General features: G+C 40.1%; 2 protein-coding genes and 1 non-coding gene across 6 annotated transcripts; 2 read left to right on the forward strand and 1 right to left on the reverse strand.

Moving 5' to 3' along the window:
- The first annotated feature begins 6,859 nt into the window (after positions 1-6,859).
- Positions 6,860-111,994, forward strand: Ddc (aromatic-L-amino-acid decarboxylase). Of its 2 annotated transcripts, none has more exons than XM_090369167.1 (12): positions 6,860-7,095; positions 53,559-53,672; positions 60,698-60,817; positions 63,538-63,672; positions 63,978-64,121; positions 70,123-70,189; positions 74,250-74,344; positions 77,598-77,665; positions 90,038-90,128; positions 94,876-94,974; positions 98,663-98,764; positions 111,722-111,994. In XM_090369167.1, exons 1-12 carry the CDS (start codon positions 6,895-6,897, stop codon positions 111,938-111,940), a joined length of 1,455 nt encoding a protein of 484 aa, XP_090225293.1. In that variant the 5' UTR covers positions 6,860-6,894; the 3' UTR covers positions 111,941-111,994. The 2 variants fall into 2 exon arrangements, with proteins under 2 accessions (XP_090225293.1, XP_090225294.1); XM_090369168.1 differs by lacking the exon at positions 6,860-7,095 and adding an exon at positions 47,181-47,297.
- Positions 65,813-66,000, forward strand: LOC150087605 (U2 spliceosomal RNA). The gene has a single exon (XR_016546820.1). It is a non-coding gene; the product is annotated as a U2 spliceosomal RNA (small nuclear RNA).
- On the reverse strand, positions 90,075-219,005 carry LOC150087606 (uncharacterized). Of its 3 annotated transcripts, XR_016546719.1 has the most exons (3): positions 214,535-219,005; positions 99,073-99,159; positions 90,075-90,215 (listed from the first exon to the last, which is right to left on the reverse strand). XR_016546719.1 is itself a non-coding variant. In XM_090369165.1 (2 exons), the coding sequence occupies exon 1, from the start codon at positions 218,988-218,990 to the stop codon at positions 214,539-214,541; it is 4,452 nt and encodes a 1,483-aa protein (XP_090225291.1). In that variant the 5' UTR covers positions 218,991-219,005; the 3' UTR covers positions 90,076-90,215; positions 214,535-214,538. The 3 variants fall into 3 exon arrangements, 2 of the variants coding, with proteins under 2 accessions (XP_090225291.1, XP_090225290.1); XM_090369165.1 differs by lacking the exon at positions 99,073-99,159 and having other exon boundaries at positions 90,076-90,215; XM_090369164.1 differs by lacking the exons at positions 90,075-90,215; positions 99,073-99,159 and adding an exon at positions 160,673-161,936.
- Positions 219,006-264,307: the final 45,302 nt, after the last annotated feature.

Here is a 264,307-nt window from a genome sequence, read left to right on the forward strand (position 1 = left end):
AAAATAAAATCTAAGAAAGAATGAATAGGGAAAAAAGGAAAACATTTCTTAAATACAAAAGACGATGGACGGGACTCAGTGTGTACGACATCAGCAAAGAGAGCGTGTTCAACTCTGAAGCAGCTCTCGTGGGTAGCGGCCCACCGGGTGGAAAAGACCTCGGTTTGAATCTCGTCAGTGACGAGAAGAATTTTCTACGTTTCTACAATGTGGCTGAATTTGTCGGTTTCAGGGGAGGGTAGAGTAGTTTTTCTCCCGGGAACTCGGGATTTTTTATATTATTATATATCTTTATTGCAACGTGTGACTGTTTCCACGGATGCCTGATGCAATGCCCGTTATAGCGAGCGACAATGCTGCTGGTTTAACATAAAATTGACCAATTCAGGAAAAATTACAAAAAACGTAAAACGAATAATTACATTTTAGAAATTATATATTAATACGGGAAATGAAAGAACTTTTTTTTTCTTCACGCTGCACACAGAGCCATGAAAAAACGATGGCAGTCACTCAGCTGAAGACGAAAGCTCTGTTCCCTGATGATGCGTCTTCTGTACGATTTGTCCTTAACCACTTCTTGTAGTTGACCTCCATCTCCTGTACGTTGTGGAGCATCTCCATGGGCAGGAATCTGTCGCCTATCTTGAGCCTCACACTGCAGAAAGGGGAGGGCTTTTAAGGGTTTCGGGGGGGGGATCCTCCAATTGCACTTCTGCCAAAAACTTTCCGTATTGATTTCACCCGTTATCATTTTAATTGACACGAGCAAGCGGATGGTGAATATCCGTTTGGAGACTTTTCTGTATTTTAGAAGTTTGGTAATATCTGACGTGTGTCTCAGGGGTGGCAGTTTATGCTTGAAGAGGATCCACTGAAGAAGCCAGTACTCATCAGATGCAATGGCTTTTAGCGTGGTTTTCGTTGCCGATGTCCAGATTTCCGATCCGTAGGTGATGGCTGGCTGCAGAAACCGGTATATGTATTGGAGCGTGTACTCATGCTCTGTGACATGAAGGAGATGTTGTTTGGCAAGCCATCTTGCTCTGCAGACCTTGTTGTGAATGTCTGCAACATGGTGTTTGAAACTGAGTTTGGGGTCGAAGATAACTCCGAGACCTTTGTGCTTGGTTAACGGAGTGATGGAGGTTCCACTGGTTTCCAGGTTTAGTTGGGTTAGGTTTGATTTAAGCGACAACACCATTTATGCGGATTTATTTGGATTTATTTTAAGAGAAAACTGAGCTAAGTATGTAATCAAATTGTTAAGGCTGTTAATGATGGTTTCGGAAGCAGAATCAGGTCGGGCGGTCCCGTAGATCCGATACAGAAGCTTCAAGTCTTCTGCATAACTGATAAATTCTGTTTGCTGGCACAGGAATGGGGGAATAGCAGCCGTAAAGAGGAGCCTAGAAATAACACCTTTCTGGGCTCCTCCTTCTTGGGAAAAAAAACCAAAGCAACCGGAAATTGATCGAGCCAACGACTTTTACATAACACACGGTTGTAGCCACTGCGCTAGCCAGGAGGCTATTTTCTAGATCAGCTGCGTGCGAAAGGCTCTCCAATGTATAAAATTTTGGTTATCTCTAGCCATGCCACCTATGTTTTCAGAAAATATGTGCGCTACGGTTTCCTGGGACTTTGAAGGTATCATCATTACTGATTTCCATTCAATATTCACCCTAGTAGCAACGGCACCACTGTGTGTGTGTGTGTGTGTGTGTGTGTGTGTGTGTGTGTGTGTGTGTGTGTGTGTGTGTGTGTGTGTGTGTGTTTTAGCTGTTTCTGGCCGCTTTGTTACCGGGAAGGCTGCTTTTCAGTACCCGTCCAGGCCACGAGGAGGCGGGCCAAACTATACACGTACTAAACTAAATATAATATTTCCAGCACCCATAGGAAGAAGCATAAGTCTTATGGGTGTCGCAGTCTCCTTTAATCACGTACGGTGGTGAATACCACAAAGAATACCGCATCCACTGGAGAAAGTGTAATAGCAATGGATGCCAGTAGTTCCTGCACACAGGATGCCCAAATCTTGGTACAAGCAGTTAAAAAATCCCGTCTCTAATAAAAAAGTGGAGACCAGCGAATTCTGCCCCCTAAGGGATCAAGAAAAAAAAAAACTCTTCCCAAGGGACTATAGCATAATTAACAATTTTAGAAAAAAAATTAATGGACAAAATATTATTTTACTTTTCAAAAAAATATAAAATAAATAAATAAAATAATAATAATAAATTTAATTAGATAAAATGTTAAAATAATAATTATTATTAAAGAAAAAGAAATAAAAAAGAAAAAAATTACAGACACTTCTTGGGAGAGAAGAGACGCAGGCTTTGAAGATGAAGAGATGCAGGGAGCGATCCATAGCCCGCCTCATAGCGGAAAATGGTCCCGCTCACAAGGGTGCTCTCACAGTAGACTTGTCAATAGGTGTCGCTTTTAAATTATGCAGCAACCGTCTTATTCTCCCGGCCTCCCACCTTCTGACTTGTTCCTCTTCCCTACAATGAACTGAGAATTTTGAGGCCTAATGTACCACCTTGATGCACTAGGATTGGACGATTCAGATACGCCTAGTTTACCTTCCACCTGACCGCACAGATGCATCTAGGATTGAGCTTCAATCCTGACAGGTGACTAATCTAAACCCAGCACTCCTTATCATTGTTGGTGGTGATTTCAACATGCCACTTCCAAGACATGCCTCGGCACTACATGACTTAACATTAACATTAAACTCTGCAGACCTTATAAGACTTGATACGCCACTTACAAGAAATGGACAAGCTCTCGACCTCATCTTCCACAGCTTACCAGTTGTAAAATTGCAGCCTTCTCAGTTTTCCTTTACGTCAGACCACCTACCCCTCACATGTACCATCATTGTCACAAAAGGGGGGGGTTAAACACCTCCATAAGCTCCCAAGCAGACGCATCACAGCATAAACTAACCTACTCCCTCAATCCGCAGGTTTTTATGTCTCACCTGACTGCTTATGACTGGCTCAGCATAAAACGTTTAAATATAGAAGAAGCAATTATTGAACTCTCACACCAGCTCAAACTTATTACAACTGGAGCATCAAAAGAACTCACAATATCTGTCCATACCAGAAACTGGTTCAATAAAGACATCAAGGTGGCTTTCACAAGAAAGCAAAAATCATATAGAAGGTGGCTGAAATCAAGAATCTTAGACAACCAGGAAACATACAAAAGGGACCGTGCTCACTTCCTCAGATTAAAGAAGTCCGCCCACAACAATCTTATCCTTTCGAGCATAAAACAGTCTAGAAGGATTGCACGACGAGACCACAAGTTTGATATGGACAAAGACCTCTTTTCAAAGTGGGCTGAACAGGCCTTCAGAGGACAACAATCGCAACTACCGGCGCCTTCTACCTGTTGTGGACGGTTGTCTCCCACAGGCCATGAAAGAAATCACCATTACTAAGGAACAGTTAATTAATGTTATTAACACCTTACCAAATAAAGCTACTGTTGGGCCGGGCGGTTTCCCCTATTTGCGATTAAAATATCCTCAATTTATATTGTCGAACTCCTTTTACATATTTTCCAACGCATAGTGGAAACTGGGACTATCCCGTCTCTTTGGAGGACCTACTATGTCAAAGCTGTTCAAAAAAAGAAACATCCAAAGTTACCAACTGATTTCCGTCCTTTATCCATTGAATGCTCCCTCCTGAAAATCTTTGAAAATTTTTCTCCCTAAAATCTACAACACCGATCTACAACACCAAACCTTCTTGACACGTTGTTTCCGATTCGATATGCCATCAGTAACGAATTTCAAATAGATATCATTTTCTTTGACATAAAATCAGCTTTCGACACTGTCTCAATTCAAACACTACTTCATTTATTAAAGAACCACTACAAGGCAACTGCCTCACTATTCTCCATCCTTCGCAACCTCCTTAACGAACGGATACTGATAATATCCCATAGTCACTATCAGACTAGGACAACGGTAAGAAGAGGAGTACCACAAGGTGGAGTGTTATCTACCACGCTCTTTGCACTAATAATCTTACAACCATATCTAGCGAGGTTTACAAACTTCAGCTCTTACGCTGATGACTTGAAGTTGTTCGTCATCTCTGATGACATTAAAAAAATAAATGAAAACACTGCTACACAAATCAATCATCTTGTTGACTTCTTAGACATGGCAGGGCTCCAACTAAATCAGAAAAAGTCATCTCATTTATCTATAACCAAGAAGCAGAACAAAAATGAAATCCAAGCTCTAATAAATGGCAATAAGATCACAAAGGTTTCAACTCACACAGACTTTGGTCTCACCTGGGACGAAAATCTTACTTCCACGACCATTTCATATATACAAAAAGGAAAAGATATGCAGCCCTCTGGGCGATCCGGTAGGATCTTGTTGGTTGCCGAAATAAGTCCCTAATATGCAAATACATTGAAAGGTGTCTCACTCCCATCGCTTTATACGCGTCTGAGTTATGGTCTTCAGTTCCATGAAATATTGTAAAGAAATACCGGCAATTGAATATTGGGTTCTGAGATGGTTGAACAGGATCCATGGGAACCTGTTCGCCATCTCCAGATCTATTCTACATGTGCACATGAACATGACACCATGGAAGATCAAAATTCTGGAAAAGAACCTCATCGCTCTTGCCAAATTGATCCTCCCAACGTGCAAGAAATCATCTTAGCCTCAAGTACCCATCCAAGAGAATGACATAAACAACTGTATAGTCGACTCTTACCAACTTTGTCCGCCTTAGAGATATATGTTCCCAGCAAACATTATGGAACGTTTCAACAATCTGCAAATTAATCCCAACATTGGATGACAAGAAATAGAGGAAGAATACCCTGGAAGACTCGCATCGAAGCACCGACCTCCAATGAATCTCGGCAAACACGGTCAAGTCACTTCATATACCAGTCCATCACGTGCCATCGACAGACGCATAAAATTCTCTGAAGTTCAACACTTTGGCCGCCATTTAATAAATTGAATTTATGTAAACTTGTCTGTATTTATGTAAATGTAAGTTCAAATGTGAGTTTTCTCCCTCTTGTAAATAAGTATACAAATGCTGATCCAATTCCACGGGGCACCTCCGTAGCCGGGTGGGCAGGAGCAGCAGTGCGTAGCACCCGTTTCTTGATTAGACCGGGGTTCGAGCCCGTCACCACCAAATACGGAGGATGCGGAAAGATCAGGAATTGACCACCGCATATCCCCCGGAGCAATATGGCCTTAGTTGCTAATGCTCCTAAAAACCAAATAACCAAACAAAAAAAAAACCAATTCCACGCAAGCGCGTTGTCAAATGTTATCTTTTGTCCTTTTAATGTATTTTTCGCTCATAATTCTAAGTACACCCTTCTAGCCAACCGGGGGGGGGGTGAAATCAAGATTATCAATACACGGATGAAATCAAGGTGAATAAACTGAAAGAAACCATTATGGAGGCGCACGTTCCAGACTGATGAGGAGGTCATCAGTGAAGTGGAAACCCGGGTTTCTGCTCCAAGCGAGGAGTTCTCTTCAAGAAGCTCGAAACAGTTTGTCCACAAATAGATAAAATATGCAGCGTTCTAGAACGTAGCTACATCGAGAAGGATGAAATTGGCTGCCACGTTTCCTAACTCAAATACTTCTGGGTGAGGGCAAATACTTATCGATAAGTATAAAGAATGGAGTCGTACATTGGATAAGTATATATAATGGAGTCGTACATTGGATAGTATCAGACGAAAATGGTAAGGACCATCATCTCAGGGGCTCATATCTGGTAAGTATTGGCTTGGCACACCCAGGGTCCTGAGCTGGATATCATCATTCTTCTCTTTCTTGGTGATTCCTTTCAACTTCTGCCTCTCTCTCTCTCTCTCTCTCTCTCTCTCTCTCTCTCTCTCTCTCTCTCTCTCTCTCTCTCGCTCTCTCTTTCTCAGGGTAACTAGGGATTTCTTTTTTTCTTTTTTTTTCGGCTGTTGCAGCATAAGCCTCAGGCTTCCTTGCACCATACAGCTAATAATAATAATAATGGGTATGGGCTTGGCACACCCAGGGTCCTGAGCTGGATATCATCATTCTTCTCTTTCTTGGTGATTCCTTTCAACTTCTGCCTCTCTCTCTCTCTCTCCTCTCTCTCTCTCTCTCTCTCTCTCTCTCTCTCTCTCTCTCTCTCTCAGGGTGATTCGGAATTTTTTTGGCTGGTGCAGCATAAGCCTCAGGTTTCCTTGCACCATAATAATAATAATGTACTTCAGCGATCCGAATGCTCGTTTCTGTACCGATTGCAATTCTATGGTTGGGTATCAAATTTCGAGATGGCGGATTGTACAATGGCTACGGATATCGTATTAACGAGGCATTTTGAAATAATTGGGGGTGTGTCCCGAGGAATGTGTGGCATAAACGAAGCGTCAGTTGGAAAAACGACGACGAATTCTTTGTGACCAGCGATACGCGATAAAATTTGTGCCGCAATTACGTGTTCATTTAGCTTTGGGCGAGTGCTCGTGATTTTGCATTTTCAGATATAATTTTGCTAGTTCAGATGGAGCTCGATTCGGTGGAATCTATAAAAGTGGAGCGCAGTGTTGTTAGTGAATGTATCGATAACGTTTCGTTAAAATAGGGAGCAGCGCAAACAGCGTCTTTTTCATTCGGTCGGTGCGATTGAGTTTGCAATGGACAGCTCTCCTCCACTCTTCTCCCAACCACTTATTAAAATCGAGCGAACAGAAGCCGGGACGAACTTCTTTAAACCGTAGCAGAAACAGTGAATCGGCTATCGGCCCAGTTCCCCTAATTGCTTCCATTCTGTTTCAGATCCGAACTCAGTCCGTGGACACTCTGTCTCCGTAGGCCCGATGGATGCCGAAAACTTCCGCCGATGCGGGAAAGAGTTGGTGGATTACGTGGCCGACTACATCGAGAACATCCGGTCTCGACCCGTGTTTCCCGATGTCCAACCCGGATATATCCGAGATCTGCTCCCGGACTCAGCTCCCGAGCACAGCGAGAAGTGGGAAGACGTCCTGAAAGACATCGAACGCGTCATCATGCCCGGGGTAAGTACCCGCTTCATCGGTTCCTTCTCAATCCGATTCATATTCTGTGGCTCTCTTCTTATTGCAGCCATAAAACGTAGTTTTGTGAGAGAGAGAACTTTAATTTAAATCTGTGTGTTCCACTTTATACGACAGATCGCCGCAATGTCGTTCTCATTTTCCAAAGTCGCCGGACCTGGGCATCTTCAGCTTTCAAATATCTCTTTCTCGTGACTGTGGACAGTGCACCTTCCTTCCATGTTTTTCTAGGGAGTCCTCGCCTTCTCTTCCCTTGTGGTGCCCAACGATATCAGTTTAGGCCGTCTCTCTTCATTCATGTCCAAACCAAACTTTAAAATTAGAAACACCGATAAATCGGCACCATTCAATACGCTGATCAACATCCTCCGTGATTGGACGGATATTCTGATTGAGAGAGAGAGAGAGAGAGAGAGAGAGAGAGAGAGATGGGGCAAGGCTGCCCTGCCTGGGCCTTCTTAGTGTTGCAGAACACTGCCTTCATTATTCTGTTGCAAGTCACCATAGCTTATTCTCAGATGAGTCTGCCTCATCTGAGAATAAACATCGGGCATGATCATAAAAGGAGGGTCAAAAAGGGAGGACTGAGAGGGTTTAAAGTGGGAGGATTTTGTTCCCGTGTACAGCAGCTTCTCGATTTACGACCACTGCGCGTTGCTGGAAAGCTGAGGGTGGAAGGCGACGATTTTCCCATCGCTTTTTTATATTGATAATCACAACGCGAGAGAATCAGTTTCAAAAATAAAACGCCCACCCCACAAAATACGTGAAAGCAACCGTTAAGATTTAAGTAAGAAATCTGCGCCAACAAAAAAATCTCAAACCTCTAATAACGCGATTTTGAAGCAATAAATAAGTTTAAATGTAAACGTATTATTATATCAAGCCCGAGCATTCTTTGTTTCGTTCTAACGTTTATGTTCAAGCTGACGAAGAGTCCCTCAGACTCAAAAGCTACTTTTGCTTTATTTTACTTAATTTAATTTATTAAAGGTTGCCACCTTGTTTGTACCCGCATTCCTGAACTATTTCCCTTCCTCCGGTGGAGAACACTTCGTTTAATGTTTATTGCGACGAACAGCACAAATGAGTCCCACGTTTGAGTGTGGAAGCCCTTCAAAGAGCTCCTCCAATAATGCGTAATATTTCAGTGCCATAGTTATACAATGGCTTCAGGTTTGATGCCTTCCGACGCAGATTGAAATCATCTATCCAGGTTGTAAGAGATTCAAGAAAGAAGCTATAAGGTAAACAGATATTTAGATTTTTATAAAGCAATATCGAAAACTAATCAATGCTTAAATTGCCTTTGTGTGTGTGTTCCCTAATCCTAATCTCCTCTCAAGGTCGCCCGTGCGAACTGCGCTTCACTGCGTGCGACAATTGTTCTAATGCCGAAGAACCCTATACACCTGTCCTTGAGAGTCGTGACTTGGCAGAATTTAATACTTTCTAGAATATCAATAACAGCCCTGTCCGTCAATATGAAAGAAGCGCCATCCAGGCATTAGTTGCGCGGTGATCCCCAATTACAGCCATCCCGACATACCCGGAAGCAAAGGGAACGTCACTGAAGAGGACAAATCTATCGCTAGCCACCACAATATTTCAACGACATCATCTCGCAACAACGAAGTCTCGAAATTTACCGTGGACTGCATGAAACGCGCGAGAATGAGTCGCAAACAAGACTACCCGCGGCAAAACAAAAACAAAAAGCCAGTTTGCGATAACCCCCTTACTCCTAAAGGATAATAATTTGAAGTGTAATAGCCAAATCAAAATTATTAAAGCAACACGTGCATCGAAATGCACAGCGTCAACTGCAAGAAACTTCTCAGCTTAATGATGATACAAAAAGACCCGTCATCATCGTCATTGAAATCTCACGTGGCAAAGAAAGAGAAGGAATTCGCGGAACAGATTCTGAAGGTGCATGAGGCTGATCCGAAGAGAAAACCAATATCATTGGGGCAAGCAACGAGGAAATTATGCGAAGCCCTCAAGACAATTGCCAGCACCCTACAAGAATTACGTACCGAACGATGTGGCTGCCCTCGTGACCTCAGCACAGTCACAAAACGAGATGCAGCCACTCAAACAACACCCCAGGAGTGTGGTCAGCTGCCCATTCATAGCGGAAAGAAACACGAGAACTCCAGTATGATGGCCAGGAAAAATGAAACTCTCCTAAAAGATTCAGACTACTGTCAGTTTCTGAAATCTCTAGAGAAGCGAGATGAGAAGAGGAAAATGAAACGAATTGACAAACGGCTACAGGACGCAATCGGTGCCAACCACGCCGTTAAGAGCCCTAATAAGTTGCCACACTATCATGAAAGAAACGAAGACGATCTACTCTATTACAACAGGCATGACCAAGCTAAGGAACTCGCTAAGGTGTGGAGCTTATTTGAGATGCTCCTCACGTTTTGTGCAAACAGGTGGATGTGATGTTCTGCATCCCCAGCTGGGGGGAGGTTTTTTGATTGCTATTGAGCCCGATTCCTTGAATCATTTTTAACCAGTGGTCTGGCCCATCTGTCTCTGCAGGGCTTGACTAAGGTACCTACTGGCCAGGAGCTTGCGTCTTGTAGGCAAGTTGCTTTATGTGGTGGACAAGAGATTATAAAGGAGGAGTAAGCTGGGTGTCGTGTTTTCACTTGCTTGACTTCCACAGTTATCCCATGTTCGCCCTCACACATGGCTTTAATATTTCTGGGCTGTGTTGTGGGTCCCAGCCTTGATACAAAAATTTGCTCTCTGGTTGCAACGGAAGTAATGTTGTACATTTCAGAAAACCGTTTGTTTGTTTCAGGTGTGTTACAGGAAGACACGTTAATACTTTCTCTGTGAACTGGATTACGTCGTCGGCTGTCCTCGGCAAGAGTAGGCATGAAATTTTGGGATGGGCGGGTTTTTCTACCCTCAAAAGTGTTATGCTTTTTAGGTAGCATAGTGATGTGCGCATAAGTGAGTGGGTTTGCAGGAACATGATTTGAGGGGGAAGATGTAACTCTCGCGATCGTACTCTTGGAATACATGCATGCCCCAATCATTTCAGTTGTCCTAATATTTCTGAGGCTTCTTTATTTTGGTTTCGACTTTTCCTAGTGGAATGTGTGGAGCCATTTCCTTGTGCTGCCCCTAAAGTTTCATTGGATTTGGTGCTATTGCTTGCGAGGTCCTGCTGCAAACAGACAGTTCGCGGCTGGGCTTGAGATTCACATATTATTTGGCTGTCTTGTAGTTTTGCAATTCTTTCTGATTTGTTTTCCTCCGAATTCAATTCGTTTCTTGTCTTCTGTTTCTGATTTTCAATGCTTTCTGTCCTCCAGTGCAATCCATGCATATCACTTCTACTTTTCTATATCAATATTTATTTATTCATTATTATCGTCTATCCGTGTCCTTCAGCTGGATAGCTGTAAAAGGACATTTCTTTGGAAATAAATTGATATTAATAATAATAATAATAATAATATAATCTTTGTTGTATACAAAAGTGACACGTACAATGTACCCTTCACAGCAGCAATGCTGCGAAGATCCAATTGGAATTGGGGAACGGAGCTATCATTGAGATTCTGGTTCGTCCCCCAAAGCCAGCAACAGAACAAGTTTCTGGAATTATTTACAATATATTTGTACAGACATATTTTTGACATTACTTGCAGTATTACACAGACATTGCACGTTTTGACTTTATCATTTACAATGTACTCATAAAGATATTACACTTTTGACATTATTCACAATCCATTGGACATTATTGTACTGCCCGTTTCTGTCCAGTTTGCCTGGTTTGCGTTAGGCTCATAAGGATTTGTCTCCGGTATTTCCGATCCTTTCAAACTTGTACAGGTCACCATCGATTGCTTGGACTGTGGGGAGCATCTGCCCAGGGAGAAAACGGCCACTAAGGGCTGGTCTGTTAGGATCGGCTATGGGCGTGGGATCTGACCTCAGTCCGGGTTGAGGGATTCTCCAGCCACACAGTCCCCAGATGCGTGGCTCCGAGATCATTTCGGTAGTCATTTTGGCAATTAGGACGAGGCGTCTTTCCATTACAAGATTTGGCAATCCGGCTGCGGTTGCCATCGCAGTTGTTCTTTGCTGGGATAGACGACGAAGTTTCTACGTAATCCAATGAAGGAGCCAGTATTCGGAGGAGTATACGCGCTTGATGTTGGTGGGGCTGCAGCAGCTTGGAGGAGAGGGGTGAACTTATGGATTAATGAAGAATGCGCTTTTACTTAACAAACTTCACTACTGCGCCGCTGTTCTGAGCAGAGAAGGGCTTAAATAGAAACACTTGCGGAAAGGACATTTTTTGTAGCTCAGATTTCATCACCCCCTTCTCCTTTGAGTGCAGCTGCAGCCTGACGAAGCAAAGTAGAGTCTTCTTCTTATCTTATACGACTCTCTATAAAATTGGGGCCGGCCCTAGAGTTTCGGGGACCCTAGTGCGATGATTTACGATATAGAAAGGGGAGTGCTCTTTGCCTGGATTGTGCGGGAGGTCCTTCTGTAGAGATTTAGAGCCCTTTCCAATTCGTGGCCCGCGGGGAGGGATCTTCAATGGAATTATTCGAAAGACGACGGAAAGACCAGCGAACAGTTGCCCCATGCAATGAATCGATCGATTAAACAGTTTTAAATTTATTAAAGCCATTTTTCAAGGAGGAAGCAACGAGCAGAGGTAACCGTCTCTTTCCAGGACTCGTTCATGCCAAGAGGATGCGGGCCGTAACTATGTACTTCCACGCTCGAAGGTCGAAAATACACGTATCGGCATTGAACTGCCATGAACGCCCTAGCAAGGTACAGAATCGAGAAATCCCACAACACTGGCAAAAGAAAAAAAAAAAAAAAAAAGAAGAAAAGAAAATTTTACTCTAAAGAGAAGCGCAAAATAAAAAAGAAAAATAGCTCCGCTTTAAGTGGTGCTAGTAATAGCCGGTTTCCGAAGAGGTTACCTATACACAAACGCTCTCACACAACCACGCTAGAACAAGAAAAGAAAAAAAAAAGCAAAAAGAGCAGAGGAAGAAATTTACTTTAATTGCGAGTGTGGCTACATTGTTTATTTATTTATTTATTTACGTGCAGACATCTCACCCACGGGCCACACAGACCGTAGATAATGGTGAGAACGCTGAAATCGATACCAAAATTAAAAATATACGCAAAGTTTTGCATTAAGAAAACAGAGTGAAGAGCAATTTCTTACACGTACACGGATTAAGTGTGAACTCAAATGTCGAGATTTTGTTCAATTCCTGAAGGAAATTCAATTCCACGGGACTTCCAAGTGACCGTCGAGTGCGAGGGACGGACGGAAATTAGTTTTACACGACAATTCAAACGAAAGGCATTTGTTGAAGAAGAGATGGAGAATCGATAACCCAGTTTATGATATTGTCCACAAAAAGAGATTGTCGTCTGGAGTGAACACGAACGATTCTGAAGCGACCACAACGAGCTTGGCGGTGAAAGACAAAGGCGATTTCGAAAGAATTTAATTTGAATTGTCTCACGTCTGCGAGAAAGACATTCCAGTTATGGGGACCATTTTTCATTTTCATTCATTCATTTATTAATTACACACAATATAGTCTCAACATTATGTACATAAAAGTATATACATGATTTATATACAAGATATATTTACATATAATTATATGCTCTGACAAACATTAAACTCTCGTGTGTGTGTGTGTGTGCAAGTGTGTTCTTATTCAGGGTAGCTCCCAGACATAAGCCCAAATCTACCTTGAGAACTTGGGAATATGTAGTCTTTACAAAGCAGTCCTTAAAAAGTATGTTAAATTACCTGAGTCTGATTTTACTGTAGCGCAATTCGCACTTGAAATCCCGCACCCACTGGAGGTAGTGCAATACCAGTGAGTGCCAGCAATCCCGCGCCCCGGGTTGGCCATACCAGGGAGCCAGCAGGGAAAAAAAAAATAATAATAAAAAAAAAATATATATATATATATATATAATAAAACAACAATAATATTCAATAGTCTGGATGGCACAACTATAAACTTCAAAAATCACAGTTCAATTGAATATTTCCTCAGCTGCTGTTTCACATGCACTGGAACCTCCAAAACCAATAACGGTACTATCCAGCAATCTCCAACTGTACGCCATGGATAATAGACGCTTTAGACCACCAGACCCGACGCAATGAATCTGATCCAGCACGGCAGAATCCAGAATGGAGTATTCATGATTGCAGCACAAAAGACAACCAACCAGAGCACCAGACCCAACACCATGAATCAGGTCCAGCACCCCAGCCAGATGCAGAAACCAATAGTGAAACTCCATGAAGACAATTAAGACACTAGGTTTGCCTCTGAAGAAAGGCTCTGAGAACAGTTCTTCTTGCAAAAACAGCAGCTGAAAACTCCTGAAATAAATTAAAACAGTCACGATTTGCAATAAGCAAATGCACTGTATCAAATGATAAGTCAGGAATATGCGCCATCAAAATTCGCCTTTGGTCTTCATACTCCCGACATAAAAAAATTACAAGCATCCAAGTCTCCTGCTCGCCACATGTACAGAAAGGATCTGTCTCCAACCCTCTCTCATATAATTTGGCCCTAAGTGAGCCGTGTGTCCTGTTAACAAATAAGAAGTGTACATAGAAGGCGTAAACCAAGATGCCACGGTTTTTGCCAATGCATAGTTCACCCGGGGAATATATTTCCTCGTCACGGCTCCAACATCACCACTTTCCCATCTGGTCTGCCATAAATCCATTAATTTATTCCATATTCGTTGTTTTTCTTCTTTAATATTATTCTCCAAATCAATTGTAATATCCAAAAACGTTACTGATGTACCCTTTTTCAATTTGTACAAAAACCCTCTGTAGACAATAAATAAATCCAATGGCATGGTACCAGCAATTACCTGTAGGGCGTTTGTAGACGCTGTTCTAGGTACTTTCAATAAAGTTAATAACATAGAGCGCTGAAGCGATAAAAGTTTCGATCGAATCCTAGTTTTAGTTACCACAGAAAACCAAACAACAGCCGCATATGCCACTATCTGGAGAAAAATAGTCTTATAATACAATGACAACACTCTCTTATTCAATCCCCACTCCTTACGAGAAATCCTAGCAATGGAGCCTGTAAAGTGTCTTACTTTTACATTTAGGTGTGAAACATGTGGGAAAAAGGAAAGTTTGTCATCTATGATTAATCCCAAATACTTAGTTTTAGCAACATAAGGAATTTGAACACCACCTAAAAGAACTCTTGGAGGCCTGCCGTAATCAAATTGTTTCTTAAAAACCATAAAACAGGTCTTACTTGCAGAGATCTTCAATTTGTTCAAATTGGCCCACTCCATTAAATCATCTAAAACTGACTGTATTTTTCTTTCCAATATAAGTCTGGAGCGCCCAGAAACTCCAATCACAAGGTCATCAGCATAAGCTATCTTAGCAACCTCTGTACTCTCCTTAACAAGCCACTGATCTAAAACTGCATTCCAAAAGAGAGGTCCCAAAACCGAACCTTGAGGACAGCCTCTCGAGACACTGGCACTATATGACAGATGACGTGCACGCACAGTAATAAATCTGTCCTGAAAGTATGACCTTATAGTGTTAAATATGTAACTATTACACTCTGCAAGCACTAGAGATCGAAGGGCACTTTCCCACCATACCGAATCAAATGCTCCTTCGAAGTCTATAAAGACCATAAGAACATATTTCTCAGAAGAATCCTTTATATACTTTAAAAGAGATGTTATGGCGTCCTCTGTAGAGTGCCCCTTCTTAAATCCATGCTGATCAGCAGAACACAGATGCTTATCCTCTAACATCGCAGAAATTCTGGGAGCAAGTAACCTTTCATAAACCTTACCCATGTTCGCCAAGAGAGAAATTGGTCTGTATGCTCTCGGATCAGTCCTGGGCTTACCAGGCTTATGCAATATCTTTAGCAGTGCCATCTTCTACGGTCTTGGAAAAGTACCTTCAGTGAAACATTTATTAAACAAATTTAACATAATTTGAGGAAAGTAATCATAAAACTTAATGATTACTTGATTTTCAATTAAGTCTAAACCTGGACATTTCTTAACGTTCAATTTAGCTACTGCTGCACCCAACTCCACCAAACTGAAGAGTTCAGCTTCAGCGTCACCTGCTCCTGTAAACTCAGAGTTCATCCGGCGTATCTCCGTTTGTTCAGGTGAATCATCTTGAGGAAGATCCTGAGGAAATAGTCTTCTAACAATCGTTTCCACAGTAGAAAACCAATCCAATGTCTCATCATTATTGTTCAATACAGTGTTATATATTTCTCCACAAAGCAACTTATTACGTGAGATTTTATACACGAGACCCCAGGGATCTCTGTTACCAACTTCATTAACCAAATTTTGCCAACAAGTTCTCTTGCTCTCAGCAATAGCCTTATGAAAGGCCTTTCTTCTCTCTTTATAGGCATTTTTAAATGATTCCACATCAACACTAGAGAGATGTCTATTTCTTTGGTATACTTTCCTAGCCTGGCATACCTGAGACCTCAGAGAAGACAAAGCAGGAGTCCACCACGGCACAGACAACTTTTTAGTCCTTTTTCTCCTCGTAGAGTGCACACAAGCCTGGAAAATATGATACTGTACATAGTTTACATATTCATAAGCATTTAATTATGCATTTAATGATATTCATATCATTTAAACTCTCTCCAGGTATCTCACAATTATCACTATCGAAAACTGTAGTCAAATAATTTTTAAAATTGTTCCAGTTAACACGGTCCATAGAAAATCTAGACAGATCACTCGTAGCGAAGCTCTTTTCCCTTACTTCGAAACAGAGATCAAATGAAATTGCACGGTGATCACTATTTACTAAACCAGAATTGACTTCCCAATTCAAAATAGAATCGCACATACGAAGAGATGTCACAGTTACGTCAATATTAGACTCTCCATTTACAGATGAAAAGGTGAACGGCTTATTTGGAAGGTTTTGAACAACAAGATTATGAGATAATAAGAGGTCTTCAAATTGGTTCCCTCTCACATCAGTATATCCACTGTGCCAAAAATGTGATTTTGCATTAAAATCAGCAGTCACAATGAGATTATGGGATGCATATCTTAAACAAATATTTTCCAAATTATGAAGCGCTATCTGAATATTTTCCGATGGAGGACAATACAGTGACACTAGGCAGAAAGAAGAAACTTGTGAAGACACAATACTGCTTGTCATACACGCCGAGCACAAACCCGTGATTGACGTTACAACAAGGTCTTGATTAAAAATTACAATAGCGGATTTTGGAGGAACATCCACAGCTGCTACTATTCTAGTAGAAGAAGGAAAACCCATAATCTTATGAGCTGCCCCTCCCACTTGTGAGGAATAAAATGGCTCCTGTATACAAACAATATCTATACAATGCTCCAAGGCAATCACCCTTATTTTATCAGCAACTGCCCGACAGCGCTGACCATTTATTTGCAAAATTTTTAAATCTCTATGTCCTTGCAAAGCTCCAGAGGTAAAATCAGAGGAGTTATTATCCATGATTGATGCGCATGTTTGCTAATTCCACTGCTCTCATGTACTCAGGACACTTAATGTCCCTTACGGAGTGATTACAATCTCTGTTTCTTCTCTTACAATTAATACATTGTGGAGGATCCTCCTTGTGAGGGCACTCAGCGAAAACATGACCCCCATTAGCACAGTGACCACAAGAAACAGTCTTGTGTGAACATGACTGTGCACCATGTCCAAAACCCAGACATCTAAAACACTTGTTCACCACCGTGAATTTCCGAAACCTATGTGAACCGAATCCAAGGAAAATTCTTTCATTATGAAACAAGCATTTATATAATCGAGGGCTGAAACCAATGACCCAATTAGTTGCATTAGTTCCAGATCCAGAATTAAATCTGAATGTTACTTCATCTTTTACCTCATCCTGAGTAAATTCATAATCTTTAAAATTTTTATAATATAAATCCTCCAGGATTTCATCCTTTGTAAACTCCTTGGGAACCCCGTATACAAGCACTGTTGGATCTGACATTTTAGGCCTCTCGATCGATATACCAACCTCCTTTAAAGCTGAAACGTTCCCTATACTAGTTGCATCTTCTGAGTTTGTGGTTTCTAATAAAACCCCTTTATTCCTCAGGAGACGAATATTTTTAATTTTCATATTCTTATAATCCTTCTTAATTGCGTCTGCCACCGCATTCCTGACGTCTTGGCTTGAATCCAAAGCAGAATTCTCTGTTGGTCTAAGTATAACAATATTCTTAGGGTCCGAAATACCACGGGGACTAACCGAGGACACATGCACAACCTTATCTGCAGCAGCAACACCCATTGCGCGCCTCTCAGTAGCCTCTCTAACAATAGTATCACCATTTAAATTCTCACAAACCAAATTCTGCCTAACAGCATCAGCAAAAAATCTATGAGGAGCTGCCCGTCTCTCCATTAGCTGATTAAAATGATTTGCTCGAATTTCTAGTTCAACTGATTTAGCTTTTAATCGCTCATTGTCAATCAATAAAGCTGTTGTGACTGCCTCCAAATCTGCCCACAAACTATGGATGCGATTTGAGGCCAACTTTGTTACTTTGCTTGAATCAGCTGACATTACCTCACCCAAAGCCTTTCGGATTTTGGCTACCGCTGAATACACCGCAGAAGCCTCTATGGACCCACCAAGGTCCAAACCCTCGGTAAATGACGAATCCCGAACCACATCATTTTCACTAGAACTATTTTGATTATCCGTATTAATCGTAGTAGTAATTAGATTAACATCCGTTTCTATTGATGGGGTAGACTCTTCCACCCACACCTGAGGATTTTTATCCTTATCCTTGTCTTTATCTTTGTCCAACCGAGGAGCAAGCACTCTGGGCGTTTTAGGAGTATTCGGGGTTTTTTTACCTCTAGACATTTTTACATTGTCTGAAGATTTCTTTCTCCTCCCCGAATCCACTAACTCCGATCCAGAAGACGAATTCTCTGCTTCAGAATGTCTAGTTAAAGTTTTTTCTAAATCCGTATCCATGTTTAAGAGTGTATGTTTCAGTGAAGAAACAAAAGCCATAAATAAAAAATCTTATAGTTGGATAGATTTCTCTTCTTCAAAATATCCCGAAAATAATCACACAACTTCAAAATATGTATATTTTGAATTATATTATATTTAATATTATTCAGTACTATGTATTTACTGAGATGGCACTAGTTATTGTTTTCCATCTCCATGGATATTTTTAAACAAAATTTCTCAGGTAGCCATTTTCTCCCATGAAAAGTCTATGGGCTAATGCTAAGTCTATGGGAAATTTCAGAACGGTATATATTCCAGTGTTAACTCTATGTATTCCTATGTATAGTATTCAAATAATGAAAGAGAATACTTCACTCGATGATATCAGCACAACCCCACGATTTCGACACCCAAAATTTAACAGAACAACCCACCAACTCTTCGTCTTTAAGAAGCAAATAATTTTATAGCAGGGGGAGGCTTAAAAAACTTTAAATAATCTTAAGAACAGGAGCATATTTTAACGATTAATCCAACCAACAATCCCTCTAGTTATGGGGACCAAATAGTAATCAAAACTAGGAAGGACAGGCTGCTCGTAGGATTGTTGTAGGACAGGCGGATTGTTGTAGAGAAGAATTACAACTTCGCCACTCTTGAAGATCGAAGAAGAACGCTTAATTAATCCAAGAAGTTTGGAAGTGGACGTATTTATAACCGCAGTCCGAAACATTTCACTTTCGCCTTCAAAACAAGATGAAGGATATTTCAGGGACTGCTGGGAGTCATTGCGGTACATGTACACACATTGGTTGTGTTACGGTAGCTAAGATCAGCAACAGGTGCAGGTATACTTCCGCATACACCAATGCTAGGAGTTTAGTAAATAAATTTGATGAATTTCAGGTATTGCTCAAAACATCAAAGGCAGATATTGTGAAGATTTCAGAGACGTGGTGTCACACAGATATAAGGGATGCAGAACTGCAATTTGGGGAGTACAACGACTACAGAAAGGATAGACAGGATAGGAAGAGGGGGAGGGGTTATGCTATTAGTTAAGAAACACATAAAATCCAGTGGACATCGCTGGACAGTGCGGTGTCGAGTCAGTTTGGTGTGACATAAGCATTGGGAGATCAAAATTGAGAGTAGGAGTGTGCTATAGGCCTAATGACTCTGATGAGTATAATAAGGAACTGTACAGGGAAATAGAGGGGGGCCAGTAAATCAGAGAGTCTTATAATGGGAGATTTTAATTTCCCAGATATTGACTGGAATTTCTGGGTTGGTCACACACACACACACACTAGCAAGGCTTTTGTGGTTTTATTGGATGATTGTTTTCTACACCAGCATGTTCGGGAGACAACTAGAGGGAGTAATACTCTTGATCTGATTATCAGCAGTGATTCTTCATGCATTAAGAATCTGCAGATAAATGAACCACTAGGTGGCAGTGAACACAGTGTACTGATGTGGGATTTACTCAAAGAGGTAACTACCATTAGGGGTAAAGGGAAGGGTTATTGCTTTCGTAAAGCCGACTATGCTGGTCTGAGACAGTATTTATATTCTAAGAAGTGGGACCAACTGATGATGTTACCAACAGCAAATTCAAAATGGGAAGCATTCAAAGAACTTATCTTGGAAGCTACTAGGCTTTACGTACCAACTAAGAAATATTGTTCAAGGTTTAGGCCTAAATGGTTGTCAGATGAACTAATGAGACATGTGGCAGAGAAGAAAAATGCATGGGATACATACAAATTAATGGATGACATGGAAGCCTATAATAGATATAAGATGGTCTGTAACCAAGTCACAAAGGAGATTGGGCAGGCAAAGGCAGATTATGAGAAATCCTTGGCAAAGGATGCAAAAAAAAACAACAAGGAGTTCTTTACTTATGTAAACTCTAGAAGGAAGGGGATGAATCACATTGGGCCACTTGATATCGATGGATCAACTCTTGATGATCATGCTCAGGTAGCTAACAAACTAAACGAGTTTGCATCTACGTTCACACATGAGGAGTTTTTGAGGAAGGTGAATGCCACAGGTGCATTAAATTCTGGTAGTGAGCTAGATGATTTTGTAATAACTGGGAGAAAAGTGGAGGAGAAATTGTTGAGGATAAACATAAAAAAGGCACCCGGGGTGGATGGGATCTATCCAGTTATATTAAAGGAGGCAGCAAAGGAAGTATGCAAACCCTTAGCCATAATTATGAGAGCTTCCTTGGACTCAGGGGAGGTACCCATAGACTGGAAATGTGCAAATGTGACCCCAATTCACAAAGGAGGATCAAAGGCTGACACAAGTAATTATAGACCTGTGAGCTTAACTTCTGTTCCAGGAAAATTAATGGAGGCACTGGTTAAAGAAGCACTGCAGGATCATTTAGACAAGACTTCAGTTATAGCTCGGACACAGCATGGTTTTGTTAAGGGGAAGTCTTGCCTGACCAATTTGATTGGATATTATGATGCAGTCACAAAGGAACTGGATGCAGGGAATAATTTTTGATATGATATATTTGTATCTTAGAAAGGCTTTTGATACTGTTGCACATGGAAGACTGCTGCACAAAGTGGGGCAGTGTGGCATTGGAGGCAAATTGCTGCTATGGATAAAGGGATGGTTGAGTGGCAGAAGACAGAGTGTGGTAATCAATGGACACTGCTCATTGTGGACTAATGTTTTTAGTGCAGTCCCTCAGGGTTCAGTATTGGGTCCATTCTTGTTTTCTATATTTATAAATAATATTAACGATGGTATATCTAGCTTAATGTCCAAGTTTGCAGACATTAAGAAGGTTGGCAGGGTTGTTAAGGACACTAATGACGCTATGCTGCTGCAACAGGATCTGGAAGGGTTGAACAGATGGGCTGAGAGGTGGCAAATGAAGTTTAACATTGACAAATGTAAAGTACTACATATGGAAAACAGCGACCCCAAAGCTACGTATCAAGTCTGTGGTACTACACTGACAGTGGTAGAGAATGAAAAGGAACTGGAGGTAATTGTGCAATCAGATATGAAGTTTTCTTAGCAGTGCAGACGGGTTGCAAGAGTAGCTCATGGTGTCTTATCAATGATATACAGGAATTTTTCTAGCAGGGATAAGGAGGTGATTATTCCCTTGTATAAGGCAATGGTCAGGCCACACCTAGAGTACTGTATACAGGTCTGGAGGCCTCATTTCAAGAAGGATGTAGAGCTGCTGGAAGGAGTACAGAGAAGGGCAACAAGATTAGTGAATGGAACAAAGGGGTGCTCTTACGAACAAAGGCTTAAGTTTTGCAGATTACAGTGTCTGGGGACCAGGCACCAGGGAGGTGATCTGATAGAGGTGTAGAAAGCCTTGAATGGTTTGAGCATGCTCAATGCTGATGGGATTTTTCCTCTTGCTCAGAATAATCACCTGAGAGGGCATAAATTCAGATTGTGGAATGAAGGTTGTGTTTGTAAGAAAACAAAAGGCTTACAGAAAATGGCAGAAAATCAGAATCGCTGAAGACTACATCGCCTACAAAAAAGAACGAGCTTGTTTCTTAAAGCACAAACGCCAAGAGTACAACTTTGCAATTTCTAAAAAGCTAAAACAGTCTTAAAGAATCAATAACAACAAGAATATCACCATGGACGAAACCTTATTTAGGGAATGGGCGAACAGTACCTTCGGAATCTCTCCAGATCCTAATTTAAAGTACTGTATAACTCTCTCGCACCAGAGAATATCAGTTGGCTGGTAAATTACATGAATAACATGACTCCTTCCGGATCCGATCTTGATACCAGACCTCTACTAACAGAAATCACCATAACCAAAGAAAATGTAATTCAGGCATTAAATGGTCTCCCAAATAAATCCACTTCTGGCCCCGATATGTTCCCCTCTTCATCATGAAAGTAAGCAGTCCATTCATAATCGAGGTCTTGCTACACATATTTAGAGAAACCCTACACACTGGAATTATCCCTGAAATACGGAAACATTATATTGTAAAATCCGTGCCAAAAGTCAAACATCCGAAAGACAAGAAAGATTTTCGTCCCATCTCTATCAGCTGCAATTTACTAAAATTGTTCGAGAAGACTCTGCTGCCAATTCTTGTTATGCATTTTTTCCATAAAAGACCACCATATTTACACACAGTGATTCCAAAAGATCAACTGTGACTAATCTAATGGACACCCTATTTCGGATCCAATCGACTCTGAACGCCAAAGAACAGATTGATGTAGTATTTTTAGACATTAAATCTGCTTTCGATAATGTCTCAATGAATTCCTTGATGACAATACTTGAAAGGCATTTCAGAATACAGGGAGGCCTATTAAAAGTCATCGTTTCCATTCTCAAACAAAGGCATTTGAGAGTAGAACATACAACCTTCCAATCGAACCACGTCGTCTACAGAGGAGTCCCCCAAGGTGGCGTCCTTTCCGGACTTTTTTTTTGCTGCCGCTTTGGATCCCTTCTTCTCTACGCATCCTGACAGCAGCTCTTACGCAGATGACATAAAACTCTTCATCTCGTCAAAACACGGTGACAAATCTGACGCAATCAATGCCCATGCCACTGCCCTAATAGAAGAACTTGACCATTATCTTGAGAATATTGGCCTATGCATAAATCCGACCAAGTCAGCACAAATGTCTTTCACCAACTTGAAGAAGAAGATGAACATAGACATCAATATCAATGGTATTATAGTCCACAAGTTTTCTCATCACACTGATCTAGGGCTCACCTGGGATGAAGGCCTGACCTTCCAACAGCACTTTGCCAACACTAAAGCAAAAACCCTGTCAGCAATGTGGGCAATAAGACAGGAGATTCCCGTGTATGCCTCGAGGATCTGGTCCTCGGCTTCCTTCACTAACATCAAAAAATTCATGGGTATCGAATACTGGATTTTAAGGTGGTTGAACCGTGTTAGTGGCTACCCTTTCACCATCTCGACATCAACCATGTATGCTAACCTTGGTTGCACTTCTTGGAATCAGTACATTACAGGAAATCTGCGTAATCTCTGTCAACTCCTCACCGATCGCTTTGACGCTCCAAATGTCCATAATCTTGTTGCAGGTCCTAGGCTTTCCCGCGTCCTTTGCAATAGTGAATGGATTCCCCTGAGAAGCTTATTACAGGATTTTTAACTATGCTTAGAAGATGTTTTCCGTGTAACATCCTCGAAACGTACAACACCCTGAAGATTGATCCCCACAAGTCCTGTGATGAGAAAGCGTACAGATCTGAGAAGATACAGGACATGGACCACCACATACAACTGTAGAAGTTTCCTGATTATCTCCTTCAGGATGGAATCTCCCATCAACTCTACTTTGCCGAAGAATTAATTTGTTTTAAATCAATGTGTGTTTTGTATGTATATGTATTAGCTGTATATATGCATATATTAGGACGCGTATGTGTTTATATGTGTCTGTCTTTTGCTTGTGTCACTGTATATATTTGTATCTGCTTTATTTGCTCACTTTAGATGTTATTTGTTGGAATATAGAAACTAATGTTTATAATATTATATAGAAACTAATGTTTCTATAAAATAGAAATAATAATATGCGTAATTTATGTTCGATTTTTATGTTTGCTCTCTAACTTATAATGTACAAATGTACATGGGCACCCTCCTAGCTGAAGGCTGTTCAGGGGTGAAGCATATGTAATAAAATGAATAACAAATAAATAAATAAATAAATTATATGTAGGATAGACGTGCAGAAATTTGCCTTTAGCCAGCGGGTGGTTGGTTGGTGGAACAGACTTCCATCCCTTGTCGTGCCTAAATAAGTTTAAGGCTCAGCTGGACAGGTATTTCGAACGAACGGAGGGGTGAAGTGGAAGTGGGTTTTTTTTATTGTTTTGGCTGATGCTGCATAAGCTTGCTTTCTTGCATCATATGCCTCTACTAATGCTAAAACGGGTTCTCGAAATGACGACCAATTCGGAATCGATGGCAGAAATTTTGTTCATCGGTCTGACGTTGTGCAACGCGAGAGCGCCGAGGGTCAGCCTTTTGATTAGTGTTCGGATCGCGTTACAGCACGGCGAATGTGCTCGTCATCGAGGAACGCACTTTACGGTGCGTTAAAGATTAATCGCCGGGTCACTTTACGGTTGTCATTTGCCGTGATTCATCTTCGCTCGCCTCAGTTTCCGGAGGGAGTTGAAAAGGTCGTCGCTAAGCGGATTGTTAAGTGAAGGGCTGTCCGTCGCCTCTTCCGGTTCCGGTCTGACAACTGACAATGAAAGCGCCGCAGAAGGAGAGAAAGAAGAGAAAAGAACTTTGGTGACTGTGTCAGCGGGCACGCAGGAAGCTTAGAAGGCGATGTGGACTCGATGGAGCAGCCACAGTCGTCTGTTTTCACCTGCCGAGCTGCATCTGAGCGAAAGAGGAAGGGGATCGGCCAAAACGGCGTGCAAATATCTCAAAAATTTCAAATGAGAAAGCGAAGGCTACCTGTGGCATCGTAATACTGTATTACATCAATTTATAAGAAGGGCGATTGGAAAAGCTGTTCGAATTACAGAGGAATATGCGTCCTGAACCCGCTGTTAAAGATTCTTGGAAAATGGATCAGGGACCATTTAGAAGGTATCAGAAGAACAAAGTGGTTTTTCATCCGGTAGATCATGTATAGACCATGTCTCAACATTACGACAGATCCTTGAAAACTATCAGTCGAAAGGAAAAGAAATCTTTATGATTTTCATTGACCTTGAAAAGGCATATGACAGTGGTCCAAGAAAACTGTTATGGAAAGCACTGAGAGAGGCAAATATTGGAGGACAATTGATTAACATTATTAAGGCAATTTGCGGGAATAACAGATGCAGAATTAAAGTGGGATCAGCTTTGTCACCTGAATTCCACACTTCAAAAGGCTTATTAAAAGGCTGTTGCATGTCAACAACACTTTTCAAAATTTATATAGAACTCTTTATTGCATACAAAACGCAATATCGACATCTGCCTAAGATCCTGGTCAAAATACGCAATAAAATGAGATTGCCGATCAATAAGAACATCTACAGGGTGGGTCGGAAGTCACTCCCTATTTTAAAAATGTTATATTTCGTAAAATATACAAAATAGCACCGCACATCATTTTTTCTGATTTGTAGCTTATTGTTTGCCATTAGTTCCCTAAAAGTTACAACTCGATGAGAGGTATTTTCCACACATTTTTTTTTTTTAACGGACGGGTCCATTTTCTGCAACCTTCCTCAAGGAACACCGGAGATGACGTAACGGATCTTGTTTTCAAGTTCATCAATATTCTTAGATTTACTCATACACTTCTTCCTTGACCCATTCCCATAAAAGTAATCACACTGGGTTGGGTCTGGACTTCGTGCAGGCCATTCTGTGGGTCCCCGACGACCTATGCAGCGTCTTGGGAAATACTCATTGAGCCACTCCCTAACGGTCAAGGCAAACTGCGGGGGAGCACCGTCTTGCATAAACATAAACTCTTCAGCGTTTCCACATGCAGAAATTGAAGGCCACGCAAAAGTTTGCAACATTTCTAAGTATCGTTCACCTTTCATGGTGTCTCGTATCAGATATGGTTCAATGATACGGCAAGAAGTTATACCGCACCACACCGCCACTTTCGGCTTGTTCTGCATTCTTTCAACCGTCTCCTGGCGATCTTTATCTGCCCAATAAAGACTGTTACGTTGATTAACGAATTCCCCTACACGAAACACAGCCTCGTCTGTAGAAAGAATGTTTTTGAACAGGTCTGATAAATCTTCCTCCCATATGCGAGCATCATTTCACAAAATTCAACACGCCTGTCCCAATCTTCCGGGAACAATTGAAGCACATAATGTGGTTTCCATGGTCGATACTGTAAATCTTTATGGAGAACAACAAGCGCAGCATGACGCGTTAAACCACTCTCTCTCTTGAGGCTTGCCGTGTGTATTTCGAAGGGCTTCGATCGAAAATCTCTTTCAGTTGATTCACATTTTTCTCAGACCTTGACGTCGAAAGCCTACTGGATCTCTTGCTGTCCACTACACTACCAGTCGTCAATAACCTTTTTGTGACAGTTTTTGATTGTTTTTCGATCCAAAACACATGCTTGCCACGTTGACTTCTCCCACCACCGTTGCACTTGGATAACTGACTGCCACGCCTCATACCTGGCGACAATTTTAGTTCTTTCCTCAATGGATATTTGAGGCCATTTCTATGGGATTTCACCGGTATCTGAAACAATGAAAACAGCATAAGCAATGGCGTACAAGACACAATAAAACAACGTACAGTTAATTCCAACACGTGCATTACTTTACCGGATATAACAATTTAAAAATAGGAAATGACTTCCCACCCACTCTGTATATTCACAATTTACTTTTTGCATACGATCAGGTGATGATAGTACAAGTCTTAGAAAATGCGTGTCGTCAATTGTTTGAGGAATATACGATGGGGGTCTAAAAATCAATTTTAGCGAGACTGAAACGTTGTCTTCAGGATCAGGACACATTCGAAATATTGAACGTTTTAAAATCAAACGAGTCGATAAATTCAAATATTTGGGATCAATCTTACAAGGTGATGGATCGTCCCAAGAAGAGATCAATAAGAGAATTGAAAACCGGCACAAAGGCTATCGGCGTATTAAATTCTGTTCTATGGAGCAGAAATATTCTAAATAAAACAAAGAAACCTATATTACACAAAGTCTTCTATTGGATGGACCGGAAACCTGGACGCTGAATAGGCGAGGGAAAAACGAATTGCTCTCCACAGAAATGGATTTTTGGAACACCGGAGACAGGGAACGGAAAGAAGACTTAAGAGAGAAAATAGAAGTGAAAAAGAATATTATTTGGATGTAAGGATACTATCAAAGAAAATCGTTTAACACGGCATGGACATGTAAAACGGATGCAAGAAACCAGATATCAAAAGCTATCCTGGAATGGATACCTCCATGAAAAAGGAGAAAAGGAAGACCTAGGAGGACATGGACGGATGGAGTACGCGAGTACAGTACATGACATCCCGAGGTTTCACTGATCGAGACACCTTGAACCGTAGATTTTGGCGGGAAAAATTCCTACCAAAAAATAACTTGTAGGCTGAGGAAACCCATTGTAAATGGAAACACTCCTCTTGAAGAAGAAGAAGAAGAAACAAGTGTTGCGTGCATTAGTGTAAATAGCGAACTGTTTAAATTAGAAATAAAAATCTACCATTTCTTACTTGTGTTGTTATGTGCCCATACCTCAACAGCACGTGAAATATGTCTCGTTCTTCCCGAAAAAAGCCCGATAGCCTTTGCTCCATTTGCGGAGAAGTGACATTAAATTCGCGGCGGAAGTCATTGTCACAATTTGTGAGAAAAGCCTTTGAACTCTATTTTGGATGTAAGGTCGCAGATCAAGGTAAAGTATGGGCTCCAAAGATTTTATGTAGCTCATGTACGAGGACATCAACAGGCTGGCTTAGAGGTAGTCATACATCAATGCCTTTTGCTGTTCCGGCGATCTAGCGGGAACCTCGAGACCACATAAACAGTTGTTACTTTTGCACGACCAATATTTCTGGTTTTTCTGAGAATCCCAATATGCCTTCTGCTCTAAGAGGGTATATTGGAATGCTCAGGATGATACAATGTCAGTGAAAAAGCTACCAGGAACTTGTAGATTTGACTCTGATTCACGATTGGAAAAGGAATCTCCAGAAAATGCAGAACTCAGAACGAGTACAGATCTAGACTTTTCAACTCTTGATACTGAAGAGTCGATCTAATCATTCAAGCAGAATTGAACTATTTGGTCAGAGATTTGGACTTCTCAAAAACCAAGGCCCGATTACTAGGATCACTACTTCAGCAGTAGAATCTTCTTGAAAAGGGTGTAAAGGTGTCTTTTTATAGGAAGAGGCAATCCAGCATTATATGGCTAGTGCTTTGGTTTATTGTAACAATGGCCAGGAATTAAAGAAAGTTACATCAGCAGTTTTACTCCATAATGGAAATAAGTAATCATCCATGCCATTGGCCAATGCAGTTCGTATGGAGGAAACTACAGGTTATTTTGCAAAAAATATGCTATCAAACATACAAATGAAATATATCTGTGTCGAAAAGTGGTAGTTTTGCTGACTGGGTTGCAAGGTGGATACGCTAAATACTGTTGCTTTTCATGCGAATGGGACAGCTGTGTGCCACTACAGGATAAAGAAATGACCAGACCGTTCAGAAACTACACTAGACTAGTAAAATGTAACATATCCTCCTTTGGTGGATAAGTCAAAAATCTATTTACCTCCATTGCACATCGAGCGAGTTTCACAAAAATATTTGTGAAAGCGATGGACAAAAAAGGGGAAGGATAGTAATAGTAATAGTAATAGTAATCGTAGCATGTGATGCAAGAAAGCAAGCGTATGAGCTTATGTAGCATCAGCCAAAAAAAAAAAAAAATTCACACAAAAACCATTCCCTCTAGATGTTTGTCCAGTTCCTCCTTAAATTTATTTAACCTATCAACTTCCACAACGACAGATGGAAGTTTGTTCCAGCAATTAACCACCCGCTGGCTAAAGGCAAATTTCCGCACATCTATTCTACATCTCTCTTTTCTTAAATTTGTGCCCCCTTAGTTCGTAATCTGAACAAGTGGAAGGATCCCATCAGAATTCAGCGTGCTGAATCCATTCAAGGCCTTATACACTTCAATCAGATCACCGCGCAGGTGCCTAGTCTCCAGCCACTGCAATTTGCAGAACTTAAGCCTCTCTTGGTAAGAGGATCCCTTCATTCCCCTCAGCAATCTTGTTGCCCTTCTCTGTACACGCTCAAGCAACTCAACATCCTTCCTGAAAAGAGGCCTCCAGACCTGAACGCGGTACTCAAGGCCTCTGATTACCCCTCTGTATAAGGCAATGGCGTGACCATTGCCTTATACAGAGGGATAATCACCTCCTTTTCCCTGCTAGCAAAATTCCTAAATATCATTGACAACACCGCATGACCTTCCCTGGCAGCCTGTCTGCATTGCTCAGAAAACTTCATATCTGCCTGCACAATTACTCACAGGTCTTTTTCATTTTCTACCACCTTAAGTGTAGCACCACACAGTTCGTACGTTCCTCTGGTGCTACATCTACCCATATGCAGTATTTTGCATTTTCCTGTTTGAGGCAAAAGTTTCCTCGAATTGGTGAGGCGAAGATAAAATAGGGAATTTTTGTGGGTCCTCAAATCAAGCTGCTGTTGCAAGATGAGGAATTGACTAAAATGTTAAACGCTAGAGAAATAAGATACTAGAAGGCATTCAAATACGTCTGTCGGAACGTTTTAGACAACGTTTAGAACGTTTTAGAAATCACAAAATTACAGAGAAATTGTATAAGTTTAGCGTACAGACAGTTGGGATTCAACATGTGTTGGTTAAAGCTTCATTTCCTGCATTCCCATTCAGACTTCTTTCCCTAAAAACTTGGGAGCGGGCTCCGATGAACACGGTGAAAGGTTTCACCAAGACATTTCTCAAATGGAAAAAAGTTACCAGGGAAAATGGAGTCAGAATATGTTGGCAGACTACTGTTGGAATGAATTTCGTACGGTGGACATCAATGGACGATTTTAAAAAGCAAAAACACGACAAAAAGTGTGTTTTGTTATCAGATAAACATTTTCGTTAACAGAATAAGGTTAACAGACCCATCGTTCAATATTTAGTACTGTATGTACGTTTTCTTAAAATATATGACATCTTTTTTTAATAGAAACTTATTTTTGCCTTTAATCTCTTTTCCCTTAAAATTGGTCGCTGTTACAACAATATGGTTGCCATATTGGAATTCAGAAACGTCAAATCTTCGAGAATCACATCACCCTGAATTTTAACACAGTGAAATGACCAGACCGTTCGGAAACTACAGGGAGCGAAAAAAATGTTTTTTTTTTTTTTTTTATTTGCTTCCATCCTCACATAGGTGCCCTCGTGGGTAGCACAGTTGGTAGAATCGCCGTCCTCCCCACGCTGGGTTGAAAAGACTTCAATTCGAATTCCATCGACGAAGGGAGGAATTTTAATGGGCCTTGTTCACAAAGTGACTGGGTTAGTCTGTCTCAGGCGGGACAGACTAACCCATTAATGGTTTTTTTGTCCCGAAAACTCTAGTTTTCGTCCAGCGAACAGAAAGTCGGATTCAGAACACACGCAATTTAGAGACAATTTACACGGAGCAACATGGCCTTAGTCGATGGTGTTCCTAAAAACCCTACTACTACCTCACATAGGTAACTATCTAGTTCATCTTTGAATTTATTCAAACTGTCAGCCTCAACTACCGGTGAAGGCAATGTATCTAAGTGGTCAAGATGAACCTTTAGTGATACCGTTGTTGGGCAGGAGTTGTACATAGCTTTGCCTTTCTTGGGGGTTATTTCTAGAGGCCGTCTCGATGGCTGTAGCTTTTTGCCTATTGAAGATGGCTCTGGAGCGCCATCTCCATTAACCTTGCGGGAATGACAGATCTGTTCTTATTTCCCCACCGCTCAACACATTCAGATCTCTTTGGTTTGTTATTTAAAGAGGAAGTCATATTTGTGATTATCACAAATGTCTGTTCGATTTTTAAACATTTAATTAATATAATTTTAAACGGGAGGAGCTGGAACATTCCGTCTGAGCTTTAACTTCAAATCCATCCATACCAGAGCGATAAAAGTCCAAAATAAAGTGAAATTTGTTTATTTGTCGAGTTTTTAGCTCTTGAGACTGGTAAATACAAATTACTGCGAAAGTCCGAAACACTTTCAATATTTGGACGCTTTCAGTGACAGACTGAAAGCGTACACTTCCAAATGAATGTCACTCTGAAGCGAGGTTTTACGAGAACTACAAACGGGCCACTTGACGGTTTCATCCGATGCTCCCCCTTTTAGAAGAAGATGGCTCTGGAGCTAGAAAACTAGACTAGAAACATATTACGTGAAATTAATGTCAGCAGGGAAAACTTAAAGGAAGCTATTAACTCACTCCCCAGTAAAGCAACGATCGGGCCGAACCAGTTCCCGCTATTCATGATAAAAATATGTAGCGCTTAAATAATCGACCCGCTGCACCACCTCTTCCAGCGAATACTAAGTGAGGGGGTTATCCCGGAAAAATGGAAGAGATATTACGTAAAACCAGTTCCAAAAATAAGCAATCCTAAAACCAGTAAAGATTTCAGGCCCATCGCAATCGGATGCAAAATTCTGCAAAAAATATTTGAGAAAGCAATCCTCAACACCGTCAATCAGCACTGCTTTGGGGACAGGCCAGAATACTTACATTCTGTGCTTCCTCGAAGGTCGACTATAACAAATTTAATGGAGACTCTACTCCGAATACAGCTAGCTTTAAACAATAAACAACAGTTGGACATCGTTTTCCTGGATGTTGCAGCAGCCTTCGACAACGTCTCAATCCCAGCTATAACAGTAATCCTCAAGGAGTATTTCCTCATTTCAGGAAGCACTTTAAACACCCTTCAAGAAAGACAAATTATCGCAATAAACGGGAAACAAACAGCATCTTACTGTATCTCCAGGGGTGTACCTCAAGGGGGCGTATTGTCCGCCACTTTCTTTGCAATAGCACTAGCCCCATTTTTAGCTCAAAACTGTGAGCAATTTATTACACATGCTGACGATTTGAAATTTTTTGTAACAGCTAAAGAACAAGAAACTGCACCCCATCTATCAGAGGAAGCAAACAAGGCAATCAGGAAACTAGAAGAATATCTGCACTACATTGGCCTGAAACTTAATGAAAAGAAAACTGCCCAAATGACCTTCACCAACAAAAAGAAGAAAAATGAAATTACGATTTTTGTGAACAATACCAGAATCCAAAATTCCCCCGCACATGTTGACCTTGGCCTTAAGTGGGATGAAGGATTAAACTTCATACCTCACTTCGAACACATTAGGAAAAAGACATACGCAGCACTTTGGAGCACTAGACAAGAACTCACCGGTCTCCGAAGCCCTCATCTCATGATTCAATACATCCTTAAATGCGTTACACCGATTCCGTTGTGCGCATCGACTATCTGGTCATCGGCCCCCGAGAACAACATCAAGGCCTTCTTAGGAGTAGAATACTGGCTCCTGAGATGGCTAAACAAGATCGCCGGGAAACCGTTTACCATCTCAAGAGCGGTCTTGTCTGCCAATCTGGACATCACACCGTGGAAGTATATCATCACAACCAGAAACATCTTAACTCTGGCAAAGCTACTAACGGAGAGAACAGATTCGCCGAAAGTGGGAAACGTGATCACTCGCCCCCGGATGATACGACCGAGAATAAAGAGGCAAGAACCAAGTCTCAAGTGCCAACTGACTCAATTGGACTCTCTGGAGCGATTTTTCCCAGCAAATACTGTGAACTATTTTAATAATTTAAATATAGATGCAGAGAAACTATGTACAGACAAAATGTATGGGACAGAAATATTTGGTAATGTGTACCGGCTGATGTGTACAAATATAATAAGAAGACTAATTTAATAATTTATATAATAATATTTAGCATTTAACAACCATTCGCAATTAATCTATTAACACATACTCTGTGTTTTCTCATCTCCAAATATTGTAAATAAGTTCATGTAAATATGCTTGTAAATACTGAAATAATGTAACCACACCCTCTAGCCACGTGCTGTTTATGGGTGTCTCGAAAGAGAAATAAACAGATAATAATAATAATAATAAAAAAAGAAGAAGAAGAACTTTTTATTGCATACAAAGGCACATGCGTTACACAATACCCTTCACGGCTAAAAGCCAGGGGTTTCTCGGTTGCGAGGGAAAGGGAACAAATGACCGCCCTCAAGAAGTTCATTTTCATTTCAGAGCCTTTCGTTTTTATCTTCGAGCGACCTTACGGAGAATCGATAACCTTACGAACACATTAGCACCTCCAGAACGCAATCACACGCGTCTTCAGCTGCGAAGAGAAATTTTGCGCTTTTAAAACTGCCAACGGACGAGTGGTGCGTGAACGCCCCAATTTCGCCGATTGACGCGCGCACTCATCGCGCGATCTCGTGGGAGAAACGCGCATTTGCTCAGTCCGGGCGCAATTTTCGTAAAAGCCCTGTCGCGGGTGCACTGCCGTCAAAAGTTGCGCGACAAAATCAGAAAACCCCGACACGTCCAGGTGCACGCGCTCTGTTTTAACGCACGCGGGGACTGGGGACATCGCACTTATCAGAAAATCTTCGGGTGAGGAAAGAACAGCGATTTTCTCAGCAGAACACGTTCCGATCATTTCCAAGGAAGGGACGGATGATGAGCGAGTGTCGTCGACTTGGGTTCGAAGGGCATTTGAGAGAAACAGGATGAGTCCCATGGGGAAATGGGAGCAGTATGGAAATTGCTCTTTCTTTTAATTATTATTATTATGACTTTTTTCTACGTATAGCATCTTTGCCACCCCATGACGAGTACTGCACCAAGTGCACGGGGTGGTTGGTTGGTTGTGTCCGGTTACGATTATTATTACAATTTTTGGAGGAACTCTCTTGCTGCCCTAGAAGTGTTCACAATCGCAGCTTTCTGGAGTTCGATGTAAATGTTCTCTGGGAGGCCTATTGGGGATAGGTTCTTATGGAGGCTTTTGGCATCACGCCGGCGGTTCACGCGATGAACGGGATGGTCATTACTTGTTCCACGTGCCACATTTCTTTGCCTTCCTGTTTTAGGTCTGTGTTCGCATTTTTTGGGCTAACTTCTGACGTGTTGTCCTGGCGACTTGGTCATGTCTGCGAGTGTACTCCGTCTTGGTAATCGCCCGGCATCCCGCACTGATGTACTGGATCATTTCTGGGGCCAGGTGGCATCTTCGACATTCATCTCTCACTCCGGGGTCTAGGTGAGGTATTTCCTGTAGTGGATCACGGAAGAGAGAATCTTTGTGGTTTTTACCTGGCTTCCATGGTACATTTTTACTCACCGGCCAGGGGAGTATTAACAGCTGATTATTCAAATTAGGATTGTTTTCTACCTCGCTTTGTCTCTGTGGACAGGAAGAGAATGTTGACCACATTATTTTCGATTGTCAATATTATCGAGACTACAGGCGTGAACTTCAGCTGTTTCCGATACCTTCACAATAGGAAATAAACCTGCGCTTATCCGATCTCAAGCGGCATTTATAGCACTGAACGCCTTTGCCTCGCGTGCTTTTAAAAGAAGAGAGGAGCTTAGACTCGCTAATTTGGGATAATTTTATCCGGAGTTGACGATGATTGGATACTCATTGTAACCAAATATACCCTGCTGGATATTCAACGTGTTCCTGTATAAATTCTTGGGGTTCTTCTGAAGACGCGGAACCTGTTTATAATGTGATTGGGATGAAAAAAAAAAAATTCTTGTGTCTCCGAGGAAGTGCCTGGAGCAATGTTTATAAGAGATTAGACACATAATTATATCTCAAGAAATCTTGCAGATCCTAGGTGCTTTTAGGATGGGATGCTCCATGGGATTATTTCTTATGGCATGAGAAGTCAGTCCACTTCTCCACCTCTATTTCCTTTAGTCTATCTTTATTTCTTCTACCTTCTAACTATTGGAGGATTCCTCTGTTTGATCCTCCTCTCTTCTATTCTTTCCTACCTCTTCAGCTCCCAAACTTTTCCTTCTATAGCCTTTTCCATTTCATCCTATTTTGGGCTCCCTCGGGTATTTTGCCCCGGGGTTAGTCCAGCAGGTGATAGTACATCCTAGCCGCCTCCACGTGGCGGGGATGGGTGGGATGTGGTGACCAGGTGTTGCTACTTTCCATTTGCTAAGAGCCAGATACGGGCCGATAACATAACAACACGCCATATCACTACACTTGTCTGCGCGGGTAGCACAGTGGTATCGTCACAGTCCTCCCCACACCGGGTGGAAAAGGCCTGAGTTCGAATCCCGCCGATGACGCGACGAACTTTAATGGGCTTTTTTCACTCCGTGGCTGAGTTAGTCGATCTCAGGCGTAGATAGCAAGGTTTTTCTCTCCAGTAACTGGGGTTTTTTCGTCCAGCAAAACAGGAAAATTAACCATAGAACATACGCAATTTACAGACACAAATACGGGTTAATATATTTAATTACGGGTAACCCTAAAATAATATATATATATATTTTTTTTTTTAATATCACTACACTTACACACAGGGTGGCCAACCGTCCCCATATGGCCGGGATTGTCCCGATTTAGAACTTCAAGTCCCGCTGCCCGATTATATCATCATTTGTCCCGATAAGAGGAGAAAAAACTTAAAAATTTATTGATTTTACTTATTTTTAATTAATTCTTATTGGAATCTAACTGAAGTTAAAAATTAATTCTAATAACAAGAGAAAAATGAGAATTGAGAAATCTTTTTTCCACCAACGTTTAATGCAATTCGAGAATTAGTAGAAATATTCAACGTCAAAAATGTTAACTTTGATTTATTTTTTGAAGAAATTTTAAGTCTAACAGCAGTTTATTCGTCACCGAGTTCATTATTCTTCATTAGAAAAGAAAATGCGTGTTGATAAAAAAATGGGCGCATTTTTTCTCAAAATTTCCGATTACAATTTGAGGCAAATAATTTGTCTCAAATTGTAAACTCCATAGTTTTAAGCATTCCACATTCAAATGCTTCATCAGAAAGAGTTTTTAACTTAACGAAACCTGCTCGGTGGAAAGAGCGAAACCGTCTTTTATTAGAAAATTTGAAGTCGAACTTACGATGAAAGAAAACTATAACATGTCCTATTCAGAATTTAAAATCTTTTAATTTAAAATCTTTGGAAGGATAAGAAATTTTAAAACTAGCGAAATGTAAAGAAAAATATATAAAGTAAAAGTAGTTTTCCTCGCTATTTTTAAAATAACCGTTATAAATAATATTATAATTTATATGGGACAAATACATATTAACAACAATCATATAACAAATAAATACTATGATTGATTGATTGCTAAAAAATGTATTTTAACTGTAATTTTATATTTTTATTTTACCTTTTGAAGGAAAAAATGCTATACTACATTTCGTTTCAAGTTGTCCCGCTTACCAGTTTTCAAAATATGACCACCCTGCTTACACATCCAACACACTACATACAAATGGCCGGTTTTAGCGTAAGCTTCTACACAATATGTGTACAACGGCGGCTAATGGGAGAGAACTGTGGGATCCGCCATATCCCTGACGATCATTGCAGTGTCTGCCAAGGAATACCTTGTTCATCCATCTTTCTGTCTTTTTTCTTTTTCTTCTATGTAAATTGAATCTTCTTGTTGAAGTTGAACGACGCGTGCCGTTTGTTTACCTTCCTTATGGCTTGGTAGGTCAGCACTGTGTTTTCCTAGAAGTAAACCTTCAGGTTCTTAATTCTTTTTGTCTTTCTGAGCTATGCTTAGTCTCTCAGTTGCCAACTTCGGGTGGTTTAGCGACTCTTGGTGATCATTATCCTGGTCGAGCTAATAATCTTCTCCAGTTTAGTGTTGGTCCAATCTATGATCACGAAAGAGTATGTTAGTACTGGAACTGCATAAGTGTTTGTGGCTCTGACCATGTTCTTGCCATTCCGCTTTGTTTATAGCAAACTCCTCATTCTTTGATGGTTTTTCCAGGTCAGGTGGGCCTTTATCTCCTTGTGTTGTAACTGGTGAGCCTGCATCAACCCAGATATTTTTGGGTCTCTTCCTCTGTCATAGCTTCAACTCTTCATTGGTATTCAGCTGGTAGTTGCCGCTGACTGGATTGCTTTTCAAAATCCATGGGCCTAGGTCAAATTTCATCCTGATGTCAGTGCTGAGCTTTTCGGAACAGCTATCGATTATCAGCTGCCACCCAGAGTTTAATGTCATTCCTGTACGCCAGATGAGAGAGGTTCTTCTTTCCTCCTTTCAGTTATATTTATACTTGATGTTGCTGAGTGTGGTGGACAGTAGGTTGAATGCTAGACAGAACCATACTGGGCTCAGAGCATCTCCCAGGAAGATTTCTCTTCTGATGAGGTTAGATTTGGCTCTGGTCGTGAAGTTCATCAACGTTAAACTTCAGTTGCCACCTCTTATCCCATCTGCCCAACTTTTCTAGATCCTGTTGCAGCAGCATAGTGTCAGTAGTGTCCTTGACAACCCTGCCAACCTTTGTATCGTCTGCAAACTTGGACATTAAGCGTGATATGCTTTCATCAATATTATTAATAAATATGGAAAACAACATTGGGCCCGACACCCTGGGGGCTGCACTAATAACATTTGTCTACGTAGACCAGTACCCACTCTGTCGTCTCCCACTCAACCATCCTTTTATCCGTATCAGCAACTTACCCTTAACGCCATACTGCTTCAATTTCATAGCAGTCTTTTATGTGCAACCATATCAAAAGCTTTCCTGAAATCCAAATATATGATATCAAAATGATTTTTTGCATCCAGTTCCTTTCTGACCACATCATAGTATCCAATTGAATTGGTCAGACAAAACTTCCCCTTAACAAACCCATGCTGTGTCCGAAATATAATCGAAGTGTTGTCTAGATGATCCTGCAGTGCTTCTTTAACCAGTGACTCCATTATTTTACCTGGAATAGAAGTTAAACTAACCGGTCTGTAATTATTTGTGTCACCCTTTGATCCTCCATCCCCTTTGTGAATTGGGGATGCATTTACAATTCTCAAGTCCGTATGGACCTCCCCTGAATCCAAGGATGCTCTTATATTAAATAGTTTATCAGTTCAGATGTCCGATGGCTGCAAAAGGCCTTCTACAATTGCGAGTAACTCTCAACGTTTAATTCGGCAACCGTCTTTAACGTTGCCTCTGGTTAATGGTTGAACATAAAGACATCGTTGCGTGCAATTTTGCCTCTAATTCCGCGATGGGGGGAGGGATTTAAGCAACAAGAAGAAACTGTCATATGACCCTCTGTATACGGCAGTAATTATTTATCTTTCACTTCGCTTAGTTGCAGGAAATAAGAAGTCAGTTAAAAAAAAAACAAAAAAAAAAAAACAGGAATATGCTTGAAATGTAACGCACTGAGAACATTACGCCCTCGTGGGTGGCACAGTTCGTAGAATCGCAGTTCTCCCTACACTTGTTGGAAAAGACCCTAGTTCGAGTCCTTTCGATGACGCGAGGAACTTTTATGGGCATTTTTCACAAAGTTGCTGAGTTAGTCAGTCTCAGGCGAGGGTAGCGTGATTTTTTTCTGTCAGAAATTCGGGTTTTCCATCGCAAACAAAAATTCGACCACGGAACACGCGCAATTTATAGACACTCTGAACGGAGCAATATCGCCTTAGTCGCCAATGTTCCTAAAACCCTACAACAACAACAACAAGCGAACGTGTCTAACTTGTATAATGCATTCGCGAAACAATAAACTGCTCGTAAATATGCTTGAGAAGTTTTATCACAGTGCTTACACTCATTGCGTATAGATGGCAGCACGTCACTGCTGAAAATACGTACATCTATATAAGCAGTAAATTAACCGAAATTGTTACAGTGCCATTTCATTTCAGATCTGTGAAATTGGTTGAACATTTTATTATTCCGTCTATCGCTAATTACAACTCTGCAGTGGCGTCTAGGTCTTCAAAAAAGGTGGAGCAACTCATCTTCTTGAAGAATTCGTTTCTCTAAATGCCCATCAATGTCTATCACTAAACTTTTAAAAACAACTACTTTTGATGGAGACTTTAATTTACCTTCATCGTCCAACTGTTGTCGTCGTTGTTGTAGGGCAGGGGTCGGCAACCTTTTATGAGCGAAGAGCCATTTTTGATCTAATTAAAAAAAAACAGACAATCCGAAGAGCCGCACCTCAGCTCAAGCTGGTAGGAGGGGGAGAATTTTTTTAAGAAATGAAATAGAGTGGGAAGGTGTTATATTTAAAAAATATATTTTGAAATATTATTTATTAATACTGATAAAACGTAACAAACATCCAATTAGGTACGAATTAATGTGACTTTTGCTGCCGAACTTCTTGAATGAGTCTCTCAACATCAGGCGAGTATGACGTAATTTTCACCTTGTCGAGACATGCTAAGACATGCTGAGAGACTAGCATTGTTCGGATGGTTTTTTGATTTATTTTTAATATAGTTCATGTTCAAAAATATTATCCCGCAGAAATTCGGCGAACCAAAAACTGAGAGAAGTCCGAACGCAAATATTTTCAAATTTATATACGTGTCCGGTAAGCTACTCCACGCATCGAACACAATTTGGTCTGCATTTTAAACTCATCTATCGCCGTCCATTTGTGTAGAATTGCAAGGGCAGCCTTTTGCCTCTCCAAATCCTCAATTTCAGTTTTAAGGCATTTTAGTCTTGCACTCCACATGTCCCTGATTTTTAAGTCCTCTTTCAAATTGTGCTTCATTTGAGCTAAAGTTAAAGAGCCGCAGTTACATGCTCAGAGAGCTGCAGGTTGCCGACCCCTGTTGTAAAGTTTTCGGAGCATCAGCGAATAAGGCCATATTCTATCTATGTTCGTCTTTATACAACAGATCGTCGCCTTGTCGTTCCCATTTTTCAAAGTCTCCTGACTTGGGCATCTTCAACTTTTAAATTTCTCTCTTTCATAGCTGATATTGCACCTTCCTTCCATGAGATCTAGGGCGTCCTCGTCTTCTCTTCCCTTGCGGTATCCACTAATATAAAAATTTAGGCCATCTCTCTTCATTCATGCATAAAACATGTCCAAACCATCTCAGCCTACTATTTTCAGCCTACTACAGACAGTATACAATAAAGAGTTATATTAAAAATAAGAGGCTAAGGTCATATTGCTCACTGTATATTGTCTGTAAATTGCGTGCGTTCTAAGGTCGAATTGTTGTTTGATAAACGAAAATCCTGAGTTTCCGTGAGAAAATAAAGCATGCTACCCTTGCCTGACACAGACTAACTTAGCGACGTTATGAAAATGCCCATAAAAATTCCTCTCGTCGTTATTATTATTATTATTAGCTATATGGTGCAAGGAAGCCTGAGGCTTATGCTACATCAGGCAAAAAAAAAATTCCCTAGTTACCCTGAGAGAGAGAGAGAGAGAGAGAGAGAGAGAGAGAGAGAGAGAGAGAGAGAGAGAGAGAGAGTCAAAAGTAGGAATTACCAAGAAAGAGAAGAATGTGATGATATCCAGCTCAGGAACCTGGTTGGGCCAAGCCCATACTCATCAGATGTGAGACCCTGGGTCATCGAAGGGATTCGAACTCAGGTCTTTTCCATATAGTGTGTGGAGGATGGGTTTCAACCAATTGTGCGTCAAATTCAAATTATTTTATTAGTCACCCAGAATAATTTTTTATATACCCATATATCTATTGGGTCTGTAAATTGCGTGTGTTTTCTGGTCAATTTGCCTGTTTTTCTGGACGAAAAAAATCCCAGTTTCTGTGGAGACCCCCCCCCCCAGAAACTGGAATTTTTTTGTTAGTCTCATGCTATCTACGCATGAGACTAACTAACTCAGCCACAGAGTGAAAAAAAACCGTTTAAAGTTCCTCGCGTTATCGATGGGATTCGAACCCATCGAATAACGCGAGGGGAGGATGGTGACAATACCACTGTGCTACCCCCCAGACAACCAACTGTGCCCCCCACGAGTCTCATCATCCCGTGATCTTTCCAACTTTGTAATATCTCAGTTTAAAATCTTTTGTTTAAAGTCATTAATCTCATCGCCTACTAGAGGAAACAACAGTGGACCAAATCTTTACTAGTGCTGCTATATCCACCGAACTCCCGCTCTCAATTTCGTATGTATCTGACCATGAGCCAGTTTCTAAGCAACAGTCTTTTAACATACCGTACCAGTCTAATAGGAATCTTGTCTATAAAAAGAGAACTTTTAACCTCAAACATTTGTCTTGCCCTTCTAAGCCTTGGGACAATCTTGTTAATTGTCCTACAGATTTGGCATACAAGCTTCTTCACGTCCTGCATGGCCTCAATATCAAAAATTTCTTTTCCCTCTTTTAACTCAAATGTTAGGTAGACCCAAGCACGGTACTAAGTACTATAGGTTCTAATATCTCTCGTGTTGGGGTTTACATAAAAAAAAAAAAAAAAGACAACACAACTTGATTCCATTTTCAAATTGAAGCAAAAGTCTTTCAGGAATTTTTAAAAAATCAAACTCGGAAAATGATTATTTAACTTTTTTTTTTTTTTCATCGTAATCAGTTTAACAAGCTTATGAGACTTATGAGAAAAGAAAATATACCTATTTTCATGATCAAAATTGCTGATGTCTACAAATTAGTCCTTCTTGTTTTATTTTTCAAACTACTGCAGTCATAAATAACAACTTTTTACCTCCTGAATGGGCTCATTACAAAATCTTCCCATTACAGAAATGTTTTTACATTTCTGTAATGGGAAGCAACAAGGCCTCTATCAATTTCATCCTCAGTCCTAAAATTATTAGAAAGATCTATCTTTCCAAAAATAAGAAACAATTTTCTCAATACATAATAATCAGATTCCTTGTGGAATTAATGGCAGGGTCTACTTTGACCAACCTACTCACAACAAACTTATTCTAAATGCCCTTAACTCTAAAAATAAAATTGACATACTTTGCACTGATATTAGCTTTGCGTTTGATGCAGTCTCAATAAACTTTCTGCTGAATCTCCTTGAACAGTTTTACATCATCAATGGAAACTATTAAATTTCTTTGACAACCTCCTCAATGAAAGGGTTCTTGTATCAAACTTCAATTGGTATTGGTATTGGTATGATTATTTCTGGCGCAAGGGCTACTTAGGCCATATTGCGCCTATAAACAAGATGAAGATTACACGGTGATTGTAAAAACAGTTAGAACCAATTATACAGATGTATCCGTTTTAAGAAGCAGAAAAATTCCGGGAGATTTGCATCATTACCTATGAGCTGTCGGAGTGTCAAAGGTTCTTCAAGATTTTGGAGGTTACTGAATGAGGCTTTTCGGGCATCAGTGTATAAGGTACATTCAACGAGAATGACAAACTTCAATAATACATCTTATCGCTCCATATGCTCTTCTGGAATCCCTCAGAATATGACGCTATCAGCAATAATTTTCTCTGCAATTCTGCAACCTTTCTTATTAACTCAATGGTATAATTTCTTATGTTGATGACGTTAAAATCATTGCCACCTCAAATTCAACTCAATCATCTATTATTACACAAGATATTATCTGTAATACTCTCAAAGAATTCTCTTCGTACCTTAACTACTTTAATCTTTCCCTCAACTCCTTAAAACCTAGTCACTTTCAATTTGCTCTTAGAAATAACATCTTTCCTTTTTTTTTTTTTTTTTTGTTAGTTGTTGGCGCATCGGCTTCTGTGGCCATAATACACCTCCCAAGGTTTTTGCACTACTCTAATCCAAGCCCGAGGCGGGATTCGAACCCGCGACCTTTGGGTTTCGACGCAGGCACTTTACCCAACCGGCTAGCCCGGTCGGCAACATCTTTCCTATCACCGCTTCGCTCAATTCTCAAACCATTCCTCTTTTATCTGACCATTAGGATCTTTGAATTTTCTATCACTCCAAATTCAACTTCTCCATTCATTTAAATTACCTTTCGAAACAACTCACAAAAGCCATTTGATCGACAAAACAAAACCACATATCCACTTATATACATTATATCCACTCCGACCATATTATCATCCAATTCTTTTCCAAAATAATCAACCCAAAAATTCTTTATGCGTCTCCTGTCTGGGCTGGTGTTGCCAATGCAAATTTAAGAAAAATCTCTTCTCTCGAATACTAGTTTCTCAGATTGACTTTTTTTGAGTCCCCGTTTTTTTGTGAACCCGTTTCTTCCCGGCCTTTTCATGTTTGACTGTCTTAACTCTTCTGATTTTCTCGTTCAATTCGGTACAATAATCTCTTATTCTTTGCAAAATTGTACAACTCTGTCATTTATTTCCCAGAAATTTGAGAATTCATGGCATTGAAAATTCCTAGGAAGCCTTCAAGATCTAAACCTTCCCTTCCCTTCCCCCTTTATCAACCAGACCCCATTCGACCGAAAAGCATTTTCCCACCAATACTCTTTTCTTTGTCAACTCAGTGAATTTAGACTCTGTCTTAATAGTTCAAAACAAAACTCTCTATCCCAGGTTGATAAACTAATACTAACGAATCTGAACTAAACAAAAAATAACTATTACGTTTCATCTTTTCTCTCCTTCCACCCGGACTTTACTGTTTAGACATTTATTTAGTCACATCCTTTTGCATATTGCGTCTTTTTGGTTTAATTTATCTTTAATTAAATTTAGTTTATTAACAATATTTTAAACCAATTTTTAAGCATCTTTTCATTATTTACTGTATTATTACTATTATTGTTGCTCATATTATTTCTCCCTAATATTGGGAATTCCACCTCGTGACGGGTATTGCTACCAACTACACGGGGGGGGGGGGGGGGGTTATGTCTGGTGTTACTGTTGGTCGAGGAATTCTCTGACTGTCCTACATGTTCAGGATTGTGACTTTCTGATGTTCGCTGAGAGACCTATTGCTGCTAGGCTGTTATGTAGGGTCTTTGGCACCATCCCGATCATCGTGTCACCATACGTTGACACGATGATCGGGATGGTCCTTACTTGTTGCTCTGATCCCACATCTCTTTGATCTCCTGTCTTAGGTTCGTGTACTTCCTGATTTTTATCTCATGGGTTTTCTGCAGGTTGCCAGTGTTGGGCACCGCTGTCAATCAGATAGGTAGCCTTTTACTACAAAAAAAAAAAAAAAAAAAAAAAAAATTCAACTTATTATATTAGGGCCATCTGTAATCTCTTACATACATCAATATATGTATTATGACAGTAAATTGCATGTGTTCTCTCGTCGATTTGCCTGTTTTGCTGGACGGAAAGCCCCAGTTTCTGGGGGGAAAACCTTGCTATCTACGCCTGAGACTGACTAACTCAGCCACGGAGTGAAAAAAGCCCACTACAGTTCCTCGCGTCATCGACAGAATTCGAACCCGGGCTTTTTTCCACCCAGTGTGGGCAGGACGGTGACGATACCACTGTGCTACCCACGCAGACCTACCCTTTTCCTACAGGGTTATGTCCGATCTGTTGTGCCGGATTGTCTTATCCGTTATTATGGTGCGGTTCCAGTACATCTTGTGGGTTGGAGTCTCTAGCTGCCTGGGATTCGTACTTGTAGTACGATACACTTTTTTTCCTTTCTTTCTTTCTTCTTCTTCGTATTATTATTATTATTATTATTATTATTATTATTATTATTAGTAGTAGTAGTAGTAGTAGTAGTAATGGTAGTAGTTTTTATTACATTTTAAGTTTTCTTTTTATTATCTTGTAAGCCCCTTTTCCTTTCATTCTTCTTCTTCTTATTATTAGTAGTAGTTTTATTGGTAATAATTTTTATTATATTTTAATTTTTTTATTTATTATCTTGTAAGCCCCTATAGCTGTTTCACTGGTTGTCCTTGAGCATGCTTGTCATTGTCTGCGTAATTCTGATCATTATACACTGAGCGATCACTGAATTATGACCACCTACATAATACTTCGTAGGTCCTCCTTTTGCCCTCAGTACAGCAGCTATCTGATGTGGCATTGATTCAACAAGTTGTCCGAAGCGTTCGGGAGGTATGGCCAACCAAACTGTGTGTAATACGGTCAGCAATGCAGGTATAGAGGTGATTGGTGTATCCAGACGCCTAATATGCCTTTCCGTAGTGTCCCACAAGTGCTCTATGGGATTGATATCGGTATAGTTCGGAGGCTAATCGATATGCTGGAAGTCAAAACTGTGTTCCTCAAACCATTTCTGCAAATAAATTGCCCGATGGCTCGGCGCATTGTCATCTTGGAAGACACCATTGCCATTCGGGAATAAGTGTAACATAGCGAGGTGTATAAAGTCAGCAAGCAGTTGACGATAGCGGAGACTACTGATACGTTGTTCAGTGGTCTCCTCTATCGTCAACTGCTTGGGTCCAAGTTCCTGCCAGTGAAACATGTCCCACACCATAAAACCGCCTCCACCGGCCTGTACTTTTGATACCGTGCATGAGGGATGAAGAGCTTCATGTTATCACCAAATCCGTACACGACCATCCACGGTGTGGAGAAAATAACGTGACTCATCCGACCAGCACACCTTCTTACAGTTGTCTAATGTCCAACTTGCATGCTCTTTGCACCAGGCAAGTTTTTTACGCCGATGAACCTTGGTTAGGAGAGGATGCCATAGGAGTCGTCTGCTGGTATAGCCCATACGTGCGAGCGTGCGATGCATGGTCATGCAAGATATTGTTCCGGGTTGGCCCATGTTGAATTGGGTAGTCAACTCTTAAACAGTGCTGTGCCTGTTCGCCTGTACAAGTCGTCAGACTCGGGGGCTCACCTCTAACATCAAGCTTTCGCTGACCTTTGCAGTTTTGCCGTCAGGTCGTTGTTTGACCATTTTGACGCCAGTCCTAGTACATTTTAACTACAGCGGCTCTCGAACACCCCGCCAGTTCAGCCGTTTGGAAAATCGAGGCATCAGTTCGTCAAGCTCCCACAATTTGTCCTTTATTAAGGTCGATAAACCTTTCCTTTTATCCATCATGCTTGGAATTTTGCTGCCTACTAAACTACTAAACCACTGACACCTTATATATGCTACGTAGGTCGACTAACTACGCAAACTCGTACATTAACCCCGGGGACTCACATCTGGTGAGTATGGGCGCACACCCAGGGTCTTGAGCCAGATATCATCATTCTTCTCTTTCTTAGTGATTCCTTTCTACCACTCTCTCTCTCTCTCTCTCTCTCTCTCTCTCTCTCTCTCTCTCAGGGTAACTTGGGAATTTTTGTTTTTTTTTTTTTTTTTGGCTGGTGCAGCATAAGCCTCAGGCTTCCTTGCACCATATAGATAATAATAATAATAATAATAATAATAATAACCTCACATCGTCAACGGGTCGCATCCATTTTTCATAAGGGTGGTCATAATTCAGTGATCACTCAGTGTAGGTATCACATCTGGACAGGGCTACATCGATCTGTCATTTTGTCCAATATCCTTTGGACAAACCTGCGACCAGTGTTCTGTTTGTCTTTATGCCTCTCTGCATTGTATGGACTCCTAATAACAAATAAACGGAATTTATTCATTTTAGATTGCGTGCTTGCTTTGTTTCTTATGAGTGACCGGGGTTCAAGTTCGTGACTGCTGAATACGGCACTGTTTCTTGTATTCTGTGTATCTTGTAAACTTCTCTGACCGTTTGGTCGTCCCGGAGTATAAACAGAAAATTTATTTATTTTTAATTAAAAATGTAAATCATTTCGTATTTTTATATATCTTTTTTGTTGTTGTTGTTGTTTTATTTCCTCACAGTACTATACTGAACGCCACCTAGTGGGGCAGTTAGAGTAAGCAAGCTTACTCTAAGCTTAGATACGCAAGTTGCAATTAGCCATATTCTTACGAGTTGACTAGAATTTCTCAGTTCGAAGTTGATGCGCCTATTATCTGTGAATTTGGGACGTTTAGTTGAGGTTGATGAATATGCTCTAAAAACAGTATCTCATTATCGAAACATTTACTTTTGAAAGATTAAAAGTCATAACGTATGCGTTTTCGCAAACTCAAGCGATAAGAGTTCCGCTGTTACTTTCAACAGAAAGTGGAAGAGAATGGCGAGTTTTCATGAAGACACTTTTCATTTGAGTGGGGAAGTTAACCGTCACAACGTTCAGTTGTGGTGCCCTGTAAATCTCAGAGGTAGCCTGGCGGGATTTCCTGAAATTAACAATTTATTATTATTTTTTTTTTATTTATTTTTTACACTGGAAAAAAGGTCATTGGTGAATAAGTGGCCCGTGCCTCAACTTTGTGAAGATCTGTCGATTTTATGTTCCAGCAAGGAAGGCTGCGCCTCATTTAGTGTGGATGAGTGATGGTACCTCTACAATCCGCACTAAACTGAAGATATTTCAATACGTCCGCAGTAGCGCATCATCTCAGCGATTGGCGGGACAAGGTGACAGCATGCTGCTTCCTAAGTGAATGGTTGCGTGATCTGATTAGTCTCTAACGCCCCAGGAGTGTGTGTGTGCCTTAAACTAGAACAGTATAATTCAAGTTATTAGTGTAGTATAGTTCAAGTAAAAAATTTATAAATTTGTTTTGAACCATACATTTCGTCAGGGGCCGTCCAGGGAGTGCCAGGGGCGCATTGCACCCCTTCGCCAACATTCAAGAGCACCTGAAACCTACATACACATAAAAAAAAAATTTAAATGTCATATTTTTCTAAATATGAACATTTGTTGATGTGTGCATAATGCTTGTCTACTGTAAAGTTTATTATATGAATTAACCCTTCAATACTTGTGTGAGGTCCAGCTGGACTCTAGCTTTTTTACACGACTGTACTTTCTTGGTCAAAAAATTTCCAGAAACACTGTTCGTAGTACTTTTCCAGGAAATTGTGCGGGATTCATTCGTTTATTCTATTTATGAACGGAATTTCAAGGAGGAGCTAATTTGCTTAAGAAGATGGAGTGCTTGTTTTTGCCCTGGGGTTATATAAGACAAGCTAAATTTGAGAATTTTGCCTGTGTAGAATGCACAGTTGCCTGTGGGGACGACCAGCTATTTTGTTGCTACTTCATTGTGGTTTTGCTCGTTGAATTGAAGTGACAAGCCACTAAGCTTTTCCACTGTGTATAGTTGTTAACAACTTTTCAGTTGAATATATATTGAATAACAACTTTAGTTGTTATTTAGTAATGAATATCAAAGCTGAATTGTTGGTTTGTGCATAAATTTTTACTAATATTGATTTTGAATAGTATTCTCACAGTGGTACAAAATTAAACATCGATGGACTTAAACTACTCTGTCAGATCCTTTAAAAGAAATTGACATCAGTGCTATTGATGACTTGAGTGAAGAAATAGAAAATTTGTCAATTTTTATACAGCCAAACATGGAAGCATATAATGTGTTACAGTATATTTTTTCAAATGATCTTCTTGCAATGTTTCCCAATGTTTCTATTGCAGTGCGAATATTTCTCACCCTTCCTGGTGACAGGAAGGGTGAGAAAGCATGCTTTTTACAAATTGCTCATGGATAGCATGCTTTTTACAAATTAAAAATGGTAAAAGAACTATTTAAGATCAACAATGATGCAAGAAAGGTGAACAAATTTGAGTCTCATTAGTATTGAAAAAGATATTGTTTCCAGTTTTGATATTTCTGAAATTGTCAATGATTTTTCAATAAGAAAATCAAGAAGAATAAACATTAGTTTTTTGTTATATTATTGTATTCTTCTTTGTTATATAATTTATATGTATAAACATAATACTTTTGTATGTATAACCTTTACTTCATTGTTTCTTTTCTAATTAATTTTTAATTTATACTCTTTATTAGCTGTGATTATGTAAATTTCATTGTCAATAATTATAATTTTATTACTTTTGTTATTAATTATCATTATATGAATAAAAGTACAACAAAATATATAAATATTTTTGAGATGATGCCACAGAATGCCCCTGCCTTTTGTTTTAATTTCAAATAATTCTTTTATGTGTAATTATTTTTATTTTTGGCCATAGCCTCTTTGCACATAGATTCAAGCAAGCTGGGTTTGCTGCATACTTGGCATGGAAAGCCTAGTAATTTCTACAATTTCTTCTCTGAATGCTTCCTTTTTAAATTTGCTGTCAGTATAATCATCAGTTGGTATAATCATTGCATAGAATTGTGAAACTGTCTGAGACCACTGTAGTCACCCTTACAAAAGCAAAAGCCTTTCCCTTTACCCTTGACAATAGTTATCTCTTTAAGTAAGTCTACATTAGCATACCATGTCACTGCCACGCAGAGGGTATTTTACCTGCAGGTTCATAATGCACAGAGTTGCTGCTGATAATCAGATCAGGAGTATTGCTCTCTCTCTCTCTCTCTCTCACTCACTCTCTCATGCTGTAGAAAACAGTCATCCCTAAATGCTAAAAATCTTGCTAGTGTGTAAGTGACCAACCCATGAGTTCCACTCAATATATGGAATGTTAAAATCCCCCATTATAAGACATTCTGATTTACTGGCCCACTCTATTTCTCTGTACAGTTGTTACAGTCATTAGGCCTATAATACACTCCTATTCTCATTTTTGCTTTCCCAGTGCTTATGTCACACCAAACTGACTGAACATTACGCTGCCTTAGGTTTTGTGCTTCTTAATTAACTAAGAGCATGACCTGCTCTTGTCCTATCTGTCTTTTCTGTACCCAATGTACTCTCCATATTCAAATTCTGTGTCACTAACATCTGTGCGACACCACATCTCTGATATCCCCACATCTGCATTTGATGACTTAATCAATACTTCAAATCCATCAAATTTATTTACTGTTCTGCTAGCATTAGTGCTCGTGCAAGTATACCTGCAACTGTTTTTACTCTTAATAACCCTAACACAGCCTGTTTATTTTCTCATTCCATGATGATTCCTAGAAGGTCTTGAAATATCCAATACCTTGCCTTACAGGATGCTGCATGTTCCAGTAGAAGCAATGCAAGAATCTTTTCACCACTGCCTGCAGCTGTTGTTAATCTATTAGTCTGTGAATCTCTCCCAAGCTATCAGTTTTTCAATCCACCTAACCTGCCTCAATAGCATCAGCATCCACAAGAATGGAACCACATACATTGTTTATTTTCTTTCTTCTTTTTTCTATATTTTATTTTTTATTTCTGTTGGTAAAACTACTGACATCCCGTGTCCATCCCTTCTAATAATGTGTTCAGTCCTTTAAATTTATTCAGACTTCCTACTTCCATAATACCAGATAGGAATTTGTCTGTAAGTATCAATTCAGTTACTTTCAGGCTGAAGATAATTAACAAAGCATACATAATAGGGTAAAACCATTATGGCAATATCTGCTTGGTGGGATTTATGTGCCCAAAATGTGATGTAGCAAACATTATGCTCAACAGTGTGTTGCCTATAAAATGCTGCTGATGTTTAGCAAATTGCTTCAAGGTATTAAGGCCAAGAGGATATAGGACCAGTTTGGTACTTCAGCAAATGGGCTGAATGTGTCTGCCTGATCACCATATGCACACACCCACACAGAGTGATTCAACAAATATTACTTGTTAATCAGCTCCTGCAGAACTGCACTTAAAGCGAGATAACAATTGCTACCATTCAATTGATGCCTTTTAAATAAATTTAGTAACTGAACACCATCATTCTGCTTTATATTTTGTGATCAGCAGACTCTTAAGCAAATGCTGTGACTTAGAAAGCTGAAGATAAGCTTTGCCAAGTCTGTAATTTAAATACGGAATTCAGAATACTGTAAAAATTTCATTGTGTATGCTGGTAAAAGCATTTCACTGTAAAGAGTGCATTTCCATGCATTTTGTAATATCATTGTATTATAGGAAAACATGCTCCTCGCTTTACTAAAAGGGACGTCTAGTACCGAACACGAGCCGAGTATTTATTTATTTCAATTAAAGTATGCACAACGGGTGACCAATTTACTGTGTATAGCCATGGAAAAGAATTACAGTTCTTACAAAATGCACTATTTACATTGAAATGTTACCAGCATATACAATGAGATTTTTACAAAACTTGAACTATATATATATATAAACTTGCACACATATACATGTATATATAAAAACTTGCACAAATTTTACACATGTGGCAGTCTAACAGGGACCACAAAACCAGTAGTTGCAAAAATGAAAGCTGCTGGTGGTTCAACATTGTCTAGGTGATGTTCTGGTTTGCAGCAGTCTGTGAGCAGCCTGTAAGAAGTCTTTGTAGCCTACAGTCAAATCCATCTTCAATGCGTTGGCAAGGTAAGTTGCACAGAGAAGAAAGCTGTTCTGATGTACGTTGTCAAGTTGAGACCTGGGAATGTGAAAAGTTCACTGTTGTGTGCCAGTGGCAGGAATGTTGAAAAATATTGAAAGTGGTCTTTGCCAGAAACCATCCTGTGAAAATATGATATAGCTCAAGTTTTAGATCAAGAAAAGCTCTGAATTTCAAGCGACTCCAAACTGAAATGGCAACAAAGCTGCTTGTTATCTTATTATTATTATCATTAGCCATATGGTGCAAGGAAGCCTGAGGCTTTTGCTGCACCGGCCAAAAAAAAAAAAAAAAAAAAATCTAATTTACCCTAAGAGAGAGAGAGAGAAAAAGAAGTAGAAGGAAATCACCAAGGAAGAGAAGAATGATGATATCCAGCTCAGGACCTTGGGTGTGCCAAGCCCATGCTTACCAGATGTGAGCCCCTGGGGTTGTAGTACCCATGTTCTACCTTGTGGTAGAACATGGGTCCTCTTTTAGTAAGGCATTTGATGAAGTTTCTTTGCACTTGTTCCAGCTTGTGAATCAGGTGACAGATGTTTCAATTCCAGACAGGAAATACAAATTCAAAGATAAGTTATATCTAAAGACTTGAAGAGAAGAATAGAAAAACATGGATTCCTGAATATGTATGTTTATCTTTTAATAAAATCTACCTGTTTCCTTGTCTGGTGAACTATATTTATAATATGGTTATGAAATTTAAGTTGCTCACAAACGAGATCTCTGACCTCAGCAATAATGGCAATATCAACCTCATCCGCATTATATTCGGAGAAGAAGCAAACTTTCTTAGGGCCAGCAAATGAAAGAGCAGCATTTACTTGTATTGGCACATGCCAGTGCACAACTGAATTAATTGCTTGCTGAAGTCAATTGGCATCATTAGCATTAGCATTAGTAGAGACATTTGATGCAAGAAAGCAAGCTTATGCAGCATCAGCCAAAAAAAAAAAAAAAAAATCCACTTCCACTGCACCCCTCTGTTCGTTCAAAATACCTGTCCAGCTGAGCCTTAAACTTATTTAGGCTATCAACCTCCACCACAAGGGATGGCAGTCTGTTCCACCAACCAACCACCCGCTGGCTAAAGGCAAATTTCCGCACGTCTATCCTACATCTGTCTTTCCCCAATTTGAATTTATGCCCTCTCAGGTGATTTTTCTGAGCTAGAGGAAGAATCCCATCAGCATTGAGCATGCTTAAACCATTAGATTGCATCACTGACATTAGATTTAGTAAAGGCATATGATGAAGAAAGCAAGCTTATACAGCATCAACCATAAAACAAAAAAAAAAAAAAAAACACTTCCCATTTCACCCATCCATTTTCTCCAAAAGCCCGTTCTTCCTTGAATTTATTTAAGCTATCAACTTCCACAATGACAGATTGAAGTCTGTTCCAGCAATCAACTACCCACTATTTATGCCCCCTCACTAGATAAAGGCAAACTTCCACACATCTGTTCTACAACTGCCTTTCCTCAATTTGAATTTATGCCCCCTCAGGTTCTTAATCTGAGCAAGAAAAAGAATGCCATGAGCCTCGAGCCTGCTCAAACCATTTAAGGTCTTATACACCTCAATCAGGTCACCTCGCAGGTGCCTAGTCTCCAGATGCTGCAATTTGCAGAACTTAAGCCTTTCTTGGTAAGAGGAACTCCCCTTTGTTCCCCTCACTAATCTTGTTGCCCTTCTCTGTACTCATTCTAGCAACTCTACATCTTTCCTAAAATGAGGCCTCCAGACATGTATGCAGTACTCACAATCACATTGTTCACAATCTTGAAGATCCTGACATTGCATATATCAAGATCTGAACTTCATTGTTGACAAAGGCACTGCCGAGGTCAATAAAAATGTTGAAGAGGAGAGGACCAAAGGAAGAACCTTGTGGGACTCCACACAGAGGGGAGAAGGACTAGTATTGACATTGGTAATTCAAGTCTGTATGTTAATGCCCCACTGTATTTGATAATATTGTTCGTATGTGTGAAGTCGATTACCACGTGGTTGAACATGACTATTTTAACAGTTGAATTTCCCTCACACATGAACTTTGTTTTGCTGAAAATTTCTACAATTGACTAGCAAACTGTGTAACAGTTTCAAAAATCATTTATGATGGTAGTTACTTTTAATTAAACATTAAAAAAACTGCAGCAGTGGGCTATTCTTAGCTAACAGTTTTGGGGAAAGAAAGTGTTGCAGTGGTAAATGCAAGTAGCCTAACCAAAGGATGTGATTTTTACCACAGAATGTTGAACTTTTTTTGTTGTATAATAATTTGATGTAATTAATTGTAGTATAATTATTAATTTATATATATATGTGTGTGTGCCAATTATACATGGCCTCGTTATAACGATTGTTGCTTTATTTACCAGATGACACACTGGAACAGTCCTCATTTTCATGCTTACTTTCCAACAGCAAATTCCTATGCTGCCATGTGTGCAGAGATACTGTCAAGTGCACTTACTTGCATTGGCTTCTCATGGGTATGTACGTTCTTTTCAGTAAATAGAAATAATATTAGAAAAAATAATTATTATAGAAATTAAGAAATGAGTTTATGATTTGCTTGATGGATATAGTATTAGTACTACAATAGCCAAATGATGCAAGGCTTTTGCTGCTTATATGATTTTGTGATTAAAAAAAAAAAAAAATGTGAGAAAGTGTTTGAATGTGAATATGAGTAGCAACTTTAGATCAGTACATGTAATGGAATCTATATTTAGATATAGATTCTGTTATACATGGTGAGATCAATGCAAAAGGAAAATGTAACTGTATGAGGAAAACTTCAGTTATGTGGGTTACAGTTACCTTAGAGGGGACCTAATTGAGGTTTAAAAGGCACTGAGAGGGGGTTAGTGAAATGAATGAATACAGAATTTTCACTGTTATAAAGAATTCCAGTAGTAGTGGCTATGAATTCAAATTACAGTGAAAGAGGTTTAGATTTGATTATAAGAAGTTTTCTTTTAGCCAGCAAGTTGTTGATTATTGCACAAGTTGCCTTCAAATGTAGTTGAGGCTGACAGTTTGAAGAAATTCCAAGTACAACTATACAAATAGATAATTATATATGTGAGGAGGAAAGTACATAATTTATTTTTATTATTATTATTTTTTTTTTTGGCAAGTGCAACAAAAGCCTGTAGCTTCTTTGCAGTATATAGCTTATACTAATATCACTACATGCCTCCAGTTTATGTTCCCTAATTCTTGTTTCCCTCCTATCACTGGGAATTCACATCCTCATTAATTTTACTCATCCCAGAGGGATGAATAAAATGAATACAGTAATACCCCGAAGTTACGCGATAGGTGGGTCCGACGAAAAACGCTTAAGTCGAATTCGCGTAAGTCGGGGTACAACTTTGCATGTAAATACATATAAATTTTGTTTAATTGGGACGAAGGACTAACAAAAACACTAGTTTAGAAGAAAAATATTTAATAAAATTGCAGTTATTTATACATATTAATACAAAATATGTATTAAAAAATAATGAGTTACGTAAAAAAAGTTATTTCGATGTCGATGGCTTCATAAAATCTAACAAATTCGTCTGACGACACAGCGCGATTTCATTTTTTCACGCAGAATTTCTTCATAGCAAGCTAATAATTTTTTTTTATTCCTTGCTTTGTAGCTATAACGCGTTCTTCGTTGGAGTCTATGTGTTCTAAAATTTAAGCCCTTTTAAATTGAGCTGAGACCTTCTGTCAAACTTGCAATTGTCATGTGCTTTTCTGGTGGAACTGGGTCTGAAATGTCGGATACTTCAGTGACGTTTTGCTCACGCATCTCTATGAGTTCATTCATTGTCAGCTCCTGACTATGTGAATCCAACAGCTCGTTGATGTCATCACCATTGACTTCCAAATCTAATTGCCTGGCAAGATTAACAACTTCTATCACATGAGCGACATGATCAGTTTCTGGCATTGTTTTCGTCTCGTTTTTGAAAAAAAAATGGACAAAGTTTCTTCCAGACACTATTCAATGTTTTTTTGTGAATTTAATCCCAAGATTCTTCAATGATTCTTACGGCATCTAAAACATTGAATTGTTTCCAAAAGTCTTTAACAGACATCTCACTATTTTGTCATAGCTTCATTCAGACGTGCAAACGAACGCCTCGTGTAGTAAGCCTTGAATGTTTTGATGACTACCTGGTCCATCGGTTGAAGCAAGCTGGTTGTGTTTGGAGGCAAAAACACAACTTTTACACGTGGGCCAAAATTAATTAGGGTGGCAGGAGGGTGACCAGGTGCATTGTCAATAAGAAGCATCACTTTAAATGGAATCTGTTTAGACTTGCAATAACGTTCGACTTCGGGTATGAAGTGGTGACCAAACCAGTCCTCAAAAACTCAAGCTGTCAGCCAAGCTTTATGATTTGACTTACAAATCACTGATAAGCTAATTTTAGATATATACCAAATGAAAAAATCAAGAACCGCGTAACTCTGAGTTCGCGTAAGTCGGGGTAGCGTAAGTCGGGGTATTACTGTATACAGGTGACCCCCGCTAAGTGCGGGGGGGTTACGTTCTGACCAATGTTCACGCACGGCGATTCTGCGTTTGGTGGAGTACTGTTGTTATGGAAAAATGGGGGTTAGGTTCTGAAACTTTTTATATAGGAAATTAAAATAATAATCTGCATTACAAATGGTACAATTTATTTTTAAAAGAAAATTTAAATTTTTAACAATTTCACTTCATAATTTAAAATGTATTCCAACTAAAAACATCCTTAAATATGTGGAAGTAATATTTTTCTATACTAATTTTTTCTAGAATGGGGGTTTCAGAAATGAACGGCGAGACTGACTTCCTCCATAATTTCTCATCTCTCATTCCGTTGATCCAATTGAGTGACAGCGAGTTCATGCCCCTAATGTAAATGTAAAGGGCCCCTATGATAAAAGAAAAAACGTTGAAAGAAACCCCCCCTCCCCCAATCAAAACTAAATTATGGAAACAACAAAAACCTAATCGGGTATATGCTTCCATTATGGAATTGAAATGAATTTCTACCTAAATTTAAAATAAAACTGCATGGGGAAAAAGTAGGAAAACAATTGTTTGTTTGTTTGTTATTTGGTTTTTAGAAGCATTAGCAACTAAGGCCATATTGCTCCGGAATATGCAGTGGTCATTCCCTGACCTTTCTGCATCCTCCGTATTTTGTGGTGACTGGCTCGAACCCCGGTCTAATCAAGAAGCGTGTGCTACACACTGCTGCTCCTTCCCACCTGGCTATGGAGGCACACTAGGAAAACAATGAAATAAAACTTTTAATTCACCATGACTTACCAACGCATATGAAGAAACGTTCAACTGGTCAAATTGCTAGTAGAAGGTGAACATGCTTTTGAAGTTGACTTAGAAATTCCGTAATTTTTGTCTGTCGCTGTTTTGTCATGATCTTTCTCATGTCAGTATAAGAAACCATAATATCCTCAATGCCTGTCTTAATTTTTGTACTATGAAAGTCAGGATCTTCCTGCATAATCTTCTTCTTCCGGAATTTGGCTGCTTTTAGAATCTGATATACCCTTGTTTATTAGTTCAGGTTTCTTCTGCTCTTCATTTTTTTCTTCTTCACAAATATCTTTATAGGCATCCAGTAATTCTTCTAATTCTTCATTTTTTAATCCCTTTTGATAGGAATGAATATGTTCTAAAATTTCTCTAAAATCTAAAATCTACCCTATATCACTAAATCCCTCATCTCCAATAATGTTTGAGAGTTTAATAATTTTCTCAACTTCTGTCTGAATAATATTGAGGTCTTGTGAGTCACTTTATGTTTCAGAGAGTAGTTTCTTCCAACGGTTCTTCAAAGTTGACTTCTTCATTTCAGTCAATGACTGTTTGATTATCAACAAGATTTGCCAAGCTTCTTCTTAGATAATAAGATTTAAAAGTTGAAATGATCCTTTGGTCCAGAGGTTGTAAAATTGATGTTGTGTTCGGAGGAAGAAACAAGTTTTACATTTGGATTGCAATCGAGAAGTGACACTGGGTGACTTGGAGCATTGTCTAAGATAAGGAGCACCTTGAATGATAAATTCTTATTCTTCAGATATACTTCAACTTCAAGTATGAAACAATGCTCTAACCAATTATTAAACAGTGAGCCAGTCATCCATGCTTTTCTATTCGATCGCCAGTAAACGGGAAGAGAGGATTTATTTTTTGCCTTTCAAGACCCTTCGGTTTTCTGAACGATACACTAATAAAGACTTGCATTTATAATCACCAGAAGTTTTACTACAAAATAGGAGAGTGATTCTGTCCTTTGACACTTTTAATCCAGGTGCAACTCGTTCTTCTTTGGATAAATATGTCCTATCAGGCATTTTTTCCCAATAGAGTCCAGTTTCATCACAGTTAAAAATCTGATCTGCCCTGTATCTGCCCCTCTTCTATTACATTTTTCAATTCTGGTAAAAAAATTTCTATTGCCTCTACATCAGCAGAAGAAATCTCACCAACAACGTTATTATTGTGCAGATTTGCTCTTTTTTTAAAATCTATTGAACCATCCCTTAGATGCACTGAAACTTGATTCACCATTTGAACTGGCAGTGTGAGACTATGTGATGTTAATACTTTGGGCCTTGCACCTGATCGTATTATAACTGAGAGGCACATTTCTATTCCTTTGGTCTTCGATCCAAACATTCAATAACTGTTCCATTTTTTTCAATAATCATATGTCGACTAGCAAAAGTGGATTTTGCACTTGCAGAGTTTGTTGCTAACCTAATGCTTGCTTTAATTCTGTCCTCACACTTTTTAATTGTTCGTATCGATGATACATTGCACTTATTCTTTAGCTAAAGATGCATACGTTCTTCCTTGCTCAATTTTGCCCAATATAATAATTTTCTCATGCAATGACAGAATTTTTCTTCCTGGAATCACTTTTGGATGTAGAGGCATGCTTTGAAGCCATTATGTTAGGGTTACTATTGAAATAAAATATAAATTCACTCAATGACAAAACACACACAATGAAGTCAGTTTTCGCTCAACTCAAAAACTCACACTGACATTGTCACTAGCAAAGACTCAAGCCGACTAAGGGGTCGTTCAAGTATTACATCACACTGTTTCTGAGAACTGCTGAGTTGAAAGATACATAACGAAAAATATATTGTAATAAAAAAGTAGGTACAATGTAGAGAGGCTAAATTTTGGTTGATCGCGAAACTGCAGTGTCACAAAATGGCTGTCTCTGATAACAAAGTCGCTTAGAATGAAATCGATGACACTATAAATTCAATTGCCTAAAGCAACTACATACTATGTAATAAGGTAGCATGGAGAGTCAGATACACTGCACTACTGCGAACTTTGGGCCATGTGCAGCCCAATCCATGTCGCATAGACTTCTGCATAAGTGTGCACTCAGCGGGGGTCACCTGTACTTTATATGCTCTAATCATTTCGTATCCTGTCATTCAACCTTTTTATGGACACTTTTTTTTTTTTTTTTTTTTTTTAGATGTGGCTTCCAGGCAGAGATATACTAATCTCAAGTGCAATCTCATAATTAAATTACTGAAAATGCAAAGATCTAGCAAACTGTTGATAATGTACCATATGCCTTCCTGTTTTCCTTTTTTTCATATATGGATATATCATGTAGGAGTTGAAATGAAAAGTTTTATAAACCTGTATGCTTATTATTAAAATATCTTATTTCTAATTAAATATGTATGTGACATTATAAATGTGTGGGAAGAATCAGAATAGCAGTTCAGTGCATTCTGTCACTGGTGCACACCCTCTCATCTTATCTCTGATCATCTTTAAATACTCACCCCCTAATTTATAAGTTGCCTTAGATTATTATTCCCCAGGCACCATGACCTTACATATATCATATTCTTTTTTACCAGGCACAGGTAAAATTTTGACTAGTTGCCCTTGCCCTCTGTACTCTGATCAATGTTGATGAAGGAAGCTATCAACAAAGAGAACCGAGGGATTCCACTTGTAAATCTGGTCAATTGTGAAAAATGTCTCTTTATAACTACCCCACCCATCTCCTATTCATCAGCCTTCCCTTGATCCACTTGATGATCTTGCAGTAATTTCAGCTTGATCTGGTTTGTGCAGTTTCCATTTGTTAGAAACCATATAATTTTTTTTTTTTTTTTTGCATTCAACTGTTTGATAATAATATCATAGTAATTTATGTAGGAGGGAGGATATCTGTTAAACAAGTATGATTTCTCCCTTTATAAACCCATGGCACAAACCCTTTGGATTCCATTCTTGTTGAAAAATGCATCCTTCTCATAGATTCTAAAATTCCAAAGAAGTGAAACTTGCATTGTTTGTAGTTGCCCACTTTCTCTTTAATTATATGCTTGTTGATAATTGTAGATTACTTAAAATACCACTTTTAATTGACTTAATATGATAGCATAGCTTAATTTATTATGGTACTTTTTTTATAATCTGCAATTGATGTTTGAATAGGGTGGATGATAATTTTAATTTAAATTAGGAGTAAGTAAGTTGGGGTTTAAAAACATAAATTAAAATATGCGCAAGGAGGTAGAAGTGCACGTCCTCGTCCTTGGTTGTCAATATTAAAATTGAAAATAAATGGTTAATATTGGAGGCCAGTAGCCATAACAAGTGGCTTTCGTTATCCACGTCTTCAGTTGGCAATGATGGGTTGAGAGTGAACGCGTGTATTTAAGAAAGCTAAGTTCCCATGATGCTTCTGGTTACATGTGGAAATCTTTATCATCCACCCTATTCAAACATCAATTGCAGATTATAAAAAAAAGATGAGTACCATAATAAATTAAGCTATGCTATCATATTAAGTTATACTGTTGTGTATTAGAGCGATGTTAATTCACCTTTATTCTGAAGGCGAGGGAATTAATACTAAGTACAGTAATCATTTCATAATTAAAATACTCTCACTGAAATATTTGATATAATCAGAGGATGTATTCCTGTAACATGCTATTTATCTGTGATTTGACATATTGACCATTTAATTCAACCATCTATTCTGAATGGTATAACAGTAGGGAGGGTGAAAAGATAAAGGATTTTTTCATCCCCCTCCTCCTCCTCCTCCCCCAACACAATCTGTATATATAATAATGGGCTATGCATTTTTTGTAGCATTCATCTTGCATTTGTATGCTCATGCCCATATGCATTATCTTAGGACCATACCCAGTTCCATGTGCCTATTACATTTTGTGTGCCTACTCTATAAGTGTATAAAAGATCTTGAAATTATAACATCTTTCAACTTTAAAATTTTAACATTTCAAATTTAACACCTTTCATGACGTAAGTTTAAAATGCTTTGGGATTTGAAGCTGTTAAACTGAGAAATAATAATAAATGTTGAAATTCATTTTGATGTTCTTGTCTATTAATGCTTTTCAACTTTAGTGAATTCATATATATTTAGGATAAAAAAAAAAATGCTAATGCTATGTTATTTTTCTTTCCCAGCCAGGCAGTCCAGCCTGCACTGAGTTGGAAATGGTGATGATGGACTGGTTGGGGAAGATGCTTGAACTTCCATCAGATTTCCTTTTCAGCTCTGGTGGGCTTGGTGGAGGTGTGATCCAAGTAAGTGGTTTACTTTACTACTGAACATATCTGTTAAAAAACGATATCTGTTAATAATATAACAATTTTACTTTATTATTGCTGAAATATGAGGGTTGCTCCAAAACTAATGCCTCCAATTTTTTTTTCCCTTGGATACCATTGCAGATATGCCATTTAAAACTGTATGTTATGCACTTTTAGTACTGACATTTGTTTCTTCACATATTTGCCACCACTTTATATACATTTTCCCCACCATTGAACCAGAGCCTACATCACCTCATAAAAGTTGTCATCAGGCTCCAAGAGCACTTTTGATGGCTTCAACAATAGTATGTTCATCAGCAAAGTGTTCCTCGCTTTGCTGATGAACACTTTGATAAGGTCAGGACTGTACTGAGAACATTGTAGAACAGTCCACCCAAAATCTGCAGTGGTCTTCCTTGTTGGTATGGGGGATCTGGAATTGCTGTACTGAAGGAGAAATTTTCTTATCTCCGGTGACCTTACTCTTGCCGCTCGTGTCTTCAGCTCCTTTGTTGTCTCCCCAGAGTAACCACAGAGTGGTGGTAGTAGAGAATGAAAAGGACCTGGGGATAATTGTGCAGTCAGATTTGAAGTTTTCTGAGCAGTGCAGACGGTCGGCAAGGGTAGCTCATGGAGTCTTGTCCAATAATATACAGGAATTTTTCTAGCAGGGAGGTGATTATCCCCTTGTATATGGCAATGGTCATGCCACACCTTGAGTACTGTATACAGGTCTCGATTCCTCATTTTAAGAAGGATGTAGAACTGCTGGAACAAGTACAGAGAAGGGCAACGAGATTAGTGAATTGAACAAATGGTTGCTCTTAAATTTTTCAAATTACAGTGTCTGGAGACTAGGCACCTGCGAGGTGATCTGATTGAGGTGTATAAGGCCTTGAATGGTTTGAGCATGTTCAATGCCGATGGGATTCTCTCTCTTGCTCAGAATAATCACCCGAGAGGGCATAAATTCAAATTGAGGAAAGATGGTTGAAGGATAGATATGCAGAAGTTTGCCTTTAACCAGCGGGTGTTTGATTGCTGGCTGGAACAAAATTCTATCTGTCGTTGTAAAAGTTGATAGCTTAAATAGATTCAAGGCAGAACTAGACAAACATTTGGAGCGAATGGATAGGGGTGAAATGAGAAGGGGTTTTTTTTTTTTTTTTTGGCTGATGCTGTGTAATCTTGCTTTCTTGCATCATATGCCTTTACTAATGTTCTATCTATCTCAGGAACCATTTATGGTGCAATTGGCCACATTGATATATGCCCGGTATGGGAGGAACTGGATTATAGGTGGGACATGTGCAAAATAAATAAGAGTGCTCACATCAAACACATTTAATTGTAACTTAAAGATATCCTCTAGCACCTGGATATGATTTTAGGTTTGTATCACGTATCCTTATTCACACAATAACATTTTAGTTTTGCAAAGAGGGTTTCTATATACCCTGTATCACTTATCAAAAATTATAAAGTATAGTTGACATAGGAACAAATTATAACGTTTATTAATTAACAAAATTGTATTGTGCAATTAGTCACATACTGATAGCATAATCGATTATACTCAAATTAATTATCAAATTCAGTTATTAAGTGTTACTCATTTATTTTTCTACATTTTGAGCAAATTGGAATATAAAATTAATGTTATTTAATGCAGTGTGTAGTAGTTTTTCTCTTATTGGAATATGGATAAATGTTGCTTTTTTCCTAGTTTATCATTTAAAGCATAATTTTTTTTATAGGCCTCTGCTCCTAATTTTTTTCATTATCAGACCCTTTACCCCATGAGCCAATTCTGGATTAGTAACCATCACCCTCCTGGCACACTGCTCTCCCGGGGTGACCCACAGTTTCTTGTGGTTAATAATTGGATAATAATAATAATTTCCAGGTGAAGCATTACTTTGGTGCACCTGAAAAGGTGCACACCTCTGAATGTCTCTTGCTTTTAACTTGTAAAGTATACAATTTATAAAGTTAAAATTCCTAATATAAATTATTAGTGGTTCAATCAAGTGCAAAAATACTTGATTCAAATACTTAATATGTTAGTTTATCAATAATATTTGATAGAAGTGAAGTGGATATATATATTTGATATAGAGAAAATGATAATAGTGAGTAAAGTAGTGATAAAAAGTATTTCAACCTAACACAAAAACAGTTAAGTTTCTTTGAAATTTGAAGTCTTTATATCACATTCTGCTTATCAAGTTATGATCTGAAGTGACAAACTTTTATCACAACTTTTGAGTATATCCATAAACCCAATAAATTAGCTATACTTTGGAGGTCAGCAGCTGCATTAAGTTTCTTCTTTACAAGTAATTCTTCACTGTTTCTAATCAGTGTTCTATTTAGTGGTGTTTAGTAATGAAGCTGAATAAAGAAGTTGTAGATAAGTACACAAATTCTAAGCTGATCTATATGTTTCCAGCCACTTTGCTAAGTTGTAATTAGTAGTATTGTTTCTTTTTTAGTAGTATTGTGCTCAGATTATACTGTTTTCTGCTTAATGCCACAAATTGGATTTTATTAGTTCAAACAAATAGTTCGAGAGAGGATAAAGCAGGAAAATCAGAAATTTTATTTAGTGAAGAGGAAGAAATGAATGAAATTAAATCCTTATAGAAATTTTTAACTTGAAATAATAGTCTAATTTTAGTATTTTATTTAAAGTAGTTATGTATTTGTAGGGAACAGCAAGTGAAGCTACTTTAGTAGCTTTACTTGCAGCAAAGAAGAGAAAACTTGTGGCATTGAAGCATCAATATCAAGATTGTGATGATAACGAGCTGTTGAAGAAATTGGTGGCTTATTGCTCAGATCAGGTGGGTGATTTTTATCTGGTCTAACTGTAATTGAACTTTGCATTGCACAGTTACTTAATTATGTTGATAAATGGAAGCAAAGTTATGTACATCTGTCAGGAAAAAAAATTTTTTTTTTCATTCCGTCTTTCAAAAAGTAAAAATTTCTTTACAAACAGTTATATCTTTAAATGTTTCACATGTTTATATGTTATGATCCACCTTGTTTCACATATTTCAAAAATTGTATATTATGATCACGTGATTCTTCCTTAATCCAAAAGTTCTGGGAACTGATAAATTTCACTTCCCTTGTTTATATGCAGTCTCATTCATCTGTGGAAAAGGCTGGACTCCTTGGAGGAGTGCGGATGGTTTTCCTTACTACTGATGATAATCTTTGTCTTCGTGGAAAACAATTGGAATTAGCCATATCAGAAGACCGTGCTAAGGGATACATTCCTTTCTTTGTAAGTATTTTACAATAACTACTGATTTTTTTTTTTATATATTTTTTAATATGGTAATCCAAAATACAGGAATTATAACCAATACTGTGCTACTATATAATAAAAACATCATTTTCTCATAATGCATATGAAGGAAGCTGTATCTTTTTTGCATATGTATTATGCCACTGGAATAATTTGAAAGGCTGATCTTTCTTCTTTTTTTTATTAACGGTGGTGCAGTAAGCTCCGGTTATAGTGGTCACATTTACAAATTGAATTTTGATTATAATAAGCGAAAGATCGAGTTTACTACCTGTTTATAACAGATTGTACAAACAAAAAGCCAAAAATTGCAAATTCTTTTTATTGTTTTATGGTTGTGACCTCTAGAATTCTATGTAACCTTCAAAAATGTGCTTTAGAAAAATATCACAGAGACTACTGGGTTTTCTTGGAAACCATGACTGAATTTTCAGATTAGTTTAGCTCCAGATTCGGTAAGAATAATATCAGCCAAAAACTGTGCAATTTATTATTTTTCTCAATTTTTAATGGTAAAATGTGAACGAAAAGAAATGCATAGTTTTAACATTGCAATGAAAAACAGAAATTATTAATAGAATTAGAAAAGGTGAAAATTTAGGAAATCTCTCCAAGGAGTTTAATGTTGGGACTTCAACAATTTGCAACATCGAAAAAAATTCCAGTGCTATAACAGAATTTGTGTAGATTATGGATAGTGAAGGAGGATCTAGCAGGAAAAAGACTACGTTGAAACCTGAAAATGCCGCTTTAGAGAATGCACTCACTTTATTTTTTTGTTTTCTTCAGAGTGAATTTTAGGTGAACCAGTGTCTGGCCCAACATTGTGTGAAAAAGCATTGGATTTTAACCTAAAATAAATAGATAATGAAAATTTTAAGGCAAGCACAGGTTGGCTGAAAAACTTTAAACTGAGACATGGTATATGTGAACTGGATATTCAAGGCAAGAAACTTTCTGCAGATGAATCGGCAGTGGTGTCTTTTGAAAAGTAAGTTTGCTTCAGTTATAGCAAATTATGAGAAAGAAAACATTTATAACATTGATGAGAGAGGCTTATTATGGAAAGCATTACCCAGAAAAACCCTACCCACTAAAAGAGAAATGCATGTACCAAGTTTTAAGATGAGAAAAGAAAAAGAGTGAGTTACAATTGCTATGTGTGCAAATGGCACTGGGACGAACAATTGTCCGTGCTTGTTATCGATAAGTCAAAAAAACTGAGAGCATTTAATAATCTCTCTAATTTTCCTGTTTTGTATAAAAATCATAAAAATGCGTGGATGGATATTTCTGTTTTCTGAGATTGGTTTATAATTTTTTTATTTAATTAATCTTATTTAATTTAATCATAAGGTACGATTAAATTTATTTAATCTTACTGGAAAAATTATCCCGAAAATTTTCTGTCTTGAAAATTTGGTTATCTGGAAGAAGTCTGACATCAGTTATTCTGGATAACTGATGCTCTACTGTAATATTTAGTATCAGGAGCATTCAAAAAGTTCTTCTGTTTAATTTGTTTCCTTAAGCGGCTGTTCATTTGAATGCCAAATTTGTAGTTCCTGTATGTCTTTCTACATATCTGAGAACAATAGCAAATTTTCCTATCGTATCGCTTCTCAGCCTTTTGGTTAAGATCAAAGTGTAGTGTTGTTACAAGTTTTATTGCTTCTTGGCCTTTTGGTTAAGATCAAAGTGTAGTGTTGTTACAAGTTTTATTGCTTCTTGGCCTTCTGGCTTAGATCATATTGTATTGTTGTTACAAGTTTCAAGTATCAGGACTGAGAAACCTGAGTCCAGGGTTAATGCATCCACTGGAGGTTTTGCACTACCTCCAGTGGATGCAATAAACTACAGGAAATAGGTCCAATTCCATATGCTGAGGACAGGCACTGTGCTGCAGTTATCCAGGTGATGGCTGCTCCCTGGTAGCAAAGAGGCCTGACACTCATAACACATACTACAGAACATTCATTAACACTACATATACTTTCATTAACTACATGTCAGGCCCATTTTATAGAGTTTCTGTATTTCATCAGTGACACTAGGTGGAGATAGGCATTAGTCTGGGAACCACTATAGACAGGGTACACATACATACATACATGTGTTACAAGTTGTTGAGAATTCTCTGATGACGTGGGAATTTAATATGAGTCTGAAAAAATAATAAACAAAGAGTTTTCAAATTAATGGTGCTGCATTAAGAGTAAGAGACTGCAGATTTACTCAACAAGTACAGGTCAATGTTGAAAAAAAGTCATGAGTTAGGGTTGAATGTGAAAGTGTCTGCAATACTGCCCAGACATGATAGGAGGGAGTATATGATGAGAGCCTTGTTGATCAATTCGACCCTGGAGAGATTGTGCAAGGCTCAAGGGGTAGAATTTTTTTTGGCCTGGTCTGTGCTTGTTAACAGGAGAGACTGCTTCTACAGGGATGGAATACACTTAAATAGAAAAGGTGCAAGAATATTTGCTGATGCAATCAAGGCTGTGTTATGTGGGTCAGAAAACTGCTAGCTTGGGAGGATACACAGACTAAAAGGTTAACAATGGCCGCAAGCAGAGGCAAAAGTGATTCTTACACTGCTTCTATTAGAATTAGCAGCAGCTGGAAAGCAAGGCAATGGAGATTTCCGGAACTGCTGGGAGTCATAGTGGAACAAATAAATACATGGGCTGTATTAGGGTAACTAAGAGTAGAAACAGGTGCATGTATACTTGCATGTACACCAATGCTAGGAGTATAGTTAATAAATTATTTGATAAGCTTGAAGTGCTAGTCAAAACATCAAAGGCAGATATCGTTGGGATATCAGAGAGGTGGTGTCACATAGACATAAGCAGTACAATGTGTACAGAAAAGGTAGACAGGACAGGAAGGGAGGAGGGGTTACGCTGTTAGTTAAGAAACACATAAAATCAAAGGAAGTGCATCCAATTGATGTTGGTTGACAGTGCAATGTTGAGACTTCATCATAGTATCCAATCAAATTGGTCATACAAGACTTTCCCTTAACAAAATCATGCTGTGTCCAAGCTATAGCTGAAGTCTTCTTTAGATGATCCTGCAGTGCTTCTTTAACCAGTACCTCCATTAATTTTCCTGGAACAGAAGTTAACTCACAGGTCTATAATTACTTGTGTCAGCCTTTGATCCTCCTTTGTGAATTGGGGTCACATTTGCACATCTGCAGTCTATGGGTACCTCCCCTGAGTCCAAAGAAGCTCTCATAATTATGGCTAAGGGTTTGCTTACTTCCTTTGCTGCCTCCTTTAATATAACTGGATAGATCCCATCCACGCTGGGGGTACCTTTTGTATGTTTATCCTCAACAATTTCTTCTCCACTTTCCTGTCAGTTATTACAAAATCATCCAGTGCTTTACGTCACAGAGTTTACTTCACCTCTGGCATTCCCCTTCCTGAATAACTCCTCATGTGTGAATGTAGATGCAAAATGCTCGTTTAGTTTGTTAGCCACCTGAGCAGGATCCTCAACTGTTGAACCATCAATATCCAGTAGACCAATCTGATTCATCCCTTTCCTTCTAGAGTTTACATAAGTAAAGAACTCTTTTCTGTTTTTCTTTGCATCCTTTGCCAAGGATTTCTCATAATCTGCCTTTGCCTGCCTAACCTCCTTTGTGACTTGGTTACAGACCAGCTTATATCTATCATAGGCTTTCATGTCACCCATTAATTTATATGTATCCCATGAATTTTTCTTCTCTGCCACATGTCTCATTAGTTCATCTGACATCCATTTAGGCTAGATGATATAGAGGATCTTGTCTAGATGATCATGCAATGCTTCTTTAACCAGTGACTCCATTATTTTTCCTGGAACAGAAGTCAAACTAGCAGGTCTGTAATTACTCTTGTCACCCCTTAATCCACCTTTGTGAATTGGAGATACATTTGCACATCTCCAGTCCATGGGGACTTCCCTTGAGTCCAAGGATGCTCTCATAATTATGGCAAAGGATTTGCTTACTTCCTTTGCCACTTCCTTTAATATAACTGGATAGATCGCATCCACCCCAGATGCCTTTCTTATGTTTATGTTCAACAATTTCTCCTCCACTTTGCTCTCAGTTATTACAAAATCATTTAAACTCCCTGTTAGAGTTTGATAAACATCTGGCCCTCTACTCCTTGAATAACTCCTCATGTGTGAATGTTGATACAAAATACTCATTTAGTTTGGCAGCTATCTGTGAATGATCATCTGCAGTCAAACCATTGATATCAAGTGGACTAATCTTATTCATCCCCTTCCTTTTATAGTTTAGTTGTTTTATATTCTTCTAGGACATCAACTCACATTCTCAGTGACTCAATCTTGCTAAAGAGTATGAGTTGTAATTTAAGATTGTCACACTCCCTTCATCTAGGACATAGAAAAGAATTACCATCAGCTCGAGAAACTCTTGCATACATGTGACAGCAACTATAAGAATAAAGGCCAAATTATCAGTGACAATTCTCCCATCACTCATGGCATGCTGTGACATGTAATGTATATTTTTTCCAGTTTTTCCATCACTCATGGCATGCTGTGACATGTAATGCATATTTTTTCCAGTTTTTCCATCACTCATGGCTTCCTGTGACGTGTTATGCATATTTTTCCAGTTAAAACCATAATTACATTTAAGTAAAGATTTAAACTGTTTCCCTTAAAAATTAAATAAAAATTAACACCTTACACTGAATACACTTAAATGATTTCTTTCAAGTTTTGTGAAATTGATTCTATCAGGGTAAGTCACCTACCAATGTGAGATGTCTTTTTCAAGTTACTCCTGAAATGTCTCAGGGATTCCTATAGTACTGTGTAGGGTAAACACAGCAGAATTCTCACAGTTAAAGGAAAACTTCCATATACCCTTGGCTGTCTAATTAGACAGAATACATTATTCAGAGATTTCCATACATTTGCCAACAGGGACCACATACCAGCTGACGAGAAGACAGTATGCTTCAAAACAGCTGTCCCAGTGGTGTCTCAGATTTTTAAATGTACAGCAAATACACCTATTCAAGTAATGCTATATACTTTAAAATGATATTTGCAACTTAGGCAGCACTGTGGATAACAATATTTTTCCCTAAGTTTCCCTAAGCCTAGGTCATGCAATTGAGGACTTATTGTCTAATTTTAAGTGAGAGAAAAATGTCTCTATAATCAAAATCAAATGCATCTAACAATATAAATAAATTTTGAAAACAGATAAATATACAGTTAAAATTTGCTAAAACAACAGAAAATGCAAGTAGTAGCTTTCGACACATAAATGTTGTCTTTCTCAACTAAATTTACAAACTAAATTTACACTTAGTTTCCCACTTCATGTTCACTGAACATGGAGCTATGTTCACCTATCAAATCACAGACAAATGACAAAAACAATAATTTTTCTATACTTTTATTGGCTGGCTAAATTAAAATTAATTAATTAAAATAAAATTAACAGTATCTTAAGCTGTTATTGTAAATACAGTATTACTATAAGATGCTGTAATTTTAAGGTAAGTTTTTCTTTCATTTTTTTTGAAATTATGCAATACATATATGTTTTATAGCATAATTTATGAATTTAAAGTTTATGGTTTAAATATTTCTGCTGCATTTAATATTATTATATAGAGAAATGGTGCCTTAAAATGGAACGAACAATGGTCATGCCAAGAACAAACAGTGGTCATGCCAACTAGTTAAAATGATTTACATTATTTCCTATTTATAAATCTCCGTCACTTAATGTGATTCATTTAGTGCTCTGTTTTTATGGATTCAATTAAGAGTGCCAAGTGGGAGGAGATGTATATACTGAGTTTACAAATTTTAAAAAATGTTTTTCATTCATGAGAAATGCTACTTCTTGGGAAAAAGGACCACTGCCTGCAGTGTGCAATTATTAAGTTCTGTTGTTTTTCTGATGTCTTCATTTTTGAATTTTTAGGTTGTAGCAACTCTAGGAACAACAAACACTTGTGCATTTGACAACATCTCAGAGATTGGAATAATATGTAAGTACTTGCAGCATTTTCTTCTATTCATATATTTGCTAATGCTCTTGAATATTTTGGTATTTAAAGGATTAAATTAAATTTTTGTGAAAAATAATGTCAGTGGTAAAAGATGATCAGTCACAGGATAAAGAAAAAGAAAGGTGTGAATTTGTGAAATTAACATTTTAAGAAAATGTTAAATTGAGAGAGTGTTAAAAAAAGGAATGAAGCACTTTTAACCTATGTGAGATCTAAATATATGATTATTTCTAGTTGGAAATCAAGCATTTCGTGGTATGTTCTTGCCACTTCATCAGGTGATTACTATCATTGCTACTTCACCATAAAGAATAGAATGTATCTGACAGATCATATATGTTAAAGAATGGAGACATTGTAATTAACAGATCATGCATGGCAAACTTTTGAGAGAAAGAGTTCTCTTATCATAATAAATTAGCAATTACAGCAACCACTGATGAAGTGATAGGAACATATTACTTTATTAAACGAAACTTAAAATACACTTCAAAACAAAATGTACTTCTTTACCATGACAAAAAGCAAAATAGCAAAAAAGGTCTGACATGGAATCTGACAGGTCATGCATGGCAAACTTTTATTCATTCTATTCTTTGTAATGGTATAATATCAATGACAGCAATCACTGATGAAGTGATAGGAACATACTATGAAATGTGTGATTTCCATCTGTATATAATTTACAACCGGAAACAGAGATATTTAGATCTTACTTAAGTTAAGAAGGGTTTCATTCCTTCTTTTAATATATTTACATTTTCTGTGCAGTACAGTAAACCCCTGCTATTCGCGGTCACTGATTTAATATAAAATGAAACCTAAAAAAACGTGAATTTTAAAGCGCCGTGAACATTTTCCGCCATAAAAAAACATGAGCGTGGCTAAAATTATCTTTCCCAGTCAAAACAGCGCTCAGTGGGGTGTGACAAAATCGCAAGCGTGGACGATTCTCGCTAATCCATATTCAGTATGTGCTATGCGCTTGTCATGGAAGGTTTCGTCGTTTGCTTTTAATTTATATGCTTATAAATTGATAAATTTATCAATTTATAAATTGATATGCTTACAAAAGTGATAAATCTACCATTTTGCAGTGTAAAACAGACTTTTTCGAATGTGTTAACGGAAGAAAGTGACTTTATTGTGGACAAGTTCTTTCTAACCCGTACAAAAATATGGATACGAATAACAAGGGAAATGTGAAAAGATCAAAGAAGGTGATGACATTAGCGAATAAAATTCAGTTATTAGACAAAATTTCTAATGGTGAAAAGTCTCCTCAGCGGCAAAACATTATAAAATCAATGAGTCAATGGTACGATCAATCAAAAAATCGGAAGTAAAAATCCGCCGTAGTGTCCGTGAAAACATGCTAATTGCTTCAAAAATTTGCTCCGTAACTCGTGATGTTAAATTAGAAAAAATGGAAAAAACTTTAAATCTGTGGATAGAAGACCGAACTCAAAATAAAGTTCCGTTAAGTTCACTCATCATTCGTGAAAAGGCAAAACTCCTTTATCAACACTTTAGCAAAACAGGTGATAGCACTGGCGGGATAAGTTTTTTTAGCTAGCAAAGGCGCTGATTTGAAAGATTTGTTTGAAATTTCCAATAATTACATTTAATATTAAATTGTTTCTTATTTTTATTTCGATGCCATATGCTTGCATTTCACTATGTACTGTCTATTTACATAGTCATATTATGAAGGTACATATAATACATACATAGATAACATTTTAGACTAGTTTTTCTTATATATTTCATACTTTGGAACGGAACCCCTTTATTACTATGGGAGTCATTACTCAGTATTCGTGTTTCCGGTATTTGCGGCATTTCTCAGGAACGTAACCCCCGCGAATAGTGGGGGTTTACTGTATTTATTTTTTTGTTTACTCTTCCTATGCATATTTACATGTTGTATGCATGAAATGTTCAAAACATGTATCATAACTTCCACATATAATCCATATACAAGTACTTATGAAATAAAATTTAGTGCACAATGAAGCTTTCACTTATCATTGCCACTGTCACCTCATTATTGCCGCGCCTCCGTAGCCAGGTGGGAAGGAGCAGCAGTGCGTAGCACACGCTTCTTGATTAGACCACGGTTCGAGCCCGTCACCACCAAATACCGAGGATGCGGAAAGGTCGGAATGACCACCGCATATCCCGGAACAATATGGCCTTAGTTGCTAATGCTCCTAAAAAAAAAAAAATCATTATTACCAGTGTTTATGGTTAGAACTTTCACTTTTTCAAAGAGTGCATTATCTGGTGCCTAACTCCTGAATTTTTCGCCCATTCACACACCTCTAAAATGGTTGGTTGCTTCATTCACCCTCTTAGTATCAACTAGTGATCTGATGCCTCCATTCATTTGGTCCACTCCTCTCACATTAATGCTTTAAAGGGTTTATTAATTTCAATGTCCATTGGCCAGTAAGGCCTCTTAGTATCATGGTTATTTTTTTTGCCTCTTATGTGTGATCTGAAGTAGTCATATATATGTGATATCAAGTAGTCACATATTGCCAGGCTGTTTTGACTTCTAGTCACAGCATCATTCCTTTTCATCCATCCACCTGTCTGTCCATTATTATTCTTGTTTGCTACTGGAACATATGCAGCACAGCAATAATACTTACCCCTAGCCCTAAAAGGTTAGGGGTAAGCAGAAAGGGAAATAGTAACAATAAAATATGAATGTAGGTGAAAATTTGATTCCTTGCAAAATTTAACCTTTGGGCATCATCCTTTTGAATATCAAAAAGGAAGGAAGGAAGTTTTGTGCTATCAGCACATCACACTAGGCGCCTCCGTAGCCAGGTGGACAGGAGAGCAGTGCATAGCACACGCTTCTTGATTAGACCGGGGTTCGAGCCCGTGACCACCAAATACGGAGAATGCGGAAAGGTTCAGGAAATAACCACCGCATATCCCCGGAGCAATATGGCCTTAGTTGCTAATGCTCCTAAAAACCAAATAACAAACAAACAAACAAACAAACATCACACTAAATCAACAGTAGCAGGGTTTCTCATTGTCAGAAGTTTTAATTGATTTCAATTCAGAAGCTTGTTTGATGGAACATAAAAAGTTAGGGGAACTTTGACCATATTAGCTATCTGTCTGAGTTCAAAACATGACTTCTTCCTTGCATTAATCACCTATTCACTCACTTGTGAAATAGTTGGTTGCTTCATTTTATCCTCTTGGCTTCAAATACTGATTTGATGCTTCCATCCATTTGTTACACTCCTTGCATTAATTGCAAATTTTTGTAACTACAAAATATTGAAATTCTGTCAGAATCTTTTATGCTATTCTACTTAGAGTATGCATGCTCAGGCCACACTTCTTCATAAATCTATAGCAACAAGGTGTTCGAGCAAAATCAGTTATACTGCATATAGCCATCAACCTTCTTTCTTTGAATATGATCTTGTTTGTAGACACAGAAATCTGTTTTTTTTTCTGTGGTCTATTAACCAGTTTTCTACTTTTTCTTCCAGTTGTGGCCATTTTGCAACGTACTTATGAAAGGAGTGTTTGCTGTTCCCTAATTTTTGTAATTTTTTTGTGTTTCTTTGTTTATAATTTCCTTGGTTGGAGGAGGACTAAAAAGTCTATGAGCTGCCTAGTTTCCATGATCTTTGCCATAATTTAATACCTCCAAAAAGTCTGAGCTGCTCTAACCTTTGGCATAATTTAAGACCTCTAAAGAGTCTTTACCTAATACCTTCAGACCACAAGATATAGTGAAATCTGTCACAGCATTTTCCAGTAAAAAAGTGCATATATGGTCCAAAAATATGGTATTTCAATTTTATTCCTTATGACTTTCCTAATGCTAATTTAAAAAATTGCTATAGTTGTTGAGCTGATATGATGCCAAATTCATGTTCCATGAATGGAGCACATATAATGTATATAATATAACCAAAGATATGCATATATAATTATTTGCATATATATTTATTTATACAAATAATATAACTGTTTAATTATAGAAATCATGTATCTGTAGGTGAGCAGGAAGACATCTGGCTGCATGTTGATGCAGCTTATGCAGGATCAGCCTTTATATGCCCTGAATACAGACCGCTGCTTAACGGTGTCCAAGTAAGCTTCGCAGTTAATTATCACTGTTTGATACGTTGATCGTCCTTTTGTTTATTTATTCTCAGACACGCAAACAGTTTTCTATTTTATTTTAATAAGCCTTCAGTGCAGTTGAAAATAACTGGCATAAGCATCATAACTTCTGTGTTTCTAAGCACAACATTTAAATTGAAACTTGAGGCTTCTTAATTTTAAAATTTGGTGCATTATTGAATTAATTTGAGTCATTAAAGAAATGAGTAGATATAAGGAGAAATAAAACCAGGTTCATCAGGGAGACTCATCTGCTAGCACACCTCTGATTCAGATCCCAGAAGAGAATGGTCCAACAAAATCAGTTAAAAAAGTATTTAGTTTTATTGGGATAAAGGAAGGGGGGGGTCTGTTTTCAGGGTACTAAGTACATTTTTTGCAATAATAAACATAGGCAGACTAACTGCCAGGAGTTGAAATTGATGATTACCAAAAGGTTATCATTTCTTGGGGGAGGAGGGAAAGAAGGAGAGTATTATTATTCATGTTGGAACTAATGATATTAATTGCACACAAACCAATGATCTGCAGGATAAGCAATAAGTATACAGACTTGCTGAAAATTATTGCAAGTTAGGTCATAATATATTTGTGTCTGCAGATCAGCCTAAGCATGATGAGAGGAATTATACTGAAAACCTTGTGGATTAGCTCTACATGTAAGGGATTCTTCACTTAGGGAATTTGTCAGCATGGCCTGTCCTTAGTGGATATAAAGAACTTATTTATCAGAGACGCAATACACTTGAACAAAAGGTAGTGCATGATGCATATTTGCAATTTACCTAGCACACGCTTCTTGATTAGACCGGGGTTCGAGCCCGTCACCACCAAATACGGAGGATGCGGAAAGGTCAGGGAATGATCACCGCATATCCCGGAGCAATATGGCCTTAGTTGCTAATGCTCCTAAAAACCAAAACCAACAACAAGCAATTTACCTTCTTGTATGACACTACAAAAGCCAAAGAGTTCTGGTATTGAAAAGATGTGCTGTTGTCAGCAGTGTTTTAAACTAATGGGAAGCTAATGCATGGGCAATAAATTTAAGTAACTTTAAAGGATTATGTTATGGTAGTAAAAAATTCAAGAATACTTCAACATCTTAAATGTATGCAGGGAATAATGAGTTTGCTATATGGACATTGCATCAAAGATGGATGGAAGGGGAGGTGGGTGATGCTACCTGTCAAAAGTAGCCTGTGCATGATGTGATAATGCAACATGATTTGATTGTATTAGTATTAAGTGTTAGCATTATGTCAACTTTTATGTCAAGAACACTATTATAAATAGAACCTCAGTGATATTAATTATTTTGGTTGGTGAATTGATGTATGTATCTGAGAATGATATTCTGACTAGATTAAGAATAACAGTTCTTCAAGCCGACCGGGCCAGCCGGGTGGGTAAAGTGCCTGCCTAGCAACCCAAAGGTCGCGGGCGAGCCAAGCCCGAGGCGGGTTCGATTCCCGCCTCGGGCTTGGATCAAAGTACTGCAAAAACCTTGGGAGGTGCATTATGGCCACAGAAGCCTATGTGCCAACAACTATCAAAAAAAACAAAAAAAAAAACAGTTCTTCAAATTTTTATTAGCTGCTTATGCTCAATCTGAAGAATTGAGATCATTTCCCATTAATAATCCTTAATCAACTATGCTTAATATATGAGAAAAGGACTGTGAAAGAAAAAATTTTAGTCTCATAGTAAAGCAACTCTGCATAGGTAAGCAAATGGGAAGAATGGAGATGGAATGCAGATTTTGCATTTTTTTTTTTTTTTTTTCATTTGATATTTTGTTTCTTTTGATCACATTCTTAAGGACTAGTAGTCCTTAAGAATGTGATCTGTTTTAGAGAGAGCAAGGTTCTTTTAATATAATTGTCTAAATATCATTATTTTACCAAATAATGTAAAAATTTGTCTAATTTCATATGAATGCAGTTGAGTGATTGGTTTTAGTGAAATTGACATTTTTTATGAAAATTATTTTTTTATTGGATGGGTGAGGGGGGGGAGGAATTTTTAAAAAATTTTGTTTTTGGTCATTTGTGCCAGAATCTAAATTAGTAATACTACTGAAGGCATATGCAACTGCACCAATATGCACTAAGCCGCAGTAATAGATTAATTAAATTAAAAAATATAGTTGAGTATTATTGAGTAACTAACAGAGATTTAGCATTACACGTCATAATATATTGACTGTTTAAGGTGCATCACCTGTCATTCACTGTTTACTAGGAACACAAGAACTATGTATCACTCTTCTCCCAGGAATATTGTAAAAATTATGAAATAAAAATTCAGTGACTTTGGCTCAAATCATTTGGAACGTGTTAATATGAACTCGGCTGTTAAATGAAACTCTTCACCAGAATCTTAACTTTTGTAAATGTAAAATTTCTCATAGACTTCATCAGCTATGAGAAACAATGCTTATACAGAAAACTGCTTGTCATCCAAAAAGCAACTATGTAAGACTGCCAACTATATAATTGCTCACTTGCAAAATATGTTACATCAATACATTGAATAAGGAACAAGTTTTATGCTTTTTTTTTTATTTTTTGATTGTTTAAAAATCCAACTTTTTGAACTGTATTAAAAGAATTGTTTTTTGAAAAGTTTTCTGTGAGCTTCATTATTTTACTTACATTTATTTCTTTTCTTATTTTGCTGTTTTATAACCTGGGTTTTAGATTTCTTTTTTCTCTCCCTCAACATTCCATATCCATCTAAAGTAACTGGGCTCTATTTACAACTTTCTTTTGCATGACTTTGTGAATTCACAATTAAAACTGACTTATCCACCATCTTGAATTGTTCGTTGGTTTTTGGTGAAAGATGTCAGCAGTGTTAGCCAGCTTACAAAAAGTTAATTGTCCTTTTTTTGAAAAAGCTAAACCTGTACTTCCTCAAAGACAAATGCTTCAGTTGATTTAAACAGTATTACAGAGTGGTAAAATGTAATTTTTTTTTCTTCATTGAGGTGAGAAAATGGTTGAAAGGTTGAAAATGTAGAAGAAAAATTATTAGTTCACAATATGAAATTCCTGAGGAACTTCACATTGTGAAAGTGAAATTCCAAAAAATAAACACAACATTTTCCATGCATGTTGCTGGAAAATAATAACAACATATTTTTTTTTTATTTAGTTATAAGTATTTTTACATTGTAAACTGAAGTGAAAACGGAATTAATATTTTTTGCCTGTAGTATGCACGTTCTTTCAACATGAATCCCCACAAGTGGATGTTGATCAATTTTGACTGTTCTACAATGTGGTGAGTTTGCCTTTCTTCAGTGTAGGCTTAGTGTTGTTTTGTATTTTGTTGATTCCTTGATCATTTATTTTCTAGTTATTCCAATGTAGTTTTCTTTGGAATATCATATACAATGACACTGAAATATAAAATTTCATTTATGACTACAAATGCTTTGCATAATTTTTCCATGAAATGAATTCATTTTTTTTTTAAATATTTAATATTTAAAATTTAAGAGAGATTTAAGATTATATGGCATGATTGGGAAATATATTTTTCCAGCTAATCAAAATTGAATAATCTGCAAAATAAAAGAAAAATTAGTAAATGTGACAAAAACAAATTTATTTACATGCATATTTACACATTCATATTTATAAATGTACATTAGAACATGGGAAGATATGAATAAAAAATTTAATGCATATTTTTTGAAAAAGGAAGATAATGAAGATTATTACTATATTTACTACCACTTTTACTACCACTTTTATACCATGTGAAATTAATAATATAGTTTATTAAGCTCTTCACCTAAACTACTATACATTAAGGTATTTTACCCGATACCCATCATGATAAAGGATTTTAAAAAACACTGAAGCATCCATGCACAGTTTGAACATACATTCCTGGATAATGAGTTCGGTTCAGTCTGTTCTGTGTGTGTGTGTGTGTGTGTGTGTGTGTGTGTGTGTGTGTGTGTGTGTGTGTGTGTGTGTGTGTGTGTGTGTGTGTGTGTGTGTGTGTGTGTGATCGGCTTCGGTTCAAGAATGATGTGAAGATTGTAGCAGCTCGAGATCTTCTTCAAACAACATATCCAAATGAGGATGTAAGTCAAATGTCGGCCTGTAACCAGCTGGTTACAGGCCAACATTTGACTTACTCTCTCAAGAACAAAGTGATTCCAGCTCTATCATCTGATGCCACAGCACTTGCCAAAACTAGATTTGGTAATGGACGTCTCATATCTCTGAGGCTCCCATTCATGGACATTTGTTGGTTGTGGCATTCATACGGTCAATACAGCATCTTCGGTCAAGTGATAAATAAAGATAAGTGAAACTTCTTTAGTGCCTAAAGAAGTTTCCCTTAACTTCTGCTATGCATGCTCGGCGCGCACACAATTTTTTTTTTTTTTCATGTTCCGTGTTCTCCCAAGGACCTATCGAATGGGCGCACCGACTGGTGAATTTAACTGACCACCCTGCTAAAATTTAAGCGATTCTCGCGGTACCATTTGGTACTGCTCACTGATCTCGATCAATATTAATTCGAACATACTATGCGATCAAGGTCAATGCAGCAGGAGCAGATAATGTTAAATTATGCAATTAATTATCTCTGGATCACTTAAGTCCCATTTATAAATAACAGAAAATTTTATAATATTGTGAAGTATTACACTTCCCCCACAGGGCTACTTCATGCCACCTGGCTGGCAAAATTTTCTGGTTAGAACACTGATGTTCTTCAAAAAAAATGTATAATTCTTCAGTTTAGTTTGATTTGCATATTTAGCATATTTATTTAGTCATGTTTTTTTTTGTTTGTTTTTTTTTCGACATTCTGTGTGCTATTAGGATAGCTCATTCAGTATACTTTTTTTATGTGATTTACATTGTTGAAATTAAAATTTTGAATTATTTCTTTTCATGTCTGCCAACTCTTCCAAATTATTATTATTAGTATTGGCAACACGATTCAAGGAAGTAAAGCTTATACAGCCCCAATCAATTAAAAAAAATTTAATCTCCCCATTCCTTCCAATAATTTAGTCAGCCTGTCCACCTCCACAATATTAGGTGGAAATTTATTTCAAAAACTGATTACATTTTGGTTGAAGGCGAATGTCCGCACATCTATCTTGTAACCATCCTTTCCCAATTTAAATTTATGTTTCAGTCTTTCTTGGTAAGAATAATCTTTTGTGCCACCAACTAATCATTTTACTTTTCTCATACCCTTTCCAGCAGTTCCTTCCAAATATGAGGATTCCAAACTTGTCAGAAGTTTTCTAATAATTTTTTTTTTTTTTTTTATGTGAACCCCAAACACGAGAGGTATTAGAACCTATAGTACTTAGTACCGTGCTTGGGTTGGAGGTTGAGAAGACGAAAGAAGATATTTGTTGACATTGGACTTGAACTTCTGTAGATTGTAATTTTCAGGAAATACGTATGAAGGAAGGTTGTTCCAGAAAACGGCAGATGAATGAATAAATGAGGAAGATGAAAAGTTGGTTCTGTGAGTTTGAAGTTGGACAGTAAATGGACGTTGGCTGGTGGTGGCATGTGTTTGGACTGTTTTGAAAGAGAGAGCGGGAATTATAGAAGCCAATTCAGAAGAACAGTGCCCGTGGAAGTATCTGTAGAAGAGGCATGCAGCAGAAACAGTGCGTCTATGAGAAAGCGAGTGGAGAGACTCTGTTAGAGATGAATCATTAATTAACCTAACTGCCCTCTTCTGAATGGAATCAAGAAGCCTGAGAGAGGTTTTGAGGGCACCACCCCAGATGTGGGAACAGTATTCCATGGCAGGGCGGATTTGCGATTTATACAGAGTGAGCAGCTGTTTGGAAGAAAAGTAACCCCGAGAGCGAAAGAGAAAACCAAGTTTTTTAGATGCAGAGGAAGCAATATTTGTAATGTACTTATGCCAAGAGAGATTAGAAGTCAGGGTAACCCCCAAAAGAGATATATCATTTTGCCTAGAAATCAAGTGTCACTAAAGATAAGCATAGGAGCAGAAGAATCATTTTTGCGAGATATAAGACAAGACTGAGTTTTAGAAGGATTGAAATCAACTAAGTTGTCTTTGCCCCACTGGAGAATTACCTGAAGATCGGCATTTAAGGAATTGGTAGCAGATTTTCGAGAAGATGAAGCTGATTGAGCAGGACAAGGTTTCTCAAAATGGAAAGTTGAATGCAATGTTCTATCATCGGCAAAACTATGGATAGGATTTCCAGTCAATAGAAGAAGGTCATTGATATACAAGAGGAAAAGAGTGGGGGAAAGAACTAAACCTTGGGGGACACCGGCATTAGTGTAGAAGTTAGAAGACAGAGGGCCATCTACCATCACCCTCAGTGAGCGATCAGAGAGAAAACTGTATAACCAATTACTAAAAACAGTTGGCAAACTATAAGATGGAAGCTTGTTTAGAAGACGTTTATGCCAAACACGATCAAAAGCCTTTGAGATGTCAAGAGCAACTACTTGTGTTTCACCGAACCTTTCCATTGAATTAGTCCATAAATGGGTAACATAAGCCAGAATATCACCAGTGGATCGACACTGACGGAATCCATACTGGCGATCGTTGATCAGACAGAAGGTTTCTAGGTATTTAAGAGTTGGCGGTTAATTGATTTCTCCATTACTTTAGAAAGAATAGAAGTAATTGCAATGGGACGATAATTGGATGGGAGGGATTTGTCACCCTTTTTAGGAACTGGCTAGATATGAGCAAATTTCCAAGCAGAAGGAAAAACACCTTTGGAATAAGAAAGTGAAAAAAGGCGGCAAAGAATAGGAGTAAGTTCAGGAGCACAGGTTTTGAGAACAAGTGGAGAAATACCATCAGGACCTGGAGCTTTTTTAGCATCAAGATTCATCAAAATCCTTCTGATATCCTTTTGACGGAAGACCACAGGAGGCATTGAATGGAGCGTGTTGGGAATGGTGGGAGGTGTTTTACCAAGATCATTAATACATGAGCTGGAAGAAAAATGGGATGCTAGCAGGTCAGCTTTATCCTTGGCTGAAGTGACAACAGAACCATCTGGTTTGGACAGAGGTGGGAGCAGAGATGGGCAAAAGTTGCGGCCAATAGCTTTGGCAAGAGACCAGAATGCTCGGCTACCATTATGGCAAGAAGCAAGTTTTCTACTCTTAGCCTGTTCAAACTCTAGTTTGGACTGATTAATAACTGCTTTACAATCGTTGCGAGCTTTGGTGTAGGCAGAAAATGAAACTGAAGAATTAGAAACAAGCCAATTACGATATGCAACATTCTTCTCTTGGACGGCCTTAGCACATTTATTGGAAAACCAAGGTTTAGATAAAGGACGAGATTTTAAAGTGGAGTGTGGGATAAAGGATTCCATTCCTGCAAGAATAATTTCACTGACACGATCTGAGCAAACGTTGACATCAGAAGTTTTGAAACAGTAATCTGACCAAGGAAAAGAAGAAAAAAAGTCTCGCAGGTCATCCCATTTTGCATTCTTGTAATGCCAAACAACACGAGGTTGGGAATAGCCATGAGATAAAGGTTCCATTGGAGAAGAGACAATCACCAAGTTGTGATCTGAAGTGCCTAAAGGACCTCACACTTCGACCGTGTACTTAGTAGGGTTGTTTGTGAGAAAAAGATCAAGCGTATTGACTGTATGATTAGGATTGCCCGGTATTCTTGTAGGTAAATGAACAATCTGTGCTAGGTCATTAGTAATTGCAAAAGCCTTAGCATCTCGACCTGCTGGGTCGGTGTGACTAGAAAACGGAAGCCAGCTGGAGTTGTGAACATTAAAATCACCAAGGAAAATTACCTCACTGTTGGGAAAGTTGGACTGGAGAAAGTCAAGTTGCAAAGAGAGGAAGTCAAAGAGCTCCAAGTGTTTAGTGGAGTTGGGAGAACGGTAGAGACAACAGGTGAATTTGACACAATGAGGTAGAGAGATTTTAAGCCAGAGAAGATCAAAGAGAGGAGATTCCAAATTGCCAAGTCTCTGACAGGGAATATCAGAACAGACATATGCACAAGTTCCACCTTTGAGGTGAAAGGAATCATACAACGAATAATTTGGGCATTTGAGATGAGCATTAGTTGACTCAACCGATAACTGAGATTCCGTCAGAAAAAGTACATGGGGTTTGGCAGACTGCAAGTGGAAATGGACATCATTGAGATTAGAATTGAGACCACGTATATTTGTGAAATGAATTAGGAAGTCCTTGGGAGGTTTAGATCTTTTCGCAGATAAGCTTGTTCTATTAGTTTGACAATTCATGGTGTATTCGATAGTAAGAAAAAGTGGGTGGGACATGCTGTATGAAGTAATAAAATTTTTGGATATGGCGTACATGTGGTAAGAATATACCCAGATCCTTGACATAACGTGGCCTCGACAATGCTCCCTGCATACACACTACTCGGACTCCTTCCAGTCACTATCTGGCAGAGTAGAGATAGCAAGATTATACACTAGCTGATCCGAAAGCCTCCTAGAGAGTTACCAATAGGTTCAGTCTGGTGTACTAACTAGCTGCTGACCTGGGAACACCGTTTTAGAGCTGTACCCTCGAAATGTAAGGAATATCGGATCTCGCCACGACGTTCATCATAACCTCAAAAGTCGTCAATTATATTGCATGATGGAAGAGATAGGGAAGGGTTGACCGGAACTTAGCTGTAGAGACTAAACATGGGTTCCACCACTTCAAGCCTCCAATAAGCAAAGTGGTGGTATTTCACCGGTTGATGAGAGTCATCTACCACCTAGTACTGCCTGGTAACATAGAGGGGCAGCGTTTCTCCATGTGGTGTCGGCGCCACACCTCGACCCCTGCTTACGTTGGTTCACACCTGGGTGGTCACCCACCATGTACTTGTGCATGGAGGTTATTCCCAGGATTAATAACAGTCCCACCATCATGAAGGTGCAAGCAGAGGATTTGGCTGTCACAGACCGTCCGGACTTCGCCGAAATTGGGTCCACTTGACTTGAATGTCACTCGAATATCAGTGCCATCAGCGTTTTAGACTCCCACCAGGTAACAAGTACATCTTGTCTGGCATATCTGAGAGAATGTCTGTGACAACGTCAAGGACCAATAATTGGTTCTGTCTTCTGTTTTTTTTTTTTTTTTGTTAAATTTAGTTTTCTTTTTGATTTTTAAACATGTTTCCAATACTAATAATTTACTCAAAGAGGTAACTACCATCAGGGGTAAAGAGAAAGGTTTTTGCTTTTGTAAAGGTGACTATGGTGGTCTGAGACAGTATTTAAATTGTATACGGTAGGACCAACTGATGATGTTACAACAGCAAATTCAAAATGGGAAGCATTGAAAGAAATAATCTTGGAAGCTACTAGGTTTTTCATACCAACTAAGAAATATTGTTCAAAATTTAGGACTAAATGCAGGTCAGATGAACTAATTAGACATGTGACAGAGAAGAAAAATGCATGGGATACATACAAATTAACAAGTGACAGAAGACTATGATAGATATAAACTGGTCTGTAACCAAGTCACAACGGAGGTTAGATAGGCAGAGCCAAATTACGAGAAATCTCTGGCATACGATGCAAAGAAAAACAGCAAAGAGTTCTTTACTTATGTAAACTCTAGAAGGAAAGGGATAAATCAGATTGGACCACTTAACATAGATGGATTGACTGTTGATGATCATGCTCAGGTAGCTGATAAACTGAATAAGTTGTTTGTTGTTATTGTTTGTTATTTGGTTTTTAGGAGCATTAGCAACTAAGGCCATATTGCTCCAGGGATATGCGGTGGTCATTCCCTGACCTTTCAGCATCCTCCATATTTGGTGGTTACAGGCTCGAACCCCAGTCTAATCAAGAAGCGTGTGCTACGCACTGCTGCTCCTGCCCACCTGGCTACGGAGGCTCCACGGAATGAGTATTTTGCATCTACATTCATACATGAGGAGTTATTCAATGAGGGAAGTGCCAGAAGTTTATCAAACTCTAACAGTGAGCTAAGTGATTTTGTAATAACTGAGAGCAAAGTGGAGGAGAAATTGTTGAAGCTAAACATAAAAAGAGGCACCTGGTCTGGACGGGATCTATCCAGTGATATTAAAGGAGGCAGCAAAGGAAGTAAGCAAACCCTTAGCCATAATTATGAAAGCTTCCTTGGACTCAGGGAAGATCCCCATGGACTGGAGGTGTGCAAATCACCAATTCACAAAGGGGGTTCAAAAGGTGACACAAAAACTATAGACCTGTTAGTTTTCGGAGAAAATAATGGAATCACTGGTTAAAGAAGCATTGGAGGATCATCTAGACAAGACTGCAGTAATAATTAAGACAGCATGGATTTGTTAAAGGGAGGTCTTGTCTGACCAATTTGATTCGATACTGTGATGTGGTCACAAAGGAACTGAATGCCAAAAATAATTTTGATATCAGATACTTGGATTTCAGGAAAGCTTTTGATACTGTTGCACATGGAAGACTGCTGTACAATTTGGAGAGGCATGGCATTAAGGGTAAGTTGCTACAATGGATAAAGGGATGGTTGAGTGGGAGATGACACTGCTCTTGGTGGACACTGCTCTTCGTGGACAAATGTTATTAGTGGAGTTCCCCAGGGTTCAGTGTTGGGCCCATTGTTGTTTTGTATATTTATCAATGATATTGATGAAGGTATATCAGGTTTAATGTCCAAGTTTGCAGATGATACAAAGGTTGGCAAGGTTGTTAACAACAGTAAAGACAGTATGCTGCTCCAACTGGATCTAGATAAGTTGGGCAAATGGGCTGAGAAGTGGCAACTGAAGTTTAACATTGACAAATGCAAAGTACTGTATATGGGTAGCAATAACCAAAGAGAAACCTACCAACTGTGTGGTACTACACTGAGGGAAGTGGAAAGTGAAAAAGACCTGGTGGTAATTGTGCAGTCAAATATGAAGTTCGCTGAGCAGTGCAGATGGGCTGCCAGGGCAGTCATGGAGTCTTCTCAGTGATATATAGGAATTTTGCTAGCGGGGACAGGGATGTGATTATCCCATTGTACAAGGCAGTGGTCAGGCCACACCTAGAGTACTGTGACAGGTCTGGAGGCCTCATTTTAGGAAGGATGTAGAGTTGCTAGAACGAATACAAAGAAGGACAACAAGATTGGTGAGTGGAACAAAGGGATGCTCTTACGAAGAAAGGCTTAAGTTCTGCAAATTGCAGCGCCTGGAGAGTAGGCACCTTCGAGGTTGTTATTTATTTGTTGTTGTTTTTTTTTTGTTTTTAAGAGCATTAGCAACTAAGGCCATATTGCTCCGGGATATGCAGTGGTCATTCTCTGACCTCTCCGTGTCCTCCATATTTGGTGACGGGCTCGAACCCCGGTCTAATCAAGAAGCGTGTGTGCTACGCACTGCTGCTCCTTCCCACCTGGCTATGGAGGTGCCAACCTGTGAGGTGATCTGATTGAGGTGTATAAGACCTTGAATGGGTTGAGCAAGCTGAATGATGATGGGATTCTTCCTCTTGCTCAGATTAAGAAACTGAATGGTCACAGATTCAAATTGAAGAAAGACAGTTGTAGAATAGATGTATGGAAATTTGCCTTTAGCCAGCAGATAGTTGATTGGTGGAACAGACTTCCATCTTTTGTTGTGGAAGTTGATAACTAATAAATTTAAGGCTGAGCTGGACAGGCATTTGGAACAAATGGAGGGGTGAAATGGGAAGTTTTTTTTTAATGATCCTGCATAAGCTTGCTTTCTTGCATTGTATGCCTCTACTAATGCTAATATGCATTTATGTGCACTGATGATGAAAATGTCAAAAATATGCATTTGCATATTTTTGCCATTTTAATCATTAGTGTATATACTTCAACATTTTCTTAAATCCTCTGTCTATGGTATTTGTGGTCTTCTGCTCTTGTTTCTTCTATTTAGCAATTTTGGCAATGAAATATTTCTGTTTGAAAATTGTAAGTTGAAGCCTCCTCCATATGCTATCATTACTGACATTCCTCAGTCACCAGTTATGTAGGCAATTTAAAATTAACTGTGCATTATCTCAATGGATGTTGAATGGCTGGTTGGTGAAAAATTTAACTATTCAAGATGATATTTTTCCCCCGTCTTCAATTCTGACAACACTTTTGTTTCTAAAATTGACATATATTTGTCACTATTCATCATCTCCTCTATAGGTATAAGATATATACTTATACTATTATTTTTTCAAAATAAAAAATAACATAAATAAAAAGCATATCTAATTTAGTATCTTGATACAAAAAACACCCCAAAATATATTTTTAATAGGGTGTTTAATAGTCTGCTATATATATATGCTTAGAAGACACTTTTCCACCTTATCCCCTTACATGTGCAGGTCTCATTCCATGAACCTCAAAATGGCTTTCATTAGGAAAGAGAACATCCAATCTTCCAATCAATAGTCCAGCTTTTATACTTGTTTTCCCCAGTTCAGTCTCTTTTTTTCATAGCATGAGTTAAAAGCTGCTTTTTGTTTGGCTTACAAGTTCTCTAGCCGACCTCTGAAAATCTGAAATGGACTATTGAATCATGTATTTTTCTTTTCCATCCACATCAGCCTTTTATTTGAGGTGAAACAGAACCTTTCTCATGTTTTTAGCTTAATTATTATTTGTTAACAGCTCCAAAACTAACTTTACATTGCTCTGCTATCTCCCTCCAAGTAAAGGAAATGTTCATGTATGATAATAATCTTAGGCTGTTTTCTTGGGTTAAATCTGTTTCTGCAACGAAAAATCTGTGAACACTTAAATTGAAGCACTTTTTTGGATTTCTGTGTAAAAGGACAGTTAAAACTCACCTGTTATTACATCATACAATCCTGTAAAGAAACGAATGAAAATATAGTTATAAACGGAACCTTTAACAAGTTGATAAGAGACAATATACCAAAATTCCTATTTCATTCACATTAATTTCACAATACAGTGTAGATCATATGTATAGCTTAGCTTAATTTTCAGCACTCACCTCATCGACACTTCATCGATGAGGTGAGTGCTGAAAATTAAGCTAAGCTATACATACGATCTAGTTATTACATTACAGCACATAAGGACTCCTTAAAAAATCAAGAGTCAATACAGTGTATTATGCTTTAGTTAAAATTTCTATAAAAATTAAATAGTAGCATTTAATTTTTTTTGTCCTAGTAAGCAACTAATGTGGCCATCACACACATCCACTGTTGATTGTAAACAAACAGTTTTAGGTTTATTTAGTGTGCCTTTGAAATGATCTCAAATATTTTTAGTTCTTTCCTTCCAATTTAACTTTGTAATACACTTAATGTGTTAAAGTACAAATAAGATATTTTGATGTTAAAACCTCTTTGGCAGCACCTACTAAATTTTTCAGACTGAAGTAAAACCAATTGGTAACGAAAATGTGAGACGGAAATGACATCACATCCTAAATTATGCTAATGATGCTAACTCAGTCACTAATATTGATTCAGTAGACTAAGTAGTGGGCATGGGCATAAAACGTTACATCGTTTTGCCTAAAACCCTTTAACCTCTTCCAAGCCAAGGATGTTTTCACATAAAATAAAACATCTTTCGTGCAAGGCAAGAATAAAAACAATTGAAAAAAATGACAGATGTTCACTTTTTTTGTTGTAATATGTTCAATTTTTTATTTTTTTTTATTTTAAATATTTTTTATAAATGAAGCAGTGGAAATAAGACATTCTACTCACATAGCAGACACGATGCCCTTTGTATACCCAACTAGAGAGAGAGATAATCTCGTTCCATAGCCATAAGTCTCAAATTCTAACAATCTGCATTGTGGAATATTAAAATTTTAATTTTGAACTGTTTCATATTTATTAAACATTAAATTATTGAAAATTTTAATAATTTTGGCTCACTTTAATAGGCTATCTCCACTTCCATTTTTATGATAATTATAAAACATTTTAAGGGATCATTGAGTGGGAAAAGACAGAGTAGTTATCAATAGACACTGCTCTTCATGGACTAATGTTAGTGAAGTCTCAGGGTTCAGTGCAGGTTGCATTATTCTTTTTTATATTTTTCAGCAATACAATGAAGGCATATCAGGCTTATTATCTAAGTTTGCAGATGGTACACAGGTTGCCAGAGTGGTTAATGATAGTAATCAAGGCATGTTACTGCAACTGGATCTAGTATTAGCATTAATAGTGGCATATGATGCAAGAAAGCAAGCTTATAAAGCATCAGTAAAAAAAAAAAAAATTTCCACATCACCTCTCCATCCCCTCCAATAATATGTTCTAGTTTATGTGCCTATATGTTTGTGTTTGCTTCCTCGGCACCATTTTTTGCTGGTAGGAAATGTATTAATTATAAATGGAACTTGCAGTGCTTAAGTGCCTTAAAAAAGATGATCATGTGACTGGTGTTACTTAATTAGTGAGGTTGACTTAATCTAATGTGTGCACTATAAAGAAAAACAAAGAAGTGTGGTCAGGATTTAATTCCATCATCTGAAAAATTGCAGCATTTACATAGTTTGATGATGGAATAAGTTAAAAGTCTTGTTAATAATTTGAATTTTAGTTTTTTTACAGTTTAAAATTTTGATTTGGATTTTTTTTTACAGTTTAATTTTAGTTTTTATATTTTAGTTTTAATTAAACTTGTATGATTTCTATAAGGTTCTTTATATATACAGTTATTGCAGACTAATAATTTAGCAGCTGAACTATGGATAAAAACTTTAGTGACAACTTTTTATAATATTATACATGAAAAAGTTTAACACAACAATTTTCTGGAAAATATCTGCCATACTAAATAAGGAATACCTGTGTGGTGGTTCATTCTTCTCTTCTCTCAGAGCTAAATGTTTAACTTTGCAAGTGATTGATGGTTTATTATGTCTCTAATTGAGTCAGGACAGGAGAAACTAAACATCTACAACAATTACTCTCAAATTACTATTGTTTATAAAAATTTATTTATTTGCTTGAGGGTACATATACCACTGAAGAGAATGCATACCTTGGTCGTCTGGAAACCATTTCAGTAGTCTGTGAAGTAAGGGTTTGCTTCTGCTAGTGTCTATGGTAAAATTTGTTTTGCCGTAACCTACATTTTTTCTTATGGAGTCATGATCACACATTATATCTGAAACTGCAGTATAACCAGGTGTAGTAAATCGGGATTGAACTGTATATCCATTTAATGTCTTTCCCTTGCCCGATATAATTAAGTACTCTGAAAAATAGGTTGGCATGTTCTGAGAAAAAAGGATGAATGTATAGTTTCTCTGAAATGTAATACAAAATCAAAAAGTATTTAAAGTATTTATAATGAATGTTATGTTGTTAATCATTTAACTAACGATTTTCATATTTTTGGTATGCTTAAATATTTAACAAAACTGTGTTCTTGTGTTAAACAGTATATCTACAGAGAAGGAAAGCATAGTTTTATTTTTCTGATTCTGTGAACAAACTATAGAACAAAATAATGTGGTCAATATGGCCTAGAATTTACTTGTAACTATAAATACCAAATCTATATTTGGCTTTATAAATATTTAATGTGATTACACTAAAGTAATTAATATCAGAGAAGAAAGTAATTTATATTCAATATTTGAATTATATTCAAATATCATTATTAGGGTTAAAAACAGAAACGATCTTGTAGAGGCATTCACTGTAAATCCTGCTTATCTGCGACATGAAGAAGAAGGACGAATTCCTGATTATCGAGTAAGTTTCCAGTCATAGATGATAATAGTTCTGATTTTGAAAGCCAGTTACTTTTGTTCTTTTTCTCTCAATTATGATGAAACTTTTCTGTAATGAAATAGTATGCATTAGAAAAAGTCTATTAGACCTGTGCCCTAAAACAAGAAGTTATAATTAATTGATGTACTTAATATGAAGGATAAGTCAAAAATGTCTAGTTTTTGTTAATTCAGTGGTAGTAATTTGAAAACATGGTTAGAAACAACTTGCCACTGTATTCTGCATATTTAAATTTTCATATGGAAGTGATTAAACTAAACAGCAGACCAAGTTAAAATAAAGACCAATAAAATGCTACCTCTTTGAAATGCACTTCATTGATTGAGTGAGTAAAAATTTGCTAATTGACAACAAAAACATGATTTAATACACTGAGATAAACACAATAGCAAGAAGAGCAATAATCTTTTTGTAAGAACATGTTTTCAATTGCCACATTATATAATGTGCATATGGAAAATAAAGGTTTTTAAATATCCTGAAAAAGGCCTCTGAGGTTGGGAAAATTCATATTTTAGTATTAAATCAGCTCACACCAACCATAAGAATAAGTATTTACTGTAACTAGAATATTTATTTACATATTAAAATAAAATAAATATTTACAAAAACTGCTATTATATTAAATATACATGTAAAAACATTAAAACTGTGATAAAATCCTTGAGATAAAATACACTAAAATAAACCGGATTAAAAGCGATAAAAACGATAAAAATCTCTGGAGCTTTCGGAAGCTTGCGCTCCCTTCCTCAGCATCAAATTTCCCCAGAGGATGCGGTTATCATGGATCGAGCGCATGGGTTCTGGAACCGTAAATGGCTCGAGAGCCTACGAATCTGTTCATCCGACCACAATATTATGAATAGGGACAGAGGTATGCGTATGCATCCTCTGTTTGAAACTATTATCCTAAGTACGGATGAACGGTTTTGCTTAACATGTTCCCGAGCTATTTCCGCTTCCAGTTCAGACCATGCGCCGACTGCACCACGTGTATAGGTACCGTGAGCCTGTTATATATGGACGTGCTGCAGGAAGTTTTGTTACTGCTGAGGAAGGGAGCGCAAGCTTCCGAAAGCTCCAGAGATTTTTATCGTTTTTATCGCTTTTAATCCGGTTTATTTTAGTGTATTTTATCTCAAGGATTTTATCACAGTTTTAATGTTTTTACATGTATATTTAATATAATAGCAGTTTTTGTAAATATTTATTTTATTTTAATATGTAAATAAATATTCTAGTTACAGTAAATACTTATTCTTCTGGTTGGTGTGATCTGATTTAATACTAAAAAAAAAAGGTTTTTAAATATTAGGAGGAATTTCAACAGAGAGCTCATTTCTGATTAGTTTAGTAGAGAAATTAGTTGGGGGGGGGGATAACTGGCATTTAGTGCTTGCAAATACTCTAATTTATATTTTATCAAGTGCTTCCAAAGTTTATGATCATTATTTAATTTAATTATAATTTTAGCATTATATAATTGTGGTATTTGTTTATTGTTATGTGCATATGTTGTAAGTTCTGCAAGTCCGTTTCCAATAAAAATCATCAGTTCCATGTTCTGGAACAAACAAATTCTCTTATAAAATGTAAATAATAGAGTAAATTTAATTAACTGTCGAAAAGATTGTTCAGCCAAATACATTGGATCAACTTCTGTCAGGTATGGAGGCACTTCAATATATCAGACACACTTTCACGAATACAGCATATTTACTGGAAATGGAGTGACAACTTGCAACATGCACGCATAGTAAACATAAGCCATAATTAGATAATACCAAAATTATAATCATTATTTAATAATGATTATAAACTTCACTTTATGGAAACACTTGCAATAATGAAGTATAAATTAGAATACTCACTGCCAAATCCCCTGATTGATTTTTATAATGTCTGGTTTCCCAAGAAAGTTTGGTTCTATACTGACCAATCAGAAATCTGTTCATCAAAATTCCTCCTAATATTTAAAAACTTTTATCTTCCACCACTCATTACATAATATGGCAATTGACAAAGTGTTCTTATAAAAACATTAGTGTTCCCATGCTGTTTATCTCATGGTATTGAATTATGGTTTTGTTGCCAATTGGCAAATTTCAACTCACTCACTCAATGAAGTGCACTTCAAAGAGATAGCATTTTTATGGTCTTTAACTTATTGAGTCTTCCTTTTTTTTTAATGTTCTTGTTTATACTCCGGCATGACCACAAAACAGTGGAATTTACAATAAATCATCAGTACAAACATTAATCGTATTTAGTAGTCACAGGCTCAAACCCTGGTCCGCTCAAAGAGCGTGTGCTATTGTACTCTTGCTTCTGACCACTCAGCTACGTCAGGCCTAAATGTAATCACTTCCACTTGAAAATTTAAATATGCAAAATACAGTGGTGATTTGTTTCTATAGACATTTTAAAATTGCTATCTAATGTATTTAATGTAATCAGTTATAATACTCTGAATTTAATAATATAAATATAGGGAAATTTTTGTTTTTGTAGTAATGAGTGTTTTAAAGCACACTAACTTTTTGTACATGCATTTGCACATAGAGTTGTTTTATTTATATTTAAATATAATACTGCAACACACAAAGTTATTATGATCTGCCATTGTTGGGCATGGGGGACAGAATTTGCAGTTATGCTTCTGACATGCACCCTGGAAAATAAATCAATATTAGATGTAACAGTGCACTGCAAAATTTGATGAAGCATTGTGCAGTGTCATAAAAATGCAAGTTTTCCTGCATATTTCCCACACCTTTAATATATGTATTGACAAAAATTGTTTGTTACTTTTTTTTTTATCCCTTTTGTATACTTTAGTGCAAGTAATATCACTGAACTTTCTGGCCATATTGCTTTCATATCAATGCATTTGTAGATTTATGAATGGTAACTTTTTTTACCTCTTCCTTCCTTCATCAATATAATTGATCTCCATTATTGTGTACTATCTTAGTTCCTTTCCATAATTACAATTTTGGTCGGCTGTTCTTCAAAAGTTGCCAGTAATCTACAGTTTTAAAAAACTAATAATATGACATAAACATTTTTTTTTGTCATATTATTGCTGGAGGTAGAAATAAACATAACAGATTTTTCCCAATTTTTTGTGCTTTTTTCAACATTTATATACTTTTTAACCATTAATAGCCAGCTGTAATAAGTGTTTTTTAAAGACCTGGAGTGTGTATTTTACCTTTCTATGGAAATGGTAATTTTTTTTTTTGTCAACTAATATGCTCATCTTTTTTGTCCCTTTTTTTTAATATATTTTTGTCCCTTCATATTACTTCCTTTTATGTTACAATATCATATTAAATATTACTACATTTTTTTCATAATTTTTATGTGTTTTTTGTAACACTTTTTTGATGATGTATAATAATGGATCAAATTAATGATCTGGTATACAACATTTCTTGCGGTGATTGTGACTCGTCTTACCACGGTTCGACACGGTTTTCTCTTAATATTCGTGTAAATCAACACGAAGCCTCAGTTCGTGCTTCTCGTTCAGCAGCGTCAGAATTAGCCTTTCATGCCATTAACGAAAAACATACTTTTTTATTTAACGAGGCCAAAATACTTAACGTTCAACGTAATTATACGCGACTATTAATTGCAGAAACCGTTGAAATTAAATTACACGAGAATTCTGTTAATGTTCGGCGGCCATATTTGATCTCCGATGCGTGGGCCTTTACGCGCATGCGCGAAGACATATAATCACTATTTAAGTTGCAGGTTTAACCTGATTCGGTAATTTTCATTCCTGTGATCACGACAGTCGGTCGAAAAGCATTGTCAGCTTCAGGAAGGAAAATCGTTTTGAATATTTTCGTTAGATTCTTTTAATTGTGTTAATTTGAATTTTAATTGTTTTAAATTGATTTTGATTTGTGTTAAATTGATTATTTAATTATTTATATTTTACTTTAATGTACCGGTAAGTTGTCGATTTTTTCGTTTTTTCCGTTTTAATTTCTGGAGAGTATTATACGGAAGTATTCTACGTACTACATTGAGGTAAACTCCTCTTATTAATTTACTAATATTATTATCAACGTAGAACATATTGAGTATTACAGCTCTGATTCATACTATATAATAATGGAACATATCAAAACAACTTTGCAGGCAACGTCCCCAAATGTCTTTTAGGAACCACACAATAAAATCAGTGTCACTACTTTGTGTCATATTTTGAATATACATGTTCACAGGTTGTTAAAATATAATCATCTAACTAATAATGTGATAAGCCACCTTGTTCATGGATAATGGCTTGAAATGCTGTGGCATAGATGTGAAAAGCTTATGAAACACATCTGGACATGTGGTCTACTGTGCTTTCTTTCAGAGTATTTCACAATTGTGTTGCAGTGACCAGTGGTAAGCCCACATATCATGTAGACCATTGAACATCATCCCAGTGGGGTTGGGGGTGTGAGAGTTGGGTTTGGGATCATATTTCAGAGCATTACTATATATATATATATATATATATATATATATAATTGATAAAATAATCATATCAAAAACTTTAATTTCTGTTTAAACAACTGCTTTTGAAAAGCAGTCATTTAAACATAAACAATGAAATTTTCTGTAATTAAAGCAAAAAAAAAAAAAACTTTAGCTATATTAATGTAATATCCTTTCTTCTTTTTTATTTTCTTTCATGTAGCATTGGCAGATACCACTTGGGAGAAGATTTCGATCTCTCAAAATGTGGTTTGTGTTTCGAATCTATGGCATAGAAGAGCTACAGAATCACATACGTCAGGTGAATGTTCTTTTTTCACATTTTACTTATCTGGCAAGGGAAATAATATAATATGTATTATCATATACTGATCATAACAGTTTTTTCAAAGTATAATCTCTACTTTTCTGCTCTACCTCATAGCAATGAGATTAACTAGAAGATTGTTTCCAGCTTAAAATATTATTATTCATTTGGTGTTTTTATTTATTTATTTTTTTTTTTGCTTAATGTTTAACAAATTAAAACTTTAGTTTTACTATTAAAAATTCTAAGCTCATCATTTTGAATTTCTTTCAAAGATACTGAAGTGTATAGAATTATCAGTGTTTTTTTTTTTTTTTTTGTTGTTAATGTAAAATGTATGAATTTATATTTGAATGACAGTTTACCCAAAAGTTTGAAAGCTATATTAATTCACAATGGGAATATACACCTTTTGATTTGTGTTGTTCATATTAAAGAAGACCCAATACATTCAAAGCATGTATTAGAGATAATCAAGTATGGCAACTATGAATGGGATATCTGTGGAGACTTCAAGATGCTGATGTTTTTTCTGGGTTTGCAAAATGATTAGTTTTCACTAAGTTTCCTTGATTTTTCTGTCTCTGGAGTAGCAGTGCAATATATTAGCACTACCAGGGGCAGCTTGTTAGTAGGCACTGTGGAACTGCAGTACCCCCAGCCTTTTTAAATCTATTTGTACAGTCAATGGAGTTATATGAATATTTTTATTAACAGGTCCCGCATATAGTATACTCATCCTCTATTTCCATTAATCATTTCAATAATACATGAATAAAAACAGTTGAAAAATTGTTTTCAACTTTGAAGTTTAACTGTAGGTGGAACTGTGCGCCATGCAGTTTCACAGTTTGGTCCCAGTGGTTGAGTCAATGCCTAGTTGGCAGGTTGCCAATATGCATTTTTTTTAGAGGTGATAAAACAAGTCAAAGGAACTGTGGAGCGAGCAGTGCCGATTTTTTTCATTCAAGTGAACCAAACTTGAATGAAAAATTAATCTATTTTAAACAAATAAAAACCGAAGAATGGATTTTATTTGTAAATACAATTTCGAGATTACCCAAGTCTGTTAATGGAAAATGTCCAGTTAATGTTTTGTAGTATTTTTAACTTGCTTATTATTATTACCTACATGTCTTTTAACCAAGGCAATTTAATGTAACTTTAAGAAGCAGCATCCCCACACATCAGATTCACAAGCTGCCACTGAGCACTACAGAAGAGAATGGGCTTCCAGAATTCAGTTGCAGCCTGGTACACATAGCGTAGCAAACAATCCTTTGGTTCCGTAAATAAAATCTTGTTTCCATCACTCCATATCAAGCTGAGGCTGTTCAAACAATTTGTTAAAAAATTGGATCTTCAAGGTGACACCTTCAAATATAGGCAGTCTATTATTTTCAAAATTGTCTGATGCAGAAGTGAATGGTGGCACATTTATTGATCCTCCAGTAAAGCAGATGGTAGCTTGACAAGAACTCGGAAACAGAATAACTGATGCTGAGCAAAATGCCTGTTAGTCATTTCACATTTCAGTATTCTTGGTAATATAGTGATTAGTTGGCACTTCCGTAGCCAGGTGGGCAGGAGCAGCAGTGTGTAGCACACGCTTCTTGATTAGACCGGGGTTTGAGCCGGTGACCACCAAATACAGAGGATGCGGAAAGGTCAGGGATTGACCACCGCATATCCCCGGAGCAATATGGCCTTAGTTGCTAATGCTCCTAAAAACCAAAAAGAACAATAACAGTGATTAGTTATTATAGTGATTCTTATATTTATTATAGTTATTCTTGGTAGTATAGTGATATAGAAATTACACGAGAATTCTGTTAATGTTCAGCGGCCATATTTGATCTCCGATGCGTGGACCTTTACGCGCATGCGCGAAGACATATAATCACTATTTAAGTTGCAGGTTTAACCCGATTCGGTAATTTTCATTCCTGTGATCATGACATACGGTTGAAAAGCGTTGTCAGCTTCAGGAAGGAAAATCGTTTTGAATATTTTCGTTAGATTCTTTTAATAGCGTTAATTTGATTTTTAATTGTTTTAAATTGATTTTGAATTGTGTTAAATTGATTATTTAATTATTTATATTTTTACTTTAATGTACCGGTAAGTTGTCGATTTTTTTCGTTTTTTCCGTTTTAATTTCTGGAGGGTATCATACGGAAGTGTTCTACATACTATATTGAGGTAAACTCCTCTTATTATTTTACTAATATTATTATCAACGAAGAACATATTGAGTATTACAGCTCTGATTCATACTATCTAATAGAAATTGAGTGAAAATTACAAAGAACTAGTTGATAAGTTAATTGAAAAAAAAGTATGCAGAATGTCAAGCAAGCTCCATTACTTGCACTCTCACCTTGATATTTTTCAGAACAAATCTGGGTGATGTTACTGAAGAGCATAGGAAGAGATTCCTAGCACATGCAGAAGGGTTACCAAGGAAGGTGGAATGAAGCTATGATGGGTGATAACTGGTTTTTGGTTTAAGATGATCACACTAACCACAAATAACACTCGGATGTACATTTTTAAGGAAATGTTTTTTGATTAACCTGATTTCTACTTAAAAATTTTTTTTTTTTTTGGTTTGTGTTTACTTGTAGAAAAGATTAATACTCTCTTATACTCTCTTCTCTATAGAAGTTAAACATTTATTAAAAATCTGTTATAGTAGTATTGCATATATCTTTTCTTTCATTTATGGACAATTGATGCTGTGTAAAATTAGGATCATATTTGGAATCAGCATGCCCAGTTCACAAGAGAAATGCAAAGAAATGAAGAATTTTTTGGAAATCTGTTACATAATATTATGTAAGCAGAAATATAGTCATTTTATATCCATCTATCCATCCACTAACCAACCAACCATCCATTTTATCCAGATAGTAATTCATTGTAATCAGATTTATAATTCTGATTATAATTCATTCAGATTATCATGATTCAAGATCACTTCAGAACCAGGCGCCTCCGTAGCCAGGTGGGAAGGAGCAGCAGTGCGTAGCACACGCTTCTTGATTGGACCAGGGTTCGAGCCCGTCACCACCAAATACGGAGGTTGCGGAAAGGTCAAGAGAATGACCACCGCATATCCCGGAGCAATATGGCCTTAGTTGCTAATGCTCCTAAAAACCAAATAACAAACAAACAACAACTTCAGAACCAACTCCTTTTGTATGCTTGCATAATGTCAGTACTCAACAGTATTTATTGTCCTGTTACTCAATTTAAGCCCACATGACAGCAATGATTGTATTTTTGTCAAAATGATTAGTAGTAAATTCCTGATTGTGTGGTTGTGCTGGAGAATAAACGGAACTTTTTATACTGTATTCCGCCTTGTACATTGTCACAAGGTAGAATACAGCTAATATCAAGCTAATGAACTGGCAATACGATTTTATCATAGCTAATAAACTGGCAATGCAAGTTAACAACAAGATGTGCATTTTTTGTGGCAATGTACAACCAATGCATGTGTCCATATCCAAGTATATTATCCCAGCCACATCCCTCTCACAAGTTATTCCTGTAATGAATGTTGGCAACTCAAACATGATAAAAATGTTAAAACGAGTGAGAAAATTATTTTAAGTTGTGCGCTTTCCTTTGCTTCTTGACTTAATTTTTTTTTTTTTTTTTTTGATATTTATAGCAAATAGCTCTGGCACAGGAGTTTCTTAATTTTGTAGAGAATGATCCCAGGTTTCAGATTGCCTATCCTCCAAAGATGGGACTTGTTAGCTTCAGATTAAAGGTTAGTTCCTTTCCTTTCTTCCTGCACTGTACTTGTCTATAATTAAAATATTTCTCCTTTTAAGTTCAGGTGTAGAATGTGAATGATTTATTTCTCTCCCACTAACTAAAGTCTTCTAAATTTTATCATAAACTGAGATACTAATGTACAGCACTAGCATTATAATCTATAATCAACTATCTTAAAAGTATATTCAGTATATAAAATATCATTCATTTCACTTAAATAGTTTTTGCTCAGGTCAATTGCTGATTTAATATGCCTTAGTTAATCAGACATTCATCATAAGTTTATCATTATAACTTTACCTGATATAAATAAGCATGGTTACAGTAAGCTGGTCATTCGTGCTTTATGTGTGCAATACTTGCAGATGCGTGCATCTGTTAGAGGTGCTGTAATAAAGGAGAGAACAAATGGAATATATTGTAGGATGCTAATTCCAGTATTAGGAATAGATATATGTTAAACAATTTACAGTTACAATGTTTTGGAGCAGTAGTTAATGTGTATCTCTTCAGTAATGTTTGGGAGATTATTCTGTTTTTATAATGAAAGGCTTAATATTGGAAATAAGATATTTAAAAAGTCGCAAGATTAAATTCAACCTGTTGCTTTCACTAATTTTGAAGTTTAAAGTAATTCACCTGAGCATCAAATTTAAAGGAATTTAATATTCGCAGGGACTTCCTACATTCCATGTGATACTAAAATCTCTCAAGAACTTCAACTAGGAAACAACCTATTTAACTTAATATTATTTCTTTGATAACTAATTTATGAAATTGAAATCCAGCAAGGGGCTTCTTTGGGGCACGAAACCTTAATTTGAAACTCATCTCAATTAGATGCCAATTTATGCTTTGTTTTGGCTTGCCATGTAAATTATGTAAATGTGAAGTTAAAATATATTTAGCCTTTTGAATTAAAGGTGTTTTCACTGCCAAACAGTTTATACATTGTCCACAGTTTTCCATTAGGACACCGAAGTTCCTAAAACCTGTGGGTACTTGTGGAAACCCAAACTTGAATGTTCAAGTCAATTTCTATAGGTATACCTTTTCTTTCTGAGGAGAGTTAAATGGGGCATAATTGAGAGGCTAATTGCCTTGATTTATTTACAACTGAAATTTGAATAATTTATACAAATTGATAACTGATTCAGCCTATAATTCACTCAACACTAGTATGCTCAGGTAGGAAAAAAATCCAGCGGCTTGGATTGCAGGGAAAAGATCATGGTCTGTTGATCTCTGGGAACTGTTGCCCTTCTGTAATTTGTTGTTATTGAGTTTGAGGCCACACTGCTCGGCTATGTATTATGTTAGTGTGTGTACCCACAGTCTGATTTGCATATTTCTTTCAGCTGAAAAAACCAGAATAACACTCGAGTGAGGAGGGGGCTTGCTCCCTTTGTCTGAGATCAGCTTCGGTTGAGGTTATATTACAGCCTCAATTCAAGAGGACTTTAGAAATTCATCCAGTCATCAATGGGAATTGAACCCAGACCTTCCCAAACAAGCAGTAGTGATGAAACCACTATTTACTGGTTGGTGAATAGCGGTATTTGGGCTGAGGCCCTAACCTGGTTGTTGTGTGATTGGAAACTTTGGACAGAATTTTGGGCTGTTACATGAGATGGAGGGTAGGTGTTACAAAGTTAATTAGGTGGATTCAAATTGTCTCTGTTTCTAGGCCCTTCTATTCTGTAAGACAAGGTAGGAAACATTTTAATAAAAACAATTCTTTATATTCTTGCTTTGTAGATTAGTAGATAGGCCTTGTTCTCAAAGACAGTTTTTGATTCCCTCTGCTGGTAGAATGAAAACTTGCCAGAAGTGAGGCACTGAATCTGATTTTTCATTCTTTCCCTGCTAATTGTCTTCTCATTGTTTCCATAAGCAACAGTAGAAGTGTTGTAGAATTAACTGAAATATAGCTGTGGGCAAAGAGCCACTGTCGGCTTTTAATATATTCTCTTAGCTTAAGATTGTAATTATGTTTGTGATTCCTTTTCAACCTTATTTTCTCTTAGCGATGCTAAGAAACAAAGGTGTATTCCAGTGGAATTATATCCAATGCTTAAAGTGGGGGGAGGCAATTTTAAAAATGATTTCAAGTTAACAGGCGAGACTGCTTCTACAGGGATGGCATACACTTAAATAGAAAGGGGGCAAGAATATTTGCCAATGCTATCGAGGCAGAGTTAGGTGGGTCAAAAAACTGCTAGCTTGGGGGGGGGATACACGGACTAATAGACTAACAGTACCCACTGTCAGAGGTGAAAGTGATTCTTGCACTGCTTCTATTAAAATGCAATTGAGCAGCAGCCTGGAAAGCAAAGCAATGGGGACTTCCAGGACTGCTGGGAGTCATAGTAGAACAAGTAAATACATGGGCTGTGTTAGGGTAGCTAAGAGTAGAAACAGGTGCATGTATACTTGCATGTACACCAATGCTAGGAGTATAGTTAATAAATTCGATGAGCTTTGAACTGCTAGTCAAGACATCAAAGGCAGATATTGTTGGGATATCAGAGACGTGGTGTCACACAGACATAAGCAGTGAAGAATTGGAATTTGGGGAGTACAATGACTACAGAAAGGATAGACAGGACAAGAAGGGAGGAGGGGTTATGCTGTTAGTTAAGAAACACAAAATCTTAGGAAGTGCATCCAATTGATGATGGAGGACAATGCAATGCTGAGTCTGTTTGGTGTGACATAAGCACTGGGAAAGGAAAAATGAGAATGGGTGATTGTTATAGGCCTAATGAATTTGATGAGTACAATGAGCAATTGTGCAGAGAAATAGAACCAGTAAATCAGTGTCTTATAATGGGGGCAGTTTAATTTCCCAGAGATTGACTGGAATTTGTGGGTTGGTGACTCACACACTAGCAAGGCTTTTGTGGATTTATTGGATGATTATTTTCTACAGCATCATGTTCTCAAGGCAACTAGAGGGAGTAATACTCTTGATCTGATTATCAGTAGTGATTCTTCATGCATTAAGAATCTGCAGATAAAGGAACCACTAGGTGGCAGTGATCACAGTGTGCTGAAGTGGGATTTACTCAAAGAGGTAACTACCATCAAGGGTAAAGGGAAGGGTTTTTGCTTTTATAAAAGCGATTACGGTGGTCTGAGACAGTATTTAAATTCTACACGGTAGGACCAACTGATGATGTTACCAACAGCAAATTCAAAATAAGAAGCATTCAAAGAATTTATCTGGAAGCTACTAGGCTTTTCATACCAACTAAGAAATATTGTTCAAGATTTAGGCCTAAATGGATGTCAGATGAATTAATTAGACATGTGACAGAGAAAAAAAAATGCATGGGATACATATAAAATAACTGGTGACACGAAAGCCTATGATAGATATAAGCTGGTCTGTAACCAAGTCACAAAGGAGGTTAGGTGTATGAAGGCAGATTATGAGAAATCCTTGGCAAAGGATGCAAAGAAAAACAGCAAAGAGTTCTTTACTTATGTAAACTATAGAAGGAAGAGGATGAATCAGATTGGTCCACTTGATATCGATGGTTCAACTGTTGATGATCCCGTTCAGGTAGCTAACAGACTAAATGAATATTTTGCATCTACATTCACACATGAGGAGTTATTCAAGGAGTGGAATGCCAGAGGTGTATTAAACTCTTGCAGTAAGCTAGATAATCTTGTAATAACTGAGAGTAAAGTGGAGGAGAAATTGTTGAAGATACACATAAGAAAGGCACCTGGGATGGATGGAATCTATCCAGTTATATTAAAGGAGGCAGCAAAGGAAGTAAGCAAACCCTTAGCCATAATTATGAGAGCTTCCCTGCACTCAGTGGAGGTACTCATGGACTGGAGATGTGCAAATGTGACCAAAATCCACAAAGGAGGATAAAAGGGAGAGACAGGTAATTACAGACCTGTTAGTTTAACTTCTGTTCCAGGGAAATTAATGGAGGCACTGGTTAAAGAAGCATGGCAGGATCACCTAGACAAGACTTCAATTATAGCTCGTACACAGCATGGGTTTGTTAAGTAGAAGTCTTGTCTGACCAATTTCATTGGATACTATGATGTAGTCACAAAGGAACTGGATGCAAAGAATAACTTTGATATCATATATTTGGATCTGAGAAAGGCCTTTGATACTGTTGCACATGGAAAACTGCTGCACAAATTGGAGCAGTGTGGCATTGGAGGCAAATTGCTGGTATGGATAAAGGGATGGTTGAGTGGGAGAAGACAGAGTGGTAATCAATGGACACTGCTCTTCGTGGACTAATAGTAGTAGTAGTAGTAGTAGTAGTGGCACATGATGCAAGAAAGCAAGTGTAGGAGCTTATGCAGCATCAGCCAAAAAAAAAAAAAAAAAAAAAATCATCACGCCATTCCCTCCAAATGCCTGTCCAGTTCCTCCTTAAATTTATTTAACCTATCAACTTCCACAACGACAGATGGAAGTTTGTTCCAGCAATTAACCACCCGCTGGCTAAAGGCAAATTTCCGCACATCTATTCTACATCTGTCCTTTCTTAATTTGAACTTATGTCCCCGTAGGTTCGTAATCTGAACAAGTGGAAGGATCCCATCAGAATTCAGCGTGCTCAACCCATTCAAGGCCTTATAGACCTCAATCAGATCACCGCGCAGGTGCCTAGTCTCCAGCCACTGCAATTTGCAGAACTTAAGCCTCTCTTGGTAAGAGAATCCCTTCATTCCCCTCACCAATCGTGTTGCTCTTCTCTGTACACGCTCAAGCAAATCTACATCCTTCCTAAAATGAGGCCTCCAGACCTGTACGCAGTACTCAAGGCGTGGCCTGACCATTGCCTTATACAGAGGGACAATCACCTCCTTTTCCCTGCTAGCAAAATTCCTATATATCATTGACAAAACCCCATGACCTGCCCTAGCAGCCTGTCTGCATTGCTCAGAAAACTTCATATCTGACTGCACAATTACTCCCAGGTCTTTTTCATTTTCTACCACCTTAAGTGTAGTACCACACAGTTGGTACGTTTCTCTGGGGTTACTTCTACCCATATGCAGTACTTTGCATTTGTCAAGGTTGAACTTCAGTTGCCACTTCTTAGCCCATCTGCCCAAATTATCTAGATCCTGTTGCAGTAGCACACTGCCATTACTGTCATTAACAACCCTGCCAACCTTTGTGTCATCTGCAAACTTCGACATTAAGCCTGATATACCTTCATCAATATCATTGATAAATACACAAAACAACAGTGGACCCAACACCGAACCCTGTGGGACTCCACTAATAACATTATTCCATGAAGAGCAGCACCCATTGATTACCACCCTCTGTCTTCTCCCACTTAACCATCCTTTTATCCATTGTAGCAACTTACCCTTAATACCATTCTGCTCCAATTTGTACAGTAGTCTTCCATGCGCAACAGTGTCAAAAGCTTTCCTGAAATCCAAGTATATGATATCAAAATTATTTTTCGCATCCAGTTCCTTTGTGACCACATCATAATAACCAATCAAATTTGTCAGACAAGACTTTCCCTTAACAAACCCATGCTGTGTTTGAATTATTGCTGCAGTCTTGTCTAGATGATCCTGCAATGCATCTTTAACCAGTGACTCCATTATTTTACCCGGAACAGAAGTTAAACTAACTGGTCTGTAATTACTCGTGTCACCCTTCGATCCACCTTTGTGAATTGGGGACACATTTGCACATCTCCAGTCCGTGGGAACCTCCCCTGAGTCCAAGGATGCTCTCATAATTATGGCTAAGGGTTTGCTTAGTTGCTTTGCCGCCTCCTTTAAAATAACTGGATAGATCCCATCCACCCCAGGTGCCTTTCTTATGTTTAACTTCAACAATTTCTCCTCCATTTTGCTCTCAGTTATTACAAAATCATTAAGCACACTGCTACAATTTGATAACCTTCTTCCATTTTCAAACTGTAATAATTCCTCACGTGTGAATGTAGATGCAAAATACTCATTCAGTTTGTTTGCTATCTGAGCAGGATCATCAACAGTCGAACCATCGATGTCAAGTGGACCAATCATATTCATCCCCTTCCTTTTAGAGTTTATATAAGTAAAGAAATCCTTGCTGTTTTTCTTAGCATCCTTTGCCAAAGATTTCTCGTAATCCGCCTTCGCCTGCCGAACCTCCTTTGTGACCTGATTACAGACTAGCTTATATCTGCCACAGGCTTCTGCGTCACCTGATAATTTATATGCATCCCATGCATTTTTCTTCTCTGTCACGAGTCTCATTAGTTCATTTGATAACCATTTAGGCCTAAACCTTGAACGATATTTCTTAATCGGTATATAAAGTCTAGTAGCTTCCACGATTAATTCCTTGAATGCTTCCCACTTAGAATTTACTGTTGGTAACATCGTCAGTTGATCCCACTGTACAGAATTTAAAAACTGTCTGAGACCACTGTACTCCCCTTTACGGAAGCAAAAACCCTTTCCTTTACCCCTGACGGTAGTTACCTCTTTGAGTAAATCCCACTTCAGCACACTGTGATCACTGCCACCTAGTGGTTCCTTTATCTGCAAATTCTTAATACACGAATGATCACTGCTGATAACCAGATCAAGAGTGTTACTTTCTCTGGTTGCCTCTCGAACATGCTGCTGCAGAAAACAATCATCCAATAAATCCACAAAAGTCTGACTGGTGTGTGAGTGACCAACCCACAAGTTCCAGTCAATATCTGGGAAGTTAAAATCCCCCATTATAAGACATTCAGATTTACTGGCCCACTCTATTTCTCTGTACAATTGTTCATTGTACTCATTCAAGTCATTAGGCCTATAACACACTCCTACCCTTATTTTTCCTTTCGCAGTGCTTATCTCGCACCAAACTGACTCAACAGAGCACTGTTCATCTATATTAACTGGGTGCACTTCCTTTGATTTTATGTTTTTCTTAATTAACAGCATAACACCCCCTCCCTTTCTGTCCTGTCTATCCTTTCTGTACACATTGTACTCCCCAAATTCCAGTTCTGCATTCCTTATATCTTTGTGACACCACGTCTCTGCTATCCCAACAATATCCGCCTTTGATGTTTTGACCAACACTTCAAATTCATCAAATTTATTTACTATACTTCTAGCATTGGTATACATGCAAGCATACATGCTCCTATGCCTATTCCTGGTTACCCTAACACATCCCATATACCCAACTATTCCATGATGACTGCCATCTGTCCCTGAAACCCCCAACACCCCTCGCTCCAGGTCGCTTCTTATTCTAATAGAAGTTGTGCAAGAATCGCCTTCACCTCTGCCTGCGGTTACTGTTAAACTATTAGTCTTTGTATCCCCCCAAACTAGCAGTTTTCCGACCCACCTAACACTGCCTCGATAGCATCAGCAAATATTCTTGCACCCTTTCTATTTAAGTGTATCCCATCGCTGTAGAAGCAATCTCTCCTATTAACAAGTACAGTCCAGGCTGAAAAAAATTCTACTACTTGAGCCTTGCACAATCTTTCCAGGGCCGAATTGATCGACAAGGCTCTCATCATATACTCCCTCCTATCGTGTCTGGGCAGAATTGCAGACACTTTCAAATTCAACCCTATTTCACGGCTTTTTTTCAACAGTGACCTGTACTTGTTGAGTAATTCTGCCGGTCTCCTACTCTTAATATCATTAGTGCCAACGTGTACAACTATATCACCTTTTGTGCCCTTGAAAGATGATATCCGCTCTACAACGTCATCAACCTTTGCCCCTGGCAGACATACCCTGGTCCTGTTCCACCTATCCTTTTTACAAAGGATGTTCCCCGTTTCCCTGACAATAGAGTCACCAACAACAACTAGTTCCTGTGGGACCAGCGCATTCTGCCTTAGGGGTTGCCGCTGTGTTGCGTGATGACCAAGTGCAAGCTCTGGCGTTGATGTGGGCAGCTGAGAGCCTGATGGGCCCCTCAATTTAGTTCCTTCGAGGGCATCCACCCTGTCCTTCAAGCTCTCATATAGGCCCATAAGAACGCTGAGTTGTTGCCTGATTTCGATACACTCCTTGCATCGCGCACACACAAAGACATCCCCCATGGCAATATCATGTTCCGTTCCAGAGAGTTCGGCAAACATTTCACAAGTTGCACATTTCTTTAGGCTGTGATGCGTTGGAGAATTGCCCCCTCAGTTCTCCCCCGAGTCACAGCACTCCTGCCACTTTGTGCCCGTTGCTTTGCTGCTCTAGTTTGGGGCATGGTAGTTTAAATTAATAAAATCAATAAATTAAATATCAATAGTATTTGAATAGAAACTATTAAATAGAAACAGTGAAGCGTATTACTATATAATTATGCGTTAGAGCTACCTAGCTACCTCAATTAAAAAATTTGAATTCCCTACCACTATATCCAAAAACAATGGCTACAGAAATGGAACGAAATAACGGTTTTACCTATCGTAAGTAAAATCCACAAAAACTCTTTATCTAAATTAAAAATAAAAAATAACCAGCGTAACTATAACTATATGACTACGTATTAAGTACAATATAAAATAACAATCATGTAAATAACAGGTAAACACTTATCGTTTTTGCAGAGCCTGTAACTGATAGCTGTAACTTTTAAAGAGATTCAGCGCCCTCTCCTTAGAGGGACTCCACTAATGTTATTAGTGGAGTCCCTCAGTGTTTTCTGTATTTATAAATGATATTGATGATGGTATATCAGGCTTAATGTCCAAGTTTGCAGACGATACGAAGGTTGGCAGGGTTGTTAATGATACTAATGACAGTACGCTGCTGCAACAGGATCCAAAAAAGTTGAGCAGATGGCTGAGAGGTGGCAAATGAAGTTTACCATTGACAAATGTAAAGTACTACATGTGGGAAGCAGTAACACCAGAGTAACGTATCAACTCTGTGGTACTACACTGACAGTGGTAGAGAATGAAAAGGAACTGGGGGTAATTGTGCAGGCAGATATGAAGTTTTCTGAGCAGTGCAAGAATAGCTCATGGTGTCTTGTCAATAATATACAAGAATTTTCTAGCAGGGATAAGGAGGTGATTATCCTCTTGTATAAGGCAATGGTCAAGCCACACCTTGAGTACTGTATACAGGTCTGGAGGCTTCATTTTAAGAAGGATGTAGAGCTGTTGGAACAAGTTCAGAAAATGGAAACAAGATTAGTGAATGGAATAAAGGGTTGCTCTTATGAAGAAAGACTTAAGTTTTGCAAATTACAGTGTCTGGAAACTAGGCACCTGTGAGGTGATCTGATTGAGGTCTATAAAGCCTTGAATGGTTTGAGCTTGCTCAGTGCTGATGGGATTCTTCCTCTTGCTCAGAATAATCACCTGAGAGGGCATAAATTCAAATTGAGGAAAGATGGTTGTAGGATAGATGTGCGGAAATTTGCCTTTAGCCAGCGGGTGGTTGATTGCTGGAACAAACTTCCATCTATTGTTGTAGAAGTTGATAGCTTAAATAGATTCAAGGCAGACTTGACAAACATTTGGAGCAAGTTGATGGGTGAAATTAGGTTTTTTTTTTTTTTTTGGCTGATGCTATATGATTTTTTGCATCATATCTTTTGCTAATGCTAATTCTAAAGTTATAAATAAATGATTTCACTGTGTTTTAAGAATGTGGTAAATTCCTTGAATTTGAAAAGATGAATGAAAAAAAGCAGTACAAGCTTAAAACGTGATGTATGTGAAATTCAGTGGAATTTTTTGTTCATAAACATTTTTAACTAACCCATGCTAACCCATGAGACCATGCTCTTTTGCTTCATATGGCTAAGTAGTCCTAAGCAACTGATCAACTAGTCCTAGTTAAAGCTTCAGAGTAGTTTCAAGTTCAGAAAATGGTGGTAGATTATTTTGCAGATTTGTGAAATAATGCCAAAATGAAGCCACATCACTGTAGAACATTTCTATGCTGCTGTGACCTGCTTTCAACACATGTTTAACTTCTCAAACAGAGCATTTTCGTTCTACTAAAAAAAAAAAAAAAAAATGAAAGAAAGAAATTAAAAAAAGGTTATTAATGGGGACATGCAAATGTGGAAAAAATGTCGATAAAATTTCAGTTCCATACCAGTGGTCTAGGCCAGTGGTCTCAAACTAAAACTGCATGTGGGCCGAATGCACGATCTGAAAGCAGCTGACGGGCTGTACGTTAGTTTGTCTCCATCTATATAGCAATATGAACTGCACAGCTGTGCATCCAGCTAACCAACTAGTGACTGACTCAAGGAAAATATATATCAGAAGTTCCAACTCAATAGAAAAAATTGGAAACACCACAATACTGAAGCTCCACCAACTGTCAGCTGGCGAACTAAATTTAATGCAAGGAGTAACAGTAAACAAATTGGATGAATTTGAAGTACTGGTTAGATCATCAAATGTTGATGACTTAACCAGTACATTGTAGGGATATTGGAGATGTTGTCACTCAGACATAAGATGCATAAGATATGAGGGATGCAGAATTCGAATGTGGAGAGTACAATGTGTATAGAAAGTACAGACAGGATAAGAGGAAGGGAGGGGGGGATTATGTTCTTGGTTAAGAAGTTAAGTCTAAGTTTAGAAGCACATAAAATCTAAGGCAGTGCATCCAGTGGACATGAGTAGCCAAGTGTAATGTTGAGTTAGTTTAGTGTGACATTAGCACTGGAAAAACAAAACTGAGGGTAGGGGTGTATTGTAGACCAAACGACTGATGGATATAACAGAAAAATACAGTAGGCTGGTAAATTATAATGTCTTAAAATGAGGGATTTTAGCTTTCTAGATATTGACTGGAACTTGTGAGTTGGTCACTCTCACAGTAACAGAACTTTTCTGGATTTATTGGACTGTTTTCTACATCAGCATGTTAGAGAGGCAATGAGAAAAAGAAATACTCCTGATCTGATGACCAGCAGTGACTCATTGTGCATTAAGCATAACTAGATAAAGGAACCACTTGGTGCTGGTGATCACAGTGTATTTCTCAGACATAGTTTTCTTTGGAATGAAAATGACAGCATGAAGTGCAGATTCTAAATTGGAAGTAATTGCTGAAGCTATTAAGCTTTTTATAACCAAGACATATTGTTCAAGGTTTAAACCTAAACGAGTTACACAGAAGAAACTGCATGAGTTGATTGATTTTAAATTACCAGGGGACACAGATACAGTAAGTATAAACTAGTCTGCAATGAAGTCACTAATGGGGGAATAGGAAAGCTAATGCAGATTACTAAAAATCTTTGGGTAAGAATGTGAGGAAGAATAGCAAAGAATTCTTTGCTTACATTAACACTAGAAGAAAAGGGATGGACCACATTAGTCTACTAGATATGACAAGCTAACTATTTGTGATCCTGTTCAGGTTGCTGTCAAATTGAATAGGATTATCATGAATACATGACATTTTTAATGTGGCTACCGGAAATGTACTGAGTTACAACAGAGAACTAAATGATTTTCTGATAACTTGAGAGGAATATGGAAAAGAAATAGAAATTGTTGAAGCAAAAAATAAATAAGGCCCTGGCTTATGAACCAAAGAACAAAGTGAGTAATTACAGACCTATAAACAAGACTTCTGTTCCAAGAAAAATAATGGAGTCAGTGGTCAAGGAACCAATACAGCAGCGATTCCCAAACTTTTTGACCCACAGAGCCCTTTTTAGAATCAATTTCTATGGAGGAGCCCCTGTGCCGGAGTCACTATGCTGGTGCTCCGCTTTACCTCATCGTCTGTCCATCTCGTACTACAATAATTTTGAAGCTAATGGCAGCAAAATGACTGAACGTCGTCTGCTAGAGAATGCGCAAAATTCAACTTGGCAAATTTTTATTCAGAATGTGATTTCTAGTTTTCTAATTTACGTTTCTAATTCTTTAATTTCATTCAATTTTTAGCTATTTTATTTTCCTGGAGCGGCCGCAGAGCCCTTAGGGCTCCGTGAAGCACAGGTTGGGAACCACTGCAATACAGGATCATCTGGAGAATGCAGTTATATAGCAATCACAGCATGGATTTGTTAAGGAGCATCTTGTCTGACCAATCTAATTAGTGACTGTGATATATTCACAAAAGAATGATGCAAAGAATAATTCTGACATCTTAGACTTTGTTAAATCTTTTGATACTGTTCTATATGTATGACTACTATATAAATTGCTGTAGTGTGGAATGTTATTTAGGAGCCAGGTTTGGATAAAGGGATAGTTGAGTAGTAGTAGTTAGTAGCAGAAAACAGTTGTTACTGAAGTGGAGTCTCTTGGGGTTTCAGCGCCGGATCTCTTACATACTTATTAATGAAGATATATGTATGTATTATATACATAATATGCATAAATGGGACTATTATTATTATTTTTTTTATATATTCCCTTCAGCAGAATTAAAAAAAACCTTTTTAAATTTTCAAAAATATCACTAAATACTTTTACTGATAGATTGCATTTATTATTATTTTACATTTTATTAAATTATTTTGCCATTTATCAGATTGGTGTATATTATTACAATTATTGAGTGATTATTTTCCAAAATCCTGTTTGAAGAAAACATTTTAGTAATTATTGGCATGTGTCTGTCATTGACCAAGATTTTGCAAATCATGCAGTTTGAGCATTATTACATTAGTATAGTATCTAATAGCACATAGCAAGTGGCACAGTGGATATTTTCGTAATTTAGTGAGAAATGTTTCTATCGAACACATCTCACTAAAGTAATTGCCAGATAACTTCTACATACGTTGCTCAGACATGCCCAGACATTGGCTTAAGTTCCAGTTGTAATCTCTTATAAAAAGGTAAAAATTTTATATGAAAAACTAAATGAAAGCTGTTTGGTTCAGTATGGTTAATAGAATATTTTTTATCAACCAAGTTTTAATTTAAATTTCCTTCTTTGCAGTTTTGCGAGTGATCCATTTTTCCCTCATTCTTTTTTTCAATTTTAGGGGTCAGATTCCCTAAATGAACAACTCCTAAAGCATGTGAACAGTCGTCGTAAAATACATATCACATCAACCTGTGTTCGAGAACAGTTCATTCTTCGATTTGTTATTTGCTCTCCAAGGACCACAAGCGAGGATGTTTCCTTTGCTTGGACAGAAATACAGGAAATTACCAGGAAGCTCATAAAAAACCAAGCCCCTGTTAATACGTGCTCTATGTAATATCATGTTACTCAAAAATTTGGTATCAATCCTTATTCCTAAACCACTTGTTTCCTTCCTTACAAATAGTTGTCAGACATTCCTAAGATGTAAATAACCTTGTATCACAATAAAGAGTTAAGTATTGCAGATGAATATGCTTCTGTCTGCTTCTCATAGATGACTTTATTGTATTTCAGGTAGAAATTGAAATACAGTAATTATGAAATTTCTGTAATTATACAAAATTATAGTATTAACTCATAATTAATACTCTAGTAAAGGGGGGGGGGAAGGTATTGGAATGATATCGTTTTGATCATCTTATTCATCTGAAAAATTGTAGTAATATCAGAAAATAACATTTGTCTTATATCAGTTATGTAAAATAACATAAATATACAAATATAATGTATGTAAATCACATGCAGTTGTGTGTTTTGAGATCCTGGGCACCTCAAACTCTCCATATATAGGACATACAATAATTGTAATCAGTAAAACTAGAGCAGGGACACATGAGTTATTGGTGAGATCAGGAAATGCTATTAGCAGGAATTTCAGAAGTATGGTGCAGTTTTTAGATCAGAAGTTCAGGATGCAATATGTAGATCCAAGTCTTGTAACATGGAAAGATGCACACTGAGGCAACAAGTTTATTAAATACACCTTATTATCCAGAGAATTGACCAGTCTGTTAGCAGCTGATAAACTGAATGAGTATTTTGCATCTACATTCACACATGAGGGGTTATTCAAGGAGGAGAATGCCAGACATTTATCAAACTCTAACAGGTAGTTAAGTGATTTTGTAATATCGAGCAAAGTGGATGAGAAATTGTTGAAGTCAAACATAAGCATGGCACCTAGGGTGGATGGGATCTATCCGGTTATATTAAAGGAGGCAGCAAAGGAAGTAAGCAAACCCTTAGCTATAATTATGAAAGCTTCCTTGGACTCAGGAAGTTCCCATAGACTGGAGGTGTGCTAATGTGTCCCCAATTCACAAAGTGTGACATGGGTAATTACAGACCTGTTAGTCTAACTTCTGTAAAATAATGGAATCACTGGTTAAGGAAGCGATGCATGATCATCTAGACAAGACTGCAGTTATAGTTCAGACACAGCATGGGTTTGTTAAGGGGAAGTCTTGTCTGACAAATTTGATTGATATTATGATGTCACAAAGGAACTAGATGGAGAGAATAATTTTGATATCATATACTTGGATTTTGGGAAAGCTTTTGATACTGTGGCACATGGAAGACTACTGTACAAATTGGAGTAATATGACATTAATGGCAAGTTGCTACAATGGATAAAAGGATGGTTGAGTGGAAAAAGACAGTGGTTATCAGTGGACACTGTTCTTCATGGACTAATGTTATTAGTGGAGTCTCCCAGGGTTTGTTGGGGCCCATTGTTGTTTTCGGGATATTTTTCAGGATATTGATGAAGGTATATCAGAGTTAATGTCTAAGTTTCCAGATGATACAAAGATCGGCAGGGTTGCTAATGATAGTATGCTACTGAAACAGGATCTGGAAAAGTTGAGCACATGGGCTGAGAGGTGGCAACTGAAGTTTAACATTGACAAATGTAAAATACTGCATATGGGTAGCAGTAACCCCAGAATAACGTATCATGGTACGTTATTCTGGGGAAGCTAAGTGATTTTGTAATAACTGAGCAAAGTGGAGGAGAAATTGTTGAAGTCAAACATAAGCATGATACCTAGGGTGGATAGGATCTATCCGGTTCTGGTCAACCCTCCCCATCTCTTCCATCATGCGGTATGACTGATGACTTTTGAGATTATGATAGACATCAAGGTGAGATCCAATCTTCCTTACATTTCGAGGGTGCAGCACTAAAACGATGTGCGCAGGCCGGCCACTAGTTAGTACACCAGACAGAACCTATTGGTAACTCTAGGAGGCTTCCAGATCAGCTAGTGTATAATCTTGCTACCTCTACTCTGCCTGATAGTGACTGGAGGGAATCCGAGTAGTGTGTATGTGGGGGCTTTGTCAAGGTTATGTTATGTTATGTCAAAAATCTGGGTATATTCTTGCCATGTGTATGCCATATCCAAAAATTTTATTACTTCATACAGCATGTTCCCCCACTTTTTCTTACTATTGAATACACCATGAATTGTCAAACTAATAGAGCAAGCTTATCTGTGAAAAGATCTAAACCTCCCAAACACTTCCTAATTCATTTCACAAATATACGTGGTCTCAATTCTAATCTCAACGATATCCATTTCCACTTGCAGTCTGCCAAACCCCATGTACTTTTTCTGACAGAATCTCAGGTATCGGACAATTCAAATACTGCTCATCTCAGATACCCAAATTATTCGCTGTATGATTCCTTTCGCCGCAAAGGTGGTACTTGTGCATATGTCTGTTCTGATATTCCCTGTAAGAGACTAGGAATCTCCTCTCTTTGATCTTCTCTGGCATAAAATCTCTCTACCTCATTGTGTCAAATTCATCTGTTGTCTCTATCGTTCTCTCAACTCCACTAATCATTTGAAGCTCTTTGACTTCCTTTCTTTGCAGGTTGACTTTCTTCAGTCCAACTTTCCTAACAGAGGTAATTTTCCTTGGTGATTTTAATGTTCACAACTCCAGCTGGCTTCCGCTTTCTAGTCACACTGATCCAGCTGGTCGAGATGCTGAGGCTTTTGCAATTACTAATGTTCTTGCACAGATTGCTCATTTACCTACAAGAATACCGGACGGTCTTAACTATACAGCCAAAACGCTTGATCATTTTCTCACAAACAACCTTCTAAGTACACGGTCGAAGTCAGTGGTCCTTTAGGCACCTCAGATCACAACTTGGTGATTGTCTCTTCGCCAATGGAGCCTTTATCCCATGGCTATTCCCAACCTCGTGTTTGGCATTACAAGATTCAAAATGGGATGACATGCGAGATTTCTTTTCTTCTTTTCGTTTGTCGGATTACTGTTTCAGAACTTCTAATGTCAACGTTTGCTCAGATCATGTCTGAAATTATTCTTGTAGGAATGGAATCCTTTATCCCACACTTCATTTTAAAATCTCGTCCTTTATCTAAACCAATAAATGTGCTAAGGCCATTCAAGAGAAGAATGTTGAATATTGTAATTGGGTTGTTTCCAATTCTTCAGTTTCATTTTCTGCCTACACCAAAGCTCGCAACAATTTTAAAGCAGTTATTAATCAGTAAAAACTAGATTTTGAGCAGGCTAAGAGTAGAAAACTTGCTTCTTGCCTTAATAGTAGCCTTCTCTTAATAGTAGCTGAGCATTCAGGTCTCTTGCCAAAGCTATTGGCTGCAACTTTTGCCCATCTCTGCTCCCAAATCTGTCAAAACAAGATTGTTCAGTTGTCATTTCAGCTAAGGATAAAGCTGACTTGCTAGCATCCCATTTTTCTTCTAATTCATGTATTAATGATCTTAGTAAAACACCTCCCACCATTCAATGCCTCCCATGGTCTTCCGTCAAAAGGATGTCAGAAGGATTTTGATGAATCTCGATGCTAAGAAAGCTCCAGGTCCTGATTGTATTTCTGTACTTGTTCTCAAAACCTGTGCTCCTGAACTTACTCCTGTGCTTTGCCACGTTTTTTCACTTTCTTATTCCAAAGGTGTTTTTCCTTCTGCTTGGAAATTTTCTCATATCCAACCAGTTCCTAAAAAGGGTGACAAATAATTCCCATCCAATTATCGTCCCATTGCAATTACTTCTACTCTTTCTAAAGTAATGGGGAAATCAATTAACCGAAAACTCTTAAACTACCTAGAAACCTTGATCCGTCTGATCAACGATCGCCAGTATGGATTCCGTTAGTGTCGATCCACTGGTGATATTCTGGCTTATGTTACCCATTTATGGATAAATTCAATGGAAAAGTTCGGTGAAACATAAGCAGTTGCTCTTGACATCTAAAAGGCTTTCGATCGTGTTTGGCATAAAGATCTTCTAAACAAGCTTCCATCTTATGGTCTGCCAACTGTTTTTTTGTAATTGTCCAGTTTTCTCTATGATCGCTCACTGAGGTTGATGGTAGATGGCTCTCTGTCTTCTAACTTCTCCACTAATGCTGGTGTCCCTAAGGTTCAGTTCTTCAAAGAACAGTGTTTGGGGACTAAGCACCTGCGAGGTGACCTGATTGAGGTGTATAAAGCCTTGAATGGTTTGAGCATGCTCAATGCTGATGGGATTCTTCCTCTTGCTCAGAATAATCACTTGAGAGGGCATAAATTCAAATTTAGAAAAGATATATGTACGGAAGTTTGCCTTTAGCCAGCGGGTAGCTGATTGGTGAAACAGACTTCCATCTTTTGTTGTGGAATTTGATAGCCTAAATAAATTTAAGGCTGTGATGGAGAAGCATTTGGAACGAATGGAGGGGTGAAATGGGAGCGGTTTTCCTTTTTTTTTGGCTGATGTTGCATAAGCTTGCTTTCTTGCATCGTATGCTTCTTCTAATGCTAATGCTTTTCCTCTTATATATTAATGACCTTCTTCCAATGACTGGAAATCCTATCCGTAGTTTTGCAAATGATAGCTCATTGCATTCCACATTCTAGAGTGAGAAACCTTGTCCTGCTCAATCAGCTTCAACTTCTCGAATATCCGCTACCAATTCCTTAAATGCTGATCTGCAGTGACAACTGTAAGAAAACTTAGTTGATTTCAATCCTTCTAAAACTTGGTCTTGTCTTATATCTCGCAAAATGGATTCTTCTGCTCCTATGCTTATCTTTGGTGACTCTCCGATTTCTAGGCAAGTTGATATATCTCTTTTGGAGATTATCCTGACTTCTAATCGCTCTTGGCACAAGCACATTACAAATATTGCTTCCTCTGCTTCTAAAAAACTTGGTTTTCTCTTTCGCTCTCGCGTTACTTTTCTTCCAAACAGCTATTCACTCTGTACAAATCGCAAATCCGCTTTACCATGGAATATTGTTCCCATATCTGGGGTGGTGCCCCCCAAAACCTCTCTCAGGCTTCTTGATTCCATTCAGAAGAGGGCTGTTAGGTTAGAGATGAATCATTAATTAATGATTCATCTCTAACAGAGTCTCTCCACTCGCTTTCTCATAAACGTTTTGTTTCTGCTGCATGCCTCTTCTACAGATACTTCCATGGACACTGTTCTTCTGAATTGGCTTCTATAATTCCCGCTCTCTCTTTCAAAACAGTCCGAACACGTGCCGCCACCAGCCAACATCCATTTACTGTCCAACTTCAAACTCACAGAACCAACTTTTCATCTTCCTCGTTAATTCATTGAACTGCCGTTTTCTGGAACAACTTTCCTTAGTACATATTTCCTGAAAATTACAGAAGTTGAAGTGTAATGTCGACAAATATCTTCTTTCGTCTTCTCAACCTCCAACCGAAGCACGGTACTATGTACTATAGGTTCTAATACCTCTTGTGTTTGATGTTTTCATAAAAATAAAAAAAAAAATCTGTCGTTGTAGAAGTCGAGGGCTTAAATAAATTCAAGGAGGAACTGGACAAACATTTAGAGGGAATGATTGTGTGAATTATTTTTTATTTTTATTATTATTATATACAGTGAAACTTCTCCTAACGGACATCTCTCTACAACGGACATTTTCAAATTCCACAACTCACCTCCATTGGTTTTAACGTGTTTGCAGCTTCTGTCTAGCGGACATTCTCTGTAACGGACGCGGACAGGCAACCTGCACTGTTTCGTTTAGATTATATTAGCACTTAATTTGATCTCCCCATAACGGACAGCGGGCGAGCTCACGGCCCTTTTTCTAGGAACGTTTCTTCCACATCTTGCCTCAATCGTGTGTTTATTTTCTATTTCCGATTCTCTGAATTTTATCAAGGTTTACGTCGCGGTTCTAAACCCTTTTTCAAGAATTTTAAGGCACGTGTAAAACTTCTGATGAATTCGGTGTGTGCAGGGGGAATATGGTCGGCCTTTCAGTTTTGTGTGAAGTGCACAATGTCTCCTCGTAAACATTTGGCGCATTATAGCCTTAGTCGCTAATGCGCCAATAAAACCCAAGCAACAACAACGTAAACTTGGTTGGTTTTTTGGTTTTTTTTAGGAGCATTAGCAACTAAGGCCATATTGCTCCGGGATATACGGTGGTCATTCCCTGATCTTTCCGCATCCTCCGTATTTGGTGGTGACGGGCTCGAACCCCGGTCTAATCAAGAACCGTGTGCTACGCACTGCTGTTCCTTCCCACATGGCTACGGAGGCGCCACAACGTAAACATTTAACTTTAGTCCAACTCATTAATGCGTATGATCGGCAAAAAAATAGTGTTCGCAATCTCGCTGCAAAATTCAAAATCGGGAAGACGCAGGTAAGCGACATCCTAAAGAAAAAAAAATAACTACTGAAACCATTTTGGCAACACGGAAATGATAAGGTTCAAAAATCATTCCCGAAAACTGTTGGACTTCAAATTTGTGGCGCACGTGCTAAAAAAATTCCCATTAATGGGCCTATTATTAGGGAAAAAGCTTTGGAGGTTGCGAAATCTATGGGAGTAAATGAGTTCAAAGCTTCTGTGGGATGGCTAGACAAGTTCAAAACTCGGCATAAAATTTCTTGGAAAACCGTAAGTGGTGAAGGTTGATACTGGGGTTGTAACAGAGTGGACCGTCAAATTGAAAGAGTTATGTCGTGATTTTGAAGCTAAGGATATTTTACAACTGTGACGAAACAGGGTTGTTTTTTAAAGCTCTTCCTGAAAAAACAATGAGTCTAAAAAACGAAAAGTGCCAGGGCGGAAAAATTTCTAAGGAACGCTTGACTGTACTATTTTGTACAAATATGCTGGGAGACTTTGAACAACCTGTTGTTATAGGAAACCCACAAAATCCTCGTTGTTTCAAGGGCATAAAGTTGAATCTTTTGGATGTTGACTGGAAGTCTAATAAAAAAGCGTGGATGACACGAGATATCATGAGCGAATGGATAAGTCAATTTAACCAAAGCATGATTCGTCAAAACAGAAAAATTATTCTTTTCATGGATAATGCTGCATCTCACCCGCACATTGAATTGTCCAACATTCAAATCATTTTTCTGCCACCAAACACATCTGCATAGTGTCAGCCCTTGGATCAAGGGATAATAAAAAATTTTAAACTTCACTACAGAAAACGTGTTTTAAGACATCTCATTGCAAACATGAACGATGTAACATGTGCGAGTGACCTTGCAAAGAAAATCAGCATCCTAGATGGATTCAATGGATTTCCTCTTCAGTAAACGCAATTAGAAAACAAACTGTCGTGAACTGTTTTGTAAAGTCTGGCTTCTCAAACGCAAAAATTGAAGTTGTGAACAGCAATGTGGAGCACCAAGAAGAACAAGAACTTCAACATCTATTGATAATGTACGATACTTCCGCTACAAGTGACCCTGGCTACAAAGATATAGACTCAAACCTCACTACAGAAGATGGTGCCCTAGATATCAAGGACATTATCATCGATATTTTTCAAGAAGTTTCTCATGAGGATGAAGAAATGGAAGGAGGTCATTCTGTCGAAGAACATATTAACGACGAACCACCGATGAAAATAGAAGAAGCGCTCATACAAATCAATCGTTTAAAAATGTTTTTCGCCGCTGAAGAAGATACTGAAGGACTTTCGATGGTTTCTTCACTCCAAACAAATGTTGAAAACAAAATTATCAGCCGGAAGAAGGTGCAGAAGAAAATAAGTGATTACTGTATGTATTTTTCTTAAGATAAAGTCATAATATGCATAGCACAATTGTATGTATATTATTTACAAAAATATTGTGCAAAATCTGTATATAATTTAATTTAATTTTACATTAAGCGTTTAACGATTTTTCTTTATCTCTTGTGTATGTAATTGTATATTATTTACAAAAATATTGTTCAAAATCTATATATTTTAATTTAATTTTACATTAAACGTTTAACGATTTTTTTTTTCTTTTTTTTTTTTTTCCCCTCAGACTTCTTGTTAACGGACACATTTTCGTTCCCCATATATATATATATCTGATAATTAAAATAAATATGATATTTAGAATAAAAAACATCAGCCAGTAGTACGGCAAAAATGCAGAGCGAAAAGAAACGCAAAATAATATAAAATAAACAAACAGGGTAGGGAAAGTAGAGATAAGACAAAAGGTAGTCGATAATCCCCTGTATAATTTAGTCATTAAACCCAATTAATAAAAACAATGTAAATTTAAAATAATGCCAATTATTTATAATTTAGCGGTACCGCCCTTGAAGGTACCAGTTCCAAAAGACGTGAAATATCACCAAAAAAGGGGTTAAAGAAACTACAAAAACTAAAATATCAAAATGATAGACTGACCATTATGCCCCATATCGACAGAGGACCACGAGGCCAATAATGGTCATGGAATCGCTGCATTTCAATCGTCATACAAATCATCGCAAAGGCGGAAATATCGAAGAACCAAACCACCCTTCCATTCTCCGATAGATCAACCAATGCAGAGGATTTGCATGGCGGTGGTCCTTATGCAGCGAGAAATAATCTATAGAACAGACAGCACTCTTGATCAGAGCCACACCACTGACATAATGCAAGCTTAACCAGCTTATATAATAGAAAGGAAAAGGATAGATGGCGGCACAGGCGCTGCTTATTTAGCATATCAACCCACTACTACCACTTATTTCTATAATGTGATGTAAAAGTTAGGCAAAAGTAATAAAAATAAATAAATATGAATACGAAGCTATCATTAGAGGCAGCAAATGCACATCCTCCACATGAAGCCCAATTATATCTGATAATTAAAATAAATATGATATTTAGAATAAAAAACATCAGCCAGTAGTACGGCAAAAATGCAGAGCGAAAAGAAACGCAAAATAATATAAAATAAACAAACAGGGTAGGGAAAGTAGAGATAAGACAAAAGGTAGTCGATAATCCCCTGTATAATTTAGTCATTAAACCCAATTAATAAAAACAAGCATTATGTCAGTGGTGTGGCTCTGATCAAGAGTGCTGTCTGTTCTATAGATTATTTCTCGCTGCATAAGGACCACCGCCATGCAAATCCTCTGCATTGGTTGATCTATCGGAGAATGGAAGGGTGGTTTGGTTCTTCGATATTTCCGCCTTTGCGATGATTTGTATGACGATTGAAATGCAGCGATTCCATGACCATTATTGGCCTCGTGGTCCTCTGTCGATATGGGGCATAATGGTCAGTCTATCATTTTGATATTTTAGTTTTTGTAGTTTCTTTAACCCCTTTTTTGGTGATATTTCACGTCTTTTGGAACTGGTACCTTCAAGGGCGGTACCGCTAAATTATAAATAATTGGCATTATTTTAAATTTACATTGTTTTTATTAATTGGGTTTAATGCCTAAATTATACAGGGGATTATCGACTACCTTTTGTCTTATCTCTACTTTCCCTACCCTGTTTGTTTATTTTATATTATTTTGCGTTTCTTTTCGCTCTGCATTTTTGCCGTACTACTGGCTGATGTTTTTTATTCTAAATATCATATTTATTTTAATTATCAGATATAATTGGGCTTCATGTGGAGGATGTGCATTTGCTGCCTCTAATGATAGCTTCGTATTCATATTTATTTATTTTTATTACTTTTGCCTAACTTTTACATCACATTATATATATATATATTTTTTTTTTGGTTGATGTTACAAACGCTTGCTTTCTTGCATCACATGCCTCTATTTGTATTACATGAAATGCAGTCAAAGAACTAACTAAATCGCCCAAATAATGTAATATGTTCTTAACAATATTATATACAGTAAATATCTATGTTCAGCATTCTTAAATAGTATCGATAAGTTTCTTAAATTGTTTCAATAATTATAAAGTATGCTAAATTTTAATATGTAAAAAACACAGAGCTACTAGGCTCAATTTAAAAGAGTAACTATATTTGTACGTTGTGACTATATTTAAAACGGATAAAATGATTTTAATGAATTCTCTCAATCACAGAGACATGACCAATCCGACGCACAACGGAATCGAAAGCCCCCATCCGACCACGAAACCCATCAATCAAACTCAGGAAAAACCGTGAGTGAGAGAAGGCATTCTGTCAGAATAATTAAAATAGTTGAAATCGGAAAACCATATACGAGAATAAATAATTTAAAATTACGATTATAAAATTTGGATAAACATATTGACCTATAAATTAAACGAAATTCACCGTATTTTTCTGCTTATGCAGACAGCGCTTTTCGACTATTCGTCACAGGACGGAAATAACGCCAAGTGAGTGGGTTCTTAAATGGAGAAATGTTTGTATTGGCGCATGCGTAAAATAGACCAGAAATCCGAATCCGAAATTAGGTAAGGTTGATAGAATTTGAGTGACGCTTCATTTCAAGGATCTCAGCGATCAAAAAAAAAAAAAAGAAGCTATATTTTAATAAATATAGCCCAATAAAATCCAATATTTAAGAAATATATATTCAAGAATTACACATCCATTAAAAAAAAATTTTTTTTTTAATTTAATGGAATCCATTAAAAAAAAAAAAAAAAACTCCAATTAAATAACTCTAAAATTATCTCCAAAGACCAAAACAGACAGGAACCAACATGAGCAATTGCATGTCTCACAAATAACAAAACTACATTCAATATTTACACTCAATGAATTCAAGTCCCAAGTCCCTCTACAAGAAGTTCAGCTTACAACATTGCTAAACAAAGCAGTTCTTCTTTTAAAGACCAAATCAGAGAATGTTTGTAATGCTGCAAAGTTCCTGGCATCTTGAACCAGCATTGAGATATTATCTTCATCTATTTCTTGAGTCCTTTGGAAAAGTTCCAGTCTGAGATCCTCATAAGCTAGGCAAAAGAGAAGAATATGTTTACAATCTTCCCTGGCACCACAAAAACACCGAGGGATTCACTTCGAGTCCTAATTTGCAAAGTCTGTACCGCGTCGAACCATGTCCTGTTATTAGATATGAGTTGGATATCGATGGATAAAACCAATGTTTCTCTTTCTTGTCTACAGCGAACAATGCGTCGTCAATAAATTTCCGAGTAATATTTCCTGTGTCAGTAGTTTGCCATCTATCTTTCCAAATCGTATTAAACTTGGTCCAGTGGTTCTTTTTCTCTCGCTTTATATCCAATGCCAGATTATTCTCTATGTCAAAAATTTTTGTTGTCAATCCTTTATTTAAGTTGGACACCATACCTCTTATGCCACATAAAAGTCTAAAGGTAAACATCCTGATATGACCTGCAAAGCATTTTGTTCAGGTCGTACGACAACATCTATAAGTTGTTAAAATCATCGTTCTCTCGAGTGATAACAGTTTCGCTTTAATTTTAGTCAGTTACTCTGGAAAACCAGACAGCATAATAAAACCCCATAATAAAAATTGGCAGAAATATGGTCAAGAAATATGGAAGCAGAGTATTAATGTTTTCTGCCGAATTCCCCAGTCCGACCTTAAGAGACGAATTACATTTTGGCTGTGAATTTTTTAATTTTTTCCGTCAGGAAAATTATCATGGGAAAATCGTCATAGGAAAATTTAGATGTTGTTATTATTATTTGGTTTTTAGGAGCATTAGCAACTAAGGCCATATTACTCCGGGATATGCGGTGGTCATTCCCTGACCTTTCCGCATCCTCGTAGTTGGTGGTGACGGGCTCGAACCCCGGTCTAATCAAGAAGCGTGTGCTATGCACTGCTGCTCCTTCCCACCTGGCTACGGAGGCGCCGAAAATTTAGCATAACTGCAGAAAGTATGATTGCAACAATACAAATATTTGTTAACAATTTCTTTTTTCGTCTCGCATTTTCGTTACATTCCATTGTCAGGTGTCGCTATTCGCAGAAAAAAATATATATATATAAAAAATCGCATGTGTACCCTGTACGCACGAAAGATGTTTTATGTGAAAACATCATTGACGAAAATCAGAACGTTTAAAAATCGAACAGCTGGAACCGAAATTTATGAACGATGTAACATTTTATGCTCACGCTCGCTAGTTACTCTACCGAATCAACTTTAGTGTCACTTAAGAAGTGAGGTAATTTGGGTCATTTCCACTTCGCATTTTCGTGACAAATTGGCTTTACTTCGGTACAAATTAGTAGGTGCCGCCAAAGATGCTTTCACATCAAAAAACAGGCAGCCAGGAAAACCCACGTGTCCTATCGATGATTTATCGAATTATCCTGTAGAGATAAGAAGGCCATAATTCACTGTATAAGGCCATATTTGGAATACTGTGTTCAGGTATGGAGATCTCATCTGAAGAAAGAGATTGAACGTCTTGAAAGAGTCCAAAGACGAGCAACTGGAATGGTGAGACCGGCAGAAGGACGACCATACGAGAAAAGACTGCGGGCTGCAGAGTTTGGCGATCAGGCACCTCAGAGGTAACCTGATTGAGGATTATAAGGCTCTGAGAGGGATTAGTAAAATGAATGAAGGTGGAATTTTCACTGTTATAGAGAATTCCAAAACTCGTGGGCATAAATTCAAATTACAAGGTTTAGATTAGATTGTAGTAAGTTATTTCTTTTAGCCAGCGAGCCGTGATATCTGGAACAGGTTTTCATTCACTGGTACTTGAGGCTGACAGTTTGAATAAATTCAAAAGTCAACTGGATAGTTACCTATGTGAGGAGAAAAGCAAATAATTTAGTTTCTTATCTACAGGTGTTTTTTTTTTTTTTTTTTTTTTTTTTTTTTGGCCAGTGCAGCAAAAGTCTGTGCTTTTTAGCATTGTATGGTTATTGCTATTACTGTATCACAGAAGGGTCCCTTCTCGCCAACCGCCCATCTCGTGAGGAGGTGGCGACAACTGTGCAGAGGTGGACTGGATCGAAAATTCTACCGGAAAAAACAAGTAGAAATTAGAGCGGCCTCCGGTCCAGCGGGGTTCCCCCCGTAATCCTTATGACGAGTCCTCTTCTGTTCGTAGTAAAGTAAATCCGGCACCTTAGATAATGGTGCAAGCCCTATGGATGCCAACAACTCCTTTGCCAATGGAACACAACCAGTGCAAGTATCAACGAAAAGTAAAATAAATCTATATCGTATGTGGGTTCTCTCAATTTCAAGAGAGGGCACTATGACGAAAAGTTATTTCTTGGGCTGGATTAACTGGGGAGACCATTCTATTACTATTACTGTCATACAAATTAAGGGTAGTAGTAATTACGGTGTCAGATACCAATACGCTATGGGATTTATCACGAAGTCATTCTAGGAATAGATGGGCGAAATGGAAAGTGTGTTTTTTGTTTGGCTGATGCCGTATAAGCTTGCTTTCTGGCATCATATGCCTCTACTAATGCCAACTCCACATATCCACACCATAGTTAAATTCCATACACGTAAGATGCGAAACTGGACGACAGACGAGGTTAAGGGTTTGGCTGAGCAAAAGACACGAGCACGTTAAACAGTTACAATCACGTGATTCCGATTTGTATAGCATTGCCCTCGCGGGGTGCCACGATTGGTATCATCACCGTCGCCCCAGACTAAGCGGAAAAGACGAGTTCGAACCCCATCAGTGACACGACACGAGGGATTTTTATTCGCTTTTTTCACAAAAGCGTGGCTTAGTTATTCGGCCTCGGGCGAGAGTTGCATGCTTTGTTTGTTTTTTTCTCCAGAAACTACGTTTTTGCTCAACCTCAACCTCGGAATACACGCGATTTACAGTCATAATATACGGCCCAATGTAGTCTAAGTCGCTGATCAGCCTAAAACCCTACATCAACAACTTATACGCTGGTTATGAGAAAGAACTAGCAAAGAAAGCTGAGATCGAGGATAAAGAGTTCTCATTTATATGATTACGAGAAAGAAGAGGCAAATCCGATTAGTCCCTCAAATGGTTGTAGTGGAGAGGCCATTGAATTCCCAGCAGAAGTGGCAGATGAGTTGAACAGATACGCGATACTTACGTCGAAAATAAGCTCGAAACTGAGAAGCGTTAAGGCATCAGATTACTGTAAAACAGGGATTTAATAATCTCAGCCAAGCGTTTATTAGAAAACGTACTGCAATTAAAGGAAGGGAATGCTCTAGGGGAAGATGGTATGTATTTAATTGCAATTAAAAAAGTTGCGTATGAATGTATGACACCGTTCGGAATGTTTATGAGAGCCTCATTGAAGATTTCCTTGGACTGGAGAAGTGCCGACGTCTCTCATCCACAAAGGTGGTGCCAAAGAGGAGCTGGGTAACTGTGGGCCAGCCAGTTGGATTCCTTTGGTGCAGAAGATGAAGTCTGTGGTTAAGGATGTCATTCTGGACCATCTCCATAGGAATGGTACTTTAGTAGATCCAAGCAAGCATGAGCTTGCGAAGGGGAGGCCATGCCTGACCAATCTGCTAAATTATTATAACGTATCCATTAAACAGTTGGATGCAGGTGATAATTTTAATTTTGGCCACTTATTTTACTTTTTTGCCTTTACTAGCAGGGGAAGGACGTTTTGTCCGTCTTTACAAAGCAATCATTATTTGAAATTATTATAATTTGAAATCATTTATAAATGTAATATATATGTAATATATATTATATTATATTATAATATAATATAAATAAATTTTCTGTTTATACTACGGGACGACCACACCGGTCAGAGGAGTTTTCAGGGTAGAGAGAATACAAGAAACAGAACCATATTCAGCAGTCACGGGCTTGAACCCGGGTCACTCAAGAAGGCACATGTACTTACGCACCCACGCGCCTATATATATATATATATAATATATTATAGATAAAATATAATATAATAATTTAACATAATATAATATAAATAAAATATAATATAATAATTTAATAAATTATATTTTAATAAAACATTAATATTTTATTAATTTTTCAATATTATTTTCAATTATTATCCCTCTCCCCCCGCCCCCACCTAAAAAAGACAGAAAACTTCCCGTGGAGGTTCTGAGAAGGGCGGCCAGATTGGTGACGAGCGATGGGCATGAGAACGGCTTGTGTGACTGCAGAGTTTGACAACTAGATATCTTGGGGGGGGGGGGGGGGGTTGCTTGAGGTGTACACTCGATCGGATCACTGAGTAAAATAAATGAAAGTTTGGTTCTCCTGGGTGAGACACGAACCAGGCACACACACACACACACACACACACACACACACACACACAGATATAAAATCTCAGGGAATAACGGAAGATTGGATTTCACGAAGTTCACCACAAGTACTCGAACGATGGAATAAGTTGCCTCCCAACATGGTGAAGGCAGTAAATTTGACCAAGTTTGAAGCAGAATTGGATGATTACTTTGCGAGAATGGGAATGGTGTGAATATTCTGTTTTATTTGGATTTTTATTATTTTTGGCCAATGCAGAAAACCCAACTGCTCTCATTAGCATTAGCATTAGTAGAGGCATTTGATGCAAGAAAGCAAGCTTATGCAGCATCAGCCAAAAAAAAAAAAAAAAAAAAAAAAAAAGTAACATAAATAAATAAAAATAACCACTTCCACTTCACCCCTCTGTTCGTTCGAAATACCTGTCCAGCTGAGCCTTAAACTTATTTAGGCTATCAACTTCCACGACAAGGGATGGAAGTCTGTTCCACCCACCAACCACCCGCTGGCTAAAGGCAAATTTCCGCACATCTATCCTACATCTGTCTTTCCTCAATTTGAATTTATGCCCCCTCAGGTGATTTTTCTGAGCTAGAGGAAGAATCCCATCAGCATTGAGCATGCTCAAACCATTCAAGGCTTTGTACACCTCTATCAGATCACCCCGCTGGTGCCTAGTTTCCAGACACTGTAATTTGCAAAACTTAAGCCTTTCTTCATAAGAGAACCCCTTTGTCCCATTCACCAATCTAGTTGCCCTTCTCTGTACTCTTTCCAGCAGCTCTACATCCTTCCTGATATGAGGCCTCCAGGCCTGTATACAGTACTCTAGGTGTGGCCTGACCATTGCCTTATACAAGGGAATAATCACCTCCTTATCCCTGCTAGAAAAATTCCTATATATCATTGACAATACACCATGAGCTACTCTTGCAGCTCGTCTGCACTGCTCAGAGAACTTCATATCTGCCTGCACCACCACCCCCAGGTCCCTTTCATTCTCTACCACTGTCAGTGTAGTACCACAGAGTTGATACGCTGCTCTGGGGTTGCTGTTTCCCATATGTAGTACTTTACATTTGTCAATGTTAAACTTCATTTGCCACCTCGAAGCCCATCTGCTCAACCTTTCCAAATCCTGTTGCAGCAGCATAGTGTCAGTAGTGTCCTTGACAACCCTGCCAACCTTCGTATCGTCTGCAAACTTGGACATTAAGCCTGATATACCATCATCAATATCATTTATAAATACAGAAAACAATAAAGGCCCCAATACTGAACCCTGAGGGACTCCACTAATAACATTAGTCCACGATGAGCAGTGTCCATTGATTACCACTCTCTGTCTTCTCCCCCTCAACCACCCCTTTATCCATAGCAGCAACTTGCCTCCAATGCCACACTGCTCCAATTTGTGCAGCAGTCTTCCATGTGCAACAGTATCAAAAGCCTTTCTAAGATCCAAGTATATAATATCAAAGTTATTCCCTGCATCCAGTTCTTTTGTGACTGCATCATAGTATCCAATCAAATTGGTCAGGCAAGACTTCCCCTTAACAAAACCATGCTGTGTCCTAGCTATAACTGAAGTCTTGTCTAGATGATCCTGCAGTGCTTCTTTCACCAGTGCCTCCATTAATTTTCCGGGAACAGAAGTTAAACTCACAGGTCTATAATTACTTGTGTCAGCCTTTGATCCCCCTTTGTGAATTGGGGTCACATTTGCACATCTCCAGTCAATGGGTACCTCCCCTGAGTCCAAGGAAGCTCTCATAATTATGGCTAAGGGTTTGCTTACCTCCTTTGCTGCCTCCTTTAATATAACTGGATAGATCCCATCCACCCCAGGTGCCTTTCTTGTGTTTATCTTCAACAATTTCTCCTCCACTTTGCTCTCAGTTATTACAAGATTCTCTAGCTTACTGCTAGAATTGAATACACCTCTGGCATTCCCCTCGCTGAATAACTCCTCATGTGTGAATGTCGATGCAAAATATTCATTTAGTTTGTTAGCTACCCGAGCAGGGTCATCAACAGTTGACCCATCGATCTCAAGTGGACCAATCTGATTCATCCCCTTCCTTCTAGAGTTCACATAAGTAAAGAACTCTTTGCTGTTTTTCTTCGCATCCCTTGCCAAGGATCTCTCGTAATCTGCCTTCGCCTGCCTAACCTCCTTTGTAACTTGGTTACAGATCAACTTGTATCTATCATAGGCGTCCGTGTCACGTGTTAATTTGTATGTATCCCATGCATTTTTCTTCTCTGCCATATGCCTCATTAGTTCATCTGACAACCATTTAGGCCTAAACCTTGAACAATATTTCTTAGTTGGTATGTAAAGCCTAGTAGCTTCCACGATAAGTTCCTTGAATGCTTCCCATTTTGAATTTGCTGTTGGCAATATCATCAGTTGATCCCACTGTATAGAATTTAAATACTGTCTCAGTCCATTGTAGTCGCCTTTACGAAAGCAATACCCCTTCCCTTTACCCCTAATGGTAGTTACCTCTTTGAGTAACTCCCACTTCAGCACACTGTGATCATTGCCACCAAGTGGTTCATTTATCTGCAGATTCTTAATGCATGAAGAATCACTACTGATAATCAAATCAAGAGTATTACTCCCTCTAGTTGCCTCCCGAACATGCTGATGTAGAAAACAATCATCCAATAAATCCACAAAAGCCTTGCTACTGTGTGAGTGACCAGCCCCCAAATTCCAGTCAATATCTGGGAAATTAAAATCTCTCATTATAAGACTCTCTGATTTACTGGCCCACTCTATTTCTCCGAACAGTTTCTTATTATACTCATCAGAGTCATTAGGCCTATAGCACACTCCTACTCTCAATTTTGATTTCCCTATGCTTATGTCACACTAAACTGACTCGACACTGCCCTGTCCATCCATGTCGACTGGGTTCACCTCCTTGGATTTTATGTGTTTCTTAACTAATAGCATAACCCCTCCTCCCTTCCTATCCTGTCTATCCTTTCTGTAGACGTTGTACTCCCCAAATTCCAGTCCTGCATTCCTTATATCTGTGTGACACCACGTCTCTGATATCCCAACAATATCTGCCTTTGATGTTTTGAGCAATACCTCAAATTCATCAAATTTATTTACTAAACTCCTAGCATTGGTGTACACACAAGTATACATGCACCTGTTCTTTTTCTTAGCTACCCTAACACAACCCATGTGTTTACTTGTAACGCAATGACTCCCAGCAGTCTCTGAAATATCCTGCATCTTATTTTCCAGGCTGCGGCTCATTCCAATAGAAGCAGTGCAAGAATCACTTTCACCTCTGCCAGTGGCTACTGTTAATCTATTAGTCCTTGTATCCCCCCAATCTAGCAGTTTTCCGACCCACCTAACATTGCCTCGATAGCATCAGCAAACATTCTTGCACCCTTTCTATTTAAGTGTATCCCATCCCTGTAGAAGCAGTCTCTCCTGTTAACAAGTACAGACCAGGCTGAAAAAAATTCTACCCCTTGAGCCCTGCACAATCTTTCCAGGGCCGAATTGATTGACAGGGCTCTCATCATATACTCCCTCCTATCGTGTCTGGGCAGAATTGCAGACACTTTCAATTTCAACCCTAATTCACGGCTTTTATTTGGCCTCTCTAATACCAAAGAGGTCTGAACTGCCAATAACAGCGTGGTTGCTGCGTGGCTCCAGCATTGTAAACAGGCTTCTCTTTGGCTTCTTTCTAATCTTTATAATTGGCTCAAATGAAACCGTTGCTCACGTGCTACCACTCGACGCTACCTGTGCTGGAAGATCATGTCGCATGCCGTGCGTCAGGTGGAGCGTCGATTCTCTCCAGTGCACCGCTGGAACTTCCCCTTGCGCTGTTCCGCATGCCTTCGCTTCAGAAACGAGAACTTTCTCTTTCGTTCGGTGTCTCGCGCTCTGTCAGAGGACAATGCGGTGGACAACGGGATGTGATGGAGGGCGTGGGACGCAGCGAATGTCGAGGCGATTTCCTCGCGCAATGAGTCATCAATCGGTAGTGGTGGTGCGCGGCTGACCTTGTCGCTGCGAAACACGAGCTCCCCACATCGGAAGGGAATGAATAAGTGGGTTAATTAGTGGCTTCGTATCCTCGCCGTGAATAGGATGGGTGGGGCGCAAGAACAGCGGATAAGATTCCTTTCGACAATGGGCATTGACGACATCAACGAATAAATCACTCACACGATCGCCAACGTTTTCGCTTCGCAGCTGCGCTAAAACATCCCCGGTCGTGGGTGGAGAATTGTGAGGTGGGGGATTAGGCATTTTCTCGGCGAGGGGCGACATTCACTGAGAAATGCCGAGCTGTCCAGGTGGCGATAAGCGCAACGTCCAGCGAAGTTCGCGACAATTTCTGTTCGTCTGATTGGCTCAAAGACCGTCAGTGAAAACACAAACAGCTTTAAATTTGCTTCGCTCGGAGACTTGTCGCAGTAATTTAATGACCTTTATCGATCCTCGATACGGAACTCCTGGTGTCGTGTCATTTGCACTCCTCTTTTTATTTTATTTTGTTTATTGTACCAGGCGTTCCTTGTTATTAATTCATCTACCCAAGTATGTTATGTTCCACCGAGTTTCCGGGGAGGAGAGAACCTCGCTATCTGCGCCTGAGACCGACTAACTCAGCCACGGAGTGGAAAAAGCTCATAAAAGTTCCTAGCATCATTGATGGGATTGGTCCCTGGGCCTTTCTTCCCGGTGTAGGAAGGACGGTGACAATACTACTGTGCGACCCGCGTAGACCGAGCCCAGATCCTATGTGAACATGTGTTGTGTCTTACGCAATGCGGCCCCTAAACGTTAGTTCATCTCCGCCATGGCTCTCTGTGATATAAAAGACTCTGTACGATGGCCAGAAATGAGTGTAATGTTATGTTTGCATTGTGTGTGTGTGTGTGTGTGTGTGTGTGTGTGTGTGTGTGTGTGTGTGTGTGTGTGTGTGTGTGTGTGTGTGTGTGTGTGTGTGTTGTTTAGCTGTTTCTGGCCTCTTTGCTACCAGGAAGGCTAGACCCTAGTCGAAAGACTAGGAGGAAAGACACCAGGAAGCCCAGATCCTAGTGGAAAGTTATTTGACGAATGCCAGTTTACAAGAAATCCGATGTCCACTGGAAAGTTTCCTTCCGCGTACATCAAAGAGCTCCGCGGACAGACTTCATAGGGAGATACTCGTTCTCTTAACAGCGGACATTAAGGAAGAGACAGTCGCTCACACCATCGAAAGGGATAACGACAATTTGGAACATCCGCACCCCACTCTGCGATTCCTAAGAATGGTGTATGATTCATGCAAGCGTTGCAATAATTGGATAATAGTTGTTTCGGGGGGGGGGGGAACATTCAACACAGATCAAAGCCGTTTTTTCCTATTTGCGATATCTTCCTGAGATTTGAAAGCGTTCAATCTTCGGAAGATATCGCAAGTAGGAAAAAAGTGACAAAGTAATAACCTCGAATATTCCTGCGAATGCAATCTATCAAAATGTAGCCCCGAAAGAAATCACCACGAAGGAGGTTATTAATACTAAAATCCCCAATAAATCCTTAGCAAATAAAAAATACCTCCCCAATGAAAAAAAAGAGTGAATCCCTGCTGTGGAAAAAGGGCGTTGTGACGCTGAACCTGATTTCAGGTGGGACAAACCACCTCTCTCACTGATGGCGGTGAAGAAGCGAAGGTATGAAATGAAGTGTGATGGCTCTGAAGTCAAGTTTCTTCGCTGCAAACGACTTGAAAAAAAAAAAAAGTCCCGGGACATTAGCATTAATATTAGTAGAGGCAAGTGCTTCTACTAATGCAAGATACGATGCAAGAAAGCAAGCTTATACAGCACCAGCCAAAAAAAAATATATATATCTTTCCTTTTAAACCACCCATTTACTCCAAAATTTGTCTATTCAGTCTTCAATTTATTTAAGCTGTCCACTTCTACAACGACAGATGGAAGTTTGTTCCAGCAACCAACCACCCGCTGGCTAAAGGCAAACTTCCGCACATCTATCCTACAACCATCTTTCCTCAATTTGAATTTATGCCACATAGGTGCGTAATTTATACAAGAGGTCCATTTAAGGCTTGAGACACCTCAGTCAGATCACCTCGCAGGTGCTTAGTCTCCAGACGCCGCAATTTGCAAAACTTAAGTCTTTCTTCGTAAGAGCACCCCTTTGTTTCCCCTCACCATTCTCGTTGCCCTTCCCTGTATTCATTCTAGCAGCTCTACATCCTTCCAAAAATGAGGCTTCCAGACCTGTATGCAGTACTCAAGGTGTGGCCTGACCTAGTGGAGTAGCTACCATGTGGGCAGGCAAGGCAATTGCCTCCGGGCCCGGGGCTTTTAGGGGCCCGGCGTCTTTGGCTGTCTACTGTTTCTGCAATTTTCATTAATTAAGTAGGGGCCCGAACATGTTCTTTGCCTGCGCGTCCGAAAAAGGGTAGTTATGTTAGCGGCCTGACCATTGCTTCATACAAAGGGATAATCACCTCCTTACCTCTGCTAGCAAAATTCCTGTATGTCATTGACAAGACCCCATGTGCTACTCTTGCAGCCTGTCTGCACGCTCAGAAAGCTTTCTATCTGACTTCACAATTACCTCCAGGTCTTTTCCATTCTCCACTACCCTGAGTGTAGTACCGCACAGTCGGTACATTACTCTGGGGTTACTGTTACCCATGTGCAGCACTTTGCATATGTCGATGTTAAACTTCAGTTTCAACCGCTGGGATGGATGGGATTGTCAATCGTTGTTCCTCCTGTTATTATAAGAGATTTTCGTATATTTTTTGCGTGCAGCTTAGTTTTATACGTCGTTAGTTGATCCAACCAAAAAGACAAACAGACTTTCTGGAGATTCTGGAGATTCATCTCGAAGAAGGATACAACTTTCAACTTTCAGCTCTCCATAGTCCAGTTACAAATGCGCAATTTGTGCAACTTGTAGAGTGCGTTTTCATCGCACTTTTGAGGTTCGTCCGAATTCTTTATCGGATCGAATAGGAACATCTTTTTTTTTTTTTTAAACTGTTTCTGAAACGAACCACATCTGAGGGATGCTGCCTTCGACAACGGTAAGGCATCATCGAAACCACTCTCCAAAAATCTTTTCTTATCTCTAACACTTTCTTGGGGCTGCGAATTTCATCTTGCCCACGACGTTTTATCTGGTCCTGGATGACATTCCAGGGCCTCGATGGAAGGCATGCATCAAATGCGCGCCATTGTCGAGTGCGAAGATGTTTCGTTGGGAATCCTGGGAGTGCGTAGCTCCGTTTCCGTCCATTTAATTCTGCTCTTTCCTGACGCCACAGTACAAACGAGCACCCACTTTCATCCCCTCGGAAGTTGGCAGAGCCGCTAGTTTACAGCCGGTGTGGCGAAACGAGCCAAATCGAAGCCCTCAAAGTGATACTGTTTGCAGCCGGGTGCTCCGCCCACACGCAAAACAAACAGCTTTTGCGGCAGAAGAACCTTCGACACGAACAGGTGCGTCCGTGTTAAAAGCGTGCGGCAGATATTCATAGCATCGTGACATCGTATCGCTGGATCAACGTCAAATTCACGTGATGCGAATGAGCGGGTAGGATGCGAATTGGCATGTGTCTGGCCTCACGCAAAAACATGTGTGCGGGATAGCGCAGTGGTTGTAACCTCCCCACAGGGGTTAGAAAAGGTTCGGTCTGAATCCCGTCAATGAAACGAGGAACTTTCTGATGTTGGGTTTTCGTGGGATTTTTCACTCGGTTAACCTGTCTCAGGCACAAATAGCAAGGTTTGCCTTCCCGGCCCCCCCGGAAATTCGGGTTTTTCGTTCAACAAAACACACAAATAGGCCAAAGAACACGCAATTTATGGACATCACCAGGCTTGTAAGTTAGTTCTTGGGTAGCCCTAATATGAATTTTTTTTTTTTTTTTTTTTTTTTAATTCTGATCCCTTCGACACCTCCCTTCTCAAAACACTTATTCTTCCCAACTTCTAAAGAACTCTCGGTTTATATCCCCCACTGTAATATTTCAATAAACGCTTCTAAGTGTGAAGATACGCGAGTTTCTTTCAAAAAGATGTCAGCGTCTCTTCCTATGGCTACTGAATCATAAACACCTCGAAGTTCTTTTTTAATTCAAAATTTAATTTTTGCTCCACGCATTAATTATCTTTTTACAAAATTCCCAAAAACCATTTGGATTTTTACGCAACATCTTTTGTCGTGTTTCCTCTCCTCTCCTCTGCTCGCCGAACATTTTAAGATGCGGTGGACATTTCCTCAAGTTTGAAACAAAACTCTAGTTAGTAAGAAATAAATAATCCAGGCTGCAAGGATGGCTATTGGTCCAATACCAGAAAACAATCCCCGCAGAAATATTTCTGTCCTCTTCGGTGAGCGGTCGAACAAAAGCCAAATGAGCGAGTGAATTCCTTCTTCGTTTTTCTGTTGGGCGCAACCACTTTTTAATAGGGGTTAATCGTACACAATATCATAAACGCACCAGCTGTTTCGGATATCCGAAACAGTCGCTGTTTGGCAAAATAGTTTTCAGTGTTGGGTAAATAGTCATCCTTTTATAGCCTGGATTATTTGGTCTTCCTGTGGCTTTGTTAGCGGCTCTGCTACTTTTGGAAATGCCCAACGCATTTTAACGGTCAAGTTTCAATACATTTTTCGAGGCATCAACACTTTGAGCGTTCTTTCATTTACGGTCCTTGACTGTTTGAATCTGATTGTAAAATCAGTTTCTCTGTGCTTCGTCATCAACTGGAACTGGTGTCCGAATCCAGTTTTAAAAAACTCTCATTCCTCGAATATTCATTTCTTAAAGGGGCCTTCTTTTCAAAGCCAGCCGTAAGAAAGTTATGTCAAAAACGGCTATGGCTGTATGTTTAAACCACGTTGAATTTGAAATGTACGGGCCAGAGATTATCCCTCCTTAACGAACTGCATAATTAATAGGTTGGTTGTCCTCTTCTCAGAACAATGAACCAAGTAATTATACAGTTTATCGAGGTGCAATTGCCACCCACAGGAAGTAGTTGGTTGGAAAATTCCTCGCAGATCACCTAAATTTAAAGCAGAATTTATTTATCTACTCCACAGACTTCATCCAATCGATATGCACTTTCCTCTCTGCCTGATTTCAAGCGTTCAACTACTTAACCATCGATCCTCTTCTTTATGCATCTGATCGGAATTAGTTAACCTGAATTGCAAACAAATTTCAGAAGGTTTTTTATTTACGAAAACCCCAAATACGAAAACTGTTTGGGGTTTTCATAATCTATACTAAATATTATATTTAGTACCATGCATGGGTTGAAGAAAACTAAATGTTCTCGTTTATTCTCCGGCACGACCACCAGGTCAATGGACTTTACATAAATCGCCAATGCAAATAACCGGGTGTCTCCTAAGAGAAATAAACTGATGATAATAATAGCAAATGTTAATCGTATTTAGCAGTCACGGGCTCGAACCCTGGTCTACCCAAAGGGCGTGTGCTACTGCACTCGGGACCACTCGGCTACGTTGACATTACACTTGGATTTCTGTAAATATGAATTTTCAGGAAATACGTACGCAGAGCGGTTGTTCCAGAAATTGAAGGATTAAATGAGGAAGAGAAAAGTTGGTGCTCACTGTTTGCGGCACGTGTTCGAACTAGTTCGAAAGAGAGGGAGGGAATTATAGAAGCCAATTGAGAAGAACAGTGCCATGGAAGTAACTATAGAAAAGGCATGCAGCAGAAACAGAATGTCTATGAGACACACTGTTAGAAATGGGCCATTAATTAACCTCACTGCACTCTTTTGAACAGAATCAAGAAGCGTGAGAGATGTTTTGGGGGCACCACCCCAAATGTGGGAACAATATTCCAAGGCAGGGCAGATTTGCGATTTATACAGAGTGAGCAGCTGTTTGGGAGAAAAGTAACGCCGAGAGAGAAAGAGAAAACCAAGTTTTTTAGATGCAGAGGAAGCAATATTTGTAATGTGCTTGTGCCAAGAGAGATTAGAAGTCGGGGTCATCCCCAAAAGAGATATATCATTTTGCTTAGAAATCGGAGTGTCACCAAAGATGATCATAGGAGCAGAGGAATCCTTTTTGCGAGATATAAGACTAGACTGAGTTTAGAAGGATTGAAATTAACTAAATTACCTATATATCCCTAGAAGGAGAAGAAGAAAATCTTTATTGTATTGTATTGTGTACATGATATCCACATATCATACATCGTCCCCATAAACATCACCGATACAATATATACCCGCCACAGGCAGGAGGGCAGGGTCTTGATCAGGTTAAGTGACTACGTAAAAACACGCACAGCAAATAGACATTAGTCATGAATGATACGTATAACTGACGACATTAATGTCATCAATACATGACAACATTAATGTCATACAAGTTGTGAGACGGACAGGACACAGCATTTGAACGAAGTATTAAAACACACACGTCAGTCAGCAAATTTCACTGATCACACGCTCAGGCGTGCAGGAAGTTGATCTTTATGTAGTTTCGCACGTTCAAGTGCAAGAGTTCACGATAGGTGGCGTTCTAAATGGCAAGTGCGGACATCATTTGGAAATTAGAAGGCAGGGCCATACAATATAGCAGGGGTGGCCGACGAGTCGATCGCGGATTTAATTTCGAATTTTAAATATACAGTCATCCCTCGATTTATTTTGAGATGGTAGATCGCGGCACATTTTGAAGGAAAAAGGTAGATCGCGTCACAAATTAAGTTGGCCACCCCTGCAATATAGGAACCAGTTCGGACAGCGAACGCCTGTAATTGCGATCTTATCGCAAACTTCTGGATGGAGGTCTATTCGATCATTTGCAGGGCTCGTATTATGGGAAGTTGTTGGTCGGGTAGAAAAGGAACTGATGGTGGATATCTGACCGAATCGTAGCTCTCAAATTCCTTTCTTCCTCTACTGTCCTCATAATCTATACTAAATCTTATTCAAGTTTACCAAGTGTACAAAGGGTACTAGGAAAGTTTTGCAATACAGCTTTGTTTATTTAACTTTTTCAAAGTAATTTCCTCTACATTCAATACACCTCTCCATCCTCCGAAACCAATCTTTAAACCAGTTCTGCCAAGTTTCACTAGGGAGTAAAGCACACTCGTTGTCCAAGCCCGTAGAAGGTCCTCATCACTGGAAAACCGCCTCCCTTTTAGCTTCATTTTCACATGCGGGAACAGTGCAAAGTCGCAGGGAGCAAGGTCAAGACTGTAGGGAGGGTGCTCGAGAAGTTTCAGTCCTGTCGTGGTCAAATATTCGGTGCAGGCTTTGGCGCGGTGAGCTGGAGCATTTTCGTGATGGAGGTACCAGGTGTCCATTCTTGACTTTGGCCGCAGGTTCTTCATAGATCCAATGACTTTAGGCAGGCATTGTGTTCAGTATACCACTTATCTGTGACTGTCTTCTGCGTGTCCAAAACGACACGTTCCACAATTCCACTCGATTTGAAAAATACAGCTATCATTTTCTTCTTTACAGATCGGGATTTTCTGACAATTACGGGTGTGTTGTCATCATCAAAGACCCAAACTTTGTTTTGAGCCTTGGTCGGCAGATCGTAACAGTACAGCCAAGTCTCGTCACCTGTCACGATGTTGTTCACATACCGAGATTGTCCCTTATCAAACTTTTTAACATCTCCCGGCACCAAGTCACACGTCGTGTCATCTGCTCTTCGGTCAGTTGATGCGGCACCCAGAGAGAACAAAGGCCCAAATTTAGGCCCAAAGTATCCTCTATCTGTTGGTAGGTCACTCGCCTGTTTTCGTCAAGCATTTTCCTCACAGCAGTAACGTTTTCCTCCGTAACTGACGTTCGTGGCCTTCTCGGCCTCTCCGAATCCTCCAGAGTGAAATTTCCCCTTTGGAATTCTCTATACCACCTGAATATCGTTGTACGATGTGGACAATCATCATCTAGTGCAAGAGTCATTTCTTCTAAGCACTGGTCTATGGTTAAACCACGCACGAAATTATACCGCAAAACTGTCCTTATCTCATTTCGTGACCACGATGCCATCGCAAGCACTTTACACTCTCACTACTAATGAATAACTGAGCCCATCGACTTGGCGCGGCGGCTACTATGCACGTATGAACATGTCTCAACATGCAGCAACAAGCAGCTTCCTGTGATTCATTGTTGCGTCATATTGCAAAACTTTCCTAGTACCCTTTGTATAAGCTTTTAATTCAAGTTTACCAAGTGTATAAGCTATCTTCCCGGCTAACCTTTGCACTCTGCCGTATTACAACTTAACCCATTTACTGACAATCGCTTCTCATCATCGGCCAACTTTATATAACGTCCAGTATCCCTTCTTCAATTAACGTTTAAGAAAATCAAAATCAAAAATGGCCTCGGTACCGGTCCTCGGGATCATTCTTATATTGGCCCAACCCGAGGGGTAAAATGACCATTAATCATAACCTTGCGCTAATGCGCGAGGTTGTGATTATGGCCCTGCAGGCCCTGCAGCCATCCTGCGATCGATCTAAGTATTTTTACAGTGATTCCAATATGTTCCTGATTATAACCAGGAACGTGTGGTATTGAGACAACTGCCTTGCTGAAATCCGAGTAAACAATGTCGAAATTATTTTCTACATGGAGCTCACGAGTGACTCTGTCGAAATAACTTACCGGGTTGGTTGTACGTGGTTTTTCCTGTTAAAATAAGCTGCGTTGTGTTTCCTTTTACCATTTCTTTCCAAATGACCCTATAACGTACTGCACTCGTGATCATTGATTCCATTATTTTCCCTACCAATCAAATCAGACTAACCGGTCGATGGTTATCCATTTCACTTTTAGAACCTCCTTCGTGTATTGGCACTTCTTCGGTCCAAGAAAATTTCTCCCGAGTCTAGACACGCCCTCGTAATTAACCTTAATGGGTCAATGTAGTTTGTTACCGCGTCGCTCAAAATATCAACTGCGGGAGGGAGCCTCAATCGCGTTTAGGCTCGAATGTTTGCTAATAAACAATCGTGTGAGATTCCACACCGGTTAGTGGTTCGGATAATGACCCACATATCGCCGCACACCCGTATTCTCATCCAAAAATGGGTGCATTCTATGCCCTTAAAAATGCGATCAGGTTTTCGGGTCTGCCACTTCAGTATGTTGACTCTCGTTACGAGTAAAGCCGTGTCTCGTGAAATGGGGTACCGTATTTGCGTGCGCAGAATGCGAAGCGTGCGTGCAACTGCGGCCACACACTTCAGCGAGTGAACTCCGTCTCTGAGTGGTGTAAATCGCCGTTTCGTGGTCCGTGGAGCGCCGCAAAGTATTCCCCGCTGTAGGAGGAACACCAGAAGAAACAACCGATCCAGAAAATGAGATCCAGCTAATATTCACGAGCGCGGTAAAAACATTCTCGTAAACATTCCTCAGCACGGAATTCCGGGTGACGAAAGCTGGCCGGTTCAGAAGCGCTGCTGTGTGGGATTTCAACGAAACACGATCTGCTGCACGCGCAGAGTCGAAAGGATAACGAAACCGAACCACACTGCGGGACATTGGAAACGACCTTTAGCTCGGTAGCTGCTTTGTTCATCGGAGCTCCTGCTTACGTTTCCTAATAAGTGTCGCGATCGGGACAACTGTTTAAAGTGACTGTCCCGTGGGAAACTGGTGGGACGCGTTAAAAGAGTCCGAAGCTCTACAGGAAGCAAGAAAGAAAGAAAGAAATAAAGCGAATGCCATTTGGGTGACCTGCGGGGATTCGCACAACTCGTGAAAACGGGATATTTCGGAGCAGTTGGGCCCTGCGTTGGAAAGGTGGCGAGTGTCCAATGCTGAGGGCACACATCGGCAGTAACGCAAATGAGCCTCGCTGTTGTTGACGTTCCCCGTGCGTGCGTGTATTTGTGTGTGCCCGGCAGTAGGGGGGAAAGGAGGGAGCCGCTTTCGAAAGTGTCAGCTGCGCAGTTTGCAGCGAGTACGGGCGCAATGCGTGGGATGGGGTGGGGTACGGAACGGAGACCGGGACTGGCAGAGAGCCAGCACCCACGTGTGCGAAACTCCCAACTGCACGAACGAACTCGCTCGGCACTTCCAGGTATACTCTTCAGCACGAGTAGATGCCAATGTCGTCACGATACACGTAGGTGTGTACTGCGAGCGACACTTCGAAATCTCGACACTACGACCGCAATGTCGGCTGTTCTTTCACACTTCTTGGCGTTCCTGTCGTCTTTCGGACAGTTCGCGTGATAAAGATTAAAAGAAAAAATTGAAATGAAATGAATAAAACTAGACTCCATACAACCAATCTTTTTGCTAGCTCTTCTGAGAACGTCTAGAACAGTTTCGATCGCATCTTTACAAGAAGCTTTTTACCTCTGGATTCATATCTCAAGTACCCGGGTTCAGCAGTAGTAGCAGTAATGGCAAATGATGTAAGAAAGCAAGCTTATATAGTATCAGTCAAAAAAACCCTACACAGTCCACCATCCGTACCTTCCTAGAATTTGTCCAGTTTCCCTTGAATTTATTCAACCCACCCACTTCCACAACAACAGATGGAAGTTTGTTCCAACAATCAACCACCGGCTGGCTGAAGGCAAACTTCCGCATATCTATCCTGCAACCATCCTTCAGCAACTTGAATTTATGCACCCCTCATGTTTTGCAGTCTGAGCAAGGGCAAGAATTGCATTCACATTCAGCTTACTCAATCCAGCCAGCGCTTTAAACGCCTCAATCAGGTCTCCCCGCCGGTTTCACTCTCCAGAAGCTGCAATTTGCAGAACTGTTTGTACTCCTTCTAGCAACTCTACATCCTTTCTAAAGTGAGGCCTCCAGACCTGTACGTAGTGCCCAAGGTGTGGCCTAACCATTTCCTTATACAAGGGGATAATCACCTCCTTAGCAAAGTTTCTGTGTATCATTGATAAGACCCCCGTGAGATGTCCTGTCTGGACTGCTCAGAGAATAAAAAAATTATCTTATTTCAAATCAAAATGCCTTCTTGTATGCTCTGTAGGAATTTGCTGCTCACGCATTTTAATAAATTGGCCCGGATTGACCTGGATTTGGCTCTGCTTCTTCCGAAACATCTTCAAATTAGGACTTCCGCTATTTCCTTTGGTGCTCATTACAATAAATTATCATATTACGATTACCTGAGACCAGCCCCTCCACCCGAGTGTGTGATGGCCATAAACGGTGAATGTGATCGATCTGTTTTGTTGGATGAAAAACCCGTGTTTCCAGGAGTCGAAAGAAAACCTCGTTATCCTCGGCTTTTTTCTCTTTAAAGGTCGGGTGCATCCACGCTCCATTCGTAAAATATAAATTGCGACGAATTAACCGACGATATTAATTAATTAATCCGTAATTAAAAGTTAGTTCTGGCATTTTTGTAGAGGTTTTTGAAAGACGAAGGACTTTTTCTGGAAATTGAAGCAAAGTAGCAGTGGATGGTAGGGGAGTGTTACTTTCAATAAAGAGACGGTTAAGGGGTACAAGACAAACAGTGGTTACGAAAGGCTGCTGCACTTCGCGCACCGATATCACCAGTGGGGTTCTTTACTGGTTTCGCTCGACACAAATGCATTCAATGATTTAATTGGAGGAGTCGCATCCACACGATCGCATTTGAAGAAGGTTTCTCCACAACAAGGTCATCTGCAGTGCATTTCGAGTAACTCAACTCGAATATTTCGTTTAACTCTGTAGCCGAGTGGTCAAGCGCGACAGTACAGAACTACACGCACTTTGAGCGAGTGTGCTTCAAATTACCGTAACTACCAAATACTGTAATATTCGTGTTTTCTCTCTATTCTGCGAATTCCTCCTCTTAAGTAGCCGGCCCAGAGTAAAAACGTAAAAAAGTTTATGCGCACCTGGTATTTTGCAATCTGCATTTAGGTTATTGAGCAGCGCATTCCCACAGCTTTTTAATGGTTTGCATTTGTAAAATGACTCCTTTCATCCGTCTCTTCGATAATTACACTGATAAAACTTAGCGTTTCTACATACACTCTCTCTCTCTCTCTCTCTCTCTCTCTCTCTCTCTCTCTCTCTCTCCACATATGCATCCTAAACAGTTGTTCACTCTGTACAAATCGCAAATCCGCCCTACCATGGAATGACTCCTCTCTAACAGAGTCTCTCCAAAGAGTATCTCCATGACAGTATCTTTTCTATAGATACTTCCATGGCCACTGTTCGATTCTATATTTCCCGCTCTCTCTTCGAAATCAATCCGAACACGTGCCACCACCAATCAGCATCCATTCATTGCCCAAATGCAATCCAACCCGACCAACTTTTTCCCTTTGACTTCCATTTTCCGACCTCCCTTCACATAAATTTCCTGAAAATTGCAATCTGCAGAAATCCGAGTGAAATGTGAAAAGTATTAAATTTCGCCAACAACAGCGGCAGCTCGTGGCGATACTACCCGAGTGGGGTCGATGACCCACTGGAGTGACACCGAGCTTTGTTTACGGGGCCAGCTGTCGTGACATCTGCGCTACGAAATACGTAGCCATCGACTCCTCCAGGAGTTCTGCACAGTCACGTGAGGTTCTGCGGCGTCAGGTGACGAATTGGCTCACGTTCGGACCGAATCCAGCGAACTTCTGTCATCGGCCCACTTAAATGCAATCCGGCGTCGCTGTCATTTGGCAACTGCGGGCGGGCCCGAAGGAGGCGGCATTTGGACGAAGTATTTAAAGTACGGAGGGGACGGTGGGTGGGTGGATGGAATTCGGGCATTGCCACTGTTCTCGAGCTTTTCTTAGGAAATCCTGGAAGAGAATCCTGAAAGGTGAAAAAAGGTTGAAGTCAGTGAGCTGCTACGCACTGGAAAAAAGGAAGGCGGGGAAGTGCGAAGAAGTCCTTGTGGAGAAGAAAGAGGCACGTGCACTTAATTCTGACTCCCATCGGAGTAACCCGTATTGGCAGGAAGTGGAGCGCCCTTCATCCTTTTTTTCTTTCTCGATCTCGTGACCCGGAAAGGGCCCACCCTGCCGCGCCAGAAACAGTCATGTGGAAACCCCCCCCCCGGCGGTGGAAGGAGCTCAGTCAGCGCGACCTGTTACACTTTCTCCGAACGGTATTTTTAACCGCGCGAGGCTCTTCTGGAAAGTCTTGGCGAGGTTAAGTTTATCCTCGTCCTCAGACATTCATTCATTTTTTGGCCGCTTCTAACGGCGAGTGGCTCCGATTCCTCCGCACATTCATTAACCTTGGGCGATCATCCCGGTGCAAAGGGGTCGTTCGTCATCGTTCTTCGCAGAAACAAACATTCCAACGAACAGTCCCTCGCGCGCGGCGAAAGAGTTCTTCAACGCTGCTCGAACCACACTCGCATTTCGAAGATTGCGCAGAATCCCACACTTTTCACTATAACCATCAGAACGTGTGCCTTACCAAAACAAAAAAGGAATAAAATAAAATAAAATTAAATAAGTAAAATGCGGCTATTATTCCTGCCCACGCTTTCGTGGTTTCTGGAGTCTCGTTGGGAAAGAATCAACACTGAACGCTCTATTCTTGGCACACGTGGCGTGGGACCGAGAAATTTTAATGGATTTATTTTTCTCTGTCTTTTCGAGTGCGCTCCTTTCCTTGATCAGGGACGGGTTGCCGACCCGTGAGTCACTCGCGGTCTAAGTGCCACAATTACGGCTTTAAAATGTGCGTTTATCCTTTCATACCATTCGGCAACCCTCGATGTATTACTATTAGTAATGGCCGCATGGTGCAAGAAAGCCTATGGCTTATGCTGCACCAGCCAAAAAAAAAAAAAAAAAAAAAACCCGAATAAAACAATGATAAAAAAAATAATAAAATAAATAAATAATAACCATTAATAAAAAAAAAAGGAAATTAAATCTATCATCCTATGCACTTCCCTCACCCGAAGGTACTATCCAGATGACCTTTGAATTTCCCCAAACTGTCACCCTCTACCACCCATGCAGGCAACCCATTCAATCAATTTATAACTCGCTGGCTAAAATAAAACTTCCTGCAATCCAATCTAAACATTTCCCCCCGTAACTTGAATTTATGTCCCCTAGTTCTAGCATCATTTATAATCTTGAAAATTTTGTCCTCATTCATTTTACTGATGCCTCTCAGAGCCTTAAACACCTCATTCAAATCTCCTCTAAGGTGTCCAAACTCTGCAACCCACATATTCGAAGTCTTTCTTCAATAAGGACGCCCTTTTGCCGATCTCACCAGGCGAGTTACCCTTCTTTGCACCCTTTCAAGAAGCTCGATGTCTTTCTTTAGGTGCGGTCTCCATACTTGAACACCGTATTCCAAGTGTGGTCTAACATAAGCCTTATATAATGGGATTATCACGTCCCTATCTCTACTTGCAAAAGTTCGATAGATCATCGATAGGACACCATGGGCCTTCCTTGCAACCTGTTTACAATACTCACAGAATTTCATGTCTGACCGTATCGTAACACCCAAGTCCCTTTCCTCCAGTACTGGGTTTAGTTGAACTCCAACCAAGTGAATAAGTTATTTTGGGATTACTGTTTCCCAGGTGTAATACCTTACACTTTGTTGGATTAAAGCACAGCTGCCATTTTTCTTACCATTCCTGAAGTCTATCTAGGTCTCTCTGAAGAAGCTCAGCTTGACAGTGATTGATCATTAACTACTCTACCAATTTTAACATGATCTGCAAATTTTGACATCACGCCCTCTATCCCTTCATCGATGTCGTTTATGAAAATTAAAAACAACAGTGGCCCTAATACTGATCCTTGGGGAACCCCCCTTATTAAATCAACCCAATCTGAGGAACAGCCATTTATCACAACCCTCTGCCTCCTGCCCTGAAGCCATCCTTCTATCCATCTAAGGATTTTCCCAGTGATTCCAACCTGTTCCAGCTTATAAAGCAACCGCTCATGTGGGACTGAGTGAAAAGCTTTGCTGAAATCTAAATAAACAATGTCGAAATTATTCCCTAAATCCAGCTCGTGAGTGACCCTTTCGAAATAGCGAACCAGATTTGTTAAACATGATTTTCCCTTTACAAAACCATGCTGAGTATCCTTGAGAATTTCAATTCGATCCAAATGATCCTGAATTCCACCCTTGATCATTGCCTCCATGATTTTCCCTACTACTGAAGTCAGACTGACAGGTCGATAATTTCCAACTTCACTTTTACAGCCACCCTTATGTATGGGAGATACATTTGCACTTTTCCAATCCAAGGGAATCTCCCCAGAGTCTAGGGATGCTCGCATAATTAGCCTCAATGCACTCGCTTGCCGCCTCCCTTAAGATTATAAGGTATATTCCATCAACTCCAGGAGCCTTACTGGTCTGTAGGCTCGAAAGTTTTTTCATTAAATAATCTTGCGAAATTTCAATATCATTAATTACATATTTTTTAACTTCGCTCCCACAATTTCCCATTGCCACAAAAGGGGGGGAGAGTTGAAGATTTTATTTTATTTTCCAAAACCACTTGGAGATTTTATTTTCCAAAGTTATTCTCTGTTCTCTTATTCTTCAGATTCGAGAATTTGCCTGTCCTGTTTGCAACTTAAACTCAAGAACTTTACAAGATAAATTGGGGTGGGGGGGAGCATTATAACTATCTATCTTCAATATTAGGCCAAATAGCAAGGAAGCGAACTTTTTGTGGATATCAGTCACAAATAAATAAATAATAATAATAATAAGAAGAAGAAGAAGAAGAAGATAATAATAATAATAAATAATGATAATAATAATAACAATAATAATAAGAAGAAGTACAACAACAAATTTAACCGGAACCCCAGTGGCTCACATCTGTTGAGTATGAGCTTGGCACACCCAGGGTCCTCAGCTGGATATCATCATTCTTCAAGTTTCTTGGTGATTCCCTTCTACTTCTGATTCTTGTTTTCTCTGTCTCTCTCTCTCTTCGCTCCCACAATTTCCCATTGCCAAAAAAGGGGGAGAGTTGAAGATTTTATTTTATCAGGGTGACTCGGAATTTTTTTTTTTTTGGCTGGTGTAGCATAACTCTCAGGCTTCCTTGCACTATATGGCTAGTAATAACAGTAATAGTATTACAAGTACGAATGTCAGGCCGGGCTAGAGCCCTCTACTCACAGGCTATACTGGGACGGCGCCATGACAACGGACAAGACGATCCCGCACAACAGACCAGACACAGGCAGGAAGGAAAGAGCTGCCTGCCTGATCTACTTAGTGGCCCAACACGAGAAAGTCAAAGATATGTGGCATGTGGAACAAGTAGTGATCATTTTGATCAGAAAATTGAATCGCTACAAATAAAATTCATCCACTATCTTTCCAGACGTAATCCCATGTTTTACCACCGAATCTTCTACATAAATCCCAGTTCCTACTTCAAGCTTCAATCTTTGGAAACTTTGCGAACTGTTCTCGATCTGAAACGGTTGTATCATCTCTCACTGGTTCAACCTACCTTCCTGATCTTTTATGCCATATTGATCTTCACGTTCCGGCGGTGATTACAATACAGAAGACGACATTGCATATCAGTAAATGTAAGTTAGAGACATCCAGGAACTCGTTCAAAGAACTCTTATGAACAATATGATCTGGATATGGGTGTGGACAGGAAATATGGCTAATTCTCAGTTGAGTTCAACGCGAAAGTTATGATTAAATATTTTTTTATTTGCTTACATGTTAATGTAGAATCTTTGTATTTTCTGTTCTGTTATACACTTTACCTGGGTGTACGCCTGTTGTGTATATTATGTGTTAAAAACAAATAAATAAATACTATTCTGAAGGCACGGTTTAAAGCTATCACAAAACATCTTCGTCATTAACCAGGTTGAAGTGCCGGTTAAGACATCAAAGGCGGATATTGTTGGGATATCAGAGACGTGGTGTCTGTCACTCAGATATAAGGGATGCAGAATTGGGATTTGGGGAGAATAATTTGCACAGAAAGGATAGACAGGACAGGAAGGGAGGAGGGATTATGTTGCTAGTTAAGAAACATAAAATCTAACGGAGTGCATCCAACTGATGTTGGTGGACAAAGCAATGTTGAGTCTGTTTAGTGTGACATAAACACTGGGAAAGAAAAAATGAGAGTAGGAGTGTGTTGTAGGTCTAATGAATATGATCAGTATAATGAGCAATTGTACAGAGAAATAAGAGTGGGCCAGTTAATCAGAGAGTCTTATAATGGGGGATTTTAATTTCCCAGATATTGACTGGAATTTGGGGGCTGGTTACTCACACACTAGCAGGGCTTTTGTGGATTTATTGGATGATTGTTTTCTACATCAGCATGTTCGGGAGGCAACTAGAGGGAGGAATACTCTTGATTTGATTATCAGCAGTGATTCTTCATGCATTAAGAATCTGCAGATAAAGGAACCACTAGGTGGCAGTGATCACAGTGTGCTGAAGTGGAATTTACTCAAAGAGGTAACTACCATTAGGGGTAAAGCGAAGGGGTATTGCTTTCATAAAGGCGATTACGATGATCTGAGACAGTATTTAAATTCTATACAGTGGGACCAACTGATGATGTTACCAACAGCAAATTCAAAATGGGAAGCATTCAAAGAACTTATCTTGGAAGCTAGTAGGCTTTATATACCAACTAAGAAATATTGTTCAAGGTTTAGGCCAAATTGGATGTCAGATGAACTAATGAGGCATATGGCAGAGAAGAAAAATGCATGGGATACTTACAAATTAACACACGACACAGAAGCCTATGATAGATACAAGTTGATATGCAACCAAATTACAAAGGAGGTTAGGCAGGCGAAGGCAGATTACGAGAAATCCTTGGCAAGGGATGCAAAGAAAAACAGCAAAGAGTTCTTTACTTATGTAAACTCTAGAAGGAAGGGGATGAATCAGATTGGTCCACTTGGTATTGATGGGTCAACTGTTGATGATCCTGCTCAGGTAGCTGATAAACTTGAATGAGTATTTTGCCTCAGGGACTCACATCTGGTGAGTATGGGCTTGGCAATCCCAGGGTCCTGAGCTGGTTATCATCATTCTTCTCTTTCTTGCTTTCTTCGTGATTTCCTTCTACTTCTCTCTCTCTCTCTCTCTCTCTCTCTCTCTCCCCCCCCCCTGGGTAACGCGGGATTTTTTTTTTTTTGGCAGGTTCAGCATAAACCTCAGGTTTCCTTGCACCATATAGCTAATAATAATAATAATCTATATTCACACATGAGGACAGGGCCAGATGTTTATCAAATTCTAACGGGGAGTTAAATTATTTTGTAATAACTGAGAGTAAAGTGGAGGAGAAATTGTTGAAGTTAAACATAAGAAAGGCACCTTGGGCAGGTATGTTCTGTCCAGTTATATTAAAGGAGGTGGCAAAGAGAGTGAGCAAACCCTTAGCCATAATTATGAGAGCATCCTTGGACTCAGGGGAGGGTCCCACGGACTGGAGATGGGCAAATGTATCCCCAATTCACAAAGAAGGATCGAAGGGTGCCACGATTAATTACAGACCTGTTAGTTTAATTTGTTTCAGGGGAAATAATGGAGGCACTGGTTAAAGAAGCACTGCAGGATCATCTAGACCAGTGTTTCTCAAAGGGTGTGCCGCGTCACATTAGTGTGCCGCAAAATTTTCCAAGTGTGCTGCGAAATTTAGAAATTTCTTCTTCTATGACTACGTAGGTGTGCCGCGAAATTTTTCTTCTTTGGAAAATGTGCCACGAGAGTAAAAAGATTGAGAAACACTGATCTAGACAACACTTCATTTATAGCTCGGACACAGCATGGATTTGTCAAGGGGAAGTCTTGTCTGACCAACTTGATTGGATATATGATGTGGTCACAAAGGAACTGGATGCAAAAAATAATTTTGATATCACATTCGACGACCTTCTTCCAATCACTCAAAGTCCAGTTTCTACGCTCGCGTGCCCATTGTAGGCGCTGTCGCCGGTGAACCGTGGTTAGCATGGGCACTCAGAGAAGCTAGCGGCTACGCAGCCCCATTTTCTGCAGGGTTCGATGTACTGTGTTGTGATAAATTACTCCCGTCATCAGCATTCCAATCACCGGCGACTTGCGCCACAGTCGCCCTTCTGTTACCATCCGGGAGAGCCTTCGCTCACCTCGAGCATCGATGAGCCATGGTCGTCCAATACCTCGTGGGTTTTCCCTCCTTGGACCACTTTCGGTAGGTACTGACCACGGCTGACTGTGAGCACCCTATAAGCCGTGCCGTTTCGGATATGGTCTGACCCAGTCGTCTGGCCATTACAATTTGGCCTTTGTCAAACTCGCTTAAGTCCGCTGCCTTTCCCATCTGAAGAACAAGAGTAACACTGATTAACGGAGCTCAGTATCAGATATTTTTATACCGTGTCCCGACCCGAGCACGCGCCGTAGTTCACCTGCACTCCATAACCGCTCGGTGGTCATAATGTTTTGGCTCATCGGTGTATCTACAAGAGGTAGAAAACTTACGTTTGAACATGTATACACAACATAAATAAAGGGTAGTATGTGTCCGAACTGTGTGCTACAAAGCCTCCATCTGGTATGAAAAGGTAAATCTGGAAAGGAACAAGCGCAAGCTTGAATTCATTCAAAGATTTATGTTACTATCGGTTACCAGGGCATGCTGTACTGTCAGCACTCCTGCATTACAAGTCACTGCAGGATACCTACCTATTTATCTGGAAGTTGTCAAGAGGGGTCTCTTCCAGCGCATGAAGAAGGAAATCCCAACGCATTTGTTGAATCTGAGTTGGAACATGCAAATGACCCTAAACAGGAAAGAAGAAAAATTGCATACCACCTAAGCATATGCCGACGGTTTAGTGCTATGCATACTAGGCAGGTCAAGACTTTTGCTAGAAACACATGGGAAAGAAATCCTGGATGATTTGCTGAATAAACAAATTAAAAATTCCTGAGATGAAAACTAAAATGATGATCTTCAACAATAAACTGGATTATAACAGACCTCCTAAACTTCATATCAACAATGTCCAAATTCCTCCTTATTTTCTCAAAATAAATATCTTGGTCTCTTAATCGATGATAAATTTTCTTTTATCCCCCACGTAAAGAACTTAGCTGAAAAGATTAACAAGTTTACTGCCAATATGATTGGGCTCTCAAGAGCTGAATGGGGTATAAAGCGCAAAACTTTGGCATTATACTATAAGGCTATATTTTTGCCAATTGTAGTATATGCGGCTGCCATATGGTTTCCTAGGGTTACTCACGTCACTGTGAAGGCCAAACTTTTATCTTTTATCATTACACAGAAAGAGGATATTTGTAACACACAGATGCTGCAGAACAACATCAACCAATGCATTACAAGTGATCTCAGGTTACCAAGGCATGATTTCTAACTTAAAGAAAGGTTTGGCAACTCAAATCCTCGACATTGCAAGTAATCCGGCCACGGACATTCGGAAGGAAAAAATGAATCTTTGGACAAAATTCACTGAGAAGTGGAAATACAGATGGCAATCCAGTGAAACAGGACTCACTACCAGGGAGTTCAGTGAAGACGCAACGTTTGCTGTAAATAAGAAAGTTATGGGATGGTTTTATCCTTCAATGACAATGTCATATTTAATAACTGGACATGGTTCACTGCGGGATAAATTGTGTAAATTTGGACTTGAACCTGACCCTTTGTGTTTCTGTGGGGGCAGTAGAAGATTGTTCTGCTTTATTGCCCGGCTTATGACGACTTCAGACAAGAACTATTTAACAGCATTCAACTATTAGGACTGACAACCTCGATATTTTGATTCAAGATGCCAAGAACTTTGCAGCATTCCAATCCTTTTCTGAGAAGGTGTTTAAAAGAAGACGCACCTTGTTTACTAATTGTAGAAGTGGACAACAGTAGACTGATGTATTCATGAAATTATATTTCTACCTTACGACTGTTAACTTAGAAAATAAATGTTGTTCTTAAATTAGTAATAATATAGAATGTATATAATGGTATTAACTATACATAGAATTTTTTTTTTACATAGAATTTTTTATTTATTTATTATTATTTATTATTTTTCCCCCTCGGGTTGGGCAGCCTGAGGGCTCCTGTCCTTTGGTATTGCACTCCTTCCACTGGACGACAAATTGGTGCAGCAGCACTGCAATGATAGAAGCAGGCACAACTCCTCATGCGAAGAAATTGGCACTGATTGACCGGGTGTTGATCGCTGTGAAGTGTAGACATCAGAGCTACTTTCTCAACACAGATTTTCTAAGGTGGTGTTCGACTAAACGTCAAGGTGCTACCCAAAACAAGTACATCCGCATACTTTAGTATATCTTTTATTGCGCTTGCAAGTGAAGCTGTATAATTAAAATTGTTTTTTACGCAGAATACGAAGGTTGTAAATAGAAAGTGTTTGTCTCGATGTATATTTGTATAAATGTAATAAAAATGTACGTAAATAAAAAAAAAAAAAAAAAAAAATACCCCCTACAAAACGTCTTCCATGAAACATGGGATACGACGCCGAAAGGGGCAATCACCAGGAATGTCGAGTTTATTCCCTAAACGGTCCATGGCGAGTACCTCCTCCCTGGTACTCGCCATGGACCGTTTCAGCAAAAACTGACAGCCATGGGTATAGAAAATTGCCCATATTGCCACTGTGGTGAAGAGGAGTCCTGTGAATACCTTATGTACGAGTGTCTCACTTACGACAACGCCAGACTTCAATTCCTCACAAAGATACAAGGAAACCCTCGCAATCAAAAGTCAACTTTACTACAAGAGGCAACATACCTAGCCTTAACACGCTACGGCCAGGCTGTATTCAATTCTAGAAGAACTACACTTGCAGAACTCAGGACAGAACAGAATAACGTGTCAGCCATGCGAACCCCGAATGGGGTAGGATAAAGCACTCTGGCTGCAGGATTTCAAAGGCAAGTTGCCTGCTAAGCCAATAAGGGTAGGATTCATGTTAGAACTCCTCAGAGTGCAGGATATTCAGAGAGAGCAGGGCTCTCACACAGCAGCACCTGCTCTGGTGACTTTCAACTCCCTTTTCCATCCCCTACCTTTGCCTAACTTAAGAGTGGACTGCCTTCCTTATTGGTCCACTCCAACTACTGTTCCTCACATTCTGACCTATTCTACTTTTTACTCCCCCATATGCTCTCTTCAAAAAAAAAAAAAAAATTTTTTTTTTTTTTTTTTTTTTTTTTTTGTGACCTCTGTCAGGAAGCTCAGGCAGAGGCCAGCAAGAGTATGATGGGCAGCCTGGCTCACCTCCCAGTGGTTGTGGAGGGCAACGTAGGGTCCCAATAAGGACCCTGCGGCCAAGCAGCCAGAGACACAACAGAACAGCACAATACTACATAAACCAGACATTACACTTTTTCTGGCTTTGCAGTAGTTCTGCATTCCATCAAAGAGTATATACAGTACGGATGTGGGAAATCACCGGTGGCGCCTGACCCTATACTATCCACTACGTTGCTCTCCCGTCTGCCATTCTCATCAGGAACCCTGAAATTTTTGCCAGAAGAATAACTCCACTCTGCACTTCCATCAGTGCTTGTGCCCAACTCTCAACAGCATTGTGTACACTTCACCTCCTATCTGTGTACAGTCGCCCTGATGAGGACATCATTAGAGCATAGAAATAATACAGACTGCACTTGACCTCCTCCCAAATGGGCGACTGCTGATACACATGGATGCCAACTGCCGCTCCATCCTATGGCAGAGCTTAACTCTGGGCCGGACCAGTGCTAGAAATGGTAAATGCTTAGAAGATTTCATTTTAGCCTCTGGATTGCGAGTCCTAAATAGACTCGGTCACCTGTCCACATTCAGCGGTCCCCTCTGGGAAAGCACTATTGACGTCACCTTGGCCACGCTAAACATAGCCTGCAAGTTCATCAACTGGTCTGTTTACGAAGCTTGGAAGACCTCGGATCACAGAGCTATCACGTTCTCTATTGTTCACTCTCTGTGGAACACTTGCCACCATCTTCCCTGGATGTCATCCGATACAACATTAAGACCGCAGACTGGAGTTGGTTCAAGGACCAGCTGATCAGGATACTTAAAGAAGATACTGCATCATCTAACAACCACTCATTGGAGGACTGTGTACTGCAACTTACAAGATCCATCAGAAGAGCTTGTGGGATCTCTATCCCTAAAAGGAAACCATGCCGCTGTTCCGTTCCGTGGTGTAATTCTAATCTGCAAGCTCTCAGAGTGAAGATCCACCAGGCCAGCAAGAATTTCCAAAGAGCCCGAGTTCTTCAGCCACCCCGTGAAACTGAGGCTGCAAGAGAAGCTTAACGCATCCTTAGGAACTCATACACCACTGAAATTAGAGGATGTAAGAAGGCCTCGTGGCAGGCACTTCTCGAAACTACCGGAAATTCTAACCCGTGTGGTATTGTGATGAACAAGCACCCCAGAGGCGAAGTACTTACTACTGTTAAACCAGATGGTACATACACTTACTCCTGTGAGGACTCCTTAAATAATATCCTGGACGCTCTCTTTCCTGGGCATGCAGGCCTCCTGCTGCAGGAACAGCATCTCATTAGAGAAGGACGCGAATCTTATGAAACAAGTGATGCCGAGAAACCATTTACCTCGACAGAGCTAAACATGGCACCGGCAAAAATCAAGGAAGGTAAAACTCCTGGTTGTGACCTCCTTGAGGTGGATGTTGTGAAGAAGATGGCTGAAATTTATCTCAACAAACTCCTTGGTGTATTAAATAGATGCCTCGCTGAAGGTGCCTTCCCCTCTGCCTAGAAAGTGGCCTCCATCAAGCTGATCCAAAAGAGTCCCGACAAAAAACTTGCAGTTCCCAAAATGCTACAGACCCATAGCTCTCCTCTCAGTTCTGTCTAAACTTCTGGAAAGACTTCTTCTTTACCGCATATCTGACTCTGTTGCGTTGCTCAACTCTCTTGAGCAACTCACCTCACCACAGCAGTTTGGCTTCAAGACTGGATCCTCTACCGAAGATGCCATTCAACAAGTTAATCACCTACGCCACGGAGACAAATTACAAGTACAGGCAACCCCCATATAACACGGCACTTCTACAACACGGTTTCGCTCTAACACGGTTTGAGAATTGCTGGAAATCACCCATAACACGGTATTTTTGAGCTTTTGTGCTGGCAAAACCCTGCTGTTGACTCGTTAGTCGTTATCGCCTTTTGGTATTTTTCTAAAGCACATTTCTGGAGGTCACCACCATAAAACAAAAACAATTTGCACTTTCCGGTTTATTGGTTTTTTCTGTTAGTGTAATCAATTTTAAACGGGTGGCAAACTCGATCTTCTCGCATTTATTATTTTACCGATAGCTGAATTTCCGTGGGTTTTCGCGTTATTGTGGTGAAATGTGTTTCCCCTTCCATCAAATACTGTATTGAATCGTATTAAAAAAACATAGGGACTCGCATCTGGACTCGGCAAACCCAGGGTCCTGAGCGGGATATCATCATTCTTGTCTTTCTTGGTGATTCCTCTCTCTCTCTCTCTCTCTCTCTCTCTCTCTCTCTCTCTCTCTCTCTTTCAATGTGAAGCGAGATTTATTTTATTTTATTATTTTTAATTTTTTTCGGCTGGTGCAGCATAAGCCTCAGGCTTCTTTGCACCATATGGTTAATAACAATAATAAATAAATTTTCAGAAACTCATTACTGTTTTAAATTTTACACCCAAAAAAAAAAAGTGAGTGAACAGAAATATCAATTAGTATGTACATATTACAGTACGTATTAATTAAGCCATGTACGTAAGCGTAAATTTATTTTTCTTTTGGTAAGTGGAAAATATTCTTCGGGTTTTCACGTATCATTAAAAGCGGGGGTCCGTTGTAATTTACTGGGAGATCCTGGTTACGTTCTGTCGTATTGAATTTGTGCTTGTTTGAGACCATAAAAAATAATTGTGACTTCGAAGGGTGCAGTTGGTGACTTTTAAAGAAAGCAGAAGGTACACGAAATGTAGATGCTGCAGAAGAGATTGTGTTTAGTAGCGATGAAGAGGAAGAAAATTAATTGAACGCACATTATCCGACATATAAGTATCACAGTTTGTAAGGTAAGACGTTTGTTCAGTTATTACTATTTAAGTTACTACTATTATAAAAATAAAGTTAAAATATTAAGCTATTACTACTATAAAAATTAAGTTTCCGATAGTTATAAAAAAAATAGCGTATTTTTATTAGCTTTTGGAACGTAACACCCCTTTTTGTACTGGTCCTTAGTCTCGTATAACACGGTTTCGCATTATACGACATTTTGTAGGAACCAAACTACCGTGTTATACGAGGGTTACCTGTACTCTCTGGCTGTCGTGGTCGATTTTGCTGGAGCCTTCGACAGCTAGTCGTTGCCATAGGAGGCTCCAGCAGGCCAAACTTCCATCTAACCTCTATAGCTGCATCAAATCTTATCTCACTGAGAGGAAAATCCAAGTTACCACAAAGTTCCAGATCATTACAAGAAGTGCTTCCCCTGGCTGCCCCAGGGCTCCATTTATCAGATCCATCGTTCTGGACAAACTCCTAGGGATGAACCTCAGCGGTGTCTACCCTCTTCCCTTTGCGGACAACCTGGTCCTCGTAGCCCACGCGGATACAAGAACGACACTGGAAACCACAATCAACTTTGCTTTGGCTGCAGGACTGGGCCTCCACTCACCATCTATCTCTATCTCTATCTCTGGGGAGAAAACCAAGTCTATCTTCCTGAAAGGTAAACTACAAATTAGAAGACTCCTATCATCAAAAAAATAGGTGGCGTCCCCATACGTCTGCATGAGGAGATCAAATACCTTGGTCTCTATCTCGATTCCAAATTGACCTTCTTTCCGCACCTAAAATATCTTGCTACCAAGGTTCAAAAGTATACCGCTATGATCAGACATATTAGTAGGGCTGACTCGGGCTAAAGAACAAAGCATTGACTCAGATCTATAAAGCCGTTTTTGTGTCAATGGTGTGTTATCGAACCTCAGTCTGGCGTTCCAGGGTCTCACTTTAAATGACTTGAGAAACGAAAAGAAGACGATTTGGGACCCCCTTTAAAAAATGGCAAAATAGATGGAATTGTTCGGAAAAAAGGTAGAATAACATTCAACATTTTCCCTTGTGTTCATGGTGTGAATCATATTAAACCAATTTGGTACCAAATCTACGTTGTACATTCTTACTAACAGGTCACGGATCATTTTTTGCTAAACCGAAGTCTTGGAATCCTAGCAAGATGCCACTGCATGTGTGGTCACCACCATAGTGTTTAATTGTTTGGAATATGCAGATGTTGTGTCTGAATTTGCTGAATAATGTTGATAATTTGTAACTCGTCTGGTGGATGGGATTGAGCCATTACTTATTAAAACAAGGGAAAATTTTATTGCCTTTCAAAATTTTGCAAATTCTATTTTCGTGAGAAGGAATACACTTTTGCAATTGGAAGAGTTAAGGTTGAATAATGGATGAATAGGTGGACTGTACCCTCTTTTTTACATGGAACAGTATGTTATTTTTTATATAGGAACAGAAAAAATTCTTTTCAGAGGTAGACAGGATGTTGGTACTCTGTCTCCTTAATGGGTGGGTGTCCACTTCTGCTCCTGCCAACGCAGTTGGCAAGAAGCCTTAGTTGTTTTTCTTGGATTTGATCCTGCAATAAGACCTTTTTCCAGCTTGGTTTTGCTGGTTAATATGAGTAACTTCTGTTGAGCTCTCTGGCTGCTGGTAGATGGCTGTTCGTTGAACTCTTTGTCTTTTGGAAAAAACCGGCGATGATCAGGATGTGATGCTTGTGCTCAGCTGTGGACAGTGTCTCTTCATTGGTTCCTGCTGTAGCCTACTTGCCAGGTTGTTGTGCTGTAGCTGAGGGTATGACCATTGCACAGTACAGTTGATTTGTAATGATTCGAATGTGAAATTTGTATTGTAAATAATTGTATGCTGTACTATACTATTTCTATATGTATGGCGGATTTGCCAGGTTTTTTTTTTTTTTTTTTTTTTGGCTAGGGGTCGCTTTACTCAATAAATGAAATGAAAATGTTCCAGGGTCTCCCTGGAGAGAAACTGTCGTCCATACAACGTTTCATGCTACTGTCGACGGCCGCGTTTATCCACCACCCTTATCCGCCCACAGCTCTATCCACGATGTGATATTATTCCGCATATGGCGTCTTACCGATACACTCTTGATACTGTCGAAAGAGGACAGTGCAATTTCTGTACCACCTCCGCGATAAAGTGACCCAGGCACCCACTATCATCCCTCTTTCAAAGTTGGATAACTCACTACGTTTATCCATACCGACATCGAATTACTGTCTACGTGAATGCAGTGTACCTATATACCTGCCAAGTGGTGGGTTCGTCCACTAGCGAGAGCGGTGACAGCGTGGCGTTGCCCAGGAACCAGGTATCCCAGGAATTCTGTCCTTTCAGGTGGATGCATTCAGTTATTTGACTGATTCAGAGAGAATTTAGGAAGCGTAAAAGGAAATTTCTTTTTGATTTTTCAAACAAACTTCCTTCAACACAAGCAGGCTCGTTGCCACACTTAAACTACTTATCGGCCAAATTTTCACACCGTCCTTCTGGGATGCGCGCTACATGAGTGTTCCGCCAGCAGGTTCAAAGCTGTGCTCCCATAAAACTGACTCCGCCTTTCACATCGTTTTCTGCCACCTCAGATGCTTCCACTTGTCCAAGAGTTGGATGCCGACTTTAACGTATTTGTGGAAAACAGAATGTATCGAAAACGCATTTTGAATCACGTTTTCCTTGAACAAAGCCCTTCTCAATCGCTAGTTGTTCTGCCGAGGTTATTGGTCACGCATTTCTCTCAGCTTCTCTCAAAGGATTTCGAAAACAAGGTAAGCAGATGAAGGTTTGGCATTCCAACACATGATGGAAAATCATTAAAAGTGTTATAAAGCATCGTGACCTCGGAGTGATCTTTGACACAAAGTTACTGTTCAACTTCCAACTTGAACATCTACGCCTTCAAATAAGCTGAAATCGCTGGATGGGGAAAGAGCACCTTCTGTACGTCATAAACCCAGGCACTACCGAGAGGTACATCCAGACCGACATCTTCCAACGCATCCTGTACGGAGCAGAAATTTGGGGTTCTGCGACCGAAACTAGGCTAAAGCACTATATGCAGTCGTTACTCAAATGGGCCACATGGAAGTCTCAGTTACCTCTACAGCAGCGAACTACAGCGATGGCCACGGCTCTCTGGCTGAAACGATTGCCAGTGAAGATGGAACGGAGACGCCTCACCTTCATTGCGAAAATGCTCACGGGAAAGATCTCCGCCTCGAACATCTGGGATGTGATCCGCTGGAGAGTTCCTCCTCCTCCTTCGCCGAAAGCAAAGCCACAGTTGCGCTCGACCCATGTGAGACTGCACGTGACTGAAAGATTTCTTCGCGCACAAATGTTGACGACTATTCAATCGCTGTTCATTGATCTGTACCGGTTTGCCTGCGACAAGCAGTACAGAAGAAGGATCTTAACAAAAGCATGTGATCTGTTCTCCACCCGGTAGGGGGACGAATTTGAACTGTAAAATCTATCTCTGAACTGTGAAAAACTCAATCTGTAATCTAGATGTATGGAGGAGTGGTTCACACGTGTAGTTGTCCCTGGATTTGATTGATTCAATTTTGATATTTAGTTATAATCATTGTTATTATTAATAATTACCAGCGTTATTATCTTGTTATTATCTTCTTACTATAACTTATTATATTACTATCCACGTGAAACCCCTGGCAGCACGCCGTGTTGGGTACATTGTATCGTACCTTTACGTACACTAAAGATTAATTAACATCGTGCTTAAATTATAAGAAAATCAAACCGCACACTTCGAGAAATATGCTGACTCTTAAAAAAAAAAAAAAAAAAAATTGAATGGACATATTTTTTTAAAAAGAAAGGCCTTTTTTTATTTAGGTGACATCACAGACAGTATACCATGGGCTTTCCTGGCATTCGGACAGGAAAGGCCATGGTGTGCTGTCTGTGATGTGGACAAAGGAGAGGAAAAGGATGTCATCATCTTTTGGTACAAGACCGTATTTAGAATAGGGAGATCGTATTTAGAATAGTTGTACACTTGAAAATAGACGTAGAACTGGTAGGAAGAACTTCTCGGAGAAGACCAACCAGATTGGTGAGGGGTGCTAATCGAAGAACGGTTTAGATAGTGTAAAGTTTGCCAACTAGACATCTTAGAGAAAAGAGGCCCCGCGATAGAAGCGTATAAACCCCCGAAGGGAATGAGTAAAATTCAGAAGACGGAAGAATCGGGAGGCATAAATACAAAATACAAAAATTTTGCGAAGTAACAGAAGACTCGATTTCGTGAAGTTTACTTTTGGGCAGCGCGTTATAGATCGTTGTAGGAATTTCCAGGCATTGTGGTCGAGGCGGAGAGTTCGGTAAAGTTCAAACTGAATATTTCAAAAAGTGCCATTTCGGTGGTGAGGAAAGTGAGAGTGAATGAGAACGTTTAGGCGTCGAGTGCGTCGAGTTAGTACAATGACTTTATTAAATGGGCCAAGTGGAGCAGGTACAGTGTTAGAAAGTATGTACAGGCCAGTGACTTTGTATGGCAATCTTTATGTACACACAAACACACACACACACACAAACAGACGCACGCACACATCGCGCGATAACAAAAAATTCTGTTTTTCAAGTGATCACGTGACAGAGGCGAGGGGCCGTCCGCGCCGTCCGTCTGTTCCTGGAATGCGTCGCTAATACTGGTACTAGCTCAGGCAGGCGGAACACTTCCGCGATTACAACATCCCCGTTAGCCAAGCAAACGGGAAGTTGAGTCCGCATTCCATCGCCGTTTCCATGCAGCCTCGCGCGCCTCCTCGCCACTCTTTCACTGCTCGGTCTCACTTCGTGGATTCTGCATCGCCTTCTTCTTCTTCTTCTTCTGCTGCTGCCCCGGTCGAAGCTCAATCGAAACAAGCGGGAAAGTGGTGTCATCTGCGGTGGAAGTGGCAGGTCCCTCGCAGGGTTCCTCTCGAATGCACACTTGTTGGGTTTAGTGGGTGGCAAGGGATTCACGGCGAGCGGGACGATGGGAGCGCTGAATAGGCAAGGCCGAGCCGAAGCACACGGCCTCAAACTGACACCACACAGAAAACCCTTCCGCGCTAATCCACTCGCTCACAATGCAGTTCCTCGTCGTTTGGACCTCGCCAAGGCAGCCGTCGTCCCGAGAGACACAGGGGGGAGGGGTTCCTTCCGCAGGAAGAACTCGAGGTGAGCCAAATGCGTGCTGCGGTGACCAAGTCGATCCCGATTGGGTGAAGCCTTCTTGGGAGCACGGAACGTCCAGTCTCGCTCCGTAGTCGTCGCCGTACGTTACAAGTGCGGTGGTGCGCGTGCTTCCTTTGAAATTCCAAAGCGGAGAAATCTGCGTTGGCGTTGGACCGGAGAGTGCCGCCAGACTCGTCTTCTCAATTTCTTCGCCGCGGAAAAATTTTGAAGTTTTAAATTTTGAGGGACCACACACGCGAAAGACTCGCTTTTGACAACGAACCCAGAGGGGGTATTATTGCTTCGTGATACGCAAAACGTCACAGGTAGGGGCAATTCTCCAACCCCCGCCCCGTCACTCGGGCACAACGCGGTTTCGCAGAGTCATCGGTGGCAAACGAGCGAGCACCTGTGTACGACAGCGCCATCTGGTGAAGAGGGAACGCCGGAAGTCTCCAGGAATGATTAGTGGCCGCCACATCCCTCGTTGCAGCTCGGTTGCAGCTTCCAGGGAAGACCTGAAAAGAAGAAGAAAGAAAGAAGAGGTTAGTGGACCGCCTCAGTTTGTTGGGGCTTCGTCAGCGCGCTCTGCTGGCTACGGAGTCGTAACCGAACACCCACGCCACAAAAACGCAGCGACACTTCGGCTACTTAAAAACAGAAGCAGCACCGTGTCGTGTCGTGTCGTGTCCGAGCAGGGGGCCAATTCGTTGTGGTTGCTGCACTAATAATAATAATAATAATAGCGCGTCTTTTTTAACACCCCCAAGTCGTCAGCACACTCACCCCGTTTCTGTGGTGGGCGGGAGTGTCATCATCCGTTGACTTCGCCGCAAGTGACCTCACTGGGGATGTCACGTGAATTGACCGAAAAGAAATGGCGGTCTCGAAGAAAATCAGCTCTCACTGTCACGAGGACATTTCGCTACCGCCCACATGACACTGGGGAAGGGAGAGGGGGGGGTTGGAGACTTTCTTCGGCTTCGTTTTATTTCTTCGTCGACGATCGAAAATTTAGTGTTACGTGTGAATGACCCTCTCGCGGACCACGATTGACGATGGGGACGGCCTCTAACTTCTCCTCTCCCCCAAGCGTGTGTGCGTGTGTATTTCGACTGCATCCGTTGTGAGGAGGACAATTTGTAGTGCGGAGGAATCCCGGAGGAAACCCCCGCATTGGCATGGGAAAAGTCACGCGATTGGGATCTCCTCTGCCTGGATCGTGAAACGAGCCCTTTTACCGATTGATTTCCTCCCCCCGCTCCCCTCGGTGCGGCGATTACTCGCTTACGAAGCGAAGTTAAAATGAGAGCAAAAGCCGTTAACCGGCGACGTGTTTATTAAGTTCAGCACCGGAAGGAACAGAAAGGGGTCTGGGACAGATCAGGCTAGCGGGGAGGTCAGGCCAATACGATTTAACCGAGAAGTTTTTAAGAGGACCGCGAGGCGTGCTCTCCTGTTAGAGTACAATAACGTACAGCTGTACGAAGTAAATTTACGAGGGGAGAAGTATCCCAAACAATAGGGGTACACGTGAAACAGGGGGTTTTAGAAAGTTGTTGGACTGAACCTCGTATGTATGGCAAATACCACTAGGCTGATGGTCATATGTTTATGTTTAGGAGATCTAATTTCCAAAACTTATGGGCTTCTGTGGGTGCCGCAGTGCACGTAGGCATCATCCTTGCTGCGCCAGACGGAAGGGCCTGGGTTCGAATCTAGTTAATCCAGCAGAGAATTTTTAAGGGCCTTTTTGCACAACGTGGCTGAGTTAGTCGGTCTCAAGCGAGGGTAGCGTGGATTTTTCTCACGGAAACTCGAATTTTTCATCCAGCAACCAGAAAATATCTACACCCCCTAGTCAATGGCTGTAACCGGGTCTCTCCTAGGAGAAATAAAGATAATAATAATAAAAAAAAAAAAAATCGATCTCAGAACACGCGCAATTTACAGACAGTATACAAGGAGCCACATGGCCTAAGTACCCGATGCTCCTAAAACAACAACCTTCAGAAAACATACCGCCAAATTCCATAAACTATTTCTTGAATGAGAATAACTGTTGTAGTAATACAATATATGAGAGCATGTTTCTTCTTTTCCAAAAAAGCAAAAATTAGTGTTGGTGAGGATTGGATCCGTATCCTATTAACAGTTAGCATTAGCAGAGGTATACGATGCAAAAAAAGCGAGCTTATGCAGCATCAGCCAAAAAAAAAACCTTCCCATTTCATTTCACCCATCTGCTCACTCCAAATGCCTGTCCAACTCATTCTTAAATTTATTTAAGCCGTCAGCTTCCACAACAACAGATGGAAGTCTGTTCCACCAATCAACCACCTGCTGGCTAAAGGCAAATTTCCGCACATTTCTTTCTTCAGGAAAGTGATTCGGTAAGTTATCTGTTCTGATTTTAAGCTGATCCAAAGAGTCTGTGGTAGGATCATCTTGAGGTATAAGCTGGCCGAGTATAGCATTTATTGTATCGTGCCAATTTGTTATTTCCGTGTTGTTGTTGTTGTTGTTGTTGTTAATAAAGGTATTATAGATCTCGTGCCAGTTGAGTTCATTTTTGCTAATTTTGTATATCAAACCCTAAAGTCAGAATTGCCAAGTGGTTAGTTTCTGCTTAGTAATAATAATCACAACCCGGAAAGGAGAAAGGGGTTTGATACCACCTCATCGAACAACGAAAAACGCAGCGCCATCTATCAGGACATAAAGAAGACAGACAAGCTGCACACCCTGATCAACCTCAACGAGGAGACCTCGTCCACACAGACGGAAGAAACGAAGACAGAAAGACGGGCGAAGAAGTACTCCATGATAGGTACTACGACGACCTCCATCAAGATTACACAGATAGAAAGGCTTCCAGCGCGTGGCTCACCAGCAGGACATTCTTTCCCGAGACCGGCGGATTCATGCTCGCTATCCAAGACCAGCTAATCAATACCACCAGAAACTACAGAAAATCCATTGCCAAGGACCCCGGAGTGATGCATGTCACGATGTCCAGAAATAATCAGCTTTTAGGCGCCAGAAACCGAGGTCTCTGCATTCGATACTTCCAGTCTTTGCAGTCCTGACACCCATATATGCGTTTACCAGTACGACATCTGCGCCGGGTGGCTGTGTCCGACAGTTCACGAGTCTTCAATATTGGCCGATAAGGTGGAGGAACAGGGGGGCAAGAAAACCGTTTACAATATCCAAGACCGTCCTGTTCTCCAACCTGAATGTGATCCTCTAAAGAGCGAGAACCACTTACCAGAACGTTAAAGAGCTATTTGGAATGATTGCAACGGGAGTTTCTTGCTAACAATTTCAACCTGCCAAATGAACTCAGAATGCTTTTCTTGAAATGATTCGGAAGGTTGAAATTCTAACAAATAAATTGTAGGTCTGAATCCACGTGGCTCTACGAGTACTTTAAAGTTCCGATTCATTTTCTTCTATAGAAAATGAAATTTTTGGAAATTCTAAATTAATTTGCATTCCCAAAACTTTTCAGTTGTAATTTAAATGTATGGATTGCAATTATGAGGCGAGGTTTCATTTTTGAAATTTCAACTGTAAGAAGAAGTTCATTGCTTTAACTCTCTACTCGGCTTCAATTGAGCACTCGGCCACGGTTGAATTTTTAAATAGAGGATGACAATTTCCTTGCCGGGGAATTCGTGCACAATGGAAACACGGACACGAGAGGAGGGCAAAGTCGTATTGCTTGTCAAAATTAACCAGAGAGCATCAGTGGAATGGAAGAGTGCCAATTTTATGGAACATTTCTGTCTGTTGAAGAGATGGTCCCAGTTCGGTGAAAGTATTACGCGTGCGGTTCTAAATCGAGATGTAAGTGGCTACCAACAAACAAGAAAATGTAGACGCTGCTCTTGGCCACCTTGGACTGCATCGGGCTACGAAACCAATTTAGAATTCAATTTTCTTTTTAAATTGAAAACTTCACTGAAGGCAGAAAGAACAATGTAACATTTAATGAACTGCGTCTATTTAATGGGGGAAACCCAGTTAGGATGAAGGGGGCGTAGATGCCCATCCGCTTTAGAAGAGTAGTCGTTGATCGTAGCAAGGCGTTTCTCCCTCCTTGACCCGCATTGCGAGAAGTGCTAGAAGAGGCGATTCTCAGAAGCACAACGCAAACCGCATCGTTTCGAATGGGGGATGGGGGTTGCAGTGAGAGGATAACTCCACTTTCGCAGCGAGTTCTCGCGCTCTCTGCGGCGTAATGGCTGAGCCCCCCCTCCCCTCCCCAGATACGTTTTGTGCACTGTGGACACTTTCCAAACTTTCTCCTTCGCAGCTGCCAAAAGCACCGCCTCGACAGAAAATGAGAGGGGTGGAAACGCAAAGTGCAAATTTCGGGATTCGCACTTTGTGTTTCCAAAAACGACTGAACTTTGTTCGCTATTCTCGACGCTGCGCACCGAAGAAACACTTTCGTTTTGACCTCTCCGTGGCGCCGTGGTGACTAATCTTAACTGGGATCAGTTTGAAATGGGTTCCAGTTCGGATTGCGTCCAAGAAAACGGAAACTTCTTCTGGAGCGGAGGTCAGCGTGAAGGGCTACCACAATTCTGCCCGTGTCGGTCTATCCCCTCCCGCAGATAGACAAACCACCCTCACCACAGAGTTTACATAACGGCTCCTGGCTCGATTTGCCCTGGCACTAATCCAACCGACCCCACCTCAATCTGTACATGTTCATTCAGGTCTGCGAGCGCACTTCACTCAGAGCGAATTTTTTTCTAAAAGCACCTCTCTCTCTCTCTCTCTCTCTCTCTCTCTCTCTCTCTCTCTCTCTCTCTCTCTCTCTCTGTTAATATGAATGATTCCGTGAAGAGGTACAAAAAAATGACTGAATCTTTTTGTTCGAGGCAACTTTGATGGTTTCATCAGATTCTATCCGCAATTGCAATTTTTCACAAAACACACATTTGGTACATTCAGTACAACTGAGTATTTATGGAGTACAATAAAATATAAGAAATAATAAATTTTCTGTTTGTACTCCGGAGGAGTTCGCAAGCCAGGGAGAATAATAAAAGGTCACCGTATACAAAAAATTTTAAAACATACACGTATTTTGAAAAAAAAAAAAAAAAAAAATATATATATATATATATATATATATATATAGCAGTAATATTAACTTGGAAGGAAAACTAATACAATAAAAATATAAAATAAATAACTAAAAATAATATAAATTGCGATAACAAAAGAGTTTCCTTGAGTTCGGTTTTCTGTGAGATTCTTGCCCAGCCGAAACGAACTGAAATCAGTTGTGCAGACCGCGTGCAAGAGCTAGGATGAGTCGTCTATACTTTTTGTCATCTATGATTTTAAACAAGTCAGCATCCAGGGACTGAACTAGATGGAGCTTATGATACGGGAGGAAGCGACCTTTAAACTGTAGCATAGTGGCAGAGAGTTTGGAGTCAAAAAAACCCCAAAAAACCAAACTATTATTTTTAGGCCACCCGAATAATTAAATTCATCTGCCGTGCTCTGTCTTATGTCTGTTAATTGCCTGCGTTCTATCATCAATTTGTCTGTTTTATTGAACTAAAAACCCCAGATTCTGGGAGGAAACCGTGCTATCTACGCCTGAGACCGACTAACTCAGCCACGGAGTGAAAAAGGCCCATTAAAGTTCCTCGCGTCATCGACGGGATTCGAACCTGGGCCTTTTCCACCTGGTGTGGGGAAGATGGTGACGCTACCACTGTGCTACCCACGCAGACTAGTGTTTGGGGGTTAGGCGCCACCGCTGGTTTTCCACATCTGTGCCTTATGTACTCTGTGATGGAATGCAGACAACGACAAAAGCTAGAAAAAAAAAAACAGGCAGCCTGGCTCACCACCACCACTGGGAGGTGAGCCAGGCTGCCCATTATACTTGAGCTGGTCTCTGCCAGGGTCGCCTGAGCTTCCTGACAGAGGCCAAGTTAAAAAAATATTAAAATGAAATAATAATAATAATAAAATAAATTTAAAAATTGAGTGGACGAGACAGGAAAAAAGTGAGAGTAACAATAGGGGAAAGAAAGAGCATCCTCCACTAGACAGAGAGAGAAAGAGAGAGAGAGAGAGAGAGAGAGAGAGAGAGAGAGAGAGAGAGAGAGAGAGAGAGAGAGAGAGAGAACTCCTGGGTTAGGGAGTCCACCCAATCCCCACCCAGCGAAAAAGAAAGAATGCAGGACTAGGAGCCTGTGAAGCGGAGCACTGCTTGGTAGTGAGCAGGGGTGTGAAAGCCCTGTCCCACATTAAGTATTCAGGGGGCCAACTCTGAAGGATCCTGCCCAGGAAGAGGTTTGCACTTTAATCCTACCCCGAAGGGTCTGAAAATTATCCTACCCTGGAGGGTTAGCAGTTAATCCTACCCCAAAACGGACTAACAGTTAATTACTCCAGAAAGGGTTTGCAGTTAATCCTACAGCAGAAGGAGTAGCTTCGAAGGAAGAACAAGAAGCTTGGGAGTGGAGTGAAGAGCTGGTTGGGGAATCCACTAGCACACGGTGTCCCAAATGTTAGGCGCAGTGATTCTTCCAGCGATTATTATTATTGTTGTTTTTACTCTTATATTATTTCTCCCTGATTGGGGGAAATAATATAAGACGTGACGAGTAGTGCTACCAAGAACACAGGGTGGTTGTAACGTCTGGTGTTACTGTCGGTCGAGGAAATCTCTGACTATCGTACAGGTGTTCAGGATTGGTGTTCTCTAGGAGACATATTGCTGCTAGCCTGCTATGTAGAGTGTTTGGTACCATACCGGTGATTGACACGATGATTGGGATGGTTGATACTTCTTGCATATGCCACATCTCCTTGATCTCGTGTCTCAAGTTCGTGTACTACATAATTTTTTTCTCATGGGTTTTCTGGACATTGCTAGTGTTGGGCACCGCTATGTCAATCAGGTAGGTAGCCTTTTCCATCTTGTCCACATGGGTTATGTCCGGTCTGTTGTGCGGGATTGTCCTATCTGTCATTATGGCGCGGTCCAGTACAACTTGTGGGTTAGGGTCTCTAGTACTGCCTGGGGTTCGTACTTCTAGTACGGTACACTTTCTTCCATCAACTGGTATTTCCTTGCTAGCTTCTGATGTATTATCCTGGCTACCTGGTCGTGTCTATGAGATCACCGCGGAGTGCAAGGTGGTTACCTTGCATTCCGTCGACATGTGTCATCGAACGCGCCGGGCTCCTCGGCGATGTATTCTCTATAGTTCCTGGTGTTAATTACCTGGTCTTGGATGGCGAACATGAATCCTTCAGCCTCAGGGAAGAGCGTCCCGCTCGTGAGCCATGCATTGGAAGCAATTTTATCTATGTGATCTTTATGGAGATCACTGTAGTGTCTGCCATGGAGTGTCTTCTCTGCCCACCTTTCTAGCTTCGTCTGTGCCTCCTGGTTGGGAGTGGACTCCTCGCGTGGGTTGAGTGGGGTATACCGCTTGTCTATCTTCCTTATGGCCTGGTGGAGTGCCTGCTGTGTGTTTCTGGAAGTAATCCTTCAGGTTAACTATCGCTGTCTTCTGTTGCTCAATGAGGTCTATTAGGCCCCTTCCTCCTTCTTTCCGGGAAATTATTATAATTATAATTATTATTCAATTTATTGCATATGCTTCATCCCTGGACAGCCTTCAGCTAGAAGGGTGCCTATATACATTTGTACAATTGTCAGTCTCTTCACGGCAGATCTCGGGTGGTGTTGGCGGCTCTTGGTCATCATTGTCATTGTCTTTCTCATGATATCCTCCAGCTCGGTGTTAGTCCAATCTATGACCCCGAAGGAGTATGTTAGTCCGGGGACTTCATAGGTGTTTATGACTTTTATTATTATTATGATTAAATTCGTTTATTATTGTAACGAATGTTTGCTTTCGCCCCTTTTAGGTAAAAAGGTTTTTTACCCTAGCAACTCGGGCTTTTCGTACAGCAAAACAGGAAAATCGACCACAGAACACACGCAATTTACGGGAACAATGCACGGCATTATATCAGACCACCCTGAAAATATTCAGGGTGACCTGATATAATAGTTTTTTTTTTTTTTTTTGTACCAATAACACATGTTATTCGTACAAGGTGGAGTTGGACTTACATCTAGGGGGGGGGCCACCCAAAACAAGAAACATATTTATACACACATGGCGCGAATGGATTTAAATATAATGTAAGTATATATGAGAATGTATATAAATTTTTATTTAAATCTTGTAAATGTATATAAAATTGTGTATAAATAAATGAAATGAACGAATGTAACATAGTAACTTACAGTTTCTCTCGTTGTACAATAAAGTTGAGGCAGGCGCGGGTACGAATTATTGAGATACGGCGACCAATCTCCAGCTCGACGTATACTGACGTTTTGGTCTTTTCTGTACCATTAGCATCAGTAGAGACATACGATGCAAGAAAGCAAACTTATGCAGCATCACCAAAAAAAAAAAAAAAAAAACAACTCCCATTTCACCCATCCATTCGTTCCAAATGCCTGTCCAGCTCAGCCTTAAATTTATTTAGGCTATCAACTTCCACAACAAAAGATAGAAGTCTGTTCCACCAATCAACCACCCGCCGGCTAAAGGAAAATTTCCTCACATCTATTCTAAAACGGTGTTTCCTCAATTTGAATCTGTGCCCCACTCAGGTTCTTAATCTGAGCGAGAGGAAGAATCCCATCAGCAATCAGCTTGCTCAAGCCATTCAAGGCCTTATACACCTCAATCAGATCACCTCGCCGGTGCCTACTCTCCTGGCACTGCAATTTGCAGAACTTAAGCCTTTCTTCGTAGGAGCACCCCTTTGTTCCCCTCACCAATTTTGTTCCCCTTCTTTGTACTCGTTCTAGCAACTCTACATCCTTCCTAAAATGAGGCCTGCAGACCTGTACAAGATCACATAGATCACATACTCCAGGTTTGGCCTCACCATTGCCTTGTATAACGGGATAATCACCTCCCTGTCCCGGCTAGAAAAATTCCTATATATCATTGACAAGACTCCAGGACCTGCCCTGGCAGCCCGTCTGCACTGCACTACTCAGCGAACTTCATATTTGACTACACAATTACCCCCAGGTCTTTTTCACTTTCGACTTCCCTGGGTGTTGTTCCACACAGTTGGTAGGTTTCTCTTCGGTTATTGCTACCCATATACAGTACTTTGCATTTGTCAATGTTAAATTTCAGTTGCCACTTCTCAGCCCATTTGCCCAACTTACCTAGATTCATTTGGAGTAGCATACTGTCTTTACTGTCGTTAACAACCCAGCCAACCTTTGTATCATCTGCAAACTTGGACATTAAGCCTGATTTTTCGTCTTCCTCGTTTATTCATTCAACTGCCGTTTTCTGGAACAACCTTCATTCGTACGTATTTCCTGAAAATTACAGTCTACAGAAATTCAAGTCTAACATCAACAAATATCTTCTTTCGTCTTCTCAACCTCCAACCCAAGCACGGTACTAAGTACTATAGGTTCTAATACCTCTCGTGTTTGGGGTTTTCATAAAAAAAAGGTGATATACCTTCATCGATATCATTGATAAAAACGGAAAACAACAATGGGCCCAACACCGACCCTGAGTGATTCCACCAATAACATTTGTCCACGAAGAGCAGCGTCCACTGATTAACATTCTCTTTCGCTTCACAATCAACCATCCCTTTATCGATAGCAGCAATTTGCCCTTAATACCATACTGCTTCAATTTGTATAGCAGTCAGCATGAATTGTTGAGGAGGCTTCCATCCTGCAGTGGGTTGATAATGGCTGCACTTTACCTTTTTTTTTTTTACCTTCCATGCAACAGTGTCAAAAGCTTTCCTGAAATACAAATATATGATATCAAAATTATTTTTGACATTCAGTACCTTTGTGACCACATCATGGTATGCAATCAAATTGGTCAGACAAGACCTCCCTTTAACAAACCCATGCTGTGTCTTAACTATTACTGCAGTCTTCTCTAGATGATCCTGCAATGCTTTTTTAACCAGTGATTCCATCATTTTCCCAGGAACACAAATTAAACTAACAGGTCTACCATCTGTAGAAACTGTACAAATGTTGATTTCAACGCTTTGGAAGATGGAACAAGATGAGAAATCCCATCGATGGCGAGAACCACGATAAATTTGCTCTTGACATTCTAACGGGCCTTCTCCAAGTAGCCTCACTGTACCTTCTCTTCTTCTTCTTCTTCTTCTTCTTCTTCTCGGGCATGATCTCACAGTTGTGGTGTCAGGGCATTCACGGAAGGCCATTGAAGAAAATGCAAACCAGGTCCTCGACGATCTCTCAACTTGGGCCGCACTTAATAAGTTGCATATCAACCCAACAAAAACTAAAATGATGCTATTTAAGAATAGACTGGATCTAAGGCGCCCACCGGGTAAAGATATGTAACGCTCAACTGCCAATCGTTACCGAAACCAAGGTACTTGGAGTGATTATTGACCACAAACTCAGCTTTCTCCCACATCTTGTTAATGTAAGAAACAAAGTTAAGAGATTCTCAGGAACCATCATACGCATCTCTAAGAATGATTGGGGACTCTCCAAAAGGTCCCTACGGTTGTATTACTTTTTTTTTTTTTTTTTTTTTGGTTTGGTAGTTGTTGGCGCATCGGCTTCTGTGGCCATAGTGCACCTCCCAAGGTTTTTGCAGTACTTTGATCCAAGCCCGAGGCGGGAATCGAACCCGCGACCTTTGAGTTGCCAGGCAGGCACTTTACCCACCTGGCTAGCCCGGTCGGCTGGTTGTATTACAACGCAGTATTTTTACCAATTGTGACCTATGCAGCCGGAGCCTGGTTCCATCGGGTAACTCTTGTAAAGATGCGAGACAAGCTTGGAACCATCCAGAGGTCAATGTTAATGGCAATGTGCCGAGTGTGTAGAACGGTCTCCACTCCTGCCATTCAGGTCATTGCAGGAGCACTTCCGCTCGATCTACATGTCATCTTCCGAGGGTTGTGCTTCCGAATTACGAGAAATATCCCTACAAGGATCCTCGACATTGAGGTTAATCTGGATGCTGACCCCAAGGCTGAGATGACGCGTTGCTACAACGAGCTCTTCAACATTTGGCAAACTCGATGGCATAATTCAATATTGGGCATTGTCACAAAAAGATTCCTACCTGATGTAACCTACACTGCTACTAAATCTGTACTGTCTTGGTTCACCCCTTCACTAGAAACATCATACCTAATTACCGGACACCGATCCAGGAATGAAAAATTACACCATCTGGGTCTCCACCCAGCAGATCTCTGCCATTGTGGAGCCAAAGAGAACTGGTGGCACATACTATGCGAGTGCATTACGTATGCTGATCTGAGATATGACCTTGTCAGCTGTACACAGATCTCTGGCGAGCATCTTGAGCTCTTCCTACAGAACCCTAACAACCTCCGTGCACTGCAAACCTACTCAGCTGAAGTCTTCAAGCGCAGACGAAGGATTAACAGGCCCCCAGTGGCAAACATCGAGGACCCAGCAGTGAACCGAAACCAACCATGTATTTCCCCTCCCCCATCTTGCTACATGGGCTATGGAGCTTGTTTATGCGGCCTGTGTTCAGGAAGGAAAACACCATCTCTCTCTCTCTCTTCCCCCCCTTTTTTATTTTTATTTTATTTTATATATTTATTTATTTATTTTATTTTATTTTTAATTTTTTTTTTCTCTTCGCGTTCTACAATCAGTCACATGGTTGTTGCGTTTTTTTTGTTTTTTTTTGCGTTCTTCAGGGTTGCTGTCACTTTTTTTTTTTTTTTTTGTTTCGCGTTTTACAGTGACATCTTTTTCTTTTCTTTCTTTTGCACCACGGGAAAATCTAATTATATATTTTTTTATATATTTTTTTTCCTCTCTCTCCTCTGGAGTGGGCCCCTAGAGGAATCTGGCCCACCTTTTGGCAACATCAGGTGGATCAGAGTCTCGTATTGAGACAGTACGTGTTTAGCTGAGACGCCCACCTTCCGTGGTGTGGACGAGTACCCAGAATCATCTGTCCAGGTGACTGATGCTTCTTGGTAGCCAAGCGGCAGAACATAACAACAGAACACACACAGAATACACACAAACAGACGTCACACACATATCTGGCCCATTTGTAGAGATACTGATCTTCACAGAGATACGAGGCGGAGTTGAACTGACGTTCTAGGAGCCGCTCATTACAAAAACACATGTCCACATGTCCATGTCTTCTTCTCGGGCAAACAGAAGGGTTTTCTCAAAACAAACTCTGCCAAATGCTTCGGACAACGGCAATCGTGAACTCGCTGTATCGTGCACCTCCTGGGGCACAGATCGTTCGGTAAGGATAACAGTTCGTTTTATAACTTTGAGCGATAAAAAAATAAAATAAATTCCTCTGTTTATACTCCGGGACGATCACACGGTCAGAGAGTGCACGAGAACTAAAAAAAAAAAAAAAACGGCAGGTCTACCGAAAACTAATTTATCTGCCCACGCGTGTTACGTCCATAAATTGCGTGTGGTCGATTTTCCCCGATGAAAAAACCCGAGGTTCCGGGGGAAATATTGCTGTCCACGACTGAGGCCGACTAAGTCGAAGTGAAAAAAACCGATAAAAGTCCCCCGACGAGGATTCAAACTGACGTGATTCAAACCGGGCCAATTCCAACCGGTGGGGCCATTATCACCGCTGCGACCGCCGCAAAAGGACTTCACAAGACTGAAAAATGAAACTGTACGTATTTAATAGTCACGCGGGCTTAAACAGACGTAATGCAAAGCACGTGTATTTCGCACCCTCACGCCTGACTGTCGCCTTAAAGTGAAAGGGTGGTTTTCTCTCCGTCTGAACACTGTCCTCGTTATAATGTGGTGGCTGCTCAGAGAATCCGAATTCGACAGGCGGCTACAATAGCTGCGCATCCACTTTGTTCACGTGTTAGCGGTGTAAGAGGTCACACGACCCCATTCCTGGGTGGCCGTGGAATAACTGGTGCGAGTGTTAGATTGAAGGCCGTGAGAGGAAATCCAGGAAATTGCGCGATTCCAGTACGAACAGATCCGAAGTTGCTAAAGAATATCGCGCATGCGGGTCGTAACTGGGTGGCGGATTTGGAGGGGTTTCGTCTGTGCCTGGTGGTCGGCTTTAAAATTGTCAACGGCTCAATTACGTATTGAATTAAGGAGCGGCGAAACGAAAAGTAACGAGTGAATGACGCGATGTTTCCATTCCACCCCTTACAAGACCATCCCATCGATTTGAACCCGCTTTGGATGACGAATATTTATTTTTCTTTTCTTCTCTTACAGTTATTCCAATTATCCGTTTTACCCTCTCAACGTAAATGAAGCCGCCTTTGTTTCGTGCGTTAATAACAAAAATACGAAATAATTCGGAGCGATGTCGTGAGGGCGTGGCCGACTGGTGCGAATTATAAAAGGCACTTTCGAGCACTCTAAGAAACAAAGGCCCGTTTGTTGTTTGCTCGTAAACAGCGCCAGGCGAACGCCAACAAAACACTTCATTACTTCGCGAAGAGTCGTTGGAAAACGAAAAAAAAGAGAGAGAGAAGAAAAGAAAACTTCGAGACAGCAAAAAGTAATTGGAAAAGGAAGAACAGAAAAAAGAAAAATTATGAAAGCACTACTGCGTCCAAAGGGCATTCCGAAGATCTGCGTGCAGTGAACTCACGCAGCCAAGGGAGTATCGACAGGTGGAGACGTTTCGGTAATCACCCGACGATTATTCCTACAGCCGATCTTGCACGTCCTCCTGCATTATTTGCAAACGAAACAATTGCCCTCTGCTGTTCCCTGTCCTGGACCCTAGATTTCTCCTCGAGTTTGCCTATGTCATTAAAAACATTACGGCTACAGTTCAATCGACGCGGAGTTATTTGAAAATTGACAAGCTGCTAATGCTTTGATCTTACTTTTGATGGCGATCCCAAACACAAAAGAAACCAAAAGTACTCAACTCCTGTTGTCCAATTACAATAAATTGCTTCATTATATATTTCTTCTTTTTTTTTTTTTTAACTTATTGAGTAAAGCGGCCCCAGGCCAAAAAAAATCTGGCAAATCCCTATGCGTATAGACTTGGTACAATATACAAATATTAACAATATTCTTATATACATGAAACATTGTACACATCAATTAATTCAATTAGCACGTGGCAAACCAACTATACTGCGTAATGGTAATCCTGAAATCAGCTACAGCACAACGAGCTGGACAAGCAGGCTACAACAGACACCGTCCACAGATGAGTATCACATCCTAGAGACTAATCATCGCCGGTAATCTCCAAAAGATAAACAGTTCGAGGAACAGCAATCCACCAGCAGTCAACAGCTCAACAGAAGTTATTCATATTAACCAGCAAAACCAAGCTGTAAGAAGGTGTTTATTGTAGGATGAAACCCAAGAAAAACAACAACTTAGGCTTCTTGCCAACTGCATTGGCAGGAGCAGCGCCAAGCGATTTTTTTTTTTTTCAATTCAGACTAAGAAGAAGCTTTACGGTTTTTAAGGCATAAGCGCTACAAAACCCGGTCCTGTTCTGGCGTAGAGACTCGTTTGCGGCGTCCAGTTCATTTTGTCCTATCAGCAGAACCAGTATTCTTGAGTTTGGGAACAGATCTACTCACTGTCGCAGCACTGATTACAAGACACTCGATAAGCAATATGACGGGAAGAACATCCTTCCTCATGTAAAGAACTCTTTCTCCGTGCCGTCAACTGCGCGTAACTCGCCATCCTGACACAAGCAAGGAATGACTGCAACTCTTGCAGAGAGTGCTCATATAGCTGAAAATAACAGCTGATTCAATATTACGTCATCACCTACCCGTGTCAATCTAATCTGATGCAATCTGTAAGAAATATTGCTATATACTTACGTTATTCGGACGACAATTACAATTTTAAGGGGTGATGCACTTTCTTTGAACACCATCGTGTGTATATATATATAAAAAAAAAGGGAACAATACATATATCAGTTGTAAGGTGACGCTTTCGTGTAAACTGACTGAGATATGTGAATTGTAGATGAGGCCATATAAGGAAGCTAACTGTGTTATGCAATAAGAAAGGAAAGAAAAGGGCAGTTCGTGTTAAAGTAAATTAATTCCTTGGATTCAAATAAATAAATATAAAGTTATACGAAATTAAGAGGGAACCATTCAGCACGTGCACCCATGCTGCGAGGGAAAAAATGTTATCTGGCAAGGTTATTTGGTGTATTTTGAATGAATGGGACGAAGAATGCGTTATTGGTAATTTTTTTTTTATATATTTAGTAATTTTTTTTGACCTATATAAATGTAGACGTTCATGGAATATCATGGTTTGTTTTACAACTTTTCCTCATTAATCAGGAGAGACGCATACAAGCTGGAGTATTGTTGTTAACGAATCCTGAAAAGGGAGATTTTAAGAATATCCTCTTAACCTGAAAGTCCTCTGAATGGAAAAAATATTTTAGTGCAGTAGACGGCGTAGTGGAACGTAGGAGGAGGAGGAGGTGAGGAACCAGTTGTTTATTTGAAATATTATAACAAATCTATCAGATTGAGGTTCCAAGGTAAAAAGGGGCATTATAAATAAATTGAACGGGAAATTATATAAGAAACCCCAACCCCAACCCCCACAGAGGTATGAAACAAAAAAAGCTTTCACAAACTATAAAATTACGTGGATGAGCCAGGATTTAATGCTGGAGAAACAGAAATACCTCGACACAAACGAAGAAACCAAAAAAGCAAGAATATGCACGGCGAAGAAATAAAGAAATTTGGCCACTATAAAGATGTTGAGCTGGTTCGAAGTAACAAGACCAGAGGTTGTTGTTGTTGTTGGGTTTTAGGAGCATCGGCGACTAAGTGATGTGTATATTGTCTGTAAATTGTGTTCTGAGTTTCCGGGAGAAAAAACCAAGTTATTCTCGCCTGAGACCGACTAACCCATCCACGTTGTGAAAAAGGCCCATAAAAATTCCTCCCGTCATAACAAGACTAGAAATCGTGCCACATGTGTGTGTGTGTGTGTGTGTGCGCGCTGCTTTGTCTAGTAAGAAACAGTTATGGTCGCCCGCGCCCTACATCCGGATACCGAAGCAGCAGGATGCTGGTTGATGAGGCGCTTAAATAAAGTGACTCCTAAACCACATTCACACACGCAGTTTCCAAAGCGGTTGTGCGCAGAAACGTAGATGTTTGAGCCTTGTAGCCACACAATTCAGGAAATGAAAGAAACACAATTTATCGCGAAGGAAATGGATGCGCTTTGGTGTGGATGGCATCTCTGTCCACCACAACAACAGATCGCAAACTCCATGATCGAGGGTTTCTCTCAATATTTTTCATTTGATCAAACACCCACTCTAAAATGAATCTCGAACAGTTCTGTGTGCATTCTGGACGAAAACTTGTAAATGAAATGTGGAAGGGCGTGAGAAAAAAAGTCGGGCAGGGAAGGTCTGAAAGGAACTTGCAGCCACGAGTGTGTAGCAGCGGATTACATTTCAGGTATTCGTTAGCAAATACACTGCTCGACAAAATTAATGGAACAAAATGATTTTCACGAATGTTTTATTGCGAAGGGTGTCGCCGAAGGCGAATATTGACGTTAAAAAGGTTTTTACTGGCGTTATTCCAAAAATATTGTAACGAAAAACCGTCATGCGAAAAGAGTTACGAAAATTTATTCCAGTTTAATTTATCTTCTACTGGACCAAATTTAATGAAATTTTGCACGGAGCTTCACCTTAGCTCTATACTAGAGGAAAAACCTCTGGAAATTGCGGTAGTTTTTCCAGGATAGTGGAAAATGTGAATTTTCTCACGTAATAAACAGGATGATGTGGACCTATAGCGTATCGTTGGAAAGCTAAGGAACTTAGAAACAGAAATATTAAGGTTTTAAGATACAAAAAAACTGTGAGGCTGGAAAAGAGTTGTGCACATTTATGAAAACATTCTTCAACTTGGATATGTCATCAGATCTTTAGGTAAATATTAATGGAACAACTATAGATGGTGCATTTAGTGACGAACTCCCCAACGTAAAAACTGTATATCCTACTTTAGTCATCACACTTTCACTAACCGATATGTAATTATTATTAATAAAATAAAATCGTCGTTATGTTATTGAATCCATGAATTGTATTAATATCTCAAAATTAAAACGTTTTTAAACGCCTGCCGATCACTACTAAATGGAAAACACGTTAAATATGCTAGCGGCGAGACACAAAATGTACTTCGGGGATCGGCAAACTTTTTTGAGTGAACAGCCAGTTTTGATCTAATTAAAAAAGAGACAGAATCCGAAGAACCGCACCTCAGCTCAAGCTGAAGGAGGGGAGAGGGGGGAGTTTTTTTAAGAAATAGAATTGAGTGGGAAAGAGTTTTATTAAAAAATATATACAGTAGAACCCGGATAAGAAATTCCCACATAAGAAGTTTTCCCCTTTACTAGGTTTGGTTTCTTAAGTCCCAATTTCAACTCAATTATTTGAATGTATTATTTTCCAGCATAAAAAGTTCGTAATGAAGAATACAGTGTATTATCATAATGCGGTTTCACACGTAATACGTTTCTTAAATATAGAAATTCTTTATTTTTAATATTAAAAAATATTAAACAATATAAACATTTTGGCAATCGAACAAGTTAGTGCCAAACATCATTTTAGTTCGTAGTAAACCACCGAAGCGCCATCGTTTTTTACATCTCATATTACGAATGCCTTCACAACGAGTTGCCTGATATTGCACTACACTTTGATCTTAGCCCAAAAGGCCGAGAAGTGATATTGCACTACCTCCAATAAGCAAAACTTCACCACTGAGAAGACTAATGTTACTTATTCTCGGCGAAGTGTTGCCGATTCGAGAATGCAGGGTGGTTGTTTACTTGCTTATTCCAGGTAGTTCAATATCAGGGCAACCCGTTGTGAAGTCATTCACACTATGAGATATCACAAAAACGATGCCACATACTTTGGTGATTTACTATGAACTAAAATGATACTACGCACTAACTTGTTCGATCAGTCAATTTTCCGTAGTCTGATGCTTTCGTCCTTAAAACCTTTTTAGTATAAAAATTTTGATGTAATGGAAGTGACATATTGCAATTGGTTTCATCGATATCCATAATTGGATAGAGTCGACCCCGTGAAGCACTTCCGTTAAGTTTTGATGGTTGTGAACAGTTCTGAATTACTTAGTGGATCGTTCTCTCTCTATCTTATTGTAATTGTGACCTTTTAAGGTATTTAGTACAGAGAAAAAGTACAGAGAAGGGCAACAAGAAACTCCAAAGGAACTCATCCTTCCAACTTGGTAATGAGTATTTGGCAATAATGAGTTTAATGAACAGAATGTTAAGCAATTAGAAATCCTCAGTTCAAAAATGTTTCCCATAGGCAGAGAGTAAAATATTTATAAATTCTGAAATAGTACTTAAAAATCATCTTTAACTTATGTATGTGTATCTTTTCATTTGTGCAGTTATGTTTCGTACCCTTATATCATTTTCCCTTCTAAGAAGTTTTCCCACGTAAGAAGTTCTAAACCTCCAGTCCCTTGGAAAACTTCTTATTCGGGTTCTACTGTATTTTGAAATATTAATACTGAAAAAACGTAACAAACATCCAATTAGGTACGAATTAATGTGACTTTTGCTGCTGAACTTGTTGAGCGAGTCTCTCGACATCAGGCGAGTATGCCGTAATTTTCATCTTTAAACGTGCTCAGAGACTCGCATTGTTCAGACGGTTCCTTCATTTATTTTTAATACAGTTCATGTTCGAAAATATTTGGTCGCAGAAATAAGTCGCAAAAACTGAGAGAAGTCCAAACGAAAATATTTTCAAATTTAGATACGTGTCCGGTAAGCTACTCCACGCATTGAACACAATTTGGTCTCGCTTTTTCAACTCATCTATCGCCGTCCACTTGTGTACAACTGCAAGGATCCAAGGATGTGTAGCATCCTCAGTTTCATTTTTAAGACATTTTAGTCGTGTGCTCCACATGTCCTTGATTTTTAAGTCCTCTAACTCCATTTCAAATTGTGCTTCGTGTGGGCTAAAAGTTAAAGAGCCGTAGTTATATGTTCAAAGAGCCGCAGGTTGCCGATCCCTGATGTACCTGTTACAGATTTTTTTTTTTCTTTTTTTTGAAATAGTATGCAAATTCCGAGTATCCAATAGAAATCGATTTACCACCTTACAAATCCGACCATTATATTTTTTGTTTTTTTGTTTGGTTTTTTGTTTGTTTTTTTATCATTGTTTGTTATGTTGTGTTATCCTTTCATGTAAACCCCTGGCTTGCAGCCGTGAAGGGTGTTGTGTACGATGCCTTGTGCATGCAATAAAGAGTTCTTCATTATGCAAATTATTAATGCCGTTAAAAACACTGGTTGCTACCACATCACTTCATTCCCGTTTTTTTGGCTTGCTCAGTGAGATGGCCACACCTCCAGTACTCAGGACGGCAAGTCATCGTCGTTTAGATGATTCTTTGAGATGGTGGGCCATTGGAAAACATGAAGCCGAGCAGTCGCAGACGGAGGTGGCACGTTTCCTTAAAGTGTAACAAAGTCGTCTCGGCACTATGGAAGCAGTTTCAGAAGACAGGAACCATTACAAGAAGAGCTGGCTAAAGTCGCCAGAGGGCTACGCCAACCAGAACAGATCGCTATCTGGCTCTAACAACAGCAAGGTGGAACCCTACGATGTCATGTCATGAACTGTCTCTTGAGGCTACTGCAGCCACAGGAGAAAACATTTCCAACCAGACTATGTTAAGAAGGCTCAATTCAAATGGACTGTATGCAAGGAAGTCAGTGGTTTGTATCCCATTAACCCCATTAATATTCGGGGTTTTTTTTATCAGTACCGCTAGCTTTTTTTTATCATTATTATTTATTTATTGTATTATTTTTTTTATTTTATTTTTTTTACATATTTTTTTTATTTATTTTTATTTTTTTATAACATGCGCCGCGGGTGGTTTTTTTCCCTCTACCTCTTCCGGAACGGGCCCCCACAGGATCCTGGCCCACCTTCTGACAACACTAGGTGGATCATAATCTCTTTTGAGACAGTACGTGTTTTACTGGGACTGGCTCATCTTTCTGTGGTGTGGACGAGTACCCAGAATCATCTGTCCAGGTGACAGATGCTTCTGGGTAGCCAAGCGACCAAACACAACATCAGAACATGCACAACACTCACACAAACCTACACCAAACACATTTCTGGCCCTTTTAGAGTGAATCTGTACTTCACAGTGACACGAGACGGAGTCGAACAGACGTTCTAGGTACTGCCCCTACAAAAACACCGGTCCACACGTTTGTGCAGTGCATGTATGTTGTGTTGTTTATGGCCGTTTTGCTATTAGGAACGCTAAGAGCGAAAATTCCAAAGAAGTGGTGACAAGTTTATTGAAGATTACGGAATGCAGAATGTCAATCGAGCTCCATTACTTGCAATCTCACCCGGGCATTTTCAGACGAAATGTGGGTGCTGTTGGTTCCGAATAATCACACCGACCACAAATGACAAAGACGCCAAATGTATAACTTTTTTTATTAACTCGAGGAGGTTTCTCTTTTTGGTTACTTTATGTCGAATGTTGATGTTGAATCGTACGTCAACTGAGCACTTTCATTCAGTAGTACTTCCACCCAAGTGAGTTGCTTCCACCAACAGCTCGCTGGTGGAAGTTTGGCCAAAAATGCTACAGCGTCAACCATCGCTCTTTCATCGTGGAACGGCGAACAAAGAGACGCCATTTAAATTTATTCAAACAACAAATAAACAAGCCGTTAAAGTTAAACTTGTAAAGAAACTCTCAACACCACATTATTTTCTGGTTTTCGAGTTTCTCGAGTATTCTAAACATCTCTTCAGTCTCTCTATTATTTGTTCATTTTCAGTTTTTCTTCTCTCGCGTCTTCGAATAATTGACGGTGGCTTCCAGATGTCCGCAATATCGTGGAAAGTGGTGGTGGGATTCTACACGTGCTGAAATTGGGTTATGGGAATCCTACCACCCCACCCCTCCCCAAGTATCTACTGCGTTGTGACGAGGCAGACATTCGGTTCAGGGGAAAAGCGGTTCCACTTTTTTCTGGGAATGCAGCCGCAATTTCTAACAAACACGTAATCAGATGATGGAAGCGACGTCGTGAGGGGTGTTCTGAATTTTAAAAATTTGGTTAAAAATTGCCGAATGAGTTATTTAATCGAATTGGTCATCATTTCGGGCAGCTTGGGGGAAAGGCGGGAGGGAAGAGGAACTGTGGGTGAAATCGCTTTCAGATTAATGATATGCCGCAAATGCGGTATTATTTATTCGAATGATCAAAGCGTCGGGAGGGAAGTCAAGGGACTCGATCATTTTCTGCACAATGGGACTGACGGCGCAGCTCCACAGGTCGATGACGAAAAACACGAATTGTGCATTTGGGCTGAAAACAATTGAAAAGTGAGGGGTGAAAGCGAAGTGGCACCAGCTTAGTGAACAGCGGCCTAAAAGAAAAGGGAAATTAAGCGGAATTTTCGTGTTCAGATTTCGTGGCGTCTTCCAGATCAGATATCCTGACGAGTTCAAGCGGCACGTGGAAAAGAAGCCCGTCGTTATTAGCGGACATCGGGTACAACAAACTCTGCGCACAAACGGATGCGAGCATGCCACGACCGGGTGGAACGAGCCGCAATTTCCTGCCGTACTTCGGAATCCTTTATTGGAAAGAAGAGCGAAATAATAATTAAGCGCCCAATTCTCGCTGACCTTTTAGTAACCCTCTGACCTCGGTTCGTTGCAGCCGTGACAACGAAATAAGCAACAGCAACAAAGCGGAAAGCCGTTGACGTACTCTAACACGGCTAACGATCGAGACTTTGAGACCCAAGAGGGTGGATTTAACCCTTCCCAGTATTTACTGTTTTAATTAAAGTGAGAATATATTATACAGCTCCGCACTCAGTAATACATTACCCGGAGGACGCAACGTATTAAGTCACGTGGCTCTACATTAACTCTTACGGGGATGGATTCCCCCCCCCCCCTTCTCCCACCAGAAAAAATGCTGATCCCCGGTGTGATTAACACGTTCAAATTAAAAGTCTGCACATTAGGAAAAATCACCGAAATGCTGACTATATAATCCCTCTCCCTTTTCCACGAGACATGTGAATCTACCCTCTGGAGTTAGGGGACGGTCCCATGATTTTTAATGGGAGCTAAAGGAAGATTCGGGGAATAATTAAGCTTTAATCATCACGAAGAAGTGAAAGAAGTAAGCTTTAATCATCATGAAGAAGTAGTCGCTGATCCTCTAAAACCCTACTGCAAGTGGGTTGGAGGGGTCGATGATATTTAAACAAAATATCATCGACTATTTATGAACAAAGAGTGCAGTAAAGAACCTTCAAAGAACTGGGCGATAATCCACCGTAACAGCTGGATTATACAGAGATATGCAGTGGTCTCATTCAATGTTCCTGAACATATTTTACGAGAGGGAGCTGGTGGAATTCTCAACAACACACGCACTTTCCAGAACCTCAACGGCCCACTACTTATCAACCCCGCTGGCATTTCCAAGCTGCCCAGCAGTAAACAAGGCTTTCAGAGCACAGTGCTTCTGGGCTAAACTCACTTCTAATAAAAGGCGAGCACTAAAAGAAATCTGTGGACAACGTTCTAGAAGTTACGCACCTCTTTTCACCAACAAAAATCTTTTTTTTTTTTTTTTTTTAAGGTACCGATTGGCTGAATGGTAGCTCACACACTCACTCAAGCGATATTTGTGTGTAAATTGTGTGTTTACTGGTCAACCTTGTATTATATTTTATGATCAGTTTGCTTATTTTGATGGAGACTTAAAAAAAAAAAAAACAAGAGTTTTCGGAAGATAAAACCGTGCTTCCATCTGCAAACAAAAACTACTCGGGAACCGTTTGAACAACTCCCACTCGATGTGGTCGGTGGAAGGGATTGGAACCCAAGCTATTTTCACACTGTTTGAAAGTAGCCTAAGGGTTAAGTTATGTGTGCATTCAGCGCCAAAACAACTAAAGCTTTGAGGTGTCAGCATATAACTTTCGCAAATTATGGGTATTCTGCAGTCAATCAGCTTGTTTGCTGGAAGAAACTGCGCAACCTTGCTTGAGACGGGCTAACCAACTCAGCCACATTGTGATAAAAGCCTATACAAATTTCTTCGAGTCATTGACAGGATGCGAACGCGGGCCTTTTCCTGTGGGGAGGTCGTTGATTATATCCAACTGTGCTACTCGTGAGGACAGTAATTACAGCTACCCCTCAGGGCATCTCTTTTCACCTCACCGTCCAATGTCCTCGAAGACCCACCTAATAAAACTAATTTGTATATCTGACAATGGAATGGAAGAAGACGCAATATTATTGAAGTTGGGGTTCGTACTATAGTTTTTTTTTGTAGATGTTCATTCAATGGTATTGCTTTGTGACGAGCGTGTACGCCGTTTTCTAGCACCGATCATTTGGTACTCCAGCGTTCTATACTTTATGGAAGATGTGTTCTCATAGATGATTCCTAAATCTACAAGACAAGCCGAAGACTTTCCTGAGGATAGAGTTAGCTTTCCCCGATGACAATACACTAGTCGTGATTTTCTAACATTGACTAGTGCGTGGGAAACAACATCCCAAAAAACTTTGAATCCAACTTGACACGATGCCATATACCTTGGATTGCATACAATGGAACGAGGGTCAACAACTGTTCAATTCATAAACCTGCAGTTTTATTCGATTTATTTTTCTTGAATTTGTAATATAATTTATCATTTATTTTTAAACTTTGGTAGCGTGCACTCGTTTATATTCAAAGCTTCACCCTTGTACTTTGTTTTCTTGTTTGTATGATTTTTCACAAAAGCAACTAAGGCTATGAGGCATTATAAAGGAATCGTATGCGTGTTAATGTGCCATTATTTTATTTTGTTCCTTTTAATTACAGTTAAACTCTCCCCACGTTCAATACCGAAGGAAATTTTGTACTGCATAATAAAACACCATATTCTTCTTATCATTCATTTAGAAATATTAATTATTCAAGGTGGTTTTCAAAAGGCACCTGGAGGGTGTGTTTTTTTTTTTTTTTTTCATTCACATGCTCAATAGAACGTTCGTATGGACTTTCTACTGAGCATACTGAGCCAGAAAACACTTCCCTTTCTGATAACAGCTCGTTTTCTTTTTTAATAGAACAAAGCAGTTTAATTTGATAGGAGTCAAATTAAACTTCTTATTAAAGTAATTAAAGCACACTGTAAATGACCAATGAGAACATCCCTTGATGTCTATAACAAGAAGTGTTCGAAATAGCCTATCCGAGCCTCAGTGACCACGTTCGAAAATAACCGGAGTTTTCCGAATCGTTCCACAAACATCCACGATCCATTCTCGGAGAGTTTGTGCATTAGGAACCCGGATAGTAATTCGTAATGCACAACAAGCTTGAGAAGAGCGCTGAGATACCCCCCGTAAAAAGAATCGAATTGAAAGAGCGTACAGACCACGAAATGGGCTTACTTCTGCCAATCTAACGCCCAAGATGCTGATCGAGAAATTGTCGAGTCGAAGCCACGTTATCAATTAATTGCAAGAATGATGGGATTCGGGCTTTCTGGAAGAAGTTCCATGGATCGTGGGACTTCTTCCAGAAATGCCTGTAACTTTGGCCATTGAGCACAAATATGGCAGGAAAATTTCGCCAACAAGCAGACGAAACGCATCGATGATACCAGTCCAAACATCCAATTGAAACCCACAAACACAAAATATATTAGAGCCGACAGTACAGTACTTAGTACCCTGCATGGGTTGAAGGCTCAGAAGATAGTCGTTGGCATTCGATTTGAATTGCTGTAGACTGTCAGGAAATGCTTGTAGAAGGCCGTTGTTCCAGAAATTCCTCGAGAAGGTGGAACAGATAAATGAGGAAGAGAAAAAGTTGGTTCTATGAGTTTGGAATCGGACAGTGAGAGGATTGCGACTGGTAGCAGTACGTACTCGAACTGGTTGGAACAGATGGGGAAATTACAGATGCCAATTCGGAAAAACACCCACTGAAATATCTCTTGAAACGCATGAAGCGGAAACTGAGCATCTATGAGCCAGAGACTTGTAAGAGGTGGGTAAAATATATATATTAATTCATCTGCCGTACCGTGTATATTGTCTTAAATTGCCTGTGTCCTATGATCGATTTCCCTCTCTTGCTGGGTTTCTGGGAAGGGGGGGGGGGACTTGCTATCTACGCGCCTGAGACCGACTAACTCAAAAGTTCCTCGCGTCATTAACCGGTTCAAACCCGGACCTTTTCCACCCGGTGTGGGAAGGATGGTCACGATGCCACTGTGATACAACCATAGGAACAGTACTTTTTTTTTTTTTTTCTTGGTGGGAGGGGAGGGGAGGAAGACAGGACTGAGTCTTGGAAGTATTGAAGTTAACTAAGTTTTCTTCGCCCTATTAGAGAACCTCAAGATCAGCATTTAAGAAATTGGTGAAAGATTGGTGATCGATCTTTCAGTAGTTGAAGCTGTTTGTGTAGGGGAAGGTTCTCGAATTGGAAGGTGGAATGTAGAGGGATATCTGTCTAGAAGACAGAGTGCCATCTACCACCAGTCGCAGTGATCGGTCAGAGAGAAAACTGGATACCAAATTGCTCAGGAGCAGAGGTATTGAGAACAAGAGAAATTCCATCAAGCTCTGGAACTTTCTTGGTTTCAAGACTATTGAAAATTCTTCTGACATTCTTAGGACGGAAGACCAAGTAGAAATTGAGTAGTGTGTACTGGGTATGGTAATAGTTTGTTTTATCAAGATCGTTTATGCAAGAATTGAAAGAAAAATAGGATGTTCGTAAGTTGGTTTATCTTTAGCTGAGGATGCAATAGAACCATCAGGTTGTAACAGAGGTGGGAGTATAGGTGGACAATAGTTTAAGCCAACAGCTTTGGCAAGAGACCAGAATGTTCGACTGTCATTTGGACAAGAAGCAAGTTTTCTATTCTTAGTCTGTTCAAAACCTTGTTTGAACTGATTAATAACTGCTTTACAATTTTTTGTTGCGATGTTCAGTGTAAGGTAGAAAATGAAGCTAGAAATACCAAAACTAGCTCTTTCGGTATATCACATTGTACACCATCTTATTGATTGGCATAAGCAACACTTACTGGAAAACCAGGTTCAAATAAAGGAGGAGATTTTAGGGTGGATTGTGAAATGAAGGATTTCACCCCTACAAAAATAATTTCAATGACACTATCGGATTTCAATGACACTATTAGATTTCAATGACGAATGTAAACGTTGAATACACAGATATTATTATTTGGGATATGTTAAATAATAACTCGATACCGATTAATTATACGAAGCTTCCTATTAAACTCTTAGTTGAAGCCAACTATATCACCTTTCGAGACAGTGTACAAATAAATTTTTTGTTTGCCAATGGGATTAAGGCTGAGCGGCCTAATATCAGAGATCTATCTCTCAACGATTGAACCCTTACATTTGACGCATTTTCTACCACTGTGTCACGTACTATGGGAGGTATTTAGACGATGTTCTGGTTATTACTGATAGTTGCACTATTTAAGACATTTTTCATTCATTTAATAACCTTCTAGACTCAAATTTACATTGGAAAGGGAGGATACGGATACAAAGTCATTAAATTTTCTAAATTTCACGCTTACTCGGGACGCGAATAAAATCCAATTTAACATCTATCAAAAACCTACAAACACCGGGTTGCTTCTACATTATAACAGTGAGAGTAATTATAAGAGTAATTGTGCAGTCAGATATGAAGTTTTCTGAGCAATGCAGACAGGCTGCCAGGGCAGGCCATGGGGTTTTGTCAATGATAAGTATAAGGCAGTGGTCAGGCTGCATCTTGAGTACTGCGTACAGGTCTGGAGGCCTCATTTTAGGAAGGATGTAGATTTACTTGAGCGTGTACAGAGAAGGGCAACAAGATTGGTGAGGGGAATGAAGGGATCCTCTTACCAAGAGAGGCTTAAGTTCTGCAAATTGCAGTGGCTGGAGACTAAGCACCTGCGCGGTGATCTGATTGAGGTATATAAGGCCTTGAATGGGTTGAGCACTCTGAATTCTGATGGGATCCTTTCACTTGTTCAGATTACGAACCTAAGGGGGCATAAATTCGAATTAAGAAAGGACAGATGTAGAATAGATGTGCGGAAATTTGCCTTTAGCCAGCGGGTGGTTAATTGCTGGAACAAACTTTCCATCTGTCGTTATGGAAGTTGATAGGTTAAATAAATTTAAGGAGGAACTGGACAGGCATTTGGAGGGTATGGTGTGATTTTTTTTTTTTTTTTGGCTGATGCTGCATAAGCTTATACATTTGCTTTCTTGCATCACATGCCACTACTACTACTACTACAGCTATCACCCGTTCACCTTCAAAAGATCGATTACCTTTAATCAATTTCTAAATACTCAACGACGGAATCTGATCTCGTCTCAGAAATACAAATATTAACCAGCAGATTCTTAAACAGGGGTTACTCACTTGCGATTATAAACCGAATTTTGAGTACAAGCTAAGGATAGGTTACAAAACACTACACCAACCAACAATAGTAATATAAAAAAAAAATACTTTTTTTTTGTCCCATATGTTTAACAGTGGCACAAACAGCTTAACAGATTCTTTAAAGATACCGAATTTAAAGTTGTGGCCAGGCCAATACGGAAACTACACACTATACTGAACAATCGCACATTCCTTTCCTCGTTCGCAACACAAATAAATGATCTGGTATACAACATTTGTTGCGGTGATTGGGATTCGTCTTACCAAGGTTCTACACAGTTTTCTCTGAATTTTCGTGTTAATCAACACGCGGCCTCAGTTCGTGCTTCTCGTTCAGCAGCGTCAGAATAAGCCTTTCATGCCGTTAATGAAAAACATAATTTTTTATTTAACGAGGCCAAAACACTTAGTGTCGAACGTAATTATAGGAGACTATTAAATTGCAGAAACCGTCGAAACTAAATCACGTAAGAATTGTGTTAATGTTCGCGGGCCATATATAATCTCCGAATCGTGGTCTTATACGCGCATGCGCGAAGATAAATAATCGCTATTTATGTTCCACGCTCACCCCTATTCGGCAATTTTCATTCCCGCGATCGCGACACACGGTCGAAAAGCGTTGTCATCTTCAGGAAGGAAAATCCTTTTGCAATTTTTTTCGTTGAATTAATTTTTTACTTAATTTTTAATCGGGTTAAATTGATTTTTAATTGCGTTTAAATTATTTTTAATTATTTCTTGCGTAATGTAAGATTTTCGATTTTTTAATTGTTTTCGTTTTAATTTCTGGAAAGTATCGTACGTATCATTTTCAGGTGAACTTTTCTTATTCTTTTACAAATATTGATATGAACGTAGAACGTATTGAGCATTACCGCTCTGGTTCATCAATCACAGCGAGTTAATAATAAATAAATAAAAAGGCGTCATCGTTATTTTTTTTTATTGCTTTCGCGAACGGTCAAAGAAGACGATTGTTCGAGCTTACGAGAGAGAGAGAGAGAGAGAGAGAGAGGGTAACGCAAATACAGTATAATATAAGGATGCACCCTCAACAATATTATTTCAACTCGGAACAGTTTTCCATCGAGAGTCAAGAAAATATGTTCGGGGGGCGGCGTGGCGAGCGGAAGCGACCTCCGGGTACCTGGGAACGTAAACAAGGTTGGGTTTACACGACTGGATGCTGCCCCATTGTCACAACAGGAAGTTTCCGTTTCGCCTTTGCGTGGCTTTCACCCCCCCCCCCCCCCTTACCGATGGGCCGCCCCATCCAGGATAACGCAGTTACGTGATTTAGTCGAAGTTCGCTTGGAATAGCGCGTTCATATCGGAGCCAGTGAAGGTGCGCGCGCGCGATACGGACGCTCTGCATCTGCCTTTCGCTTTCCCGCTAAAGATTTCATTTACTCTATTAAATATTTTATTTTATTTTATTTTTATTTTATTAATAACAAGATACACAACAGGTAACCATTAACAGTGTATCTGAGATCAGATCAATAAACATAATAACAATAATGTGAAATCCTACAGGACGATAAACATTGATATAGATTCAAACAATAAAAGCATATGTACAAAAGAGGATTGTATTAAGTTAAGTTACCGGTAAAACAAGTAATAATTAATCCGTTAGAGAACAGAAAAATAATATAACAAATAATAATAAACTACAATAATTAGATGTGAGCTAGTCACTTTGCAGTTTAAGTGAAGAGGCAAACTTGTGGATGGAGTTCATCAGTGATTGGGAGTTGTCAAAGAAGTCAATGCGAGAGTCGTTTGCTGATTTGCTGATTCTGTTCAGTGGACTGAACTTCATAAAGTCCGTGTTGGCAGAGTCAAGGCGAAACGGTGTAAGGTTCCTGACTTGTCTACAAGGAGCATTGAAGTTTATTTTACTCAGGATATCAGATGCTTCGTAAATTCCAGTGATTACTTTGGCTAGAAGGGCGATGTCAGCAGTAACTCTTCTAGTGCACAGAGGCCTCAGATGAAAGTAATCACACAGCGATTCATAATACACTGAGTGATAGAATAGAGGATTGCGGTACGTGAGGTAACGGACAAAGTTTTTTTGGACTGCTTCAATTTTGTTAGTTAAAGTCTTTGTGTGAGGATTCCAGATGGGTGAACTGAATTCAAGGATTGGCAGAACAATAGTTTTATAAAGGATAACCGCATATCTGTAGTTTTTGAACTTGTATGTGTTCCGTTTGATGAATCCCAGTGTTTTGAATGCTTTGCTGGTGATTTTAAGGACATGGGCATCGAATTTAGCACTGCTGGAAAAGAGAATCCCTAAGTCGTTAACTTGGTCACACCTTTCGATGATCACAGAGTTAATACTATACTCCGTATTCATTAGTTGTGGAGATCTGCAAGATGAGAAAGAGATAACTTTGCACTTCGAGGGGTTAGCAGACAAGCCATTCAGAGATAGCCACAGAGAGAATTTATTGAGAGCACATTGAAGTTGTTGAGAATCGGTAGTCTCCTTCACTGCTGAGTAGATCTTAAGATCATCTGCATAGAGAGCAACTTGAACATTGGAGGTGTACATGAAAGAAGGAAGATCATTTACGAAAACAATGAAGAGAAGAGGACCTAAGGGAGAGCCTTGTGGTACTCCGCTTAGTGGTATAAAACAGTCTGAGTTCACTTGATCGATGATAACGCTCAAGGAACGATGCGTAATATAGCTGCGTAGCCATGAGAGCAAAGGGTCACGAATACCATATAGCTTAAGTTTTTCCAGAAGTTGTTCGTGCGGGACTTTATCAAATGCCTTGGATATATCTGTGTAGACTGCATCAACTTGTAGGTGGTTATCAAGAGCTTCAGAGGTGTATTGCCAGAAAGGAAGTAAATTTGTGACTACTGACTTGCCACTGCAGAAACCATGTTGATTCTGATCGATAAAAGGCTTGAAGAATTCGAAGAGATGTTTGTGCACTGCTGTGTCGAAGAGTTTAGCCAGGCTGTTTTGCAAGGTTATGGGTCTGTAATCGCATACGTCATTTTTATCACCTTTTTTGAAAATAGGAACTATATTGACCTGCTTAAAGTGCTTAGGATACTTCCCCAGCCTGAGAGACAGGTTGAAGATCCGCAGTATGAGGGGTTTCAATGTAGTGACAGTCCTTTTCCAAAATAAGCCTGGAATGTCATCTGGGCCTCTGAAATATGAAATATAATATTTAGGGACGAGACTACGTGTTCAGTATATGTAACCCACTGCCCGTAGTATCTCGTACCCTGACATGTAATTAGCACCCTCCTGGCCCTTTGCCGTCCCAGGTGGTTTCATTTTGTGGAATAAACAGATGATAATAATTTCCGATCAACTTACTTTCACGCGGTCTGTCCGCAGTGAGGACACCCGTCGGATGACTGCCTGAATGGAGTTGGGCCTCCGCTCAGTTGCGCGAGCCACTCAGCTACCTACGAGGGTCGAGAAAAATATCGCCAGGTGGCGATGATTATTCGAGTGGGCCCAAACGTCACTGCCGCCGCTATTACAGAAATACGCGCGGACGTGCTAAGAAATGACCGATTCCAACGAGGTCGTCTGTATTTACGCAACACCCTCTCGACATACCTCAATCGACACCTTTTAGCGTCGCAAACACGCGTACAAACAGACGCGCGCAACGTCCGGAACCCCCATTCGAACGGGTGTTTTGTGGCGACACACGCGAAGCCCGTTAATGTCAACAGGTGGCACAGTTTCCGTGTACGATAACCATAAAGTTGTTTTCGCGACTTCTCTCCGCAATATTCGGAAAATCGTCCAAGGAAACGCCCAGTGAATAGACGATGTCCGACGTCGTCAGGTGCGCTCTTTGGAATTTTAATCCGCGGAATAAACTTTAATTATTATTATTTTAACGATCCGGCGTAACCCAAATCCGTGTGTGTGTGTCTGTAGAAGTGTGCATTCAAGGACCGATTTGCACGTGGTACTGGTACAAATCATTCACGCGGAAAATAATAAATGTTTATCGCGTCGCAATAATTCAACCCTTCACGGCCAATAGTCAGGAATTGCACATCGAGAAGGTTGTTTTAACTCTAGAGGATCATTGAAATCCTGAAGCTTCTGGTGTAAATTTATCAAAAATTGCATAATTTAGTGAGGTACGTAACTAAAGACTTCCGGGGGATATGATGGTGGCACAAATCCTCCGCTAGCAACGACATCTTTTCTGTATTTTTTTGCTATATTGAGGGAGAACTGCAACCAGGTTCCGGACAGTCTGAATCATGCTAGTGGGGATGAAGCAATCAGCTGGTGGAGCCTATTAGAATTGCTGCGGAGAGAGCGAAAGCCTCTGAAGGTTTGATGTAGGATCCTCCAGACGAATGCCCCCAGAAATCAAGAGAGTTGATGTAGCCCGTAATTAGTTTCACTGTGGTAGTCAGTCTTCTTTCTTCAACTTTTGATTTCTAGTTATGTAATTGAGAGCAGCTGTAATGGTGGTAGTGTAGATGTCATTTGCGAAGTCGTGTTTGCGTACAACCCACCCGATCATTCAACTTCGTCGGACTGAATGCTGCGGAGCACGGATGAGGAAGCTGAAGCGCAGATCTCTGAGGCATACTGGGCTGAGCGATGAATCATTCTATTAACGTATTTGATGGAAGTTTAAGAGTCTCCAACGTGAAATGAAATGAATGCAGCTTTGCTATCCGTCTCAATCTATACATTTTGATGTGAAAGGTTTCAGGACGTCTCTGGAACTGCAGCTTTGGTTCCAATATCACTACCAGATCTGAAGATCTGAGTGGTGGTATCCCTTCGGGATTAAACAGCCGTTTAGCATCACTAGAAGATGTGGTTGGTTTGTCTTCAGTGAAAAGATCATCATTGTAGATTTTGAAGGATTTATTTAAATATCAAAGTTGAATAAATACTGAGCGAATTGCGGGAGTTTAAAATTGATGGCTTCAGTGATTTAAATGGACGTCGTCTCAAGCCCTGTAAGACAAATATGTTTTGTATAGTGAAAATAGTTTTGGCGGTAATGCGCTTAAAGAATAAGAAAAACCGGTGTGGTCATGTACGGGAGAGTAGGTTAAGATTAAATTTTCGGACGGAACCTTTGAAATCTTGAAAAAAAAAAAAAAAAAAAAGATACTGAAGGAGAAATAAATGCCGCTTTGCTATCCACTGGATCTATACATTTTGATGTGAAGGACTTCAAGACATCTGTGGAACCCTCAGCATTGGCATAAAAATACGTATCGATTGAGATGTGCAGAGTAACGTGGACCTGCCCCGTCTCAGCTGCGCTCGAAGCAGTAAAGTTTATTATTAAATGGCTAAAGAAAGCTTAAACTGAAAGTCAGCGGACACATTCCAGTTGTAAGGGTTGGTCCTGAAGCTGGGAAGTAGGCTAGACAGATGGTTGCTGCTGATCTCTATCACAGCTGTGGTATTTCCACTCAACATTATCAGAGAAGTGTTCCCGATATCAGCCTGTACTTGAAGAGCTAAATGGAAAGATTTCATCTGAATAGAAAGGTTTTACTACACTTCAGAGAAAGGGATCCACCCCGAAAGGAAAAGGAATGTAAGTCCCCAAAACTGTTTACTGTGTAGCATTGTGAACGAGCTAAGATAAGATTACAGATTAATATAAGATTAAGTTTAAAGTAATTGAGAGCAAATAATACGTGTTTGGAGTAAACGAAGATGAAGGAATAAATGTATGTACGATGTTACTGTTAATATGAGTGGCAGAACAAGAAGTTAAAAGGAAAAGGTTTATGTGTACATGAAGAGAATGAACAGCTTCTTTGTAGAAGGCAGTCCATTTGTAAAAGAGTGTGATTTTATTTTGGAAAAAATTTTAACAATTAACGTGACTTGAGTTGAATTTTATGCAGGAGGAAAGAAACGTTTTGTAATGGCCCTTGAGAATACTAAGCGGCTACGTTAATTGTGTGATTAATTGGAATTGCAAAAAGAGAATTGCGAATTGGTTAAGAATGAGTTAGTTGCAGTTGTAAGGGGAATTGGTGTTGATTAAGATAAAAAAAGATATATAATGAATTGAGTGAAAAGCTGATCTTAAAACCAATTAAATGGAGATGAAAATTTGAATAGTTAGCGAACACCATTCTGTATTCACCTGTAAATAGTTTTGCACAATTGTCTTTGTTTTGTCATTTGCTTATGAGAAACAGACATCTGAAATCCCTCAGCTCCTGGAAATTGTTCTGATTTTTTGTTTCTTTAGTGTGCACTCAGATAGCTTGTGGCCGTGATCCATGGGGACTGTTCTTTTAATAGAAAGATAACAATTGCGACTGTCGGCAATACCAAGATACTGGAAGAAAGAAATAAAGGAAAGAAACACATCCCTTCCCCTTCCTCCCGAGATCGGTTTAACTACAGACTCCACTCAAGAAGACTTTAGAAATTCCTCCACTCATTGACGGGACTCGAACCCAGACCTCTCAAAACGAGCGACAAGTGGTGAAAATGACAAGAGTGAAGCCACTCTCACGGAGGACGCTGTGGAAAGACTTGGCTGCTACCAACCTTACTTCAATTTTTCTACGCTTTTCTTTCTATTCATTTTTCGCTCGCTGGTCCAGCCTTTCTTCACTTCGCCGTCTCACGTTTCCTCCCCCGCCTGCCCACGACTTTATATTTAGTCCTTTCCCTCTCTCTCTCTCTCTCTCTCTCTCTCTCTTGTCTCAGCTGAGCTGGAACTTTTTTATTCAGCCACCAGAAGGCGTGTTTTTCCTATCGTAGCCAAGTTATCAGGCAGGAATGAAAGGTCAACGTTTGAGTGACGAAGAGGAGCCGTCTTTTGGCGCGTTGATGCCACTCTCGACACCGTAGCAACAAAACGGAAGATGTGACGATGCCCCTCAAACCGGGAACAAAAATAGCTCCGTTTTCGACTTCTGCCAACAATTCCGAAGTGGGGATGTTAAAGAATGCGCGATTTCCGTAAGTAGAACGCATTTCCTTCCTCGAGACAAGAAATTTACCGAATTTTCATTTTGACGAAGGAACGAGCCAAAACGGCGCCCGCCTTCCAAGTATAGATGCAAAGACGGCCCACGTAACCGAAGGGGAAAGCTAATCTCGACGGTCTTCAGAAGGAAACGAAAATCACAAACAGAATTGAGTTTTGACAGTCCGTTTTGGCAGCACTTCGACATTCCACTCTAAGCACCGCCTCATTCCCGTCACCTGCTGGACAGAAACCGGAAAATGAGAAGGTCGACTGACCCACATTATCAGAAACAGTATCGCTAACCACCATCACAGCAACAAATGTCAATCTGTTGGTAACTATTGATCAACGTCCGGGTTTGTCCAATTACTGTCGCCCAACCTATTGCAGCGCAGCAATTTCGACACACGATGCCTTCCCGGGTATGTAAATATTCTTTCAGAAAGATTGCAAATATGCGCAATTTGGTTATCCGCGCAGCATCGTCTACAGCTGAAGTGCGACAGATCCCCGCGAAATCTATTCTGTGCGTTACCCCGCATACAAATAAATAAATATTTACGACGTTCAGTGGATAAAAAACGCGCAGGAAATGTCAAGCGGTTAAAAGACTCCGAGGGAAGACTTCATCCCTGTTCGTATCCAAAATAATCTCGAAAAAGGTCTCGGGAGAACCCACCTAGGCTTCCTGAACGGGGTGCTGATATAAACAGTTTTCTTTCAGTGGCCGGAAGCTCCTCCTTTGTTCGAAACACACTCGGAAGACGGGGTCGAACTGCGTTTATACTGAAGGGCATAAGTGCACCACCTGCCAGTCCCCTCACTTTGCCCCTAATTCGCTCTGGGCTTTGGCTTCCTCGTAGTCACGTTATGATAAGAAGTAAAATCTTTCCTAATTCAAAATACTTCCACGATTATCTGTCCGTCTGTGGTCCTCTTCTTACAACTTGCCGCATTGAATTTTATCAAAATGGCGACATTCGGTGATTAACATACGGAGGCCAAGTGAACCAAATGATAGTCGAGACTCAATTCACGATTAATTACTTGTCCATTCTTCGGGCACATGTGGTGAGGCTATCATCTCTCTCTAAAATGCCAAAGTCCACAGATGAATCTGGTGTTTGGCTTTCTCCAAACACCAGATTCTGTCTGCAGAAAGGCAGAATCTGGTGTTTATCCGCGTGCCTTCGGATAAACAAAAAACACTAAATACTAAATCTTTCCAAAGACACGCAGATAATATTCCTTCTGACGAAGCGCTCGTCATCGTGCCCTCTTTCATAGTAAAACCACCTATTGAGCGGATGTCACAGGAGCCATCCATGTATTGTGCAGTGCCTTCATTGTGGACTCCCTTCTAACAATCTTTAATCAGATATTAAATTCCACCATAATCCCGACCATGTGGAGTGAATACAGTACAGGGTTCAACCCATTCAGTTCAATTACTGAGCGTACCTCAACTGCAATGTATCCCGCCGTATATAACCTCGTCCCAATGTATTACGAAATTACCAAGCAAAGATGGCCTTCAGGGTTAAAAGTTGATACAAAGTAATCTAAGTTTAATAGAAATCCCGATATTTGTGGATTGTTTCAGCAAAGTTTACGCAAATATGACCGAGAGTCCCCTGGCAATTCTGGAAGGGCCACGCGTTTTTTAAATATCCTAAAGATGACGCTCGCTGTGTTTCGTCTTTGGGACAATTTCCGGGGATTGAATAAACTCGAGAATAAGCGAACTGATGACGTAACCCAAGCCGTGGCCGGTCGCATTTGCAATTGGTATTCTAATTACGCTACCGTTTGCACTGTCCTTCGTATGACCTTGCGACAAGGTTGGAATCTGCAAGCATCGTCTCATTAACGTAATGGTCCTCATTGGCAGTACTACGCGTGTGAGCCTACGTGTTCTCTTTTAATCTCGTTAAACCGATTACTCACTTCCCCGTTTCATAACACATGCATGCACGGGTTCGCGCATTAATACAACTGTTTTGGCAATGTCACGGCCAGGCTGTGTGTGCGTATGTATATGCATGTGTGTGCGCCGAGGACTTTTCAATCAGGAAGCCAAAGTGAAGGAGAGAGAGATAGGCGATTAAGTGTTTCAGGAAGACGGATAGCAACCGGTGTACGCCCACTGGAATGTGTAATTTGAACTAATTCGTCTCTTACATAACTTCTGAAAAGCTCGCTGTTCTACGGTGAGAACGCGACCTCTTGGGTCGAAACTGTTTACAGATAACGAAATTATCAGATTATCTCCTCTTAGTTTGGTCCATTCACACACAAACGAAATCTCACAACAGAGTCAATACGCGACTGTCTTCTTGCAACCGTTCTGGTTGCAAGAAGACAGGTTGGAATCAGAACGGTTGCCAAACAGCATCATCTGACTGGAATGGCTAAAGTTGACATCTCACACCATTTGGCATCAATTTGCAGTTTACCCAGCCACTTGGGGTGACACGTTGGAGTGTGATGGGCCAATTAACGAGATGAAAGTAACCATCGAAATGGGTGTAGCGAGGCATTACAAATAAACAGTACTCGCTGCGATAGTGTAGCAGCTTGGCAGAGGGAGAGGAATCTACACCAAGGACTTTATGGCGTTTTCTTTTTACAAACAGTTCCATCTCTCTATTTTAAAAGTCTTTATATATATTAAACTACTTCAATAGCTTCTATTTCTTTCTTGCATTTGAACTTAGCTAACAATTTGCTGGGTTTTCTTTAGGGTTGCCTCCGTTATTTCACCTTTCCTTAAATTTTCACTTTTCATTGAACACCTCCTGTACGAAGAAACAAATCTTCGTACAACGCATCGTTTATTACCGATAGGGAAGATGCCACTTATAGGTGTCTCCTACAATTTTCTGCCTGCATTTCCTGTTTTCGCCTGGATAATTGGTTGAAGCGGGTCAATTCCAATTCCAAGGTTGTTCGCTGTATTTATAGACACGTTGAGAGCATTCCTTCTATTATTCAGAGAGAGTTTACGAAGCACGTTACGTATTGTTTCCTCGTGTGTCATCTGAATTGCCTCGCTCTGCTACAGAGCAATACGCTATTTTTAGTGTTTGATTTGTTTAGTAAAGGTAGTTGGATCACTTCTTTATATTATGTTGTTCCAAGAGCTCAAGTTCTTTGAAGGGTTTCACAGAATCGCAAAAAGTTTCTGGGTTTTCGCGGAAACAGCCATCTGAAAGACAACTCCCACTGTCCACATTATTTATCTATTAAATCAGTTTATTAAAAATAGCGAGTGTTTGCTTTCACCCCTTATACACAGCCGACCGGCTAGAAGGGTGTACAAAATGCAAGAACTGCAATTATATACAATATAAGAAGGGTGTACAAAAATGCACGATTACAATTATTTACAATATTTACACAAGTGCGTATATTTACAATATTGTTTGCAAAATTCACTCATTGACAAGATTATAGTTGAAGCAAGCTGTGCGCTTCTGAGAGGCTCTTCACTCTCTACTGCTTGTCTTCACAGTATTTCACAGGATCTATTGCCAATAAATTGAAAAGGGGGACTGCTTTGTTTGGGAAGAAATTCTTCAGATAGCACAGGTTGCACAGTACAGAATGCAACGGTAGGTAGGGGCTGTCATTACTGAGTCCAGCATGTGGAGTAGAGATAAGTCCTCGATTTCAGTTGCTGACGACCAAATAGCTGATGCATAAAGCACGATGGGTGCTACACATCGTTATCTGTGTGGTGTTTTTAGTTGATAATTGAAAATTGTATCATTAGTTTCCTGTTCGCGGTCACAAGTATCAGTATACAATATACTGCAGGCTTTTTCTTCTTCTTCTTCTTCTTCTTCTTTTTTTTTTTTTTATGGCGGCTTTAAGCCAAAAAGTTGGTTGTTCAGACCTCCAATAGTGTAGTATTTTGAATGGATTGAGAGTTGATTTTAGGAAGTAAGAAAAATTTCAATTTTTGCGTGAACCTCGTCTCATGGTATCTTTACCAAGAAAATGATTCTCTTAAAAGTTTATTCGAGCAGCCATACTGCGTTGCTAAAATGAGAAACAAAACTAAACATGGTTTAAGACCTGCATTTTGGTCTTAATAGTGACAAATGATGCAAAAAAGCAAGCTTACACAGCATCAGCTAAAAGAAAAAAGAAAAATTCCCTTTCACCTATCCGTCCCGTCCAATAAAATTTGTCTCGGTTAGTTTTTTTCTTTTTTTGGTTATTCTTCTCACCTTTGTTTATTATGTTGTGTTATTCCTTTTAAACCCATGGCTTGTAGACGTGAAGGGTGTTGTGTACAGCAATGCGCATTCTGTATACAATAAAGAGTTCAACTGTACCATAGACAATATCAGACGGAAGTTTGTTCCAGAAATCAACCACTGGCTGAAGGCACATCTATTCTGCAACTGTCCGAGCAACTAGTCTGAGCAAGAGGAAAAATCCCATAAGCATTCAGTTTGCTCAATCCATTCAAAGCTTCATTCGATTCACACCACAATTACTCGATTCGCACCTCAATCAGATCACCACGCAGGTGCCTAGTCTCCAGACGCTGTAATTTCCAGAACTGAACTTTTTCTGTACGAACTAGTACAGTATTATCCTCGAAGTCTATCTCAATTTACATAACGCCATCTTGTGCTGTTCGTTCTTAACTTTTGAAAGGTTTTCTATTCAAGATCACACTAGAAAAATCGGCAAGCATTTTTGCGTGTGTTATTGAAAAACGTGAAAAAGAATAAGTTTCATGAAAATCTTCACGGATGAATCAATAAAAATGGATCAATTTTGCACTGGAGTACCAAGGACACATAATCGGTCAAACTAAAACATATGTGTAGGCGTGTGCAATTAATAAGCGGGTGGCTTATTAATTGCACACGCCTTGCTTAATAATTCGATTTTTAATTATCACACCAATTCCAATCTAGTTGTGGCTTCTTCCCCCCCCCCCCCCTGCCCCAGTAACGAAAATTTTTCCGTCGTCTGAAAGGATGGGTGGGGAAAGGCGAATGTCACGGGAAGGATCTGTCACCATTTTTTCTGTCTGTTTATTAAAAAAGCATCTGCGTTGGGAGAAATCGATCGGAGAGAGCCTCTGATTAACCGCATGAGGCCTCCCCCTATTTTGCTATTAGGGTAACTGAATGTTACCCTAATGGCAAAAGAAGGAGGGGACAGGGGAAGGAAGCTGTCCCAGTGGCAGGGATCGTAGAAGTTCGGCGGGCTAATATATCAGGTTAGCAGTTTTGAGGCCGTGTTTAGCCTCGTGGGATCGATCCTCGTGTGGAGGAGTGGAGTAATCCAATCGTTCTTGCAAGTGGTGATGTGTGTCTGTGGAGTTGGATATTGGTACTTGGAGCAAATCCAAGGAGTCGTTGTTCGTCGGTTTTGGTATGCTTCTGATCGCTGTTGGAGCCACAGATACCCAGATTACTGGGGTAGTCTTATCGTTTCCAATTCCGGAGTGGCCCTCCTAAATTCTGATTGTAATTAACGTAAATTATAATCACGTAAATTTCACGTCAGTTCATATAATTTCACGTGTCTGTTTCACTTTGTCTTTTGGCAAACTCCGCAAAGTGGTGCTCCGTTTCGAGACACTATACGGCCCCATCGCCACAAAAATGTGGCGATGCGGACCACAAAAATGTTTCGTAAATAGTTATATGAAAGAAAGGGGAAAGAAAAGAAGCGGCACTGTCTCGCTCCTCCTGCCTCAATGAACCTCAGGTCTCTCTCGTCCAGAAAATAAACCGACCAATATTTTGACGCGTCATCGATAAAACCTACGCAAATTAATTATTAATCGCAAAAGGTACGATGATTTAAAAGGAAACTGCCGATCTGAAAGGAAGAAAACATCCCCATTGGTTCATCTCCCATATAAAAAGTGTACAGGGGGATGCGAAAAGTACGTCGTCTTCCAGCGAGATCACAAAGTAATTGCATCACTTCACGTTACCTCTGATTTTTGGTTCGGTGATGGAACTGCGAGAAGTGAATTTAAAAACGTGGCCAATCATCACTTGTAGTGTTCTTTCTGCTCAGCAGTGGGGTTGCCGCCTTCAGTTTTATCAATTAATTCTGTTCGGTGGATTTAATGTTAAATCCACCTCAGGTCTCTCTCGTCCATGCAAATATTCTAATTTTGGCAGCCATCCTTCAGAAGAAGCAACTTTCAGTTCCGCCAACAGTTCCTCCATGAATACACCGCTTCAAAAACACCTCCCCCCCAAAAAAAAAACAAGTTCTCCCCACTGCTGTTTACCGTCTTATTTCCGCATATGATATGCGGACACCTCGAGCTCTTTATCTATTCTGGTGACCCAAAGAAAAATACCCACAAAAGCTTGAGAGTTTACTTGACTGTTAGTTGAACTTCAAGTCTACTTAAAATTCAACTAGCCTCGATATTAACCGGAGTGAATCAGCTGAAATGACATTTACGAAGAAAACGATACAAGAACGGCATAACACCATCCAAATCAACAACACTCAAATTCAAAAAAAAGTCAAATCGCATAAAGACTTGGGTTCATCTAGGATGAGTATATTACATTTCACCAGCACTTCACAGAAACACAAATGAAAATATTAACAGCTCTGTGGAACATTAAACAGCTTACCGGTCCAGTACAAACACTCGAAAATTATCATACAATATGCGCCCAACGATGCATTACCGATCTGATGCATTACCCCAGTCTTCATGTATGCAACTTGTAATTTGGTCTCTGTCCCGACCTAGCCATCTATAAAAATTTCTCAACAATGATAAATAAAGTTACTCGGCACCCACAATTTCCAAGTCAGTGATGCTAACTGGCAAGTTATCCCTTGGAAACTACTTGGTTCCGATAGGAAACCTTACTGCCTTGTCTCAACTCATGAAGACTGATTTGAGACAAGGTAAGTTGAGACATCGTGGCACCCCCTGATATCTTCAGAGGTTTCGTAGACCCTCAAAGGAAACATTGCATCCCTAACGCCCAACCACGCTCTAACTTCAATAACCTTGACTGTCTCGAACACTTTTCCCAACTAATACAATTCTTCTGCACAACAAGCTTTGCCTAGAAGTCGACAAGAAGCGCAACAGTAAGTGAAAAATCTTTTACTTCGAAAGAAACGTATACTCCTTCATTACACGGTCATAAATGTTAATATTGACGCTTAATTAAGTTGTGTAACTTAACTACACGTGTGCGTTCACATGTGCCAACGATGCATTAATAAGCCCATTCACTGTGTTAGCAAATAATAAGTTAATACAGTGAACGCAGTTCGTGATGCACCAGGATTAACCAAGTTAGAACCACACAGTACTCGTGGCAGTTTATGGTACTGCCTGGAACAAGTGGTGGTCCGCCTGGCAACACGCGTCTGGTCTCTATCACCGACTTGCTGACCCTTACCATTGGAGTTTACAATTGTTTGGAGGCGTACGGAGGGACCTCGCTGACTCTGACAAACATATCGGGATCGGATAATATATTAGGATGTAAGCGAACTGAACGCTACAATAGTTCGCGTGTACGCTCCACGGTCTCCTGGGCTAAGAGGCTAGTCACGCAATATAACAATACACCACTACACTGATTGGCCTTTATCGGTGTGATCCCAGTGCATATATAACACGGTGGAGTTGCCACAGGATTAAAGAAAACATTTATATTAGGGTAACCCGACCCGTAATTTACATAAACCAGTATTTGTGTCTGTAAATTGCGTGTGTTCTCTGGTCGATTTGCCTGTTTTGGCAAATCGACCAGAGAACACACGCCAATGGACGAAAAATCCCAGTTTCTGGGGGGGAAGGGGAGGACCTTGCTATCTACGCCTGAGACCGACTAACTCAGCCACTGAGTGAAAAAAACCCATTAAAGTTCCTCGCGTCATCGATGGGATTCGAACGCGGACGTTTTCCACCCGGTGTGGGAGGACGGTGACGATACCACTGTGCTACCGCGCAGACAAGCAGAGGGGTCAGGATCGGGAGTTCAATAGCACACGTTCTTTGAGTAGAGTAGATCGGCGTTAAAGCTCCTGACTACTAAATACAGTCAGTCCGCACTGAACAAGCTGGTAGATTATGGTCCCTTCCCTCAGCAGAACTTGTTGAGGAGGCTTCCATCCTGGAGAGGAGTGACAATGGCTGCAAATTCATTTATTTATTGCAATAATTATGGGGTTGCATTAAGGACTGATGCCATTTTGTAGACAGTAGGTAATTACAACGAATCAGTTCTTTTATTTCTTTTCAGCAGCAGAATCAGGATATACACAGTGTTATGCTTGCGTGGCATCAGCTGGATAGCTCAGTCATTGCAGTATCACTGCTCTTTGTACACTTTGGCATTTTGACTACACTACTTGACTACACAACCCCTGGCTTAGTGCCGTGAAGGGTTTGTAAAGGTAGGGTACCTGCGTGTACCTAGGAACCTTTCAATAAAGATCATATTTACTTATGACGGGAACTGTTCGCTGATTGCTTCTGTAGGCTTTCTCATCAATAAACTTCTTGTAATCAGCATTAATCTTCTAAAAGTTGTGGAGCACTTCCATTGGCAGGAACCTGTCGATTTTTCTAAGCCTCTATGCTACACTATAGAGTTGGGAAAGCTCTTAAGGAGTGCGCAAGGATTTCCCATTGACAGTTTCCATAAACAGGGGGCGTATTTATTTCGACGGAAATAATTTGTACTGTTGCGAGCAAGCGGTGGGCAAAGATTCATTTTGAAACTTTTCTGAAGTTCAGTACTTCCGTTATCTGTAAGGCGAAGAAGGTTATGCTTGTACAGGATCTATTCAGGTAGCTAATATTCATCAGCTGCGATGGTTTTCAGCGGTACTTTTTGATGCAGATGCCAGATCTCAGCTCTGTAGGTAATGACAGGCCAAACAAACCAGTAAGAGTACTCTAGTATGATCTCACACTCGGTGACATGTAGAAGGTGTTGCTTGACAAGTCACCTGGTTCTACAGAACTTGTTGTGGTGTATTATATGAAATTTAAAGCTGAGTTTTGAATCAAAAATAACCCCAAGATCTCTGTTTGATGACTGGTGGGATAGGAGTTCCATGGATTTACAAATTTAATTGAGTTGGATATGATTTTAGAAAGAATATCGTTAATGCAGATTGCATTGGATTTATTTTTAGGGAAAACTGCTTGAGGTATGTTGCCAGATTCTGTACGCTGTTGATGATGGACGCAAATGCTGTCGGTCCAGGGGATCCGAAAGAGGAACTTCAGATTGCCAGCATTTCTGATGAAATGTTTGTTGGCATAAGAATGGATGAATTGCGGCAGTAAAGAGGAGCCCCGATAGAATCCCACCCTGAGGTACACCAACCTTAACTGTTCGTGTGAAGGATTTTTTTTATTCGCGGTCAGGTGGAGACCCTTTGTCTTTAGGTGCGACTTTGAGGATGCAAGAACATCGCTTTTTATATTATTATTATTATTAAATCCGTTTATTATTATAGCAAGTGATTGCTTTCACCCCTTTTACACAGCCGACTGGCTAGAAGGATGTACAAAAATGCAGGAATAGCAATTTTTACAATACAATATTTACAAAATTACAATTATTTACAATATTTACAAAAGTGCAAGTATTGTCTAGATCGTACGTATAGCTTAGCTTAATTTTCAGCACTCACCTCATGAGGTGAGTGCTGAAAATTAAGCTAAGCTATACATACGATCTAGTTATTACATTACAGCACATAAGGAATCCTTAAAATATCAGGAGTCAATTACAGTATTGTTTAAAGAATTAATTATCGACAACATTGGAAGAGGGAATTATTACAGTATCATATAAAAGTAGACGTCCAACAGTTAATTTATATATTGGTCATTCCATCTTCTTTATAAAGTTCAAGTTTCTAGCTTTTTTATACTTCTACAGTTCAAGTAAGCTATGCGCTTCAGAGAGGCTCTTCACCCTCTGAAAAATGCATCCCATGCATTTTTCAGAGGGTGAAGTGGGAAAAATGCATGGGATGCATATAAATTATCAGGCGACAAAGAAGCCTATGGAAGATATAAGCTGGTCTGTAATCAAGTCACAAAGGAGGTTAGGCAGGAGAAGGCAGATTATGAGAAATCGTAGGCAAAGGATGCTAAGAAAAACAGCAAGGATTTTTTTACTTATATAAACTCTAAAAGGAAGGGGATGAATCTGATTGGTCAAATTGATATCGATGGTTCGACTGTTGATGATCCTGCTCAGATAGCAAACAAAATAAATGAGTATTTTGCATCTACATTCAAACAGGCATAATTGCAACACCTTCATTCTGGGATACCTGTGGCTGGAGGATCCCCCCCCCCCTGCTGCCCTTAGGGCCAATCCCGAGCTCTACTCGCATTCAGCACGACTCCATCTCTCGGACAGGTTCCTCCCTCAGCAGATGCTCAAGCAAACCCAGGCACTTGACGCCGAACTGAACAGATTTGCTGTTGACCGGACTTACCGGAAAAAAATAATGACTAGTAGGCTAATGAGCAATGACTGATGTGTACCTTGCATCTGTTCCTGTCTAATTGAGCTGGTGCTCTTATCTCGATGTTAAGCCAGCTCAATCAAACTTAACTCTCGTAAGGAGTTCTCTCCTTTGTATCAAAATATGTTTTCATTTGTAAAATTAGCTTTTTTATGTAAATAATTGTTCGATTTTCCCGGAAGTTTCGGGAGGCTGTAAAAATGTAAACCCCTGGCTTTTTGGCCGTGAAGGACATTAAAGATTATCTCTCTCTCTCTCTCACACACACACACACACACACATGAGGAGTTAATGTTTCAAAATGCCGGAAGGTTATCAAATTGTAGCAGGGTGCTTAATGATTTTGTAATAACTGAGAGCAAAGTGGAGGAGAAATTGTTGAAGTTAAACATAAGAAAGGCACCTGGAATGGATGGGATCGATCCAGTTATATTAAAGGAGGCGGCAAAGCAACTAAGCAAACCCTTAGCCATAATTATGAGAGCATCCTTGGACTCAGGGGAGGTCCCCACAGACTGGAGATGTGCAAATGTGTCCCCAATTCACAAAGGGGGATCGAAGGGTGACACGAGTAATTGCAGACCAGTTAGTTTAATTTCTGTTCGGGTAAAATAATGGAGTCACTGGTTAAAGATGCATTGCAGGATCATCTAGACAAGACTGCAGCAATAATTCAGACACAGCATGCGTTTGTTAAGGGAAAGTCTTGTCTGACAAATTTGATAGGATATTATGATGTGGTTACAAAGGAACTGGATGCAAAAAATAATTTTGATATCATATATTTGGATTTGAGGAAAGCTTTTGACACTGTTGCGCATGGAAGACTATTGTACAAATTGGAGCAGAATGGTATTAAGGGTAAGTTGCTACAATGGATAAAAGGATGGTTAAGTGGGAGAAGACAGAGGGTGGTAATCAATGGGTGCTGCTCTTCGTGGACTAATGTTATTAGTGGACCCAACACCAATAATGTTATCGGTGTTGGGTCCACTGTTGTTTTGTATATTTATCAATGATATTGATGAAGGTATATCAGGCATAGTGTCGAAGCTTGCAGATGATAAAAAGGTTGGCAGGGTTGTAACTGACAGTAATGGCAGTGTGCTACTGCAACAGGATCTACAAAATTTGAGCAGATGGGCTGAGAAGTGGCAACTGAAGTTTAACATTGTCAAATGCAAAGTACTGCATATGGGTAGAATTAACCCCAGAGAAACGTACCAACTGTGTGGTACTACACTTAAGGTGGTAGAAAATGAAAAAGACTTGGGAGTAATTGTGCAGTCAGATATGAAGTTTTCTGAGCAATGCAGACAGGCTGCCAGTACAGGTCATGGGGTTTTGTCAATGATATACAGGAATTTTGCTAGCAGGGAAAAGGAGGTGATTGTTCCTCTGTATAAGGCAATGGTCAGGCCACGCCTTACGTACTGCGTACAGGTCTGGAGGCCTCATTTTAAGAAGAATGTAGATTTGCTTGAGCGTGTACAGAGAAGGGCAACAAGATTGATGAGGGGAATGAAGGGATCTGAACAAGTGGAAGAATCCCATCAGAATTCAGCATGCTCAACCCATTCAAGGCCTTGTACTCCTCAATCAGATCACCTCTCAGGTGCCTAGTCTCCAGCCGCTGTAATTTGCCTTGAATGGGTTGAGCACGCTGAATTCTGATGGGATCCTTCCACTTGTTCAGATTACGAACCTAAGGGGGCATAAATTCAAATTGACGAAAGACAGATGTAGAATAGATGTACGGAAATTTGTCTTTAGCCAGCGGGTGGTTAATTGCTGGAACAAACTTCCATCTGTCGTTGTGGAAGTTGATAAGTTAAATAAATTAAAGGAGGAACTGGACAAAAATTTAGAGGGAATTATTTTTGTAAATTATTTATTTATTTATTATTTATTTTTTTTGGCTAATGCTGCATAAGCTTATACAAATTTGTACACTTGCTTTCTTGCATCACATGCAACTACTACTACTACCCTTTACTGCTTGCCTTCAGATTATTTCACAGGGTGGTCTATTGATAATGAATTAAAAAGGGTGACTGCGTTGTTCGGAAAGTTCTTCAGACAGCAGAGGCTGGACAGTGTAGAATGCAACGATAAGCAGGGGCTCTCATTACTGTGTCCAGCTCGTGGAGTAGAAATAACTCCATGAAGACTGGGGGAGTTAATCACATCGGTTAGAATCTGAGAAAGAAGAATAATATTCCTGGATGCTATGTGAGCTCTCCAAGGAGTGATGTGGTTGGTATATAAAACAGCCCTGGAAATCGTGAATGCGTTGCCCGTGACCCTATTCATCCATCGCATTACCCAGTACTCGCCTGCCAGGAATCTGGCATAGTATGCTTTCTCACACAACTGAAGGCGGGAACGGACATCGACGCAATCAAATGCGGATTGGACATTTGTGTTGGTGGTTGCTAGCAGGTTTGTTATCGTGGACCTCCGTTTCAGTGAATAATGGACATATGAAGAATCAGGTGGCAAAATCTAGTTGGTTAAGATGAGAAGCATACACTTCTCCATTACTTTGAAGATACTGTGAGGCTTTCATTATTGGTCGGATCTGTATCACTGAGGGGGCTTCTTGTATGGGGAAATGGGCATCACTGTATCCTGGTTTCGGACTGTTGAGAAGATCTGAATGGTGAGGACGCCATTTAGGCGTCTACTTCCAGATGTGCTTTTCAGAAGACTTGGATTTTTTCGTCCAGAAAAACAGGTAAATGGATGGAATACACGCAATTTTCAGACGCAATATACAGTACACTAACACCCACCTCATAGCCTCAGTTGCTGTGATACTTACCAACCAGCTTCTCCCTTCAGTGTTCAGCTTCACAAACTGTCAATAGCACGAGGCTGTTTTCGAAAAAGGAATACATGTACTTTAAAAATCGAGCTACAAAAATGCCAATATAATGTACACAGATCGACATGAGCGAAACCAGACACGGACACCACCACGAAGCAAGCACAAACAGGGCGAGCAGGAATCGATCATTTGCTTGTGAGATAAGCAGTGCATCCTTCTGTCTCTACAAAAATACCAATTTGCCCTGCCCTATGGGACAAGTTGAACACAAATATTAAATTGGTATTTCCAAAATTGAGTGTTCTCTAAAGCGCTCGGGATCATTTTATATGCAGATAACACGATTACTTTCGTACTTTTATATAATTACTACTGACCGGGAGAGTCGACTCGCCGAAAACTGACCACCTGCTGACTCGGCTCCGCATGACGCAAAGGTTGGAGAATAGAACAACATCCCTTCCAATCAGTAGCGCGCTCACACAGCTGGAAAGCCTTCGGCGATTTTTTCCTTTGAACACCATTAAGATGTTCAACGATCTACAAGCAGACCCAGAAAGGCTTTGCGCAGAGAAGAGGTACAGGACCGAAGTGTTTCAAAAGGCATTACTCCATCTATAAATGTTGAGTGATGCCGACTGAGGGAAACAAAAGAGAATGCAGGAAATGAAGAACGAACTGGTCGGGACTGTTTTTGCTCCTGATATGTTTATATTGGACGTCTTCTCTTTCTGTGAACTCGATGTAAATAGTGCTGTAGATGTGAACATTCTCTAATTCCTTGAAAAATTGTAAATTATACTTGTGCTCTCTTTCTATCTGCCTGTCATGTAAAATAAGCCAATGATGTGTAAAATATAATTAATTAGACAATGTATGATTTAGAAAATGTATAATTTAGACATTGTATAATTTATAAAGACTGATTTGTATAAATTATAAATAGATAATTATGTATATAACGTATATTTGTATATATGAATGTGCACCCCCTGGTTAATAGCTGTAAGCGGGTGTCTCTTAGGAGAAAATAAAGATAATAATAATAATAATAATAATAATAATTCATTTCCTAAATCATTCGAGGTGTGAATTGGCCGGCCGGTCTTCCTTCCTGCGCGTACGGACACCGTTGGATTCTATTCATTCGCGTAGCTCGGTTTGACTGCTGAAGTGGTGTCACTTTGAAGGCGTGGGAGGGGAGGAGGAAATCAGTAAACTCCTTCTTCACGCAGACGGGTGCCATGCGGAGGGGGTAATGCTCTCGTGGCAATGGAACCCTCTCCTTGTCCTCATTGCTGAAAGGCCTCCGTTGTGCTTAGAATTTAGTCCCAGTTTGCTATTTCTAGCGACCTAATTTCACACCCGTCATGGCCAAACTTTTTTTTTTTTGCGCATTAAGTGAACCGCACAGCCCCAGAGAGAGAGAGAGAGAGAGAGAGAGAGAGAGAGAGAGAGAGAGAGAGAGAGAGAGAGAGAGAGAGAGAGAGCTGACATCTGGCTTTCAGCTTCGAATCTGATTCGTTCGATCACCATCTGTTGACGACACATCTTGAATTCGCAATTTTGAAAGCGATCTGAGACGCCGTTCTCGACTTTGGCGACCTAACTTGTAAACCTGCGCCCGACACAAACACTTCCTATTTATGCCCGAAAGTTAAACTTCGCCAAACGTTTTTCTATTTCGGGCGACTGAGTGGGCATCCCGACCTCTCAGGAACGCCGCGGGTCATGACGTGTAGCTCTTTTTCGGAACACTTCAGTTCCGCTGCTCTGTTTGTCTTCGAATGCATTCCAGGGCCGTCGTCGAGAGTATCATGGACGTGGACGGAGCACTCGCTGGTACGAACATCCGTGAAATTCACGTGCCAGTTTAACAAAGGAAACAACAAATACACAAACCCGAGTAGTCTCGCGAGAGTGGCAAGGTTTGCTCGCAACATGCGAAGGTGCAGATGGAAATTGAGACCGAAGAAGACACCGCAGTGAATTCGTGTCCCACACGACTTCACTGACAGGGACGGATTTACACATAAGCTAAACAAGCTACAGCTTAGGGCCTCACATTACAAGGGGCCTCGCTCCATCTTAAAAAATCCTGTTTTTTTAATATTATCACAGATCAACTGTAAGAGAGAAGGGCCTCATACATGTAATAGGTTAGGGCCACAACAAGTTTAAATCAGGCCCTGATTTAAACTTGTTGTGGCCCTAAGCATTGAGTTAATCTTTTCTCCATTTGCTCAGCTTAATCACGCCGATATCTGAAGGCTGCATCCGGTTGTCATTTTAAGTAACTTTTTTTCTTTTAATTCAGAGAGTTTACGCTCGTATTTTATTGATAAGAAAATTTGAAAATCTTCCAGGCTACGATGCTAACATCAAAACCTGCACCAACTTGGCCCTCCTCTCTTGTCCGGACGCGCATTTTGTAGGCCACATTAAATTGGGAGTTGTCTATCAAAATATTGTAAAATTGTGTAAAATCGGTCAATAAATTTTCATGTTTTTTTTTTTCATTGCGTGGGTGAGTTAGTTGATCTCAGGAGAGGAGAGTTGCCATTTTTCGGACCATATATGGCAAGCAATGCAAGTATTTTTTAAAGCAGCATGGCCTGGCTCGAATTGTTGACCACCCTTCCCACCTCCAAACCATCAGCAAACTTTGACAGCATGCCTTGGATTCCCGTCGTCAATGTCATTTATGAAATTTAGAAGTAGTAGGGAATCCAAAGCCGAGCTGTGAGTGAAGCCACTTGTTACGCTGGTCGACCCTGAAGACTGACCATTTAGGAAACCCCCCCCCTTCTGTCTCCTATCTTTTAGGCATCCTGCAATCCAGAATAGAATCTTACCAGTACACTCCAACTATTTCCAGTTCATATAACATTCTTCCACGAGGGACCGTATCAAAAGCTTTGCTGAGCCGTAGGTATATAATGTCACCCACATCCAACTGCTTGATGACAATATCATTGTCATTTATCAGGCTGACCATCCCTTAACGAGCCCACGCTGGGTTCTATTGAACATACCATTCTTGTAGAGATGGTCCTGAATTGCATCCTTAACCATACATTTGTGATCTTCCCTCCCACAGAAGTGAAACTGAGTGCCCTGTAGTTACCTACGTCCACCTTTATGGACCGTGGAGACATCGGCATTTCTTAAATCCAAGAGAATCTGCCCGGAGTTCAACGACACTCCCATGAACATTCTCATAAGAAGCATTTTTACTTAGAACTGAATATAAGCAACTTCCCCTGGCGCCTTTCTTTTCTCTAACCTCAGAGTTTTTCTAGGAAACTTCCCACAGATTCAGAGTTTCCTAGAAAAACTCTTTCCACAGATTACAACCACTTATTTTGCACCATCTGACTCGTTAAAGTTTCCTAGAGATTCGAGCTTGCTTTAGAATATCGCAAATGCATAATAAGTAAATTAAAAACTATTTATTTATTATAAAATACTTATTATTGCGAGACTGTAATTAATTTAAATTATATTTCAAATTGTCATTCATTTAAAATGATGCAAGAAAAACCGTTTCTTGAGGAGGAGGAAGAGGAAACTTAAAAATGTGCGCTTCTATCGCCGAAAGTTTGAGATGGAAAATACGGTGGAAAAATCTTTTCCACTACAAGTACACCGAAAAGATAATAGAGAAAAAAGTCGTTCCTTTATGACATTTAACAGATCATAAAGAGACAGAAAGAGAGAATATCTCGTGGTAAAAAAACATTTATAAAACTTCCTCCGAATAATTTTATTGTCACGAAAACGCGATCCGCTTGGAGAGGGTTCTCCAATACTCCTAATAATAATCACACTTCATTTTCCTCTTCACTCCACTGAATGTTCTCCTAGCTGCGCCTTTGAACTTTCTTTCTCAGGTATTAACCGACTGAGTCTTATTTATTTATTCATACTACAGACATCTCACCCACAGGGCACGCAGACCCTACATAATGGTGAGAACGCCGAGTTTTACAGAATCAATACAAGAGTAGTATTAATATATATACAAATTTGGAATAACAAAACAAAGTAAGCAGTAAATTTTTACACATTCACGGATTGAGTGTAAAATCAATGTTTTGATTGTTCAATACCAGAAGCAAACTCAATGGCAGAGGACTTCCAAGTAAGTGCTCAGTGCGAGGGATGGACAGGCAGTGAGAAGGCTACCGTAGCCGAGTGGTCATCCGCGCGGGTGCATAAGTACACGTGCCTTGAGTGATTGAGGTTCAAGCCAGTGACTGCTAAATACGGTGCTGTTTCTTGTATTCTGTCTATCTTGTGAACTCCTCCGACAGTTTGGTCGTCCCGAAGTATAAACAGAAAATTTATTTATTTAAATTTGTTTTATAACGACAATTCGGGCGAAAGGCATTTGATCAAGATGAGATGGAGAATTGACAATAGAGTCTATGACAAAAATAAACCAATTGAGGGGTCGTCTGGGGCGAAGATGAAGATTCTGAAGCGACCAAAAAAAAGAGGACGATTTGGAAAGCGCAAGAATTTGGTGAATTTAATTTCAATTCTCTCAAGTCTGTGAGAAAGATGTTCCTCTTGTGGGGACCAAATAATAATCGAAAATGAGAAGCACGAGCTGCTTGTAGGGAAGAATAAGAACTTTGTCACTCTTGAAAATAGGAAGAAAACACTTAATTAATCCAAGATGCAGCGGTGCTGCTCTCTTTTTATTTCTTTCTGCACTTTGCACGATAAAGGGTTTATCGTGCAAAGTGCAGAAAGAAATAAAAAGATAGAAAGAAAGGAGATGCCGCGTGTCGATCACGCAATCGCGTTCATTTGAACTGCCGCGAAACGACGTAAAGTGAAAACTTCCGTACGCATTTCGACTTTGGATGACTCGGAGTAGACGCAATGAATCCGAAATATCTGCTCGAGAATTCATCGCATTTTAAATATTCGCAATTTAGTAGCCGAGAGCCCCCAATCTGATGGCCTTAGCGCCCAGCTCACCTAAACTCCCCATCCAAAATGCCTTTCTTTACGACCTCCCCGCTATGACTCGAAAAAGCTTCCGCTTAACAAACTACCTTCGCGCAACAAAACGGTACTCACCTCGTTATCTGGAAGCCGGACGCTCGAGGGCCATGTCTTCGGGCTCGTCCCTGTTGCCGGGGTACTGCCTCCAGGCGGGGTTCCCGTCTTCGTCGCTGCAAGGAAGCACCACCACCGAAGTGGTGGTGCGAGATCCCACGAAAGACGACTCTATCCAGATGATGCGCGTGGACAGCTTCTCCTTGTCCTTGTCCAACTCGGCCATCAGGTCGCGCTCGCTGTTATAGATGCTCTGCACGTAAGAGAACCGGTTCTTGGGGGCGGGCGTGTACTGCGAGAATCTCTCCATGAAATCCTTGTCCGGACAACCGGATTCGAAGCTGCTATCCGAAGATGGACTCGTCGAGCACGCGTTCACAGCGGTCGGAAAGACCTTCGCTTCCGAACTCGTGTCTCCGTCAACTCTGCCACTATCCGGCTCGTCAATCGCTGTTTCGTACGCACGAGTGTCACTGGAACTGTAGAGAGGTTCGCTCGTGGAAGATGGACTCGACGTTTTCAGCTGCGGGGAGAGGGAGCGTTCATTTGATGGACTGCGAGTCGCCCTCCACCCTATGTAAGGTTCTCTGAAGGACCGGTAGAAAGCGGATGACAGGATGGGTCCACTGTTCGATCGTGCCCACCTCGTTTCCACTGGGCCTGGAGAGGGAGATCCTCTGGCCCACAGCAAGTTCTCTTGAGAGGAGCGCAAGGACCGCGCGTGTCTCCAGTCGGGGGAGGTCATTCGACGAGTACTCATTCTTCCCGGAACACTCGCCAGACTGGTCGTAGAAGACCCCAGCGACTTGACCTCCTCCCAACCGCCCGGTTTATTCGACCTCTTGTTCAACAGAAATCCAGCTTTTGGTCGACGGTTCAAATCGGACTTGCGATACCACTCTGGCAAGTTGAGGTTCTGCAATGACCTTTGAACTCGGAGTTCGTGTTCCGAAAGCGCCTTTCCTCCTGTTCCTAACGTGTCTTCGGGTGATGTCGACGCAGCTCGAGCTTCGGGCAGGTAATCTACGCTGCGTGCTCGAGAACCATCCACTGCCGCTTCTGGCTGAGGGCCACTTTCCCCGGAGTGGCAGCTCGTGACGGGAGACACTTCGGAGCTGGTGCACGTGTCCATGTCCGTCTCCAGGTAGCCCAGACTGCGGCTTCTGCTGGTCATCTCCTGCTGCAGACGTCGCACATAGGTCACCCAGATGTCCTCCGTGGCCGACGAAGTGGGCTGTCTGCAGTGTTTTCGCACTTCTCTAGAGGCCGCCGCACGACTGCTCTTTGGACAATGTTCACTCCACGTACTCCTCACGGCCTTTTCTAAAGCGACCAAGTCGGGAGTGCTCTGCGCCAGCCTCGTTCTTTCTTCGTGCGCTTTCTGCAGGAATTCATCGAAACGGTCGACATTCAGGTGCTGGGCAGAGGCGCTCGCTTTCGTCTCGAAATACTGTCGACGAGCAGAGTTCAGCTTGCTTTTTACTCCGGAAGTGAGTCGGTAGGATGCGGGGCTGCGAACAGGAGGGATGGGCGGCTTTGCAATTCCGACCGCTGCCTGATAGCCGGTGATTCTCTCCACTTGTTCTTTGTCCGGCACAATCTTCACGGGCCGCTTAAATAGTGGGAAGGTTTTTCTTTCGGAACTGCCACTGGATGTCGCCGGGTGCTGCACTGTCTTCAATGCCGGAGAAGCTTTTCCAGGATGCGATGGTTTGGGCGTCGAAGTGCTTCCAGCAGGAGGCGCAAACGATTTTCCTGTGGGTGTCGTAGGCGAGATCGGTCTGTGGATTCTTTGCGGGTAAACAGTTTTTGGCGAAGGAGCGGCTCTCTTTGCACGTTCCGCCTGGATTCCCGGACAATTCTTCCTCGGAAAAGTTTTGGAGGATGCAAAAGAAAGTCTTCCAGGAATAATTTTGGACAGCCGTGAATCCCCTGACCCCTTGGAAGGGGTCGACGTCCACGCCACTCGTTTGTCGAGTCGCCTGGTAGTGTCCTTTTGCACAATGGCCGGGTGCAACTTTTGCTTGTCGTGACTGGTGTTAGGGGGTACCCCCTCGGGACTTTCGATGTCCTTTGCGCGGTCCACCGTCGAAGCCACTGCGTCAACGGCCGGGATGTCGGTGCAGGTGCCTCCTCTGCAGGTGAAGCTCACTTTCTTGGGCTCCACTTCCAGCAGCGTCACCGTGGTGAGGAGCGTTGGGTTCCCGCTCTCCAGGTGTCCCCGTTGCCCTTCCATCACCAGCTTCCTGCGATCCAGGGTTTCCGTGAACAGCGGAATCATTTTGCTTCCGTGTTCCACCACCGAAGTCCTCACGGGGAGGATTTTTCTCTCCACAGTCACGGGATCGCCCGCCAGGTGGTCTTCCAAGCCCACCGCTGTCGGGTACCTGAAATAGTTCCACTTCCGGTCATCGCCATTCTCTCGTATTTCTTCGTCCCCGTCTTCGCTGTCCTCATCGCTGTCATTGGGGAGGAGGTTGATGACGTCGGGTTCTGATTTAAAGCGGAGACTCTTCGTTTTGGTGGCCACGGGGGTGGTTGCACGGTCGGGATCTCCTTTCAGGATGGATCTGTCGCAGGAATGCTTGCCGCACGTGCCGTTCACTACTGGCTGTTCCATATTTGGTTCCGGCAGCTTCGTCGCAATCATCGATGTCTCCAAGCGGGCGGGAGAGCATCTGTCTAATGGTGTGGCTGCGGCACTTCTCTCCGCCGAGAACAAGACGTCTGCAGAAGAAAGCGAGGCAGCACCGTCTCCTCCGGCGAGAGAAGTGGCACGTGGTTCAGGGGAGGGGCTTCTCTCACGCTCGTTGTCGTGTGCCGCTAAATTTAGCCCTTTGCTGCTCGAAGAAACGGTGGTGGTTGAAGTGCGTTCTTCTCGCTCCGATCTTATCAGCCTTGACTCCGAAGGGATGTCTTGGAGAGCGACTGCACGCTCGCTCGTCGTCTGGATGGATACCAGCCTGTCGAAGATGTCCGTCAGCAGCGAGTCCCACTTATTAGACACTTGGCCGTCAGGTGGCGCATCGCAGCAGTCGTCGCGAACTGCGTGTGTCGCGGAAGCTGTGCAGCTGGGTGGCAGGTGCAGATCGGGAGGGGTGGGGATGCGTCTCAAAGTGGCGTCGTCTGAGCTCTCTTCCGCGCTGCTGTCTGCACGGGATAATCCGTCTTCGTTGTCTTCCAGTGGGGTTCCCAGATCCGAGGGAGAGGAGCTCGAATCTTCTTCTGACTCTGCTTCGTCGTCGGACTGGGCCGTCATCTGACCCAGATACTGCAGTCTCGCTCGCCTCTCCCTGTCCCTCAGCAGCAAACCTTCCAGACGAAGCTCTCTGTCTGCAGGGGTCACCTCCTTGTTGCCGAAACTTTCACTTTCGGAACACGAAAACAATGACCCGGGCGAATCTGTCTCCCGCCGCTCCGGGCTGTGCGAAGCTTCGTCTCGCCACTTCGTCAGCAGCGCATCCAGGTAGTCGCGGGTGTCTTCAGATGACGAAGGGCTTATGGACACGCGCGCACTGTCCCTATCCTCGGCACAGGGTTTGCTCGCACCCACGTGGATGCGATACGAGCTCACTCCCGACACGTCCGTCGAGACATTATCTGTGGACACTACGAGGTGTGTGGCGTCCGTTCCGTAAATCTCCATCGCGCTGTTATGCCCCTCTGCGGGAGTGGGTAGGTGTTGGCTCGAAGTCGGGCGGGAAGTGACATCAGAGCTGTTATCGGGCACGGCAGAATGCCCGCTGCCACGGGACACTTTTATCGTCGCCTCTCGAGGACCGTCAAGGGTGAATTGATATCGAGTAATTCGTCCACATTCCGCACCACCCTTTCCGTCCTTCGACCGACTGTGCTGCGAAGCGGGTAGGGCGGTAATGTCATCCACAGTTCTCTCGGCGATCCCGTTACATCCGTTTCCAAGCATCGCTCGGTGGCTGCGCGTGACGTCATCAGACATCGCTTTATGAATGGTGCGGGCACAATGCCAGCGCTCTCCGATGCCGTTCAGGTGATATCCTCGAACAAACACCGCTCTCCCCCCGACCACCGTCTGCCACCATTCAGCCCCACAACACCGTGTTTCCGTTGCGTTCCTCGTATCAAAGGTAACTTCCGCACGTCTTCTCCAAGAACACTGCCAGTTCGCAGCTCGCATCTTCCTCCCGTGCCTGTTGACCTCGGAGCAGATGTCCATGCGACACCTGCCAAGGTCGTCGTTGCGGAGGAGAAGGGCGACTTTGTTCCGCGGGTCCTCGTGTTTATTGGGAACTTCTTCGTGTCGCACGTGCCTACCGACTTCTGAACAGACGCTGGACAGCTGTTTGTGCTCGCCATCCCAGGTGTCGAGAGCGGGGGATGTCGATCCCTCCCCCGCCCACTGGAAGCTGTGCAGCACGAGGTATAAGGTGACGAGAGCGGCTGACAAGACTGCCGCCACCTGGCCCACTGACCAGTGGCTTGCCGAAGAGCTGTCCATGTCACTGTGCCATTCTTCTCGCGCGCACGTGTGCGCAGCCGCACCGACCTACCACAGAACAAGCTAGGCCTAACCACGAACAGACAATCGGGAAGAAAGGCGCCGACAGTGGACGGCTCTGAGTCGTAGTCTCGCGACTGAAGGAAGCCCGAAACAAGTAGCGGAGATTTCGTCCTCAAGAGCTGTTCAAGTTGCCTCTTTGCCACAAAAGAACAGCGCGCGCGCACACACACACACACACACTAACTGGCACGAGCGGGCACACACGCTGGCACAGAAGGACACAGACAGACACACACACACAAACGCAGATACCTGAGGAGACCAAAGGGATGCCGTGTCAACACGATGTCCCCCACAGACACTTTTTATGTAATCCCGTTACAGCGGCACATTATTGTCTCGACGTCGGCTGCCGTGGAACACTTGCCCTTATGTCGGAGAGTTACTATGGAGACGCCAACAGCGCGGAGTAACAACTGTAATGTTCCGCCGCTCAAGGAGATCGATATCCCCGAACGGCTACTGACGACACCGAACGAACTAAACCTTGAACTACTCGACACTAGCGATGGATACGCTCGATTCTCTGCCGGAAAAGGGGAGCGAAGGAGCCCCGCCCTGCTCGTACGAAGAACACAAAAGGTTCCTTCCGCGCTCACCCCGAAAAGGTCGAAGAATTGGCGATGTGAAGAACGGTAAACAGGAAAGCCGAATGTGGGACGAGGCAGTGCTCGTGTACGCGGGCCATCCTCGATTTACGTCATGCACCGATCAGCGATACCGAGCCTGTGGAAAGAGAATGCCGCACCGAATCCGACTCGGACAGAATGATGCACGATCAGCAGACACTTAACAGTTGTTCGATCACCTCAATATCGAGCCTGACACAGAGTGCACGAGCAAATCACAACTGCAATTTTTGAAAAATATTATTTTTTATATTCGGTTAATTCCGGCAAATGCCGACCCGCCAGAATACACCGTTTTCCTGTACATCCTTCGTCGAAAGGAAAAGTAAGAAGAAGAAGAACTCTTTATTGTATACAGAATGCACATTGCTGAACAAAGCTACAAGCCAGGGGTTTACATAAAAGGAATAACGCAACATTATAAACAAAGATGAGAAAATAAATAAATAAAAACAGCATTATGAGCAATTATACAACACGATTAAAGCCCGCAGCACACAAATAACAAATTTAAACCTTTATTTATTTATTTATTTATTTATTACACATTTCTCACACACAGACCCTAAATAAAGGTGAGAACACTAAGGGTTACAGAAAATACAAAACAGTAATAATCAACAGAAAACTAGAATTAAAAATATATACAAAATTTACATTAAGAAAAGAGCAAATTCTTATAGACAGATGGATTAAGAGTAAAATCAAAATTGTAGTTATTCAATACCTGAAGGAAACGAAACAGAGGACTCCCAAGTAAGTGATGAGGGCGAGGGACGGACAGGCTGTGAGACTTAGTTTTATAACGAGAATTCAAACGGGGTATAGCGAAAGGAGTTTGTTCAAGAAGAGATGGAGAATCGATAACAGAGTTTATGATATTGTGAAGTGAAGAGGGACGATTCTGAAGCGACCACAAAGTGCTCCATAATTTTGACGGTGAAAGGGCAATGTGATTTCGAATTTAATTTGAATTCTCTCGAGTCTGTGAGAAAGATATTCCTGTTGTGGGGACCAAATAATAATCAAAAATGGGAAGTGGAAGCTGCTTGTAGAGAAGAATTAGAACTTTGTCACTCTTGAAAACAGAGGAAGAACGCTTCATTAATCCGAGAAGTTTAGAAGTGTGAGATATTACGTGATCAACGTGAGAAGATGGATGAAGGTCACATCGAAATAGGACACCTAAATCCTTGAATGTACCAGTACTTTCAATTAAAGAGTTTCCAATATAATAATCAGTAAGGACGGAGGGTCTAACTACACGATGCGAGCGAAAGCCACATCATTTACACTTTAACGGGTTCAGAAACAAGTTATTCTTATTGAGCCACAGTGAGAGGGAATCAAAACAGGACTGGAGTTCATTGTTGTCAGTTGAAGAACAAATAACTTTGTAAAGTTTAATATCATCTGCATAGTTGCCTCATGAAAATATATTTACAACAGCGTGTCAGCGAGTAACGCTATTTCTAGGGAGAAGTCCTTTTATATTGCAGGACAGTCATCTGCGCAGACGCAGAAAGGGTTGAGCACTGGAAGTTTGTGGATCCATAGCAGTGATGGACAGGTCCTCGGGAACAGGTTCTAATGTCCTGTGACGTAGTTCTGAGAAGGAAGTCGATGGAGTAAGTTCTGCCTATATTTTTTATCCACTGCGAACTTGTAGAGGTCGGTGTCCAATGAGTGTATGTACTGCAGCATCTGCACGGGCAAGAACCGATCGGATAACTTTAACCGGTTTAGGCTGGTCTGAAGGGTTGGATTGGCCCTAAAGCTTGGGACCGGAATCCTCCATCCGCAATTAGCGCAGAAATCTGGTTCAGAAATAATGCCAACCATCATTTTCACAGCAAAGACGAGTCTTCTCTCATGAATGATGGCAGGAAGACGTCTGATGTTGAGAGCTGCCGCCATATGGGTGGTCCTTAGTGCAGGAGGAAGCCGAGATTTCCATGTGGTCCACTTCAGCAGCCAGAATTCCCCCGCGAAAATTCGTTTAAGATGCGTCGTAGCAGTTGACACCAGATTTATAATTTATACAAGAAGCAATTATTGATAAAACATCTTATGAAAGTGGTAGACGAAAAATGGTTTCAGGCTGAGGATTCAGTAATTGTTTATTAGTGGCGATTACAAAATGCAAATAAACATTTTCAAAACACGTTCGTAACATTATCAGATGAATTGTGGCAGCGCAAATTTTGCTCTCTTCCACAACGTTTAAGTTGTGGAAGAGTGAAAGTGGTTGCCAGAGTTTTGGCTGCTCCTTATCTATGTAGAAAGAAACAATAAAGAACAGTGACAACGGGTGGATTTGGACATATGTCTAGGGGCGACCATAAATACATACAACGTTTAAGTGAGAACCTTATTCCTTTTTTTAGGCGCGTTCGTGTACATATGCACCTATTATCTTCGCCGTACGCAAGTAACAACTCGACTCCAGATGAAGGAATTTTCACGAAATATTAAATTTGGACATTTTGAAAATAATTGTCACGCCATCCCAAATGTCATTAAAATTGGACAAATAAATAAATAAAAAATTAAAAAGGAGGGTGAAAATGACAGATACCTCCTTTCTAATTTTTTCTTTTTAATACTCTCTTTACAGTTCCCTTTAATTTTTGTCTTCCATAACTATGAGTATGTATATAAACGCATGTATACAATAAAGAGTTCTTCTTCTTCTTCTAATTTGGTACATAATCAGGTGTAGTCCCCCGATGAAATACCTGCATTATGTATCAACCTTTTATAGCTTGCATCAAACTGTTTCTTTTATTTCTTTATATAATTTTCCCACCTTCAATTTGATGCTCGCTATTTCTCTTTCAAATTATTCAGAGGTTGAAAATTTGGTAGCAATCCGCACTTTTTGAGTCGATTAATGCGAAGAAATACTTTCATTTATGCAGGATTTTGTAGGGAAGGGGAGGAGAAGGGAACGAGGGCTGTGAAATCTTAACTGGACCTGAAATTTTCCCAAGGACAAACAGAACATAGGTTGAAAATTTGGCCTCGATCCGACTTTTCGTTTTAGAGCAATACGAGCAATACAAATATACTTTCATTTATGTGAAGATGTCTATGGTCGAGGGGGTGGGGGAGGTAGAGGAGGCTACGATTGTTCTTAAAAGCTTTCCAAGGACCAATGAACACATGCGCTCAAAATGTGTTATCGATGGAACTTCTAATTAATTATTAATAACTAAACGTCCAATAACGTACTCCAATTAAAGTTTGATAACCAACGTAAAACCCCTGTAAAGGGTTCATTACTTTTGTGTACAAATTGTATTAATTAATAATGTTCGCAATGCATTTCGCGTGTATTGTGGATAGAGAGAGAGAATATGGAAAGAGAGACAGAGAGAGAGAGAGAGACTTAAAAGTGTATGGGAGAAGAATAATAAATATGCAGGTGTAATTAAACTGAACCGCGAAGTTACGAGAACGTAAAACCATAGTATTTTCTTAAGTGTTCTGCAAAGACATGTAAGTTCGTGTAAATGCATCGCGTGTATAAATTAAACCGAAGTTATTGCAGTGTCCGATGAAGGGCAAACAGCCATGAAACAGCCGTCTGGGCGGTGGTATCCGTTCAAAATAAGTAACAATAGTCTTCTCCATTGGGGAAGCGTTACTTATTTCTATTAAGTGTTCTGCGAAGTTATAATCTTAGTGATTAATTGACAAGGAGATTTACTTTTCGCTTCAGTTAATCACAGAAGAAAGAAGAAAAAAATTCAATTAATTTTAAACGTAGCGCATTGCGTGCAGCCCAACTTCTAATGAAAGTATGTTGTCGGATGGTTAGACCTTACTTAATAGGAAAAAGTTTAATCGATATCACATTTTCATCGTATGTTTCGTTCGTTCCCTGGAAAGCTTTTAAGATGACTCGTATCCTCTCTGTCCCCCGTCCCCAACAGAACATCTATTCATATAAAAAAAGTATATTTTGCGAATAACTCTACAACGAAAATTCGGATTAAGGACAAATTTTCAACTGCGTTCTTGGGAATTTTAAGTTCCAGTTACGATTGCACAGCCCTCGTTCCCTTCCCTTCCCCACTACAAAAATTTGCCTAAATAAAAGTATGTTTTCGCATTAATCGACAAGAAAAATGCGGATTGCTACCAAATTTTCAACCTAGTATGTTGTGTTGGCTCGTAGGATGGTTCTAAGAATCCAACTCCAACTCAGTTTCGATTTTGCAGAATTCCCTCTCCAGTTTCCTCTACAGATATATCACTATAAATTTGGAGCAGAAGTTCTGATGCATGTCAAGATTTCAATGCTTGCTTAGAATAATTTAGGGATCTTTGTAACAAATTTTCATGTCGAAGGGTTAACTTATTTTGTTATAAATCGTTAATTATTACTACTCTATTTTCTAACCCACCAGAAATGTAATTCATTGCGTTCAACTTTTTCTATTTGTCCAGTTTTAATTAAATTTCGGATGGTTCGACAAATCTTTCTATATGTATAAAATATAAAATTTCATTAAAATACATCTACTAGGAGTCAAGTTCTTACTTGTGGACGGACAGACAGACAGAGAGAGAGAGATGGACGGACATGATGAAGACAATAGGCGCGTATATGCTAAGGCGCCTAAAAATGTTATGTGATAGTGTTTCTTGCTGATTAAAACGAAGCTTTGCTGTTTCTTTTAATAATTTCTTGCTCGTGTAAATCATTCTGGCCTCGTCCTTAACCACCTGCTAAACCCTGGTGGGTTTAGCAGGCGGTTAAGACACTGTTACTAATTTCTATTCGCTAATCATTAAATAACTAAAAACTTTTTGACTAATAAACGGATATTCAGTTTTTAGGCCGAATGTTTACAGACGAATTAAATTTCTCCCAACTTTCCAATAAAATTTGTAAAAAATATTTTTTTATCGATTACTCCCTGTGGAATAAAATTTCCGCTAATCTTTCTAATAGTTAATCAAACATAAATTAAAAAATGAAAACCTTTTTTTTTCTTTCTAAATATCTTAGAATACAAAATAAATATTTAATCTCATTTTTAATTCTTAAAACTGGAATAAATCTCCGCAGAATTTTATTTATTTTTTTAAAGAGGCACCTACTAGAGCAAATTAATTTTAAAATCCCCCAGAATTAATCTTTTTTCGACCCTCCAAGACGCTGATGAACACTCCGACTTCACCCCTCTAGTAAAGAGCCAGCAGAAATCTTTGCTGACTTCTTTTCTAGCGAGGCTAACAACAACTGCAAAGCAGCACGGATCAGCACCTTCCTGACAGCAATCTGATCGGGTCAGCACTTAGCGGACCTGATCAGATTCCACCTCTCTCTCTCTCTCTCTCTCTCTCTCTCTCTCTCTCTCTTATCCGTTGTCATTCCAGCTTCTTGCTGGGTCGACAAGGAAACCATTCATCTCTATTTTTCCACCACTTCTCTCTCTCTCTCTCTTTCTTTCCAGCTCCTCCCAGCAAACGTCTCTTCTCTCAACCTCTTCTTGACCTTCCTCTTGGTCTTTCTTGGTCCCCTCCATTTTCATTTATAACATCCTCTTTGGCAGGCTGTCTGTTATCCTCCATTCCCTTCATATGTCCGTACCATCTCAGTCCGTTCCTCTCGATCTTTTCTTGCAGTCGTTCTTCTCCCGAATGGCAGCATTTCTTACTTTACTACTCTCTCCACATCTCAACCTCTCAGAAACTTCGCTTGCATTCTGCTAATATCCTTCTCCAGCATTACCTGTGATTCTGATCCATAATAAGCTCTATAAAGTATCATCTTGCACTTTTCAGGTACCTTCTTTCCCCAAACTAAATCTTTTACATAGTTATAAAACATTCTTCCTTGGTTTGCTCTTCTACATAACTCCTTATCAATTCTCCCTTCATCTACTATACTCCACAAACTATCCACTTTATGGAGTTTCCTCTCCATAATAATGTTAACCCCCTGATCTCTCTCTCTCTCCCCCCTCCTTCCTTGTTATTCTTATTCTGTTACTCTTAGCACCACTAAACTTTAAATTGTCTCTCTTTGCCTTCTCCACCCAACTTTCACCTGCTCCTGTACCTCCTCCTCCTCCTCCTCCTCCTCACCATCTCCAACAAATCAACAAACAAAAAATCTTATTATTATTATTCAGTGGCTCGTCGGCAGACTTTGTGCGGATACTTAAAAATCGAATTGTTGGATTTGATTTCCCAACTTAAGCCCGCGCACGAGAAATACGTCACTGACGAAATAGCACGCGCGGCGAATAAGGTCATTTTAAGGTTGCCCCGTATCACGTGGAACTGGACCCAATTCGACTCATTTGGACGAACATTGAAAATTACGTCGCACTCGGGCAAAACATTCACAATTGACGACGTCAGAAGGCTTCTGATCGAGGGAGTGGCGAAAGTGGTGGTGGATCCCGAGAAGTGGGAAAGTTACGTTAATTGCGTGATAAAGGAAGAATCGACAAAAAAATGCAGGCACTGGAGGGTTTAATCGACGAAACAAGATGCTTGTCGGCACTGCCGAAGAAAGCGAAGACAGTTTTGCAGAGTGAAAGTAAAAAATGAAACAGCAAACGCCTGACGTAGCCCAGTGGTCAGGGGCGAGAGTGCATAGCTTGTTTGTTTGTTATTTGGTTTTTAGGAGCATTAGCAACTAAGGCCATATTGCTCCGGGATATGCGGTGGTCATTCCCTGACCTTTCCGCATCCTCCGTATTTGGTGGTGACGGGCTCGAACCCCGGTCTAATCAAGAAGCGTGTGCTACGCACTGCTGCTCCTTCCCACCTGGCTACGGAGACGCCGAGTGCATAGCACGCGTTCCTTGAGTGGACCGGGGTTCAAGTCTGTAAATACGATAAATATTTGTATTGACGATTTATTGTAAACTCTACTGACTTGGTTATCATGCCGGAGTATAAACAGAAAAACAAAAAGTTATGTACAGTACTTCGCTGTTTAATTTAATAAAATTGTTCTGTTTCTTTTTTTTTTTTTTTTTTTTTTTATTAATAACGTGGATTTTCATTTCTTTCCATATGTTCCGCAGACACGCAGAAAGTAATAACATTTCTTACAATCACATTACAAATTTCGGTAAAGTAGTAGTAGTAGTAGTAGTAGTAGTGGCACTTGATGCAAGAAAGCAAGTGTAGGAGCTTATGCAGCATCAGCCAAAAAAAAAAAAAAAAAAAAAAAATCACACCAAAATACCCTCCAAATGCCTGTCCAGTTCCTCCTTAAATTTATTTAACCTATCAACTTCCACAACGACAGATGGAAGTTTGTTCCAGCAATTAACCACCCGCTGGCTAAAGGCAAATTTCCGCACATCTATTCTACATCTATCCTTTCTTAATTTGAACTTATGTCCCCGTAGGTTCGTATTCTGAACAAGTGGGAGGATCCCATCAGAATTCAGCGTGCTCAACCCATTCAAGGCCTTATAGACCTCAATCAGATCACCGCGCAGGTGCCTAGTCTCCAGCCACTGCAATTTGCAGAACTTAAGCCTCTCTTGGTAAGAGGATCCCTTCATTCCCCTCACCAATCGTGTTGCTCTTCTCTGTACACGCTCAAGCAAATCTACATCCTTCCTAAAATGAGGCCTCCAGACCTGTACGCAGTACTCAAGACGTGGCCTGACCATTGCCTTATACAGAGGGACAATCACCTCCTTTTCCCTGCTAGCAAAATTCCTATATATCATTGACAAAACCCCATGATCTGCCCTAGCAGCCTGTCTACATTGCTCAGAAAACTTCATATCTGACTGCACAATTACTCCCAGGTCTTTTTCATTTTCTACCACCTTAAGTGTAGTACCACACAGTTGGTACGTTTCTCTGGGGTTACTTCTACCCATATGCAGTACTTTGCATTTGTCAAGGTTAAACTTCAGTTGCCACTTCTTAGCCCATCTGCCCAAATTATCTAGATCCTGTTGCAGTAGCACACTGCCATTACTGTCATTAACAACCCTGCCAACCTTCGTGTCATCTGCAAACTTCGACATTAAGCCTGATATACCTTCATCAATATCATTGATAAATATACAAAACAACAGTGGACCCAACACAGAACCCTGTGGGACTCCACTAATAACATTAGTCCACGAAGAGCAGCACCCATTGATTACCACCCTCTGTCTTCTCCCACTTAACCATCCTTTTATCCATTGTAGCAACTTACCCTTAATACCATTCTGCTCCAATTTGTACAGTAGTCTTCCATGCGCAACAGTGTCAAAAGCTTTCCTGAAATCCAAGTATATGATATCAAAATTATTTTTTGCATCCAGTTCCTTTGTGACCACATCATAATAACCAATCAAATTTGTCAGACAAGACTTTCCCTTAACAAACCCATGCTGTGTCTGAATTATTGCTGCAGTCTTGTCTAGATGATCCTGCAATGCATCTTTAACCAGTGACTCCATTATTTTATCCGGAACAGAAGTTAAACTAACTGGTCTGTAATTACTCGTGTCACCCTTCGAACCTTCTTTGTGAATTGGGGATACATTTGCACATCTCCAGTCCGTGGGAACCTCCCCTGAATCCAAGGATGCTCTCATAATTATGGCTAAGGGTTTGCTTAGTTGCTTTGCCGCCTCCTTTAATATAACTGGATAGATCCCATCCACCCCAGGTGACTTTCTTATGTTTAACTTCAACAATTTCTCCTCCACTTTGCTCTCAGTTATTACAAAATCATTAAGCACACTGCTACAATTTGATAACCTTCTTCCATTTTCAAACTGTAATAATTCCTCACGTGTGAATGTAGATGCAAAATACTCATTCAGTTTGTTTGCTATCTGAGCAGGATCATCAACAGTCGAACCATCGATGTCAAGTGGACCAATCATATTCATCCCCTTCCTTTTAGAGTTTATATAAGTAAAGAAATCCGTGCTGTTTTTCTTAGCATCTTTTGCCAAAGATTTCTCGTAATCCGCCTTTGCCTGCCGAACCTCCTTTGTGACCTGACTACAGACTAGCTTATATCTGCTACAGGCTTCTGCGTCGCCTGATAATTTATATGCATCCCATGCATTTTTCTTCTCTGTCACGAGTCTCATTAGTTCATTTGAAGTAGTGGTGAAAGGGAGAATGGCTGGCGAACGCCCTGGTACAGCGCACGTGATGGTCAATGATACGCATGTGCCACAATTGAAGGCCGAATAGATAAAATAAATGTTCTTGTTCATCGCGATTTGTACGAGGATCTCGGAGATCAACTTCGGAGAGGAATTCCCAATTTCTCCCCAAACCAGGTGGATCGACTAATCCAGACTCCAGATAATCTTTCTTCCCTGCAGGGCCTTTACATCTGGCATTTTTACCTGGAGGAAGACCTTGTATGCCAATGCCAACCAAAACCAGATGAGTGATTCTCATCTGATTTTGGCTGAAAGGTGAAAAGAAAAGCAAAATTTAAAAAATAATAATAAATCTTTTTTATTTTATTATTATTTTTTAATTTTTATTTATTATTATTATTTATTATATTTTTTGCGAAATTTGCCATACTCCTCCTTAATTTTTATATATATTTTTTTATTTTACTTACACCACTAGCTTTTTCATTATTATTATTTATTTATATATTATTATTTTTTTAAATTAATTAATTATTTATTATTATTATTATTATTTTATTTATTATTTAATTTTTTTACCTGCACTTTTTTTTCCACGTTTTTTTTCCACGTTTTTTTTTCCCTCTTCTCTCTCCCCTCTAGAATGGGCCCCCAGAGGAATTTGGTCCATCTTCTGGCAACACTGGTGAGTCAGAGTCTCTTTTGAGACGGTACGTGTTTCTCTAGGACTGGCCCACCTTCCCGTGGTGTGGACGAGTACCCAGGATCATCTGTCCAGGTGATTGATGCTTTTGGGTAGCCAAGAGGCCTGAATATAACAGAACACACACAAACCTACGTCACACACATATGTGGCCCATTTGTAGTGATACTGATCTTCACAGAGATGAGGCGTTGTTGAACAAACGTTCTAGCTGCCGCCCTTACATATACACATGACCACCAGTTCAGTGGAGTTTACAAGAAGTCATCGATACAAATAATCGTATTTAGTAGTCACGGGCTTGAACCTGGACCACCCAAAGAGCGTGTGCTACTGCACTCGTGCCCCTGATCACTCGGCTACGTCTAGTGACTCCACTGACCTGGTGGTCGTGCCGGAGTATAAACAAACACTTTTTTTTTTTTTTTTTTTTAATAAATGAATCCATTATTAATTCGGCGCTGCTACGGCAGCCTCCACAAAAATGAGTAATATTTTAAATAAAAAGTGAGGATGGAAATAAATGGTATTTTCATTTTTAAGGCGAACACGTACGTGGCCGAAATGAGTAATTTTGCTACGAATTTGTCAGCACGCAAATTCACAGAAAAGCTTTGTCGTTAATACGAAGATATCATCGGCATTAAATAAAGTTCATTCGTTCTCCACGAAGCACCACGGAGAGGCACTTACTGGAAAGCACTAAAAATACACGGACGCGCATATTTTTACAATTAAACTAAAAATTGGAAATATCAAACTTGCGGAGTAGGCTTAGGCTTAAGTGGTCGCTGAAAAAACTCGATCGAATTAAACGCTCGACGAAATGAAAAACAAATGGCTACGCACGTTACGTTGACTGCGTACGAACTGGTACTTACGATGTCCCTAATTACGCCCAAAAGTGCCCAACGCGCAGAAATATGCACGGTACTCGCAAGAAAAACAAACAACGGCCATTATCAGCTAACTGTTAAGCGCCCTCTCTAAATTCTTTGTTTTGTTGTCCGTTTAAAAATTATTCTTCTAACAACGTACGCTATTTGCTGCCTTAATATTTCTTCCTTTCACTACTTTCTAATTCTGCTCTTTTTTTTCTCTAACTATCTTCCTTAAACTACATTTTCTCACTTCATTTTTCTCAAAATGTAAAAAAAACAAAAACAAAAAAAAAAAAACAGCTACGTGTTCTTGTAAATAGTTATACAGTATTGGTTTTTCATTCATTATCATTTTTTCTTTTTTTTTTTCAGATAAGAAAGTAAAAACGAAAACTTAGATAAAGAAACAGTTAAATTCAAATAACAAGCGCTCGCTCCTATCGACACGCAAAAGGCCATATTTGCATAGCGAGCTGCTGAATGCAAACAAGCATTGCTGGAATTTAACACGTATTCACCCAAATAAAATGTTTGTTTATTTGAGTAAATATACCTATGTTTTCTTTTACCCTTTCTTATCAGACAATATTATTTGGTGCGGACAAACTTCGATTCAGTTAGTCCCCCTCTTTATTATTATTATTTCCATTTATTATCTTCTTTCGAGTTAATAGCTGTCATTTATTAAACCAATATTAATTGATATTGTTTCGCTCATTTAATTATGTTTCATTATTTGCTTTAGTAGTTCGATTTTGCTTTGCATATTTGCATTATCCGATTCGTTCCAGTCGACTCAAAATTAACATTTCGTACGGATGTATTTTTAAATTAGCCCGAAGAAACTGGTTCATGTTTTCCGTAGATTACTCTCCGTTTGTTCGGCATACGTACCCATTAGGGTATATGTATCGGTTTCCTTAGCTAATCAGGAGAAACTGAACTCAATTCGCTCATGTTTCCACCCTGTCAACTGTGGAAGTTGACAGGGAAGGAAATACATCTAGCTGGCACTCTACTTAACTCACTAATTAACGCATAATTATGAACATCGCATTCAAACTGAGTTCAATATACGCTCAGTGATCACTGAATTATAGGCATGAATAATTTGCATAACGTTCGGCTCTGTAAGGTGGTAGATCGATTTCTATTGGATACTCGGAATTTGCATGCCAGGATGCCTATTGTATCACATATTCACCTTCGGCGGCACTGTTCACAATAAGATATTCATGAAAAACATTTTGTTCCGTTAATTTTGTCGAGCGGTGTAGTTTTGTATCACTCAAGTAATTCTTCGCAACGTGCCCTTGTGGGTAGCACACGTCATACAATCATTGCCCTTCTCCAGGTCACTCCGGTTTTCTTCCAGCAAATAGTCACAGAACACTCTCAATTTACGGACATAATTTATGTACGGCGCAATATGGACTAAGTTGCTGATAGCCTAAAAACCTACAACAACAATCTTCACAATGTTACATTTGAACATGTGAGTTTCTTAATCTTCGCATTATAATTGGATAAGTAAGGCAATAATATTCTGAAGACTTCGGCTCAAAGACTCCTGTGAAGTCAACTGCGACCAGCAGAAAGAACATCTTTTTTCCTTATATAATTAATTTTGTCGATGAAGTCCTTGTCACAGCTTCTGCTTATAAGTAACGTATTGTCTATCACTATTTAAACCTTATTTGTGTCCTAGTGTGACCCACTAGCGTAGCTACCCTTTTTCGGGCCCGGAGGCAAAGAACATCGGGCCCCTACTTAATTAATGAAAATTGCAAAAAAAAAACAGGAGGCAGCCAAAGACGCCGGGCCCGTAAAGGGCCCCGAGGCAATTGCCTTGCCTGTCTACATGATAGCTACGCCACTGGTGTGACCCGATAATTCACTGAAAAATCTTACCAACTATTGTTTTAGGCTTGACGTAGCCGAGTGTTCAGGAAAGCGAGTGCAGTAGCACACGCTCTTTGAGTGGACCGAGGTGCCCGTGACTGCTAAATACAATTAACATTTGTATTGATTGATTTATTGTAAACTAGACTGACCTGGTGGTCGTGCTGGAGTATAAACAAAAACATTTTACATTGTATTGTCAACATACAAATCAGTCTGCAGAAATTAGGATGTTTTTAGTTTCTTAGGACTCTTCGAAAGAATTGTTACCAAGCCACTCTCCCATACACTAGTCGTATTTGCTCTTCCTTCATTATACAGGTATGTACATTGGTGTTCAAAGAAAGTGCATTACCTAGGAATTTCACATTTCTAACCCTTTTTCGCAATGGTATGTTACATTAATGACACAAATATAAACAAAAGATATTTATTAATAGTTAAGGCAAAGCTAAGTAATATTTGTCAGGTGCTCTCAAAATATTCCAAAATGAGCATTTGCAACCAACATACAACAGTTTTGGTAAACACGACAATATGGCTGAAATGTGATCAGAATTTGCTTCAGTTTATTATTTTAAATGGAAAACAAAATGGAAAGTTCACCAGATGCAAAGTAATATTTAGTTGAACCGCCTCTGGCCCTGATGACAACAGCACTCCATCGAGGCATTGACAAGATCAATTTCTGAAGATAATCAATTGATAATTGGTTCCAAACACCAATTATGAAGTTCACGAAGAGTCTTTGGTTTCTTTCTGGCAACTAAGAGTTGTAATGGAGCGTTCTTCCAACCATTTTTTCACCTGTAACAAATGTGAACACATTACTGTCGAACCTCTAATGCAGAAATGAAATTAAAGTAACTACAGAAGTGCCAACTTACACTTTTTGTCTGATGATAAGGAGCAGAGTCGTCCTGAAAGATGCAGTTACTTGCCAGGTTGAAATGGTCTCTAATGGTTGGCAGCAATTTGCCTTCCAATATAGCCAGGTATCCATTGGCAGCCAGACGGAACCATTTACAAACTGCAGGTGATACGAAATGCATCACCATATACATCACCAAATATATCACCATATATCACTTGGCTGGTAGGGAATTTCACTGTAGACACCATACAGTCTGGATGGTATTCTTCACAACGTCTACGGCGAATCGTTTGTCTCCCATCAGAGTCATGCAGCTTGAATTTCTTCTCATCCGAGAAAATAACTGACTTCCACTGCTCGGGGGTGGGTCCATTTGACATGCTCCTTACACCAAATTAATCGGGCCTTTTTCATTTTTTGTGTGAGGATGGGCTTCTTCTTAGAACGATGGGCTACAAGTCCATTTTTGAAGAGGCGTCTACTGACTGTTACTGCACTTGCTACAACTCCTGTATGTTCTTCCCATTCTCTTTTCAGCTCAGACTAAAAAGAAGCTTTAAGGCATAAGCGCTTCAAAACGCGGTCCTGTTTTGGCGTAGAGACTCGTTTACGTCCGGTTCCTTTTTTCCTATCAGCAGAACCAGAATTCTTGAGTTTGGAAAGATATCTACTCTCTGTCGACTGATTACAAGGCACTCTCTAAGCAATACGACGGGAAGAAGATCCTTCCTCACGTAAAGCAACTGTTTCTTCGTGGCGTCAACTGCACGTAATCGCCATCCTGACACAAGCAAGGAATGATTGCAACTGTTGCAGAGCGTGCTTATATAGCTGAAAGTAACAGCTGATGCAATATTACGCCATCTGATGCAATCTGTAAGAAATATTGCCATATACTTACGTTAATCGGACGATAATTACAATTTTAAGGGGTGATGCACTTTCTTTGAACACCAGTGTAGATATGAGATGCGATATATTTTGTGACGGTCGCTGGACAGCTGACCAGTAAAGATGGGGCCGATGCATCAGTGTTACAATTTGGCAAATGATTAGACAAAATGCATATATCGGTGTTAGTTATTTTAATGAAATATTCTAAAGCGAAAATATGTGGAATTCACACTCCCATTATTCACCAGAGTTATCTTCGCTCTAATTTCAATTACTTTCACTTGTCAGATCGTTTTCTAGCAGCCCAAATGCTTCTTTCCTAGACAGAAGGATGGGACTGGAACACGCCTTAAGTAATAACAATTACTTGTAGCTAGTCCCAATAATAACAAATATCCCATAAAGGAGAAAGTTTATAATAATTATAATCTATCGTTGCTTGTTGTTTTGTGTGCACCAATCCCGAAAAAGCCTCATACAACTGTTCCCCCTCGTGAGAAACAAGCCAATGCGGAAGATTTCTTGAGGACCTTATTCTAGCTCACAATTTGGCAATGACAAATTGTCCAAGTTTTCTCCTGCAACTTAGTAATTTGTTAGAAGAATCAAATATTGACCTCAAGATAAGTTTTCTGATCATAATTTTTTGTCATAGAGGAGATATTTAGAAAAAGACTGCCCCCGTGGTCAAGGAGCAGTCTTTTTCCAAATACGCTGTGTCTACTGATACACTACGCTGGGATTCAGCTTACTGGAATAAGTTCTATTTTTCAGGTCTTCACTCAAGGTGAACACTGAATGCACTCCAAAGCAACAGTTCAATCTACGACAAAAAAAAAAAAAAAAATAATAATAATAAATATATATTTTATTTTTTATTTTTTTTATTAAATCCCTGACCACTGACTGTGATGGGTTTACAGCGGGACACTGCCCACTTCTCAGCCTCTCGCAAAGATTGTACGAGGACAAATAAAGGTTGCTGCTGCTACGGTACTCCAACCTCAGTGAATATTCGGCGGATCTTCGCGCGCTCGAAGGAAAGGAAGTGTTCATTCTCCACCACCACCAAAAAAAAAAAAAAAAAAAAAAAACTAATCGCTATAATACACAGTGGAATTTAACAAAAAAAAAAAAAAAAAAAACCCGCTGTGCCCCTCTCCACGAACAAACAAACCGTTGTCAATTTAACCCTCCCCCGATCCCTTAAAGCCACTTTCTGTGGGCATCCCTGCAGCATTGCGTGACTGTAAGTGTAAGTGTTTTCAGTGTCTAACGGCAGCAGGGTTTTCCCCCATCTCCGCGTTCCTTTTATTGTGGGTGTACCAGTTCACTGGGAAGGCCAGAGATTTAAAAGTGTATGGATTATGGAAGTGTGGTGTTTTGTACCGTTGTTCCTCTGGCCATTTAGACCTCTGCTGAGGCCCAACGTTGCCCCACTTTCGCTCCGTGGAGGCAGACCAGGTACCCGATAGTCTTTAGTTCACTCTGGCAGGTCCTGCCACCTAATTTCCTGAGATTTGAGTGGCTAGGACCTTAAAAAAAATAATAATAAAAATAAAATAATAATAATAAAAAATTTACACATATATGTATAGATATGAATAAGGAAAGCCCGAATTGGTGACTGTATTAGTAACACGCCGGCAAAAGGATTTCGTGTCTTCTGCCGCTCGGAGGTTGACGATTGCGCACTTCCGGCGCTTTCTACACCCCGCCAGCGATACTACATTTGCATTCGTCCGCATTACACAGCGTGGCCTTTCGAACGCTGTCAGCGGCGTGTTGCATCTGCGGGGAAATGGCATTTATTAGCGTTCTTGAAGCGGCCGCACGAAGAACGTTAATAAATCGCATTTCCCTCACCCACCCACCCACCCATCGCTCCGAAGACAAGGACAAGGTCTGAATGAGCGACGACGTTAATTAGACGGTAGTAGGACCCGGCGATTACGCCATAATCTCTTCTGTCTCTCCTTTGCAGCCCACGATAACTTACAGTTTGTATTTCGTTGCACGCAACTGCACCACGACATCGGGCACGAGCAGTTGGATTCCGAAGAAATTGTCTTGTCGTTGGAATGCGGGCTACGTGACGCTGCTCGAATAATACCCTAAAAATACCTGCCACAAAACCCTGCCTTCATTCACTATTCATTGGGGTGGGGGTCACCCAATGAATGAAGGCAGGTTTTTATTTCGTTTCTTGCTGATTCCACTCGTTTCTTTGGCGTTTCTTTGGCGTTTCTTTTACGTTAAAGAAATATTTCTTTTACGTTCAACGTAAACTTAACCTTTACTTACAATAATTGGCGGCTTCTTCCCCGAACAGTAAGGAACGAGGGAAGATGGAGTGAAGTGGGATGTGCATGTGCGCCTCAAATAGAAAGCTGTTTAGTTTCATAAATTTTAATATGTTTCGTATCAAACTAAAGATTTTTAAATGCGTCGGCAATACGTAAAGTGCCCTTTGTCTTCACCGTATCGGTCTGTCCGTCCACATGTACCAATTGGGCTCGTGATTGGTGGAATTTTACGCAATTTTATATTTGGATCCTTAAAAAGATTTCTGAGCAGAGACGATCGGGGCTTTAATAAGAACAAAAAGATATAAGGCGGAAATAATCGATGCACTTAATGGCCACAATCCTTGAGGATTTCAATTCAGTTTCGGTAGAAAAATGAACGCAGTACTACGTGCGAATCATAAGTTGGCGTGTTTGTGCCGCTGCTTGCCCCAGATGGAAATCGATGACGATCGTGGCAATGGCAGCCTTTTCTATAAAAAAATAATAATAATAAAAAAAAAAAAAATTAAAAAAAACGCACCATCGTATTACATGTTTGATGGAAAAGTACAAAAAGATTTTTGCTAATTAAATTCTGTTTCTGCTTTGGTTGGTTAAGAGGTTAACTTCAATTGTAATAATTGAGCAAATAATTGCAAAATGTGTAAAATCACGTGAGAATGACTACGACTGTTGTTAAACGTTAATGGCCAGTTAGTTCTGCCAAAAATTTGGCTATTTTGTAAACAAACACTTTCCTCTGATGGCTCAAATATTGTGAGGGCAGCCAGCAAAAAACTAGGATTTCTTAAAAGAATCAACCGAGACTTCAGTCAATTAGCTGTATTCATATATCTTTACAAAATTTATGTTAGGCCGAGAATATGCCTCCCAGGCCCAGGCCCCCACATGCAACTTGCCAAAAACAAGAAAACAAAAATATTTAAAAAAAGAGCGATGCAACAAGTCTATACAACAAGCGATGTATACTCTTTGGACTTGAAAAGCTGGAAGAAAGAAGAGATAAAGCCGACTTACTCCTTTTTAACCAGCTGTTAAATGGTACCCTGACTTGCACCCGCCTCGTCTCACAAATTAACTTCAACGCACCGAAAAGAGCTTTAAGAAACCGTAGCCTAGTGGTCAGGCACGCGGGTGCATAAGTACACATGCCTTGAGTGACCGGGGTTCAAGCCCGTGACTGCTGAATACGGTGCTGTTTCAAGTATTCTGTGTATCTTGTAAACTCCTCTGATCGTTTGGTCGTCCCGGAGTATAAACAGAAATTTTTTTTATTTTTATATTACAACAACAGGACTGCAAGATCAATTAATAATGCAAACTTGGAGATATTTGATACCCCTGGACACTTCAACAGGCAACTGAAATCTCTAACAGCACGTGAGCCTTTAAATTGCATTTTGCTTAATTTGTGTACTTTTGACATTTTTTACCCGATGAATTTGTATTCGAAGTGTCTGCTTTAAAGCTGAGTCACTTTATTTTTGTCGCTGCACACTAAGGCATGTTCGTCTGCTGTTTTGTAGCTGTTTAAATAAATAAATAAATAATGGGCCCCTTACACAGTAGCCCCATTTTGTCCGAAGCTAGAATTCGGTAAAAATCGCAAAAACTACTGATGTTTCAATGAAACTTATTTTGTTTCCAATTTCGTGTAGTAAAAAGTTGTCCTTAATTATCTCTCTCTCTCTCTCTCTCTCTCTCTCTGTCTCCTTGTGGATAGAAACCACGTGACGTCATTTCCACACCTTCAAATATAAATAAAATAATTAATGATACGCTCAAAATTTTCCGCTTTCTTAGAGGCACCGTTAAGTAACGAAAGAAGGAAATAAATTAGGTTGTTGTTGAGAAACATTAAAAAGGCGAAACCGTTCCGTGTAAAATGTCACGCAAGTACACGCGGACGTGTTTTATTTGCCAAATTCGACGCACCCAACAGCTGCTTTACTTTTCCTGCCAAACGGGATTAAAGCAATGTAGTACGCAGCGCGTGCCATTTCAGGCGCCTTTGCAAAGAGTAATAATTCACCATTTATACAAAAAAAAAAAAAAAAAAAAGAAAAGAAAAGAAAACACTAGCAAAAGGCAACGACTTTTACGTCATTGAACATTTCGTTTCTGCGCATCCGCTGCATTGTCCATCCGTTTATCCAACCAGCGCACGACAACAAACATCCGTCAGTGCTTCAGTTACAACCTACACTATATGAATAGTCTGTGTGATGTGTATGAAAAAAATATAATAATAATACATATACATATATATATAATAATAAATAATTTCCGAATTTCTATCGGTTCAATTTTAATGAAATTTGAAGTTGCCAACAACCTTTTCAAAAAGAGCAAAGCATAAAATTATATGGAAATCCATCCACTGGGAGTCGACAAATTTTCATAAAATTACATGAGAGGGTGGACAATAAATTAAGATTTCTATCGGTCTGATTTTAATGGTATTTGGGATGTCAAACCTTTGTAAAAGAACCAAACATAAAATTTCGTGAAAATCCATTCATTACGAGTCAAGTTGTTACATGCGGACGGACAAACAGACGGATAAGTTCGATTAAGCGAACTTCTCTTCACGATCCGCCAGGAACTAACGGGGTTACACATATTGAATTGGTAAAGAAATACGTCCTCCGATGTCTCTGTCCCATTCCTCTTTATGCGGCAACTATTTGGTCCTCTGTCCCCTAAAACATACTTCAACAAGTTCTCAGCCTGGAATATTGGCTGCTGAAATGGCTCAACCGACGGATTGGCAACTAGTACACTATCTGTAGGGCCCAACTCTACATCAATCTCGAAGTCATTCCATGGAAACAACAGATTGTGGCAGCTAACCTTCTTGCACTGGCTAGACTAATCACCGGAAGACTCGACGCCCCTGACATCACTGATCTGATAAAAACCTCCCGAATTGCTGGAAGAAATCAAGTGGATCCGAGGCTCCCACTTAGAATCAGTTTCAACAATCTCAAAGGCCTGACACGCATGTTTTTCCTGGAAACACTGTAGATCTGGTTAACAATCTATCCATGATCTTAATAAATTCTGCCAGAAGGTAATGTGGACATGTGTATATGTAAAGGGCGGCTCCTAGAACGTTAGTTCAACTCCGCCTCGTATCTCTGTGAAGACAGTATCACTACAAATGGGCCAGATGTGTGTGTGACGTAGGTTTGTGTGTGTTCTGTTGTTCTGTTCTGGCCGCTTGGCTACCAGAAGCATCAGTCACCTGGACAGATGATTCTGAGTACTCGTCCACACCACGGGAAGGTGGGCCAGTCCATGTAAAGCACGTTCTGTCTCAAGAGAGACTCTGACCCACCTGATGTTGTCAGAAAGTAGGCCAGGATCCTCTGGGGGCCCATTCCAGAGGGAAAAAAAACGATATGGAACCGAAATTAATAAAATAAAACATTTATAAAAATAAATAAATAAATAATAAAAAATAAAAATAAATATAAATCAAAAAATAAAAAATAAAAAATAAGTAAAATGGAAGAAGGTAGTGGTGCTGCTAAAAAAAAAAAAAAAAAAAAAAAAAAAAAGAGAGAGAGAAAGAAAGCACTTAATTTTGTCTGCAGGCCGAGGAAAAATTTCACTTCTTGAGGATTTGAGTTTATATATTATTAAAGGAGATCTAACCAGCTATGCATCAGCAGGACCATTGAGCTGCATTCTGTTGAGATCTGTCGACACTGAAGGCCTTCAAAGAAATACGCCTTGAGCGAAAGCCTGAAGAATGAGATATGACTCCGAGCTTTGAAGCAGAGACGACTCCTGTCCTGGTTGAAAATTAGTAAGTGCATGAGGAGGAAGTCTGAGATCGTCATACAGGGAGCAATGAAACAAGATGTGATCCACACGAACAGAGGTCTGTTTGTGATAAATTGAACCTAAAAAGACTCTGGTTCATCGATCCATGTCCTGTCAACAGGTAGGACGTGAATATGTCCATACAGAACCACAATCGAACACGTTTATCAAGGAGAAATGAAACTTGTGGTATAAATTTTCTCGTTGTTGCACCAACGGGAGCTGTATCCCATCGAGACTGCCAGATGTTAACTAACTCGTTCCACAGTCTCATTCTTTCTCTTTTAGCATCATCTTGAAGGTTGATGGTTATTCCAAGAAATTCGGTCTCAATGTGGTTTTTCAGTTTGTATAAAAATCCTCTATAAGTAACCTGCAAGTTTAAAGGTAATGTTCCGGCCAGTACCTGCAGAGCTTGCGTCGAGACTGTCCTGCATGCCTTAACTAAACACCGCAAGATGGTTCTCTGCAATGAGGCGAGTTTTGCTTTGAAGTGTTTGAGCCGTGCCCTGTGAAACCATGCACCGGCAGCATACGTGATCAGAGGGAGGAAAACTGCATTGTAATAGATCCTTAAAGTTTTTCTGGAGAGCCCCCCATTCAACACGGGACACCCTAACAATTGCACCAGTAAATCTACGTATTTTAGATGATAAGTTTGTCAAGTGAGGAATAAAATTGAGACTGGAATCAATTACCACTCCTAGAACCTTGTACTCTTTAACTATGGGGAGACGAATGTTGTTCATCTTGACCAACGGAGGACGAGAGATATCCAACTTTGATTCAAGAATCATCATCTTTGTTTTTGACAAGCTGATTTTAAGCTTATTGGCCACAGTCCAATTGTAGAGATCCCGGAGAACAAAATTTGCGGTAGTTTCAAGATCAGCCCTAGAGTTATCATTTACCATTAAGATGGTGAGATCGTCTGCATACGTTATTATTTTGACGTTATCGAAAGATCGGGAGGGCCACTGCGGCAGCACCATGTTCCATGTAAAAGGACCCAATATAGAGCCCTGTGGGCACCCTCTAGATACTGATCTTGATACTTGGCTATGTTTAGCCTTTACTATTATGGTTCTATTGGCAAAGTAATTACGGATTAAAAGGTAAAGGTGGTTGGAGCACCTAGCCGATCGCAGACGCTCCAGGACGCTCTCCCACCAAAGGGACTCGAAGGCGCCCTCGAAGTCGATGAAAACGGCCAGGGTATATTTATGTACCGAGTTTTGAACTGAAGAGACAAAGTCCACAAGAGCATCCTCGCAGGAACGTCCGGGACAGAACCCATATTGACTCGTTGAAAGCAGATCCTGTTCTACCAGTAGGGTATTCAATCTAATGGCCATTAGTCGCTCTAGCAATTTACCCAAATTAGCCAGCAGAGCGATCGGCCTGTACGATCTAGCCGCTCCAGAAGGCTTATCCGGCTTTCTGATCAACTTAACTAGAGCGACCTTCCAAATTTCCGGAAAAGTTTCTTCCTGAAGGCATCTGTTGAATAAGTTTAGAAGAACGTAAGGTTTTAATTTCAAGACTCTGATAATAAAAATGTTTTCTACAAGATCTAGTCCTGGGCACTTCTGAACATTAACTTTATGCGAGACAGCCTGCAGTTCATCCAACGTAAAAGGTTCGGTGGTTGTTGAGGACCCATAAGATTCATTGTCTGATCGGATTTTAGAATGAACAGCTAAGTCTGAGGTAGGATCATCCAACGAAAAAAGAGCATCTAAGATTGCATTTGCAGGATCATTCCAGTTCAGTGTTTCCACGGAGTCCGCCACAATTGAGCCAAATATGTTAGAAGGTAATGGCAGAATTTATCAAGATTGATGGACACCTACACAAATCTACTGACCCACAGGAACACCACCAGAAGGAAAATATGGACTGCCTCTACCAAAGAAATGCTTTATATTTTTGTACATTTTATCTCATGTTATTGTTCAGCACAAATTAAAATTAAATTAAATTTTCTGTTTATACTCCGGTATGACAACCAAGTCAGTTGTTGTTGTTATTTGGATCATTAGCAACTAAGGCCATATTACTCGGGGATATGCGGTGGTCATTCCCTGACCTTTCCGCATTCTCCGTATTTGGTGGTGATGGTCTCGAACCCCGGTCTAATCAAGAAGCGTGTCCTACGCATTGCTGCTCCTTCTCACCTGGCTACGGAGGCGCCTGACCAAGTCAGTAGAGTTTACAATAAATCGTCAATACAAATATTTATCGTATTTAGTAATCACGGACTTGAACCCCGGTCCACTCAAGGAACGATGTGCTATGCACTCTCGCTACCATTCCGCAATTTTCAAGTATGAAAATAAATAAATAAATAAATAAATATATATGTAATCTTTATTATACAAAAGGATGATTACAATGTACCCTTCACAAAGGCTTTGAGGACGAGTCCACATCGAAATTCGGGTTCATCCCCCAGGGCCAACAACATAATAAGTTTGAGTTAAATTGTTTACAATATATATTATACAGTACTTTTGACATTGTATACAATATTATACTGACATACTTTTTAAATTTATTATACTTACCACATTACTGTGCAGTTTGCCTGGTTGAGTTTAGGCCATCAAGGATCTCTCTCCGGTATTTACGATCCTTGGCAAATTTGTAGAGGTCGCCGTCGAGTGCTTGAACTGTGATAGGCATCTGCTTGGGGAGAAAGCGGTCGCTAAGGGCTAGTTTATTATGGTTGGCTATAAGTGTTGGAGCTGACTTCAGTCCGGATTGAGGGATTCTCCAGCTGCACAGTTCCCATATGCTTGGCTCCGAGATTATTCCAGTTGTCATTTTGGCAGTTAGGGTGAGGCGTCTTTCCATTATAAGGTTTGGCAGTCGGGCAAAGTTCAGTGCGGTTGCCATCGCAGTTGTTCTTTGCTGGGGGTGGACGATGATGTTTATGTGTGATCCAAAGAAGGAGCCAGTAATAATAATTCGGAGGAGGACACGCGCTTGATATTCGTGGGGGCTGCCGATACCCATATTTCTGAGGCGTATAACACGACGGGGTATACAGAAGTGCATACGTACCGCCGAGTCACATCCAGATCCTTAAAGTGGAGTAGTTATTGTTTGGTAATCCACCGCATTTTGCAGAATTTTGTTATGAGCTTGTCAATGTGGGGCTTGAAGGTCAGTTTGCAATCGAAGACGACTCCCAAGTCCGTATGTGTATTTACCACTGGAAGGAGAATGCCATCTAGAGAAGCTTGGACTTCAGTGGGTTTGCGCTTCAAAGAAAAGACAATTTGGGCTGATTTTGCAGGATTAATGAGTAGTCCAAATTGATGGAGATAGGATTCTAAGTCGTGTAGCTTTCGATTGATGTTTTCATTGATTTTTGAGATATGTTCCCCAGGGTTAATCTGGGTGTGTAACTTAATATCGTCAGCATAGCAGATTATGTCTTCTCTCTCTTGAACAAACGGAATAATGACAGCTGTAAACAATGCTCCGGAGAGGACTCCGCCTTGGGGTACCTTTCGGGTTAAGCATACATGTAACCCGAGACACATGTCCCTGCTTTAACCTTTGAATGTAAGTAGGGATGGCTCTCGAGCACAGCAATAAACAAATAATAATAATAATGACGATTTTTGACGCACCAGTTGGCTTGTCGCGTGCACTTTCCGTTTCCACAACAGTTAGAAATTCTCTGCTTCACCGCACACGTTGCCCTAAAGCAATTTCACTTTTCCGATTAAATTTAGAGTGGATTTTATGAGTAAAAAAAACAGTTCTGTTTTGAATAAAAGAAACCTTTTTAAACCGATAACTCACTTTCTCTACGTTGCAAATATCGTCGAGGAGCTCACATCTGGTGAGTACGGACTTAGCACACCCAGGGTCCTGAGCTGGATATCATCATTCTTCTCTTTCTTGACGATTCCTTTCTACTTCTCTCTCTCTCTCTCTGTCCCAGGGTAATTCAGATTTTTTTTTGGCTGATGCAGCATAAGCCTCAGGCTTCCTTGCACCATATGGCTAGTAATAATAATAATAATAATAATAATAATAATAATAATAATAAAATATATTCGTTAATTAAAAAAGTTCGTTTTTTCCTAATTCGCCACACTGTTGTCAAGTTTATTTTACTTTTTTATTTCTCCTTCGCTTTACTCGCCCCTACAATTTTAAAGTTGACACTTTTATTGTAAATCAAAATGAATTTTGATTACTCTTCGGTTAATGCAAGAGATTTTACCTCCGTGGCTAACCGAGTCTCGTGACACAAATTACAATAATATTTTGGCGGCGGAATATTATTTCATTTCAAAGTTTTCGCGCTTTAAAATCAAGGGAGGACGGAAATGCATGGAGGTTCGGCATCGTGGGCGAAAGTTAAGTCAAATCTCTGTGGCCAAACTCGAGAGTGTCCAGATGGGGATTGACCCTCACTCGCAGAAAGGGTCGGTGGGGAGAGTTGCGCTCGCTGCCCAAGCCAGCATGGCCGAGCCGTTCCGAGGATCCGCAATTCCATTTCTGCAGCGCACTGCAGGGGTGACTTCAATCTTTCTTTTCCCTGTCCGGCCTCCGTGTTTATTTTGGTCTCGTGTGGAGGATGCGTTGACAACATTGGCTTCTGTCCAATGCATATCAAGGTCTCTGGCCCCGCTCAGCCTGCAAATAGAACGAAATGCGCCGTTTACATTTTACTGCCACATGTGGTGAAATTATTCGCTCCCCGAAAATGATTTGTCAGCCCTCGTGGCTTGTTGAGCCTCAACGGCGCTCTGCCCACTTACACGCTCCACCCCCCCCTCACGCAGATTGCCAAATATTTTAAGGTGGTGATAGAGAGAGAGAAAAAAAGATGAAACGGGTAACACGAAATAACCATTGATATCACGGGACTGGCAAGCTATTTCTCGCTGAGAAACAGCCTTGTTACTTGTAGCGCATAAACTGAATATACACGCGCTGGTCGAAATATCAGGCGCCTATTGAGACGTAACAGCAATGACCCACCGAGCCAACAATACGGTACTTCGCAGACACAACACACTGACTCCCCGTGGCCTTAGGTGCCTCGGCGCTTAGGACGAATAACGTCTTCCCTTCCCCGGTAAATTGCCTTTCCAATTCTTCCGACAAAATGAAATCTTGCAATGTTTCCGATCTCTGGAGCCCCTCTCGGGTCAACTTCCCAGTCAAGAGAGCAACGATACGAACACCATCACGAACAACGCGATCCAAAACACCCCTCGTAACTACGGCCTTGCGTCGTTTGAAATTCTGTAGGCACAAAACACCCGACAGAAGTTCAAACGATCACAAAAGATCCCCCCCCCCCTCGGCGATTACGGTGCGCGCTTCCGGCTGAAGGGGCTAAATTCGATTGTGGTCGTGCAACACTTTTTTTGGGAGAGGAGGGGCCTCTGAAATTAGTTAAAGGAGCGGAGAGAAAGAAAGAAGGCGAACATCTGCCACTGAAACCAGCATCCAGAAGTGACTCGCATCCCTCCCCTGAAGCAGCTGAGGGTTCAAGGGACATTAAACTAGTCAGTTAAAAATAACGTATTCCGGTGAATTCGATAAGTGCTCCGAAGTATTTCGCAGTCCCCCCCCCCCTTCACCAGCTCTTTAGAAACGAATCTGTCAAGCGAATCGAGTGATCTGTCAATCTTCCCGGCAACATCGACGTCAGTAATCGAGTAACTAAGTTTTCGACGCTGTAGTAAGCGGTGCTTTTAATCTTTCCCGAACTCGTCTTTGCTTGATTGAAGGACAGTCTTAAGTGTTTAATAATATTTGCAACTGATGACATCCTTTGATGGACTCACCCCGACCGAAGTTATCTCTGCTGGCCCACCCGAGGCATTTCACTCTACTCCGCGCCTCTTTCTTATCTGTAGACTGCGCAGATAAGGGGTGGATTGATTGTCACAGCGTAAGCGTTATAAATGAATAAATTTCGCTCGATGCCCCGTACAGGCACCAACTGAGTTTACATCTTCATTACCACTGTTTTTATGGCCATCAACATGACATGCCGTACTATTATGGTAATCTGCCAGCGCCACAAAACGTATCTCGCCTACATCCGTGCGAGAAGAGCACTGAGCTGTCATCTCCATTTATGCCTTTTTTGTGGGTTAGGCATTGGGGATTAGTCCCCTTCTTTGTATTAACGGTTTGGTGCCGAGAGTAGACGACCTTGAGAGCCTTTCTTCGCATATGCGGCCGAAAGCAAACTTTTTAATCCTTGAATTCTTCAATCAGGTGTTTCGCTGGGATTCCGTTACGCCAAAGGGGTTTAAAATCGTTGGACACTCGGTTACTGTTCCAACGTTTTTTTTTTTTTTTTTTAACACATATTTTGAGGCACATGCAACGCCTATTAATGCGTTGTTTCCCATATTCCAAAACATCCTCAAAGATGGAATTCTCCCGCAAAGATGTAATCACTACTTTGTAAGGCCTGTTCTTAAAAAGAAGAACCCTAAACACTCCTCAGACTTCCGGTTTGAATCAACCAGTTGTACTTTAATAAAACCCCTTCGATAAATCCACCCTCCCTGCATTAACCCAACAGTGTTTTGCGCACAGGTTGCTCTACCTCCAGGTCGAAGAAGAAGGTACGAAGAAGATCCACTACTATCGATTTGTCGGAGACCCTCTCCACGGTGCAACAACCCTCGATGAAAAGGCCCAAATATTTCTTGACATAAAGGCAGCTTTTGATGAAAAGTATCTGCATTTGAAAACATTACTGAAAGTTTATTTCCGCATTGAACGCAAACTACTACGGATTATCAAATGATTATTTTGATGCCAAAGGTATTAAATAGAACAGTATCAAGAATTTCGTGCCGAACTTGAGGCATTCCTGAGGAAGATGTTTTGTCACCTTTCCTGTTTGTTGCGGCCGTCGTGGAATCTTTTCTAGCTCACCATCATAATTTTATTCTTATATCGATGATACAAAATATTTTGTTATCTCTAAGGAAAGAGCTGTTGTGCCCGACGTCCGAGGGGTACAATTTATCTCAGTCTGGTCTGTGCTTGTTAACAGGAGAGACTGCTTCTACAGGGATGGGATACACTTAAATTGAAAGGGTGCAAGAATATTTGCTGATGCTATCGAGGCAGAGTTAGGTGGGGCGAAAAACTGCAAGCTTGGGGGGATAAAAGGACTAATAGATTAACAGTAGCCACTGGCAGAGGTGAAAGAGATTCTTGCACTGCTTCTATTGGAATGAGCAAAAGCCTGGAAAACAAGATGCAGGATATTTCAGAGACTGCTGGGAGTTATCACGGAACAAGTTAATGCATGGGCTGTGTTAGGATAAGTAAGAGTAAGAACCGGTGCATGTATACTTGCGTGTACACCAATGCTAAGAGTATAGTTAATAAAGTTGATGAGCTTGAAGTGCTAGTGAAGACATTAAAGGCAGATATTGTTGGGATATCAGAGACGTGGTGTCACACAGATATTAGGAATGCAGAATTCGAATTTGGGGAGTACAATGTGTACAGAAAGGATGGACAGGACAGGAAGGGATGAGGAGTTATGCTGTTAGTTAAGAAACACATAAAATCTAAGGATTTTATGTGTTTTGATGTTGGTGGACAATGCAATGTTGAGTCTGTTTGGTGTGACATGAGCACTGGGAAAGAAAAAATGAGAGTAGGGGCCTAATGAATCTGATGAGTATAATGAGCAATTGTGCAGAGAAATAGAGTGGGCCAGTAAATCAGGATGTCTTATAATGGGGGATTTTAACTCTCCAGATATTGAATGAAATTTGTGGATTGGTCACTCGGACACTAGCAAGACTTTTTTGGATTTATTGGATGACTGTTTTCTAGAGCAGCATGTTCGAGAGGTACCCAGAGGGAGTAATACTCTTGATCTGATTAGGTCTCTTGATCTTGATCTGAAGGGATTTTCTTACCAGAAAGGCTTAAGTTCTGCAAATTGCAGCACCTGGAGAGTAGGCACCTGCGAGGTGATCTGATTGAGGTGTATAAGGCCTTGAATGGTTTGACCATGCTCAATGCTAATGGGATTCTTCCCTTTGCTCAGATTAAGAACCTGAGGGCGCATAGATTCAAATTGAGGAAAGACAGATGTAGAATGGATGTGCAGAAATTTGCCTTTAGCCAGCGGGTAGTTGATTGGTGGAACAGACTTCCACCTTTTGTTGTAGAAATTGATGGCCTAAATAAATTTAAATCTGAGCTGGACAGGCATTTGGAACGAATGGAGGGGTGAAATGGAAGGTTATTTTATTTATATATATAGTTTTTTATTGACTGATGCTGCATAAGCTTGCTTTCTTGCACCGCATGCCTCTACTAATGCTAATGCTAACGCCAACAGACACGCTAATGCCCAGCTTTATGAACTGCAATCAAACTTATCTGAAATAGGTTTATTGCTAAACGCTGACAAGTCAGCACAACTGACCATAACTAATATGAAAATAAAGATGGAATAGATTTATTTATTAATTGAACAGAGGTAAAGAAAGTCAGCTGATACACTGACCTCGGAGTGTTGTGGGATGAGGACCTCACCTTTTAAATATGGGCTGCAGAAAAGGAGATAACTGCGATTCGAAACCAACAACTAGTGACCCAATACATCCCAGAATGTATCGTTGCCGTTTCCCCTAGATGCTTCGACAATTTGGTCCTCTGCCCCAAATACACACGTTAGGAAATTGCTCGACCTGGAGTAGTGGGTGCTCCGACGGAAGAATCAAATTCCCAGGAATCCCTTTACAATATCAAAAGCCATATTATATGCAAACTTGAACGTAGCCCCGTGGATTCAGATTACTTTACGTTCATCTGCACAACTTTTGACTGGGAGTTTAGGTGGCCCTCAAATTGAGAACCTTTTGGTCCCGCCACTTCCTGAAGCAGGGCTGAACAACCCCCGTAGTCTTCGTTCCGCTCTTCATAACGCAAAGAGATTAAGGCGCCTGTTCCCTACTAATAATCTGGAGCTCTTTAGAGACCTCAAAATCAAGCCGAACCGAACAGGTACTGCAATGACAAGTCCTACAGAAATGTTATTGCATCTGGAATGCACACCAATGAAGAATCAGAACAAAACAATATCAGGTTCTATAAACTCTGTATGACTCTTTAGAGAATGTTGGTTAAGGCGCTTAAAAAGTGTCTGAAAAGACTCCTAAAAGACGGATTGATACAAGAAGGAAATCTGTACAACAGATTCTTGTGATTCAATTAACAGTGTAAATAATAATTTCTATGAAATTATTATTATTTTTTATTTTTATGTTTATTATCTATTAAGTGTTGATTGATGTAAGTTCCACCCTCCTAGGTAATCTCAGTGTAGGGAGTGCGGGATCGATAAACGGATAATAATAATTATTATCCGTATATAGGGGGGGATAATAATAATTATTATTATATCTCCCTCTCCGCTGTTTCTCCTGGAGCAGCAACTGATAAAGGGCAGAGTGAGGATTACGAGCGCAGTTAATCTTTTAAATGAGTAGACGTCAAAGACCGAGTGAAAATTTACTCAGCTAAATTAAAATAAAAATAAATTTTCTGTTTATATTCTGGGACAACCACACGGTCAGAGTAGTTCACAAGATCGAGAGAATACAAGAAACAGCACCGTATTTAGCAGACACCGGTTAAACCCCAATCACTCAAAGCACGTGTACTTATGCACCCTTGTGCCTGACCATTCAGCTACTGCGGCCGTAGTTTTATATTCAGAGAGATAAAAAAGCTGAACAGAATAAACATCCTATTTCGAAAAAATTGCATAAATGTGTGCATTTTGTTTTTTAATGCTTCTCGGAGTATTCAAACGCTTAACTTTTCTCTAATTGTAATATTGCCATATTTGGACTGGAATACTTCCAAAATGTGTTTTCTTTTAACGAAAAATTTGGAAAACAAAAATACTGCATTTCTTGATTCTGTTGTTTTTAAAGAAACAAAACTTTGATTAACTGAACTGAAAAAGCTACAAAAAATATATAAAACACGAAATCATTAGTGTTTTCCATTTTCAACTTATCATTGAATGTCAAATATTTCATGCACGATATTTGTATTTCCACTTGGAATTCTGCTTGAAATACAGTGTATGCTAAATGACAAGTAATAGATGGCCCTCGTAGGTAGCGCAGTTGGTAGGAACCGTTCTTCCCACACCGGAACCTGACGAGTTGAATCCCGTCGATGACGGGAGGAATTTTTATGGGCCTTTTTCTCAACGTGACTGAGTTAGTCAGTCTCAGGCGAGGGCAGCATGGTTTTATCTCCCAGAAACTCTGGTCTTTCGTCCACCAAACAGAAAATCGCCCACAGAACACACGCGATTTGCAGACAGTGCACACGGAGCAACATGGCCTTAGTCGCCGATGCTCCTAAAACCCAACAACCAAGCAATATATGTTTTGATATATGAATGAAAATGATATGCGTAATAACTGAATTTTAAAAAAATATATAAAAATAAATAAATAAATAATAATACGCAATTAGCCCACTTATTACGATGCCAGACCACCATTATGACGGACCCGAGTTCGAATCTCACCGTGGGAAAAAAAAAAAAAAAAAACGAACATACCTACTCAAACATATCTACCCCAAGGCCGAAGTGATGGCTGAGCTGTCGCCCACGAATGGATCCAAAAGCCAGAGCTAAATAGGTCAACAACCTCCACAGCTGGATAAAGATAAGAAGCAGAAATACTGAACACACTGCATCGAGTGTGGCGCAGGATCAAGTCACTCGAGTTCAGGCTTTAGGCAGAGGGGTCAATTCGAAAATTCAAAGACAATTTGCAGAAGACAATAGTGGAGCGAGTGGTGCTGTTCCCCGTACGGCTCCCACAACTGAAGGGCGAGACCGTCCGGCCCAACCAACCAAGGGGATGCTTCCTGAGCAACTGTCTAATGACCTGAAGTGGAGCGTAGAAATGAATACATTCATCATGCGAGCATACTACGAAGCTAGGACAGACAGGACAAAACTGCATGAAAAGTAGTTGGGACGGTTCCTGAATGTTCAGGTCACTGAACAACGAATAGCAGATCACAGACGCACCATCGTCATGAAGAACCTGAATAGCACCTGCAATTCTGGAAAAAATCAAGCTGGAAATGAGCGACCAACCAGAAAGAACAAGGAATACAGACACTACCGAACTAGAACTAGAGGAGGAACAGCAAATACAAGAAACACAACCCAGAGCAGACGACATAGCGACATAACGAGATAGCGACATTCAGAATAGAATAAGAGTGGAAGAAGGCCCGAGTAGAATTCGAGGGAATGGACTCCATAAAGACCCACATCATGCAGAAGTAGAGACCCAACAAAATCCTGTGGCAAGTAACAGATCACTCATTCAACGAATAATACCTGATTACCTCAACAAAAGCGAAGTAACACTAGATGCCATCTGCAACGCCACTTACTGTTCCGCTGTAGTAGCCACCAGAATGAACGGAAGAGAAACTAGAGGCCAACAGAACACAAAACGCAAAGACAAGGAACCACTAGCCTGGGAAAGAAGGCTACAGCAGAAGACAGAAGAAATAAGAGTGAAGATAGGCCAAGTGACCTAGTACCAACGGGGTAACAGAAGTAAGAAGCTGATAAGAAAAGTTAAGAACAACCCAAAGAAAGACATCCACAGCACACATGACACCTATAACCAAAGGATAGAAGAATACCTGAACACTCTCAAGGAAAAACTCTTGGCCGTCAACAAGTGACTTCGCCATTACAGGGAGAATGCCCAGAGGGAAAGAGATAACAGGTTATTTGATGAAAAATCAGAGAGCTACAGGAACATCGGACAAGAGGAGAAGAATTGCAAAACTTATATTCAGTTGAATCTACAGGAAATTCAGATTATACCTTATCATTCACTCACTTACCATTCATGAACTGTACAACACTGTGGTCACCAACAACACAGAAACAATTAACTACCCTGTTTGACAAAATTAACGTAACAAAATATTTTTCATGAATATTTTATTGTGTGGGGCAGAATCAACGGCTGCACCCCTTTTCATATTTTTGATAGGGGTATGTTAACTTTTTCAGGGATGTGGTTGGCCCAGATTTTCTTTTCATAGCTGTGTGTTGTGGTGTTGTCATGCATGAAGTGTCGTCCATGTCGTGCAGATGGAGGAACATCTTGAAACTGAAGATATTCGACTTCAGGGGCCAGAAGCTAGCTGGACTCCAACTAAACAATGCGAAGTCAGCCCACATAACAATTACGAAGAGGAAGTTCAGGAATGACATCCGAGTTGTAGTTAATGGCGAGACGATTCCAAAAATATCATCGCACTGACCTAGGTTTAACGTGGGATGATTTAAATTTCAAAGATCACTTATTATTATTATTATTATTAAAATCCGTTTATTAAAAAATAGCAAGTGTTTGCTTTCACCCCTTATACACAGCCGACCGGCTAGAAGGGTGTACAAAATGCAAGAATTGCAATTATATACAATATAAGAAGGGTGTACAAAAAGCAAAAATTACAATTATATACAGTATTTACAATATAAGAAGAGTGTACAAAAATGCACGAATACAATTATTTACAATATTTACACAAGTGCGTATATTTACAATATTGTTTACAAGTTCACTCATTGTCAAGATTATAGTTGAAGTAAGCAGTGCGCTTCTGAGATGCTCTTCACTCTGTACTGCTTGCTTTCGGAGTATTTCACAGGGTCTATTGTCAATGAGTTGAAAAGGTTCACTGCGTTGTTTGGGAAGAAGTTCTTCAGACAGCACAGGTTGGATAGTTTAGAATGCAAAGGTAAGTAGGGACTGTCATTACTGCGTCCAGCACGTGGAGTAGAGATAAGTCCTCGAAGACTGGGGGCGTCAATCACACCGGTAAGCATCTGAGAAAGAAGAAGAATATTCCTGGATGCAATGTGAACTCCTGAAGACAAAGAAGAAGACCTATGCTGCATTCTGGGCTATCCGCCAGGAGCTCGTAGGCTGCCACAACATCAATCTGTTTTGTCAATACAGTGATCGGTGTCTGACTTCTATCCCTCTACGATATGCCTCTGAAATCTGGTCCTCACCGCCTGCCTCTCTGCGTAACAGCTTCTTGGCGATGGAATACTGGATTCTGCGGTTGCTGAACCATCTGGGAGGGAACCCGTTCATCATCTCGAAATCTATTCTTCTAGTCAATCTTGGCACGACCCCCTGGAAGCTCACTGTCAGTGGCGGATTACCCATTAAGGCAATGAGGCACGTGCCTAGGGGCCCCAAGCCAAGACATTTTCCTATAGTGTTTTAAAATGATTAATGTTTTCAGTAAACATCATAAAAATCTTGATTAATTTAAGCGAAAATTTAAGCAAAAAATTCAAAAGTACAAAATTTCATTTATTTGCCACCTAACTTTTATTTATTTTTTATTCTTTTTTTATTATTATTATTTTTTTGGGGGGGCCCCCAAATATAATTTGCCTAGGGGCCTCAACTATCCTTAATCCGCCACTGCTCACTATTCTTAAAAATAGTCATTCTCTAAGTTGCTCACCCTTCAGATTGATGCCCCATCGATAGAGGATATTATCTCACTTCCAAAAGCAAGCAATGGAAACCACCAGAAACATCTACTTAGGATGAAGCTCACTATCCTGGACTCCCTAAAAGGAATGTTCCCGTGTAACATGATCCAATACATCAACACGTTTTCCATAGATCTAAATAAGTTTGGAGAAAATAGAAGATACAGAAGCCAAATTATGGACGAAATCTTGACCAAATCACCAGAATTACTATAAAATGTGGGCTTTATTTATATGAGAAATGTAAATAATTTAATGCAAAAATATATTGTAAAAGCAAAGCAAATTGAAATGAGAGAATAAATGAAATGTAGGACAACCTCTCTTTGTAATTACAATATTAATTTAATATAAATAAATAAAATATCTTTATTATATCAATTTTATTTTAAAGTTACTGCTATTAAGTGAATGTAATTTTCTAAACAATGTCATTATTTTAAATATCAAAAATTTGTATAAAATTGTACGCTGTACTTTTGCCGCAGATACCCTTATATGATACACCCTTTTATGATTACATGATATCCTTATATGTCAGGCCTGTTTAGCCGTTGGAGGGGATCGTAAGCAGTACTGATGTCATGTGACCATATTTTCGAGCATCTTTATCGACTTTTGTAATGTGACCTTTTTTGGAAATTCTTATACAGCCCCTATAAATGACCCTTACACCTGTCCGAAGTTTCTCGCTATCTCCTCATTTCATCGTTATTCTAGGATACACCACCAATTTTGTCCTGTTTCATCGTAAGCTGCACGAGTTACACCACATTTTCTACGAATTCTGTTAATTTTGTTGAGGAGTTTTCACATCTTCACGTGCACAGTACTCCTATATTCAAGATTGCCCTCATAATTATGACTAAAGAGGCAAAAGAAGTTTGTTTATTTCTTTTTCTGCTTCTTTCAGTGTAATCGGATAGATCCGTTATCTCCAAGTGCTTTATTTACATTTGGCTCCCATTATAACTTCGTTCACTTCAATTGTTTCATCCCTAAAAACAGCGTGAATGTAAATATAAAATATTTGTTCGGAGTGGAAGCAACCTGAAGGATGATCGATAGTTATGTCATTCATATCTAGTGTATCCACGTGATTCATCCCTTCTCAAGTGTGTTCATGGAATTGAAACTTTCTCTTTCATTCATGAAAGAGAAAATTCATGAGATTTTCTGTCACCTGAGACCAACTAACTCAAACACGTTGTGAAAAAAGGCCCATAAAATTCCTCATGTAATCGACGGGAGTCGCACCCAAGTTTTTTTGCAGACAGAACAGGTACAGGAAAGACGCACTCACGAACACTTACCAGTTCATTGAGATATAGCACAGGAACCACTGCCGATGTCGGGCAAGAGCGAAGTAAATAAATAAATAAATTTTCTGTTTATACTCCGGGACGACCAAACGATCAGAAGAGTTCACAAGATAGACAGAATACAAGAAACAGCACCGTATTCAGCAGTCACGGGCTTGAACCCCGGTCACTCAAGGCACGTGTATTTATGCACCCCATGGTACCATAACAAAGTGACGTCCTCCTGGTAAACTATTAGTAGGCATGCTGCAGCAAGCCTCGCTTCTTCAAATGAAATGACTGTAATACTGGTGAACAAATTTTATTGTAATTCTATAAATCTATGTGCAGTTGCAGCCTGAATTTGAAAATACGTTTATAATCGGTAAATAAGTTATTGACGATATCCCTGTGTTATTCATACGTACCTCTAAATAATTATAAGTTTTCATGAAAATTATAACCTTTTGTAACAATTGTAACGTTTATTGTAACCTTTTGTAATCAATTGTATCCTTTAATTGTAAATGTAATCACATCTTCTACCAAAACAGCCCTCGTGGGTAACACAGCTGGTAGAATCACTGTCCTCCCAATTACGGGTGAAAAACACCTGGGTTCGAGTCCCGTCGATAACGTAATAAATTTTTATGGGCCTTTTTCACAATGTAGTTGAGTTAGTCTGTCTCAAGCACGGGTAGCATGGTTTTTTTCTTCAATAAACTCGGATTTTTCATTCAGAAACAGAAAATTAACTACAGAACACATGCTACTTACAGATAGTGTATGCGGAGCGATATGTCCTTAGTCAGTGATGCTCCTAAAAACCCTACAACGATAACATTCTGTCAAAGCAGCCATTTTACACCAAACTTCCTCCGTAAATTAATATAATGAATGCATATGTGAATCTCACTGAGATGGATGCATTTCAATTTTGTATCATGCCCTTCTTGCTTTCTGGCTGTGTAAGGCGAAAAGCTTATGGTTAAATAAACATACACTGCTGCCACTTTATTAGGTGTGCACACGAATAGTGTTTCCCACAATGTTGCAAATCACATGACCACAGTTGTGGATATAGATGCAGCAGAACAACCTTTCTAGTATGTTCTGCGGCATCTATATGCTGCATGGTAGTAGGTGCAAGACCTGCTGGATAAAGCATCTCTGAAACGGCAGTTCTGAAATTTTCACGCACCACGGTTTCAAGGGTGTATCGAGAATGGTGCAACGAACAGAACACATCCTCTCAACGGTATTCCCGTGGAAGAAAATCGCTTGTTGATAAGAGAGGTCAGAGGAGGACGGCTACCATTGTGCAATTAAACAGACGGGCCACAATGTCCCACATCACCTCAGAATACAACCTTGGTGCGCAGAACAAAATATCGCAACGGACATTGCGAATATCGCAATATTCGCAGTTTGTCGCGAATGGGCTACAACAGCCGATGGCCACATCGCGTACCTTTGTTATCAACGAGAACAAGGGAGCACGCCTCCTGTGGGCACAGCAACACCAGCACTGGACTATCGAGGATTGAAAACAGTTGCTTGGTCTGACGAGTCGAAGTTCCTGGTGCATCATGTTGATGGAAGGTTCAGAATTTGGCGAAAACAGCATGAATCCATGGTGGGGGCAGTGGTATGATGTGGGGAATGCTTTCTTGGCACACGTTGGATCCATTGATACCCATAGATTCACGTCTGAATGCCACGTCGTACCTAAACATCGTTGCTGACCAAGTGTATCCGTTCATCCTCAGTCAGATGGTTACTTCCAGAAGGATAATGCGCCGGTGCACAAAGCCCGAATCACTATGGAATGGTTCCAGGAACATGACAATGACTTTTCTTTGCTGCAGTGGCCCGCTCAGTCCGCGGATCTCAATCCTATTGAACATCTTTGGGATGAGCTGGAAAGGTCTGTTCGCTGTCCCTCCGTCGAATCTCAAGGAACTGCGTAACACACTCGTGTCTGCATGGTACTCCATTCCTGCACAACGTTTTCAGCATTTTGTTCCATCCATGCCTAGACGAATTCACGCTGTTTTGAAGGCTAAAGGAGGCTCAACACGCTACTAGGTAAGTGTACCCAATAAAGTGGGAGCACAGTGTATAAAAATAATAATAATAATAATGCCATATTCGAGGTGAGACATACAATTAATGCATTTAAATTCGCGCGTATACAGTTCTGCGTGTCTTTAAAAACAGATATAAGTGCAGAGGTAATCTGCTGGATTGTTTTCTTTTGAGTCACGATTAATTATCAAGATTCGTCATCCTCTCAGAGTGGTAATAAGTAATAGAACTTTATTTATTTTTTATTTGTCAGGTGAAGAGACCACAGATAAGACAGTGGTGGTAAAACTGAATCCAAACGCATGTAGAAGATAGAGATAAGGAGTGTGCGTCCTTGGAAGATCCGAAAATTGCGAAAGATTATAGGAAAAGCTATAGCGCATAGAAACACATCTGCGTGGGTACAAGTTTATTTTATTTTATTTTTTCATTTATTAAAAATTTCCCATATACTTCAAGAACAAACACTCTGCTAGTCGGGGCTCTCAAGTGGCTGGTTCAATAGCACTGCCACCAGTTTCAGAACCAACCAAACAATGCTATTTCAAAGCGTTTTTTTTTTTTTTTTTTTTCTAAGCTTTTAACCTGTAGTTGATTGCTGTTCTGTCACATTGTATTGGCAAAGGTCCAGGTTAGATTTTCGTCAGGATGGAAAGCTCTTCTAATGGTTTCTCACTTTTAGCCGAATTGTTAGTGCTTAGAGAGGTTGCGTCATGTTCTCAGTACATTGGTGCTTATTCTACACAACTAAACCAACCATTATAAATACCCGGGGATAATATAAGAGCTAACGAAGCCAAGAGCATGACGCATAAGAATGTAATTGTAAATTGCTGATATATCTGTAATACATGAAACAACCTCTCTAAATAATCACAGGGAAACTTCTCCTAGATCTGCACGTCACTTTCTGTTGTCTAATGGAATTACCAGGAAGAACACAACAAAATTCATAGGTATGAGCACCAGCCCTCACACGAAACAAAAAATAAAAGAACTTTAACAAAGAATAACAAAGTTTATAGGTATAACAACGGTAATAGTGTTCTTTATCAAAACCATCGTCTGCTTCGTCTGTTGCACCTAGTCTGATTCACCCCTAACCTAGAGACGACATATTACCTCTCCTGGAAATGGGTCATCAACGACTAAGGCCATAGTGCTCCATGTATATTGTCTGCAAATTGCACGTGTTCTAAGGGGATTTTCTGTTTTCCTGGACGAAAATCCCGAGTTTCCGGGAGAAAAACTATGCTGCCCTCGCCTGGGACCGACTAATTCAGCCACGATTCTGAAAAGAGCCCATAAAAATTCCCAGATCTCGCCTAAGACCGATTAACTCAGCCACGATTGTGAAAAGAGCCCATAAAAATTCCCAGATCTCAGACAACATCTTCTGCAGATAAAACTACATAACCTGCAGACTATCCACTCCCTAATTGCAACAAAAATGCCTCTTTCGTCTTTTCTAATTACGCTAGAAAGGTATTCAAACAGAGAATGAAACTCTTGGCAGTCCTCCTAGGACCACCATAGCAGAACGTCCGTCTACTTGAACCAGATGTATTAAAATGAAATCCAAGAATGGACGTGTCCAATCTAGCAACCTTCAAAACGACTTTCACCCTCGCTGGCCTGGTCATTTACATGGGATACTTTGCTGACAATGGCCCCGGGATTGGGCTCCCTTCTCTCTGGACACCTTGTCGGATATGATAAACGCTAGAACGCTCGGAGTAGGATGAATAAGCAGGCCACTTTCCAAATAGGTGAGTTCCAACTTTGCTAACCCTATTTCTGATAGTATATATAATTTTTTTTTTTTTTTTTTTTTTTTTTTTTATGTAAACCCCAAATGCAGGAGGTATTAGAACCTATAGTACTTAGTACCGTGCTAGGGTTGGAGATTGAGAGGACGAAAGAAGATATTTGTTGACATTGGACTTGAACTTCTGTAGACTGTAATTTTCAGGAAATACGTATGAAGGAAGGTTGTTCCAGAAAACGGCAGTTGAATGAACAAACGAGGAAGATGAAAATTTGGTTCTTTGAGTTTGAAGTTGGACAGTAAATGGATGTTGGCTGGTGGCGGCACGTGGTCGGACTGTTTTGAAAGAGAGAGCGGGAATTATAGAAGCCAATTCAGAAGAACAGTGCCCATGGAAGTATCTGTAGAAGAGGCATGCAGCAGAAACAGTACGTCTATGAGACAGCGAGTGCACAGAGGCTGTTAGAGATGAATCATTAATTAACCTAACTGCCCTCTTCTGAATGGAATCGAGAAGCCTGAGAGAGGTTTTGGGGGCACCACCCCAGACGTGGGAACAATATTCCATGGCTGGGCGGATTTACGATTTATACAGAGTGAGCAGCTGTTTGGAAGAAAAGTAACGCCGAGAGCGAAAGAGAAAACCAAGTTTTGTAGATGCAGAGGAAGCAATATTTGTAATGTGCTTGTGCCAAGAGAGATTAGAAGTCAGGGTAATCCCCAAAAGAGATATATCAACTTGCCTAGAATTCGGAGTGTCACTAACGATAAGCATAGGAGCAGAAGAATCCTTTTTCACATATATAAGACAAGACTGAGTTTTAGAAGGGTTGAAATCAACTAAGTTGTCTTGGCCCCACTGGAGATTGGCATTTAAGGAATTGGTAGGGGATATTCGAGAAGTTGAAGCTGATTGAGCAGGACAAGGTTTCTCAAAATGGAAAGTGGAATGCAATGTGCTATCATCGGCAAAACTATGGATAGGATTTCCAGTCAATGGAAGAAGGTCATTAATATGCAAGAGGAAAAGAGTGGGAGAAAGAACTGAACCTTGGGGAACACCGGCATTAGTGGAGAAGTTAGAAGACAGAGAGCCATCTACCATCACCCTCAGTGAGCGATCAGAGAGAAAACTGGATAACCAATTACTGAAAACAGTTGGCAAACCATAAGATGGAAGCTGGTTTAGAAGACCATTATGCCAAACACGATCGAAAGCCTTTGAGATGTCAAGAGCAACAACTTGTGTTTCACAGAACCTTTCCATTGAATTAGTCCATAACTGTGTAAAATAAGCCAGAATATCACCAGTGGATCGACACTGACGGAATCAATTATGGCGATCGGGAGATCGCCATTATGGATTCCGTTTACCTAGAAACCTTCCGTCTGATCATTATGATCAGACGGAAGGTTTCTACGTAGTTTTAGAGTTGGCGGTTAATTGATTTCTCCATTACTTTAGAAAGAGTAGAAGTAATTGCAATGGGACGATAATTGGATGGGAGGGATTTGTCACCCTTTTTAGGAACTGGCTGGATATGAGCAAATTTCCAAGCAGAAGGAAAAACGCCTTTGCAATAAGAAAGTGAAAAAAAAGGCGGCAAAGAATAGGAGTAAGTTCAGAAGCACAGGTTTTGAGAACAAGTGGAGAAATACTATCCGAACCTGGAGCTTATTTAGCATCAAGGTTCGTCAAAATCGTTCTGACTTCCTTTTGACGGAAGACCACAGGAGGCGTTCAACTCTGTGGTACTAAACTGATAGTGGTAGAGAATGAAAGGGACCTGCGGGCGGTTGTGCAAGCAGATATGAAGTTCTCTGAGCAATGCAGACGGGCTGCAAGAGTAGTTCATGGTGTCTTGTCAATGATATACAGGAATTTCTCTAGCAGGGATAAGGAGGTGATTATTCCCTTGTATAAGGCAATGGTTAGCCCCACCTAGAGTACTGTATACAGGTCTGGAGGCCTCATTTCAAGAAGGATGTAGAGCTGCTGGAACGAGTACAGAGAAGGGCAACAAGATTAGTGAATGGAACAAAGGGATGCTCTTACGAAGAAAGGCTAAAGTTTTGCAAATTACAGTGTCTGGAGACTAGGCACCAGCCAGGTGATCTGATAGAGGCGTATAAAGCCTTCAATGGTTTGAGCATGCTCAATGCTGAGGGGATTCTTCCTCTTGCTCAGAATAATCACCTGGAGGGAATCAGTTCAATTTGGGGAAAGACAGATGTAGGATAGACGTGCGGAAATTTGCCTTTAGACAGCGGGTGGTTGATTGGTGGAACAGACTTCGATCCCTTGTCGTGGAAGTTGATAGTCTAAATAAGTTTAAGGCTCAGCTGGACAGGTATTTCGAACGAACAGAGAGGTGAAGTTGGAAGTGGGTTTTTTTTGGCTGATGCTGCATAAGCTTGCTTTCTTGCATCAAATGCCTCTACTGATGCTAATGCTAATGCTAATGCATTGAATGGAGCGTGTTGGGAATGGTGGGAGGTGTTTTACCAAGATCATTAATACATGAGTTGTAAGAAAAATGGGATGCTAGCAGGTCAGCTTTATCCTTGGCTGAAGTGACAACAGAACCATCTGGTTTGGACAGAGGTGGGAGCAGAGATGGGCAAAACTTGCGGCCAATAGCTTTGGCAAGAGACCAGAATGCTCGGCTAGCATTACGGCAAGAAGCAAGTTTTGTACTCTTGGCCTGTTATTACTGATTAATAACTGCTTTACAATTGTTACGAGCTTTGGTGTACGCAGAAAATGAAACTGGAGAATTAGAAACAATCCAATTACGATATGCAAAGTTCTTCTCTTGAACAGCCTTAGCACATTTATTGGCAAACCAAGTTTTAGATAAAGGACGAGATTTTATTGTGGAGTGTGGGATAAACGATTCCATTCCTACAAGAATAATTTCACTGACACGATCTGAGCAAACGTTGACATCAGAGGTTTTGAAACAGTAATCCGACCAAGGAAAAGAAGAAAAGCAGTCTCGCTGGTCATCCCATTTTGCATTATTGTAATGCCAAACAACACGTTGTTGGGAATAGCAATGAAATAAAGGTTCCATTGGAGAAGAGACAATCACCAAGTTGTGATCTGAAGCGCCTAAAGGACCTCTCACTTCGACCGTGTACTTAGAAGGGTTGTTTGTGAGAAAAAGATCAAGCGTATTGGCTGTATGATTAGGATTGTCCGGTATTCTTGTAGGTAAATGAACAATCTGTGTAAGGTCATTAGTAATTGCAAAAGCCTCAGCATCTCTACCAGCTGGGTCGGTGCGACTAGAAAACGGAAGCTAGCTGGAGTTGTGAACGTTAAAATTACCAAGGAAAATTACCTCACTGTTAGGAAAGTTGGATGGGAGAAAGTCAAGTTCCAAAGAGAGGAAGTCAAAGAGCTCCAAGTGATTAGTGGAGTTGGGAGAATGGTAGAGGCAACAAATGAATTTGACACAATGAGGTAGAGAGATTTTAAGCCAGAGAAGATCAAAGAGAGGAGATTCCAAATTGCCAAGTTCTGACAGGGAATATCGGAACAGACATATGCATAAGTACCACCTTTGAGGCGAAAGAAATCATTCAGCGAATAATTTGGGCATCTGAGATGCGCAGTAGTGGAATCAACGAATAACTGAGATTCTGTCAGAAAACCTTTTGGAAATTTTGGAACTATAGGAAATTTTGAGATTACAATTGAGACCACATCTGTTTGTGAAATGAACTAGGAACTCTTTGCGAGGTTTAGATCTTTTCGCTGATAAGCTTACTTTATTAGTTTGACAATTCATGGTGGATTCAATAGTAAGAAAAGTAGGTGGGACATGCTGTATGAAGTAATTAAATTTTTGGATATGGCGTACGTGGTAAGAATATATCCAGATTCTTGACATAACGTGGCCTGGGCAATGCTCCCCGCATACACACTACTCGGCTTCCCTCCATTCACTATCTGGCAGAGTAGAAGAAGCACGATTATACACTAGCTGATCCGGAAGCCTCCTAGTGAGTTACCAATAGGTTCGGTCCGGTGTACTAACTAGCGGCCGGCCTGCGAACCCCGTTTTAGAGCTGTACTCTCGAAATATAAGGTATGTTGGATCTCGCCACGATGTTCATCATAACCTCAAAAGTCATTAATCATACTGCATGATGGAAGAGATAGGGAAGGGTTGACCGGAACTTAGCTCTAGAGACTAAACCTGGGTTCCACCACTTCAAGCCTCCAATAAGCAAAGTTGTGGTATTGCGCCGGTTGATGAGAGTCATCTACCACCTAGTACTGCCTGGTAACAAAGAGGGGCGGCGTTCCTCCATGTGGTGTGGGCGCCACACCTCGACCCCTGCTTACGTTGGTTCCCACCTGGGTTGTCACCCACCATATACTTTTGCCTGGAGGATATACACAGTATTACTATCAGTCCCACCATCGTGAAGGTGTAAGCAGAGGGTTTGGCTGTCACAGACCGTCCGGACATCGCCAAAAATGTGTCCACTTGACTTGAGTGTCACCTGAATATCAGTTCCATCAGCGTTTTAGAATCCCAGGTAGCAAGTACAGCTTGTCTGGCATATCTGAGAGAATGTCTGTGACAACCTCAAGGACCAGTCACAAAGGAGATCACTCCTTTTCCCCATTCTTGCTACGGTTTTTACGGTTAACTGATACTAGAAACGTTGTTCTGCTGCATCTATATCCACAGCTGTGGTCATGTGATTTGCAACATTTTGGGACAAACCACTTGTGTTCACAGCAGGAATGTATCTAATAAAGTGGAAGCACAGTGTATGTTTCACTACAAAGTTACTTTTTTTAAGGTTTTTTTGTCCCCCACTGTATGTAAAATGAGTAATAACCAACAAAATTTCTAGCTGAATTTAAAAAATAAAATAACCAGCTGTTGCAGTTTTTGTTGTATTAGGGTTTTTAGTTGCATCAGCAAGTTTGAGCATATTGGGCAGTGTAGATTATGTCTCTAAATTGCATGTGTTCTGTGGTCGATTTCCCGTTTACTGGAGACGAAAAACACGATTTGCCGAGAGAAAAAACCAACCGACCTTCGCCTGATACCGTTCCGCCAAGTGGCGAAAAATTCCTGTAAAAATTCTTCACTTTATCAACGGGGCTACAACTCAGGGCTTTTCCACCCGGTGTGGAGTTGATGGCGATTCTACCAGTTATGTTAGCATTAGCATTAGCATTAGCATTAGTAGAGGCATTTGATGGAAGAAAGCAAGCTTATGCAGCATCAGCCAAAAAAAAAAAAAAAAAAAAAAACCACTTCCACTTCACCCCTCTGTTCGTTCAAAATACCTGTCCAGCTGAGCCTTAAACTTATTTAGGCT

This window comes from Mastigoproctus giganteus, chromosome 3 (genome assembly GCF_048544385.1).
Source record: "Mastigoproctus giganteus isolate SK-2022 chromosome 3, ASM4854438v1, whole genome shotgun sequence".
Classification (NCBI taxonomy): Eukaryota; Metazoa; Arthropoda; class Arachnida; order Uropygi; family Thelyphonidae; genus Mastigoproctus; species Mastigoproctus giganteus.

What these genes read in the sequence shown, in the direction of transcription:
- Ddc (XM_090369167.1), top strand. Translation starts at nt 6,895, where the DNA reads ATGGATGCCGAAAACTTCCGCCGATGCGGGAAAGAGTTGGTGGATTAC. An exon ending in AACGCGTCATCATGCCCGGG is followed by an intron (nt 7,096 to 53,558) that starts GTAAGTACCCGC and finishes TTTATTTACCAG; the next exon opens with ATGACACACTGGAACAGTCC. An exon ending in CGCTGCTTAACGGTGTCCAA is followed by an intron (nt 74,345 to 77,597) that starts GTAAGCTTCGCA and finishes TTTTGCCTGTAG; the next exon opens with TATGCACGTTCTTTCAACAT.
- LOC150087606 (XM_090369165.1), bottom strand. Translation starts at nt 218,990, where the DNA reads ATGGACAGCTCTTCGGCAAGCCACTGGTCAGTGGGCCAGGTGGCGGCA.